Genomic DNA, 288,358 nt, shown 5'->3' on the forward strand with positions numbered 1-288,358 from the left:
GGAAATATTTGAGAAGAAAGTATTGTTATCATAGAGGATAGCTCCATTCATATTATTGCATGGAGCTTCCAGTGGGACAGGATGTGGAGATGGGAGACAGTGATATTGATGATCCTGACCCTGAGTAGGGAGGGTCCCTGGATAGCCCTGACCTAGGCTAATGTGTATGTGTCTGTCTTAGTTTCAAACAAAACTGTTTAAAAAGCAGAACAAAAATAAAATTTTAAAAATGGAAATAAACTTATAGAATAAGGATATAAATAAACTATTTTTGTACAGCTGTACAATGTTTTGGTATTTTAAGCTAAGGGTTATTACAAAAGAGTCAAAAAGTTAAAAATTAAAAGGTTTATAACATAAAAAAGTTACTATAAGCTAAGCTTAATTTATTGAAGAAAAAAATTTTTTTTTTTTTTTTTTGAGATGGAGTCTCGCTCTGTCGCCCAGGCTGGAGTGCAGTGGCGCGATCTCGGCTCACTGCAAGCTCCGCCTCCCGGGTTCACGCCATTCTCCTGCCTCAGCCTCCCGAGTAGCTGGGACTACAGGCGCCCACAACCGCGCCCGGCTAATTTTTTGTATTTTTTTAGTAGAGACGGGGTTTCACCGTGGTCTCGATCTCCTGACCTTGTGATCCGCCCGCCTCGGCCTCCCAAAGTGCTGGGATTACAGGCGTGAGCCACCGCGCCCGGCCGAAGAAAGAAAATTTTAAAAATACATTTAGTGTAACCTAAGTGTACAGTGTTTATAAAGTCTACAGTAGTGCACAGTAATGCCGTGGGCCCTCACATTCGTTCACCACTCTCTCACTGACACACCCAGAGCAACCTCCAGTCCTGCAAGTTCCATTCATGGTACATGCCCTCTACAGGTATATTGTTTAAAAAATGTTTGGCCAGGCATAGTGGCTCATGCCTGTAATTCCAGCACTTTGGGAGGCTGCGGCAGGTGGATCACGAGGTCAGGAGATCGAGACCTTCCTGGCTAACACGGTGAAACCCTGTCTCTACTAAAAACATAAAAAATTAGCCGGGCGTGGTGGCACACACCTATAGTCCCAGCTACTCAGGAGGCTGAGGCAGGAGAATCTCTTGAACCCGAGAGGTGGAGGTTGCGAGAGCTGAGATGGCGCCACTGCACTCCAGCCTGGGTGACAGAGCAAGACTCCATCTCAATAAAAAAAAAAAAAAAAAAAAAAAAAAAGAACTAGGTCGATTTTATTCCTATTGTATCTGTATAATTTACAATAGAGGTTGGCATATAGTAGGTGACCATGAAAATTTGTTGACTGAATAATGCAATTACCAGATTTGTTTTTTAAAATTTCTGACAATTTAATCCCAAGGAAGCCTACATATTTACTTTAGGAGCTTCTAATCAGGATATAAATGTTGTCGCCTATTTCTTTTCTTTTCTTTTTTTTTTTTGAGACAATCTTGCCCTGTTGCCCAGGCTGGAGTACAATGGCGTGATCTCGGCTCACTGCAACCTCCACTCCCAGGTTCAAGCAATTCTCCTGCCTTAGCCTCCCCAGTAGCTGGGATTACAGGCATGCACCACCATGCCCAGCTATATTTTTGTGTTTTTAGTAGAGGCGGGGTTTTGCCATGTTGGCCAGGCTGATATTGAACTCCTGACCTCAGGTGATCCGCCTGCCTCAGTCTCCCAAAGTGCTGGGATTACAGGTGTGAGCCACTGCACCTGTCCTACTTGTCCCCTATTTTTATTCAAATTACCCAGCAGATAACGAAGGGGGAAATTGATCTTTAATTGTGGGCCTACATCCTTCCCTGTGACTAAAAGTTCTTTAAACAGTTCATCATTCTGTCGAGCCTCAGAATCTTGGAAGACAAACTTGGTGTCTAAGAACAGACAAAGCTGGTTCCACCCATTTAGCAGTTCAGGAGTAGAACCTGCCAATAGACTGGTTAAGGTCCCAACACCTGGTCCTGCCCATTAGTCACACTGCGTCCTGCCTTACTGGCTGACCAGAAGCTATTTTTGTGCAATGCCTTTAAGTATGAAGAGAGAACCTGTTCTGGGGGAAGGAGTAAAGGAAGCAAAACTGTAAGGTGGGTGTATTAGTTCTGCTAGGGCTGCCATAACAAAATACCACAGACTGGGTGGCTTAAACAGGACATTTATTTTTCACAGTTATGAAGGCTGGAAGTCCAAGATTAAGATATTGGCAGGGTTGGTTTCTTGTGGGGTGTCTCTCCTGGGCATGCCAATGGCTGTCTTAATGCTGTGTTCTTCCATGGCCTTTTCTCTCTGCACATCCCTGGTGTCTCTTCCTCTTAGAAGGACACCAGTCCTATTGGATTAGAGTCCCTCTCTTATGACCTTATATAACCTTAATTACTTCTTTAAAGGGCTTATCTCCAAATACAGTCACACTGGGGATTAGGACTTCAAAATATAAATTTAGGGGAGACAATTTGGTCCGTAACAATAGGCAAGGTTTATTTCAAGTATGCTTCTTATCCTCTCATCCATACTCTTATAAAGGAAGGATAATCTCCCATCTGTGGAGATGGCAGTTGATGATCCCTAAAAATTATTCAATCCATGGTCTCGTGTGATATTACAACAGCCTCCAAGTTATTGGAGGTAGTGTTATTATCCTTCCACTTCAGATGAAGAAACAGACCAAGAGGGTTAACAGGTTCTCCCAGTCACAGAGTATAAAATCTGGTTTCTAACTCCTGGGCCTCTCTGTGCTTTGCCCTTGGCTCCTCAGGAGTGGCCCCTGCGATGCCCCCACCTAGATTCTTTTTGTTTTTTCTGTTTTTGAGGTAGGATCTCTATCTGCTACCCAGGCTGGAGTGCAGTAGCATAATCCTGGTTCACTGTAGCCTCGACCTCCAGGGCTCAAGCAATTCTCCCACCTCGGCATCCCAAGTAACGCACACCACCACACCTAGCTAACATTTTTTTTTTTTTTTAACTTTTAGTACCGACGAGGTCTTGTCATGTTTCCCAGGCTGGTTCAAACTCCTGGGCTTGAGTGATCCTCCCAAAGTGCTGGGATTACAGGCAGGAGCCACCAAACCTGGCCCTCTCCACCTAGATTCCAACTCCCCACTTTTTCTTCCTCCTGCTGTACTCCATCAAAACTTACCCACCTTTCAAAGTTCTTCCATTTGATTTTCAGAGTGACAACTAACTGATTGAATAAACCATTATTAATAAACTATGTTGATACGTTAGTAAATGAGATATTATTAGGAGGGAGCTTGGCCAAACAGATTAACAATCTGTGAGATTTGACATCTTGAAAAATATTTTTTTCACATACCATATCCAACTTACTTATATTCTGACAGAAATTATGTAAAATATATATTATTATTACCTCTTTTTCTTTTTTTTGAGACGGAGTCTTGCTCTGTCACCCAGGCTGGAGTGCAGTGGCCGGATCTCAGCTCACTGCAAGCTCCGCCTCCCGGGTTTACGCCGTTCTCCTGCCTCAGCCTCCCGAGTAGCTGGGACTACAGGCGCCCGCCACCTCGCCCGGCTAGTTTTTTTGTATTTTTTAGTAGAGACGGGGTTTCACCGTGTTAGCCGGGATCGTCTCTCGATCTCCTGGCCTCGTGATCCGCCCGTCTCGGCCTCCCAAAGTGCTGGGATTACAGGCTTGAGCCACCGCGCCCGGCCTATTATTACCTCTTTTTCTGAAAAAAAGAAACAGAGTCAGAGATTAGGTAGCTAGGCCAGGATCACACAAGTAAGTAGCAGAGGTGGAACTTGAACCCAGATAACTGCGTATACTTTTCACTACGTCTTGCCCACAGCCAAACTTTACTAGTTAGTTCAGAAAACTGTTACCCTGAAGTTCACCTCTGAATAGTCAAAGATGTGGCCTTCCCTCACCCATCTGGTCTACCCTAACCTGCCCTCAGTTGAGTTCCCATAGTGCTGAGACTTGAGTCTCATCTCCATTCCTGCTTAGCTATGGTGATCACAAGCACATTTTTTCCCTCCTCACTGAGCTTTTGTTTTTTCACCTGTGAAATTAAAGCATTGACTGGGGTCATTTTCAGTTTTAAGACTCTAAAAAACTGATTGTTTTTATCTTCCATTTCATTCATTCAATAAGTATTCATCAAGCACCTGGTTGTACCAAGCACTCTGCTAGGTACTGAGGATAGAGCAATGAACAAGTGAGACAAGGTCTCTGCCCTCAGGGAGTTTTCTTTTCTTTTCTTTCTTTTTTTTTTTTTTTGAGACACAGTCTTCCTCTGTTGCCCAGGCTGGTGTGCAGTGGCACGATCTTGGCTCACTGCAACCTCCGCCTCCCAGATTCAGGCCATTCTGCTGCCTCAGCCTCCCAAGTAGCTGGGATTACAGGCATGCACCACCACAACCAGCTAATTTTGTATTTTTTTTTTTGTAGAAACAGGGTTTCCCCATGTTGGCCAGACTGGTCTCAAACTCCTGACCTCAGGTGATCCGCCTGCCTTGGCTTCCCAAAGTGCTGGGATTACAGGCGTGAGTCGCCGTTCCCAGCTGTGAGTTTACTTTCTTACATGTCGGGAAGGACCCTCAAACGCATCTAGTCCAGTCCTTTTACAGAAGAGAAAAGTGAGCCATGATGGCAAGTGACTTATTCAAAGTCACAAAGCAAGAAGTGGCAGAGAAGGCATCCGGGAAGCTGGATGTTTTCATTCCCAGTTTGGGGCATTTTTCTTCCTCGCCACACCTTGTATTGTGAGTTCTCCTAGAACATGGTTTATCTCAGCTAACTAGACTGTGGCCTCTGATAGGCGTTTATCCCGAGATATGCTTCACACTGCTGCTGCTGGAGTATCTGACAACAGAGCTCACTCAGAAACCACCATTTCAACATTCTGAAGCAGAAACTCTCCAGCACACAGGAGTACGGTCAGAGTCTGACATGCAGGGCACCAGCCAGCTCACAAGTAGCTCTGTTCTGCAGGGGCTTCTCTTTTTCATGCCTCCAGGGGCTGGAGTCTATTTCCACCATCAGACTGCGTATTTTTCTGTTCTGCTCACTACTTTCCTACTGCTTTCTTTTCCCCAGATCAGGACCTGAAGTAGGTGGCTGCCCATCCAGGTATTCTACAGGCACTTGCCCATGAAACCTTCACCACTCCTTGAATCTGGTTCCATAAAGTGAGCCAGCTGAGACTTAGGCTAAGTGACTTACTGAGGCAGCAGTCAGCACAGTGTGGGACCAACCCCCAAATGGAGGCACCTTCCTTCATACCTTGGGCGTGATCTGTAACAGCGTAGAAAGCTTGGACACCAGCAGAGTGGCACCTAAATGGGGAGCACCTGTCTGCACTGTCTGCATTCAATAAGCATTCATTTCATCACCCTTTACCACAGTCATTTTTTAATTTTATATTTTATCAAAGTTACACAGGAACATTGATTAAAAAGGGAACTAGTTCTGTAAGATTTGCTAAGACAAAGAGCAATCCTCAACCTCCCTGTACCCACCCCAAACCCATTTCCTTTTCCCTAGAGGGACCAATTTCAACTTGTTTAATTCTTTTGGAATTTACTTATCTCCAAATAACATGTTTGTAATACGACTTCCTGTTTTTTCCTTTAGGCCTTATCTGTTGACTTCCCACTATGGAAGATGAGGATTTAGCTCCTTCTTCTTCACTTGCCCCCTCTATACATATGCACCCCTTTCTGTGCCCCCTTGCTCCCAATATAGTGTAATTTTTTGTAGATAATAGTGTTTGTTATGACAGCGTAAATGCCACTTGCAGCTAAGCCATGTAGTCAGCCACGATTGCTTTTCCTATCTAACACACCACTTTGTTTTGCTTATCTTTTTTCATGCACTTAGGTTTCTAAGGCATTAGCACTAGTCACTCTTACCACTTAAACTCTGCCAGTTACCTTGATCTTCTCTCAGTACATTCTTCTCAGGAAAGTCTCTTGGAGCCTTCTCTCCTGCTCTGGGGGCCTGCTACACACTGCTATTCTGGAACCTCTGTTTACCGCTGTCCAAGGGATTCCCTTGCCTCTTTCTTGTGTTAGATTGCCTGTTTTCTGGATCCCATGTCTTCTCGTTTTATGCTTTCTTCCCTCGTTTTGATAACATGTCCTCCAGGAGTTTCCTGGGAGTACACAAGAGATAATTTTTTCAAAATCTTGTGTGTCTGAAAATGTCTAACACTTGGTTAATTGAGTGTAGAATTCTAGGTAAGAAATCGTTTTGCCTCAGAACTTAGATTCCTCAGCCCTGTCATCTTCTAGCTTCCAGTGCTGCTGCTGAGAAGGCCGAAGTCATTCTGATTCTTCACTCTTTGTGTGTGACCTTGCAGGATTTCTTTGTCCCTAGCATTGAGAAATTTTACAATGACACACCTATTGTCCTGGCCATTCATGACCCTTTCAATCTGAAAAGTCATGTCCTTTCGATTCTGGAGTGTTTTCTTGAATTATTTCATTTCCTTTGTTGTATTTCTGAAACTTCTTATTCACATTTTGGGATGAATTTCTCATTTGTTCCTTCTTAGTTTCTATTTTGTCTTTTTATTTTACTTACTGGAAAATTTGCTCAATGTTTTCTAATCCTTCTATTAAGCATTTTGTTTCTGATGTCATATTTTTTCTTTCCAGGAGCTCCTATTGTAGGCTTTACCCTTGAAAAAACTTTTTTTTTTTTTTTTTTTTTTAAGACGGAGGAATCTTGCTCTGTTGCCCAGACTGGAGTGCAGTGGCGCAATCTTGGCTCACTGCAGTCTCCACCTCCTGGATTCAAGTGATTCTCCTGCCTCAGCCTCCCAAGTAACTGGGATTACAGGCATGTGCCACCACGTCCAGCTATTTTATGTATTTTTAGTAGAGAGGGGTTTCACCATGTTGGCCAGGTGGTCTCAAACTCCTGACCTCAAGTGAGCCACTTGCCTCGGCCTCCCAAAGTGCTGGGATTACAGGCATGAGCCACCACGCCCAGCCAAAAAGCATTTTTTTTATGGAGTTTTAGATACAGCAAAATTAGATGCATATGATTAATTTACTTTTTTTTTTTTTTTTTTGAGACAGAGTCTCACTCTGTCACCCAGGCTGGAGTGCAGTGGCACAATCTCAGCTCGCTGCAACCTCCGCCTCCCAGATTCAAACGAATCTCCTGCCTCAGCAGGAGTAGCTGGAATTACAGGCGCCCACTCCCACCCAGCTAATTTTCGTATTTGTAGTTGAGACGGGGTTTCACCATGTTGGTCAGGCTGGTCTCAAACTCCTGACCTCAAGTCATCTGCCCACCTCGGCCTCCCAAAGTGCTGAGATTACAGGCATGAGCCACTGTGCCTGGCCTCATCCACTATTTTTATTTAGTATCTCTATATACACTAGTTATTTAATGATTCGTATCTTATATTTGTATTAAACCCTTTAAGCTTTCATAATGAATTTCTATCAGTTAACATATTTGATCCTCACCACTTAGACTATTATATATGGATCAGACTTTGGGATCATCAAGTTCAGCCCTATCAACTCACAGAGAGAAAACCCAATTCCCAGAAAGGTGAAGTATCATGCTGGAAAACACTTGTTTCTGCCAGAACTTAGCAGAGGCATGTGAGACATTATCTGGCAGGCACATAATACTGTAGTTTTGTGTTTTCACTCTTTTAAAAAAATGTTATTGCCAGACGTGGTTACATGATCCTGTAGTCCCAGCTTCTTGGAAAAGTGAGGCAGGAGGATTGCTGGAGCCTAGGAGTTCAAGGCTGTAGTGCACTGGGAATGGCCACTGTACTTCAGCCTGGGCAACATAGCGAGACCCTGTCTTTTTTTTTTTTTTTTTTTCTTTTACAAAAAAGTGTTGGCTAGGCGCGGTAGCTCATGCCTATAATCCCAGCACTTTGGGAGGCCGAGGCGGGCAGATCATGAGGTCAGGAGATTGAGATCATCCTGGCTAATACAGTGAAACCCCATCTCTACTAAAAATACAAAAACAAAATTAGCAGCTGGTCACAGTGGCTCACGCCTGTAATGCCAGCACTTTGGGAGGCTGAGGCGGGTGGATCACAAGGTCAGGAGATCAAGACCATCCTGGCTAACATGGTGAAACCCCATCTCTACTAAAAAAAATACAAAAAAAGTTAACTGGGTGTGGTGGCAGGCTCCTGTAGTCCCAGCTACTTGGGAGGCTGAGGCAGGAGAATGGCATGAACCCGGGAGACAGAGCTTCAGTGAGTGGAGATCGTGCCACTGCACTCCAGCCTGGGTGACAGAGCAAGACTCCATCTCAAAACAAACAAACAAAATTAGCTGAGCGTCGTGGTGGGCGCCTATAGTCCCAGCTACTCAGGAGGCTGAGGCAGGAGAATGGCATGAACCCGGGAGGCAGAGCTTACAGTGAGCCAAGATTGCACCACTGCACACCAGCCTGGGTGACAGAGCGAGACTTCAAAAAAAAAAAAAGAAAAAAAAAGTTTCATAGGCCAGGCATAGTGGCTCCCATAGCACTTCGGGAGGCGGAGGCAGGTGGATCATTTGAGATCAGGAGTTTGAGACCACCTGGCCAACATGGTGAAACGCCATCTCTACTAAAGATACAAAAAATAGCCAGGCATGGTGGCATGTGCCTATAGTCCCAGCTACTTGGGAGGCTGAGGCAGGAGAATCACCTGAACCCAGGAGGCAGAGGTTGCAGTGAGCTGAGTTCCCGTCATTGCAATCCAGCCTGGGCAACAGAGGGAGACTCTGTCTTTAAAAAAAAAAAAAAAGAAAAAAAGAGTGTTATTGAGATATAACTGACATACAATAAACTGCACATATTTACAGTGTATGACTTGATAAGTTTTGACATATATATACAGTCCTGCACCCATCATCATAATCAAGATAGCTTTCACCCCTAAAGTTCCCTCATGCCCCTTTGTAGTTCCACTGTCTTGCCTCCTCCCAACCTGGCCCAAGCAACCACTGATTACCTTCTGTCACTATAAATTAGTTTTTATTTGTTAGATATAAGTGGAATCATGCAGAATAATCTCTTTTTCTGTCTGGCTTTGTTACATGTAGATTTTTTGTTTTGTTTTGTTTTGTTTGTTTGTTTGTTTGTTTTTAGAGAGGGTCTCACTCTGCCACCCAGGCTGGAGTGCAGTGGCATGATTATGGCTTACTGTAACCTTGAACTCTTGGGTTCAAGCAATCTTTCTGCCTCAGCCTCCCAAGTAGCTAGGACCACAGTCATGGCCACTCTAGTTTTTAAAAAATTCTTTGTAGAGACAGTTTGAGCTTGAACTCCTGGTCTCAAAGGATCCTCCTGCCTCAGCCTCCTAAAGGGCTAGGATTATAGGTATGAGCCACTGTGTCCGGCCTACATGTAGCTTTGTTGGGTACTTTGGAGGTCATACCTGACTGTTCAGGTGGAAAGCCTTCACCAGTTCCACCTCCCTCTACATCCTTTCTCTTCTACACACTGTCCATCTTCCCTCATCTAGTTTCAGAGGCTATAAGTCTTCAGTGTTCTAGTCTTCTCTTCATATGAGCCTGCTCCCAGGAAAGGACCAGTATACTCCATTCACACTGAGATGATTGATATGACTGATATGTTTTTTATAAAAGAAAAAAGACAAAAACCCACATTTGGCTTGTGCCAAATAAAGCAAGCTCTAATGATGGATTTCCAAGCATGAGTAGATAAGTTTGGAAGAGATTTTTTGACAAGGGCTTCTCTGAACTTCTAGAAGTACATCCTATATTATGGAGTCCTCATGTAGACTGACTCTGCAGACAGGCACAATGAATTGAAATCACCTCTGGTCCCATTCAGAATTTCAGTTTCCTGAAATGTCAGCTATTTGAGAGCTAAGAAAAGAAGTAATGTCTTGCCAGCCTTCCTTCCTTTTGGTCTATTTGGCAGAGAAAACAATCCTGTATAGATAAAGAGTCACTCAGGAGGGCAGGGCCTCCCATGTTTAGTCCTAATGTCCTTGGTCCGGGTGAGAGGAGGACCATCGGAGGGAGCCCTAGGAAGCTGGACTGAGGTCCAAGCTGGCAGCGACCCAAGGGCCACAGGCAGGAGGGCCTGGCAGACTTGACTGTCCCACTTCTCTTTTTACTCATTTTTACATTTAATCTTCTTAACAGCTTTGTAAAGCAGGAAAATGGAAAATATTTCTCTATTTTAAAAATGAGAAAAGAGAGGTAACATAACCTGGTAACTTCAAAGCCTTTCTCAGCCATAGCTCTGACGGTAGAGACCCCAGGCCACTTGCCTGCTGATGTCAGGGAACATGGTGGTGTGACACCTCTGGGCTGCAGCAGAGGAGTCAGGGCAAGAAAGGGAAGGGAGTAGAGTCCTCAAGCCCCTACACTCTCAACCATTGTTCCTCGCTCCATTGCCCTATGTCACCACCCCCAGGTTTTCCGTTCCTCTCCAGGGGCCTGTTTGAAAATGCATAGAGCCTAGGAGGGGAGGGCAAATGCAGTGGTCCCCAGTAGTCTGTGGGAAGGGAACCATCAGGCGTTTTCCTTATGAACAGGAGGACCTGCTTGGGATGAAACTGCTGGTTGGCGGGGAAGACACACAGGCAGTCCTTTTGGCTCAGTTCAGCATTTGTTGAATACTGACTCTGCCAGGATGGGGCCAGGCACATTTCCCAACCTCATGGTCCTTGGTCCTTGTAGGTCTTTTGTTTTTTGGAGATGGAGTCTCACTCATCACCCAGACTGGAGTGCAGTGGTGTGATCTCAGTTCACTGCAACCTTTGCCTCCCGGGTTCAAGCAATTCTCCTGCTTCAGCCTCCTGAGTAGCCAGGATTACAGATGTGTTTCACATACCTGGCTAATTTTTGTATTTTTAGTAGAGATGGGGTTTTTCTATGTTGGCCAGGCTGGTCTCAAATTTCTGGCCTCAAGTGATCCACTCAGCTCAGCCTCCCAAAGTGCTGGGATTACAGGCGTGAGCCATCGCACCCTGGCCCCTTGTAGGTCTCGAATAGTGGGAAACTGAATAGTGGTTGGTGAAGAGGGAGGAGGTTGTACAAAACCCCTTCCTCAGGAACCCAGGAAAGATGTAGCAAAGGCTAAACTGGGGGAAAGAGCACAGGGAAGAGATTTTAAAGACAATCTTGACCAACTTCAGTATTTTGTCAGTGCTGGCTGCTCCTGCTTCCAGGGACCCCAGGCTGCCTGCTGGTCCTCCTATGCCAAGGAACTCAGTGGCACAAAACCTCCAAGCAGAAGAAGGCAGGAAAAGGGAGCAGAGTTTTCAGAGTCCTGCTTCTTGTATAAGGACAACATCTCCCCTCCATCACCAAGCAATGGCAAACTCTCAAAATTAAATTTATTTACAAATCAGACATCCCATGATTCTTTTAGCAAGAGGGCAGGCATTTCTATATCCTGAAAATAATAAAAAGGTAAGAATATCTATGTATTTAATACAATTCCAGTTTATTATCCTTTATTTTGTTTGGTTCTATTAATGATCTTATGCAGTAGCCAGGCAGGAATTATTGGCAGCTAACAGATAAGGAAACTGAGGCACAAAAGAGTTTGACTTACTCAAAGTCACATAGATATAGTAGTGAAGCCAGATCTTAACAGGCTAGAAGGGGTTGTAGAAGCTGGGACTACAGCTGTTCCAGGGATGTTTGTGGGACAAAGTGGCCTAGGCTGGGAGCTGGGATTTGTTCTGTATTTTATCGTCTTGAGATGATCTGTGGCCTTGCAGGGGTATAAAGACGGATATAAAGACCAGGGTTCTGGTTCCAATTCTGCCACTCATCTGCCATGTAAACTTAGCATGACTCAACTTTTTTTGGTCTTGTTTTCTAATCTCTAATATCAGAATTTAAAGGATCCTGGGATGTTTTAGGAGGAAGGGGCATTTAAATTATATCATTAAAATTTGTTGGGCCAAAAGTGAGAGGAAAGACAATAGCAATGAGCACTGACACAAAGGTGGAAATTCAAGGTCTGGTCTGGAAATAGCTAGAGAAATTTAACTTGGAATATAGAACAGGTGTTGATATATTGAGTTCATTTATTTTGTCTGCTGTATGATAGTTCATTGAAGTAGTAAACCACAGTTCATATATCCATTCTAACTCTAAAAGATACTAATACTAAGAAATACTAAAAATGTTGCTTTGACATTTTTAGTATTACAGTGACACAATGAACATCCATGTGCATGGTTTTTAAAAATATGTGTGTGACTTGATTGAAGATTGAGGCTTAGAAATGGAAAATGCTAGATTACAGGCTATTCACATCTTCAACTCTACCAGGTATTATGTATTTCTGTTCCCCACCAAGGTTTTTAAATTATTGCTAGTTGGCTGACTGTGAATGGTGGTAAAATATATTTTAATTTTCATTTTCCTAATTACTAGTGAGATCGAATTTATTTTCATGTGTTTGTTGATCATTTAGGTTTTTTCTTCTAAAGTGTCTAATAATATCTTTGTTTATTTTCATAGGAGTTATATATTACAGACACTAATCCTTTATTGATTATATGCATTGCAGATACCTTCTTCCAGTCTGTGGCTTGTCTTTGTACTGTACGTTTTTTCATGAAAAAAAAAATGTTTTTTAAAGTTTCATTAGTTAATTTAGCAGCATATTCTTTTATGGCTTTGCTTTTGTGTTTTAAGAAATAGGTCTTTGTCCAGAGGTCATAAAGACATTTTCATATATTTGCTTTTTAAAGCATTAAAGATCTTTGTTTCTTTCACCTTTGTCTTCAATTTTACCTTTCCATGTTTCAGAACCACTTAATGAACCTTCCATGCTTTTTCTGTGGTTTGTAATGTGACCTCTACCACATACCACATTCCCATACAAAGACAGGTTTGCTTCTAATCTTTGTATCTCATTTACTTTATCTGTTTGCCTGTTCCTGTACCACATTATTGTATCTGTTAGGACAACTCTTCACCTTCTTTAAAAGGAAGAAGATTATTGTGGCTCTTCTTGGCCTTTTTTCTTTTCAATGATTTTTAGGATCCAAAATGTATAATTTATGAAAAAAATCTATTGGAAATTTTAAAGGATTATACTTGATTTCCAGATGGATTGGGGATAATTGCCAGTTTTATAGTATTGTCTCTTCCCATCCATGAACATGGCACATCTCCTCATTTGAGTCTTCTTTTTGTGCATTTGTTGGATTTATTCTAGGTACCTTCTAGTTTTTGCTACTATTATAATTGATATATATTTTAAATTACTTATAATAGTTTTTGCTGCTCTATAGGAATAATAGTTTTTGCCGCCCTATAGGAATGCTGTTGTTTTTTTATGTTGATTTTATTTCCAACAGCCTTGATAAAACTCTCATTAGTTCCAATAATACTCCAAAGAAATATTTTGAATTTTTCTATATAGATAGTTAATTCAGCTGCAGATCATGTTACTTTGTTTCTTTTTTTTTTTTTTTTTTGAGACGGAGTCTCGCTCTGTCACCCAGGCTGGAGTGCAGTGGCCGGATCTCAGCTCACTGCAAGCTCCGCCTCCCGGGTTCACGCCATTCTCCTGCCTCAGCCTCCCGAGTAGCTGGGACTACAGGCGCCCGCCACCTCGCCCGGCTAGTTTTTTGTATTTTTTAGTAGAGACGGGGTTTCACCGTGTTAACCAGGATGGTCTCGATCTCCCGACCTCGTGATCCGCGCGTCTCGGCCTCCCAAAGTGCTGGGATTACAGGCTTGAGCCACCGCGCCCAGCCTGTTTCTTTTCTTTTTCATGTATTATTTTGATCTCTAGGAACTTTAGTACTATATTGGATAGAATAATGGGTTTGGTCTTGACTAGAAGAGAGGCTTCGTATTTTATTTATTTATTTTTTTGAGATGGAGTCTCCCTCTGTAGTCCAGGCTACAGTGCAGTGGCGTGATCTCCATTCACTGCAATCTCCGCCTTCCAGCTTCAAGCAATTCTCTTGCCTCAGCCTCCCAAGTAGCTGGAATTACAGGCATGCACCACCACAACCAGCTAATTTTTGTATTTTTTAGTGGAGACGGGGTTTCACCATGTTGGCCAGGCTGGTCTTGAACTCCTGACCTTGTGATCTGCCCGCCTCAGCCTCCCCATGTGCTGGGATTACAGGCGTGAACCACTGTGCCCGACCGAAAGAGAAGGCTTCTAATAGTTCACCATTGACTATGGTGTGTTCAGTGAGATGTTGAAAAATATAGTTTATTGAGTTAAGAAAATGTTTTTATATTTCTAGTTTGCTAACAGTTTTTTCTATGATTGGGTGTTGACTTTTTAAAATCAAATGCATTTTCAGCATCTGTTGAGATTCTCCTGTAGTGTTCTTTAACTTATTAATATGAATGATATTGAATGATTATCTAATGTGAAACCATCCTTGCATTCCTAGGATAAACCCTATTGGATAATGATTTATATATTTTTTTGTACATTGCTATATACAGTTGCTAATCTTGAGTATTTTATATCTATGTTCATTAATAAAATTGGCCTCTAATTTTCTTTTCTCATACTGTCCTTATAGGGTACACAAATGTAAATATACTACTTTTTTATAAGAATTATAGTCATTAGAATTAGAAGGGAATTTAAAGAGCATGTAGTCTGATCTCATCATCTTATATTGGAAGAAACTGGAACTCAGAGAAAGGAAATAGCCTTTCTAAAATCATACAAAATTAGAAACAGAGTTGGGACTAAAGTGCTTGGCAAAGCACTTGCATTTGAAATTACTTTCCCATTCATGATCTCATTTTATCTCCACAATAGCCCTGCAGGGAAGGTAATGCTTATTGTCCCCATTTTATAGATGGGCTAACTGAGGTCCAGTCACTGAAGTTATGACTTATGTGACCCAGCAGAGTTGGGTCCTAGATCCCTCCAAAATTTCTTTTGTTCTGTGCCCAACGCCACTGACAGGTCCACTTCTCCGCCCGAAATGAAGGGACCCACTGAGTCATGTATCCAAAATTAATATTTTGTAAGAGTCCAGCAATATTTTCACAGGCATGTCAAATGGATGCCCCATTTGCAGATAACCCTCAATGGCCAAGGATGAGGGCTTTATGGTCCTTGCAGGTCCTTGGTGGCCAGGACACTGTGGAGGCCAAGATAAACCATTGGTCTCTAAGAATGTTCTTTGGTATATAGAAGGCCAGGATCCTTAAATGCAGTCTTTCTAAATGGGGCCAGAATACAAGGCCTTAAGATCCTGTCCTCGAGATTTCCACAGAAAGGGGCTCCAGTTTCTCTTTGTCCCCTCCCCCACCCTCTGGCCACCACCCACCTTCCTCCATATCTCTCAGCAAGCTGCTTCCTGCATCAGCGCCCTTGTTTTGCTTGTGCTATTTGTGTCTGCTTCTAACAGCTGGCCCCAGCCTGGCAGCCCCTAGCTCTGAGGATTATCCAATTATCCCATTAGCCCAGCATGTCCTTCCTTCCTCCAGAGCTATTAGCTCCCCATCTCCCTCTCCCTCTCTCTCTCCCTGGGCTTGTCCATAGCCTCCCTTGCTGCTTCCCTAGCCAGGCTTAGAGCTGGGTGGGTCAGCCCACAGTCAAATAGATGCAGAGAATAGCAGAGCTGGAAGCGATATATATCCATCCATCTGCTTCATCATTTTGCAGGGAAGGAAACCCAAAGTCACATGACCAGTTAACGGCAGCAGAGAACTAAAACCCAGGTCTCTCGACGCAGTCAGTGTGCTTTACCAAGTGTGTGCTATGCTTCGCCCTAGGATGGAGGAGATACCATCCCCACTCCACTCTCTAGGATTAGAATTTAGAGTCTTGCTAGGAAAATGTAACATACACTGGTGAAAACCAGCACATTACTCAGGCATTAAGTCATAACTTAGCAGCAGGTAACAAACTTCTGGTGCGTGGGACAGGCATGCATCTAAAGGCACTCAGGAGACCTGGGAAAAGAGGATTTCAGTAAAGTCCCCCTCCATCTTCGTGGAAGAGATGCCTCTTTAGGTGGGCCCTGAAGGATGGGAAGTGTCTAAAGTAGGGGAGATTCAGAGTGACAGCATCTCAGGCGAAGTGGCCTGCCTGAAAGACAAAGGCAGGGAATGGGGTAAGAGGATGGTAGACAGTTCAGTTTGGCCCAGTGAGGGGCAGGGTAGTGGGAAGGAAAGTGGGTGGTCAGAGCTGTCTCTGGAGGGCAAAGCTGTGTCTTTGGCCACAGAAAGAAGGCGGACTTGATCTGCTGCACATTTAGAGGCCACTAAATGTTTTGGAGCAAGGGAGGGACATGGCTGATGCTATGCTTTGGGGATATTAATCTCACTGCTTGGGCTGAATAGATTGTGGTAAAAGAGATCAACAAAGAGGTCTGTTTGGAGTGTATCCAGGTTGGTAGAGATGATAGTGCCTCTGCCAAGACCATGACTTTGAGGGATTACTAAGGGGTAGAGTGGATGGAACAGATTCCAAAGATGTTCAGAAAGAATTAACAGAGGCCGGGCGCGGTGGCTCAAGCCTGTAATCCCAGCACTTTGGGAGGCCGAGACGGGCGGATCACGAGGTCAGGAGATCGAGACCATCCTGGCTAACACGGTGAAACCCCGTCTCTACTAAAAAATACAAAAAACTAGCCGGGCGAGGTGGCGGGCGCCTGTAGTCCCAGCTACTCGGGAGGCTGAGGCAGGAGAATGGAGTAAACCCGGGAGGCGGAGCTTGCAGTGAGCCGAGATCGCGCCACTGCACTCCAGCCTGGGTGACAGAGCCAGACTCCGTCTCAAAAAAAAAAAAAAAAAAAAAAAAAAAAAATTAACAGAATGTAATAGATTAGATTTGGGAAGATAAGGAGAAGAGCTCCTACCAATAGGATTAGGGAAGTAAGGAGTGGCCACAGGAAGTATAGGATAGGATGGAGGAAGCTGGTGAGGACCCTCCCCTGCTTCACCCTCTGGCACTCCTTGGGTGAGAGCATTTTGTAGAGTTGGCAGTTTGCTTAACCCTGGGCTGCAGGATGCCTTCTCTACCCTATGTCTCAGCCCTCCCCAGGCTTCTCTGCTGGATGTCCACATGTTGACCCAATAAGTCATCATGGTACTCTCTCCAGACAGCAAATGTACTTCACTTGGGGGTAATACTGCTGTCATCTAAGGAGGAATTTTTGGCCTTGGGGTGTATTCTGTTAATACAGGACTCTGGGCCTCTTTGATGCCTTTCAATCCATACCAGGTAGGCATCTCCCACCTATACCCATTGGATTCAGGTAGTGACTTTTTAATATATATGTTGTCATTCCCTCCTCCTAATCCTCTGTCTTATCCCACATACCTGCTTTGGGCTTCCATGAACTGAAAACTAAACTGAAGACAATTCTGGCCACAAAAGATGAGCCATCGTCACTAGCCTTGTGCCCTCGAAGTACAGAGGAGTCTCCTCAAGTCCCATAAGGGGGTCCAAGCCCCTTCCAGGCCAGCAAGCGCCTGAATATCCTGACATCACTGTCATTGGATCACTGAAGACCCAGCCATGAGTCTCAAATTGTTGCATCTTGGTGGCCTTTAACGTGAACTAGTTATTCTGCTGAAGCTTCTGTGAGCCCAGTTGCGCCTTTTGGAATAGCACATGGCAAGCTGTTTCTCTCATCTGGTCTGTTCACCATAGCTCTCCCTAAGTCTTCTCCAACCTCACATCCTCCAGACATTTTCAGTTTCTAGATGCTCCCTGTCTTGATCCCCTTCCTTTGGCCACTTGTTAATTTGTTGAGTGTCATTGGGAGGTTACCATCTTGTTTGCAGGCACAAAATGACAAACTCATTTCAGTTTGTCCATGAGCAGGTGTGGTGTTGAGAAATGAGCATGTCTCCTGCCTTGAGTGGGGACCTGGTGAGTCCCTGCAGCCTGGGACTCACTTCCTAGTGACTAGGATGTCAGTGCAGCTTGAGGCTGTGGTTGCTTTTTTCCCAGCCTGTCCCACGGTGTTAGCCAGTGCTCAACTGAGTAACTGTAGTGTCCATGTTGTTTTGACCTGAACTGATAGTAGGCTGGGTCTCTCTATCCTCCCACTCCTCCTTGCACACTGGCTTTTTTGAAGTTGAGCAGGCTTTTTTTTTTTTTTTTTTTTGAGTCTCGCTGTTGCCCAGGCTGGAGTGCAGTGGCGTGATCTCAGCTCAATGCAACCTCTGCCTCCCAGGTTCAAGTGATTCTCTTGCTTCAGCATCCCGAGTAGCCGGGACTGCAGGCACGCACCACCACACCTGGCTAGTTTTTATTTTGATTTTGATTTTTCGAGACGGAGTCTTGCTCTGTCGCCCAGGCTGGAGTGCACTGGCATGATCTCGGCTCACTGCAACCTCCACCTCCCTGGTTCAAGCAATTCCCCTGCCTCAGCCTCCCAGGTAGCTGGGATTAAAAGTGCACACCACCACGCCTGGCTAATTTTGTTGTATTTTTAGTAGAAACGGGGTGTCACCATGTTGGCCAGACTGGTTTCGAACTCCTGACCTCAGGCAGTCTGCCTACCTCGGCCTCCCAAAGTGCTGGGATTACAGGCATGAGCCACCGTGCCTGGCTAGTTTTTGTATTTTTAGTAGAGATGGGGTCTCACCATGTTGGCCAGGCTGGTCTCAAACTCCTGACTGCAAGTGATCCACCCGCCTCAGCCTCCCAAAGTGCTGGGATTACAGGAGTGAGCCACTACATCCTGTCTGAGCAGGACTTTACAGTGGTCCTTGCTCAGTTTTATCTGTCCAGCCCTCTGAGGTCATTTTGAATTTGACTCTGTTGGCCGAGACATTTACAGTATCCCTTCTCCATTAACCTCTTAGATAAGCCTAAATTTCCCTCGTTTCTAGACTTTCATAAACAGATGGGACAGTATAGGGTTGAAGAAAGTAAATGATCCATAATCAGTGACCCTTGCCTAGGTCGTCTGCCAGTTCCACACCCACCTCCTGGCACCCAGAGATCAGGGACTTCCAGGTGCCTGCCTTGAACTCACACCTACCGCATTTCTCCCTCTGGCAATGGCTGGGCAATGTCAGTGAGCAGAATGTAGAAGGTGGTCAGTAGCTCTCTTCCCTGCCACCCCATTTTCCTTCCCTCCCAGCCTCCTTTCCACTCTCTGATGCCAAGAACACTAGCACTATTGATTGGCTACCCTCTTATTTTTCTGAGCTGAGAATGGATTTATTATTACAATAATAACGGTCGGCATCATCCTGGGCATTTATGTTGCACATACCTTCCAAAGCACTGCCACATTTATTTATTTTTTTGAGACAGAGTTTCGCTCTTGTTGCCCAGGCTGGAGTGCAATGGTGCAATCTCAGCTCACTGCAACCTCTGCCTCCCGGGCTCAAGAGATTCTCCTGCCTCAGCCTCCCAAGTAGCTGGGATAACAGGCACTCGCCACCATGCCCGGCTAATTTTTTTTTTGTATTTTTTAGTAGAGACAGGGTTTCACTACATTGGCCAGGCTGGTCTTGAACACCTGACCTCAGGTGATCCACTCACCTTGGCCTCCCAAAGTGCTGGAATTACAGGCGTGAGCCACCACGCCCGGCCCACGTTTATTAACTCATTTTATCTAAAAGTAGGTGTGGCAGCTCAGTGACTTGTCCTGTGAAAGAAGTCAATGGCAAGGCCAGGGATTGAAACTGGTGTTTTGACTCCCCATCCAGCAGTCGGTGGAACAGGGTGGTGGTTGGAAGGAGCAAGTGGTGGGATTATTTGGCATCTCTGAATGAGGCAGCAGAGAGAATCAAGCTGAAACCCCAAGAGATAGCCTGCAGGATGCCTGGCCGTGGCCCTCCAGTTCCCCTAAAAGTTCTGGAACTGAAAGAACAATTAATTGTGACATTGAACTGGGACTCAATTTTCCTAAGAGAAAACTTGATAATTTCTAAAAGTCTCATCTATCTTTAACAATTCCAGAAATCTCTGAATATAAACCAGGCTCTATCCCCCTCACTCCCCTTTCCAACCTAACTAGAAAATGTGGGTGGGTTGAGAAAGAACAGAAAAGAAAGATCAAAACTGTGACAGCCTTCTGACAACATTTTAACTTGAAAATTGCCTCCAAATGGATGGCATAATTCAGTGTAGGCAGATGAAAATCAGGCGCAGATTTACTCAGCCCCTCCTTGTTCTTATTTCCTGACCAACAGGTTGAAGAGATGGGGCCCTGGAGCTGACCGCGGGCCTTTGACAGGCCAGCTTGGCGTGGCCCCCTCTGTGAAGCCCATCCTGGCTGCCCGCTAGGGTGTGGCTTTCACCTCCTCTGAAAGCCTGTGTGTCCCTCACAGGCTTATTCCCTCTGTCAGGCTTATTCTCCCCATTGGGCTTGTTCTCCTTAGTCAGTGGTTAGCTCCCTGCATCCTGCCCCTGGCTCAGTGTGCATCATCAAGGGCTCATTAAGTGGTTGGGAGAGGGACAGAGAGCCAGGAGATAGGGCTCAGGTCCTAACCAGCACGATCCGAGGGCTTAGCTGGTTGTTAGGTGAGAGTTCAGATGGCTAATTTGACAAAGAGTCACTCCTCTCCTCCCCAAAACAGAAACACTTCCTTGGACAAGGCAAAGAAGCGTGAAAGGGTCCATGCAAAACCTTCCCCACCTCCCTCAGAGGACCCTGGGTAGGCTACCCCTGTCACCTGCCCAGCCTCATGCTGACTCTCTGGCCTGGCCTTTCTCCTAGGCCAGCCTCCCTCCAAGCCTGACTAATGGGAAGCAGAGGGAATTGTCAGGAAGCTCTGCTAAGCTGCTCTTTCTCCTCTGGAAAAAGGGTTGAACCAGAGTCTCACAAGGTGCTTCTCATAGCTAGTTTCTGTGTTCTGTGTGTCCATCCCCCTCTTTTAAGGTGTGAGTCATCTGACATTCTCTTGCCCCCTCCCTTGGCTCTGCAGCCTGACAGGGGCTGTCCTAACAATGACAGTAACTGCTAATGATGAGTGACAGCAGCAATGAGGGGCACCTTGGGAGAGAGGGGGGATGGGTGTGGGGAGGAGGGGAAGGTGTTAACCTTGCACACTGAGCAGTAAGGGTCAGGGAGGGAGCCACTTGCCTCACAGCACACCTGGGTCTTCCTAAGTTCTGTACCCTCTAAAGTAACTTCTCCCACCAGCAGAGGGGCATTGCTTGGCATGCTCAGAAAACAGTTGTCCGGCACCAGAGCTCAGGGGAGGGTGTCCAACTGGCAAGAGCCCGTAGCAGCAGCCATGTGGGGAAGCAGCACAACATTGCACGACACGACAGCAGCAGCATCCCAGGCACAGAGTGCTGGCCTCACCCACCTTCCCTGTGGCCCCAGGAGCAGGGGTGGGCTGGCAGAGCCCTTCCCACATGCTGAGCAGTTGGATTCCCCTGGGTTCTTGTTTCCCCACCACAGTTGAAAAGACCAGTTTCCCATTTCTGGGATACCAAGTCCCAGAAGATGCAGGAGACATCAGCAGCTCATTTCCTCACAGCACCCAGGTGGCCCCTCTTTCCTGCCCTGCTGTGGTTTGCTGTCCCCTGGTCAGTGCACAGAACTGTGGCCCCTACCCAGCTCCCTGAGCCCCCTGGTGATGCCTCCCAGAGGATAGGGCCTTAATCCAACCCGATTAAGGTAGGGTTTCAGGAGGGGTGGTTAGAGGAGGAGGGTGAAAGGGAGCCCTCCAGCAGGCTTGTTTCTTGTGAGGGCCAGTGATGAGCCGAGACCCAGCTTGAGCCAGACCCCTGCTCTCAGGCCTCCCAGTGGCCTGGCAACACCCACTGTAGAGAGGGGCTGGGGCCATGGAGAACATGGATCTGTGATGGGACCCATATGCGTGGGACAGGCCTGAATGAAGCATATTATCCACCCCCAGCCCTTTGGGAAGGGCAGGGAGAGGGTGGAGAGGGGCCCTTCGACAGAGCTGCAGGGCTTGGAGCAGCCCAGGCCACAGCTCCTGGCAGCCTGGCCCAGGGCAGTGTGGACCAGGACATAGCCTGTACCCCAGGGCACTGGGCTGTTGCTCATGCCTTTCGCCAGTCTTCTCATCTCCCTCATGCTGCTGCTGTGGGCACTTATTCCTGTTGAGGTGGGCTCTGCCCACTAGCATGTTTATATGTGCACACATGTATTCTCTTACTGTCTGAGGATAATGCCTGCATATGTTCAGGTCTGTGCCCATGTGCTTACACTCAGGCCTGCTGAAGGTGGGAACCAACATGGGGTGGGTGTGGACATGGGACCCTAAGCTCCTAAGGACATGAGGAGGCCTGTGCTCTACCACTAGGCAGGAGCTGGCCCTGGGAGGACTAGGGCCCATTTGTACCTAGAAGCTTTTGCTGAGCCCCTGGCCCTGTTCTCCCAGCCCCAAAGCCTACACCCATCTAGCTCAGTACTCAAAGCCTGGTTCCCAAGGTCTCAGAAAAGGCTGGAGAGACGAGGTTTCATTCTTCCCTACCTTTGTGGTTCTCTTTCTGGCCTCTTCCCACCAATTGCTCATGAGGACTGGCAGCTTCTGTGTTCTTGGTCTTCTCAGGCACACCCCAGCCACTGTTCCACCCTCAGCCCACAGCCAGTGCAGATCCTAGGAGGGAGGAAGCTGGTGTGGACAGGGGGTGGACTCAGTGCATTTGTATCAGTGGCTCCTTATAGGTTGTCCTGGCTGTCCATAAGAACCCCCTAGGGAATTACTTGATCTACCCTGGCCAATTAATCCAGTGTCTCTGAGGCAAGGTACTCAGGCTTTGGTGCTGATTGAAGCTTCCTAGGTATTTCTCCTGTGCAGCCAGTCTAGAGGACCTCTGAGGATATAACAGTGAGATAGCTAAAACAATCCTGTGTTGGTTTTGGGACAGTTTTGCAGGCATCCATATACTAAAAGTGTAAAGAAGTCCAATGGAAAGGGCTGGGTGTGGTGGCTCATGCCTGTAATCCCAGCACTTTGGGAGGCCGAGGCAGGTGGATCATGAGGTCAGGAGTTCGAGACCAGCCTGGCCAACATGGTGAAACCCCGTCTCTACTAAAGATACACAAAAAATTAGCCAGGCATGGTGGCATGTGCCTGTAGTCCCAGCTACTCGGGAGGCTGAGGCAGGAGATTCACTTGAACCTGGGAGGCGGAGGTTGCAGTGAGCTGAGATCGTGCCACTGCACTGCACTCCAGCCTGAGCAACAGAGCAAGACCCCGTCTCAAAAAAATAAAATAAAAGAAGAAGAAGAAGAAGAAGTGCAATGGAAAGAAATGAAATTCAGGAAAGTGGTTGTTTCCAGGCCTAGGAGGCAGGGTAATGATGGGCAGGGGTCAGATCCAACATTGTCATGTTTCAGTTCTTAAGCAGAGTGCTAGGGACATGATGTTTTATACTTTTTGGTTTGGTTCAAATAGTTCATCATAAGTTAATGGAAAAAAAGAACATGGATTTTACAGTCAGATAGACCTGGGTTTTAAGTTCACTTCTGCCACTTACTAGCTGTGTGACCTGGAGCAATCATGTAACCTCTCTGGGCTTGTTAATCATCTGTAAAACAGGGCTCACAGGGCTATGTGAGGATCACCCTTGACATTCGAACACTCCTCCCGGAAACCCAGAGTGAATGAGACCAAACTGGGACAATCACAGCTCCCCGCCAACCTCAGGCAGGGGCAGGTTGCTAAACGCCTTCCAGGCCTCAAACTTCTCCATCACAGAAAGATGGCACCACCTCCTCAGGCAGGAGACCCCTGAGGCCGGGGTCAGAGCAAAAACACCCCTTCCTTCTAGGTTTCTTTTGTTAAGAATAGAAGGAGGGGGATTCTAGGGGAAGGCAGTGTAGTCCCTGCCCAGATCTGTTTGCAGATACCTCTGTGACCTCTGCTAAAGGGTGGAGCAGGGCAGGGGTAGCAGGTCACAGTTCCAAGAAGGTAACATACAAAGAGATCTTCCCTTAAAGATGTAGGAAGATAAGGGGGGAGGGAGTTGCTGGGGAAAGCCCCTTCTCCCACAGCCCCTGTGGGCCCTCATAGAAATGCAGGTTGGATTGTGGTGCAGCCAGGCAGCCTGTCCCCTCGAGGACAGGAGCCTGGGGAGGGCCCCTGGGACAGGCAGGGTGTCTGCACATACGCACACACTCTCTCATACACAACACATGCCGGTATGTGTGCACAGGCCTAGCTATGGAGTAGGAAACGAACTCAGACACCATTCTTATTTGGACAAGCTTAAAACACGATGTGGCTCATTTTTATTTTATCTCAGAAAAAAACATTCCCTTTAGAAGGAAAGGCAGTTAGACAAGGCCTCTCACCGGGTAGCTCTGTGCTACTCAGTACATGCCAGTGGCCTGCCAGCCCCAACCTCTCCCCTGGGGCCTGGGCCCATGCTCTGGCACTGCTCCGTTACAACTCCCTGTCCTTGATCCCAGATTTGTCACTCCAAGAGATGGCCCTGGGACTGAGAAGTGGATGGCAGCCGTGACAGCGGGAGAGGACTGTCTGAGGCTCCCGGGCAGAGGCTCTGGTGCCAGGTTTAGCAGCAGGACCGACAGCAGACCCAGCAGCCAGGGAGTGAAAGGTAATAAAATAAAAAGGGTTTCCTCACACTTACATTTTTCCTGGAAAAAAGTCAAATGTCACCTCTGGGCCCAGCAGCTCCTGAACCCTAGGAGAGTCTAGGGAGAGTGGTGTGTGGGTGGCAGGAGGCTGTTGGAGCCACTCCCCAGCCTCAGGGCCAAGCCAGTCTGCTGTGCCCAAGCTGCTCTGTGGAGACAAGGTGGTGCTTCCAGATGCTTCTGCAGTGGAGGGCTGGGCCCTGCCCAGTAAAGATGCTGCTGGTGCTGTGGCCCCCACCTGGTGCAAGGCCTCACAGCATGAAATGTCTGCTTCCTCAGACCCCAAGCCCTTCTTGCTGGGCCTCATGCTGCTCCAGCCTGGGGCTCCCTCCTCTCAGTCCAAAGTAGGAACTGGCTGCCCTCGGGGTCTCCTGGCACTCTCTTTTCTCCCAACGTGACTGGTCAAGCCAACCAGAAAGATGAAGATTCCCTTCCCTTAGGAAGGGGCAAACTCCATGGATCATCAGGACACTCCTGCTCCACCCTGGGCCAGGGGGTCGTCTAGGCCAGGGGGCTCTGGGCACACTCCCTTGAGCTCATGGCTAAGGAGCTCCACATCTGGGAGGCTCGTGTTCCCCTGGGACTCTTGGGTACTCCCTCCACTCACCAGCCCCAGGGCATAGCCATTGGGCCTCCGCTCAGGGTGGGGAGCACTGCCGTTGGCCCACACTCCCGGCGGGTGGCCGTTGAGACGGAGGCTGACCTGCTCTCCATCACTGCCATGAGCTGCCAAAACCCGGGCACTGGTGCCAGCTGCCTTGAAAGGTTCTTGCTGCCTCAGGACATGGCTGCGAATGATCTTGCGGAACGTCTGGCGGAACTCGCGGATACGGTAGGCGTAGATGAAGGGATTCACAACCGAATTGGTGTGGGAGAGGACGATGGCCAGGTACATGAGCCAGAGAGGGGCGTGGTTGCAGTCGGGGCAGAAGAAAGTGAAGCAGTTGATGATGTGTAGGGGCAGCCAGCAGAGGGCAAAGAGCCCCACAATGATGGCCAGCGACTTGGCAGCATGAACCTCCTTCTGCAGTGTGGACCGTGCCCGTTCCCCTGGCAGAGGCTGGCTCTCCATCTGCTTCAGCTGTCGTCGCGCCGCCAGGAAGATACGCAAATAGACACCCAGCATGAGCAGCAGGGGCACGAGCACACAGGCAAAGAAGTTGAAGTACACCATGTAGTTCATGGGGACCACATCCTCAAAGAGACAGGCCACCTGGCCCTCCCCGCAGCCCTGGGAGTGGTTCTTGCCCTCCTTTGGCTGACCGCAGTTGTTCCAACCCAGCATGGGAGTCAGGCCGATGGCAAACGACAGCACCCAGCAGATGGCAATGATGCCCTTAGCCCTTGTGCCAGTCACCAAGCCATTGTACCTGGGGAGAAGAGACCAGCATCAGAGATCTGAGAAACCAGGGTTAAGCAGGGCAAGAGTTCAGAACCCCAGAGCAGCACCCTCTTCCCCTTTTCCTGACTATAAGGTCTTGGACCAGTCATTTCCTGCCACCTCGCCCCAGCATCCTCTTCTGTTAAGTGGAAGTAATATGCCTTGCCTTTTTCACAGGCCGCTGGGAGGTAACAGGAGAGCAGGCACCCAAGAAATGGAAACCCATGTACAAACGTCCAGATGGTCATTGAGGAGTTTTTGGAGTAGTCCTGGCACTTAGTTTGGTTGGAGGGAATTAACGCATGATTTTTTGAGGGGGAAAACATTATTTTTCTCTAAAGGGAAATGTGTCGTAGCCTTAACCAAGATCAATCACTTCCATGTTGGTCGCAGCCTTAACCAAGATCAGTCACCTCCATGTTGGTTGATCTTGGTTAATAAGGCTACGACAGGCTTCCCTTTGGAGAGAGGGAAGGGGTCTGGAGGGTGGCCTCACTGGTTAGGGGCAGTACCAGCCAGATCAGACCTGTAGGGGATCTAGACCTCTTATACTCCATACCCTGTCTTCTCTTCCCCATTTGCCATTTGATTTGGGGTCTCCAGAAGCCCTTGCGAAGAGGCAGCATGGGGGGTAAAAGAGGCGAGGAGGTCCCAGGCCAAAGGAGATGCCATTTCTCCCCTCCAAACCCACCCACAGCCCTCTGGAGAGAAATGAGAGAATTACGTGTTAACATTTACATGGCCATCTTAACATTTGCAAGGAAATACTGAGGTCCAGGGAGACAGTAATCTGCCTGAAATCACTGAGTGAGAGCCAGACAGAAATCCAAGCCTACCGATTCCCAGTCTTATACTCGGGAAATGGCTGGATCTGCCAGCCAGGAAGCAGACCTCAGCCCTGTAGGAAAGGTGGCATAGATTTCATAAAAGAATGGACAAAAAAAAAAAAAAAATCCCCTAATTTAGGAAGGCAACCTTGATGATCACTGAGGGATGACTTCTGTTTAACAGTTTTGATTCTGGCAAGACCAGATTACACTCCCCTCTACCTGGCAGAAACCCTACCCATCCTTCAAGTCCAGGATAGAGATCTCAGAGAAGTTTCCTACTGAAGTGCAGCAGATCCCTACCACATCTGGGCCCCTCGGGGGCAGGGCTTTCCTACATCCATCTCTGCATTGTCAGCTCTGAGACAGGGACACTCAGAAGGTGCAAGAAGGTTGGTCGGGGTGGCTCACGTCTGTAATGCCAGCACTTTGGGAGGCCAAGGCAGGCAGATCACGAGGTCAGGAGATCGAGACCATCCTGGCTAACATGGTGAAGCCCCATCTCTACTAAAAATACAAAAAATTAGCTGGGCATGGTGGCGGGCACCTGTAGTCCCAGCTACTCGGGAGGCTGAGGCAGGAGAATGGCATGAACCTGGGAGGCAGAGCTTGTAGTGAGCTGAGATCGAGCCACTACACTCCAGCCTGGGCGACAGAGCAAGATTCCATCTCCAAAAAAAAAAAAGAAGAAGGTGCAAGGAAAGATGTGCTCTACTTAACTCTGGAGCTGGGAACATCCACAGAAACCATCTCATCTATGGGTAGTGAACAGGCGCCTACAGGTAGCACACACAGGTGGCAGCTGGTGGGGCGTTTACCTGGTCTTCACCGCCATGCAAAATGCGTGCCTGCTGTTACCAGATCTCAGGTGGGGCTGGGGAGATGGTTTTCTGGGTATGATCTCCTAAGATTTAAATTTTGTTAACTTATTCAAATTACAGAGAAAAAGAGAAACCCTGGTGGCTTCTGATCTCTTATGTGGTCCAATCCTCTTGTTTTACAGGTGGGTAAATTGAGGCCCGAGGAGAGGAATGGACTTGCTGTGGACATTCCAAGAGCCCAGAGGCAACTCAGGACAAGGTGAGTCTGTCTGTTCTGAATTTCTTAGGTCATTTCTGAATCCAAACAGTAACCAGACAAGCCCATTCTCAGGAGCTACTCAGCTCCATTCCATGGGGGCTTGGTTACCTGCAACAGGGCCTCAACAGGAGGGTCATAGACTTGCTCATTGCTTCCAAGCAACAGGGAGCTGGCACTGCCCTGCCTCTTGTTGGACTCGCAAACATAAAATCTCAGGCTCTCTCATTGTCACATCTACATTACATAGCACTGACTCTGTGCCAGACACCATTCTTAGTGCTTTGCAAACAGTAATTTATATAGTCCTCATTGACTGGGAAGCTATATTAATTCTGACATTATTCCTGAGAAAAGCATATCCCTCCCTGGGTTCCAGCCCTGTAAATAGGAATGTTTTAAAACTTTGTCTCTCTGAGCCTCAGTTTCTTCATTTGTAAAATGGGACCAAGTCCTGGACCTGTCAGCACTCTGCCCTCTAAGGGCAGAATGGAGAATCAGTGGGTGGAAATTACAGGGAGGCAGATTGTGGCTCAGGGTAGGTAAGACTTTTTCAGCTGAGCTGTTCACAGGAGAGATGGACTGCCTCAGGCAATAGTGAGTTTCCTGTCATTTGAGGCAACAGAGCAGAGCCAAGCAGCCACAGGGGTGTTGCAGAGCTGCCTGGGCCCTGGGCCACCTGCTTTGCTGGTTTTCAAACTGTTAGCAGCAAACCTTGTCGCCCACATTCCCAGGCAGTCACAGAGGTGAAGCTGCTGGGGAAGGGAAGGGGCTTATTAAATGTTTATTGAATCAGTGAATTGGTGGGGACAGCAGAGCCAACCCGAAGGCTTCTGGGAGCACAGTATGGAAATCCCTGGTCTGTCCCAATTGTTTACTTGTACAGAAGAGGGAACCCACAAGGGGAGTCTTCCACTGCACTTTGCAAAGAAAGCCCCGTGTGGGGACAGAAACAAAACATACCTTAATAGCACTTGACTATATATGCAAAGAATATCTCTGGAAGGATTCTTAACATGGCCTTGCAGGCAGGGAACTGGGGGTGGGGAACCAGGGGGGTGTGGAGAACAACTTTCTACTATACTATACTCTTTTGTTCCTTTTTAATGTTTTAGCGTGGGCAAAACATTACTCATTTTTTTTAAAAAAACACAAATAGAGTAAGTTTATTTAAAAGAAATCCCCATAGGCTGAGAGCCCTGGACCCTGGTGCCCAGGGAGCGGGGACAGCATCAGGGCCCAAATGGAATCATAGCTGAGCCTCAGCCAGGCCCAGCAATGTACCCTGGGCTGCATCTGTGACTCATACACTCACATCTTGCCCTCCTAGACCCCAAACATTGACCTTCCAGCTGGAAGGGATGCCAAGGCCGTCTAGCATGACATGCCGCCACTCTGGGGTGCCCAGGCGTGTCAGAGAATGTGGGTCCCAGAGCTGCTGCCCACCCCTTGTGGAGGTGCCCTCTGCAGCCCTGTGTCCCCTGGCTTGCAGGCTGCCCCTTTCTGGGGATCTCCATTACCCACATTGGGGGCTAACCCTATGGTCCAAGAATATGCCCCATGATTCCAGGTGGGGCTTTATGTGCATGTGTCCCACCCTGAAGAGTAGGTGGAGCTTTCGTAAGTTGTCCAAAGGAGTCATTGATCCAAGAACTGAAGAGCCATGGACCAACAGGGGAAACCTCCATTCCTTCCCCCGGTATGAACAGGCCTGACTTGGCCTCCACGCTTCCTGCCCATGCTGTTCATCTCTCTCTGTCACTTGGCAGCCAGGCCACCCTTCCCTGACCAGTGCTCACATGCTCATTCCTTCCTCAGGGTCTTGTCTCAGGCTTTGCCCCCCACCTGACACACCTGCTGCCCCCACACTCATGCCAGTGAGACCCTGCCTGCCCATCCTGCAAGACCCACTGGGTGGCACCTCCTCCAGGGAGCCCTCTCTCCCAATCCTGCCCTCTTAGAAGTCTTAGGACTTCGGGTCTCACCACCAACTGCCACCTGCACCTTGGCCTGTTCCTCAACCAGCGAGAGCATCCACCAGGGGCTGCTGTGAGAGCCAGGGCACAGTGAGGCAAAAGTCCCCTGGGAACTGGGAAAAGCAGCCCGTGTCTCTCACCCTGAATTCTCTATCCTCTGGGGACACAGAGAGCTACATCACTGCCTCTGGCCTGGAGTCTTTCTCACAGAGTTCCTCGACTAGGCCCTGTGCTAGCCCAACAGGTTCCTTGAACTTGGAAAATAATAGATTTTTCCAAAACTGAATTCTTTTTTTAAAAAAAAGTTAATGGAGAGTGGGGCAGGCCTGAGGCTAGACCCAGGGCTAGCTGAATGGACCTTTCTGAGTGGAGCAGGAAACGGCATGTAGAGGAGGCTGGATTCCCAGCTGAGAAAGGAGGAGGGAGGATCCCGAGCCAGGCTGCAACTCCAGCTCAGGCCAGAGTGTCTCCAAGTTCCCTTCATACCCCGCTTGCTCTCGGGAGCCCACATGGACACCTCCACATGCCCAGCGGCCCAGGGGCCTTGAGGAACAGGAAAGTGAAGGGACCTAAGGACCAGGAACAGCCTGAAGGGCCCTGGAGTCCATCCACATCAGGAGACACCAGAGGGAAGAACTCTGATGTCCTTCCCTGCTCTGGCCTCCCCATGAGTTCATGAGTAACAGGAGGGTCAGAACATCCGCCTGGCCACAGTGCAGGCCAAGAGGATGACAGGAGATGCTGAGCTGACATCCTTTGGCAGCTGTAAAGCTCTCTGCCCACGAGGGAGGATGAACATCATCGTCGTCATCCTCTCCAGGGCCCCCTGCAGAAGAGACCAGCCTAAGCCTTGCAGAGCCTCATGGAGCAGAGTCAAATGGCTCAAGGTCTGGGTGGAACTAAGGTCCAGCTTCAAGAAAGCTGGGATGAGATGGGTAGAGGATAGGGGGCGGCAGGTCCATGGCTCTGAACCCAAAGATCTGAATCCCCACCCTCCCTACCCTGCCAACCCTCCTCAGGGTCCCTGTCACCCCATCCACTCACTGGACCTTCAGAACACCGTTGTGAGCCTAGAGGGGCAGAGAGACTTATTCTATTTTATGGATGAGGAAATGGGCCCAGAGAGAGGCAGCTAACTTTCCACAGCCACACAGCACATCTGTCTTACTTCATAGGGAGCCATTCTCTCAACTCTCAGAAAACAGAGGAGGAAAGGGAGAGACAAAAGAGAAAAAAAGTCAAGCTCCTTTAAACTGAGAACAGCAGCCCTGATCACGCCCTCTGAATCAGAGAAAAAATGAGAGCTTGGCCTCTGCTTCCGCACGGAGCATCCCATCAGTGTGCAGACTCAGCTCGGTTCCCTGAAGTCAGCTCCAGTCCTTTGTTCTCTGGCCCACCCGGGCACCTGCAGACAGGGCCCCTCCTGGGCCTCCGTGTTCTGAGCTGCCACTGAACGAACCTGAACTCTGCTCTGCCCGTTGCAGAGCAATGGATGGAGGCTCCCCAGAGACTGCACTTGGAGTCAGACAACCCCTAATTCCATCCCTGTCAGGGCTGGCCAGGGTCCCCTTCTCCTTTGCCAAGGGTTCTAGACTCTCCTGGGATACAGAGCATCTGATAGGGCCGTGTGAGGTCCAGACTCCTCCCCTTCCCTGGAGCAGCCCAATGCAGCTCCTGCTCCCGCTTAGAGCCCAGGTGACAGGGATGGCCACCTGGTGCAGGCTCCGGGAGACAGGCTGCCCATGACCGCTGCCCAGTGACTGAAGTCACAGTGGGGGTCAGGCCACATTTTTTTCCAGGCCTAGCCCCAGCTCCACTACCAACTCGTTGTGTGGCCCAGAAACAGCTGGCTCTCTTCTCTGAGGCTCATTTTCCATCCAGAAGATGAGAGGAAATGACCTCTAAGGGCCCCCTGGGTTTGACACTCTAAATTTCCATTTGCTCATTTAGCTGGGTCCTCCTTCCTGCTGGGGCACCCTCAACCTGAGTGGGGCTGCTGTGGCTTCCTCTTTAGATAGGCACCCACCAGTCTCAGATAATTCACCACAGAGATGGCACACTCTGCTCCCTGACTCTCAAGAGGCACCACCTCAAGCCTCATGCATGGCCTCAGGGCCCACAACCACCCAGGCTGCGGAATCCAGCTCCGTGGCGGCAGGGCCAGGAGGTGGGACAGAAGGCCTCTGAAGTCCCCAAGGGAGGGATGCACTTTCTAGCCTCATCTATGGCCTGGGTAGGTGGAATCCACGCCGAGTAAACTCAGCCTCTGGGAAAATCTTCATTTACACAATACTTGGCTGAAGTCACTTCACAAAATATTCACCATAAAAATCCCCTCCAACAGCCAGCCCCTGAGCACACTGGCTGCCTCCAAAACCATGAGTCCTTGGTGACTTGAGGAGCAACAAAAATTTGCATATAGGTCCAAGTGACTCACTGTGGCATTCAGCCAAGTCACTTCCCCTCACTGGGTCATTTTCCTAATATGCACACTGCAAGGCTGGCCCAGAGGAGCTGGGGGAATGCAGGTGGCGGGCGGCTCCTAGCACTGAGGTCCTGTGGTTTCCCCTGGCTCCCCGCTCCACCCCAGCATCATGCGGGGAGTTTTACTCGTGTGTGAGGAATGGCCCAGACACACCCGCTGGCAGCACGTGGGTCACTGGAACCAGAGCTCCCTGCTAAGCCCAATGCCAGACCCTGGCCACACTCATCTGCCAAAAACCAGAGCACAGTTGGCCTCAGGCAGCCTAGGGGAACCCAGGCCTCCTGGTAGGGCCAGGCTGCCCTGCGCCCACAGGGATCAGTCAGTTCAGCATGACTGCTGGCCACGTGCTGGCCCTGGGGAGCCCCTGCTGAGCCCGGGGCCCCGTCACCAGCTCACCATGCTGACACTGCAGACTAGGCCCTGACCCCAGGCTCACCCTGGCCCTGGGCACAGACCAAAGCCTGGGCACCAACAGCCTTTGCACAGATGTAACCCTGGCCCTGCTCACCGGAGCGGAATGCGGATGGCGATGTAGCGGTCAATGGCGATGGCCAGGAGGCTGAAGATGGAGCTCTGCGTGAGGACCAGGACAAAGCAGGCAATGAAGAGGCAGCCGTGGCAGGCAGCACAGAACCCGGTGCTGATGGTAATGGCAAAGGGGATGGCGAGCACGCCCACTGCGATGTCGGCCGCCGCCAGCGACACCACGAAGTAGTTGGTGACATTCTGTAGGTTGCTGTTGAGCCACACGGCCCAGCACACCAGAACGTTGCCCAGGATGGCCAGCACAGCAATGGCCAGCTCCACCGTGATGTACACTGAGGAGCCCATGATGGGCACGGCCACAGACAGGCAGGCTCAGCACGGACGCGGGCTGGGCCAGCTCACGGTCCATCGCTGCAGCCCAGCCGCCCGCCTGGCTCCCAGCCTGGCCCAGGCGGAGGGGCCCAGGCCCCTAAGCCCCTTCCTCACAGGAGCCAAGTGCAGCCCTGCTGGGGTGCTCTCCAAGGGCTTTTTCACAGAGGACTCTGAGTCTCCTGAAACCAGGCCCTCTCCAGGGGTTCTGGCAGCAGCATCATGGCTCAGCCCAGCTTCAGGGTTCCCGAGGCACCTGCAAAGGGACAGCCGATAAGGAGCTGAACCATCTGCAGAGGGCGGGCCCTGCAGAAAGTGCCACCTCTAGCCCCACACCCACCCTGGCCCCCTGAAGACCCTACAGCTTCAGATCCCACCCCACCCACAGGCCAGGTGTTAGCCTGAGGATGGCCCCCAACTCCGCCCAGCCCCATGCCCTGCCCAGTCTGCTGTGGTCATAACCAGGAGGCGAGAGAGGTGGGAATTTGACCCTCACTTTAGAGGACACCCAGAGAAGTCACTGAGCAAGACTGGTTCCCCTGGTCCAATAGAATTCCCACTAAGACTCTCATGCAAACCCCTCCCAAGGAGGCAGCCCCTTCTCCCAGGCTCTGCAGAACGAGTAGCACCATGGCCAGGCGCCTGCCAGGACTCCAGCTCACCCCAGCACTATCCATGGCTCCCTGCATTCCCTGCTCTGCACACTGGGGTCACGGTGCCTCCCACTCTAAACTCAGGGCCAAGGATCAGCTGCAGTCTGTTTTTTTCCTGGGGGGGCCAGGAACCTGTTAAAGTCTGTCACTGTGTTGGCCCCCCATGCTCAGCCTCTTAGGTCTCCTATGGCAGCCTGACCAGTCTCCTGGGTCCTGGATCGTGGCCAGCCCCATGACATTCCCTCCCAGAAAAGCCCCTCCCTTCCCAGGCTCTCCCAGTCCCACCCACCTTCTCTCGCCAGGCCAGCTTCTCAGCCCCCTTGGCCCACTCCATCCCGTCAGCTCTCCCAGGAACTACCAGCACCCACCTAAGGGACACCAGCCGCCCTATGAAAGGACAGGCCAGAGACCCCTGGAGCTCGGATGTGGAAGGATGTGGGGAGCCGCCTGGTCCTTTCTCCCACTGCCGCAGAGGGTAAGCCCTCTCACACTGCGCCCGAACCCGCTGCCTCCAGGTGCCCCCACCAGACAGCTGCAGTCAGGGCCGGGGGCGGTGCTGCAGCTGACTGTGAGCTTCCACTCGGAGGGAGCTGCCTCACCTCCCTCCTCCCACACCCTCTCCCTCACCTGCTCCTCTGCCTGGCTGACACCAGGAATGACTAACTGGAGTTTGGTCCCCGGCAGAAAGCAGGTATGAACCAGGACTCACTGAGGGACTCTGGGAAAGAATGCTTTTCTCTTCTGGGCCTCAGTTTCCTCATTGATACGGTGAGGCAGTTGGACCCCAAATGACCTCTAGGGGCTATGCCAGCTCTCACATATGATTCTATGAGAAGGAAATAAACATTTAAAATGGCTCCCCTAGAGTCAAAATGGAATTAACTGACATGCCTCAGAAGCAGAAGTCTTGGTTCCCCAGCAGGCCTGAGCCCAGCCCCAATTCCCAGTGTCCCCCTTGAGCCTGTGAATGGTCTGGGTCCAAACGGACCTCTGCCCATTAAACTGCCCCTCTCCGAGAGCTAAGAGGCCCTCAGATCTACCCCCTCCAGTCTTGAACCCTCATGGGGCCCTGTGAGTGTATGGCCAGCCACCACTGCCTGCCTGGGGACAAGAGGTCAGAGGCTGCCTTTCACGTGGACTCGGGCAGCCACCTCATCTCTCTTCTCTTTCAGGACATGAGGGACGGAGCAGGATTGGCAACCTGGAGAGAAAGTCACTCCTGGTCCTGAGCCCTGTTCAAAGGGTCAGGCTCCCCTCTACCCCACTGTCCATGTGACGGAGCTCAAACAGACCCCAACTTTCCCTCCAACTCCAATGCTGTCAGCACCTCAAGTGGCTGGAACAGGATTGGCACAGGCTGCAGCCATACCTGGGATTGGAGGTTCTCCTGCACCCAACAGGCCCTTTTGCGTCTACTAGGAGGCTTGGAATGGAGCATTGACACAGAAGCAGGAGGAGGAAGGAGAGAGCAGAGACCAGAGACCCTGCAAAAATGGAGGGCCTGCAGCAGCTGGAGAGGGCTGAGTCCTCCCAAGCCCCTGCTTTCCATGGGGCACTTGCCAGGCAGCCACTCACAAAGCATGTCGCTGGCAGGGATGCGCCAGACCAGGTCTCCTGGCACCATCTCTGGCCACACTCAAGGAACACAGTTATCCCTGATGTTCCTGGCCTCTCTCCCTGAGCAGTAGTCACCAGGGCCCACCTGACTCATGATAGCTCCTGCCCAATGGGTACAAGTGGAGCTGGTGCTGGGCCTGGGCTGCCTCCCACCCAGGTGCCTGGCCTGTGGTTCCAAGGTGGCCTCCCAGGCCCAGCACCACCAGCAGCAGCAACAGGCCACTGTCCAGTGAGGCCCCGTGGGTCACTGAGGAGCCGCCTCTACCCAGGGATCCTGCGTCCCACCATGGCCCTCTCTAGGGCATCTGCATTGAAGGATGCCACAACCTTCTGCCAATCTGACCATCCCAGGCGAGAAAGCTGATGCAGCCCCAGACCACACTCCAGATTCAAGGGCCTTGCTGGGGGCAGACAAGGTGGAACATAACATGTCTGCCCAGGTGAGGGAGGACTCCCCAGTCCCACCACTCAGAGCCCTGCTGGTGGGGTCACATCATCAGCACCTGCCTCAGGGGCTGGACTGGTGCCATGCCAGCCGGGATGCCTGGTTTAGGAGGAGCCTGACTGGGGCCTCTGTTTGGCAAGGCTTCCCTGGCAGCTGTGGGTACCTGCCTGTGTACCCCCATTCTCAGGGTCTTCGCACCTTCTGTGCTGTGGGTCCCCACGCTAAACAGCATTAGATACTGATAACCTTCTTGACTACACTGAAGCCAACTTCCTGCTGCCCACCAGCCTCAATGAGGGCAACAGACCCCTCTGCCCTGGCCGGCCTCGCACGGGGCTAAAGACACCCATGGCTCCTGCCGGCAGGGTCCACACAGGCCACCTCGCTGCCCGTCCCCTCCCTCGGCCCCTCCTTAAGCACTCCTGCAGGCTCTCCCAGCTGCTGCCAGCACATCCCGGGTGAGGCTTGCCCGGACCCACAGGCAACTTGGGCCCCTGCCAAGCCAGAATCCACTCTCAGCTGTGCCTTTCTCAGCCCCGAGCAAAGCAGATCGGTGGAGTCAGAGGCACCCTTGGGGCAGGCAGGGGAGGAGTGCGTTCCTCGGGGAAAGGCTGGGAACTACCATAGGCTGGCAAATCGGCCCCGGGCCGGGGCGCCCTGACTTACAGGCTTTGCCTGATTTCTGTGGTGTAAATTCTCCCCTTGTGCCCAGTTTCAAGCTACTAATGTGTCGTGGACCAGAACTGGGGAGCAACAGAGTCAGCTGGCCACGATGCCAGCCACTGCTGAGCTGCCAAACTTTATGCATCCCAGGAGGCACCTGCCTAGAGGTCACGCACTGCACTGGACCCTCAGACACAGCTTGTGCAGCCGCTTAGGAGCTTGGGAAATGACTGTCATCTGTGATCTTGCTGGTCCCAGGAAACCCATTTTACAGATGAGGAAACTGAGGCCCAAAGGCATGAAGCGACCTCTCTCAGCCTTACCAAGAGCACTGGAAGGTGGCGTAGGGCTGGGGCTGTACCCATAGAGAGCACAGCAGCAGGAAGCCTCCTGGGCCTCCAGCTCCCCTCCCTCAGAAGCCTCCCAGAGTGACAGGAAGGTCGGAGGCCCCAGGGAGGGGATGGGGCCAGGATCTGGCAATTTCCTATCCCTCTCTGTTGGCTCTGTGCATCTAATTAATCCTTCAGTCATCTGTTGCTAACCAGGAGGGGAAATTAAATACTAATAATGTAATACTTCTCTGTGATTGCCCCTTGTTGGGGACAGATCAGAGGGCAGATGCTGCCCCATATAGACAGGGGACACATGCTGTGGAACGTGCATAATGCCTCTTGAAAGAACAACCTTATAGGATTCCACGCGGTCAGACTCAAAACTGCTACTTGTTCCTGCCTTCCTCACCTTCCCCAACCCGGCCACTTTAATTAAAACTCCATTTAATCAAAACCCACACATCTTCTGGCTCACGTCTTCTGGTTCCTTGTATGTCACACTAGCAAGGCCCTCTGTACACATGCCCAGATGGTGGCTGTACCCCCCAGAGCCTGCTGCACGGAGGTGCCCACCGGCTTCTAGGCAGTGCCCTGCACATCTGCTCCTGAGTGCGGCTAAGGGCAACGTACAGGGCACAGTGCAGGGACTCGGACCTGCTCCAGCCATGCCTGGCCTTTTCCTGGGCTTCAGAATCTCAGCCTTAGAACCCTCCTGCTACTTTCCCATAACAAATGTTTACCACCTCCACCAGGCCTGGCAGGACCCCAACTGCTGGGCCACAGGGAGGTATGCCCCCCACTGCTGTGCCTGGCCCCATTTGGGCCCTGAACATATGGCAGGGGATCTCAAAGGAGGAAAGGACCCAGGACATTCTTGGGAGACGGCTGCTGCCCTGCGGTTTCAGGCATTGCAGGCCACTCCCTGTCTCCAAAACCTTGGCTCACCTAAGAGGAGTCGCAAATCAATTTCAAAGCGCAAGAGGTAAATGAAGGCTAAGAAAGGCAAGCAACAGAATACAAAATATGGAGATGAATTCATTCCAGCAGAAAGGAAGGTAATGTAGTAATCTAATAATGATTTTAGAGACCTTTAGGATGTCCAAAGATGCAAAGAAAAGAATGGCATCTGTAGACAAGAATGAGAACTTCTGAACCGACTGGCGGAAATGAAACAAGGACAGGTGGATATAAACATGAAATAATACAAAATCCAGGGACTGAAAAACAGAGGGACTGAAATAAGGCATGTGGTGGGCTTCAGGCACACACATGGTGGAAGAGGTGACTGGGGATCTGAAGCTAGTACTGAGGAATTCTCACAGAAATGCCATGAAGAGACCTAGTCTAGGAGGAAACGGTTGAGAGGCATCGGGTAGACTGAGAAGCATCAGCAAGTGGCTTGCGGGAGCTCGGCAGGGGCATGGCAGGTCGTGGGCCCCACTATGACTGGCTTTTGGGTGGCCCGGGGGGCCTGGGCATGAACCTCCCACAGCCCAGGGCCCCAGGATCCCCAAACCCTCCCCAAAAACTCATCAGCGCAGGTGCCTTCCTCACTGCCCGGTGGTGACCAGCCACCCAGCATGGGCTCCGCTTCCCTCCTGCCCTCTGGGGCTGCCCGGTGGCTCCTACTTTAGGCGCTGGGTGCAGGCTGGGCCCAGGACCCAGAGAGACGCCTGGCATCCCTCCCCCACAGCCCGGGTGCGGCTGTGGCTCTCTGCTCCTGGTGGCAGGATGTGGGCAAGATGGGGCCAAGACCCAGCTCCCTGCAGCTGGAGGCTAAGGCCCTGAGCCTGCCTCACAGAGCAGCCCTCACATCACAGCCCTGGGGCCAGCGCTGGGGGCCCCAGCTCCTGCTCCCCACACCCCCATGTGTCCAGGCTAGGGGCCAGGGAGGCCACAGCCCCCCCTCCTCCCTGCCTGGGCGCCACTCACCCCCTCATATGAGGCTTCGCCTGACAGCCCTCCTCCGAGGGGCCACACCCCGCACAAAGGTGCTGGGGGCCCACGCTGTGCTGAAAGCAGCCTGGCTGGGGGCGGCTCCTGCTCCATGTCACAGTCCCCGAGGCCCGGGAGAGCTTCCCCTCTGCACGCGGCTGCTCACATGTACACAGGCTGCGGTGAGCCACATCACGTCACGTGAAGGATTGGCACCTGCACCTCCCTCAAATGGCGGGCAACACATACTATGCTGCTGAAGGGGGGACAAGGGAGTGTTTCTAGATGGCCCCGAGGACACAGAGCCCAGTAGTCCTGGGTGGGACCCTGTGGGAGGCTTGAAGGGGCGGTGCTGGGTGCAGGGCCTCAGAATGCCCCAGGGTGTCTGCACTGAGGATGGGAGGGGTGAGGACCGGCTGCTGGGTCCCTGGGCAGGTGTGACAAAGCAGCCCTGGAGGCTGACAGGAGGGCAAGGTGACCAAGCAGAGCCTGGCCACTGCTTCTTCCCCACTGAGCAGCCTCCCCCAGGCTGGCTCAGGGTTTGCAGAGGCCACTGAGGGACCAGAGGTGAGTCCTCCTGTGACACAGGGGCAGACACACACCAGCCCGGGTCCTCTGGGGAGAAATCTCCTGCCCATACGCCAGAGGAGACACCAAGTGACACCATTGGCCTCCCTCTGCTTGGCCAGCTCCGGCAGCCTCTCCACCAGGTGACGGCTGATGCCAAAGACCGGGGCTGCAGCGGCACATCTGAGGGGTGGGGCATAGAAGGGCAGCAGCAGCAGCCCCTGCCCAGTGACTCCTGGAACAGGCCTCCCCTGTGGGGGGTGGGGGGTGTGGTGAGAGAATCCCCATGGCAACTCACAGAAGCAGCATCTGGGTGGGACTTGGAGGAGAAGGTGAAGGGAGAGAGGTAGCGAGAGATTCTAGCAGAGAAAATGCCTGCGGAGGTCCGAAGCCAGGGTCCTGCCTTCCCTGGGCTCCCATCGCCCCCTGTGCTGGGATAAGGGGCAGTTGCTCTCCTGCTCCTCCCTCCACCTGATCCTCCCCAGTCCCTGACCAGATCCACAGAGTCCAGGCTACAGGGGCCCGGGCCTCCCTCTCTGCCACGAAACTGCCTCTTCCCACCACCCAGAGTCCCAGGCCCTGCGCAGGAGGTGGGCAGTCGTGTGGGGGCTCCTCTCTGCACCCCAGCTCCATTCCCTTCCCCATCTGGGCTCCTCTGCTCCTTTCAACCTCTGGACCACCCACCTCCTAGGACCAAGCCCCTCCTGTCAATGGCCCAGACCCTTCTCCTGGGAGCTAGAACCCTCCCTTTCACCAGCTCAGCTCCTGCCTGTGTGGTCTCCTCTCCACAGCATCCTCACCACACATGCCCTAAATCCCCTCAGCCTATGCTTCCCGCCTTCATTCATCCATCCATCCGTCCGTCTGTCCTTCCTCTGCTCTCCTGCGTGCTCAGGGACCAGTTTGCGCTGCAATAGACAAGACAGACCCCGCAAACACGGTTGGGAAGGCAATTCTAGCTCATTTGGGGTTAGGTGGCTCAGGAATTAGGTCAGTGAGAGGTACTAAGACCTTCTTTGGATGTCAGGACACAACTAAGAGCCACCAGGGGCTATGGTCCCACATGGCAGGCACTGCCCAGGCCTCACCTGGACTTTGCAGGACATGATGCCTTCAAGACACATGCTGGCTCCCAGGCCAACTGCCATTCACGTGTCCCTCTGCCAACAGCAATCCCTGTGGTGTCCACTGACCCTCAAGCCTAATACCCTCTCTCCCAGGTTCCCCAGCTCCAGCACACATCCCTAACTGGCCCTGTGGTCTGCCCTAAACCTTCCCCCACTTGCCCCCAAGCCAAGGCCTTTCCACATTAGGCATTGCTAAGATCATCATTCTTGTTCTACAGATGAGATATCAGATTCCAGGGGACAGTGACCTGCCCAGTGAGTGGGTCAAGAAGGCAAGACCAGAACCCAGACAAGGGCACTGAAATCTCCAGTCCATCGGGTTGCCCATGAGGCAGTCATTGCCATTGATCGCCCTCCTCGGTCGCGGACTCCTGGAGGCAGGAAGCAGGGCATATTTGGGGATCTGTACTTCACAGGCCAATATGGGAAGAAGCCCAGCACAGCCCTGAGACCAGCCAGGTCAGCCTGGCCCAAGGCCTGCCTCCGGCCAGAGGTGACTGGGCTGTCCCTAGCTTCCTGAGGCAAGGAGCAGGAAAGCTCACAGCTCAGCCAGCTCAGCACTGGGGGAACAGGGGATGCAGATGGAGGAGTAGTGGCTGGGATTTGCCTGAGAAACACTAGGACTACGGAGAGCCTAGGAAACCCCAAAAAGCAAGCGCAGAACAAGGAGGGACTGACACCATGGCCATGGACTAGCCTGTGAGGCACCCCTGCCATGGATCTGCCAGGATGGGGGCTGGGGGATGCTGCCCACAGGGCCCGGCCTTCCCAGCCCCACCCAAGGCCTCCAGGAGCGGCCAAAGCAGGGCCAGTGAGGAAGCCCCACCCAGCAATAGCGTCCCAGGCCCGCGGTGCTCCACAGAACCCTCCACCACGGTCTCCAGGGCTGGGGCGCCCCGGGGCAGCCCTGGCCCGTTAGGTAGTTTCGGCAGAGAGCCGACAACAGAGGCAGAGTGGAGGCGACCTGAGCACCTGGCAGGAGAGAAGAGGGCCCTGTTGCGGGCACAGCCCAGGAGAGGAGGTGCCTCAGGATGGGGACGGAGGGCTGGCTTGACCTGCGGCCCACCCTCCAACGAGGGCCACAAACACCTGCTCCTCTTTGCAGCGCCCCGACTCCCCCAGCCTAGGACCCAGCCCTGGGTCTCCCTCTTCCTCCCATGGTACAGTCGGGGCAACTAAAGTCTGAGTGCGGGACACAAGGATCTCAGCTCTGCCGGCCCGCGGCCTCCTCCTCAAGCCCTTGGGCCGCCTTGCGCCAAATCCCTCGAGAGCCGCCACCATTCCCGCCATTCCTACCTTCGCTGCGGGCAGCCAGGCAGACAGTCGGGGCCAGTCCGAGGCGCGCGCCCACCCCCGCCCGTCCCCCGTCGTCTCCTGGGTCCCCCAAACCCAGTTCCCGCCACCACTGTCCAAGGAACGCACCCGCGCTCGGCCCAGCGTTCCCGACTCCCCCTTTCTCGGCGCGCCCCTGGCGCTCGGGTGCCTCTGCCCGCGCCGCACCTTCCCGGGGAACCGGTATCCGCCCGGCTCCTCCACCTGGGGATCCTCCCTCGCCCCGGGGTCCGGTCCGCCAGCCCTCAGGAAGCGCCTCTACGCCCCCTGCCCATTCCCGCTGGAGGAGCTCCTGGAAGGTTCATCGCGCGCGGGGCCGGTCTGCAGCGCATGGACGGACGGACGGACGGACAGACTGACGCTCCCCGCCCGCTACCTGCGGCTCCGCACCCCGCGCTGCCCCGGCCGCCGCACTTGCCTTCCCTCCCCGCCTACCCCCGCGCGCCTTCCGCTGCAGTTTGGGACGGCTCGGAGGGTCCCGCACGCGGCGCCGCAACTGCGCCTGGGGCGTGACTGTGCCTGGGCCCTTCACGGGCCGTGCGGGCGGCCAACGCGGGGCAGGACTCGGACCCCGCGCCGGGGAACTGGTTTCCGGGCGGCGGGAAAGGAACCTTGAGGGGAGCAGAACTCCAGCCTCCCAGTCCTCTCGGCCCTACACCCCCGACGGCCCCACGCCGCCCGGCCGCCAGCCCCGGACCCCCGGCACCCTGCACTCCGGACCCGGCACCCAGGACCCCGCACCCCGGACCTAGGACCCCGGCTGACCTGCGGCTCGCACGCCGGCTCCCGCTGTCTCGGCGGCCGCTGGGTCTCCGGCTCCGGCCGCGCCGCTCACGGGCGCCCCCTGCAGGCAGCTTTGAGACCCGCGCTGCCCCCGCCCCGCCCCGCTGCGCGGAGAAACCGAGGCCGGAGGGGGAGTCGAGGCATCGGCCCCCGAGGCCCGCAGGTGATCCTGGAAGGACGAGCCCGCAGGTGTCCCTGTCAGGACGAGGCCGCGACGGGCCTGGACCGCGCCACATCCCCCGCCCGCAGCCCTCCAGCGCGCTTCTCCCGGTCTCGCATCCGTCTCGCCGCCTCCTCAGCGCCACACCCCCCTCCCTTCCAAGAGTCTTCGGGCCTGGGAGTCCCCTTCCCCGCCCCTTGGAGCGCTCCGGGCCCCACCCCCACACTCGCTTTTTTCTTTTTTCTTTTTTTTTTATTTTGAGACGGACTCTTGGTCTGTAGCCCAGGCTGGAGTGCAGTGGCGCGATCTCGGCTCACTACAACCTCTACCTCCCGGGTTCGAACGATTCTCCTGCCTCAGCCTCCTGAGTAGCTGGGATTACAGGCGCCCGCCACCACGCCCGGCTAATTTTTGTATTTTTTAGTAGAGACGGGGTTTCACCATATTGGTAAGGCTAGTCTCGACATCCTGACCTCAGGTGATCCACCCGCCTCGGCCTCCCAAAGTGCTAGGATTACAGGCGTGAGCCACCGGGCCCAGCCTCCCTCTTTTTTAAGAAGCCCCCAATGCCAGCCGGGCGCAGTGACTCACGCCTGTAATCCCAGCACTTTGGGAGGCGGAGGTGGGCGGATCACGAGGTCAGGAGACCATCCTGGCTAACAAGGTGAAACCCTGTCTCTACTAAAAATGGGCGTGGTAGCATGCACCTGTAGTCCCAGCTACTCGGGAGGCTGAGGCAAGAGAATCACTTGAACCCGGGAGGCGGAGGTTGCAGTGAGACGAGATCGTACCACTGCACTCCAGCCTGGGAGGCAGAGCGAGACTCTGTCTCAAATAAATAAATAAATAAGAAGTCTTCACTGCCGCCGCCTCTGCTGCTATGGTCCCGCGGAACTCTGCTATTCCTTATAAGAGCTGGGCTGGATCCATGCCCCTGTGTCACCCCTTCCCTAGTGTCCAGCTGTGCCCAGTGCCCGCTCCTCCTCAAATCTTTCCATGGCTCCCCAGGTCTTGAGGGATAAAGGCCAGCCTCCTGAACACGGCATTCAAGGCCCTGCCTGACCCTTGTTTGGCTCCCCACCTTTAGCCCTGCCCTTCCTTAGCCTGGCCCAGGGGCTGGTCTTAACAACAGCTGGTATCTCAGTTCAAAGATGCGTCCCCAATTTCCAGTGCCCCCTCTGCCTCTCCCCATCCCAGACTCTGGGCCAGAGACCCCCTTGTTTTTCCAGCTCCTGGTGCCCAGTGTGGCCCTGATCCTCCCCCTTCCCTGATCAAGGAGACAGGGAGTCCTATCTGCACCACAGACTTAACTGGGAATTTTAGAGCCTGAGGCTGGGAATTCTCCCATGCCCCGCCCCCCCACCCACCTGCCTGTTTTCTGGAGGCTTCCAATTGGGAACAACTTCATGTCCAGCCTCCAAGCTGTCCAAGGGAACCCGCCTTCTACCCTTGCACCTGGAGGGATGTAGACTAATCCCAATTTTGTTCACGACAGGACAGGCTATGTCAGACAGCCGGGGTATTGGTGGCCAAAGGCTTTTGGGAATTCTTGCATTCTAGAACCTCTGGGGACCAGTGGGGCCCTGGCTAGAGGCCCAGGGTGGAGGCGCTTGCCCAAGGCCAGGCTGGACCCTAAGGCTGAAGGCAGACTGAGGGCATGATCTCTATCACAGCAGCCACCACTCACTGCAGGGAGGAGAGGGTGGGTGGGAAGTGGGCACACAGGCACCTGGCCAGTGTGTTGGGAGGAGCATGAGGCCCATGGCAGTGACCATTGCTTGCCCAGATGCAGCCTTGAGCATCTGGCAGCCTCCCTGGTGTATTCCTGGGATCAAAGCCTGGCCCCCCGTTCCCATTCAGCTAGCCCGGCTCTCCTGGTCCTCATGTTCCCTAATGTCCAGTGGGGCCCTTGCAAGGCGGAGGAGGAAACCCTGGGATGTGTGGGGACCCAGATAGCTTGAGTTAAACTCCGAAGGGCGAGACCCACATGAGACTCTTGGGGCGCTGTCCCCAGGTCTTTCCGAAGAGACCTGGCCCTGGTGCCCCCTCTCTCTCTCATCCTGGCCTTTGCTGACTCTCTATTCAAAGGAGCTCGCCTGCCCTCCTTCTCCCATGGCCCTGGCTTTCCTTAGTGGAGGAGCTCCCCCTCCAGGTGGGGACACCGCCCTGGGGCCAGCAGCTTGGGCTTTCCTGCAGACCTTCCAGGACCCATATCCTCACTGTGAAATGAGTGTCTCGTGTCTGTCCTGCCCCCTCCTGGAGGTTAAGTCAAATCACAAGGTAGGGGTGAGGGATGCTGATGGCCATGGGGCCCTCCCCTGCCCCCATCCTTGGCTCCCCATCCTTACTTCTGGGGCTCCCCACAAGATAAAACCTCTCCTGTAGTGGGGACAAACCCCTCCCGCCCACACCTGCAGGGCCCAGATTCATTCAAGCCCTTACTCAGCAAACATGCACCGAGCGTCCTGAGTCTTCCTGAGGGGCTCCGGGGGCTCACGAGGCAGAAACCAGCTCTCAGCTGATTCTGAGGGTCTGTCTTGTCCCCCAGTGTGGACCCCAATGACTCCTCTGCCATTTCCATCCTGGGGCCCGCAACCTTCCTGTGTGGACCTTCCCATGCATGGTCTAGCCATGTGCACACCAGTCCCACAGCAGGCGGGGCGCAGCCGCAACGTCCTCACGCAGGGAGTGATGACTTTGTTCTAAAGTTGGTCCTCAGGGTCACAGTGCCAAAGCCCTTAACATTCACCTCTAGGGCTCAAGGGGCAGTTCATTCCTCAGCACTGGTGCCAGTGGAACTGTGTCCTGAGACCGGGGGTGGTCAGGCAGGGCCTGGAGTGGCTCCAGCCCCAGAGCCAGTTCCACAATCCTCAGAGCCACCCATGAGGAGCCAGCGCCAAGGAGGCTGTGAGGGGCAGGTTCAGGCCAGGCCCCCACCCTTCCCCTACTGGGCTCCTCCCTGGCCCTTCAGAGGCAGAGAGCCCCATGGTCCTGTGTCATCTGTCAGGTGCCTTGGCCCAGGTCTCCAGCAATGCCATTGCCCACGGACTGGGCACAGGCCAGGCCGCCCAGTTCAGGAATGGGGAACGGCACCTGGGAGGGCTGTCCCCATACTGCCTGCCCCACGGGCCGGCTTGTCTTCTCCAGGAAGGGGCCTGTGTTCTCGGCACCACACACCTTAAGGCCACCTCCTCAGTCTTGGCCTTGCTACCCCCTCGCCAGCCCCATACCCACCTCAGCTGAGTGCTGTCCTCAGATATCAAGGCTGTGGGGCTGGGGAAGGTCCCTGTGCAGGTGCCTGGGCCGCCTCCCCAGGCCCAAGGGAGCAACAAGGCTAAGGGGCAGAAATCCTCCGAGTGCAACTACTGCCCTTTGGTGGGCACAGGGAGGCCCCTGGCAGTCCCCGGCTTCTGTCTCCGGGTTTTGGTTTCCCTGCTCAGCCCCAGGCAGGCTTTGAAAAGGCTGTGGGCGCCCACCCTTCCTTCCATCCAGGCTCCGGGATCCTCAGGCCAGGCGGCGGGGCCAGCTGGGCCTCCTCTGCTCCAGGATTCCGGCCCTTTGTTCCTGCCCAGGATGCACCTGGTGGCCTCTGGCCCTCATTGTTTGCTCTGAGGCCAGCTGAGCTGCATCAGGAGCAAGACACGCCAGGCGCAGGACAAGCAGCCGGTGAGCAGGGAAAGGGTCCCTGGAAACCGCCTGGGTCACCCGGGGTGCTCCTCAACTTCTCCAGTGGGGCAGGGACCTCACAGGGCTCCAGTTTATCCTAACAGAGGTCCTGCAAAGGCAGAAGAAACATACGGAGGAAGTGATCTCCGAGTCACTGGCTATCATCCTCCAACTCGCCCCTACCCACTCAAGATGTTCACCCCATTTCTGCTTCTGGGTGTCAGGACAAACAGCAACCTGCTAGCAACCCGGCCGTGGGGATGATTGGCGTAGATGGGAAAGCAGGCCCCGAGGGGAGTGGAGCCCGGGCTCCAGGGTGGGCTGTGACAGTCCTCTTCAGCCCTCATGCCGAGGCTCACCACTCATCACCCTGATGGCTCTAAGCCACCTGCCCACTCTTCCTGTGGCCCCAGCCCCGTGACCCGCCAGGCCTCTGTACCCCATGTCAGAGACGGTGCCTGATAGGAGGGCCCAGGAGGGGGCCCCGCTTTGCAGAGATGGAAACAACCCCAGCACATCCCAAGTGTCGGTGGCTGACCTGGGGAGGACCTGTGTCCTGCCTCCTCCTCAGTGCTCATCTTGGCAGAAGTCTTGGGTGCAACCCAGTCCTGTGATGGCCTGTCCTTCCCCTCGGGCACATCTGCTTCATACCTGGTGGGTGCCTGCCCTGGCCCTTCTTTTCTGCTTGGCTTTTTTTTTTTTTTTGAGACGGAGTCTCGCTGTCGCCCAGGCTGGAGTGCAGTGGCCGGATCTCAGCTCACTGCAAGCTCCGCCTCCCGGCTTTACGCCATTCTCCTGCCTCAGCCTCCCGAGTAGCTGGGACTACAGGCGCCCGCCACCTCGCCCGGCTAGTTTTTTGTATTCTTAGTAGAGACGGGGTTTCACCGTGTTAGCCAGGATGGTCTCGATCTCCTGACCTTGTGATCCGCCCGTCTTGGCCTCCCAAAGTGCTGGGATTACAGGCGTGAGCCACCGCGCCCGGCCTTCTGCTTGGCTCTTAAGACTGCAGACCCCCTGCCACCCCTTCCTCACACACACAGGAGGGTGGAAACAAAAGACCAGACCTTTCAGCTCCTGCTCTGGGCCTGGTGCGGTCAACTGGCAGGCTGCGCCTGGTCTCTCCAGACCCCTCCCCCTGCCTCACAGCAGGATGCCCCCGACGCACTCAGCCTGAGGGGGCCAGTCAGGCCAGGGAGGTGGAGTCCTTTCCTGTGCCCAGCCCAGCCTCCTGTAGATGCCCAGTAAGGTCCAGACCTGTTGGGGTCAAAGCTCTTGCTGGAATCCAGAGCCCCGAATCTGAGCAACCCAGGAGTCTATCCTCACCTGATGTATGAGGAAGCGGCTCTGAGCATGTAGAGACCGGTTCTGTCTGCCCTGGTTCCTCACTTAAGGGACAACCTAAAATAGAACCCAGGCTACCCCCAGGTTGCAGGAAGTGCCGGCCCCGTGGGGCTGGGGCCACAGAGCTGGCCAGGCAGGGCTGCTGGGGCAGGGCATGGCATCTGGGCCCAGGACCGCACGCCCTTCAGGGTGCTGAAGGGGTGTAAGGGATCCTTCTGCAATCTCTCCTCTCCCTGGAATCTCAAAGCTTCCCCCTTCCACCTGTTAAGCTGCCCCTCAGAGATCCTGGAACTTTCTCTGAGTCAAGGTAGAAGAGATGCCCTCCCCAGAGGTGCTGCCCTGGGGAGCAGCAGAGCCAGCTCCAAATTGAGGGGAGCAGCACTGTGGACAGGCCCCGCAAGTCAGTAACTGGGGACAGAAGGATCCCCTCAGGGCCACCCTAGTCAGCATCCAAGGCAGCTGCAACTGCAGGCGGGACGGGCGGAGGGTCTGGGAGTGACTGCCCCTCCTGGGGACGGCGGAGGAGTCTGTGCTGCCCAGGACAAGGCCCAGGTGCGCTGGCGGGGATGGCGGTCCCCTGCTGACGTGTGGAGGCCGCTGCACACAAGGCCTGCCCAGCAGGCTCCACAGATGCTTGCTGACCACTAGGGGAGAACCCCCTCCACACAGCAGAGGACACAACGCAGGGGCTGCTGAGCAGGGAGGAGCTGAATCCAAGCCCAGTCCTGCCCCAGTCCTTCCACACCCAGCTCCCAGCTCTACAGCTGTTGCCCGCTGCCCACCCCAGGGTGCCTGCGGCTGTTGGCACCCAGGGGTGCAGCTCATGAGCACTTGCAGGTCATAGCGCAACGCCCAGCTTACTCAAGGGCAAGGCAGTTGCTGGGCTGCCAAACCCTGGAGAGTCCACCTGGGAAGCGCATTCACTACATGCCCTCGTATGCAGGAGGTACCACCACCATGGGCCTTTTGCACGTGACGTGGACAAGGTGATGAGTGTTCTCCAGGCCAGCTCAGTGCATTCACAATCACTGTAGTGGTTCACACCTGTAACCCCAAGGCTCTGGGAGGCAGAGGCAAGAGGATTGCTTTGAGCCCAGAAGTGCAAGACCGGCTTGGGCAACACGGCGAAAAGCCCATCTCTACACACACACACACACAACCTGCTGGAGATAGTGGCACACACCTGTGGTCCCAGCTACTCGGAAGGCTGAGGCAGGAGGATTGCTGGAGCCCTGGAGGTTAAGGCTGTGGTGAGCCGTCATTGACCCCGTCTCAAAAACAAAAACAAAAACAATGCACAGAAAAAAAGGTTTATCTGGTTGCCTCTGGGTAGTATACTTTTCTTCTTATTTTATACATCCTGACAATTATTTCCAAGATGATACATGCCTCGAAACAAACAAAACCCCTCCAGACACATTCCTCTTGTCCCTGGGGAAGGCATGTGTCCAGGATATGTAGGGGCTTCCACTCTCTTAGGGGCAGCTCTGCCACGGTCTCTGGGGTCTTGTCATCTGTCACAGAACCCCAGTGGTTACAGGGCTCACTGTCCCACAGCCCCAGGCCACACGGTGATGTGCTGTGGCCCAGGGGAGACCACCCGGGACTCCTGGTCAGGATCTTCCCACATGAGGAAGTGTGCCTTGGGGTAGGGCCACAGGCTAGCTCAGAGATGCCCTCCTCTCCACAGCCAGTCCCAGGAGGCAGCTGGGTTCTGGTTTATGTGATGCCAGAGGGACGACAGGGAGGGGAGGGCAAGCTAGAAAAGCCCAAGCTTGTTGTTTCAGCCATTTTAATACATTCAAGAATATTTACCAGAACAACATTTAAAAGTATCGTTAGTCCACAGAAGCCTGGGATCGAGAGAAATAGAAATGCAACTGGCCCTTTTGCAGTAAAGCTTGTGCTTGAAGGGAGAAGAGGCAAAGTGGCTTCCTGGAGGCTTCGTGCCAGGTGCCACAGGACTGAGAGCATCTCCAAATGTCACTTTAAACATGTGTGAGCATCTATAGTCATTCCTAAAGCCCACAGTGTTCTAAGGATCCTATTAGATGAGGCAAAAGGCAATGCTTCTGGAACCCTCTCCCCTGCAGCTCTGCATGCAAACCTTCCCCAAGGAGGGGCCCAAGGTGAGCCTCTAGATAGGCGGGGCCAGGCCCTCCCCATGCCCACCCTCTTTCCCTGTTGCTGACCCCAGGCCTGATGCTGGACCCATGAGACTCCCAGAGGGAAAACACAGTTACAGCCCATCCATCCATGGCCACCTTCCTCTAGAAGATCCTGGGGATCCCTACCCCCTCATCCCATGATGCACGAGGGCTGGGCTTGCATGGCCAGCAAAGGATAAAGTTGGGAACTGCAGACCCGGGGAAGTCCCCTCATTCTTAGGGCAAAACAGCCCCTAAAGGACAAAATAAATAAACCAAACCATGACCAGTCAGCTGGATCTGGACAGGTGGACTGGCCTCTGTGAAGGCAAATGAGAGCAAAAATGGGAACTGAGGACACCTAAATGGAGAGACATATAAAAACAGTAATTCTCACACGAACATTAGTGGCTCATGCCAATAGCAGAGCTGGCCATCAACAGAGGAACAGCAACAAGAAGACAACTCAGACGGGGGGACTGGGCCAGGCGTCTGCGGGGGTCTCTGCTATGCTCTGTGGCATGACTTTGCCTGCCTGGCCTCTCCTTAGCTGAAAACGGGCATTTCACCAAAGGGTATCCAGCTGGTGGCAGCAGCCTGAGCTCCCAGGCTGACGTCTGGGCAGGGCTGATGGGCAGTTCCTGGCCATCTGGTGACCAGGTGTGCTGGCAGCCGCACCCACATACACAGCCCCTTTCATAATAACCACATTCTAGGCTACGCAGGCATGTTAAACTCCTGGTCTAGAACATCGTGCTTGAAGCAGACCCCTCAGCCCACAGCCGGGCTCGCTGGGCCTCCTGGGAGCCCCTCATTGCAACCAGTCTGTGGGGCAGTGACCCGCTTCCACTGGTGGCTGGTCTTCCTCATAGTGCTTTGCAGGTGCCACACACAGTTGTATTCTCAAAGCTACACGTCTTGTCTGGACATTGTTCAAACCAATAGCTGCTGCATTAGGCACACGGGAGATCTCTATTCCCAAAAAGAGCTGTTGAGTTCCAGCCTAAAAGCATCTCCAGTGACCACCTTTAAATAAGGCTTTGGTTCAAACGGCATGGACCCAGCACCTGGGGAGGGTGGGCACGGGGGGCAAGGACCCAGTAGCTGGGGAGGGCAGGCATGGTGGCGGGAGACAATTCAACCACTGAGCCCTGAACGAGGCCCCTGCCTTGGCCATGGAGGGCAGTGGCTGCCCTCACAAGAAGAGTTAAGGCACTTTCTTAAACTCTGGCCTAGGAGGATGATGTCTTAGTGACTCAGTGAGTTTAAATGACACTGCCTGGGCTCCCTAAAGTTGTTTACTTTTCTCCTATCTCCTGCTTCATTCCTTGCTCTCACCATGCTAACGTACAGATCTTGTTTAGATGTCTATGCTTATTGAAAGAATGTAACTTTGGTACTAACAGAACAGGAGCGACTTTTTCCAGTATTGCTCATAACAAAACAAAAATCTTAACTAGAAAAACTCCCTATGATGAAGAAATCTAAAGCCAGAGCTGGGACTCCAAACCCCTTCCAGGATGGAAGACAGGTCGCAGTCTCCAGGCAAGGGGACCGTGGGACTGCTTCCTGCCAAAAAGCCCAGCCGCGCGAGAGCAGCAGCAGCACCCCCAGCCCCGGCACGCCTGCACCACGCCCTCTAGATACTCTCCTAGCTCAGGCTGAAAACGCCTGGATTGTGTCGGCCGGGACAGCCCCGTCAGGTGTGGGGCAGCTGACCCGTCTGTGGTGACATGCTCCTCCGAACTAGGACAGTGAAGGGCCCAGGGCGCTGGGAATTGCCAGGCACTGACTCTCCTGCGTTCTCATCAGTGCCGGAACCCACCCCAGCCAATAGTCAGGAAGTGCCACAGCCGAGCCTTCATCAACCCCAGTGAGTTTCCCACAGAACTGAATCCCTTTTCCCAAGTTCAGCTGTGCATGAAGACCTTTTTGTTTGGTGCCCTGGAGCACTAGTGTAGTTCAATATTCTTTTCAGAAGGAAAACTCCAGCAGCCACTGGCCTGTGGGATGTGTGCTGAGCCCACATGACCTGAGTGGATGGGTCATGTGGGAGGGGCCCTGGTGGGAGCTGTGGGCCACACGGCTGAGTTCTGCCAATACGGAAGCCCCAAGCTGGAGGCTCACACGCTGCGGAGCAGCTCAGAGTTGGAGTTGCTGGAAGCTTTACAGGGGTGCGTAGCTAATGGCGTTGGTGTCGCTTGGTCACTGTGGAGGGGTACCCCCACTATTGGGGCGGCTCCTCCCAGCATGCTCAGGTTTCAAAGTACTTGTAGATCGCCGTCACGTACAGCATCACGTTCTGCCAATCGGGCCGTTCAGTCCGTACCATTTCATTAATGTCCTGACAGACAAGGAAGAGGCTTGGTTAGAACTGCAGGTCACCTCCAGGCTGTCCCAGTGGGCTCTGCCACAGCAACATGGGCTTCTGGGGTTGGATGGGGTCTTGAAAGATTTTCTAGGACTAATTACATGTTTTTAAAGCTTGGTCAAGAGCACCTCCTCCCTGGGCATCAGCATTGTACCCAGGCCACCCACCCCAGCCCCAGAGCGACAGGCAAGGTGCCTCCCTGCTCACGGCTCTGCAGAACGGGGTTTCGTCCAGTCTGGGCGGGGGAACTTCCTCCCTCCTCCCCGCACCTGCCTCTTTTCTTAAACCATTCCTTGGGAGGCCCTTCTGAGAGCCCTTCTCAGCCCCAGGCACTGGCCTAGGAGAATTTTTCTGTGTCGGAGGTTCCCAGAACCAACTCTGATGGCTTTCACCATGGGCAACAGTCTGAAATCATCCAAGACTCTGCTCTGTGACTGTGCTCTGCTGAACGCCAGTGACCTGTGACCGGTGAACTGATGTTGTAGGAAAACAAACTTGGGAAACCGTGGACCCACCCCCATCCCACTCCAGTGTCTCACAGTCTTTAACACGCGACAGAAGGCCTCAAAAAGTGATACACTGCTGCTGCTGAGGGCGTGGGGAGTGTCCCAAGGGGCCGGCCTGAGCGATCCTTCCCTTCCCGTGGGTGAGGAGCACAGGACGTGCGACTGAGCATGCAGGATCAAGAGGGCGCCCTTGGTGACTTGGTGCAGAAAACGAAAACCTGTCTGGTCAATTCAAGAATCTTGACTATAGAAGCTTTTGAGGGTGGGAAAAAGGCCTGCTTTTTAATATATCGGAACTTTACACGTGTTGTAAAATATTCAGGAATGGGGAAATATTTAACTTATTTTTCCCTGTACAACAGTTGAACAGAGGCCACCCTAAAAAAAGCACATTTCCAGGGATTTAGATGTACCTGTGGCATGAACACTCTGAACATGGGTGTAAATGCTTCTTCACAGCACCTCCAGTTGCTGCAAGTTAGGGTGGGGGCACGGGGATGAGGAGGTAGCCCTGGAGGGCCCCAGATCTAGGACTGTTTGGGGCTTGGCCTGGCCTGTGGGCTCTCCGCCCTTTCTGAACATCCCCTGATGGTCTGTGTGTACCGTGCAATGCTGCAGCACTCAGTTTACTTCATAAAAGTGTCTCTGGGTGTAGAAGCTTTGGCTTTGGATTCGGACGCTGTGTTTTCTCCCGGGAAGTCGGGCTCGGCAAGGTAGAAGCGTGAGAGGCCTAAACCTGAGAACACGCCGGGTTTCCACACTTCTGTCCTGTGAGCAGTGGCTCCCCACACCATCACGAGGAAGTGCAGGAGCCTCTAAAGCCACCTGCCTTGGCTGGGAGCTGCCTTGCTCTCTCCCTCTAGATGGACAAGGCAGAGGGACCTGCTGGCGTAGTGTTTTTGACAGTGAGATTTATAAACGTGACATTTTTCTTCTGACCCAAGGGATTCCCTTATGGAAGAGGAGCCATCCCAGGTAAGGTTGGCTGGGCTCATGGTCTCAGGCCTCCCACCCTTTCAGGGGGATCCTCAGGGCGTTTTACGTGAGATAAAGTACTGGGCGCCAGGATGCAAGATCCCACATCTGCACCCACCCTTAATGGGACCCTCCCTTGGCCCCAGAGCACCCCGTAGCTGCCTTTTATCAGGCAGCCACACCGCCCCACGCCCACGAGGATTCAGCTTAAACAGGACTGAACTCTTCGTAGCCAGAAGGAGGGCCCTGCCAGTGACTTAGGGGCACAAGGGCTCACCAGTGTGGATTTGATGCCAACACTTTCAGCTGCCTGGAAAGCCAGCATGAAGTTCCTTCTCTGTAAAAGAAACCATGTCACAGGAGTGCATGAACAAGGCACGGAGAAAGTCACGTGGTCTCCACAACGGCCTGGGACAGATGCACACTTACCTCTACCTGATGCCACAACAAACCTACGCTGGGAGCCTGAGCTTCTGCGTCTGCAGCAAGTACCCTGCACTAGGCCCAGCCACCCTCCCCTCCCGACCTGCTGCAGAGTGACCCACCAACCCCTGTTCTTTCCTCACTCCTGAAGAATCCCACTTCTGACGCACCAATGCTATGGCGCCTGAACAAGCGCCCCCAAAAGCTAGTTAGGAATACTCATCAAATGAGCTTCCCCCACAGGGATCTTCAAGGCTTGTCTGCAGAGCTGGGGGCTGACATGGGGGAAGCAGGGGACTGGGGCGGGAGCTGCAGGCCTGGATCCTCTCCAGTGGTCGTCTGGGCAGGGCTTCTCCCTGACCCTGTCCCCATGCCCTGGAGTGCACAGGGTTGGTGTTTCTTGCCAGTTCTAAGGCCCACAGTGCAGAATGGGCCATGGAGTGACAGCCCTCCTCAAGGTGGCAGGAGGCTGGCCTGGCCTGGTCAGCCCTGCCAAGAAGGCAGGAGCACTGCCTGACTACTCCTGCCTTGGCCCCCTCCTGGTGAAGCTCTTCATCCTAAATGTAGTCACTCAGGAACGACTGGCTGCTCCCACCAGGAATGATATCGCTTGGGGAATTCTGAACCAACCAAATACTCCACACAAGGTGGGTCAGGGACTGGTGGGCTCAGCATGAATGACCTGATCCAGAATAAGACCCAGCTGGCACGAGGCAATCGCAAGCCAGCGCTGTGGCATGTGACCTGCTGATGGCAGGCACTGCCCTTGGTTCTCAGCCCTCCAACCCTGTGAGGTGGGTGCCAGGAGCTGGCCCTCCATGGCTTACCTTATCCTGGCTGTTCAGTTCTTGATATGGAATGTGGGCAGGGAGATACGTATGCAGGAGGGCACAGAAAGCCAGCCCATCGTTCCAGCTGCTGCTAAAGTTTGTAATGTCAATATTCTGAAGGAAAGGAAGAAAAACATGTAACCAACACATGCTAGGACCCTCTTAGGAGATGCCAAGGAGGACACAGGAGGCCTCAGATCCTGCACGGCCTCCAAAATACAAAACCAAACCCAGGGCAGGGCGGGCATGTCCAAGGGCTACCTGGTACCTATGACTCCCCAACCCGTCCCACCCACCAGCTGTAGATGGCTGCCCCTGCATGGTCACGCCTGGGCCTGGTGTAACACGTGGCATCTTGCTGACTTACTAGTTGTTGCATACAAAGAGAGGCCCCTAGGCTGCTGAAGCTGGCCTCTACCATGACCTGTTGGGGTGACAGTACAGACCAGAGGACATGGGTGGTAATCAATGACCCTTTTTTTTTTTTGGTTTGTTTGAGATGAAGTCTCACTCTGTTGCCAGGTTGGAGTGCAGTGGCGTGATCTCGGCTCACTACAACCTCCACCTCCCGGGTTCAAGTGATTTCTCCTGCCTCAGCCTCCCGAGTAGCTGGGACTACAGGCACGTGCCACCATACCTGGCTATTTTTTTTTGTGGTGGTTGTATTTTTAGTAGAGACAGGGTTTCACCGTGTAAGCCAGGATGGTCTCAATTTCTTGACCTCATGATCCGCCCACCTCAGCCTCCCAAAGTGCTGGGATTACAGGAGTGAGCCACCACGCCCTGCCAGTAATCAATGACCTTTAAAGCACCATGTATTAAAATACAACTCATTCTCCATTGGTTGTTATAGCACGTAAAAGATCCTCCAAGTCAGGGTGTATCTCAAAGTGTGCCCACACATGAAGATACCTTCTGCCCTTTTCATTGCAACGACACCTGCTCTGATGGATGGTGAGAAGCCGAGAGCGACAACATGGCCCCCTGAGCATTGGTCCAGGCCACGCACCACATGTACTGGAGACTGCTGTAGTGTACCCCACCACACACTCGTGGTTAAAAAAAGTTATCTGAAAATACAGGTTCGCTTACAGATGTCTTTGATGAGGCAATTTATTGGTCTGATTAAATGTCTTGATCCTCTGTGAGTTGGTCTTGTTAGAATCTGGTGTGGGGAGGTGGGATGCGTACAGGGCTCCTCAGCCCTGCAGGCTGTGGCCTCAACTCTGCCAGGGAGGAGCATGGGGCACGGGAGTGGGGCAGGGCTGTTCTGTTAAGAAAAGTTATGACTCAGCCTGACAACCCAGATCAGGGACTCTAAGCAAATACTTGCAGTTCATCAAAAACCTCTGCAATTTGCTGCTAGGCACGTGCCTGTGGTCCTAGCTACTCAGGAGGCTGAGGCAGGAGGATCCCTTGAGCCCAGGAGTTCAGGGCTGCAGCATGGTATGACTGTGCCTGTGAACAGTCATTACACCCCAGCCTGCCACCACAGTGAGACCCCCCATCTCCGAAAAAACACACAAACCACAAACCAAAACACCTCTCTAACTTGAAGCTGTCACCATCTGACTGCCCCCATCTTGCATTAGGAGCCAGTTAAGGCTGGCTGTGTGCTCTCCATGCCAACTCTTGGGGAACCACCTCGACTTTTTAAAATTTTTTGAGACAGGGTCTCTCTGTCACCCAAGCTGGAGTGGAGTTGGCTCACTGCGGCCTTGACGACCTCCTGGGGTTAAGCAATCCTCCTACCTCAGCCTCCTGAGTGGCTGGGACTATAGGCTGGTACGTGCTACTGCATCCAGCTAATTCTGTTTATTTTTTTGTAGAGATGGGGTTTTGCTATGTCGCCCAGGCTGGTCTGAAACTCCTGAGCTCAAGCAATCTCACCTCAGCCTCCAAAGCAGTGAGATTACATGCATGAGCCACTGTACCCAGCCTTGACTTTCTTTTAAGGGGCACCTTATTCCACATTTTAAAGTATTTGTAACTATAAAAGGAATACATAATTCAGATTTTATTTTTACTTTTCTTTTTTTTTGAGACAGAGTCTCGCTCTGTCACCCAGGCTGGAGTGCAGTGGCGCAATCTCGGCTCACTGCAAGCTCCGCCTCCCGGGTTCACGCTATTCTCCTGCCTCAGCCTCCCAAGTAGCTGGGACTACAGGCGCCCAGCACCACGTCCAGCTAATTTTTTGTATTTTTTATTAGAGACGGGGTTTCACCGTGTTAGCCAGGATGGTCTCGATCTCTTCGTGATCCACCCGCCTCGGCCTCCCAAAGTGCTGGGATTACAGGCCTGAGCCACCGCGCCCGGCCTTTATTATTAGGTTTTAAAGAGATAGGATCTCACTCTGTCTCCAGGCTGGAGTGCAGTGGCATAATCATAGCTCACTGCAGCTTTGAACTCCTGGGCTCAAGCCTCCCACCTCAGCCTCCCAAAGTGCTGGGATTACAGATGCAGTCCACCTTGCCTGGCCCAGAGTATTTTATCATATAAAATATTCTGCAATTCAGCTGGTATGTAGCCTTTACCCTTATTTGCAAGAGTCCTTATGAAGATGAATCTATACATTTCAAATTTCCTAATTAATACTTTATGCAGACACCACAAGCTGAAAAAGAACACCTCCCCACCACCCTGTCCTACTTTCATTATTTTACGCCACCTTCAACTGCACCAAGAGCCAGCCTCCTAGGTGACCGAGAAAGCCCAGATTTTACTATTCAAGGCAAACTGTCCAGCTCCTGGGGAGCATTTTATCCTCCTCCCGGGAACGAGTGATTCACAGAACAACATTAACACTATGATTATCATTATATTATTAACTATATCTGTATAGAGTCTTACAAAGCTTACAAAAGCACTTTATGAATCCTGACCCCTCTTTATATACTGTTAGGACCTAACACCAAGTCAGGGACCTGTGGCTCAGAGACAGGGGCAGGTGGAGGCCACGGGAACCCAGGCTCGGAACTGCAAGGATGTGTCCGACCCAGCGAGGACCCAAGTAAAGCAGGCTGGGCAGGCCGCCCCCGCAAGGGAGACCATCAGTCCAGCCTCACAGCTCTAGGTGGGTGTCCTCACAAAGCAGCAGACCACGTGGAGGAGCATGAGGCTGACTTCTCATCACCTGCATCATCAAAATGTATTTATTGTCTGGCTCCTGACTGCACGTACCCAGAACGCTCCAGTGGCTGTGCAAAGCATGAGCCTTCCAAAGGACAGCAGCACCAAGAGTTACTTTCATAGGCCATTTCCTCTCATTAACCTAACCATCTGCTGCTTCCAGCTTCTCTGATACGACCCAGAGACACTGTTATAAACTGCTGTGAGGAAAGTGACCAGATTAAGGAACAAGGAAATGCAAACCTGCCAAGAGTCGCAGGGGAAGGTGGCAGCAAGCCTGTGGTGGCTGGTGTACCAACAGTCTGATCTGGCTACCTCAGAGTGTGCCACCAGTCATTCACTGACATCAGCCCTCCCCAAATACCTGGCCCAGGTGAGAATCCTCTCTGCCTCAGTAGTAGTCCTCACACTTTCTGGCCACGAAGACGCAGTCCTGAGAGTAAGACCTGCTACATTCCCAAGAGGCCTGGCCCGCCCTCCATGTGGCTCTCTGCTCTGGCCATGATTTAACAGTTACCACCCCATAAAGGGTTCTGAAGACCTAATGAAGAAGGTGCCTTGTGGCAAACAGGGCTTGACAGTTACTGCTGACTGAAGACCCCTGAACACATGCACACGCATGCAATCTCATCTCTTTGATCTCATCGGAATCTCAGAAAGCAGCTCTTTACGGAGGAAACTAGGACCGAGGGGAGCGCTAGGCAGGCGGCAGGGAAGACAGGACAGGACAGGAACCCTTGCCCCAGGCATCCTGTGAGCAGTACTCACTTTCACTCTCACAGTCACCCAGAGCAGTCTGGAAGGAGGGTGAGGCTCCGAGAGGCCAAGATGCTCACCCAGGCCACAGAGCGGGTCTATGGGATCATTCAAAGTGAGGTGTATTATAGGAGGATGGGCCTGCTTTCCTTTAGTCGTCTAGGTAAGATTTCCTAATGCTCTGTGCACCTTTCCACAGTGAAGTCAGTCTAGAATTGGGGTATGGAGAAGAGGCAGGAATGAAGTATGCAAGACATGGAGAATGGGCTGGGACTCACTTGCTCCATAACTGGCAGGGCCCACTACAAAACGAAAATGCAAGGTCCCCTTGCTCAAAATGCAAAGGAAAAAGTCTATCAAAGGTACTAAAAAAAGAGCCAGGTTTAAGGGACTAAACGGTTGATGAAAGAGGCATCCTGGCAGGGAGAGGGGGCCAGGAAGCTTCTCAATAACGTGTGGAGCTCTGTGCGAGGCCAATGGCAGCGCCTGGCCCTCAGAGGTCACATTCACTTCTGGAGGAAAACAAATCTTCACTTCCTGCCGCAGCCGCCCCTTCTGCTCCCTGAAATGCAGGCAGCTCTGGCAGGGTCGCGGACGTGCCTGGCCTCACTGCCTCACAGCGCCTGGAGGCAGAGGCTCCTGTGTCCCATCCGCCTGGCTGTGGGAACCCCAGCCTTCCCCCTCCACTTCCTCAAGATAAACCCAACACCACGCCGGGGAAGAAGCTGCTGCTTCAGCACCCCTGCCCCACCTGGAACCTCTGGGAAGAGAGGCTTCATTTACAAAGCATGCCACAGTGACCTGAATCGGAGGAAAACAATGGCTCCTTCAGTTCCAGGCTGAGGAAGTTCACGTTTGAGTACCTGACAACAGAAATTTCCTATCAATACAACTAAAGCCCAAAAAGAAGGCTGGCTGGGGGCCCCACCTCCCTTAACCCTTGGTGGGCTGGAGGGCAGCCAGGCCAGGCTGCTCCACATGGCTCCAAGGCACCCTACGTGATAAGCTGGAAGCCAGAAAGTAGGGAGTCCAAGTGAAGCCTGAGCGCCTGCTGGCCGCTCTGCCTCCTCCCGCATCCAAAGAGATCATGTGGGGAGAATGAGCCAGGCTCTGAAAAACGGGTTCCTCCAGGGAAGTGAGGAAGAAGCCTGCAACCCTCTGCTCCCAACATCACTGGCTGTTGCATGGTTTGAAATGTTCCAGGCTGAAAAGCCTAACTGCTAATGAAGTCATATTGACTAAATCTAAGAACAACGAAGCTGGGTTTTCGGAAGGCAGGGTGCAAGAACGCCAGGCAGGAAGGCAGGGAGCTCCCCTCCACATGGCTACCACGGCCTGTTAATATTATGACAGGATCAGTATCTTGGAGAGGAATCACATGAAACAACAGAAAATCGCATGGAATCACCAGAGAAATGGCTTCTCCCTTCCTCAGCCAGTCAAGACCCTTGTTCCGCAGGTGGGAACAGCACCCAGTGAGGCTTCCTCCAATCCCTACCTGCCAGCCGCCACCACTCATACAACCCGCCACCACTCATACAACCCACCAGCTATTCCCAAACCCAGACCACAGTGGGCTCCGGGCTGCCAGGGGAGCATAGGGAGAGACGAATGATCCCACAGACCAGCTCTGTGCTTGGCCTCTCGGAGCCTCAGCCTCCTTCCAGACTGCTCTGGATGACTGTGAGAATGACAGTGAGGTACTGCTCACAGGATGCTTGAGGCAAGGGTTCCTGCTCTGCCTTCCCTACTGCCTGCTTAGCACTCCTCCCCTGATCCTGGGGCCCTCATCAAGTGTCTGCAGGCGGCCCCCAGACCTGCCTCTTGCCATCTGTCCCTCATGCCTCTGCTCCATGCCTGGACCCCACAGAAGAGCCTGGGAGCAGCCTGGTGCTGTCTCCATCCGCATGAGGTCTGGAACTAAACTTTCTGTTGCTTTCTAAGGTGGCAACAGGTACAGGCAGGTGAATCTGCCTGCGGATTGGTGGCCCCTGGAACTTGTGATCCCTACCTTCCCAGGAAGGCTGAAGTCACCCTGGATCTTCTTGGCAATTGAGGAAAAAAGCTAAAGCTTTTATGTCTTGGATAAAAACAACTCATCACCACTAGTATGAAACTTGGGGGCAGGGGTTTGAGCCAGGTTTGACACTTCCTGGGCACACCACCCTGGCTCTCTTGGACTTCAATGAGGCGGGTGTGCAAATCCCAGCCCACACAAGATGACGAGTCCTCAACCCTTTCTGAAACTGTGATGTGCTTTACACATGTAAGGTATTCTTTTTTTTTTTTTTTTTTTTTTTTTTGAGACAGAGTCTCGCACTGTTGCCCAGGCTGGAGTGCTGTGGCGCGATCTCGGCTCAATGCAAGCTCCGCCTCCCGGATTTAAGCAATTCTCTGCTTCAGCCTCCTGAGTAGCTGGGATTACAGGCGCCCACCACCATGCCCGGCTAATTTTTGTATTTTTAGTAGAGATGAGGTTTCACCATTTGGTCAGGCTGGTCTCAAACTCCTGACCTCAGGTGATCTGCCCGCCTCGGCCTCCCAAAACGTTGGGATTACAGGCAAGAGCCACCGTGCCCGGCCTGTAAGGTATTTTTAGGGTTTAGTTTGCTTACTTTAGAGGAGATAGCTGCTGTGTTGCAGATGGCATGAGTCCAAACCAGAACACCAATACGCAACAGAATCACTGAGAATGTCCCTAGGCTGCTCCTTCCTAGAGCCTTGCTCTTGGGCAGTGGCCACAATTCTGCTGACCCTTATCATTTTCATGTGACCTGTAAACGTCCACCTGCCTCCACCGCTCCGTGTGTTGCTGCACATGGAGCAATACCAGTGCCCTGGTGTGTGGTTCCTTCCTTCCCTCCCTCTCCCCTTCTCTCTAAGAGGGTTTGGATGAGGAACTCAGATAACAAACTAGCTTGAAATCCCAACTGCTGGAAGTTCTCACTCAAAACACAATGGTAGGAAACATGCTCTACAATCACTTGTTTCAAAGCCATTTGGATGCCATGAGGCAGAGCTTTCCATCCTGACAGGAGGGCCATGGCCGCCCAGTGTGTGGATGTGTTTTCTGCAGGCCTGCAAAGGTCTTCTTGGGATTGGCATACAAACAGAAGAATGAAGGGCCTGGAGTCGTGTTCTTCCACTAACAGTAACAGAGAACCTCCACCTTGGAGAGCAGGAGACACAGTGACACCCTAAAATCTGTGGCCCCAGCATGGAATCCACAGGAGGACATGGCCATGGCCACAAATCTAGGGACAGCCTGTGGGAAAGGGCAGAGGGCCTGGGGATGGGCTGCTCTTTTTGAGGACTCATTTGCACACTCAATGAGTCCTCACCTGGGGTGTCCTGGGTAGGCATCTTGTTGGACAGGGCTGACACGCGGACTTGACATGGGCCAGGGCTCAAGGAGGTTTAAAGGGAAGTGTGGCTGGACTGGGGTCAGAAGAACAGCCAGGAGCAGGGGGAGGAAAGTCAGAGGCCAGCTGGTCAGTGGCTGCAGAGGTCCATATCAGGTTGGGCTGGAGTGGTGGGTGGGAGAAGGAGTGCTCCGGAGATACTTGGCAGCTAAAGCAGACTAGACTCGGCAACAGACTGGCTATGAGGAGGGATAGCACATGCAGTGCTCGGGATGGGCCTTTGGCTTCTGTGGGCAGAACCAGACGCTGGTGGTGGCCTTCACAGGGGCAGAGCTCACTGGAGAAAGGTGGGCATTGAGCAGATGAGGGGTGTGTTTTTGTCACCTTAAGTTCAAGATACCTTGGAGAAAACCAAAGGTGTTTGCTTGGTGGTACTGACACGTGAGTCAGAGGAGCAGTGCAGAGACACAGAAAGTGCGGCATCATCAGAGTCCTGTGTGGGATCCCCTAGGGATGGTCACAGTAGGCCATAAGCAAGAAGGAGGCCTCGGATCCAGCCCTCAGAACTCCAACAAGTAATGGCCATGCTGAGAAGAACAGCTTTTAATAGAACACAGGGAAGGGCCGGGGGGTTGGGGGGAAAAAACCGGAAGGCAAAGGAAGAGTGTATTTAAAACAGGAGAGAGTGGTCAATGCAGCAGTGATGTGGAGAGGCCACAAGGACTTCCAATCTCCTGCAGTTAGAAACATATGAGTTGCCATGAGGCATTAGGAGCAATGGCGAATAAAGAGAAGAGCAGTCACAAATCAGTTCTGTGTGCTTTTTAAAAAAAGAGAGGGAGTCTCTCATTATGTTGCCCAGGCTGGGCTTGAACTCCTGGGCTGAAGGGTTCCTCCTGCCTCAGCTGCCCAAGTAGCTGGGACTCTGGGCACGTGCCTCGCAAATCAAATTTTCAGAAGCCAGAAGAGCATGGAATTAGACGAGCTATAACGGTGTTACAACTTTCACAGATATCCCTTCTTACAAGTTTATTTCACAGAGCTTGCCTAGAAACGGCATTTCTATTCTGTAAAAGTGGCGCTTTCAGTGCGTAAGGAAAGTCCTTATCTTCCAGGGGTTTCCCTCTGAGAGAAGGCCATTTATGTTTTGCTGAAGAGCGGAGGGGCTGGAGGGTCAAGGGCCTTCCACTCTGCACTTATGTCCTGATTCCTACAGAAACAGCTTCTGGTGGAGGCCAGCAGAGTCCTTTAAAGTAAACTATTCTTAAAGCCAAAACTCACACTTATTAGAGGGGAAAACGCACACTAATGGAAGGAATTTCTATTGTTCACTATTCATGGGCAACAGTGCCAATCTCTCTATTATTTTTAAAAGGTTAATTTTTTTCTTCTTAGAGACATAGAAAACATATTACTTACTAATTATAATGCAAGTTTCTTACTGAGGAATTCAGATTTTGCATTTAGTTTTTTCAGGTCATTTTAGAGATAATTCCATGTTTGGATTAGGGTCGACAAAACAAGAGAGATGACATGTGCCAGAACAAACTTTCAAAACGGCCTCTGCACAGACTCAAACAAGAAGCTCTGCCCCATTTTCTCCTAAGGGCACACGTCCTTCAACCAGGAAATGTCAACTAAGAGATGTGACAGGGGACAGACAGGGCCTGTTTCACAGTGCATTTGGTGTCCTTTCTACCCTCATAAAGACTCCTGACAGCTTCCCCCGCCAAGGGACTGGCTGGGTGGTTTCCACTCACTGCTTTTTGACCAAGGATGGAAACCCCAACTGTAGATCTGACCCTGCCTTCTGTCTGTGGCCTTAGGGTGGGATGTGAAAGCCAAGAGATTATACAAATCTCCACAAAAAAGATTAAAAATATGTCATAAAAGATCTCTAAATGTTTTAATTTGTTTGAAGTTTAATTAAGGGCCATAAAATATATTCCCAAATACCACATGCTCTTTAAATAGTTATTAAGGTTCTGGTCTATTTAAGGAAATGCCACTTTTATGGGCACAGGGCAAGAAGCCAAGGGCTCTGATTCATCGCTCTGCTGACACATGCAAGCATCCACTTCCTCATGCCTGTCTGAGCCACGCAGAGTGCTGTCCCCAGGTCCACACTCAGGCAGAGGTGGTCCTCACTGGTCCTCCAGCTTCACAAGGGCACTACACTGTTGAGCTGCAACCCGGTGCACTCAGAATGAAACCTGCTGGGGATCACAGCCCAGCCTCATGAGGTAAGAGTGAGTTACTCACAAAACCCTGGATCACGGCGCCCCCCCTCCCCATACTATGGGGCAGAGTTTGGGAGCCTGAGTCAGGTGGGTGAGGTTCCTTTTCTGCATAGTATGGTGGGAGAAGACACAATGTCTGAAAGACAGTCAAAAAACCATCAAGGCTGTTGATTGATATCTCTGGGTAGTGGCAGTTAAACACAGGATGCCCTGGGAGTGATGAACAGGCACCTGCCTGGGGCCAGTGGTGCCTGCGAGGTAACCTGGCCAGGTCCTCTAGCTGCTGATCTAAGGGTGCTGCCCTGGGGACCACAGTGCTCATCTCTTCCCTGAAGCAGGGCCAATCTCTGCTCCAGGTCAGGGGAGGGGAGAGAAGGGAAGGGGAGGGAAGGGGGAGGGGAGAGAAGGGAAGGGGAGGGAAGGGGAAGGGGAGGAAAGGGGAAGAGGAAGCAGCACATTTTCAGGGAGAGTCTTGCCCGGCTCATCATGGAGCCCAGGTGTTGGTACTTACGTGGTAAAGAGGGAGCAAGAAGGGAGGCAGGGCAGGAGGCCGAGGTGCAGCTGGCAGCCTCTGGAGACAGGCCCTGCACATCTTTGCTCTTGATCTAATACAGACCCTTAATCCTCACTGTGCGCTAGAATCACTGCAGAGATTTTTGGGGTTTTCCTATGCTCGCCCCACGGCAGAGACGTTCACGCCGTGGTGTGGGCGAGTCAGGGCTGAATTTTCTTTACAGGTCCCCAGGTGATCCGAGTCCACAGCCAAGAGGAAGGCTCGCCATTTGAAAACCTGAAGGTAGGTGTTAAGTACAATGGGGTGGTACATCTAAAATGTGACATTGGTGAGTTTATGGTGATACCTACAAAGACACACCCAGCCTGGCTTGGAAACCACTCGTGAACCTTAGTGCTGGAAAATCAAGGGAGAGGAACAAGTGCCTGATAGAACTTTTCTGACCAAACCATAGTCAAGGCAGCTGAACAGCTGACAAAGGGGTTTCCCTGTAAAGAGGAAGCTTAATGAAGGAGTGACAGAATTACCCAGAATTACTGACCTCGTTATCAGAGGCAGTGACATCACAGAAAGAGGCAGCCAGTCCTGCTGCGAATGGACAGAACTCCACAGCTGAGGTGTTTCTGCCAAAAACATAATCAGATCTACCCTCCAGCTCTGCCTACCAGTTTATACCACAGACAACAGCATCGGGAAGGAACCAACAGAATCTGAAAATGTGGGTCACTCTATAGGATGCACAATCAATCCCGTTCCTTCAAAAAGAAACTGACAGGAAAAAAAAAGAAAATTTACGGACTGAAAGAGACCTAAAAGAGACATATTATCCAAATGCAATGTGAGAATCCTGTTTGGATCTTAATTCAAGCAAACTGATTATGACACAATGGGAGGAGTGAGCTCTAAGTGTGGGGTGACATTAAGTGGCTGGTGTTTGCTTCTGAATCCTCCTGGTGGGCGTGGTGACAGCACCCTGTGCTGATGACTTGTCGCTAGGGGTATGTACAGGAGGGTTGTTTTACTATTCTAATGACTTTAGTGCATACTTGAAAATTTCCATTAAGAACAAACAAACATGAACTCGATCAACAAGAGAAAGACAGCCCAGTTGCCCAAACATAAAAATGAGCAAAGGACGTAAATAGAACATTTCCCCAAAGAAGATATACAAATAGCCAACAAGCACATGAGAAGGCTCAACACGGTTAGTCACTAAGGAAATGCAAATCAAAACCACAATGAGATGACACTTCACACCCATTAGGATGGCTATTATTTAAAAGAAAAGAAAAACGAGGTGAGGATGCAGATACTGGAATCCTTAGACATTGCTGGTGGGAATGGCAAATGATGCCGCTGCTGAAGAAGAGTTCGGCAGTTCCTCAGTAAGTTAAACAGAGTTAACACACGGCCCAGTAATCCCACTCCTCGTCTATACTTCAAAGAACTGAAAGCAGATGTTCAAACAAATACCTGTACAGGAACGTTCCCAGAAGCACTATTCACAAAACCCAAACGGTAGAAACAACCCAGATGCCCACCGATTGACAAATGAATAAATATGGTCTATCCATACAATGGAGTATTTTTTTGGCCATAAAAAGGAACGAAGTACAAAATATACGCTACAACGTGAATGAATCTTGAAACACTATGCTAAGTGAAAGTTAGACACAAAAGGCCACATATTGTATGATTCTATTTACATGAATATCCATAGTCAAATCCAGAGACAGAAAGTAGACAAGTGGTTGTCAAGTGCTGGGGAGGGGAAGGAGCTGACTGATGAATGGGTAGGCGGTTTCCATTTGGGGTGATCTAGTTTTGGAACTAGGTAGTGGTGATGAATACACATTGCAAATGCACTTAATGCTACTGAACTGTATGTTTAAAAATGATCAAATGGCAAATTTTTGTTATATGTTTTACTCAAATAAAAGAGGCTGCCAGATGTTCTGAAGTATAGTTTATGCCCAGTAACTCTATACACTAGGTGGATCTCATAAGCAACTAAATTATCCTGGAGTGTTTACTGAGAAGTTACATTAAAACTCAGATGATGCAGGAGCATGGGTTCTATGAGAACTTATTATAGCTCTACTTTAAAAATTTTAAAATAGGTGTATATTTCTTAAAAATAAACAGGCAGCTAAGGGTAGGAGGCAGGGTATTAGTCAGCTTGAAACTGAGCACCTCTGGTATGGCGAAACGAACCTGATATATGTCATCCTCTGTAAATGGCTAGTCCCGAGAAAGGGAAGCCATCCCTGATTCTGTGAGAGAAGCAGCCATATTTAACCACAACTACGTTGCCCATATGCTCAAAGTAGCAAGCACACTTCTCAGATATAGCTTCAACTATATTGAAGCTTCACAAAAACAAAATCTATAGTATAATATGTTTTGGATTGAATATGCTTTAACTTTTTTTAGTCAAATGAACCTGTTTTGAGGGGACAGTTCAGAATAAATTGGTCAGCCAATGTCACCCTAAGAGATAGTGATTAATGTCCCCATAACCCCCTCCAGAAGGAGACGTTTCATGGAGAAGCACACAGGAATCATGATGTCTGCTTTCTGATAACTCAGGAAACTGCCACCAGGCAGAGATGGGTGTCAGGCAGGAGCCACTGGCTGGGTCACAGCTGATTGATGAACTCTGAGCATGTTGTGAGCAGTTTTATTAGCAGCTTGGGAAAGAATACTGTCTTTTCCCACAGATTTAGTTTAGCTTTGGCAGGGGTATTACTCACTAAAATGCACTCTCAACTGAAAAACACCCTCGCGGAAATCCTCAAGCAAGATCTGCCCTGGCGCGTGCTCTGAGGAATGGACTGGGTGAGGGAGGAAAGGAGGTAACGGCACAGAGTCGTGTCCTCATCCTAACCCCCAAAAGCTTTCCTCGCCTCTTTAGGGGAACTGGAGTGTTTGAGGAGAAAAAAAATAGGCCTTCCAAAACATCCAGGGGGGCCTTCTTTAATTTACCCTCACGACAAATGTCACCAATTGTGTCTTCACGCTCAAAGAGATGAATGTGGTGGAATCTGAGTGGTGTCACTAGCCATGACTTACAAAGAAACCCTGTTCAGATGCCTTCTCTGAGAAAGGCCTCTTTAGTTTATGCTAGAACCTTGTGGTTACAGGAAGAAGCTTCAAGGCTGACTCCTCAAGGCTGACTCCTCCTCCATTTTAAGTCCTTGGAAATTCTTTATACTGATTGGAAAGCCATGTCTCTGTAGATCACTGGAAAAGCAGAGTGGTGTCGCTGAAGTATCCTAGGTTTCAAAGTCCCATGGATCTGTGCTTTGATTGTTGGTGGCACTTCGTACTGCCTGTAGGACTGTGAGCACACCGTTTTTAACTTGTATGAGTCTCACTCTTCTCATATGCACAATGGAAAAAATAATGAATGAGGAAGATTTGACAAAATGACATCTGTAAGGCCCTCCAGTTGAAGCTCAACACATCCTGTCCTCTTCTCCCCCAATTCCTGCTCTTTGCCCCTGAGATGGTGTTGATTCCACTTTCTACGACACAAAAGTGTGAAACACAAGATTGTACCCTTGGCCCCAGGAGAGGCCTCTGAACACCAGAAGACAACTATGCTGGTTCCTGAGTCCCTTTCTCTAGTCAGTACCCCCAAATTTCAGGACATCTTACCATGTGCCAAAGATGAAGATTTGATGGCTCCGCGAGCAGCCACAGATAATTCTGTCACAGGGTCTCCAGGGTGTGGACTGCAATTTACTGCACTTATATGACTCTGCTTCTCTCTCTTAGGCTGCTCAGGGGTGAGCTTAATTTGACCAAGTGCTGAACGGTAAACTTGGCACACTCTTTAGGCAAACAAAGGTTTGCTGAATAACATACTGGTGTAAGAAAACTGCATCCAGAAGCAAACTCCAGAGAATTTAAAGAGAAAGAAGGCCGGAGGCCGGGCGCGGTGGCTCAAGCCTGTAATCCCAGCACTTTGGGAGGCCGAGACGGGCGGATCACGAGGTCAGGAGATCGAGACCATTCTGGCTAACACGGTGAAACCCCGTCTCTACTAAAAAATACAAAAAACTAGCCGGGCGCGGTGGCGGGCGCCTGTAGTCCCAACTACTCGGGAGGCTGAGGCAGGAGAATGGCGTGAACCCGGGAGGCGGAGCTTGCAGTGAGCTGAGATCCGGCCACTGCACTCCAGCCTGGGCGGCAGAGCGAGACTCCGTCTCAAAAAAAAAAAAAAAAAAAAAAAGAAAGAAGGCCGGGCGCAGTGGCTCAAGCCTGTAATCCCAGCACTTTGGGAGGCCGAGACGGGCAGATCACGAGGTCAGGAGATTGAGACCATCCTGGCTAACATGGTGAAACCCCGTCTCTACTAAAAAAAAATACAAAAAGCTAGCCGGGTGTGGTGGTGGGCGCCTGTAGTCCCAGCTACTTGGGAGGCTGAGGCAGGAGAATGACATAAACCCGGGAGGCGGAGCTTGCAGTGAGCTGAGATCCGGCCACTGCACTCCAGCCTGGGCGACAGAGCGAGACTCCATCTCAAAAAAAAAAAAAAAAAGAAAGAAAGAAAAAAACATGCTTCACTTCTAAAAATGACGTCTGCTAAAATATATGAGGACACTTTAGAAAGCAGACAGGATGGGCAAAGAATGTATCTGGACTCATTCAAATACTAATATTTGAAAAATATAACCTATAACAAAGGATATAGTACCAGACTGAGACTATAGTACTTTATTAATTTAACACAGAGCAAGATTTAGACCACTGCATTGATGGTGAAACCTTATGCACTTTCTGAATGCATCATTAGTCTCTTGGTACTGGTATTTCAGAGGAGTATCACCCACACACCTCACCCTCCAAGCACCTGACACAGGCTGAGACAGAATGGGAGCCTAGAAGGACAACTAGTCTTCCCTGGCACAACACTTCCTATTTCTGAAATCACAGGCAGTGCATTTAGTCTGACCTGGGACATCCAGGCCATCTGAGTATAGCAGTCTGGATGTGAAATGCACCATGGTCTTGCAGCAGCTTAGGAAGGAAATGATATCAGGAAAGAGATGCTCAATATAGTGTGCTCACCTTACGATGAACTTATTTTATTGCTTACAGCAGGAACTGAAGCATTCTTTTCAATCTGTCAGTGTATTAGTTTCTACACCTACTAGATACTGTTTTGGCAGAGGGAAAATGGCAAAACAACTAAAAAAGGTGCACACCTGTGGCACCACCCTCCTGTACTTCTCTCCAGAGCCCTCAACTCAGTGCTCAATGGTTTACTTACTTTTCCTTTAGCGCAATAAATAATGAAGGGAAACCACAAAATACTTTACTTTGGACCAAATATGGAAGAAAGTGACTGACAGGGCTGTCACCAGGACTCCAGAGAAGAGCCAGTGTTCAAGCACACCAGCCCTGCATGGCACTTTACTCCTGACCCCATACTTATTTTTGGGGGTTTCATTTTACATACGAGTTGGTTACCAGCTTTTCTTGCTGTTGCCTTGGAATTAAAACACAGTAGGGTACAGCCAGATAAAGAGCATTGAGGACCCTGTGGAGGGACACAATGGCAGCAGAAGTACAGAGGCCACGTGAAACTCAACTTCTATGCAGTACAGTAAATGAGTGTTTTTAATCACAAACTGGAGTGTTGAAAAGGTTATTCCCTGGAAAAGGCATAATTTTAAAAGACCTGGAAATAATAATGTTTCAGAATTAATCTTGAAAGTTCTTTGAGGCTGGGGGTGGTGGCACACCTGTCATTCCAGCACTTGGGAGGCCGAGGCGGGTGGATTACCTGAGGTCAGGAGTTCGAGACCAGCCTGACCAACATGGTGAAACTCTGTCTCTACTAAAAATACAAAAATTAGTTGGGTGTGGTGGCAGACGCCTGTAATTCCAGCCACTCAGGAGGCTGAGGCAGGAGAATTGCTTGAACCTGGAAAGCGGAGGTTGCAGTCAGCCAATGCACTCCAGCTCGGGTAACAGAGCGAGACCCCGTCTCAAAAAATAAAAAATAAAAAAAATAAATAAATTAAAAAAAAGAAAAACGCAAAACAAAAAACAACAATAACAAAAAACCAGAAAGTTCTTCATGCTCTAGACTGCATTCTGTTCCTCCTTGTATTTACCTCTCTGGTTGTGCACAGCAAGTGTTAAGTACGTATTTCATGACTGGTTTAGAGCATTAAAAGAAAATTTTCCACAAGTTTAGATGCCTAAAGGAGAGAACTAGCATTGCAAAGATGCATCTGTTGACAGTTCCCTGCAGGAAGTATAAACCCAAAGAATCACTCTGTCATTTGACACCCAAGGCCAAGAGCAGAATTGTGCCTTACTTGATGACTTGAGGTCTAACATCCAGCCCAAGAAGATCAAAGCCTTTTTTTTTTCATCCGTATTTTCTCTTGGCCAGGCGTGGTGGTTCACATCTGTAATCCCAGCACTTTGAGAGGCCAAGGGGGGATGGACTGCTTGAGGCCAGGAGTTCAAGACCAGCCTGGCCAACATGGTGAAACCCTGTCTCTACTAAAAATACAAAAAAATTAGCCAGGCGTCGTGGCACATGCCTGTTGATCCCAGCTTCTTGGGAGGCTGAGGCATGAGAATTGCTTGAACCTGGGAGGCAGAGGTTCCAGTGAGCTGATACCACGCCACTGCACTCTAGCCTGGGCGACAGAGCAAGACTCTATCTCAAAAAAAGAAAAAAAATTTCTCTGAAGAGTACTGAGATAAAAAGTGTGGATCCCCAAATCCTTTCCTTTGCAATCCATGAAAATGTCTCTTAAACAAATCTGCTCTTCTTCCTCTGTCTTTTCTGGAGCAGCTGTCATTGACCCTGATGAAATATCCCTTCCTTGGAGAAGACATGTCCTCTTCCTTTCCCCTCAGTTCCTCTCTGGTATTTTGGGGCATCTAGTATGTGTCAGCGTGACCAGGCTGTTTTAAAGGTGCTCTTAAATCCTTCACTCTATCACATGCAATCTTCCCAACTTAAGTCCACAGGGCAAAAAGTTCACCTCAATCTACACCTCACATCGTACTGGGAAATGAACTCAAAATGGAAGAGACCCAAATGTATAAAATTATACTTTCAGGGGAAAATCGTTGTGATCTTGGGTTATGCAAACATTTTTTATTTACAACACAAAAACATGTATGCTTCATAAAAGAAAAAATGTATAAATTGCATGTCATTAAAATTAAGAATTTCTGGCCAGGTGCTATGGCTCATGCCTGTAATCCTAGTACTTTGTGAGGCTGAGGCAGGTGGATCACCTGAGCCCAGGAGTTTGATACCAGCCTGGGCAATATGACGAAACCCTATTTACAAAAATTCAGAAGTTAGCCAGGTGTGATTGTGCATGCCTGTAGTCTCAGCTACTTTGGAGGCTGAGGTAGGAGGGTTGATTGGGCCCAGGAGTTCAAGGCTGCAGTAAGTGATGACTGTACCACTGCACTCCAGCCTGGGTGACAGAGCGAGACCATCTCAAAAAAATCCCTCAAAACAAAACAAAACAAAAACAAAGAAGATATATGGTGGCAAATAAGCATGTGGAAGATGCTCAATACCATTAGTTATTAGGCAACTGCAAAATTAAAACCGTGAAACAGCACTACACATCTTTTGAATGTCTAGAGGCTGACCACACGGTCTTGGCAAGGATTTGAAGGACTAGAATTCCCCTTCACTGCTGGTGGTAAAGTGACAGGGTAGAGCCAGTCTGGAAGACTACACCTACCACATGATCCAGCAGCTAGTCCACTTTTCAGATGTCCATACGCATATGCAATGGACTGAATACTCCTATTTCCCCAAATTCTTTTTTTTTTTTTTTTTTTTGTTTTTTGAGACGGAGTCTCACTCTGTCGCCCAGGCTGGAGTGCAGTGGCGCGATCTCGGCTCACTGCAAGCTCCGCCTCCTGGGTTTACGCCATTCTCCTGCCTCAGCCTCCTGAGTAGCTGGGACTACAGGCGCCCGCCACCGCGCCCGGCTAATTTTTTGTATTTTTAGTAGAGACGGGGTTTCACCGTGGTCTCGATCTCCTGACCTTGTGATCCGCCCGCCTCGGCCTCCCAAAGTGCTGGGATTACAGGCGTGAGCCACCGCGCCCGGCCTTCCCCAAATTCTTATGTTGAAATCCGAACCCCCAATGTGATAATATAGGGAGTTGGGGTTCTTTGGGAGGTAATGAGGTCATGAGAGTAGTCTCCATGAATGGGATTAGTGTGCTTTTAAAAGGGACCCCAGACAGTTCTCTCATTCTCTTTATCTCTACCATGTGAAGACACAAGACGGCAGTCTGCAACCTGGAAGATGCCCTCATAACAATCCCACCATGCTGGCATCCTGATCTCAGACTTCCAATCTCTAGGCCTGTGAGAAATAAATATCTGTTGTTTATAAGCCACCCAGGCTATGGTACTTTGTTACAGTCGTCTGAACTAAGACACCATACAAACACCTGCACGTGAATGTTCGTAGGAGTTTTACTTACAATAAGCAATAACTGGAAACAATCCAAATGTCCACCAGCAGCTGAATGGCTTAATAATTGTGGCATACCCAAAAAATGGACTAACACGCAGGGAAAAAAGGGAAATGAGCTACGGTTACACACAATGACATGAATGAATCTCAATGTGCTAAGTGAAAGGAGCCAGAACTCCCCTAAAATTGTACACACTACGATGATATTTATATAAAATTATAATAAATACAAACAATATACAGCAACAGCAGATCAGTCACTGTGTGGGGATGGGGGATGTGGGGGAGAAGCAGGATGATGGGAGTACAAAGGGGCAAGAGGAAATGTTCATGGTGATGGTGTGTCTATCATGTGGTGATAGCTTTCACAGGTATATATATGTGACATATATGTATATGTATGTCAAAAGTTATCAAATTGTAAACTTTAAATATACACAATTTATTATATGTCAACTATACCTCAATACAACTATTTTTTTTTTTTTTGAGACGGAGTTTAGCTCTTTTTGCCCAGGTTGGAGTGCAATGGCGCGATCTCAGCTCACCACAACCTCCGCCTCCTGGGTTCAAGCGATTCTCCTGCCTCAGCCTCTAGAGTAGCTGGGATTACGGGCATGCGCCACCACGCCTGGCTAATTTTTGTATTTTTAGTAGAGACGGGGTTTCTCCATGTTGGTCAGGCTGGTCTTGAACTCCCGACCTCAGGTGATCCATCTGCCTCGGCCTCCCAAAGTGCTGGGATTACAGGAATAAGCCACCGCGCCTGGCCCTCAATACAACTATTAGAAAAAAGGAAGCCCAGGGCCACAAACACAATTAGGTACCGCACCGTCTCTCTCTGTAGAGCTTTTTAACTGAATGTAGTACAGGTGTAAACCATGGCAGAACTGGATACAGTCCAGGCACAGTCCAAGGGACCCCGGTGAAAAGCTGATGTCTGATGGAAGATATCCCGGGTGGATGCTAACTGGCAGATAGTCATGCTGTATGTTCCAGGGTATAAGCTAAATCTTAGGTGAATCACTAGAAAGCACCACTGCTGCACACACACCTGGCTTACATCATGTAGCATTCTTCCCCACACCAGCACTTAACCTCACCCTCACATTGCCTCATCTACCCAGATTCCCTCTCATTTGTGAGGCAACATTAAAAAAGCATCATAAGGTTCCTTCAGGTCAGTGTCACATTATTAGCTTCTCTAGTTACTTAAGTAAGAGATAACAGTCTCTGTGGCAGATTGGATTTTCCAAAAATGACCACAGCAGTATTTCTGGCCCCACATCCTCTTCAGAAGTCTGCTATGCCGCATCAAAAGGTGGCGCCTATTTCCTTCCCCTTGTAACTGCCCTGACAAACAGTATGGTAGAAGAGATGCTGCGTGGCTTCCAAGACTGTGTCATCAAAAGTGGGGTGGCTTATGCCTGTCTCTCTCTCTCTCTTGACAATTGTCCTTGGAATGTGGCCACCACATTTTGAGGAAGCGCAGGCCAAATATGGGAGAGGCTGCATAGATAGTGCTCTGGCCACAGGTCTAGTGAAAGTCTCCGCCAACAGCCACCAGACCTGTGAGGGAGGGAGCCATGAGCTAGTTCCACCTCCAGTGGCACTGAGCTGAGTAGAGCGGAGATGAGATGAGATATCCCCACTAAGCCCCACCCAAACTGTAGACTCAGGATATAAATAGACGTCATTATGTTAAGCCATTAAGTTCTGGGTGGTGTTTATAGATAACCAGTCTCCTTTCATTGAATCTAAAGAGTGCATTCAGAAAGGAAACTAGTTTCTCTCTCCCCCGCCCTACGTTGTCTAATGGCTAATTACCCTTCCCATAATCATTTATCATGACGCAGCAACAGGGCATCTTTACAAATAACCTGCTTCTCAAATGGAGAGGTCACCATAAATTGCCAGAATGACCTCAGGCTAAACTCATTTGTGAAAATCCAGAGCAATCATGTATCTAATGAAATCAACCTGTTGAACTCCAACTTGTCTGTGGAGGCCACATCCTTATGTTGTCATCCCATCCAAAGTGGATGAAGCACAAGAAAACAATGATTTCTCATGATGCAAGAAGTCAAGAACTGTGCCTGTTGTTTGAGATGATATATAAAGATTATTTGACCCAGAGAATTTAATGATTCTGCTTTTAGCAAAATAATTAAGCAGCTCTTGAAAATGTTACTTATCTGATTTCTGTATCTCAGCATTACTCAAAATAAAAATACCTACTTATTGGAAGCTTACTGAAGAGTCTGGGACACTGCCGTGGAGGCTGGATAGCTCCGTGGAAAGAGCCAGCGGCTGGGAGCTTGGAGATCCAATTGTATGGTCTTAGGCAAGCATGGCCCCTTTCTGATTTGCAGATGTGAAATGGAAGCCCTAGGTTTGTGATTCCTAGGGGCTGTCTGAAGTCAGACTTCCTCTAACTTCTGAGAATGGAATGTGGGTGCTGATTCACATGAAGTACTTCACATTTTATCTAAGGAAATGCATCCTGAGACAATTATCTTAAAGCTAACCAAGAGCATTGGCAAACAAACCATTTTATTACATTCAGCAGGTTTTCTCCATGTCATTAGTGGGAGTTAAATGGAAAAAGAATGCAAGAAAAAGGAACAAAACCTTGAGCTAAAGGGAAGACAAACCTCTGGAGTTCCATTCAAACTCCTCAGGCCTGCCCACCTCCACCACCTCCAGTAGCTCATCTAGCTGGTGAAGTAACAAGAGGTACATCCAAGCTACTGCTGTTGCTGCCAACAGACCATGCCTCCGCCAGGGTGCCATTCCTAATTATCTTTTCAAATCCAAATGTACTGGTCCTGAATGCAGCTCTGAAAGATGCTCACAGTGAGGGAGTGAAATGAACATTTAAGGACTGGTACTGTATGTGAGGCCTCCACTCCTTCCCCTGTTTAGGAAGATCTAATTTGTGTCAGCCAGGGGAGAGAAGCCTTGACTGAGTAGTCCCATCTACCACACACAAAATACACTGATCAAACTCATTTATGGTAATGGCACTTAGCAACTGATTTTAAAAATTACAGCCCTGAAATTTCTGGAAATAGATATTAATAGTAACTATCAAGATCATGTTTAAACAGAATGCAGTAAGTACACTGTGATTCTGGGAAAACTTTGTTTCCCAGCTGCTATGTTTGACATTAAAAGGAATGCCCTGAAAACAGGAAAGAGTTCCTTTACTTCACTGGGACAGAAAAGCCTTCACTTAACTTCTGCTGTGTGCAGTAAAGAACACAGGCCTGGCTGGGCAGGGTGGCTCACACCTGTAATCCCAGCACTTTGGGAGGCCAAGGCAGGCGGATCACGAGGTCAGGAGATCGAGACCATCCTTGCTAACAGGGTGAAACCCTGTCTCTACTAAAAATACAAAAAATTAGCCAGGCGTGGTGGCATGCGCCTGTAGTCCCAGCTACTTGGGAGGCTGAGGCAGGAGAATCGCTTGAACCCAGGAGGCAGAGGTTGCAGTGAGCCGAGAAAGCTCCACTTCGGTCTGGGTGACAGAGCAAGACTCTGACTCAAAAAAAAAAAAAGCCAAACAAAAAAAACCCCAAAAAACACACGCCCAAGAAGAGCCCTGAGATACAAGCTGTTTCTATTCCCTGGTGGCTCCAAGAAATGTGAAGCTCTTGGTCAACGGTTGAGCCTTCTGGATGAAGATATCTTGTCATCAGGAAAGAAAATGATTAGACTCCAGGAGTTTTTATTGCTTCACTGTGGAGAACTTATGAATAGACACAGTCCACATAAAGAATGGGTGGGACGGCAAGGCTGGCCATTCTTGTTCCCCTTTGTTCAAGTATTTTTAACCCCTGGAACACAGTGATATTTACAAACAATAAGATCTTTCTGTATACTTAGTTTCCATGCAAGTGACAATGTAAAATGAAAAGATTTAGACTTTCAACTTAGATTTGATTCAGATCAAAAGTCTTATCTACTGCCAGCACCTTTTTTTATTTTTTAACTCTGGGAAGTCATTCCTATGACCTAAGATTCCAGTTACAGAAGAGGAAATTAAACTAAGCTCTACTTGGACTATGAGGAATTCCTAATGCATTATTTTAATGGCATTCTGTCTACTGGAAGAACTCCCAGCTTTCTCTAACCTTTCTCATCCCACCCACCCCTAGCCCAGTCCTAACTGATCATGAAGAGAGGATGCTAGGAAGGTGGAAGGGTGAGAAAAGGAAGAGTGGCATTCTGGAATGTTTTCCAGCGAGGAAACTAAAGCCCTCTTTTTTTTTTTTTTTTAAAGGGGGGGTAGGGGATGAGTAGAAATAACATTCCCCCTCAAGGCTGGACACATAAGGGAAAGAGGGATCACAAGTGAAAAGGAAGCATCTCTATTCCCTTGTCTTTTCCAGTATGTAGTGTCTAGGAAGCATCAGAAGAAACTTGTGCTTTCAGGCCCAATCTCTTCAGGTCAGGAAAGTCACCTTTCTCTAAGAATCTACTCAACCCATAGGCTTTGAAATGGTGGGAATGAGTAGTGGCCTAAGGGAGTGTGAGTAACACCAAGTACCAATCTCATGCCTGCTCTCTGTGCAGGTAGCAAGCACCATACTTAATACTTCATACCATTTATAAAGAGCATTTCCTTTTTCTCCTATTTGTCTCCTATTTGTATTATTACAAAGGAAGCTGTGAAGGACTGAGCTATTTTTATCTGTTCACTAGTTCTTACTCTATTGATTCTTCAATCTAGGGGGACACACAATTCTGGGAGAATAAAGGTAAGTACTTCTTTTCCTTGCTTAGGAAAGAGGGTGGGGAAAATAAGAAAGAATCCCAAAATGACACATGCTAGGAAATGTCTGGCTGTGGTAGAGCGAAGAGGCAGATAGATCCTTTCCCTAAAAAAAAAAAAAAACCCAACCCCCCTCCCAAAACACAAATATAAACCTGGACAAAAGTGTCACAAATTACCATTTTAGGGCAAATCAATCAAAGGTAAACAACAAACTAAGAAGTATTATTGGTCAGACACAGTGGCTCACATCTGTAATCAGCACTTTGGAGGGCCGAGGTGGGTGGATCACCTGAGGTCGAGTTTGAGACCACCCTGGCCAACATGGTGAAACCCTGTCTCTACTAAAAATACAAACATTAGCTGGGCATGGTGGCGTGCACCTGTAATCCCAGCTACTTGGGAGGCTGAGGCAGGAGAACTGCTTGAACCCAGGAAGTGGAGGTTGCAGTGAGCCGAGATGGTGATCACGCCACTGCACTCCAGCCTGGGCGACACAGCAAGACTCTTGTCTCCCAAAAAAAAAAAAAAAAAAAGTATTATTCATGAACTGGGCTCAGTGGCTCATGCCTATAATTCCAGCATTTTGGGAGGCTGAGGTGGGAGGACCAAATGAAGCCAGGAGTTTAAACCCAACCTGGGTAACACATCAAGACTCTACAATTAAAAAACTAAAAAAATTAGCTGGGTGTGATGGCATATGCCTGCAGTCATAGTTATTTGGGGAGGCAGAGGTGGGAGGATGACTTGCACCCAGGAATTGGAGGCTACAGTGAGCTATGACTATGCCACTGCACTACAGCCTGAGCAGCAGAGCAGTGAGACCTTGTCTCTTGAGAAACAAAAAGGCCAAGCATGGTGCTCACGTCTGTAATCTCAGCACTTTCGGAGGCTAAGACAGGAGGACTGCTTAAGCCCAGGAGATTGAGACCAGCCTGGGAAATACAGTAAGGCCCCACCTCTACAAAAAATTCAAAAATTAACCAGGCGTACTGACACGCACCTGTGGTCCCAGCTACTTGGGTGGCTGAGGTGAGGACTGCTCAAGCCTGGCAGGTTAAGGCTGCAGTGAGCTGTGACTGTACTACTGCATTCTAGCCTGGTGACATGGTGAGACTCTGTCTCAAAAAAACAAAACAAACAAAACTTCTACACAAGTGTTCACAGTAGCATTATTTTTAACAGGTCAAAGCCCAAAGTGGAAATGTCCATCAGCTGATCAACAAAACGTGGTATATATCCACACAATAAAATATCATTCAGCTGGCCGGGCGCAGTGGCTCATGCCTGTAATCCCAGCACTTTGGGAGGCTGAGGTGGGTGGATTACCCAAGGTCAGGAGTTCGAGACCAGCCTGGCCAACATGGTGAAACCCTGTCTCTACTGAAAATACAAAAAAATTAGCCGGGTGTGGTGGCAGGCGCCTGTAATCCCAGCTACTCGGGAGGCTGAAGCAGGAGAATCGCTTGAACCCAGGAGGCGAAGGTTGCAGTGAGCCAAGATCGTGCCATTGGCTCTCCAGCCTGGGTGATAAGAGTGAAACTCTGTCCCCCCTGCCGCCAAAAAAAAAATCAGTTATAGAAAAGAGTGAAGTACTAACACATGCCACGTGGAAGAACCTCAAAAATATGGTACATGAAATACTCCAATGACAAAAGACCACAAATGATTCCAGTTATGTGAAATGTCTGGGACAGGCAAACCCATGGTGGCTGCCTAGGGCTGTGAGGTGGTGAGAATATTCTAAAATTTATTGTGATGATGGTTATACAACTAATTATGTGCATATACTAAAAATCACTGAACTGTCCAACTTGGTGAGTTGTATGGTATGGGAGTTATAAAAAAAATAACACAACTAAATCCGAGAAACTCAACTCTCAGAAAATAACTTTATAAGACATCTGTGGTAGGCCCATAAGCTGTTGATGTCTTAATCTCTGGAACCTATGAACATGTTTATTTACATGGCAAGAGAGTTTGCAGATGTGATTAAGAATTTTCAGGAGAGGAAGATGAGGCTGAATTGTCCAGGTGGACCCAATCAAATCACACAAGGCCTTAAAAGCAGATAACCTATGGTCAGAGTGATGCAATGTGATGACTTGACCAGTTGTTGTTGGCTTTGAAGATGGAGGAAGGGGTCACAAGCCAAGAAACATGGTTGCCTCTATAAGCTGGAAAAGGCAAGGAAATAGATTCTCCCCTAAAGCCTTGAGAAAAGAATCTGCTGACACCTTGATTTTAGTCCAGTAAGAGCCATGTTGGACTTCTAACCAACACAACTCTAAGATGAAAAATATGTGTTGTTTTAGCTACTACATTTGTAGTAATTTCAATAGTAATAGAAAACGAATACAGTATTAGAAATTATTTGTTTTATATAGAAAAGAAAATGAAATCTAATGAATCTTAATAAATCATCTGGAATAAATGAAGAAGTATAAAATACCAGAAACATGTGACATAAAAACCTCAAAACCACAGATAACTGGGGAGACAACATTCCTGACAATACCCAAAAAATTTTTTCCCTTAATTTTTGCTCAGTATACACGAAGTACCCAAATGATAAGCAAAGCTAAAAGAATTTTCACAAAGTGAATATACCATGTAGCCGCCTCCCCCAAATCAAGATACAGAATGTAATCAGAATCCCAGAAAGGATCCCTCGATTTCCCTAAAGATAACCACTATTCTGACATCATAATAGATTAATCTCACCATTGTTTTGGTTTCATTTAAATGGAATCATAGTTTAGACTCCTGTGCATCTGGCTGCTTCTGCTCAATATTACATGTGTGAGATTCATCCATGCTGCTGTATGTTGCAACAGTTTGTTCTTTTTTTTTTGGCTTGTTTTGTAGTACCTTATATATCACAATTCATTTATCCATTCATGTCTTGATGATTATTTGGGTTGTTTCCAGCTTTTGATTCTTATGGAGACTATTCAACTTCAGCAGATACTGCCAAAGTTTTCCAAACTGGCTAGAATAGTTTAGAGCCCTATCAGCAGGGTGCAAGTGCTCTTGTTTCTCTGCTTCCTTGTCAACACTTGGTATTATCAGCTTTTTAAATCAGGCATTCTATGTCTAATCTACTGCAGGCATAGCAAAGCCTAGCTATAATTTATTTTTTAAATGCTAACAAAAATTTGATCCTGAGGGCCAGGTGCAGTGGCTCACGCCTGTAATCCCAGCACTTTCGGAGGCCGAGGCGGGCATATCATGAGGTCAGGAGATAAAGACCATCCTGGCTAACATGGTAAACCCAGTCTCTACTAAAAATACAAAAAAAAAAATTAGCTGGGAATGGTGGTGGGTGCCTGTAGTCCCAGCTACTTGGAAGGCTGAAGCAGGAGAATGGCATGAATCCAGAAGGTGGAGCTTGTAGTAAGCCAAGATAGCGCCACTGCATTCCAGCCTGGGCAACAGAGTGAGACTCCATCTCAAAAAAAAAAAAACACAAACAAAAAAAAAAACTACATCCTGAAATTTTTTTGCTTCCTATTCTCATATTTTACATGCATCTTTGTTAGTATTTCTTATATCATACTCATGTCTGGAAATAGAATTTTATTTCTTTCCAATTGTTATTCCTCTGACCTCTCTTTCTGCCTTACTGCCCTGATTAGAACTTTATTTTTCAATTTTTTGTAGAGACGGGGGTCTCACTATGTTGCCCAGGCAAGTCTCAAACTCTTGGCATCAAGGGATCCTCCTGCCTCAGGCTCCCAATAGAGCTTTACATATAACACTGAATAGAAGCGATGAGAGCAGGGTCTTGTCTCTTTCCTCATCTCTGGAAGAAAGCTTTCAATAAGTCACCATTAAGCTTAATGTTCACTATAAATATTATTTTTTGTAGATGCCCTTTATCATCTTTTAAAAAGTCCCTTTATTCCCAGTTTGTTAGAAATTTTTCTGTGGGGCCTTTTTTTTTTTTTTGGAAACGAATAAACAGGACTTAAATTTTATCAAATGCTTTTGTTCATTTGATTAGATCACATTTTCCCCTCCATTTTGATAACTTACTCTGAAGGACTTTAATTCACTGAAATCTTTTGAGAGTGCATGTGGCCAATTTTGTTTGTTTGTTTGTTTTTTGAGACGGAGTCTCGCTCTGTCGCCCAGGCTGGAGTGCAGTGGCGCGATCTCGGCTCACTGCAAGCTCCGCCTCCTGGGTTTACGCCATTCTCCTGCCTCAGCCTCCTGAGTAGCTGGGACTACAGGCGCCCGCCACCGCGCCCGGCTAATTTTTTGTATTTTTAGTAGAGACGGGGTTTCACCGTGGTCTCGATCTCCTGACCTTGTGATCCGCCCGTCTCGGTCTCCCAAAGTGCTGGGATTACAGGCGTGAGCCACCGCGCCCGGCCGCATGTGGCCAATTTTGATGAATATACTGTGGCCAGTTAGAAGGAATGTGCAATCCATTGTTGTCTGGTGCAGTGTTTTATAGATCAGTCAGGACAAAGTAGTTAATAGCATTACTTACATCTTCTATAGCTCTACTAAATTTCATTTGCTTTTTCTATTAGTTAATGAGAGAAGTGTGTTAAAATCTCCAAATATGCCTATTGCGCCTTTTAGTTCTATCAGTTTTCCTTTATATTCTCTGGGGCTATGTTACCTGATACATAGGAATTTATGATGTGCTCTAAGTGCCTATAAAGTCTTACTGGGCAGCATGAAGTCTTCCAATGTTGTTTTCTAAGAGTGCCTTGGCTATTGTTGTTGTTTTAATCCTTTGTCATTACCGACAATCTCTATCTCTAGTAATATTTCTTTCTGAGAAATGATGCTTTGAAATTAGTATAGCTCTTCCAGCAGTCCTTTGGTTAGTGCTTGCATAGTACATCTTTTCCAACTCTTTTACTTTCAGTCTTTCCATTTAAAGTGAGTCTCTTGTACACAAATCATGGTTGGGTCTATTGTTTTTAATCTGAAAATCTTTGTCTTTTAACTGGAATATTCAGCCTATTTACCTATAATGTGATTTTTACATATTTGGGTTTACATCTATTACTGTAGCCTTAGTTCTTTGTTCCTTTTCTCTCCTTTCCTGCCTTATTTTGGATGAATCAAGTATTAATATTCCATTTATCTTCTATTAGCCTCTTATTTTCCATTCTTTTATTACTTTAATTGTTAATATGTGATGTTAAATATTACAGTAGCCACAATGAAAAAGTCAAAACTATATATAAATATATTTTATCAAATATATTAAAATATGATCATTTTGACATGTAATCAGTATTTTTTAAATGAGGTATTTTACATTCTTTTTTTCTATATTGTCTTCTAAGTCTTCAAAATCTAGTGTTTTATAATCACAGCACATCTCAATTCAGAATAGCCACATTTTAAGTTCTCAAAAACTCCATGCAGCCAATGTCAACTGTAGTAGAGTGTAGCCCTAGAGATTTACAGTGTGCAGCCCTTCACTTATGCAGTCTATGACAAATTAATTTCCTAACCTTCTGAACAATTCAAAGACCTTGCAACACCTTAATTACATTTACTGTCCCCCTCCTAACTTTTGAACCATTTTATCTTAAATTTTCAACCTACATATATCTTTAAACAAGATATTTTTATTACGCTGCAGTCAATATTCATATATATTTACCTTCACATTTACCCTTCCACTGTTCTTTATTCCTTCCTGAAATTTTGTTTCCCTATGGGATTTTCTTTCTGCTACAAGAACTTCCTTTTTCTTTCAGAATGGGCCTGACAAATCCTCTTTTTATTATCTATTGAGAAATCGGCTGTCAATCTTATTATTCCTCTTAACCTAGTATCTTTTTTCTCTAGCAATTAAAGATTTTTTTCACTGTCCTTGACTTTTAGCACTTTATTATGACACTCCTAGCCCTCTCTTTTCTCTTAGTATAATCCAACTGTATGTGTCTTAACCCTTCTATTATGTCCCTTGTCTCCATTACACTATGTTTTTTTCATCCTTTCATTTCTCGGTGCTTCACTGTGGATATTTCTTACTGATCAATCCTCTAATTCACAAATCTTCTCTGTGTTGAGTAGTTGTGAAACACATGTATGGGAGTTCCTAACTCAAGCTAATGTATTTTTTGGTCCTAAAATTTTCACTTGGCCAGGCGCGGTGGCTCACGCCTGTAATCCCAGCACTTTGGGAGGCCCAGGTGGGCAGATCACCTGAGGTCAGGAGTTAAGAGACCAGCCTGACCAACATGGCAAAACCTCATCTCAACTAAAAATACAAAAAAAAAAAAATTAGCCAGGCATAGTGGTGGGTGCCTGTAATCCCAGCTACTCAGGAGGCTAAGGCAGGAGAATCACTTGAACCTGGGCGGCGGAGGTTGCAATGAGCCGAGATCGCACCATTGTACTCAGGCAACAAGAACAAAACTCTGTCTCAAAAAATAAAATCAAAAAATAAAATAAAATTTTCATTTGATTCTATTTTACAGATTCCAGTTCTCCGGTAAAACTCTCTCTCTTCATCTGTTTCCTTAAACTCATAAATTGGTTATTTAAAAAACCTATCTAAGAGTTTCAATATCTGGATCACCTCTTCTTTTCCTGTTACTCATTCTTTCTCTTGATTTTCATTCATTTGATCCTGCTTATTGGCATGCCTGGTATTTTTATTAATTAATTAATTATAGAGACAGGGTCTCACTATGTTGGCCAGGTTGGTCTTGAACTCTTGGCCTCTAGTAATCCTCCCACCTTGGCTTCCCAAAGTGCTAGGATTACAGGCATGAGCCACTGTGCCTGGTCATGCCTGGTATTTTGATGGAATGCAGGATACCATGTTTCAAAGAGTATAGAGGCTAAGTTTCTCCTGGCAGGTAACTAGAATAAGGGCTGATCACCTCATCCAATCAAAATTTTGAAGTTGGATTTCAAGCTGATACCTTCTGGTCAACCTTTATTTGTAGGACATAATTCTTTTGAGGTCTCAACCGAAGGCCTGGAATATTTCCCACTGCCATTCCTCTTTGGCTGGCCTTGAAATCTAATTTTTTTTGTCTACCTACTCCTATAAGAAGAAAAACTGTGCTTAAGTATTTTAGGCTTTGGTAATAGCTCTCTACTGAATTTCTCCTTCTGAATTTGAAAAATACCTTAACAGCAAAAGCTAAGTCAAATGTTGAGTTAACTATCCTCTTTCTCTCTCTTTCTCTTTATTTTCCCAAAGAGATGGGGTCTCACTCTGTTGGTCCAGGCTGGAGTGCAGTGGTGTGATCAATGCTCACTGTAACCTTGAACTGCTGGGCTCAAGCAATCCTCCTGCCTCAGCCTCCTGAGTAGCTGGGACTATAGGCATGTGCCACCATGTTGGCTGAGTTCATTACTCTTTTTTTTTTTTTTGAGACGGAGTCTCGCTCTGTCGCCCAGGCTAGAGTGCAGTGGCGTGATCTCGGCTCACTGCAACCTCTGCCTCCAGGCTCACGCCATTCTCCTGCCTCAGCCTCCCAAATAGCTGGGACTACAGGCGCCCGCCACTATGCCCAGCTAATTTTTTGTATTTTTAGTAGAGATGGGGTTTCACTGTGTTAGCCAGGATGGTCTCGATCTCCTGACCTCGTGATCCGCCCACCTCGGCTTCTCAAAGTGCTGGGATTACAGGTGTGGGCCACCACACCCGGCCTCATTACTCTTGAGGTTGTCTTTTTCCTGGGATCTCGGACCCTCAACATCTTGGGTGCCTTAGAATCCCTCAATTCAAATTTTAGTCTGCTACTCAGTGATTCTGAAAAAAACCCTGGACCACTGCTTTGTCTGGCCTCTATCCCATGTGAAGAGTTAGCCACTGCCCTAAGGGAAAAAAGCGGGGGTAAATATGGGCTCTGACTCAATAGAATTTTTCTCTACAATTTTGGCTCCTGCCAAATTTGACCTGGCTGCCTTGGTTACTCCCCAATGCCTTCAAAGATATTTATTTTTGTATTTTAAACAGTTTTTACAGTAGCCTCATCAGAGATTTGGTCTGATATTCTTTTATAACCATAAACAAAAGTTTTACTTTACTACATTTTAATTACTCATATTTTTTTTACTGACTAGTCTATAAACTTCCTGAGAATAGAAACTACTTGTTTTCCATTAACTTCTGTTTAAACACTCAGCACACTACCTGACACAGAACTTACTATTTGATAAATTATTAGCTTTTTTTTTTTTTTGAGACAGAGTCTCACTCTGTTGCTCAGAGTGGAGTGCGGTGGCGTGATCTTGGCTCACTGCAAGCTCCGCCTCCTGGTTTTATGCCATTCTCCTGCCTCAGCCTCCTGAGTAGCTGGGACTACAGGTGCCCGCCACCATGCCCGGCTAATTTTTTGTATTTTTAGTAGAGATGGGGTTTCATTATCTTAGCCATGATGGTCTTGATCTCCTGAACTCGTGATACGCCTGCCTTGGCCTCCCAAAGTGCTGGGATTACAGGCATGAGCCACCGTGCCCGGCCAATTATTAGCTTTTATATTAGGAAAAAGAGCTTAGAATGCAAGTAAAGCATAACACATAAATATATGCCTGCTAAACCCATTCCAGCCCATTAATTCTTTTAATTCTACTTATCTCCAGTAAGAAATATCTAATCTTCAGGAGATCGAGACCACGGTGAAACCCCGTCTCTACTAAAAATACAAAAAAAAAATTAGCCGGGCGCGGTGGCGGGCGCCTGTAGTCCCAGCTACTCAGGAGGCTGAGGCAGGAGAATGGCGTAAACCCAGGAGGCGGAGCTTGCAGTGAGCCGAGATTGCGCCACTGCACTCCAGCCTGGGCGACAGAGCGAGACTCCGTCTCAAAAAAAAAAAAAAAAAAAAAAAGAAATATCTAATCTTTTCTTCAGTGGCCCACATATTAATGAAGTACATCCCCCAATAAAACTGTATTCTCAATGTTAATCTGAGATTAAATTACTTCAGGCAGTACTAAAATATTTTGTTCATTTATTACAACTATTTTGTACTAGATTAAGTGATTTCATTATTCTTTAGATTTAACCAATCCATTTCTAGGTCTAGCATTTAATCAGAAAACAATGAGATTTTTCATTCAAAATAAAGGTCTCAAATCAACCTTTAGGGGCAGCTTGATTACATTCAGTTAGGGTTTTCCAGAGCAAGAAAACAGTGATGCAACACAAGCTCTTAGATATAAAATCTAAAACCAAAGAAAAGTTTACTGAAAGTATAAATAGTTTCCCTATTCCAGTTGGTTATTCTTGTATTATCAACCTTGTACCATCAACCCCTAAAGACAACAGCTAAAAAAATTAAAAGTGGTTGTCTCTGAACAGCAGAAATTTTAGAGATAAGGAAATAGGGAATTGGATTACCACTTCTCATGATAAGCTCTTAAAAATTATTAGAGTTAGTCCCATATTTAAATTAAAAACATAATTGTGTATAAACACAGGCACTGATTTTTAAAAAAGAGAAAAAAAAGAAAGAGGCAACCCTTAAAGCAATCATACTGAAAGCTGGTTACATAATGCCCTGGACTCACAAGATACCCTTGAGGCAGCCATTTATCCTTGTGGGGGTTTCAGTCCCAGATCTGTAAACCTGATAATAAACCAGAACGCCAAGACATTTTCAACATGAATATTCTACTATTCTAAAGCTTCAATGTATGATAAATGGCAGGGCACAAGTTAAAAGAGAAAAATGTATTTGTTAAATAAAAGCTAAACTCATCAGGGCTTGTTTTGTAATGGATGCTTAATGAAATTACAGTGATCAGCACAGTAATTTTAGGGTGACTCTTAAGAGAGTTAATGAAAGATGATATGGGTATTAGGGAATCTATCTCCGTTGATTAGACGGCTTCTTCATAAAGCACGCACGTTCCAAGCATTAATGATCCATCTGGGGCCTCTGGGAGCAGTATGTGCTAAGTGTCACGTAACAGCTTCTGCTCTCATAAACCAGTCAAGTGTCACAACCTGCTCTTTTCTGCAGACTGTGAGTAGTGAGAGACCAAAGTACTAAACCAAAACTGCTGGCTCCAAAGGATGGGCATGATCGTCCATTTATAGCTAGACAGGGAAAGGGCACTGGCACTTCTTACACGATTCTTGACAAATTAAGAGCACTATTAGATATGGCTTTCAGTTTTAAAAGATTATGCATTTCAAACCAGGTACAGTGGCTCATGCCTTTAATCCCAGCACTTTGGGAGACTGAGGAGGGCGGATCACTTGAGGTCAGGAGTTCGAGACCAGCCTGGCAAACATGGTGAAACCCCATCTATACTAAGAATACAAAAATTAACTGGGCATGGTGGCAGGCGCCTGTAATCCCAGTTACTGTGGAGACTGAGGCAGGAGAATTGCTTGAACCCAGGAGATGGAGGCTGCAGTGAGCCGAGATTGTGCCATTGCACTTCAGCCTGGGTGACAGAGTAAGACTCCATATCAAGAACAAACGAACAAACAAACAAAAAGATTATGCATTTCAGGCTGTCCAATTTTAATTTACAGATCTTGAAATGAAAGAACCAGTATCCTCTTTGCTTCTAAAGGGAAGGAACAGATAGATATCTGTCTCACAGGAAACAAAAGCCAACTGCCTCCCACAAGCCATACATATGTGTCATCAAAGTGTCCATAGGAAGTAAGAAAGCAGAGAATTGGGTTTGTAGCAAAGACTGTCAAGTGTACAAAAAGAATTTTCCTTATGTATGAGGATATCCTATATCATATTTCCCCCTGCATTTTAAGTACCAAATGGAAAAAACTTCAAATTATTAATTGATTTGTGTATATATATATATTTCTCTCTATATATTAAGGTAAATATAGAAGAACCCAAGAGGCATGGAATAATTGACTTAATGTTTGAATTATCTCCATTTAATCAACTTGATCCATGGGAAAGTTCTATAATCAAAGAGGGAGTAAAATTTTTTTTTTTCAGAGACAGGGTCTTGCTCTGTCATCCAGGCAGAAGTGCAGTGGCGCGATAATCGCTCACAGTAGCCTCAACTTCCTGGCTCAAGTAATCCCCCTGCCTCAGCCCTCCAAGTAGCTGGGATGAGGTGGGAGGATTGCTACCATGCCTGGTGATTTTTTTTAAAATTTTAGTAGAGAGAAGATCTCACTATGTTGCCCAGGCTGGTCTCAAAGCACAAGTGATCCTTCAAGGGGAAGTAATTTACAATGTTCTAAAATTACTTAAGTTATTGTCTGTCTAGCAAAATGTAAAACTTAGGTTATATGAAGACACCTAACAGCATGGAAGAAAATACAGACACACCTTAGATGGTTACTTCATCTTCTTGTGCTTCATGGATACTGTGTTTTTTACAAATTGAAGGTTTGTGGCAACCCTGTATCAATAAGTCTGTTGGTACCATTTTGCCAACAGTATGTGCTCACTTCAATGTCTCTGGGTCAAATTTGGTAATTCTTGCAATATTTTAAACTTTCTCATTATTATTATAACTGTTACCAGTGGTCTTTGATGTTACTATAGTAATTGTTTTCGGGTGCCATGAACTGTGCCCATATAAGACAGTGAACTTAATCTATAAAGTTCTGTGTGTTCTGAATGATCCACTGACTAGTTATTCTGTCTCTCTCCCTCTCTTTGGGCTTCCCTATTCCTTGAGACATAAAAATATTAAAATTAGGCCAATTAATAACCCTACAATGGCCTCTAAGTGTTCAAGTAAAAGGAAGACTTGCACATCTTTCACTTTAAATCAAAATCTAGAAATGCTTAAGCTAATTGAGAAAGGCATGGCAAAAGCCACATGGCTGAAAAGCTAGGCCTCTTGTGCCAGTTAGCCACATTGTGAATGCAGAGGAAAAGTTCTTGAAGGAAATTAAAAGTGCTACACCAGTGAATATACAAATGATAAGACAGCAAAACAGCCTTATTGATGATATGAAGAAAGTTTTCATGCTTTGAATGAAAGATCAAACGAGCTACAACATTCCCTTAAGCCAAATCTGAATCCACAGCAAGGCCCTAATTCTTCAATTCTATGAATGCTGAGATTAGTGACGAAGCTGCAGAAGAAGTTTGAAGCTAGCAGCGGTTGGCTCATGATATTGAAGGAAAGAAGCCATCTCCATAACATACAAGTGCAAGGTGAAGCAGCAAGTGCTGATACAGAAGCTGCAGAAAGCTACCCAGAAGATCTAGCTAAGATCACTGATGAAGGTGGCCACACTAAACGACAATTTTCAATGTGGATAAAACAACCTTCTATTAAAAGAAGATGACATCTGAAACTCTCATAGCTACAGAGGAGAAGTCAATGCTTGGCTTCGAAGCTTCAAAGGACAGGCTGTCTCTGTCATTAGGGGCTAAGCAGCTGGTGACTTTAAGTGGAAGCCAATGCTCATTTACCAGTTCCACAATCCTAGGGCCCTTAAGAGTTACGCTACATCTACTCTGCCTGTGCTCTGTAAATGGAACAACAAAGCCTGGATGACAGCACATCTGCTGACAGCATAGTTTACTGAACATTTTAAGCCCACTGTTCCTTTCAAAATATTACTGCTCATTGACAATGTAACCAGTTAATCAGGAGCTCTAGCAATGATACAAGGAGATTCATGTTGTTTTCCTGTCTGCTAATACAACATCCATTCTGCCGCTCACAGATCAAGGAGTGGGTTTAAAATTAAAATGTTCAATAAACTATGGGGTCTTGCCTCTTCAAGCCAAGATCATGGACTTTAACCAAATGACAAAGGGGAAACAAATGAAGCAGCTTAAAGAGAAGTAACAAGATCAATTTCAAAAACACTTTGGTAGTAGGCTAGAAGATGGACAAGAAGATGAGAAAACTACTTATGTCCACGTAAAAATTTGTTGTACACAAATGTCTACAACAAACCAGGCAGGGTGGGATGTGCCTGTAGATCCAGTTACTTGGGAGGCTAAGGTGGGAAGATCACTTGAGACCAGCCTGGGAAACATAGTGAGACCTCATGTCAAAAAAAAAAAAAAAAAAAAGGTTCATAACAGTGGCATATATAATAACTCCCCCAAAAGTATAAGCAACACAAACACCATCTTGAACAGAAGAATGGATAAATATGTGGCATATCCATACAATGGAATATTGTTTGGCCACAAAAAGGAATGAAGTACTAGTATATGCTACAGCATGGATGAACCTTAAAAACATGATGCTAAGTGAAAGAAGTCAGTCACAGAGGACCACATATTGTGTGATTCCATTTATAAGAAATGTCCATAATAAAGAAATCTACAGGACAGAAAGTAAATTAGTGGTTGCCTGTAGTAAATAGAGAATGACTGTTAATGGGTACAGGATTTCTTGATGGAGTGGTAAAAATATCCTAAAACTGGTTGTGGTAATGGTTATACAACTCTGAATACACTTAAAAAAAACCCCACTGAAATGTACATTTTAAGTGGATGAATTGTATCTTGTGTGGCATATCTCAATAAAAAATGTTCTTTCTTAAAAAAAAAGAAACTAAGTGTGTAATTTTCATTTATGCTTCAGGTTTCAATTCTATAACCAACTTGAAACTGCCAGCATTCACGTTCCTGCCATTCAAAAAGCATGAGATTTTTCAGGCCTGAGTGCGGAAGTCTTTTTAGATTGAAGTTTTATGTTTGGCTTCTTTCATTTAGCATAAATTATTCAAAGTTCATCCAAGTTGCAGCACGTATCAAAACTTCAAATCCATGAACAAGGGATGTCTTTCCATTTATTTAGATTTTCTTTAATTTCTTTCAGCAATGTTTTGTATTTTTCAGTGTATTAGACTTGTGCCTCCTAATACCATAAATAAAGGGAAAAAAACACATGATCATCTCACTAGACACTGTAAAAGCATTTGGTAAAATCCAGCAACCATTTATGACTTTAAAAAATTCAACAAACTAGGAATAAAAGGTAATTTTTTCAGTCTAAGAAAGGGTACCTATGAAAACCCACAGTTAGCTGGGCACAGTGGCTTATGCCTGTAATCCCAGCACTTTGGGAGGCTAAGGTGGGCAGATCACTTGAGGCCAGGAGTTCAAGACCAGCCTAGGCAATATGCAAAACTCCATCTTTAACTAATACAAAAACTAGCCAGGTGTAGTGGCACACACCTGTAATCCCAGCTACTTGGGAGGCTGAGACATGAGAATCACTTGAACCTGGGAGCAGAGGTTGCAGTAAGCCAGTAACACACCACTGCACTCCAGCCTGGGTGACAGAGTGAGACTCTGTCTCAAAAAGAAGAAAAACCCACAGCTTTAACACTATACTTAACAGTGAAGACTGAAAGCTTTCCCCTTAAGATCTGGAACAAGAAAGAATATTCTTTATCACCATTTCTATTCAACATTTTTCTGCAAGTTCTAGCTAAGACAGACAAGAAAAAAGAAAGAAAAGGCATCCAGATAGGAGAAGTAGTAAAATGATCTCTATTTGCAGATGATGTGATTTATATCTAGATTTTTTTTAAGAGATGGGGTCTCACTATGTTGCCCAGTCTGCGTTCAAACTTCTGGGCTCAAGTGGTCCTCCCACGTCGACATCTTGAGTAGCTGGGACTACAGGTGTAGGCCATCACATCCAGTTTATATCTAGAAAACCTTTAAGAATTCACATAAAAACTTGGAACTAGTAAATCCAGAAAAGTTGCAAGATGAAAGATCAATATACAAAATTCACTTGCATTTACAGTAACAGTAAATTAAAACATTTCCATTTATAGCAGCATCAGAAAGAAAAAACTATTTAGGAATAATAGTGAGCCGAGATCGCACCACTGCACTCCAGCCTGGAAAACAGAATGAGACTCTGTCTCTAAATCAATCAATCAATCAATCAGTCAATCCCTTTGAGAACTGCTTTCACTGCCTCCCATAAATTTTGGTATGCTGTGTTCATTTTTGTTCTCAGAGTATTTTCTAATTTCCCCTGTGATTAATTTTTTGACCCATTGGTTATTTAAAGTGTGTGCTTTAATTTTCACTTATTTTCCAATTTTCCTTCAGCTATTAATTTCTAATCTTTCATTGTGATCAGAAAAAAATGAAGAATATTTACATGCTTTCAATCTTTTTATTTATTTCATTTTGATCTTTGTAGAGATAGGGCCTCCCAAGGCTGCTCAGGCTGGTCTCAAACTACTGGGCTCAAGTGATCCTCTCACCTTGGTCTCCCAAAATACTGGGACTACAGGCACGAGCCACCGCATCTGGCTGATTTCAGTCTTTTTAAATTTAATGAGACTAGTTTTATAACCTAACACACGGCCTAACCTGCAATCTTCCATGTGCACCTGAGAGAAGAATGTGTATTCTACTATTATTGGGTGCAGTGTTGTATAATGTCTTTAGGTCTGCTTAGTACACAGTACTATTCAAGTCTTCTATTCCCTTGCTGGTTATCTATCTGGTCTTATCGCAATCATTTCTTTTTTTCCTTTTTGCAACAGAGTTTTATTATTGTGGTAAATAAACATAAATCATTTTAACCATCTTTAAGTATACGGTTCAGTGGCATTAAGTATATTCATATGATTGTGCTACCATCACCACCATCCATCTCCGGTACTTTTTTCATTTTGTAAAACTAAACTGTGTACCACCCCCTTTCTTTTTTCCCTCCCCCAGCCCCTGGCAACCATCATTCTACTTTTTGTCTCTATAAATATTACTAACTCTAGGTATTCCATATAATTGGAATAATGTAGTAGTAGTCCTTTTGTATATGGCTTGTTTCATTTAGCACAATGTCTTCAATGTGCATCTTGTTGTAGCATGTGTAAGAATGTCCTTCCTCTTTAAGGAAGAATGGTATTCCATTCTATCATATAACACAGGTTGTTGATCCATTCATCTATTGACGGACACTTGGGTTGCTTCCACTTTTTGGCTACTGTGAATAACACTGCCACAAAAATGGGTGTGCCTAAAATATTTCTCCAAATCTCTGCTTTCAATTCTTTTGGGTGTACACCCAGAAGTGGAATTGCCAGATCATAGGGTAATTGTTTACTTTTTTGAGGAATTGCCATACTATTTTCCACAGCAGTTACAACATTTTATAGGTCCCCTCCAACAAGGCATAAGCCTACCCATTTCTCCGCATCTTTGCCAACACCACTTATCTCCTTTGTTAGCCAGCGGAAACTGGCATGGAGATTCTTTTTTTAAAAATTATTTTCTCTTCTCTTTTTTACTTGCCACTGGCTTGAAGCTGAGACATGGAGAGTCTTAGTAAATCCTCAATGATTATCATGACTTTTCTGTACGTCCACTGCAATATGCTTGGCTCTTTAATCTTAAATGAGTTGAGGATCATCACTTAAAGTAATGTACAAATTCACCCAAAAGGGACCTGTTAATGGCAGATCTTCTTAATTAATCTGTTCCTCTACTATGTTATTACCTCTTTTGCATGAAATTTGTATACAAATGTTGTAGCTACACCGTTTATGCCATTTTGGTGAGATGAGGTCTGATGTGAAGAGATCAGGAACACAGAACTCCATTCCCTTTTTGTGTTGTACTTCTGTGCATTTGTGCCAAAGTATGAAATGCAATCAAGAGCATCAGCTGCAAGCTGGGGAGAATCTCTGTAACTAATATTGTATGTGAGGACACTAGAAATCAAAATTGTATTTTTTAGCAGAATGGATGAATTCTACAGGTTTCTCCTTTGTATGGAGAATTAGAGTTCACTCTCCAAAGTTATATTTAATGTAACTTAAAAAAAGTATTTAACCTAGACTTAAATAAGAAAGTGCTACAACAGATGCGTAATACTGGAAGTACTGGGTGCTGTGGAAAGGTAACAAACTTACTTCATCCAAGTGATAGTCAAGTTACGGCTGGACTTTGAGAATGTGTTCCTAACATTTTGTATAGGACTCATCATTTCTTCTTGATCGGCTCACAGCAGCCTCTGCCTCCCAGGCTCAAGTGATCCTCCCACCTCAGCCTCTCAAGTAGCTGGGACTCCAGGCATACAACACCATGCCAGCTAATTATTATTTTTATTTTTGTAGAGACAGCGTTATGCCATGTTGCCCAGGCTTGAACCCCTGGGCACAATGGATCCACCCGCCTCAGCCTCCTAATGTGTTAGGATTATAGGTGTGATCCACCATGCCTGGTCAGGACTTACCATTTCTAATGTGTGACAGGTAGTAAGCTACGACACTCCAGCAGTTGATTTGTCTCACATGGGACAAAAGAATCATATGATTACCTGATAGCCTTCTGTTTTCTTCTGACACCACTTCAGCAAGGCGTTCCTCTTTGATCCTCCATATTCTCTGGCCAATGCTGAGAGAGGGTCTTTCCTTTCTTCTCTGAAAACAAGTAACCCAAAGTTGAAATATTTTTTGTTTGGGCACCACAATAAGAGAAAGTCTTAGTTTGCATTTTTAAACAGGAGAAATGTACATGGTAAGGCAATACAAAGGCAAGATATGTTTTTTCATACATTTGATTTTTAGTTTATGGCCCCATAGATGCACTATTGTCAGAATTCTCTGCTAACTGAAGAAAGGGACTCTATAATCATCACCCACATAGAAAGTGGCAAAGACAGTACAAAGTGCATTTAAAATTAATAAAATGCGCCGGGCACTGTGGCTCACGCCTATAATCCCAGCACTTTGGGAGCCTGAGGCAGAGAGATCACCTGAGGTCAGGAGTTCGAGATCAGCCTAGCCAACATGGTGAAACCCCATCTCTTTTTTTTGTTTTGTTTTGTTTTTTTTTTTTGAGACGGAGTCTCGCTCTGTCACCCAGGCTGGAGTGCAGTGGCGCGATCTCGGCTCACTGCAAGCTCCGCCTCCTGGGTTTACGCCATTCTCCTGCCTCAGCCTCCTGAGTAGCTGGGACTACAGGCGCCCGCCACCGTGCCCGGCTAATTTTTTGTATTTTTAGTAGAGACGGGGTTTCACCGTGGTCTCGATCTCCTGACCTTGTGATCCGCCCGCCTCGGCCTCCCAAAGTGCTGGGATTACAGGCGTGAGCCACCGCTCCCGGCCGTGAAACCCCATCTCTAATAAAAATATAAAAATTGGCTGGGCATGGTGGCGGGTGTCTGCAATCCCAGCTACTTGGGAGGGTGAGGCAGGAGAATCACTTGAAACCTTGAGATGTAGGTTGCAGTGAGCTGAGATTATGCCATTGCACTCCAGCCTGGGCAACAAGAGTGACACTGTCTCAAAAAATAATAAAATAACCATTTATGTCCTTTATCATCTCATCATTTTAAAAATTACTTATTGTAAAATATACAGGGTAAGGTTATGCAACGTGCAGGATTCTAAGGCATAACAGTTCTTGCCTTCAAGGGGTCTACAATGGGTGAAGCAAACAGACAAAAAATGGCAATAAACATGGACAATATTTATAACTTCCATGAAATGTCTCAGATGTATTTAGTGCTATGTTGTACACTGTTTTTTGATTTTAGGCAGTTAAAATTTTGCCTTGCTCAAAAATTGAATTTCTCTGTAAACTCACTTATTCAACATCTCCTTATGGAGCACCATTGTGCCAGGCAATGTGCAAGCAGTAGGCAATTGAAGGTGAACAACACAGGGGCCCTATCCCCTCAAGGAACTTCAGAGTTTACTACATGATAGTAAGTAAAAACACTGTAGAAGTTTGGGGGGTTAAAATTCTGTGGCTATACATATGATTCATTAAAAAAAAAAAAATCTATGTAGGGTACTTTACGGCATTGTCAACTGCCTTGTAGTCAAAATAAATATCCTGCCTTAGGCCAGACCTTTAATCAAAAAAGGTTTTGCAGTCACCCCTGGTGAAGGGGCAGGGGAGACTTACAATTCTACTCATTCTGCATCGTATCTTCCCTTTTGGTCACAGTTTGGAAGTGGAACAGAACACCAAGGAATACCCAGAGAAAGAGAGTGCTGCGTAATATAACCTCAGCTTGACTAGCAGCCTGTGCTTAAAAGATTGGCCTATTTTTCAGTGATTATAGCAAAGTGGAGACTCTAGTCCCATGTTCTGTGAACTTAGCAGCCCAATAAATATCCTAAAGGTTCATATGTTATAAGCAGCTTAGTATTCCTCAGTATATTTATTCTGTTAGCATTCACCCTCCAAAGTATGCTAGGAAATCAAAGAGGACACATTTACAACAGAAGCTTTTCTAATTGAGAGGAGCCTTGAAATAGTAACAATTTTTATTTATCTAAGAACCAAAAGGAAAAATGCTACTTTTCTACGTGCAGTCAGACTGCCTCCTTGAAGGAAATACACATTTTTGTGTGCCAACCTGTAACATTCCTGCTTTGCTTTAAATAAAGCAGGGACGTCCAATCTTTTGGCTTCCCTGGGCCACAATGGAAGTAGAAGAATTGTCTTGGGCTACGCACAGTGACACGAACAATAGCTGATAAGCTAAAAAAAAAAAAAAAAAAAAAAAAAAAAAAGCAAAAAAGAAAAAATCTCATAATATTTTCAGAAAGTTTACAAATTTGTGTTGGGTCACATTCAAAGCTGTCCTGGGCTGCGGGTTGGAGAAGCCTGCTTTAAAGGATTCCAAGAGGTTTGTTATACTATCACTAAACACAGGGAAAGAGAATGACACAGTTATGTGAATGGATGCAAAAAAGGGACATCAAAAACAAAAAACAAAAACTTGTCATGGCTCTACATAAAACTCACTTTTTTTAAGACTTTAAAAAAATTTTTTTTTTGAGACGGAGTCTTACTCTGTCACCCAGGCTGGAGTGCAGTGGTGCAACCTCGGCTCACTGCAAGCTCTGCCTCCTGGTTTCATGTCATTCTCGTGCCTCAGCCTCCCGAATAGCTGGGACTACAGACGCCCGCCACCGCGCCCGGCTAATATTTTTTTGTATTTTTAGTAGAGACGGGGTTTCACCATGTTGGCTAGGATGGTCTCAATCTCTTGACCTCATGATCCGCCCGCCTCACCCTCCCAAAGTGCTGGGATTACAGGCATGAGCCTGGCCTGGCCAAGACTCTTTTTTTAAGACAGAGTCTCACTCTGAAGCTCAGGCTGGAGTGCAGTGGCGCGATCTCGCTCACTACAACCTCTGGCTCCCAGGTTCAAGCAATTCTAGTGCCTCAGCCTCCCAAATAGCTGGGACTACAGGTACACAAAACCAGATCAGGCTAATTTTTGTATTTTTAGTACAGATGAGCTTTCACCATGTTGGTCAGGCTGGTCTTGAACTGCTGACCTCAAGTGATCTGCTCACCTGGGCCTCCCAGAGTGCTGGGATTACAGGCATGGGCCACCACACCCGGCCGCTTCCTTTCATTCTTCTTAATGTTTGTCAACAGTTTTCTTCATCCCTATAAACAATGTGTGCTAAATTTCTGACATCTGTATTTCCCCCTAAGTTCTTAATACCTCTTAGTCCTAAGAGAACTATGAATAAAATATACTTAGATTTTCAGGTACTTTTTATCAATTATTAATGTAGCACCACGTTCCCAGACTCCCAGTGTAAACAAACACAGCCATCTTTGATATCATCCATTCTTGCATTCCTTTTATAAAGATCTGTTGCTGAAATCATTTTTCTTTATGAGAAATCTCCCGGGTCCAACCTCTCTTCACTTCTTTTCCACTGTTATCACACTGATCCAGACATGATAATTTATTTACATCACTTTACAGCTTCTATTACGTCAAAGTGACTCAATTTGACTTTAAAAAAGTTCCATCACTTTGCCATCCCCTGCCTAGTCAATCTTCTTCTACTGTTCCCTGATATGGTAGGTATACCTTCCTCTGGCCTTCTGTATCACTCTACTGAATTTATAGAACCACCTACCTACAGCATCCCCCTCCATACTCCTCACTTATTCATCCCTTTCGTACATTCCCTCAAGTTACTGTACTTTGCCAACAATGCCCCCCACCCTCCCTGTCTACAACCTTCAAGGCCCCACTCAAATTCTAACCTTCTGGGATGCCTTCCCTAACACTCCACCCATTCCTCAGTATTTAAATTTCATAATACTTCCTTTTGCAAGCAACCATTCTCTAATTAAAAAAAAAAAAAAAAAAAAAGATACAGCTATCACTTTTACTTTGTCAGTGTCTTCTATTCCATTTACCCAATTCTGGACAGAAGAAAGATTAGCAAACAACACACAGAAAAAGAAAAATCACAGTGCTCAAATGCCATCATTTTACAACTTGATCATTTACTGTCAAAAGGCCAGGAGAGGTACACATGAAATGCATGAATATTTACTGTTCTCTACCTTATTCGGCTTCGGGTGGTGGGAGTTACAGATGCCGTTGGAGAAGAGGATAAGGAAAGCTGTGGAGACGTGGTTCCCATAGCCATCAGAGAGGCTGGCGACGCTCCCTCCTGTGCAGAAATGTCCCGTTTCATTTCTTCACTACTTCGTCGGGACACTGTGAGAAACAGTCATAATGCACTTTATAGCAAAACCATTTTAGACTGAGTTCTTGAGATTTTTTTTTTTTCTGAAGATTCCAAAAACAACAGATATTACCATACGGGAGGAAAAACTAATACTGATAACGGGAAAGTATTTCTTATTTTTCCATTAAAAAATCTGTGAGGCCAGCCGCAGTGGCTCACGCCTATAATCCCAGAGCTTTGGGAGGTCGAGGTAGGCAGATCACTTGAGGTCAGGAGTTCCAGACCAGCCTGGCCTGTTAACATGGTGAAACTCTGTCTCTACTAAAAATACAAAAAACAGCCAGGCATGGTGGCGCATGCCTGTAATCCCAGCTACATGGGAGGATGGGGCAGGAGAATTGCTTAAACCGGGGTGGTGGAGGTTGCAGTAAGCCAAGACTGCGCCACTCTGCACTCCAGCCTGGGAGAAGGAGAGAGACTCCGTCTCAAAAACAAAAAACAAACAAAAAACAACTGTGAAAAGGCATAGTTGAAATATGCACTGAACTCCATATTCCTTATAGACAAGGAGTGTGCCTTTTCCATCTCTATACCCCTCACAGTACCTACCAAGTACATAGTGAGTACTACATAAACAGCTATTTAATTACAAATACAACTAAAAACCAAAGGTGAATTATAACCAGACTTGTAACTACTCAGCCCTGCCCAACACACACAACACAAACCTTCTAAATTCAGCCAAAAACACTGTTAAAGGGACAGAAAGGAAACGCATGCTTTATTATAGGGCTACATGTAATGCTAGTTCAGGGTACTTTTTTTTTTTTTTTTTTTTGAGAGGGAGTCTCACTCTGTTACTTAGGCTGGAGTGCAGTGGCGCATCTCGGCTTACTGCAACTTCTGCCTCCTGGGTTCAAGCGATTCTCCTGCCTCAGCCTCCTGAGTAGCTGGAATTACAGGCGCCTGCCACCACGCCAGGCTTATTTTTGTATTTTCAGTAGAGACAGGTTTTTGCCATGTTGGCCAGACTGGTCTCGAACTCCTGACCTCAGGTGATCCGCCCACCTAGGCCTCCCAAAGTGCTGGGATTACAGGCATGAGCCACCATAACTGGCCTCAGGGCACATTTTAAAAAACTAAATCAATAAGACAGAAAACCAAAATGTATCAAGTCAACTGTTGGGAAATAGCAACAATCTTTTGGAAAAGTCCTATACTGAAGTCTGGCATAGTAAGACATTGTACTACCTTATTAGAATTACAAAATGTTCTGAGAACCGTTGAGTGGGAGCAGGCACTTCAGCCATTGGTATCAGATCCACAACAGCAGCTTTCTAAAGGCAGCATTGAGTATTGCCAGGTGCTCAGAACGCAGGGCTGAGCACAGTGACAAGTTACATAGTTGACAAAGTTCCTGACCTCAGATTCTTTCTCACCTCAGAAGAAGGTAGATCTGCAGGAGCCATTGACTCTATCATTCCTGGGCAGATTTAATGCAATCAATGTTACCTGTCAGTAATTGTTTTTTCCTGATTACTGAGAACTGCTGCCCCCACCCCCAACCCCCGCTTTATTGGCTAAAATTTTCTCAATGATTTTAGGATAACCACAAGCAGAATGTAACTCTGCATTAGTAAAGCAATGCCCTTTAGATCCAAAGGGCACAAATATTTTCTCCTATTATATGATCTTCAAATGACATGCTTATATATTTCTGGCATAATTTTATAATTATGTTTTCTTTTTCGTTCAATCCGTTCTTTATAGTCCTTAAATCAGTAGTTTCTTTTAAGTGGTGTGCTAGGAAACTGGATGAGAAAACCTCTCATAACTTTATACAAATAGAGGAAACAGACTGAGAAAGAATCTGAAGAACACACACACAGAAAAATGCCTTTGGACGGTAATTTTAGCTGAGCACAGGACCTCCCACTGATTTAAAGCCTAGCTAGGCTGGGCACAGTGGCTCACAACTGTAATCCTAGCACCTTGGGAGGCCAAGGTGAGAGGATAGCTTGTGGCCAGGAGTTTGAGACCAGCCTGGGCAACATACTGAGATCCTGTCTCTAAAAAACAAAAAATAAAAATAAAAAATACAGATCAAAGTCATCACCTGAGAGGGTCTTGGCACTTTCCATCGCAGGCACTCTTGGGAGGGAAGCAGGCCGGCTGGTTGAAGATGTTCTTAACAGATGCTCTGTACAAAGTAGAAAGGATCCCAATAAAGACATCTGATGCTGAACTTTAAAGTAATAAAGGTACAAAGAAGGTGAGTTTCACTTCTTTCAACCTTGAAGCTCATCCTTCTTCTCAATCCAGGGAACTTCAACAATTTCCCATAGTCTGTTTATCCAAAACAACTCGTGTATACACAGAACACAGTAGAACATCCCATTCAATGTTTTATCTCTAGGAATGAGACGCCCCACACAGATGAATACTTCTAAATTCCGGGCTGCCACTTACCTGTTTGATGCAATTCCACCAAAATTCAAAGATCCTCAACTGCAACTAGGTCTAAGCTACAAACTAAATAAAAGCTTTGCCTTCACGTGCCTACAGTTAGTGTGGAAGCTATACATATTAATATATACAACCACAGACAAGTCAGGATGGGATAATCAGAGTAACAGAAATGACAAAAGTATTATCAAACCACAGAGGAGAAGACATTCTCTTTGATTTCAGGCAGCAGGGAAGGCGCTTCAAAAAAACCAATGACATTAAGCTGGGCCTTACTGAAAAGAGGTGGGGAACTATATTTTAGCCGACAACAGTCAGAGAAAGGTACAAAGACATTCAAGTTAGAGAATAAAGGCAAGTATGGCTAAAACATGGGGTATGTGGAAAATAAATAGGACAGCACGGAAAGGGGCTTTAAAGGAGGATGAGGCTGATTAAGGAAAACCTTCATTACCTGACATGTGGACTTTAGTCTGAGGGCAACAAGGAAGCGTCAAACATTTCTGAGCCTTCAGGGAAGGACACAATCAGATACTGCTTCGACCATCTCCATTTGCAGCTTCACCTTGTTCTACTCCTCCCTTGTTCTCTAAATACAAGCTGTCTTGGGAGTTCCTTTAGTACCTTGAGCATTGGCACCAGCTGTCCCCTCGCCTCCTCCTCTGTTCCCTCCTAATCCTGGCTAACCTGATCACCCTTCAGGTCTCAGTTGAACATCACCTCCCTGAGACCTGCTTCCCTGCCAGCATCCGCCAAACACAGACCGGAGTTGCCCTGCTGACTCTCTTCCTGCACACTTCTTACCTAGGGCTACAACCTGACAAGACTCTTCAGACCAGGACACAGGGAGGCAGTCACAAGGACAATCAGAATTGTTCTTTCTGGTTAGGGTCTGGTGTGTGACTGGGCTAAGAGAAAACACCAAACCTTGTATGTAATGAAGACTCTCAGCCAAGAATGTCCACCAATCCCTTTTAAGAACTGACAATTTAAACATGATCCCTCCTAAAAATATAATGATGTCAAAGGTAATGGCATATCATGCTGTCTCTTAAGGATAACACATATTCTTCACTCCAAAATTTCTTTTCTCTTCTTTTTCTTCCTCCTTCTCCTCCTCCTTCCTCTTCTTCTCACTCTCTCATTTTTTGTTTTTTGTTTTTTTGGGGGGCTGGTGGGGGGGGAACAGGGTTTCCCTCTATTGTCCAGGCTGAAGTGCAGTGGCGCAATCTTGGTTCGCTGCAACCTCTGCCTCCCAGGCTCAAGTGATCCTCCTGCCTCAGCCTCCCAACTGGCTGGGACTACAGGTGTGAGTCACCACACCTGACTGATTTTTGTACTTTTTGTAGAGACGAGGTTTCACCATGTTGCCCAGGCTGGTCTCAAACTCTTGAGCATCCTGCATTCAAGTGATTTTCCCACCTCAGCCTCCTGAGTAGCAGGGATTACAGGCGCCTGCCACCACACCAGGGTTATTTTTGTATTTTCAGTAGAGACAGGGTTTTGCCATGTTGGCCAAAGTGCTGGGATTATAGGAGTGAGTCACTGCACCCAGCCTCATTTTTTTTTTCTTTCTTTTTTTAAGACAGGACCATGCTCTGTTGCCCACGCTAGAGTGCAGTGGCATGATCCTGGCTACTGCCACCTTGACTTCTCAGGCTCAAGTGATCCTCCCACCTCAGCCTCTTGAGGGGCTGGGACTATAGGTATGCACCATTGGCTAATTTTTTGCAGAGATGAGGTCTCACTATCTTGCCCAGGCTAATCTTGAACTACTGAGCTAAAGCAATCCTCCAATCTTGGCCTCCCAAAGTGCTGGGATTATAGGCATGAGCCACCAAGCCCAGCTAAAATTTATTTTCTAAGGGTATGAGGAACATTTGGTTATAATTATTTACTACTTTGGAGGCCTAGGGGAGTGGAAGGATGAGCTTAACAAAGATGGGATGTATATAGCTTAAGAGTCCCTACAGTGTTCTTATCTTGAACAAACATCATCTCTGTGCAAAGAGCCCATAAGCAAGCATCAATCAGAATTCTGAACTCTGTTGGCAGTTGGCATTTATCCATACAGGAAGAGTATATTATGCACAAAATCTGACAGACAAAACAAAGTCAAAAGAACATGGAAATAGTAGAAAACAAAAATCAATTTACATTTAATCAAATTTTCCATTCTACAATTTTGAAATGGTGGTTATTTCCCTAAAAATTTTAGTCTCCCAAAGAAAAACAGAGCAAGTTAAGAAAGTGAAAATGAAGGTTGAAAAGACAAATAAATCAAAACAAGGTGCTTGTTACAGACACAGGCATAAGCCTTGGTCATTCTCTACATGAAAACGTGTCTAAGTTTTTACAATGCACACTATAGGCACAATTGCAAAAAAAAAGTTCATGAAATGTATTGCTGATACATGTGCCCAATGCTGGCTGAGTCTGTTTCTTACTGCATGGTTAAGGATCCAAGTCTGCCTCAATTTGACAGACTGTCTCGGTCACAGCCCTGCACTTACTTTTTGAAAATACACAAAAATGCACTGAGAACCCAAACAGGTTATTCTTTTAAAAATTATTTGTGTTAAATTTTAACAGCCACAATCCAGACTGCTGCCATTTCATGAAGTATTTCCACTGTGAGAATCAAATCTACCCAGAGGCATTTGTCACAGTAAAAACACAGGTTCATTTACTACTCTACTAAGTAGGCTGGCTTCCATGTTCATGTCAAACTGTCGGTTTATCTCTCTTCAGGAAATAAGATTAGTGTATTACAATTGAGTGTAGCAGGCAGGAGATATTATATTTACAGTAACAGATTCTATTCTACTGCCATGTGGAGCTATTCTTGTCTTAATTCATTCATTAAACAAAAATCATTTGGGTGTCCACTACTTGCCAGGCACTTGCCTTGGTGCAAAGGTCAGAGAAAAAAAGAAAGGAGACAGCAAACTTGATTTCATGGAACTTGGAGTCTAGAGTAGAAGCAAACATTCAAAAAGTCATTACGAGTGAGGGATGCTAAGAAAAAAACAAGTACCAGGGGTTCTGGGAACATAGCGGGCACCGTGACCTGGTCTTAAGGGGAGAACAGGAAAGGTCTCCTGAGGAAATGACAGCAAAGTTGAGATTAGAAGGATAATTAATAGTTTTTATGCAGGCAAAGGAGAGCTTAGAAGAAAAAGAGTATTCCCAACTGAGTGCTTAGCATACCCCCAAAGAAATCTAGGACACTGTGGTGATGTTCAGAGGGAGGGGAAGAGCAGAGTGAGGTAAGCCTTCAAAGGTAGGCCAGAGGGCCAGCTCAGGCAAGCGTGAGTCACATAGGCAAACTCCAGGGTAAGGTGTTTGAACTTTATCTAGTTGGCAAAGTGGAGCCAATGGAGGTTTTACCACGTTAGCATTTTTCTGGCTGCAGCAGATTGGAGAGGGGTAACAGTTTATACAGGACAATGAGTTAGAGTGTACAAGTAAGAGATGATGGTGACTTGGACTTGGGTGGTACCAGTGAGTATGTGACGTACACAGATTCAAGGGCTCTTTGATGCAGTGGAATCAACAGACTTGCCGACAGATGGATATGAAGGTAAAAAGGAAGGAGGTACCACATATAGAGGTAAGACAGGTGAGGAGGATTATGGAAGGAAGAGACGTGAATACACTTAATTTGAGAACCCTTTGAGATACCCAGGGAAAAATGTGGACCAGGCAGTAAGAGAGAGTGCAAAAGAGAAGTCTGATGTGAATATATTGTTTGGAAACTGTAAGCACACAGGTGATGGCGTGGGAGTGCACTTGGTGACATGGAGGTTACTGGTAATCTTGGTCACAGCAATTAATTCAATACACTGGTGGGGACAAAAATAAGATGAGAATGTGCTGAGGAGGGAGTGGGAGACAGGGAAGATGTGGAGATAAATTGAGCAAGAGTAAGGAAGAAAGTATAGCAGCTGGTGGGCAAGAGAGGGAGGATTTTTTTTTTCTTAACAAAGGAAAGATGTATTTTTAAATGACAGAAAGGAGCTAGCCGGTAAAGAGGGTAAAGTTGAAGATACAGGAGAAGGAAATAATCCATCAAGAGCATAAGGTTAACAGCATCTGAGAAAGTCCAAGAGGAGCAGATCCAGGGCTCAGATAAACGGATAAACGTAAACAGAGATACATTCTGATTACTTTAGACAAATACGTAACATGAGCATACTAGGTCTGCTAGTTAATTCTAATTGCAGAAATAGTTACAGGTAGTTTTCCCTTTATTGTTTCCCAAATCAACTTTATAGGCAAACAGATTTTAAAATAGTAGCTTTTGCTGATTGAAGCCAAGTGGGCCAGCTAAAATTTGGTAGAAAACCCAGTCTTACTGTCTTGAAGAACTAGACAACATATCCTGGGACAACCACAGCAGATGGAAAGTGAGGGTGTGGGGAAAATACCAGAAAGGGAGAGCCACGAAAACAGAGCCAACAGTTTGTATATAAACTCTGTTCAAATCCTTCACTGACTTGTGAAGTCCACAAGTACTCATGCTCCAAAGAGCTGAATTACGCACAAAATAATCGAACAGGTATTTCAGTTGCAGGGAGTTTGGAGTCTGAGGTGAGCCAAGTTAACTGCTTGCTAAAACAAAAACCAATATTCTGCAGAGAAATATAGTAGAATCAAGTCTCTCAGCCAGGTGCAGTGGTTCTCACCTGTAATTCCAATACTCTGGGAAGCTGAGGCAGGAGGAGCATGAGCCCAGGAGTTTGAGACCAGCCTGGGCAACAGAGCAAGACCCCATCTCTACAAAAACATTAGCCGGACATGGTGGTGCACATCTGTAGCCCTAGCTACTTGGGGAACTGACGTGGGAGGACGGTTTGAGTCCAGGAAGTCGACACTGCAGTGAGTGAGGATCACACCACTGTACTCCAACCTGGGTGACAGAGTGAGACCCTGCCTCAAAAAAAACAAAAAACAAACAAAAAAACCTCTACAATATGTGATCCTTACACCCAAGACACAACTCAAAATTACTAGACATACAAAGAAAAAAGAAAATGAGCCACACTCAAAAGAAATGGAAACCTACCTGAAGATGGCTTATGTCCTAGAAATAGCAGAAAAGAACTTAAAAGCAGCTATTACAAATATGACCAATATTATAAAGGAAAATACACCCTCAGTGAACGAATAAATAGGAAAACTCAGCGGAAAGCATTGTAAGAGAGTTCTGAGATGAAATGCAAAGGACAGCCTAAAACTGAAATTGGAATAGGCATTAAGAAAAGCCCTCTGGGCCGGGCGCGGTGGCTCAAGCCTGTAATCCCAGCACTTTGGGAGGCCGAGACGGGCGGATCACGAGGTCAGGAGATCGAGACCATCCTGGCTAACCCGGTGAAACCCTGTCTCTACTAAAAAAAATACAAAACACTAGCCGGGCGAGGTGGCGGCCGCCTGTAGTCCCGGCTACTCGGGAGGCTGAGGCAGGAGAATGGCGTAAACCTGGGAGGCGGAGCTTGCAGTGAGCTGAGATCCGGCCACTGCACTCCACCTGGGCGACAGAGCGAGACTCCGTCTCAAAAAAAAAAAAATAAAATAAAATAAAAGCCCTCTGGAAAACTATTCCCCACTCTAAACACAAAGTATTACTGGAGAAACTGGAAGCCTGTTCTGCACTGAGGGTAATCACAGCAACAACAAACCTCAAACCCAGCCCAGCTCCTGAGCAGATTAACTCAAACTCTCACATTTAAAGATCTAAGTAGAAGAAAAGAGGTGTCCATTTCAAGGCATAAAATCAATCTACTATCCATGTAAGATGTCTAGCTTTCAATAAAGAATTGTAAAATATACAAAAAGCCAAGAAAAAGCCCACATCCCAGCTCACTACACCAGGACACAAAGTAATCAATAAAACCAAATGGCACAGATGTTGGATCTATAGGGCATTTAAAATAACTATGATTAATATATCATTTTATTTATTTATTTTTATAGAGATGAAGTCTCACTATGTTGCTCAGGCTAGTCTTAACTTCTTAGCTCAAGCAATCTTCTTGCCTTGGCCTCCCTGAGTGCTGGGATTACAGGTGTGAGTCAGTTTCCAGCCTCAGCCTTAAAAAGAAAGGAAACTGTTTCATGCCACAAAATGGATGAACCTTGAAAACATGATATTAAGTGAAACAAAGTCTCTAAGGGAAAAGGCAGATAATATGCAAGATCGGCTAGGATTTCCTACTTGATTTTCTCTTATAGTTTCCATCTCTCTGCTAAAATTAGACAAATAAAACTGTGAAAACCGTATCTCTGGTTTTCAACTGTGGGCAAATTTGCCCCCCCAGGGGATTATTAGAGTATCACCCCCATTTCCCCAGTTGTGACAATAAAAAATTAGAGGCATTTTTGGTTGTCATAACTGGGGAGATGGGGGTGACACTGGCACTCTGGTGGGTAGAGAGCAGGGATACTGCTAAACTTCCTGTAATGCACAAAACAATCCTCCACAACAGACAGTTATGTGGATGCCAATAAGGGCAAGGTTGACAAATCTTAACCTAAGGCAACCACTGAAAGAATTTAATGGATACAAATAATAACTCAATAGGAGAGATAAAACAAAGTAATAACAAATGGTCAATGGACCCAAGAGAAGGCGGAAACAGGAAAAAGAAACAGAACAGATGGGTCAAATACAAAACACGACAAGGTGGTAGATTTTAATCTCACCATAACAATAATCATATTAACTGAGAATAGTCTAAATCCACCAATTAAAAGACAAAATGTCAGAATGAATAAAGAAGAAAGACTAAACTATATACTGTCTACAAGAAACTTACTTTAAATATAAAGACATGTATTTAAATTAAATTAAAAGGATAGAAAAAGATGTATCATGCAAGCACTAACAGAAGGTTGGAGTAGCTATATCAATATCAGAAAAGAAAGACTTCAGAACAAGGGATATTATCAGAGATTTAAAAAAAAAAAAAAAACCATAAAAATAAAGGGGCTAGTTCTCTAAGAAGACATAACACATTCCCAAATGGGTATGCATCTACCAACAGAGCTTTAAGATACATGAGGCAAAAACTGAAAGAACTAAAAGGAGAAATAGAAATCCACAACCAGACTTTCAGAGTTCAAGACTATTCTCTCAGTAATTCCTAGAAACAAGCAGACAGAAATGAGTAAATATAGAAGACCTACACTTGAACAATACAACCAACTAGATCTGATATTTATAAAACACTCTGCCCAAAAACAGCAAAATAAAAACATGCTGCCAAGTGAGAGAAGCCAGACTTAAAAAAAAAAGCTGTATGCTGTATGATTTGATTTATATGATAGTCTAGAAAAGGCACTACTATAGGGATGAAAAACATATCAGTGGTTGCTAGGGAATGGGGTGTATGGTAGGGGTTGACTACAAAGGGGTAGCATGAGGAATTTTGGGGGTGATGGAACTCTTGTGTACAGAACTGTGTAACTATGATGATAGACAAATGGCTATGCGTTTGTCAAAACCCACAAAACTGTATACCAGAGAGTGTAAATTTTACTGTATATAAATTAAAAAAAAAAACAAAAAACAGAACAGTGGGGAGGGAGGGGGAGGAGGGGAGGGGAACAGAATGCGGACTATGACAAATTAATCTAACTACATTACAAAACCATGACAGACCAACTGAAGGGAGTACGGAAAAAGGAACTGGCTTAAGTAACTTTGTATATGTATATTAAGGTTGAACAAATAAATAAATATACTGCAGATAATGAGAGCCAGGTTTCTCAACCCCAAAAGAAAGAAGTTATAAGTAAGGAAAGGGAAAATTCTAGAATGAACCCATTGGTGATGGCTTGGAGTCAGGTATCAGTACAAACTTACAGTTCTTGATAGATAGGCAGACAGACAGAGAGATAAATAAGATAGGTAGACAAGTAGGTAGGTGGGTGGGCGGGTGGATAGGTAGATAGACAAGATAGGTAGGTAGGTAAGTAGACAGACAGACAGACAGATAGGATAGATAGTGTATATACATGGGTTGGTACATATACATACAATTTCCCTAGTTCTATCCAGAGAGGGACTAAAGGCTGTGAAACCCCAGTAGCAATGAGCACATCTAGCACCTGAATCTTGGTTTCTTTTTTTTCTTTTTTTTTGAGATGGAGTCTCACTCTGTTGCCAAGCTGGAGTGCAGTGACACGATCTTGGCTCACTGCAACCTCTGCCTCCCAGGTTCAAGCAATTCTCCTGCCTCAGCCTCCGGAGTAGCTAGGACTACAGGTGCATACCACCATGCCCAGCTAATTTTTGTATTTTTAGTAGAGACGGGGTTTCACCATGTTAGCCAGGATGGTCTGGATCTCTTGACCTCATGATCTGTCCACCTCAGCCTCCCAAAGTGCTGTGATTACAGGCATGAGCCACTGCAACTGGCCTGGATCTTGGTTTCTAAATACTATTCTCTAACAAAAGTAACCAGAACTTGGCCAGGCGCGGTGGCTCACGCCTGTAATCTCAGCACTATGGGAGGCCGAGGTGGGTGAATCATGAGGTCAGGAGTTCGAGACCAGCCTGGCCAACATGGTGAAACCCGTCTCTACTAAAGATACAAAAAAATTAGCTGGGCATGGTGGAGCGCACCTATAATCCCAGGTACTTGAGAGGCTGAGACAGGAGAATCACTTGAACCCAGGGGTTGGAGGCTGCAGTGAGCCGAGATCATGCCATTGCACTCCAGTGACAGGGTGAGACTCTGTCTCAAAAAAAAAAAAAAAAAAAAAAAAAAAAAAAAAAAAGAAAAGAAAAAAAGTAACCAGAACTCCTTAGAGAAATGGTTGACTCCAGGGCTAGTGCAGGAAAAAAAACAAAACAAGATGGGGCTGGAGCATCTTGTGGTGCCAGAAAGTACTTCAGGGGTAGAGGGAAGGTGCATTGAAAGAACAAGGAATCAATGTGAAAAATCTCTCAACAGCCACTGATGGAATAATCTGACAACAAAACAAATAAAAATGGTAGTAGATTATAATCCAAAGAATAAATATCCATGAGTCTATGCCAATATAAATGAGTGATGTCAATAGAATACATATAAATAATTCCTTACAGATGGAATGAAGAAATAGAAAGCCACCACTGAAACACCACAGTAATAACTGTTGTGGGCAAAATGCATAAATAAGTGCTGAAATCAGTGAGAGAAAGCTTAAGAAGGAACAAAACTGATACAGTCTAGGTGTCTGTCCCCTCCAAATCTCATGCTCAAATGTAATTCCCAGTGTTGGAGGTGGGCCTGGTGGGAGCTACGGGTCATAGGAGCAGATCCCTCATGAATGGCTTGGTGCTGTCCTTGTGAGATCTGGTTATTTAAAAGTGTGTGGCACCTCTTTCCTCTCTCTCATGCTCCCCCTTTCTCCATGTGACATGCCTGCTATTGATTTGTCTTCCACCATGACTGTAAACTTCCTGAGGCCTCACCAGAAGCTGAGCGGATGCTGGCACCATGCCGCCTATAGAGCCTACATAACTGTGAGCCAATTAAACCTCTTTTCTTTATAAGTTACCCAGCCTAATGTATTTCTTTACAGCAATCCAAGAATGGACTAACACAAAGATATTTACTAATTCCTAGCAGACAATCACCAAACCAAGTGAACAAGGTTAATTTAACATCAGAAGTAACAGGACACGTCAATCTCATGTACTCCTGATAAAACAACTTGAAGAGGACACATCACCTCCGCAGTATCCCTTCCATTAAAACATAAACTCAGGCTGGGCATGGTGGCTCACAACTGTAATACTAACACTGTAGGAGGCCGAGGTGGGCGGATCACTTGAGGTCAGGAGTTCAAGGCCAGCCTGGACAACATGGTGAAACTCCATCTCTACCAAAAAAGACAAAAAAATTAGCTGGGTGTGGTGGTATGCGCCTGTAATCCCAGCTACTCGGGAGGCTAAAGCAAGAGAATTGAACCCGGGAGGCAGAGGTTGCAGAGTGAGGCCTTATCTCAAAAAACTCAAAAAACAAAACAAACAAAAAAACGAAACAAAACAAAACAAAACAAAACAAAACCCATAAACGCAACTTAAATCAGAAGACAATATCAGACAAGCCCGTACTGAAAGACATTCTGCAAAATAACTGACAAGTATTCTTCAAAAGTATTGAGGTCATGCGAGACAGGGAAAGAGTGAGAAGCAGTTGCAGACTGGTGGGGACTAATGAGATAAGACAACTAAATGGAAAGTAGGAGCCTCAATTTGATCCAAGAATTTAAAAAGGACATTAGTGGAAAAACTGGTAAAATCCAAATAAATTCTGTAGGTTAGTTAATAATATTTTACTGATATTAATTTCTTACTTTTGATAATTGTTCTACAGTTATGTAGGATGTTCCTATAAGGGAAGCTAGAAGAACTCTAATATTTTTGTTAAGTCTAAACTTATTTCAAAAGGAAGAATTTAAACATACAGAGAGACAGAACACCTTAAATACTGATATACATGCTGAAGGGTAGTGATTATAACTTACTTTGTGATAAAGCAAATATAAAAGAATGTCACAGAATCTAGGCTGTATGTGGATAATTCACAGCACAACTTTTTGCAACATTTCTTTATGTTTGAAAATTTTCATCATAATATGTTGGGGAGAAAACAGGAGCTGAGATATTCTGATTTTTACCAAGAACCACAGGGAAGAGGAAGAAGAAGGAGAAAACTAAATATGCAATTAGACTGTAAAGTGCAGCGGGGTAGGATTTCTATCTCATTTTATCCTGGGACTTTCATGGCCTAAGGCTAGATCTAAAGCTGAGGCAAAATCTGATTTAGAGTAAAAAAAGACAATTCTGTGAAACTTTTTGAGCAGAAGGTTTGGCTTTCCAGTAAAACCTCCTAATTTTATATAAATTTATGGCATGTATCCTTAACATAAATCATTTTTTTTTTTCAAAATACTCAGTTTACAAAAATCTTTAACCTCAAGTAACACAATTTAGACAGGTAATAATGGTATGAATTTCCTTAAAGAACACAACTACACTTGGACTAACCAACTTCTTAAGATATCTATATGCCTGAGCTGAGAGACATAGTGATAGTGTCACACTGACACTGGGCAATCCCAGGCTTCTCAACCATTTACACCAGCCAGCTGAGGTTTATGCTTAACATTCTGGAGCTCATCTGGTCACTGTGCACTTTTCAACTACCTGTATCCATGTAGCAGGTAGCAGAATCTGTGCTTTTCAGCTTAGGGCACAAATGCTAATATTCATATACTATCTACAAAGATTCACTAAGGTGGCACCAGTCATGACCCTAGCCATTTAATTCAACTGCTGGTAACACCAACAAAAGAGCATTTGATTAAGTGCATTTATAGTAAGATTTCTCTGGTATGAAACATTTTCCTGCAAGTGCATGATGCTAAAGGATAATAGATTAAAAAACTATTGTAGAGCAAGAGGCAGCATCTTTTTTTTTTGAGACAGTCTCGCTCTGCTCCCCAGGCTGGAGTGCAGTGGCGCAATCTCGGCTCACTGCAAGCTCTGCCTCCCAGGTTCACGCCATTTTCCAAGAGGCAGCATGTTTTTAAACTTCAGTAATGAGGACACCGAAATTTTTAAAATGAAAACTACATACTGTATTTTAAAATTCATCCCAAAGTAAATAAGACAACCAAGGAAGAAAAGCAGTTCAAGACAGAGCTCAGAAATCCTACTCTCATCACAATTTGGAAAACCACGAATCACTTGGTTGTTCTTAGTTTTCTGAGTGGTTCCTTTCTTGAATGACTATTTATGATAAAAGATCACAGTATCAACTACTATGATATAGATTCACCTAAGTGTGTTTCCTTTCTCCTGTATTTGCAATGTCTCAACCAGGCTCCACTAAGGCATGACAACAGACTGAAGTGGAGAATGAGACCAGCTTTTACGTACACTGACGGCATGTACCCCATGCCGCTGGCACTACCGTTTGATGCATCACCAGATGACAAAATGAGAGCCAGGAATAGAATCTTAACGCATTTAATCTGTGTCTTCAATAACCTTGGCCTACAGGTTAAGGTTATTGACCTTCCACACCCATTCTCCACCCACAAAAGCCAAGGTAACAGAAATAATTAAACCGCCATCTTTGCCCAATAATATTCCAAAGTCACTTATACCTGAGTCACTTGGGGTGCTTGTGAAAATGGCATATCCAAGCTACTGAGTCTACATCACTAGATCTGAGGGGAGGCCCAAGATTCCTATATTTTAACAAGTGACTCAGGTAAGCTTGAGACACACAACTGGTGCTGGTTTCCCCTGGTAAATCTCGCCCTGCTCTGACCCCATCAGGATAAGCCTGGAAAGCAGCAGTGGAAAGTGGAGAAGGCCTTGAGGGTTGGCTTCAGCTGAGCTCAGGAGATATGGGAAGACCCTGAGTCATTTCCCAGTGCAACACTCCACTCTCCTCAGAGGCCACCTGGAACATGGAGCATCAGTGTGCTCTGATGCCCCAGGATCACCTCAGTGCCCTCAGATAGGGGTCTCTCCTCCTGGGCTTTCTCAGGCTTGCAGCCACACCACTGTGTCCAGGCTGGACTCACAGCTTTAGGGCACTGGCACAGGGTTACACTTACTCTCAGAGGCTGCTGCATGCTTGCACTGGCTCTGACCACACTTAACGCAGACTGAAGAAAGTCAAAAGGCTGACTATTGACAGAACTAGGGCATACCTACCAAGCAGCAGAGTGAAAATGTTCCTGAATTCCTGGTTTTCATCTCTGCCTTCAACACACAGAGCTTTTTAAAGATGCCAAGGACACAACTTGTATAGGTGCTTTAGTTATTTGCTGGCAGCTAAGCAAAATCCTGCAGGCAACTCAGGCGTCTAAAATATTTGACTGTGGGCCAGTGAGAGCTATCATTCTCAGCCACTTGAGCTACTCAGAAAAAGTTCACACATATAGTAATAAAAACAAACAGCAAAGATTTACCATGGGAAAGAATTTTTGCTAAGCACTTTACAAACTTTAACTCTTCTTTCTTTCACTCATCTCACAATTTTTTATCAAGAGTCCAGTACTTCTACAGGTGCTGAGGATGCCTCAGTGAACACAACAGACACCAATCTTGCCTTATGGGCCTTACAATTTAGGGAAATGAGAGAAATAAATAAAAATTATAGACAAATCATATGGGATGTTAGAAGGGGGCCAGTGATAAGGAGAGCAAGCAGAGAAAGGGGTGTGTGGGAGAATGAGTGGTTTCTATCTTTAAATAAGGTACTTAGGGCCTTGCTGAGGAGGTTCGATCCAGCAGAAGGTTCCAGTAGAGGAAGTGCCAGTACAAGGTGTCCAAGTCAGGAGTATGCCCAACTGCTCAGGGACAGTGGGGAAGCCCATGTGGTGAGGTAGAGTGAGCAAGAAAGTGAAGAGGCTACAGAGGACACTGAGGCCAGGCTGTGAGGGTCTGGAGGCCCCTGAGAGAACTCTGGCTCCTCCTCTAAAAGAAATGGGGAGCGGTAGAGAGTTTGACTAGCGTAGTAGGTTTTGATTCCTGTTTTTCAAGCTACAGTGTCAAGAACAGACAGTGAGCGTGATTAGCAATCTTTTGCCAGGACCCAGCTGAGAGATGATGGTAGCTTATACCAGGGAGGTGACAGTAGAGAAAAGAGCAATGCTCTTATTCTGGACATATTTTGAAAGTAGAGCCAGTGGGATTTCCTAAACAACTGAACAAGTCTAAGATGAAGAAGGAAGTTAAGGATGACTCCAAGGTTTCTGAGGATGAAACTGCCATGAATGGAGACGGGGAAGGCAGATTACATGTAGAACAAGTTTGGAAAATGGGGGAAATCTTGTCCTGGAGACACTGAGAATATTCAATATCAAAATGGGAGATGTCAAGTAGGCAACTGGATACATGACTCTAGAGTCCAGAGAACAGGCGAGAGATGCAAATCTGGCAAGTCCTCAGCACAAAAATAGTATTTAAAGTCATGAGACAGGATACAATAACAAAGAAAGTGAGGACAAAGAACAGAGGCCCTGTACTGAGCTCTGGGCCACACCTCCATGTACGGGTCAGGAAGAACAGAAAAGCCAGGCTGGGTGCGGTGGCTCACGCCTGTAATCCCAACACTTTGGGAGGCTGAGGCTGGCAGATCACCCTGAGGTAACGAGTTCGAGACCAGCCTGGCCAACATGGCAAAACCCTGTCTCTACTAAAAATACAAAAATTAGCTGGGTGGGGTGCTCCGCGCCTATAATCCCAGCTATTCGGGAGGCTGAGGCAGGAGAATCACTTAAACCCAGGAGGTGGAGGTTGCAGTAAGCTGATATTGTGCCACTGCACTACACTACAGCCTGGGTGACAGAGTGAGACTGTCTCAAAAAAACAAAAAAAAGAAACAAAGAAAAAAAAAAGGAGAAAAGCCACACAGGAGAGGGAGAAGCAGTAGCCTGACAGAGAGAAGGCACAGGAGTGTGGTATTAGGGAAACCAAAAAGAATGTCCTAGAAGACAGAGTGCTCAGCAGTGCCAAATGCCATTGACAGGTCATATCAGATTACGACTAAGCTGGCTGGGTTGGGGACACAGCAGTCCTTGACAATCTCAGCAGCTGCGGGTGTTAAGAGCCCAGGAACTTAATGAGCTAGGTATTCACTATCAATTTACGGGTGAGGAGACAGCACCAAAAAGGTTGAGGTTAACAACCAGGCCATGGTGAGGCCAAGATCTCTGCAATGCACACATGAAAATCCTTTGTGGGTTCAACTGGGAGGTGGGATGTAAAGAGAGGAAGGAGAGATGCAGAGTATTTGGGTTAAGAAAACTTTAAACCTTCCACTATTTGTTCCCTTAGCAAAATCTTCTGACGGGAGAAAAGAGCTTAGTTCATGACTGACAAATGAACCACAGCCAAGAAGCAGGGCAGAAGGCAAGTCTTCATGCCAGGAAGGTAGCATCTTGTGCTCCATTGCCCCTAAATGTGTACACAACCAGCTTATCAGAACACTGAAGATGACAGGTGTAGGGCCAGTTCCACAACCAAATTGAACTCTTCAGGCACTGGTATGACATGAAGCCCATGGAGCCAGTCCTTTGGGTTCTCTAATTGAATACTTTTCACAAGTCTGCTTACTTCTGACCCAAAACCTGTTGAAACCTTCTAGTCTAACATACAGAGCCTAACTTGCACAACCAAGAATTCCTGACGCATGGAAGTAACTGGCCTGCATCAGCGAAGAGGAGCCCTCAGGCCCTGAGGGGACACTTGGGAACATTCCCACACCCACCCCAAATGAAGCACTGCTTTTCCCAGCACCACACCCCAATGCTGCAGTTCATCTTTCCAATGCACTTCAGTATCGCACATGAAGAGGCAGTGCGGGATAAGAGAAGGAGCCTCAACCTTGTAAGGTGGGATACTTGGGTTCTGGTGCCAGCTCTGCCATAAAAAGCTACATGGAAGGCCAGGTGCGGTAGCTTGCATCTATAATTCCATCACTTCGGGAGACTGAGGTGGGCAGATCACCAGTGGGCCAACATAGTGAAACCCTGTCTCTACTAAAAATATAAAAATTATCTGGGCATGGTGGTGTGCGCCTGTAATCCCAGCTACTCGGGAGGCTGAGGTGGGAGAATCGCTTGAACCCGGGAGGCAGAGGTTGCAGTGAGCCGAGATTGCACCACTGCACTCCAGCCTGGGAGTCAGAGTGATACTCCAACTAAAAAAAAAAAAAAAAAAAAAAAATGGCTGCGTGAAAACAGCAAGTTCCTCCCAAGGGCTCCAAAGAGTTGCTGAGCCTCATCTTCTAGAGTCTCAGCTCCCTCAGGGTAACAAAACACAGCCCAGAGATCTAAGGAATGGGCTCTGAAGTCAGGCTGCCCTGGGCTACTGCTTAGTAACTAACTGTGTTAACCTGAATTGACTTAGTTAACTTCTTTAAGCCTCATTTTTGATATCTGTAAAACAAGGATGACAATAATACATATGCCATGAGGAACTGTGAAAACAGTGCCTAGCAATGGTGTACACTCTCTATGACCCATTATGACAGCTGTCAGGAAAGATGCATTCATTAACAACTACTTTCTCCACTTGGAATTTAGATATATTTATTAGTGAACTTCTGATACAAAGGTATACCAGATTGATTGAAATAATATCAAGAGCAAAGAAAATAATTTAGTTTGCCAAAGAAGCCAGAACAACTCAAAAACTGACAAAAAAGGTGAAATGTTATGGCATATTACATGTACCTTGAACAGGGATTTCCCCATAGTTTGGTCTCTTATCTGACAGGGCTGTCAGGGGTTTGGATGTTGAGATTGGTCCACTTATGGAATGTCTCTGAAATCATAAGATAAACAATATCGAAGTTAAATCGAGTATTGGGACTCACAAAGTAAACGCTGCAGAGAGTAGGTATTTAGTTATAAATCTGTATTAATTATTTCCATACTGCTATAGTAAGGTTGTAACACACCTTACAGGCATGGACTGTGATCAATATACTTTTTTTAAAAATTAGACTTTTATTATGGGATAATTATAGACTCATATGCAGTTGTTAAGAATATAGAGAGATCCTATGTACTCTTTACTCAGTTTCCCCCAATGGTAATATCTTATAAACCTATAGTAAAATACCACCAGCAAGATTTTGACAGTAGCCAAAATATTGATGTAGTCATATCTTATATAGTCATTTATATATTATTGATACAGTCAAGATAAAGAACATTTCCATCACCATAAGGATCCTTCCTGGGGCCCTTTTACAGTCACACCCCTCTCCCTGTCCCCAACCCCATATCACTGACTCCTGGCAACCACTGGTATTCTGAATGTGGTTTCATTATTTTGTTGGAAGAGAATCTTTAAAGTATCACAAACCAATTCAGTAAATATAAAAACATGTTGCAAAATGAAATGCAGATGTGCTCCTTTTGTAATTGTACTGGTCTTTCAAGTCCTCGTTCAAATAGATCTCAATTCTGCCACCCGCTTGCTAATGCTACTACAACAACTGCCCAGTACAGTCTGTCATCTCAGTGCAGCACTACAGCAACAGCTTGTCACTGGCTTCCTCATCTCCAGACTTCTGCATATGCAAGCAGCCAGAAGAATCCACCACGGCCAGGGCCGGTGGCTCACGCCTGCAATCCCAGCCCTTTGGGAGGCCGAGGTGGGTGGTTGACGAGGTCAGGAGTTTAAGATCAGCCTAGCCAACATAGTGAAACCCCGTCTCAACTAAAAAATTCAAAAAATTAGCTGGGTGTGGTGGCAGGTGCCTGTAATCCCAGCTACTCGGGAGGCTGAGGCAGGAGAATCGCTTGAAGCCAGGAGGCAGAGGTTGCAGTAAGCCGAGATCACGCCACTGCACTCCAGCACGGGCGACAGTGCGAGACTCCATCTGAAAAAAAAAAAAAGAATTCACCACAAACACTTAAAACCCCTCAGCTCTCTTGGCTACCTCTACATGATGCTCAAATACCACGAACCTACTTATTTACTACCATGCAGACCATGTTGCTTGTCTATGTTTTTCTTGTGCTTCATTCCCACAGCTTTCCCCCAGTCCTTTTTATCTGGCTAACTTCTAACTATTCATTTCATATTCCCACCAGAAATGTGGACGAGGTCCAGCTTCTCCACATCCCGGCCACACTTCAGCTCATCAACCTTTCAGATTTTGGCCATTAGGAATAATATAGAATAGGATCTCATTGTGGATTTAATTTCCATTTTCCTGATGACTAACGATGTTGATCATCTTTTCATGTGCCATTGGCCATTTGTATTCTTCTCCTGGAAGGACCTTTTCAAATCTTATGCCCATTATTTATTGGGTTGTTTGTCTTCTTACTGAATGTAAATCTTTTGTTAGGTAAATGTATTATGAATATATTCTCCCCAGTCTGTAGCTTGCTTTTTAATTTTCTTAATGTCTTTCAGAGAAGTTTTAAGTTTTGATGCCCAATTTATCAACTTGCTTTTATAGTTCATGCTTTTTTACATCTTAGTAAATCTTTGCAGTCTTAAAGGTTATGAAGATTTTCTCTCACGTTCTCACGTAAAAATTGTAGTTTTAGCTTTCACATTTAAGTCGATAGTCCATTTCAATTTTTGTGTATTTCATGAGGTACGGGCTGAGGTTATTTCTTTTCTATACAGTTACCTAGTCATTTCAGAATGTTTTCTTCAAAAGACTATTCCTTACCGATTGAATTACTTTAGTATCTTTGTAGAAAATCAACTGGCCTACTTCTGAACTCTCTGTTCTACTGATCTAATGCTGAAATCAGGTAGTACAAGTCCTCCAAATCTGACCTCCACCTGTACCCCCGACCCCAACGTTTTGAATATTCAGGGATCTTACATTTCCATATGAATTTAATACTACCATGTCAATTTCTACCCAAAGAGCACTGCTCTTTTAATTGGTATTGTGTTGAATCCACAGACCAATTTAAAGGACTACTACAAGATATTAACAATACTGAGTCTTCCAATCTATAAATGACATCGCTTTCCATTTATTCAATTTCTCTCAGCAATATTTTATTGTTTTCATTGCACGGGTTGTGCATACATTTCATTATATTTATTGCTAAGTATTTCAATTTCCAATTATTCATGCTAATATAGAGAAAAACAAATAACTTTTGTATAGGACTTCGTGTAAACCTTGACACTGCTTAACTCAAAAAGCTTCTGTGTGGACTCCTTAGATTTTCTGCATAAATGATCATATTATCTGCAAACAATGACAGTTTTACTTTACCCTTTCCAAACTTGTATGCTTTCTTTTTTTTCTTTTTTTTTTTTTTTTTTTTTTTGTCTTATGCAATTGCACAGGGCAAGAGCTCCAGCAAAATGCTGAACAAAAGTGGTGAGAATGGGTATCCTTACCTTGCTCCTGGTCCTGGTGGGAAAGCATTCAGTCTCCAGATTAAGTATGATGTTAGCTGTGGAGTTCCCACAGGTCTCCTTCTACTTCTAGTTTGCTAAAGAGTTTTACTATGAACAGATGTAAAATTTTGTCAAACAGTTTTCTAAAGATGTTGAGATTAATGATTTTTAAAATTTTTTTTTTCTGTTGATGCAAATTTTAACCTTGTACCCCTGGGATACATCACACTTGGTAATGATGGATTATCATTTTTATATATTCCTGGATTCAGTTTTGTTAATGTGTGCTTTTATATTGCCTCTATAACCATCTATAATCACGAGGAATATTGGCTGACAGTTTTCTTTTTTTGCAATGTCTTTGTCTAGTTTTGCTATCAGGTAATGCTAGCTTCCTAAAATGAATTGGAAAGTCCTTTTACTCTTCTGTTTTCTGAGAGACTATATACAACTGGAATTATTTCTTCCACAAAGGATTGATTCAATTCACTAGTAAAACCACCTGGGCCTGAAATTTTCTATGTGGGAAGACTTTTTATTTTAAACTTTTATTCTGAAATAATTATGGACTCCCAGGAAGTTGTAAAGACAGTACAGGAAAGTCCCATATACTCCTCATTCACTTTCCCCCAACTGTCTGTGGATAATGAATTCTCTCAGCTTTTGTTTGTCTAAAAAATTTTAATTTTATCTTTTTGTTACTACATAGAATTCGAAGTTGACAGCGTTTTTCTTTTGGCATTTCAAGATGCCATTTTGGGCTGGGCACAGTGGCTCACTTTGGGAGGCCGAGGCAGGTGACTCACCTGAGTCCAGGAGTTTAAGACCAGAGTTTGAGACCAGCCTGGGCAACATGGAGAAATCCCATGTTTGTACTAAAAATACAAAAATTAGCCGCGTGCCATGGCATGCACCTGTAGTCCCATTTACTCAGGAGGCTGAGGCAGGAGAATCGCTTGGACCCAGGAGGCAGAAGTTGCAGTGAGCCAAGGTCACGCCACTGCATTCCAGCCTGGGTGACAGAACTTCCATCTCAAAAACAAAAACAAACAAAAAAAAAACCCAACCATTTTGTTGCCTTCTGACTTGCACAGTTTCCAACTAGAAGTCTGTGATTATTCTTACCTGCCTGTCCTTAAGAAATTCTTATCACTGTTTTTCAGCAATGCCTTACTGGACAGGAGGATGAGGGTGTTTGTATATTTATATATGTTTATCTTGCTTTAGCTTCCTGATTTTCTTGGATCTATGAGTATATAATTTCCAACAAATTTGGATGGATTTTGGCTATTATTTCTTCAAAAAAAAATTTCTTTTTAATTTTTTAAGATGGAGTCTCCCTCTGTCGTCCAGGCTGGAGTGCAGTGGTGTGATCTCGGCTCACTGCAACCTCTGTCTCCCAGGTTAAAGTGATTCTCCTGCCTCAGCCTCCCAAGTAGATAGGATTACAGGCACACACCACCATGCCTGGCTGATTTTTTGTATTTTTAGTAGAGACGGGGTTTCACCGTGTTGCCCAGGCTGGTTTCAAACTCCTGAGCTCGGGTGATCTGCCCACATTGGCCTCTCAAAGTGCTGGAATTACAGGCGTGAGCCACTGCGCCTGGCCTATTTCTGCAAATGTTTTCTTCAGACACACTTCCTACTCTGCCCCCTGACTTGCCTTTTTTTCTTGGGCTCCAATTTCAGGTATGTAGGACCACTTAATTTAATCCCACAAGTCAGGGGCTCTGTTCATTTTTTTCCCCAGTCCTTTTTCCTCTCTGCTACTCATTATGGAAGATTCTACTGCTATGTCCTCAAATATATTGATCTTTTCCTCTATTCCTTTTTTTTGTTTGTTTTTGAGACGGAGTCCTGCTCTGTCACCCAGCCTGGAGTACAATGGCACAATCTCAGCTCACTGCATCCTCTGCCTCCTGGGTTCAAGCGATTCTCCTGCCTCAGTCTCCTGAGTAGCTGGGATTACAGGCACAGACCACCGTGCCTGGCTAATTTTTTTTGTAGTTTTAGTAGAGACGGGGTTTCGCCATGTTGGCCAGGCTGGTCTTCAACTCCTGACCTCAGGTGATCCGCCTGCCTCGGCCTCCCAGAATGCTGGGATTACAGGCGTGAGCCACCGCACCTGGCCTTCTTCTATTCTTTTTCATATCTTTCACTTCTCTCTTCATCTGTGCATGCTTCCCTTCACATACTCAAGCACAGAGATCATATTTACATCACTGCATGCTAATCCTATCATTTCTATCCGTTCTAAGTCTGCATCTATTGACTGATTTTTCCCCTGGTTACAGGTAACATTTTCCTGCTTCTTCATTGCCTAGTAATTTTTTATTGCATGCCAGATTATGTATTTTACACTAACTATATTTTGCTGTGTTCCTTTAAAAATTATTACTTTGGCAAATAAGTACGCTACTGTATTAGCTATCTATGCTGCATGACAAATTATTCCAAATCTTTTGTGGCTTAAAACAATCCATTTATGATCTCATAGTTTCTGTGGGTCAGAAAGCTTAGCAGAGTGTCTCTGGCTCAAAGTCTAGCACGAGGAGGCAATTAAGTTGTCAGCAGGGCTACAGTTATCTTGAGGATCGACTGGAGGAAGATCTGCTTCCAAGCTCATCTACATGGCTGCTGGCAAGCTTCAGGAGATCTGTTCCTACACTTCCTAATGTGGGCCCCTCCGCAGGGCTGGCTCACAACATGGGAACTGGGTTTCCCCAGAGTAACTGGCTCTAAGTGATAGCAAGAGGAGCATTCAAGGCAGAAGCAAAGCTTTTTATAACTGTATTTTAGAAGTGATAACCTTATCCTATCACTTCTTTTGCTTTGCCATATTCACTGGAAGCAAATCACGAGCTGCAGCCAACACTCAACAAGAGCAAACTGCACAAGGAGCAACTACCACCAACTGGGGATCACCGGGGAACATTTTAGAGGCTGCCTACTACAGCTACTTAGGGACCTCCTTGGTCCTTCTGCATGTTATTTTTAAAGATCTTTTAGGGCAGATCTAGAATAGTATTTACTCTGAGGCTATTTAGTTCTATGATACTTTCAGGGGTGGTCCTTTAGGAGTCTATACTGAATGCCATCTATTCAAAGAGGTGTCTCCACAGCGGCTGGTGGGAACTCAAATGATTTCCTGCCCTAGGTAAACTACCAGAAGTGTTTGCCGGATAGCTCCCTGTTCCTGGAAATTGTTTCTGGAAAATTATTCTTGCCCAGCCTTGTGCGGTTTCACCCAATGCAGGTACAGATTGGTATTCAGACAAAGACTCAAAGGGATGCCTATGCAGATTTCTATACTCCTTTCTCTATGCAGCTCCCTCCTCCAAGTATCTGCCCTGCAAATTCAAGCAGTCTCATTCTCCTCGAATGTTGATTTGTGTCTACTCAGATCCAATTGTTTTTCTCTTCCCTGCTCCACGTAGGTTCATCTTCCCTGCACCACCATCTGGAAATTGCCTCCAGGAAAATATTGTGAGCCACAGTAGGACTTACCTCATTTTAAAATTTTTGTTCAGGGACCACAGTTATGTACAATGTCTGAAAATAATTGCTTCCTATATTTTGTCCATCTATTAATAGTTGTTTGTGATGGCAGAATAATCCAGCCTATTACTCCCACATAGCTAGGAGTAGAATTCCTACCTACGGAGTTTTGAAAAACTAACAATTCCAATCTTGGGCCCCAGTCCCCAGAGATTCTGGTTTACCAGGATGAGGTCTGGGAATTTTATGTGCTTAAAAATTCTCCACATGATTTTTATATACAATTAGGTTTGAGAAGCACCGTACTAACTAATCATGTACTAAAAAGCTACTGAATGTAGCTCCTAAGTATTAGTTTTTTGCAACTTACAGAAATATTTTTCACCTCCTAACTTTACAAAGATTTACAAAGTGACACCTTGTACATTAAACATCAACTGACAAACACCACTTAAATAAAGTTCATCTTATTTGAAGTTTATTACATTTGGCATCTTTATGTTGCTTTTATCTGTTACTTCAGAATTTTAGATGAAGTTTGATTAATAGGGAGCACATAAAAAAGCATTAAATCAGCTGGGCACGGTGGCTCACGCCTGTAATCCCAGCACTTTGGAAGGCTGAGGTGGGCACATTGCTTGAGGTCAGGAATTTGAGACCAGCCTGGCCAACATGGTTAAAACCCTGTTCTACCAAAAATACAAAATTAGCTGGGTGTGGTGGTGCACACCTGTAATCTCGGCTACTTGGAGGCTGAGGCACGAGAATCACTTGAACCCAGGAGGTGGAGGTTGCAGAGAGCCGAAATTATGCCACTTCACTCCAGTTTGGGCAACCGAGTGAGACTCCGTCTCAAAAAAAAAAAAAAAAAAAAAAAATCATTAAATTGGTGGAATATGGTATTCCCTTCCCTTCTTTTTAAATTATGACATAATGCCAGGCATGGTGGCTCATGCCTGTAATCCCAGCACTTTGGGAGGACCAGGCAGGTGGATTGCCTGAGCTCAGGAGCTCAAGACCAGCCTGGGCAACATGGCAGAACCCTGTCTTTACCAAAAACACAGAAAACAGCCAGGTATGGGTGGTACAGGCCTGTGGTACCAGCTACTTGGGAGGCTGAGGTGGGAGTACTGGTTGGGCCTGAGAGGCAGAGGTTGTGCAGTGAGCCAAGATCGTGCCACTACACTCCAACCTGGGTGACAGAGTGAGACCCCATCTCAGGAAAAAAAAAAAAAAAAAAGACATAACATCTTGTATATACATGCAAATGCAAAGCCACTAACTCACAACAATATAAATGCAAAAGGAGCACACTAGTAAACACAGTACAAATGTCTCAACTGGAAATGAAAATGCTCCCCAGCACCATTATTTTAGGGAAGAGGTGCAACCGGGGCTACACTGTATCACAGGATAATGGGGGTTAGGCCATGTTTCCTTTGGCTACTCTCACCTATGAGGAAATACTCCACCTCAGCTATACTGTCCAAAAGCGGCTGAATAAAATGCACAATGAGGGGCCTCTTGAGCGCTACCGAAAAGCCCTCTGCCCCGCTTCTCATCTGCATTCCCCAATGGCACAGAGGAACAACTTTTGAAACTTGTTTCTAATGTATCAATAATGACCTGTGCTGGACCTGTTACAAAACAGCCCTCATTAATCACACTTCTCTGAATTCATGCCTTGTGCACCCCTTCCACTCTGAATCGCAGCTGCCCTGTGACTTGCTTGGATTAAAATAGCAGGACAGAAGAGTCACTGTCCAAGTTCCAAGCTTAGGTCTTCAGAGGCTTTGCTAACTTCCATTTTCAGTCTCCTGGAGCTGGAGATACCATGTTGTGAAGGAGCCTGAGAAGACAAATCACACGGAGAAAGCGGCCCAGGAATCCTGCTGAGCCCAGGCCCTATCCCATCCTCTCTGTGAATTCAACTGCAGGAATGAGCCCAGGAAAGCCAGCAAAGAATTGCCTAGTCAACTCAGAGAAATGTAAAAACTAATAAAATTGTTCTTTCAAGCCACTAAGTTCTGAAGTGATTTGCTATGCAGTAAAGGCTGAGACATGGCAACCACATATTCTACTCACAGACACTTCTGTGTCTTAGTGTAGTGACTAAAGCCACTGAATCCAGACAGCCTAGCTCTAAACCCCAGCTCTACCACTTAATTGCTGAACCTCGGCAAGTTACTTAACCTTTCTGGGCCTCAGTTACCACATGTGAAAAATACAGATAAGAACAGCACCTAATACCCAAGAGTTGTAAGGATTAAATGAGCTAACATTATAAAGCATTCAGAACAGTGTAGAATACAAAGCAAGTGTTCAACTGTTGTTAGCTATCATTATAAGAGTCTATCAGAATAACACAATTTACACTTACATAATTTATCTCAATTAAAGATATTTACAGTATTTTAGGAAACAAATTCTAGATACATCCTGCTGAGGTAGTCATTTACCCAACGAATATAGGTGTAAATGAGTGTGAAGAAAAGGCCTCAACTTTCAGATTCTAAGGCCATAAGAGCCTCCTGTGGTTCCAGGCACTCACCTGCATAGGGGACACAGCTGCTGCAGGAGGGGTTTTCATAGGACTTGGGCTCAGGGGCGTTCGAGGAATTGCAGCTGCAGCAGGGTTTGGTACTACAAAAACAACAAACAAAAAGGGAAATAATGTCACTGTACAGTGGAAGCTTAACTAGTCTCCACTTAAGGACTCGCCTGATTACCAAATGCTCTCAAACCCCCCTGGACACTGTCTTGGCTGATGTCTAGCCTCTGCTGAACACTTGTAGCTGTGTCTTAGCACACAGGTGCTTTTCCTCCCATCAGGTGAATTATTTGCATCCGTAGAGTAGTCATGCTTATTTCTAACCCATGTTATGGCAGTCATTTCGTTTCTGTTACTTAATTATGTAGCTAAAATGCTCCATTAAAGCAATGAAATTCAAGTATTAAGCCCAAGAGGAGTATTTACATAACTATATCAGGTAAGACGCCTGGCAGGTAAAGGATGTTGAATAGTTGCATATTAAACAAAAGAATGAGGAACTCCTGCTTGTCTTTCCTCAATTCCTCCTGCAGAGTCCATCACGTCACATATATTTTCTGATTTGTATTTAACGCAGGGATGTGGAATCACTTGTTGGCATATCAGTCTCTCTCTCTCTAGAATAAACTGCTGAAAAGTAGTTTATGTTTTTAGAATTTATTAATTTCTAGACAGTTGAGCATAGCACAGATTCTGGTAAAGGCTGCAAAAATGATTCTTCATTTGATGCTGAATTAAATTAAAAATGGGATACAGAATGAACTCAGGCCTATCACACAGTGTGGCAAGATGAAGCAGATCACTATGGACTTTTTTAATGCGGCCAATATAAACACAAATCTATTTACTTATATTTAGAATTGGTATCTTTAGATGTATTCTTTACTGAGATAACAGTCACAAAACATAAAGTTAACCATTTAAAAATGTACAGTTCAGTGGCATTTAGTACATTCACAATATTATGCAACCATCACCTCTACCTAGTTCCAAAACATTTTCTTTTTTTTTTTTTTTTTTTGAGACGGAGTCTCGCTCTGTCGCCCAGGCTGGAGTGCAGTGGCCGGATCTCAGCTCACTGCAAGCTCCGCCTCCCGAGTAGCTGGGACTACAGGCGCCCGCCACCTTGCCCGGCTAGTTTTTTTTGTATTTTGTAGTAGAGACGGGGTTTCACCGTGTTAGCCAGGATGGTCTCGATCTCCTGACCTCGTGATCCGCCCGTCTCGGCCTCCCAAAGTGCTGGGATTACAGGCTTGAGCCACCGCGCCCGGCCCCAAAACATTTTCATCATTCCAAAAAGAAAACCTAGTATCCTAACAGTCACTTCCTACCCACTGTCCCGCCAGCCTCTGGCAATCTGCTTTCTGTCTCTATGGATTGACGTAGTGTGAATATTTAACATAAACGGAATCTTACATATGTGACCTGTTGTATCTGGCTTCCTTCAATTAACATAATGTTGTAAAGATTCATCCATGTTAAAGTATGTATTACTACTTCATTCCTTCTTGTGGCTGAACAGTATTCCATTGTATGAATATACCACATTTTGTTTATCCATTCATTGAATGCATGGATACTTGGGTTGCTTCCATCCATTAGCTACTGTGAGCAGAACTACTATGAACATTGATGTACAAGCACAGATGTTTCTCAATTTATGATGGAGTTATGTCCTGATAAAACCATCATAACCAAGTCAAAAACGCATTTGATACACCTAACCTCCCAAACATCTCAGCTTAACCTAGCCTACCTTAAACAAGATCAGAACATTTACATTAGCCTACAGTTAGGTAAAATCATCTAACATGAAGCCTATTTTATACTAAATAGGCTGTGTTGAATATCTCATGTAATTTACTGAAAGCTGTACTGAATGTGTATTACTGGCACTATTGTAAAGTCAAAAAATCAAAAGTTAAAGCATCGTTAAGTCAGGGGCTGTATTTGTCTGATTATCTATTTTCAGTTCTTTTGAATGTATAATTAGGAGTGGAATTGCTGGGTCATTTACATATATTTTATTATAAAATAACATATAAGGCTTTTAAAAAACTTTAGTATGAAGCAGTTTTGTGCATTAAAGCATGATTTATTAACATTTTGAATAGGTGTATAATTTTAATTTAACGTAGACATTCCGTTATCATTTTGATTTTCAAAACATATATATATTTTATTCTTCAGAGACAGAGTCTTGCTCTGTTGTCCAGGCTAGGGTACAGTGGCTATTAGCAGGTGCAGTGATAGCATGCTACTGCCTGGGCCTCCTAAGTAGTTGGAACTACAGGCACTTGTCAGCTCAAAGCATATTTTAAAGTTCTCCTTTCATCTTACCCCATCATATTACCCAGAGGTAGCCACTAACAACAGTTCTGGGTACATCTTTCTTACACTTTAAATGCAAATACACTTAGCTATCTACGTACCTTAAAAAAACAAGACCACCCACATTATACACATATACACATACACACAGAGGTATATATAGATATATACATATATCTCTATATATGTACTGGCCTGTAACTTACTATAAAGGATTGCAGTGCACAAAGTGACTGCTCAGGTGGCACACTTGAATAAAGGATCACAGACATGTTTCAACATCAGTACTTTGAGATCTGTCATCCTTATTGAAATATGCATAGTATTTTACTGTATTAATTGGTCATAATTGTCTTAATTCTTTTAATAGGCATTCCATTTTAATGAAATAGGTCTTCCATTTTTCCAAACAATGGTATACATACTGTATATGTATACATATACAGAGTTTTTTTATACATAAGACTATCTTTATACATAATACTTGTGCCAGTACTAAGTATAACAACTTCAGAGTCTATGAACATGGCATTTTAAACTGGAAGGTATTGCTTAACAGTCCTCCAGAATGTCTATACCAACAGTGTGTAGGACTATACATGTGACTTTTGCTGTGCTTTTAAGTCAATGAGAACTCATTTGTGTATAATCACAGAATACAGATTCTAGTAGCCTATTAATAAAGTTTAAAGAATTTCTAGACAAAAATTTGAGCTTTAGGACATATTACAATTAATTGTTTGAAAACACCACATCCCTTTTCCTTTCCCAGGGCTGAGGAAGTTAGATGAAAACAAGTCAGTCATTTGAAAGTGGGGAGAGTAAGCCTTCTAGAGCTTGTATGAAAGAAAGCCCGGCTTGATTCAGAACCTGAAATGCCGTGTAGGACTATAGTGAGTGGGGGAAGAGTGGTTCAACTGAGGCAAAGAATAGGCAGGGGTCAGACCATGGAGGCATTTGGGTATCTGAATTTTGTTTCAACTCTAATAAGCAACTAAAGGATTTTAAACAAGAAAAGATCTTTCTATCATGGGATGAAAAAGGGAGATTTAATTTGGAGGTTACTGAAATTAGAGGTTGATGGTGGCTTGAACTAAAGCTTGTGACGCTAGAGATGGAGAGAAGACAGAGCAAAGACATCCATGATGTAGGCTGTATCAACAGGATTTGCTAGTAATAGACTAGATGTAGCAGTAAGAAAGAACAAGAATTTAAGGAAGATCCCCAGACTTTTGGCTTAAGTAACTGGGTGGAGTGATGCTGCCATTTATGCACGGGGAGAAGGTGAAGACAGCAGACAAGAGTTTGCTTTTTGGACGTTAGATGTCCAGGAGACACCTGAGGGTTCACGTCAAGTAGGCATCTGGATAGACATGACTGAGGAGTTCAGAGGAAGGGAAGAGCTAAAGTTATACATCTGGAAGTTCTTAGGCATAGAGAACATACTTAAAGTAACAGGAATGTGTGTGATCCAACGAGGGTGAGAAGACACATCTCTGCATGGGATTAAGGATTCTGTCTGAGACTAACACCTCTGAAGCTGAAGAGATCTCAAACCTATTAAATATCACCTTCTGTTAAGTCTAGTGCATTAATACTATATGAAAGTTAATGGGACTAAGAGTAAGACAGTAAAGAATATCAAATTAAACCAGAGAATATAAGGTAAGTAAACACAACCACATGCAGTTGGCACAATGCAGGAGAAATTAATTACCTTGAGATGCACTGTCAAAGGACTTGATGAGGGTTTTTACTGTAGGAGTTGGCTCTGAGGAAGTTGAGGACCTTCTACTCAGTCCCATTCCCTGCCTTAAGGCTGCCAAATCTCTCTCAACGGCATTCATGTAGTTGTATACCCGGCCTCGCTCCTCCTCTTGCCTGAAAATAATATTGAAATCAGAGCATTTTTACACAGTACTAGAACATATACATTTTCCCCTTCCAGCTGAAAAGCATTAAAAACTATCAGTTTAAAAAAATTGTATCAGTTGAGCTTAGTAGATTACCTGGTCTAATGTTCTCATTTGCTTGGTAAATACCAGGAAATGATACTGAAATTTTTATATCAGGTTATCCTAAGTAAGTTAAACAACCATCAAATTCCATTTTCATCTGAGTAAGTGTAAGGTAAGGACATCAGTAATCAATTAGCAGTAAAATAGGAGGTAGACTGGCTCAGGGCTGAGACTCTCCAGGTCCTGTGCTGCCGAGAAGGCCCTTCTCAGGAGTCCGGAGGTTCACCAGTACATGATACTGTATAATATTAATTTATAGTGGTATAATATTAATTTATACTGGCTCTAGCTAGTATGTTATGCTTAGACATGGAAATACAAAAAAATGAAACCAAAGCCCACACTCTTTAAAAAAATAAAAATAAGAACACGGCAAGTGGTGTAGTCTTCAAATAGAATTCTACAAAGAGAAAAAAAAAAACCTAGACCCATATTAGTAACATGAGTCCCCTAGAAGCTCAGGGTGATGCATCCTGAGTCATCTGAAAAAATCAATTCCATTTCATTTCTGGCCCATTCTGAATTCACTACACTGACTAACACAGAATTCTTTCATCTGGAATGAGATTACAATTGCAGAGCTTGTACATGTCATATAACTATCAAGTATGTGAATAAAAATTAAGCCAGTCCTTAGGAAAAATTCGTCTTTGGTGGCCATTTGGCCTTCTGACAGTATTCTGCCTCAAGATGTACTACAAGATCTTAAGGTCATTTAGCTGTCATGATTAGAACTTTCTTTTCTTTTTTTTAAATGGAGTCTTGCTCTTGTTGCCCAGGCTGGAGTGCAATGACGTGATCTCAGATCACCACAACCTCCGCCTCCTGGGTTCAAGCGATTCTCCTGCCTCAGCCTCCCGAGTAGCTGGGATTACAGGTATGCGCCACCACGCCCGGCTAATTTTGTATTTTTAGTAGAGACGGGGTCTTTCCATGTTGGTCAGGCTGGTCTCAAACTCCCGACCTCAGGTGATCTGCTCACTTAGGCTTCCCAAAGTGCTGGGACTGCAGGTGTCAGCCACTGCACCCGGCTGACTAGAACTTTTAATAAAGAATCTATAACAGTGATTATCAAACTTTTTGGTCTTAGAGCCCCTTTCTACTCCTAAAAATGAGTAAGGACTCCAAAAACCTTTTGTTTATAAGAGCTGTCTTCCATTACATTAAAACTAAGAATATATAAAAATATTTAATTCATCTAAAACTAAAATAAATACAGGGCTTATTAATATATTTTTATGAAAAATAACTATGCTTTCCAAAACAAAACAAAAAAAATTAGTAAGAAGAGTAACAGTGCTTTGCATTTTTAAATCATCTCATTAATGTCTGGCTTAAGAGAACACAGCTAAACTCTCATTTCCTCTGTATTCAACCTATTTTAATACGAAAAAAAGCAAGTCTTACATATAGATAAGGTAGGTGGAAAAGGGAAGATTTTAATAGCCCTTTTAGATAACCGTAGCTGTTCTTATTTGATAACTGCACTAAAATGCAACAAGTAGTAACTTAAAAGTTAGCTCCAATGTGGAATCTGAAACCATAAGTGAACTTTTCCTATTCTGTCCATTAAAATCCACTCGTCAATCTTGTTTAACATCATAGACTGGCTGTAAGGAAAATATTGTTTTACTTATTACAGATTTTCTAAATGCTGTCATTACACATTTTTTTTTAAGTCGCAATGATCTCATCAGAAGACACTTTATGGGAAGCTGTCAAACTCACCAATGGTAAATAACAAGTTTTCCAAAATCCTAACATTCACTTGAAAGCCCACATTTTATCACTGGCAGTGAATACTGTCCGTTGTTTTCCTTTAAGTGATAGGCTGTCTTAATTGTTTTCACAAAATATCCACCAAATAATACCAAAGTCTGAATCATCCACAGTTTGTCTGTCATTCTCAAGTAAAAAAATGGCATTCAATGAAAAAAGAAAGCAGCTCAAACTAATCACAGCACTTTCCTCAACGTGACCTCACTCTTCAGTATAGTCTTGAGTATACAGCAGATAAAGCAGAAGTGCTTTTTCTGTACTTCCCATTTTGTCACACAGAATGCTAAAGAGCATACTCAAGGACGGGGATGTAGTAAAATTCATACTTTACGGTTTTACCAAGGACATCTTTAAGTGAAACCTGCATTTAAAAAAAAAAAATTGCAAGTATGTGGTGGTGAAGAGTATTATGACTATAAGTGCAATTTATTGCCAAGATCCCGGTTCATCAACAGTTTATACTTGCTTTTCTCTAACAGTTTAGAAGTCAACACACTGAAAAGGGCAAACAATGTGATGGTATTATAAAGACAGTTTGACCTCACAGACTCCCTAAAGGGCCTTAGGGACATCCAGGAATCTGCAGGCCTTACTCTGAGAACCACTGCCCTACAAGATGCTACCTCTTTCAGAAGGCGTTTTAAAAACATGTGTCTCAAAGTCTTATGAATTTTTGAGATCCAAAGGAATGAAACTTTAACAGTAGAATTTCATTCACTCAGGATAACTATAGAATGAAGCATTTCTGATACGTTATTCATTTAATAATACAAAGAAAAAAGTAATGTAATACATGTTTTATACTAGTAGAGAAATAATAATCTGTCTCATTCCATGTTCTGCTTAAGGAATCCAATGAAAAATGCTTAGCAATACTTTTCTCTGAGCCATTCACTAGAGCAAGGCAATAATAAGACCACTTTTTAAAGATATACTGTTAGTTTTCTAAATTTCTTCCTACGCCTACTTAATAATTACTCAAACTAAGGAATAATCAAATTCTTAGTAATAACCTCAAACACAAAAATACTATCCCCCAATCTTAGATGGTATTTCACTGTGGATCTCAGCGCATGTCACAAATGTCATTTCATCTAATAATTTTCATCAGTTTCCAATGATGTCTATGTTACATGGGGGAAAAAAAACTACTGTGGAGATTCATTTGATTATAAGATAAAACAAGTGAAAATTCCTCAAGTGAGTGACAGAGAGAAACTCACTTTACATTCTTTACTTGGGATTCCAAAAATACTAGCTAAAGTATACTGACCATTGCCCTGAGCACTTGGCAGGCATTATATTATTTAATCCTTATGACAACACTGTAAAGCAGGTAGTATTGTGTCATTTTAAAGATGAGAAAACTGAGGCTCAGGGAAGTCAAGATTCCTAACCAAGATTACAGCTAGTAAGAGGCAGAGCTGGACACGAGCCAAGAATATCTGTCTCCAGAGTCCACATCCTTAGTCATGAGGCTACAATCTAAAGAAAACTAACAGGGCTGGACTGTGGGGCTGGGGGAAAGGAGAATCATGTGAGAGACCATCCTCACTCCCTTCAGAGTTGTGGATCACTGATACTGACAACTCTGAAAGATCCACATAGACTGCACTAGTTCACATGTGCCATAAAATGACGCCCAGAAAAGCTGAGTAACTTCCATCAGATCCAAACTCAGTAAGTATCAAACTCCCCATTTTTTCCATAGTACCACATCAAAAATCGGGATTTAAATGTTCTCTACCGAAACAGAAGTACACAACTGGTTTCTCAGAACATACTTGCGTGACTTTATTTCCTCCAATTCTTTTGTGAGTTTCTCATTTTTTTCTTGAGCCTCATGTAACCGGCGCTTTAGATCACCAATCTCCTCTTGGGCTTCAGATTTAATGTCATTTGCAATGACTACTGCAGTCTGAAGATCAGCCTGAAACTGCCGCCATTCCGCAGATTCTTCCTATATTAAAAAACTAACTTTTTATTTCCAAAAGAGAGCAATCAAGATTTATTTAAAAGCAATAAAATTTGTTTATGATTGGATTGCTGTAACACACTAATGCTTCCAAATGATGATTCATTTTTTTAATCGCAACTATTATTAGTGAACTTGTTCTTTTTTTTTTTTTTTTTGAGACGGAGTCTCGCTCTGTCGCCGGGGCTGGAGCGCAGTGGCCGGATCTCAGCTCACTGCAAGCTCCGCCTCCCGGCTTTACGCCATTCTCCTGCCTCAGCCTCCTGTGTAGCTGGGACTACAGGCGCCCGCCACCTCGCCCGGCTAGTTTTTTGTATTTTTTTAGTAGAGACGGGGTTTCACCGTGTTCGCCAGGATGGTCTCGATCTCCTGACCTCGTGATCCGCCCGTCTCAGCCTCCCAAAGTGCTGGGATTACAGGCTTGAGCCACCGCGCCCGGCCAGTGAACTTGTTCTTAATAAGGAAAAGATTTTCCAGCTGATCTGCCTACTGAGGCATCAAGTACTCAGAGTGCTCAATAGATATTAATGAAAATAGTGTCAAGCTTCCCTTCTTCATGCAAGTTTCAAAGCAGGTCTTATGAAAATAAACATCATCTAGAATGTATGGATCTTTACCTCTGAAAAGCACAAGAAGGTATATAATGGTATGTGAACCATACAGTGAAAAACTATAAATATCCTGACATCAAAACCTAACAGGAAAAAAAAAAAAAATCAAAAGAAAAGGAAGAGGAAGCCAGAAGAAAAACACTAAACTCAATATAGGCAGGCAAAATTATACAAAGAAGCGGTAAGGAACTACGTGGTCTGTTGCTTCCCACAGTCATGGAGGATGTGGGTGTGGCCGGGTGGGGAAGTCTCCCTGGGACTCACCTCCCTCAGAGCCACAGCTGGGCCATGCCTGAGCCCCATGCCCTCCTCACCCCTAAAGCAATTTTCTTACACGATGAAAGCAGCCTGAGCAACTGTGGTATGACCCAAACGACTGAGTAGCTTTCTCCCCACTCCCTGCATCATGGCTGCATTGCTATTGGCAAGACAGATCACAGCCACAAAATGTATGAAAACAGACTAGTTTGGGGCACCTTATAATCAAAAGCTAATAACTTTTCTTTACAAAATAGAACACTTTTTCCCCAAATCTATCTTTCTAAAATTACTAACCATAAATTTCTATAGGTCGAGTATCACTTATCCAAAAGCATTTCAGATTTAAGATTTTTTGGATTTTGGAATATTTGCACTATACTTAACAGCTAAGCATCCCAAATCTGAAAATCCGAAACCCAAAATGTTCCAATAAGCATTTCCTTTGAGCATCATGCCATCATTCAAAGAGTTACAAATTTTGGAATATTTTAGATTTCAGAATGTCTAGTTAGGGATACGCAACCTATAGTACATTCTTCTACCCAAAATCTAGCAGCAATCCCAATCTGAAATGATAGCATTTGCTTTCTGCCCAAAACCCAATGGGGCCAGTATTATCACTGTATCCAAAGCTTAAGATGAGTGATAATATGGTCAATGACTACACCTCAAATTTCAGAAAACTGTTTTCTAACAAGATAATACATGAATATTTATCCTACCCGAAGTCTTCTGTGGAGTGTCTTTATTTCTCTTTCCATGTCGTGCTTTTGGTCCTGGAGTTTTTTAACTGTATCTGAAAAGATCACCAAAGTTTAAATACCTATTCTCACAACAAAGTTCAGGGGAATAATACAAAGAAAAGGGGTACTTAAATATGACATTTGAAAAAAGTTATCCTGTCCAAAGACTACAAAAAAATTTTAATACCAAACTTTAATAGAAAAAATGTGCAATCCAAGTAATAACCAATATTACTTTCTTTGGAAAATATCAAGTTAAAAAAATCACAATTTCTAAATCACTTCCTTCCACAGTATCTTAATTTTGAAACAAAAAGTAAAACCGTTAGAAATTCACTTTGTTGGTACATAACCAGTCAAAACAATATTGACTGTGACTAAAATATGAACTTTTAATCATAAACATTGTTAATCTGCAGTATTTATATAAGCATATCTTTCCTTACACACTGAATAAATTCCAGAAGTGAATTAGTAAAATCAAAATTAGTAAAAAATATAATACCCAGGGTAGCTGCTGTTTAAATTAATCCTATACAAATCTTATTAAAAAATAAAGAATATATTTATAAAGTAAATCAATAATTCCTCAAATTATTTATCCCATAATGTGAATTTTCTTAGAACAATTTCATTCACTCTAAAAGCATTCAGTGAACACCAATAAGATGCAAAGTACCATTCTAGACAGAGTGAGGATACAAGGATGAAAGTGTAGCACAGGCTAGTCTCCCTGGAACCAGAAACATAAAGGGAAGTCACCTTCTCTTCGGAGGTTCTACTCTAAAATCTAAGCATAAGAGAGAAATGCCTTAGGAGGGTGCTATGCTGATAGCTGCCACTAAGTAAATCGCTCACGGCTGATTACTTTGACAGCTCAGGAAAGAATCACTTTTTGGTTAAGGGCAAGAAAGGGTACTTACACACTGGTGGCAAATCCTTTACCCTGATTCACCTACAGCCCCACCCCAGTAGATCCCTGGCTGTTCTCTGTGTCCCAACTGTGTCTTACGCAGCCTTGTACCATGTCGCTGCCAACATTACCACATCTCTTGACACACCTGTCTCCATCACTAGACTAAAAACACTTCAAAGGCAGAAGCAGCCATGTGATGACCTCACGGACTCAGTAGTTGTAATAATGGTATCTTAAAAATGGAATAGGCCGTCGCTCTCCAATGCCAGTGCCGCCTCTCGCTCACCGAGCTCCAGCCAAAGGAGAAGGGGGGTAAGTAAGGAGGTCTCTGCACCATGGCTCGTACAAAGCAGACTGCCTGCAAATCGACCAGTGGTAAAGCACCCAGGAAGCAACTGGCTACAAAAGCCGCTCGCAAGAGTGCGCCCTCTACTGGAGGGGTGAAGAAACTGCATCGTTACAGGCCTGGTACTGTGGCGCTCCGTGAAATTAGACGTTATCAGAAGTCCACTGAACTTCTGATTCGCAAACTTCCCTTCCAGCCTCTGGTGCGAGAAATTGCTCAGGACTTTAAAACAGATCTGCGCTTCCAGAGCGCAGCTATCGGTGCTTTGCAGGAGGCAAGTGAGCCCTATCTGGTTGGCCTTTTTGAAGACACTAACCTGTGTGCTATCCATGCCAAACGTGTAACAATTATGCCAAAAGACATCCAGCTAGCATGCCGCATACGTGGAGAACGTGCTTAAGAATCCACTATGATGAGAAACATTTCATTCTCAAAAAAAAAAAAAACTCTTCTTCCTGTTATTGGTAGTTCTGAACATTAGATAATTTTTTTCCCATGGGGTCAAAAGGTACCTAAGTATACGATTGCGAGTGGAAAAATAGGGGACAGAAATCAGGTATTGGCAGTTTTTCCATTTTCATTTGTGTGTGAATTTTTAATATAAATGCAGAGGCGTAAAGCATTAATGCAAGTTAAAATGTTTCAGTGAACAAGTTTCAGTAGTTCAACTTTATAATTATAAATAAACCTGTTAAAATTTTCTGGACAATGCCAGCATTTGGATTTTTTTAAAACAAGTAAATTTCTTATTGACGGCAAAAAAAAAAAAAAAAAAGGCAATAAATATATGAATGTGTCAGCTGATGGTAGCAGTAATAAAAAGCAATGCTGAAATCATTACCTAGGGTTTTTCTTTTTTTTTTAGTAAGTATCCTATTGATAGAACTTAACAATTTATCATTAGGGACAAAGTAACTATAGACTTTAGTGTTTCTGGGTAAATAACATTCTCTCCCATTCCTTATACGTAGTAGCAGGAACTCAGGCATAGTGAACACTTGCTTGCAATCACACATGTAATAAAAAAATTCTTCCTCTAGCTAATAATTTATTGGCTTTTAATCAAGACCCGAAAGTATGAGTATGCTGATGTTTTTTCTTACATGGCTCATCATCTTCTTTATCCCTGTTCCACTAGAACCTTCTCTATCCCTGTTCCACTAGAACCTTCTCTTTGAAAATCTTTTTGCCACTATGCTTTACATTTGATGTTGGTATATGTGTGTGTTCTGGTATTTTTGGGGTTTTTTTCTTTTTTTTTTTTTTTTTTGAGACATAGTCTCAATCTGTTGCCCAGGCTGGAGTGCAGTGGCGTGATTTCAGCTCACTGCAACCTCTGCCCCCTGGGTTCAAGTGATTCTCCTGCCTCAGCTTCCTGTGGAGCTGGGATTATAGGTGCCTGCCACCACGTCCAGCTAATTTTTGTATTTTCAGTACAGACGGGGTTTCACCATCTTGGCCAGGCTGGTCTTGAACTCCTGACCTCATGATCCACCTGCCTTGGCCTCCCAAAGTGCTAGGATTACAAGCATGAGTCACCGCACCCGGCTAGTATTCTGATATTTTTAAGTGGCACGAATTCACTTTAACAACATAGAGCCTAGAATATTTATAACAATTATATGTGAAATAATAATTATTACAAATAAATAATAATGCTGTATTTTCTAAAGCTGGATGAGAAATAAATGAGATAAAACATTGGTGGCAGCGGCAATTCTGGTAGCCAGTAGTTAACTTACTCTCATTCATTGCCCCAAAACTGTGTAACAAAGTCAGGTCTTGTGAAATAAAAAGGTTCAAATTTTACTCTTTAATTCTACAAATGTGTCATATGTACCAACTTTGTACCAGGCTTTTTTCTAAGTGCTTAAGATGTAAAGGAAACAAAAAAGATATAATCTTCATCCTCTTAGAGACAGAAAGGCTAGTCTTGTGTTGAGACAACAAAGGTAGATGACTTCATAAGCAAAAGATTAAACTTTAAAGCCTGTCTCATATATAAGCTACTTCAGACTCAATCTGCAAACTAAAGGTCAAATAGGACATCTAATCTGGTTTAGGTAAAGCAGACACCAAGCTGAGTAGGCGAGTCTAATGCCCTGATCCTTATCTCTGGAGGCAAGCATGGCTCTGGAATCAGCATGGGAACTTGGTTCCTTGAGACCTCACACATAGATAAATTCAGGGTTTTGTACATAGATGAGGAGTAAGGATAGAAGCTGAAAAATTTCTAATGTTGAAAACACTAAGAGTTACACCTTTCATTTACATTGTATCCATTTATATGCAAGAAATATTTCATAATCAAAACAGGCAGTCAGGAGTGGTAGCTCAGGCCTGTAATATCTGCCAATCACCTGAGGTCAGGAGTTCGACACCAGCCCGGCCAACGTGGTGAAACCCTGTCTCTACTAAAAATAAAAAATTAGCCGGCTGTGGCGGCAGGTGCCTGTAATCCCAGCTACGCAGGAGGCTGAGGCAGGAGAATTGATTGAACCCAGAGGGCAGAGGCTGCAGTGAGCCAAGATGGTGCCATTGCACTCCAGCCTGGGCAAGAAAAGTGAAACTCCATCTCAAAAAAGCAAACAAGCAACAAAAAACAGGCAAGCAAACAAAAAATATTAGGAGCATAATTTCTCTTGAAATGTGCTAAAACTTGTTTTCTTTTTCTTGTCACAAAGGATACGACACATCTACTTATTATTAAACATAATATACACAAGACAAATGACAGCAAATCTCAGGACAGTTCACTTTTAACATTTGGCATTCTGATTCTCAGGTGACATTTTAAGCTACATGATCATCTTAGACTGATCGTAAATCCTCAAGTTGCATTCATTCTTTTGCTCTTTTTCTCTTTATTGACCTTTTCATTCATGGGCACAGAATTCACATAATCACTGTTCTTTAAAAGGTGTTTTTCTGCCCCCTGGCACTACATTTTTATTATTGTCACCTCTTATAAATAAATCCTTTTAAATAAAAGGGAAAGTGGCAGCCAGTGGAAATATTCAGACAGAATAAAGTGCACTAAAAGTGTCTGTAGGGATTTGATTTAAACTTTACAATTTTTACAATCATGTCTATATTTTTACTTCTGAAACGGAATGTATTTTTTTTTCCTGGAAACAAAGGAATTTGTGCTTAAGTTCTTGTTGTGAAGACTAGTTTGCAAAACTGCCATCTACCATGATTTGTGGTCACACAAGAAAGCAGCATTACTCTTCGACTCTCGAATCTCTAATGGCAGTTTTCTTCCTCTTCAGTGCTCCTCCTGTGAGAGACACTGCCATCTACTGTCTTCAACTCAAAAGCAACACTCAAGTCTACCAAGGAAAAGAACTACTACTATGATCTTCCTATTTTTAAATTACAAATTATAATTCAATTTTTACAAAGTTATTTTTATTCTAGAGATCAGGCAAACTGCTATTCTCAATGTTATTAGACCAATTTTGTTCTGATCAACTCTGGGCACTGCCCTACCCATTTAACAATGGGTTCATAACCTTTGAGTCCCATTATTGATTATGAACCCCATTACTCTCTGACAAAAAATAATCCATTCTCACTCTGGTTATATCCCATCAATCATGCTGATATTGCCAGGCAGCTACCATGGACACAGGATCAATCTGTGACTTTTTCTTTTCTGTTTTGAGATAGAGTCTCACTCTGTCGCCCAGGCTTGAATGCACTGGCACAATCTCAGCTCACTGCAGCCTCCGCCTCCTGGGTTCAAGCCATCCTCTCACCTCAGCCTCCCAAGTAGCTGGGATTACAGGCACCTGCCATCACACCCAGCTAATGTTTGTATTTTTAGTAGATACGGGGTTTCACCATGTTGGCCAGGCTGGTCTCAAACTCCTGAACTCAAGTGATCTGCCTGCCTTGGCCTCCCAAGGTGCTGGGATTACGGGCGTGAGCCACTGCGCCCGGCCTGGTTCAGTGTTGAACTCTCAAAGTGCTGGAATTACAGGCACGAGCCACCGTGCCTAGCCCTATTTTATTACTAAATGCAAATTATCCCCACATGTTTAAAAGAGTAAGATAAAAAAGAATGAAAAGTTCTTATCACTTACTCTCTAAATCAGAAATAATGAGGTTGTCATGAAGTTTCACAGCACGATGTTGTTCTACTTCATCTTCAAGTTCAAAGATGGTTTCTTTCATGTCACTCCTTTCTGTTTCTTTTTCATCCAGGTCTGATCTTAATTTTTCTAATGTCATATTCAAATCTTCAATTTGTTTCTTAGCTTCTTCTTGGAAGGCTCGGTATTCATCCTCTACCTATATAAAATTGATGATGCAGATTTAGAAAAGTGAAGAGTTGTTCTAAGGTAAGTTCCAGAATTGAGGTACACACAGTTTCTAAGGGGAACTAAGTGTGAGGCACTATGGATAAACTAAAACAACCTGTATAGTAACTGTTAAAAAGTATGAAAAAGCACTCCATGGTAAGATTTTATATAATACGCTTAAACATAAACTGTTGCTGTAACACTGACTGAAATTATATTGATGTATCATTGAACTTAATCAGATTATTTACAAGGAGACTGGAAATTTTCATTTCTCCAAAGTTTGGACTGAAAGCATGTACGTTTGATGAATAACATGTTGTCCTAACAAAAATGGTGTCATATTTGTGACGGTTCCAGTATCAAACTGAAAAAGGGAAAAACAATGCTCAAATAGTGTTTTTACAAAAGTATTATATTAGTTCACAGTAGCCTCTCAACATACATGTGCCAAGAAATAATACAAATCTCCTAAACTGTAACTTTAAAAGTGATCACTAAAAAAACCCTAAAACCTAAATTATTCACATTTTGGCCAAAGATATATTAAAATTTATTTAAAAATCATTGCACTAAAATAACAAACAAACAAAATGTAAGCTAGAATAACTAGATAACTCATGGAAATAAACAATTCATCAGCAACCACATGGGGTACAGATCCCTGGCCAGAATGCCAGCGGCACTGGGTAGCAGTTCCAACTGAGTCCTCACTATTATGCTGCATGCATGTAAAACAAGGGGCTGGACGGATAATCACTAAGGTCCCTGCCAGCAATAAATCACAGGCCTCTGAGAAACAGGAGCCTCTATATGCCAAAAATATTTTTTAACTCTCAACAGATTTCTATTTGAAAAACTATTTCTATAGCAGGAGAAGAGGAAACATGCACTGCTGATGCTACAGACTGGAATACTGACTCTCCACCTATAGTACACCAGAACAGATTCGAGATGAGGTAGGGGGAGGTAAAATTTCATGACCCACTCCATAGGCATACTCAGAACTAGGGACAAATTCTAGTTTTAGCTGTAATACCAGCCACATCCTCTAACAGGCAGGATAATAGAAACAAAATACAAGTGAGAGAAAGTGACATTATCTTAAGAATACTTTTCATGGCCGGGCGCGGTGGCTCACGCCTGTAATCCCAGCACTCTGCGAGGCCGAGGCGGGCGGATCACAAGTTCAGGAGATCGAGACCACGGTGAAACCCCGTTTCTACTAAAAAAATACAAAAAATTAGCCGGGCGCGGTGGCGGGCGCCTGTAGTCCCAGCTACTCAGGAGGCTGAGGCAGGAGAATGGCGTGAACCCGGGAGGCGGAGCTTGCAGTGAGCCGAGATTGCGCCACTGCACTCCAGCCTGGGCGACAGAGCAAGACTCTGTCTCAAAAAAAAAAAAAAAAAAAAAAAAAAAAAAAAAAAAAAAAAAGAATACTTTTCACTGTATTCCAATAAAAGGAAACCATTCTCAAGTTTTAAAAATATCAGCTTTATAAAAAAGCTAATAACACACCAAACCAAACCAGTGACCCTGGTTCTCAGTAAATACTGTGCATGGCAGCTGCCTAATGCTGTCCGGAACATTTTAATTTATTTAAACAATACCTTAGCAATGGCATCCTGTAATCGATTGGCATCATTTCGGGTATGAGCCAGATCTTCCTGCAAGCTACTAGCCAAAGTCTCTGCTTTTTCTTTGTCCAGCCTGACACTCTCCAGGAGGTCCTGAATATCAGATTTGTCTCCAGAGTTATGGATAGAATACAGCTCTGCTACTTTCTGCTTTTCATTCTCCAGCTGGGCCTTCAGGCGATTCATCTCTATCTGGTCACTGGCCACGGTGGCTTTGTACTCCTCTAACGTGGCTGCCAAGGCTGCTTTTCCTTTCTGCTCAGACTCAATAATTCGCTCCATATGGTGACTGCGTTCTTTGAGTGCTCCTATCATTTCTTGAGCTTCCTTGTTGTCCTGTTCTGCCATTTTCAAAGTATTGCTTAAATGCTGCTGGACACCAAGAAGCTGCTCCCGTTCAAAACGGGCATTCTCAGCGAGGTCCATGTAACGTTGCTCTAATTCCATATAGCGCCCACTTTTTACATCTTCATCTATGACATAAGAAATGTGATGCTCATCTAGAAGAGAGCGGAAGTATTCAATCTGTCGACTAAAGTGTTCCAACTTATCGCTCTGCTGACATAAAGACTCCATCAGAATAACCTTCTCTTCTCCAAGCCTTTCGTTTTCACTATTCAGTTCTTGGGTAATCTGCTGTAAATCAGCTAGCTCTTGCAGGGTTGCCTGGAGTTCCTCACTTGTACTGTGTTGGTTCTCTTCCATCTGGTGTATCCGTTCAGTCAGGCAAGCCACCGACACTTCACTGGCGTTCCCGCTGCTCCCCTTCCGGGAGCGCTCTATGCTGGGGATGCCTTCCGACTCAGAGGAGGATGGTGCATCCAGTGCATCATCACTCGATGTGAGGGGCTGGTAGACCTCACTGCACTCGCTGTCTAGATTGTCCATGGAGTTACTGTGCTGATGGTCCATTAGTGTATTTTCATCCTGACTCAAGAGATCCTCCACTGAGCCAGGGGCAGAGCCTTCCACTGAAGAAGTCAGAGTTCCTCCTCCATCGCTCTGGTTACCAGGGGTGATTTCTGGGCTCAGGGACTGATAGCCAAACAGTTTTTCAGAATTGTCTAACCTCTGCTCTAGGGAAAAGCCCAATGCATTCAACCTGTCCTTTAACATTCTGTTTTCATTTTTCAGCTGGTTGAGTTCTTCACGGATGGCAGTATTCTGTTCCTGCAACTGCAATAAAGTAGACTCCACATCAGTCGGCTGGTGAGCCATAATGGTTTCCTTCTCAGATTTTTCATCACCCTCAGAATGGTCCTCATTAATGCCCAGCTGGGCACGCATGTCTCGCAGTTCATTTCTCAAATGTAAAATTTCTACGTCTTTAGTTTTTGCCAGTGTGAGAAGATCCTTCACTTTGGCCTCCAAAGCAGCTCTGTCACTGATCTGATTGTCTGATTTAGACTTGCTCATACGAACGTCACATTCTGTAGCAGTTCGACTGCGGGAACGTTTGGCCAATGCCACGTCATTAGCTCCCTGACCTGCAGAAGGTAGTTTTTTGCTCTGGTTTAATCGGGTACGTTCACGTAATCTTTCTCTAGTAGAACTGGATTCTTTATTACCTGTAGAAGTGCTCCGCTTGGTTGAAGAAGCTGTGCCTATGAGTTTAATACAAAAAATGTAAGGCAAAAATGTTAGCAATAAAAGGCTACATAGAATATACAGTTCCTGCCCCAGGTGTAATGAGATGAAATCCAGGATTTACACAATGATTTAGATATACAATAATCTTGCCTTAGAGTCTGTTACTTTAAAGTTCAATGTCTTCAAAACCAGAAGATCATTCATCTTTTAATTATCAAGGACAAATAAGTTATACACTTTATTTTATATTTTTTTAAAAGAGCAAATTTTAAGGAATGTGAATTACATCTCTATAAAGCTGATATTTAAATGATATATATTAACTTGAATCCAGAAGCAGGGTTTTAACCAGTTGGCCAGAGGCATAATATTCTAGGACAAGACAGGCGAAGATGACTCCAGGATTAGCCAGTCGGTGGTAAACTAACTGTACACAGATAGTGAAGGGAGATCACAGGTGGGCAAGAAGGGAAAAGCAGTCTGTGGGCAAACCAAAAATCTAAGCTACCTACAAGAAACACAAAAATTTTACTCTGACCAAAGTAAATGTGAAAAAGTTTTCACATCATAAAATGCCGCATAAATAGTAACAACTATAACAACAGCTAACACATACCTAGCACTTGGTTATACAAATACATTAACACTTCACATACATTAACTTATATAAGTCTCATTAAACACTTGAGGTAGGTACTATTATCGCCTTGTTTTACAGATAAAGAAACTCAGACACAGACATTAAATAATTTGCCAACATCTCACAGGTAATAAATAGATGAGTCAAAATTCAAACCTAGGCAGTCTGGTTCCAGAATTTGTACCTTAACCAGTATGTTATACTGTCTCTCTAAATGTAAAAAACAACAAAGCACTAATGTTAAATAATGATGATGTGTCAATCAAATCTATGTGAATCACATGATTACTTAACGACTAAAATTTTAAACCTGTAAAAACTGACACAATCATTTATTTAATACGAAAAGAACAAGAAGTTTTCTTTTTTTGTTTTTTGAGATGGAGTCTCTGTCACCCAGGCTGCGGTGCAGTGGAGCGATTTCGGCTCACTGCAACCTCTGCCTCCCAGGTTCAAGCAATTCTCCTTCCTCGGCCTCCCAAGTAGCTGGGATTACAGGTGTGTGCCACCATGTCTGGTTAATTTTTTTGTATTTTTAGTAGAGACAGGGTTTTACCACGTTGGCCAGGCTGGTCTCAAACTCCTGACCTCAAATGATCTGCCCGCCTCGGCCTCCCAAAGTACTGGGATTACAGGCATGAGCCACTGCACCTGGCCCAGGAATATGTTTAGATACCTGTAAATACTTAAGAAATAATGAATTTTTATGCTAAAAAATAAGATCCACATCTAATCAATAAGTATTTTTAAAGACCCTGTTGGTTCATTAGGTGGTGGGATCCAGGCTGTAGAGGTAACAGGGAGCAAATGATCTCCATGGATATAGGGAGATAGCCACTAACAGAATAGGTGTACAGGAGGGTGCAGAATTCAGGCTGGCCAGAAGATAGATAAGGAGAGGAAGCAGAAGTGAACATGGCACACAGAAAGAAAAAGTACAGTCACACAGTTAACGGAAGCTGCTGGGGAATGTTCATACAGAGTTCTGAAAGACAGGCAGAATTCAGTGAGTCACACTAAGTCAATAAATGATCCTGAATTGGAAAGAAATGTAAGGAAAAGTGCATTTTATGAAAATCTAGAGGATACTGATATGGTTTGGCTGTGTCCCCACCCAAATCTCATCTTGAACTGTAGTTCCCATAATCCCCATGTGTTTCAGGAGGGACCTGTTGGGAGGTAATTTAATCATGGGAGCAGTTACCCTCATGCTGTTTTCATGACAGTGAGTTCTCATGATATCTGATGGTAAAGGGCTTCCCTTTCGCTTGGCTCTCATTCTTCTCCTTCCTGCCACTATGTGGAGAAGTATGTGTTTGCTACCCCTTCCACCATAGTTCTGTTTCCAGAGGCCTCGCCATCTCTGTGGACCTGTCAGTAAATTAAACCTCTTTTCTTTATAAATTACTCAGTCTGGGGCAGTTCTTTACAGCAAACTGAGAAGGGACTAATACAGATACTAAGTGGAATACTTAGGAAGAAAGCAGAGCAGCAGAGGAGGAATGTGGGCAAGTAGACCAATGAGGTAAGAGAGTCCTCCATTGAGGGGCGGCAGTAAGAACAGAGAAGAGGCAAGAAATCTGTGACAGATATCAAAGGCAAAAGTAACCAGACTGGGAGAAACAACTGCATATGGAGGCCAAAAATGGAAAAAGATGGCATAACACTGTTTGTTTGTTTTTTTTTCTGAGGCTCTGTCACCCAGGCTAGAGTGCAGTTGTGCCATCACAGCTCACAGCAACTCTACCCCCCCGGGCTCAGTTGATCCTCCCACCTCAGCCTCCCGAGTAGCTATGACTACCGGTACACGCCACCATATCCAGCTAATTTTTGTATTTTTTTGTAGAGACGGGGTTTCACCATGTTGGACATGATGCCCAAGCTGGTCTTGAACTCCTAGGCTCAAGTGATCTGCCCACCTTGGCCTCCCAAAGTACTGGGATTACACATATGCACCATCGCACCAGGCTGGGGTAACTTTTTTCCCCAACATTAATTCCTTTCCCTAGTTCTGTAAGTGGTACTTCATCCTTATCTAAATCAAAAATCCTTACAAAAAAGAACATTTGTTCAAGTTTGAAAGATAAAAGAAGAAAAACTCCTCTACGGATTACTGTAATGAGTAGACAGAATAATCTGAGGTAAAGACAAGTGAATTGACACACTGAAATCAAACAGTCTTAGGAAACTGTCACTGGTGGAGGTAAAAAAGGTAGAGCACATGAACTGAAGAATAAGGATGTTGTTATAGGCTGAACTGTGCTCCCCACACACAAAAAATTAATATGTTGAAGCCCTAACCCCAAAACCACAAATGTGACTGCACCTGGAGACAGGATAATTAAGTTAAAGAGGTAATTAAGGTAAGATGAAGTCATTAGGGTGGGCCCTAATCCATACGACTGGTGTTCTTGTAAGAGGAGGACATGAGGACACACACAGAGGGACGAACCAGTGAAGACACAGAGAAAGAAGCCATCTGCAAGCCAAAAAAGAGATCTCAGGAGAAAGCAAATCTGCTAACACCCTCATCTCAGACTTCTAGCCTACAGATTTGAGAAAATAAATTTCTGTGGCTTAAGCCATCCAGTCTGTGGTATTTTGTTATGACATCCCCAGCAAAATAAAATAAACATACAAAGCCATACTGGGGCAGCTAATTCGGAGAGGTGATAACTGAATCCTGAGGTCAGGTAACATCAGTCAGCAAGAAACTAAGTATACAAACACATGGAATCTCTCCCAGTACAATTCTAAAGGCAGGAAACCAGAAGACATATAAATGGCAAGAGTATTTTCCTTCCTACCACATCAGCTACAATGTTAAATGTGATGATGACCCCAGGCTTGGGAGTAAAAGACCTTGCCCCACCATCAGCCTTGTGGCCTTGTCAAAACAGATCCCCAATAAATATTTACTAAGCAAATAAATGCATGGCCTTTGCCAAGACACTTAAGCTTTCTCATCTCTAAAATGAGGATACTAGTTCTCTCATAGGGCTACAGTAAGGATAAAATGAAATCATGCCTGTAAATCACAAAGTAAGGACTTCAATATTCCTTCTTGTTAATCACAACTATTATCATTAACAGGGGGGCCCAATCTGAAATGGAAGGAAGAATCTGCATAAAGTCAAAGCAAAAATGAAGACAGTAGGTAATCCTGGGCTAGGAAAGTCTAATACGCACAAGAGGGGCTAAGAGCCTAAATTACGATGACAGAAAAGGATGTGATGTAATTTTTACAATTTGCCTTCATAAGCTTTATTACAAATACTTGATCTTATGTTTACTAGAAGTTTTAAAGTTCTTTTTCTATAAATGTAAGAAGTAAAATATGAGAGCATTACTCCTTGGACTGTAGGATAAATTAATTTATCAACTCCATCAAATCTAGAAACAAATACCTGTTACTGAATGAAGAAAGATGGCAGAATTAGAATGAATGGATCTAGGCACTAATCATCAGAGACTTCTAACATCATTTAAAGAGGGACAATCAGAAACTATGTGTTTCCTGATCGATGGACACACCACCACCTATGAAGCAGTCTTGTATTTTGGTTGTTTTGTTTTCAAAATGGGGTGACGGGGACCTGAATCTGTCCCATAAGGCTCCAATGCCATTTACAATAAATACAGACAATAAAGGGTGATGGGCAAAAACATCATGGGGATATTGTGATATAAAAATCTAGATACTCAGAAACTCTATAGGTCATATGACCAGCTTTCACAAAAATTAAACTGTAAAAATCAGGATAAACCCATAGATTTTAAAAAAGAAGATTTAAGAGACACATCAGCCAATTATATATGGACCTACATGAGTCCTGATCCAAACATAGATAGTAAATAAAACAAAAATACTTATAAGACTGTTGGAAATGTAAATACTCATCGAATATTCAAGTTATGATTTAAGGAATGATTATCAGTTATTTTAAGGACTGATAATGGTATTATGATTATATTTTTGAAAGAATCCTTCTCCTATAGGCCGGGCGCGGTGGCTCAAGCCTGTAATCCCAGCACTTTGGGAGGCCGAGATGGGTGGATCACGAGGTCAGGAGATCGAGACCATCCTGGCTAACACGGTGAAACCCCGTCTCTACTAAGAAATACAAAAAATAGCCGGGCGAGGTGGCGGGCGCCTGTAGTCCCAGCTACTCGGGAGGCTGAGGCCGGAGAATGGCGTGAACCCGGAGGCGGAGCTTGCAGTGAGCTGAGATCCGGCCACTGCACTCCAGCCTGGGCTACAGAGCGAGACTCCGTCTCAAAAAAAAAAAAAAAAAAAAAGAATCCTTCTCCTTGGCCAGGCACGGTGGCTCACGCCTGTAATCCCAACACTTTGGGAGGCTGAGGCAGGCAGATCACGAGGTCAGGAGTTCGAGACCAGCCTGACCAACATGATGAAACCCCATCTTTACTAAAAATACAAAAATTAGCCAGGCTTGGTGGCACATGCCTGTAATCCCAGTTACTCAGGAGACAGAGGTAGGAGAATCGCTTGAACCTGGGAGGCGGAGGTTGCAGTGAGCTGAGATCACACCATTGCACTCCAGCCTGCATGAACAAGTAAGACTCTGTCTCAAAAAAGAATCCCTCTCTTTCCAAGATAATAAAATATTTATGGACAAAATGATATGATGTCTGGAATCTGCTTCAAAATAACAAGAGGGGAAGGTGGGTATCAAGGAGTTACAACTGGCTGTGAGTTGATAATGGTGATGGGTATGATGAGTATATTGGGCTGAAATATCAATCCACCTACTTCTGTATGTCTAAAACTTCCTATAATCAGATGGAACACTGTAAACACCAATACATCCTGCCTATTCAAACAAAAAAGCAGCTGAAGTCTCAGACTGAGTGTCACCCATACCTGTGCTAATCTTGGATTTGCTCTCCACGGTGGTCATGGCAGGGGCAGATGCTGAAGGTGCTGCAGATGGGCAGGTGCTTTTCTTTCCTTTAACACCATTAGTCACCGTTACCCCTCCGGCCATTCCAGCTAAAAGGTCATCACTGCTCTTGGTCTAGAAGCAACAGAAAATAAAAACAAATTTACTAGATCAAGCAAGATTAGATATTTTGAGACTCAACAAAGCTCATGACTTTTATACTGAGTTCAAGAGCCCTATTACCAAAACTTTCTAACAGGTAATAAGCAGCACACCATACTGTGTTACAGAAACAGAACTTCTTTAGAGGTTTATAAACAATCACGTGCTTCTTTTTAAAATAATAAAATCATACATGTAATCAAAGACTTTATGGAAGCCTGCTATGTGTCCACACATGCCAGATTCAGATGATTGGGGATAGCACATGATATCTTGGGGAAGTCCTGTAATGCCACAGGAAGTGTCATCTTGCAATTTCTAGAAAGAAATATCATTGAGAGTCAAATAATCTTGTCAAATAATCTTCATTGCTCTAAGGTGATTCCATGATGAGACCAGTATCTAAAAGAATTTATTCTGAAATTTACTTTTTTTACTTTGTAATTCTGTAGTACTCAAATTTTAGTCAAAATTGAAAGGAAGTATTTTCTAAAACATGCATAATATATTAATTAAAAAACTAGAGACTTTACAGCTTGAGCAAGGGTTCTGCTGTCTAAACGATCATTATTACTTAAGAAAGACCATTTGCAATATTTATATTTTATAAAGGCAATTTAAAAAATATAAGCCTTAAAAAGAAAACACTATAGATAATAAATTGGCTATAAATTTGTTATTCTAAAAAGTAGTGAAGAAACATTTTTACTTCTCCTAGAAATGAAGGGAACACAGAGGAGTTAAAGATATGTGGGGGAAAAAAAGAGAAAAACTACTTTTTAACAAAAGAACCCTTGGCCGGGCGCGGTGGCTCAAGCCTGTAATCCCAGCACTTTGGGAGGCCGAGGCGGGCGGATCACAAGGTCAGGAGATCGAGACCATCCTGGCTAACCCGGTGAAACCCCGTCTCTACTAAAAAATACAAAAAAACTAGCCAGGCGAGGTGGCGGGTGCCTGTAGTCCCAGCTACTCGGGAGGGTGAGGCAGGAGAATGGTGTGAACCCGGGAGGCGGAGCTTGCAGTCAGTGGAGATTGCGCCACTGCACTCCAGCCTGGGCGACAGAGAGAGACTCTGTCTCAAAAAAAAAAGAACCCAAAAGTTTTCTCTCTTTGGCATGAGTTAGCCAACTGACTTACACTATCTTCAATCTGGAACCGTGCTCTCTCTCAGATAATCATGCTGAATTCATTTCTACAAGTTAAGATAGTTCTTAAGTAACTAATCTCTAAAGTCTCTTCCAGTTCTAAATGTCAGTGACTCCATATGGAGGATATTTCTGCTATTCAATTATGAAAGTTCTAATACAGTACCATTAGGTTAAAAAGAGGCAGAAAAGGCGGGGCACAGTGGCTCATGCCTGTAATCTTAGCATTTTGGGAGGCTGAGGTGAATTACTTGAGCCCAGGAGTTCAACACCAGCCTGGGCAACATAGGGAGACTCCGTCTCTACAAAAAAATTTAAAAACGAATTACCTGGGCAAAGTGGCACATGCCTGTAGTCCCAGCTACTGGGAATGTTGAAGTGAGAGGAACGCTTGAGCCCAGGAGATCAAAGCTGCACTGAGCTGTGATCACACCACTGTACTCTAGCCTAGGCAACAGAGTGAGATCCTTTCCCCACCAACCCCCCAAAAAAGAGACAGAAAAAGGAATAAATATTTTCAATGAATTAAACAGAATTCAACTCTGGTAGTTTAGGGCTGTTACATTATGAAATCTAGAATATATAAAAAGAGCGGGAGACACTGCATTAATTTCAAGGACTGTTCATATTCTTTTTCTTTTTTTTTTCTGAGACAAAGTCTCACTCTGTCACCGAGGCTGGAGTGCACTGGCACGATCTCGGCTCACTGCAATCTCCACCTCCCGGGTACAAGCAATTCTCTCACCTCAGCCTCCTGAGTAGCTAGGACTACAGGCATGCGCCACCATGCCCAGCTAATTTTTGTATCCTTAGTAGAGATGGGATATTGCCACATTGGCCAGGCTGGTCTCAAACTCCTGGCCTCAAGTGATCCACCCACCTTGGCCTCCCAAACTGCTGGGATTACAAGTGTGAGCTACCATGCCTAGCCTATTCATATTCTTTAAGACTTGTTTCTGTTCACAAAAACTGGCCATCAACTATGATGCCGAAAAGTCACACAATGAAAGTCATACCACTTTCCGGCCATTTTGTCCCTCCTCTGTTAGCCAGTAAATAAACTTGACACATTCTTGTATTTTCAATCTTCTTCTATATCCTGCTAATAAAAGTAAAATTATCTTTGAACTAATTTTTCTTCCTCCATAAATTAAATATTCTTCCATTTGATAATAATTACATTGAAAACCACCCCACATTGTCATGTCTAAATGGATGACTCATCACACTTCTCTGGTTACAATTTGCCTTTGGGTAACGACAAAATTAAATATACATAAGGGCACCAAATCACAAACTTTGCACTTGTAATAATTAAGACAGTACAGCACTGGAACAAGAATAAACTAGTGAAACAGAGTCCATAAAGAAACTGCATATTTATACACACTTGATTTATAAGCAAAGCAGCAGTGCAGAAAACAAGAATTTTCCAGAAAATGGTGCTAGGTCAAGTGTATACACAATGGGGGCAAAAATAAATGCTGAGACCTACTTCACACCATATCAAACATAAAGTCCAAGGTTTTCTATGATTTTAAATCTAAAATTGTAAAACAAAGACTTGATCATGACTACATACAAATTAAAATCTTAAAAATAAAAAACCCTCTTAATTAAAAAATGCTAAAATGTTTTGTACAACCAAAAAAATCATAAATATAATTTTAAAACATAAAAAAATGGGAAAGTATATTTGCAATATCTCACAAATAAATGGTTAAGGTCCCTAATACATACAGAATGCTTTAAAATTGAGGGGAAAAAGACCAAAAAAAGACAGAAAAATTAGAAAAATGAATGAATCACACAATCAATTTACACACACACAGAGAGAGAAAATGATGATCAACCTAACTCATAATGAGAGAAATGCAAATTAAGCAGCACTTGTCACTTAATAGATTGGTAAACACGCTCTTTTGGGAAGAATATGGAGAAACAGGCACTCTCCTTAGTAGCTGATGGGATGCACCTTGACAGTCTTATGAAAGGAATCATGCAATATCTAACAAAGCTACACATGTATTTACCTTCTGCCTAGCAACTTCACTTCTAAGAATTTAACCTGAAGATACACCTCCAATAATACAAAAATACATATGCACATGGCTAATTATTCACTGCAGCATTGTTTTTTATTGCAAAATACTGGTACGCCTTAAAGGCCTATATACACAGGAAAGCATACGCAGTACACTTCAGTGAATGCAATGAGGTATTAAACAGCAATAAAAAGAAAGACTGCTACAAATTGGTATGGAGAGAAATTTCTAGAGTACACTAAGTGAAAAGATTAACAGAGTTCAAAAGAATATATTTTGCCACCTTTTGTGTAAAAAAGGAAGTAAAAAATGTGTATTTGCTCATGCAAAAAGAAACATGAGAAGAATAAACAAAAACTAAATTGCCTGTTAACCTCTGGGGTGGGTGGGAACCACCTAAGAGGGAATGGGTAAGGGGAGGGACACTTTTCTGAATATATCTTCTCATATAGTTCTAACTCATGGAGCCATGTTAGTGTTTCATATGCTTAAAATAAACAAATAAATAAAATTTAAATAAAGATAGGAAAAGCCTAAAATGGAATAGGATAGGAACAAACAGATTAAATATTTCAAATGAACAACATAACCCAAGTATTTTTTCAACACAGTAGTATTTTCACCATAAATCCTCAAACTCTCAAGCCAAAGACAAAAGTATGCAAATATTGAACTTCAGGCCAGTCACAGTAGCTCACACCTGTGAGTTACTCTGGGAGGCTGAGGTGGGCGGATCATGAGGTCAGGAGTTCAAGACCAGCCTGGCCAACATGGTGAATCCCCGTCTCTACTAAAAATACAAAAATTAGCTGGGCATGGCAACACGTGCCTGTAATCCCAGTTACTCAGGTGAGGCAGGAGAATCGCTTGAACCTGGGAGGCAGAGGTTGCAGTGAGCTAAGATCTCACCACTGCATTCCAGTCTGGCGACACAGCTAGACTCCGTCTCAAAAAAAAAAAAAAAAAAAAAAAAATTGAACTTCAGTTGATAAATTTGTTTTTCACAGTTGTACAGATAATTCTAAAACTGTTTTCTGTACATTCTAGGGTGGAGAAAACAAGTAAATATAGGTTGTAAAAGCCAGGTGTTTCAGTGTTGGATAAATGGATTACAATTATAGGATGTGGAAAGGCTGTTATGAACCCTTTAAGTCGATGGAATTGGAAATATCAGGGTGAACTCACACATTTCAATAGATACAGATATGGAAATTGACATAGGGGTGTGTGTGTGTGTGTGTGTTTGTGTGTGTGTGTCCCAAAAGCAATTAACACATCTAACCTCCAGGTCTTAGTTTCTAAGTACTATCCTCCGCTAAAAGGAACAAGGCCTCCTTGAAGAAATGGCTGATTCTAGGGTTGGGACTGAAAAGGTACAAAAGTTAGTGTGCCAGAAATGAAGGAAGTGCTCAAAGAGTAACAGGTACACGTCAAAAGGACACAGGAACCAGCCTGACAGGGCTCCCAGTGGACAAATCAGGGATAATCTAGGCATAAAACTAAATGATCCTAATAATTTATACCCCACTGAGTAAGAATCTATGAATTCACAATAAAATAAATGAATATATAAAACAAGGGAAAGTAAAAATTCTTCCTTGTAGCAGAATGCCAACTAATACATGTAGAAGGAATGACAGAATTAGAAAACGTACCATGTGGCAAAAATCTCAGTACTAACTGATTTGGGAAAGAACTATCCAAAAAAAATGCTAAAACCAGGGTGAAAAGTGATTTTCTTCTATCTATAATATTAAAGCTGAACATAGATATACCCTATGGTCCAGTAATTTCACTCCTCGTTCTAGAACCAACACAAATGGGTGCACATGTGTATTAATACACACGTATAAAAATGTTCATAACAATTATCCTCATATCCACAAAGAAGAAACTCCAAAAGTCTGCCAATAGTAGTAAAAGTCTGTCAATAGTAGAAGAGATGAACAAACTGTGGTATATTCATCCCATGGATTACTATCCAGCAATGAAAAGGAAGTGACCGCTGCTAGATACAACAGGACAGACAAGAAACCAGACACACTAAGAACATAGTGTATGACTACGTTCCTGTAAAGATCAAAAACTGGCAAAATTCATCTCTGGTGCTAAAAGTTAGAATGGTAGTTACCTTGCAGGGGGACAGGAAGGGCAATGATTAAGCAGAGGCATGGTGGAAGTTTCTGAGGGGCACGTATGTTTTGTTTCTTGAACTAGGTGGTGACTGCAGGGTATGTTTCATTTTATGATGATTCACTAAGCTCAACACCTATGCTCTGTGGACTTTGCTGTATGTATGCTTTACTTCAACAAAAAAAGTAACAATAAAACAAAACGCAACTCTGCATTTTCCAACTTACCTTTTACCCTAAGCTACTAGCAGGCTCTCTGCTATTTTTCCCTATTTCAATTTCTGCTACAAAATTCTGTAAAGGCATGTGCATTCCCACACATAAACATCCCCCATCGGCAAGTCTAAAAACATGAAATTGATGGAGGAATAAATGTTCAGTCTACTCTATAACTGATGCAAAATGCAAATAATTTGGTACAAACATTCCAGACACAAATACTGAAATACTACAACCAGGTACATATACTTCTCAAGGTCAAGCCAGAGTTTCACAGTCTGCATCTTTCTCTCAAATTTGAAGATTTGTTATCAAATTTTACCTTTCAAGTTTCAGAGGTGGATTGTTCATAATGTTAAACGTCTACACTGTATGACCACAAATAATCATGGAGAGTTATCAATTATAGATTCTAATTGAAGCTTATTAATTCATATCTGTAATTTTTAGAAAAAATTATCATCAGTATAATGGAAAAGTATATTACTTCAAAAGAACTAATCATGAACACCTGAATAGTAAGTGAACCCTGCAAAGTGCAGGCATGCAGGAAACCCTCTCTACATGGAAAACAATCCTCTCCACTGACTGTGACAAAGAAGAATTAAGCATACAAAGGCTGCAAGCCCAATGACACAGCTCCTGACAAAAGTGGGAATAATGTCCCCAAAACTCACTGTGAGCAGCAGTAGTGTTTTGTACTTACAAAAGCTCCAACCAGCAGTGAAGTGTTCTGGATCAAAAGCATCCTTCCCCTTAACCCTCAACTACATCTAGCCTCAAACAATACTTGAAATGAGAGAGGTGAAGAAATGCATATCCTGTCACTACAAGAAGAGAGTCATGAGAATATCATGCTGTGACAGACACACAGGTGTGGGTGTCCATAAATGAATGGGTGTGTGCACATGCTGTCTCAATAATTAAGCCAAACACTTCATTCATCTGGTTAATCATCAATGCTCCATGACAGTTAAAGGAATCCAAATTGTAGGAAGTATCTAGGTGCCAGAGAAGCACAGTAAAATTTAAAAAGTTAGAAAAATAAAATAACACTTTTAGTCTGTGGGGTCTCAAAGCCCTTCAATGTTTTCTATTGTTTCTTTTCACGATTTTCCTCTTCCTTCTGTTTTTACTTTAATCTCCATTTAACGACTTTTTCCTTCCGCTCTCTTAAGTGAAGGCAATTGCTCCACTCCAGGAAAAGTGTTGCCAAATACCTTTACCTCTGCCCTGACCTTCCTTCTACACACACACACACACACACACACACACACACACACACACACACCCCCTACTTAAACAAACTTGTCAACGCAGCAGAGCCAAAGCTATGGACAGCTGGCATGTGCTGGCAAGAGTAAGTGTACAGTTTTGCTTTACAGTGGAAAAGTACTCACTGTTCAAGACCTAACTCCCAGCAACTCCAGATCCAAGACTCAGAAGATGTAACATGCCTGCTCAGTGCACATTCCATAGTAAACCTCCAAAGACACTGCCGGCCACTGGCGAAGAGGCCACAGAAAGAAGGCAGCAGTGCACATCCAATGCCAACATTTCAACCTGTTCTTCCAGTCACATAAATAACAGGTCACCTAGTCACACAGGCACTCCACGTCAGAGAGCCCCAGCAACTGAATAACCAGTTAGGTCAGAAAATGTCACCTGTCTTACATCAAAGAGCAGCAGCATTGCCACCAACAAAATGATTCAGTGTGTTCACTGAGACAATGGAAGCTGGGCAAGGGTCTATTCCTGGTACCATCCTCCAGGTCACAGAATGATACCTAACAATTCATCAGGGCCATAGCAAGGAGAAAATCTGTGTGCATTTCCAAGCCAAAGGAATAAGCCTGGGTTCAGTTCCAACAACCTTAGAATAGAAAAACCAGCATTTCCTGTTAGATCTTTCAACACATATAAGAAAGTTCCTCATCACCTGTTCCTGGGTTCCTTCTTAAAATAATTAAGCCATGATCTATCAGGGCCCTGCCTGGAAAAAAGGATTTTGAACAGATCATGTTTCCAGTTGTGCTTGCGTACGCACACCCCTAGTCCAGCTACTAGAGAGGCTGAGGCAGGAGGATCCACTGAAACCAGGAGACCAGCCTGGGCAGCACATATCTCATCCCTTTTTTAAAAAAATGGTAATACTAATATCTCATCTCTTTTAAAAAAAATAATAATCATCATCATCATTATCATCATCATCATCATGGACCAGCTGCCAGAAGAAAAACAGCAATTTGTGGCAGTGAAGGTGAGATAGACAGGCAGATAAAAACACCTGTCTAGGGGTCACAGGACTGTCAGACTTGGCTCACATGCCCTTTTCATAAAACTTTCCCAGGCTTGAAACAATTATTTATCTACCTGAAACTGTTCACAATGCTTTACTGCTCTCCCAGGGTATCTGACATTCTCCCTGGGTATTTTCATTAATCATGTTTGTGCCTTGCCTCCATCCTTTTCTCCACAAGCTCCCTGAAGGCAGAGTGTACCTCCAGCTCACACAATTACAGCATCCTGCACAAGGCAGGTGCTTAATTATTGTTTCATGAACAAGCCTATTGTCTGGTTTCATTCAAAAAGACAGACCAAAAACACCAATTATGTCCACCCCACTGTAAGCTCTCTTCAAAGGCCAAGTGTTCCCAGCACCAGAAGAGGACACACCCATAAGAATGCTCATTTAATATATTAAACGTCATATTTAAATTCAGTCCTCCAAATACCCATCATGTATTCAAACATCACCACATGAATACCTTTGACAATGATGCTGCTGTTCCAGGTTTTACAAGTTTGCCTCCCGTAGAAGCTGAAGAGCTGTTTTCAGGTTTAACTTTTTCTGCTGTTTGCGTTTTACTTATTCCAGACACTTTAGGCACTGAGCCAACACTCCTGCTTGCTTTCTTCATTCTGGGCTGCCTCTTCGTGATGCATTTACAAGCAAATCTGTGGGAAAAAATGGCATTACACTGAGAACGTAACTGGAAGAAAGCTCTTTAGAAATTTGTTTTCAAAGAATTTTACCATATGATAAAACTGTTTGAAGGCTAGATGTCACTACAGAAAAGTTGAAAAACTCTTTTTTTTTTTTTGAGATGGAGTCTCGCTCTGTCACCCAGGCTGGAGTGCAGTGGTGTGATCTTAGCTCACTGCAATCTCCGCCTCCCGGTTTCATGCCATTCTCCTGTCTCAGCCTCCCCAGTAGCTGGGACTACAGGTGCCCACCACCTCATCTGGCTAATTTTTTGTATATTTAGTAGAGACGGGGTTTCACCATGTTAGCCAGGATGGTCTCGCTCTCCTGACCTTGTGATCCGCCCGCCTTGGCCTCCCAAAGTGCTGGGATTACAGGTGTGAGCCACCATGCCCAGCTGAAAAATTCTTAGATATACAAATCAGAACATACCTTATTTAAGGCTTTATTCTTGAATATTACTATTTTGAAGTTATTTTGTACATTCTAGCTCATTTAGTAAAAAGAATGTCCTAGATCTCTAACAGAAATGACTAAATATAACACAGTGTAGATTATCTTCAGCATTTAATAAAGCAATAATCATCCTGGCATTTCAGAATTAGCCATTTGCAGGTATCTAAAAGTGATCATACTTTCCAAATTATCCAGCAAAGTCCTAATTTCAAATATTTGCTGTAATATCCCATATAAGTCAGCAGAATATCTCAGAAATCCCAAAATTCAGGATCTAAACCTACTTTCAACTATACCTCTCTCATCAAGAGGCAGCAGGGAAATTCTTTTTTTGAGACAGCCTTACTTCAGGCTGGAGTGCAGGTGGTGCAATAACAGGTCACTGCAGCCTCGACTTGCTGGACTCAGGTGCTTCTCCCACCTCAGCCTCTCAAGTAGCTGGGATTACAGGCATGCACCACCAAGCCTAGCTAATTTTTTGTAGAGATGGGGTTTTGCCATGTTACACAGGCTGGTCTCGAAGTCCTGGGCTCAAGCGATCCTCCTGCCTTGGCCTCCCAAAGTGTTGGGATTACAGGCATGAGGCAGTATGCCCAGCCAGAAATTCTTTCTCAAAACATCAGCCCCAATATTGGTTCAGAAAACAAAACCATTCTATATACTTGGAAGGAATATGGCAACAGTTTTCCTCCACCTAAGTGGTACATACTTGATTTCACAGCTAAGAGGACTTGAAATAACACTGGCAACACACAAAGCTGAAGCCAGATAAGCTCTTAAATACGCATTTGTTAACTGAACTAGAAAAAGCAGTCTCTGTAATAATGTTTAGAAAGATATCTTGGATCATTTTGGGTGAGTAATAAAATTATAAAAAATGAGAGCCTATTCTGGATGTAAGGTTTATGTATGATGACTCTGATAAACCATATTGAGCATAAAAAGAAGTTGGTCTATTTTATGAGGATTTCTATACACTAATAAAAAGAAATAACCTTTTGGCAAAGGCTCATTCCAATGACTTTACTGAATGTTCTACCTAGACTGTGCTTGAGCACTCTAGATTTATTTTGCCTTTACATAAAACAATCTGTATCAACTGGTTTGGTGGGAGGATAGTGAGACAGCGTGAAGGGGGCTGTGCTCTACCCTCAACACGGTAAGGCCTTGGAAAAAAGAATGCTGCCACTAACCTCAATCAAAATACAACAAACCCTCAGAGATGCTCCTGTAGCTTTTCCCCAACTTCCTAGTTATCCCTTACAGAAAATGATGCATATGGTAATGATCAAATTATCTATCTACTCTTAACCCTTTTGCTTTCTACTTTCCTAATCCAGTTGAGTAATCTGCCCAGGGTCCCTCTAGTTCAGCTCTCTCATCTATTTCCTACCCCATTCCAGGGGATACTGAAAATGACCAAGAGAGATTCAAGCAGCATCCGTTGACAGGTATAACATACAGTTATACTGATCCCTGCTAACCAGTAACATATGCTTTTCTCACCTACTAAAATGAAAGAATTAGATTGGATGCATTCACTAACTCAAGGTACTGTAGAAAAACCAAATCAAATTATTAAGAACCTTTCCTTCAACTTCTCACTATTTACTCAACTTCTCACTATTTATTTATTTATTTATTTATTTATTTATTTATTTATTTTAGACACAGTTTCGCTGTCACCCAGGGTGGTGTGCCGGGGTGCGATCTCAGCTCAGTGCAGCCTTTGCCTCCTAGGCTGATCCTCCCACCTCAGCCTCCCAAGCTAGCTGAGACTACAGGCATGTGCTACCACACCTGGCTACGTTTTTGTATTTTTAGTAAAGACAGGGTTTTACCAGGTTGCCCAGGTTGGTTTTGAACTCCTGGGTTCAGGTGATTTGCCCCACTCAGCCTCCCAAAATGCTGGGATTACAGGTGTGAGCCACTGCACCTAGACAACTTCTCACTTTTTAGCTTCTCTTCTGTAAGTCTTATGTCGTGTAAATGGCTCCCCAAACTTTTTTCTTCTCACTTTTCTACCAACTTCCATGCCTGCACTCCTTTCTACTGTACCACTCAGATGCTCAACCATTCTCAGCCTACCCTTCCAGCCTCTGTCAAATTAACATTTTCAACCAGGCATGCGTGGTAGCTCACACCTACAATCCCAGCACTTTGGGAGGCCAAGGCGGATGGATCACTTTAAGTCAGGAGACCAGCCTGGCTAACATGATGAAACCCCGTCTTTACTAAAAATACAAAAAATTAGCCAGGCGTGGTGGGGGGCGCCTGTAGTCTCAGCTACTCAGGAGGCTGAGAGAGGAGAATGGTATGAACCCGTGAGGTGGAGTTTGCAGTGAGCAGAGATCACGCCACTGCACTCCAGTCTGGGTGACAGAGCAAGACTCTGTCTCAAAAAATAAAAATAAAAATAAAATACAAAAATTAACTGGTGTGGTGGCGCATACCAGTAATTGCAGATGCTCAGGTAACTGAAGCATGAGAATCACTTGAACCCAGGAGGCTGAGGTTGCAGTGAGTGAAGATTGTGCCACTGCACTCCAGCCCAGGCAACAGAGTGAGACTCTGTCTCAAAAAAGAAAAAGAAAAAAACATTAACATTTTTTAGACCAGCACTGTCTAATAGAACTTCCTAGTCAGGCATGGTAGGACACACCTATAGACCCAGATAATTGTGAGGCTGAGGTGGAAGGACTGCTTGGGGCCCCAGAGTTCGAGGCTGCAGTGAGCTAGAATCACATCACTGCACTACAGCCTGGGTGACAGACTCTGTCTCTAAAAAAAAAAAAAAAAAAAAAGGCCAGGGCAGTGGCTTACACTTGTAATCCCAGCACTTTGGGAGGCTGAGGCAGGCGGATCACGAGGTCAAGGGATTAAGACCATCCTGGCCAATGTGGTGAAACCCCGTCTCTATTAAAAATACAAAAATTAGCTGGGAGTGGTGGCACACACCTGTAGTCCCAGCTATTTGGGAGGCTGAGGCAGGAGAATCGCTTGAACCTGGGAGGTGGAGGTTGCAGTGAGACAAAATCGTACCACTGCACTTCCAGCCTGGCAACAGAGTGAGACTCCATCTTAAAAAAAAAAAAAAAAGAAAAAGAAAAGGAAAAAGAGGAAGGGAAGGGGAGGGGAGGACAAGTGCAGTGGCTCACACCTTCTGAGGCAAAAGCAGGAGGATCACTTGGGGTTAGGAGTTCAAGACCAGCCTGGGCAATATAGTGAAATCCCTTCTACAAAATATCAAACAAACAAAAAAAATTAGCCAGGTGTAAGTGGTATGCACCTGTAGTCCTAGCTACTCAGGAGGCCAGGCAGGAGAATCCCTTGACCCCAGGCGTTAAAGGTTACAGTGAGCTATAATGTTGCCACTGCACTCCAGCCTGGGCAACAAGAGAAAGACTCTAACGCGGTGGCTCACACCTGTAATCCCAGCACTTTGGGAAGCCGAGGCGGGCGGATCACGAGGTCAGGAGATCGAGACCATCCTGGCTAACACGGTGAAACCCCGTCTCTGCTAAAAAATGCAAAAAATTAGCCGGGCGTGGCGGCGGGCACCTGTAGTCCCAGCTACTCGGGAGGCTGAGGCAGGAGAATGGCGTGAACCCGGGAGGTAGAGCTTGCAGTGAGCTGAGATCGCGCCACCGCACTCCAGCCTGGGCGACTGAGCGAGACTCCGTCTCAAAAAAAAAAAAAAGAAGAAGAAGAAAAAACTTCCTGCAATAATGCACATGTTATATGTATCTATCTATACTAATGGTAGCCTCTAGCCACTTGTGGCTACTAAACACTTAACAATGTAGCTAGCGTGACTGAATAACTAAACTTTGTTTGTTTGTTTGTTTTTGAGACTGAGTCTCTTTCTGTCACCATGCAGTGGCTTAATCTCGGCTCACTGCAATTTATGCCTCCCAGGTTCAAGCAATTCTCCTGTCTCAGATTCCTGAGTAGCTGGAACTACGGGTGCACACCACCATGCTCAACTAATTTTGTATCTTTAGTAGAGACAGTTTCACCATGTTGGCCAGGCTGGCCTCGAACTCCTGACCTCAGGTGATCTGCCCACCTCAGCCTCCCAAAGTGCTGGGATTACAGGTGTGAGCCACCACACTCGACCAAGAACCAAATTTTAAATTTTATTTAAATTTAAAGTTGCATGTGGTTGGTGGCTACCATACTGGACAACGAAATAGACTGTTACTTTCCTGCCGCTCTATCGGTCTCTGAAACAAAACCTAATTAACAAAATGTGTTATACTCATCCAATAGAATACTGTTCAGCCACAAAAAGGAACAAAATACTGATATATCTTATAATACGGGTGAACCTTGAAAGCAATACAAAGATGACCCCTGACTTACTATTTTTAAACTTTACAATGTTTCAACTTTACAATGATGTGAAAGCAATTTAGAAACCACCCTTTAGAGTACCCATACAACCATTCTGTTTTTCACTGTCAGTACTGTATTCAATAAATTACATAAGATATTCAAAACTATTATAAAATAGGCTTTGTATTAGATGATTCTGTCTAAATGTAGACTAATGTAAGTGTTCTGACCATGTTTAAGGTATGTTAGGTATGATAAGTGCATTTTAAACTTATGACATTGTCAACTTACGAGGGGTTTACAGGATGTAACCCCATGTTAAAAAAAAGGAGCATCTATACCAAATAAAAAAGGCCACGTAAATGTCTTCTTTTGAGAAGTGTCTGTTCATACCCTTTGCCCACTTTTTGATGGGGTTGTTTTTTCCTTGTAAATCTGTTTAAGTTACTTCTAAGTTCTGGATATTAGACCTTTGTTAGACAGGTAGATTGCAAAAATTTTCTCCCATTCTGTAGGTTGCCTGTTTGCTCTGATGATAGTTTCTTTTTCTGTGTAGATCTTTAGTTTAATTAGATCCCATTTGTCAATTTTGGTTTTTGTTGCAATTGCTTTTGGTGTTTTCATCACGAAGTCTTTGCCGATGTCTATGTCCTGAATGGTACTGCCTACGTTTTCTTCCAGGGTTTTTATGGTTTGGGGTTTTACATTTAAGTCTGTAATCCATCTTGAGTTAATTTTTTTTTTTTTTTTTTTTGAGATGGAGTCTCGCTCTGTCGCCCAGGCTGGAGTGCAGTGGTGCGATCTCGGCTCACTGCAAGCTCCACCTCCCAGGTTCATGCCATTCTCCTGCCTCAGCCTCTCGAGTAGCTGGGACTACAGGCGCCCACCACGATGCCCGGCTAATTTTTTGTATTTTTAGTAGAGACGGAGTTTCACTGAGTTAGCCAGGATGGTCTCGTCTCCTGATCTTGTGATCCGCCTGCCTCAGCCTCCCAAAGTGCTGGGATTACAGGCGTGAGCCACTGCGCCCAGCCTTGAGTTAATTTTTTATAAGGTGTAAGGAAGGGGTCCAGTTTCAGTTTTCTGCATATGGCTAGCCAGTTTTCCCAGTACCATTTAGTGAACAGAAGATCCTTTCCCTATTACTTGTTTTTGTCAGGTTTGTTGAAGATCAGATGGTTGTTGATGTGTAGTGTTATTTCTGAGGTCTCTATTCTGTTCCACTGTTCTATATATCAATATCACTGATCATCAAAGAAATGCAAATCAAAACCACAATGAGAAAACATCTCATGCTAGTCAGAATTTCAATGATTAAAATCAAGAAACAATAGATGTTGGCAAGGCTGTGGAGAAACAGGAATGCTTTTACACTGTTGGTGGGAATGTAAATTAGTTCAACCATTGTGGAAGACAGTATGGTGATTCCTCAAGGATCTAGAACCAGAAATACCCCAGCAATCCCATTACTGGGTATATACTCAAAAGAATACAAATTGTTCCACTATAAAGACACACGCACACGGTACGTTTACTGCAGCACTGTTTACAATAGCAAAGACATGGAACCAACCCAAATGCCCATCAATGATAGACTGGATGAAGAAAATGTGGTACATATACAGCATGGAATACTATGCAGCCATAAGAAGGAATGAGACCATGTCCTTTGGAGGAACATGGATGAAGATGGAAGCCATCATCCTCAGCAAACACAGGAACAGAAAACCAAACACTGCATTTTCTTAGTCATAAGTGGAGTTGAACAATGAGAATACAAAGACACAGAGAAGGGAACAACACACACCAGGGCCTGCTGAGGAATGGGAAGTGAGGCGAGAGAACTTAGAGGACGGGTCAATAGGTGCAGAAAACCACCATGGCACACATATACCTATGCAACAAACTTGCATGCTCTGCTCATGTATCCTGTTTTTTTTTTTTTTTTTTTTTTTTTTTTAATAAAGAACAAAAAAACAGGAAGGCCACAAAGGACCTTGTATTATATGATTCCATTTATACAAGTTATCTAGCAGAAACAAATCCATAGAGATAAAAAGAATATTAGTGATTACCAGGGGTTGGGGTAGGGAGTATAGAGGCTGGCTATTAGTGGATACAGGGTTTCTTTTTGGAGTGATGAAAAGTTCTAACGTTAGATTACGGTGATAGTTGTATAATCCTGTGAATATATTAAAAACCACTAAGTTTTACACTTTAAATAAGTGAATTGTATGACATATCAATTACATATTGATAAAGCTAAAATTAAAAAAAAAAAAACCAACCTAATGAACAACATCGAACAAGGACTTCTGGAAAATATATCCCAATAGTGCAAAATACCCGATAAGGAGAAAGACTATGGTTTTGCAGAAGTCCAAGAGGAGAAAAGAAACACAGTCAAAGCTTTAAAGATGCTGAGATGCAGACTGTTCAAGGGGGCTGGCAGCTTGAGATCACTTAGACCACTGGTTCTAGCCACATTAGACCCAAATATCCACTGCGCACGTTTTTTTTTTTGAAACAGGGTCTTACTCTGTCACCCATGCTGGAGTGCAGTGGTGCAATGAGGGCTCACTGCAGCCTTGACCTTCCAAACTCAATGGATCCTCCCACCTCAGCCTCCCGAGTAGCTGGGATTACAGGTGTGAACGACCATGCCTCACCCCCTTTCTTTAAAAACTATTGAAAATATACCTTTACTACCCTGAAATGAATTCAGAAATCACTTATTTATTACATATATATTCCAAAAATATCTACATAACACAGTAACTGTAATATAAAAACAATTTTTAATAAAAGAAATATAAATTTCAATATGTAAATTTTCAGGCAGGACTGTATCAGGACTAAAATGGTCAGAAATCCACATCTCTAAGTTGAATCACTGATTTTCACAACTACAAATACTCTTCATTTGGGTATGTCATTTTGGCAACTCAGATACCACACTCTCTATCATGAATGCTATCAATAGTGTGATTGATTCTTCATGTACCTAAAACAGTGAATGTCAATCTGACTGCATTATGGGGTGCCCAGACATGTGATCAAATATTACTCCGGGTGTCTGTGAGGGTGTTTCTGGATGAAATTAATGTTTTGCTCAATGGACTGTGTAAAGCAGATTAACATCCCTAATGTGGGTGGGCTTCATCTCATCAACTGTAGACCTGAATAGAACAAAAACACTAAGTAAGAGGGAACCCCTCCCGCCTGACTGCTGAGCTGGGTCATCTCTGCTTGCCGTCCGACTCAAACTGAAACAAACATTGGTTTTCCTTGGGTCTAAAGCCTGCTGGATTTTGGACAGAAACTCACATTGGTGGCCCTCCTGCTTTTCAGGCCTTTGAACCAGACCCGAATGACACCATCAGCTCTCCTGGATCTCTAGCTTGCCCACTGCAGATCTGGGGACTTTCAGCCTCCATAATTGCATGAGCCAATTCCTTACATTAAGTATCTTTTTATATATAGAATGCTTCTGCTTTATCCGAGGGGGATATGTTTCAAGAACCCCTATGGACGCCTAAAAATGCAGACATTGCCCAACTCCATATATACTATGTTTTTTCCTATACATACAAATGCTCCCCAACTTATGATGGAATAAAAACATCGTAAGTTGAAAATATCACGAGTCAAAAATGCATTTAATACACTTTACCTATTGAACGTCATAGCTTAGCATAGCCTATCTTAAACATGCTCAGACCACTTACATTAACCTATAGGTGGACAAAAATCATCTAACACAAGCCTATTTTATAATAAAGTATTGAACAGATCATGTAATTTATTGAATACTATACATTACATCAAAACTGTGACAGTTTCATGCCATCATAAAGTTGAAAAATCTTAGGTCCAATCACAGCAAGTTGGGGACCATGTATACATATCACCTATGATAAACTGATAAATTAGGCACAGTAGGAGATTAACAACAATAACTAACAATGAAATAAGCAATTATAACAATATGCTAGCATCACTACTCCTGCACTGTGGGTCCATTATTAAGTGAAGTAAGGGTTACAGGCAATGTCATACCAGACAGTTAATCTGATAACCAAGACTAAGGGACTAATGGGCAGGCAGCACACACGGGAAGGATACATCGGACAAAGTGAGGACTCATCTTGCAGGTGTGACAGTGAGATGGCACGAGATTTCATCACGTCATTCAGCACAGCCCACAATTTAAAACTTACCAACTGTTTGTTTCAGGAATTTTTCCATTTAATATTTTCAGACTGTGGTTGACCATGAGGTACTCAAAGCATGGAAAGCAAAACCATAGATAAAGAGCAACTAGTGAATACTTACATTTTCTCCAGAGAAACAGAACCAATAGGATGCGTATGATACAATCATATAATATACTACATATATAAACATATCCTATCAGTTCTGTTTCTTGAGAGAACCAAGACTAGTAATACTTAGTAAAACTAAGAACAAAACGAGGTAATTTCCCTTCAAATCTAGACTAATTCCATTTCCTGAAATTTCCATTTATACTAAAATTACATTTAAAAAAATCCTTTAGGTAAATGGAATTCAGTTACAGGTTCAGTCTTAAACAGTTTTTTTCTATCTACATAAATTATTCAGCAAGATATTCTAGGCCAGGTGCAGTGGCTCATGCCTGTAATCCCAGCACTTTGGGAGGCCAAGGTGGACAGATCACCTGAGGTCAGGAGTTCGAGACTATCCTGGCTAACACGGTGAAACCCCGTCTCTACTAAAAATACATTTAAAAAAATGAGCCGGGCGTCGTGGCAGGCGCCTGTAGTCCCAGCTACACAGGAGGCTGAGGCAGAAGAATCGCTTGAACTCGGGTTGCAGTGAGCTGCAATCGCACCACTGCACTCCAGCCTGGGTGACAGAGTAAGACTCGGTCTCAAAAAAAAAAAAAAAAAAAAAGATAAAGCTGTGCAGATCACATGAAAAGTTCTACTTTACAGAACTGTCACCACATTAAGCCTTGAATTCCACAGGCTCTACCTATTAAATAAATGCCTATAGCATCCATCAACCATTGAGACAATCACAAATGCTTCCACAAATTGCTAAAACGACTCTCAGGCTCATAAAAAAACAAATCAGAATTCACCAGAAGATCCTGGGTCCCCACCTGGTCAAGGGGGAGGAATCACTGGCTGACACTCCTTCCTAGAGCCCCTCTGGAGCCCCCAGGCAGAGACTACAGAGCAGAGGAGCTAAGGAGCACAGTTCACAGCACTTCCAGTGTCTCGGAGAAGGGGAAGTGGTGGAAATTACCACTATCTCTTCTCCAACTTTGCTCAAGGGTATCACATCAGCACGCATCACTGAAACCTCTAGTCCAGTAAAGTCAAGGTCTGGGGCAGGGGAGGGGGGAGCGAAAGTAGCTCTCCTCATAAAAACATTGTGGATCCTGCCTCTGTGTTCTAAGAAAAATCTGAAACAACAATAGTCCATGTATGCCCCATGTATTTGTCAGTGTTTCTTAAAAACACCAACATAGATGCACTGCTCCCAAAATAACAGGGAAAGGCACTGAAGGCCCTGAGCCTCTCCCAGGCAGCAAGCACCATGTCCTGTGCAGTACCTCGTACAGTTCACTGAATCCTCACAAGAGCCTAAGTGGGTATCTCTAGATGAAGGAACTAAGGATCAGAGATTGTAAGTAAGTCTCTCCAGGTCAATTCATTCTTGAGCGACAACAGTCTGAACCCAAAACCCACTTTGCTTCTGCCACTCCATCTGTCCTCCAATACACACATAACACAAGTTAGGAATGCGAGATTTTGATCTCAATGAATATTTCACAACATATAAACAAACTGTAACAACACTAAAACGACACAGCTCAACCTGCCCCTTCTAGATTTGTCTACTTGTCCAATGTTGTCATCAGTGCTGGTATACTTTTTTTTTCTTTTTTTTTTTGAGATGAAGTCTTGCTCTTGTCCCCCAGGCTGAAGTGTCATGGCGCGATCTCGGCTCACTGCAGCCTCTGCCTCCCTGGTTCAAGCAATTCTCCTGCCTCAGCTTCCCGAGTAGCTGGGATTAAGGGGGCCTGCCACCACACCTGGCTAATTTTCGTATTTTTAGTAGAGACGGAGCTTCACCGTGTTAGCCAGGCTGGTCTCAAACTCCTGACCTCAGATGATCCGCCCTCGGCCTCCCAAAGTGCTGGGATTACAAGCATGAGCCACCGCGCCGGGCCCGTGCTGGTATTCTTTATGAAAATTTTTCATTTTGACGGGACTAACGACCATGTTATTTAACATAAAACCTTTCTTAGAGCAGAATGTTTACTGCCAGGTCTAGATCAATACGTATTAAATTAGAGCTGTAAAAGTAAAATTCTAAGTTATAATCATACTAATTGGAAGGAGGGAATGATGGATGGTCTTGAGTTGAAAGACTATGCTCACTACCTGGGTGACGGGATCCATACCCCAAACCTCAGCATCCTGCAACATACCCATGCAGCAAACCTGCACATGCACCCCTTGAGTCTACACTAAATTATTCAAATGTATTAAAATGACTTCTTTAAACATTTAAAGTTGTTTTTAAAAATCATATTAATTTATAGATACCTATTTTTAAATTTAAAATATTTGTCATCATTTTATATTAAAACATTACTTGAGTGAAGACACAGACCACTCTCATTAGAGAAATAAACCCTTCATTCATGAGGCTGCAATCTGGGTGGCCTGAACGCTCACTAGAATGTCCCAGTGCTCCTCAGGACAGGGTTCACAGCTCTGGGAGCCCTGCCCAAAGCTAATTACACATTCACAACCACACAGGAACTCCAGAGTTTCCGTTACTTCTACAAGGAGATCACATAATTAAAACCTACTGAGGAAAACAAAGGGCTATCTCTTACCTTCCACAGAAGGTAGACATATACTATTTAAAATTCAACTCAGAGACTCTTTACTAGAAATGTAAAATATCTCAGAAGCCATTTTATAGGAAACTCTACGTGCAACACCATCAATAAAAAAATATTCTTGTAGTTACAAGAGTCTACTATGGCAGGATCCTGACTACTAAAAAGTTATGAGGCAAGTCATTGTGGGCACAACATTTATTTATCAATAAATGTTTATTCTGTGTCCAGGCAAGCCAAGCACCAATTCTCTGGAAACCTAGTCAAGAAGGGCTCAAATATATAGGCATATAAAGACTAGGACAGGCTGCCCACGGTGGCTCATGTCTGTAATCTCAGCACTTTGGGAGGCAGAGGTGGGTGGATCACTTGAGGTCAGAAGTTTGAGAACAGCCTAGCCAACTTGGTGAAACCCCTCTCTACCAAAACTATAAAAAATTAGCTGGGTGTGGTGGTGCATGCCTGTAATCCCAGCTACTCGGGAGGCTGAGGCAGAAGAATTGCTTGAACCCGGGAGGCAGAGGTTGCAGTGAGCCGATACCGTGCCACTGCACTTGAGCCTCGGTGACAGAGCGAGACTCCATCTCAAGAAAAAAAAAAAGGCTAGGACAAAAATACCTACTTTCAAGGAGTTCACAGTCTAGAGGAAGAAACAGGACATGTAAATGAACAAAACCGATCCCCATCCTTTATAAATCTACTTTAAAAAAACAAAAAACAGGGCAAGTATACGTACAGGATACAATGGTAGCAGAAAGATCCCCAATTCTGTCTTACTTTGGGGAATAAAGTAGGAGGTACACCTCAAAGGTGTGAGAGTAAACATAGATTCAACTGAAGAACTCTAAGGACTTGGCTAGAATACAGTATGGCTAGAATACAGAAATGTCAAAGTGAGGACTGGTCAGCAAGGGCCAGAAGACCAGTCAAGCCCTGGACTTCATGTGACACAGGACGGTAATAAAAGCCGTGCAGTCCTATAACCCGATTTGCAGTTCCTAAAAGCTAACCTGGGCTGCTGTACTGAAGGTACAGAATGAGAGGGTCGGGGTGAGGAAAACAGAATGGGCATCTCCTTCCCTGTAATGTCTCTGCTCTCCCTTAGTCTAAGCTTTATATTCAAAATAAAAGTACCACTCTCACTCCACAACTCCCCCAGTATCTGAAGACCACCATAGTGCTTCCCTAAATTGGCCCTTCTTCCAAGTCAGCACCACACATTTCCCATCCACTCCTCCAGATTTCAGTACCCTGTGTCCACTGGCTTCATAGTATAACAGGCACCTCGGAAGTGGACACAGACACAAGACAGATCTGGTCTAGAAAGCACAGGGCTCAGCAAGACTATTATTTCCCTCGCTCTAGACACTGAGCTGCTCCTACCTTAATCTAAGGAAAAAAAAATCTGCTTTTCTAGGAGCTTCCAGAGGCTCATAATAAGTTCATGATTATCTAACATTTTCAAGTCTTTTTCCACACAAACTGTTGCTAAACTACTTTTCTCTTTTTTCCTTTTTTTTTTTTTTTTTGAGATGGAATCTCACTTTGTCGCCAGGCTAGAGTGCAGTGGTGCAATCTTGGCTCACTGCAACCTCCGCCTCCTGGGTTCAAGGGATTCTCCTGCCTCAGCCCCCAGAGTAGCTCGGACTACAGGCATGTGCCACTATGCCCCACTAATTTTTGTACTTTTAGTAGAGACGGGGTTTCACCATGTTGGCCAGGATAGTCTCGATCTGCTGACCTTGTGATCCGACTGCCTCAGCCTCCCAAAGTGCTGAGATTACAGGCATGAGCCACTGCGCCCAGCCTCCCCTAAAGTTTTATTTTGAAATTTTACAAACATGTAGAAATGTTGAAAAAATTGAACAGTAAGCAATACTCCACTTCTTTCCTTTTCTTCTTAATTTTTTTTCTCGATCATAGCACACTACAGCCTGAGCTCCGCCTCAGCCTCCCAAGTAGCTAGGATTACAGGAGCACACCACCTTGCCCAGCTTTTCCTCTTCGTTGCTGTGTAATCTGTATTCTAAAAAACCTAAACCTTTATCTGTTAAAATTTTTATTTGGTAAATCAACTCAAGGTTCCAGCCTTTAGGATACTTTTAAATTCTGACTTTGACTTGAAACCCATTAGTCTTCCTTCTAACAAGTGCTGTCTTCAATCTAAGTCACTTGGCTACTCAGTATTCTCATCTACAATAAAAAGGAAGTTGGATTCTAAGGCATCTCTACGACACCTTCTGACTCTTGTAATGTCAGATAATTCACATAATGATGGCGTTACAGAGGACAAAGCAATGGTAAGGCTATGTGACACACCAAAAGAGTCTCTTTCGGGGTCTCCCATACAGTGAGTAGAGAACTGAACTTAAAGGTCAAGAGACCTGGGTTCAAGCTCCAGTTCTGCCATACAAGTTGTGTGACTGTGGGCAAATCACTTAATCACTTTATATATCTGCAAATCTGTTTCTTCTCCTATAAAAAAGAACTGATAAAATCTAATTTATAGAGTTCTTGTAAAAAATAACATGTGTAAATCAACAAGAACGTAACTCCTGATATCCCAGTTCCAGAAGTTATTTCATCACAGATCAAAGGTCAAAGGAAAAATGGTACAACAATCCAAGGTCAGGGACGGCAACTTATTTCAGTGATTCAGAAACCCCACCCTTGCCAATCATCCACCCATGAAAAACACACCAGTCAAGTTTCAGAAATATGCCAAAAGGACATTATATATTTATCTTACTGTCATACTGCATCCAGAAGGATCCACCCTGAAGAGAGGACAACACAATTGTCCTGGAAACCACAAGGGAGCTCCGAGGCCATTCCCTGGCTGAGAAGCACCTTCAGCCCTGGCACAAGGTGGGACAAGAACTCTTCTTGGCAACTACAGGGGCAGTGCCCAATCCCTCCATTCTGTAGTCACGCCAGGATCTTGATTGCTGTCACTACTTTTTCCTTTAAATTCCTCCTATTCACCTCCATTAGAATCTTTTCCCCTCCATGTTTCCAAGATGTACTGCTATTTAAAACCATTTAAATTTCCTATTTAATTAATAATTATATGTGCTGATTCAAAAACAACAACAACAACAAAAAACGAAACAACAACAAAAAACACTACTATCCAGGAGACTGCCCAACCACGCATGATCCAATCTGTATCCTTCTGTATCCTTGGGTAAGTTAACCTCTCTGAAATCTGTTTCTTCATTGTAATATGGGGCTGGTAATACTATGCACCTTCCTTATAAGGATGTTGAGAGGATTCAATGAAATAATGAACCTAAAGTGGTTAGCAGGTTGGCAGCCCACAGTAAAGACCAGATAACATAAGCTATCATAATTTACAGAGGAATATACTGCATGCCCCATGTATGACTACTGCCTTATTAAAATAAAAGCAGCAATTCAAAAGACACTTTGTAAAAGAAACCCTTTATAAGGAATGACTAAAGGTTGTTTTTACCTACTACTTATATTAAATTATATACCATGGTCCACAGTTGTCAACAAACAACATTAGCTTCTGGGTTTTTCCCACTGAAAATTACATATTATGAAAATATATAGTAGGGAGTCCACTGGAACAATAATCAAGAGACCTGGATTGTGGTCCCAGGTCTGGCACCATCTATGTGACCTTGTGCAAGTCACCCACATTCTGTGAGCCTTGTTTATAAAGGAGAGTGGATTAGTAGCTTTCAGAAGTTCGAAAATTTCATTTCCTAATCTGTACTTTCAGAACATGGAATCAAACAATTTAGGAGAAACAGCTTATTAATTATGACTTTTTATGCCTATCAATACCCACTGAAAATCCAAAAAGGGTTTTTAACCTACACAATCTAAATGTATTTATCTCTATTATTTAACAAACTTCATTTTCAAAATGTAGAGATCATATTAAATTGTAAATTAAGAACAGACATAAAACACTGAGGAGAAAGAATCACACAGTCAAGGCAAACTGTAACTCAGGGAAAGGGCCACATCAGAGTCAGAAAGTAAATATTGCTAACTGAAGCAAAATCAACAATCGATTTGATAAAATCATGTGTCTTACCAAAAGCCAATCAAAACTTTCAAAAGAAACTCAGTAAGAAGTGTTTAAATCAAATTATAATGTAATGAATTGAACCTATATTCCTCAACATATACATAACCTTTCTTACGGTGAATTATGACACACATTCAGAAAGGTGCATTTTATGTACACATTTTAAAGACTTGGAGTGAGACTCCACTGAAAAAGTCAAGGACTACTAAGAGAGAAAGACTGAGCCTTCTCATGTCAAAAAATGCACATGTGCAAGTCGGCATATATTCAAGGTGCATGAAACAGACACGAGGGAGAGAGAGGCAGGGGTAAGATGCCTTCAGATATGTGATTCTCTACTCAGTCTGAATCCAGACAGAAGTCCAGTACTGCTCAAAAAACTTCAATGCTTACTGACTGAGGAGGCATAACTTTTAAATGCTTGTTTTTATAAGACAGTACTTTATTAATTTTTAAAGACAGATTTTATACTATGCCTAAAATTGTAACGTGTAGTACATTTAACAGGGTAGTTTCCCATTTCCAGGAATCAACGATATCGATTATGACTTATGAGGAAAGATGGCATCCACATCTACCTCCCCTGTTTCTACCTCCAACTCCAAGACGAAAGAAACTGTATTCTATATCTTCTCCCCACCCCAGATAGGCACTCCCCCTTAAACACCCTCATGGCCACGGAAGGAAAATGCAGCTCCTTTCTGTTTTAATCCCATTCTTCTCACAACTCCTTCCTTTCTGCCTGTCCAACCAGTTAACGAAGTCTCAAGGTGAATCCACAGGAGAAAGACTGCTCAGTCATACCTGAGTGGCCACTTTAATCAAGATAAGGTGATGGTGGGCAGGGCTAATGAAGCCCCAGTGGAGGGATGGAGGCCAAGTCATGCTGCAGTGGAGTGGAATAAAAAGCTGAGTAGGAAAGAAAAGGATAAAGAACTTCTCAATAATGTACGAAGGGGAGAGAGCCGGGGGTAATGAGGAGGCAGAGACACTTTGATGATGTTGCCATTGTCATTTAACTATGAAAGTAAGCTGCCTGGAAAGCACCAGCTAGACAATGTGGAAAGCCCACACTGCACAAATACTAGGGCATTGATTCTCATAATAACCTCACGTGGACGGAAAGGAGGAAGAAACTTTGGTTAGAGAGGAAAGCAAGCACAACTACATATAGGATGCTTAAAAACAAAAACAAAAAAAAAAGGAGGTAGCTATCAGTAATACCAATTCAAATGGCCACTAAAGAGCACAACTGTATTCTCACTTGTTTGGGCCAAAGAAAAGCTCACTCATACTAACTTATGATTTCTCTCTATTATTCTATGAGGCTTAACACAAGAAAATAATTAGAAACGATTAGAAGCTTCCTGGATTTTTTAAACTTAGAACCATATAAGTCTTCTCCTTCTTTCTACTTTTTGAAAAACAACAAAATAAAAATCCTAATCTTATGCCAAGACCTCTTCAGATACATTTCTGGAGATCTTCTCTCATTTTAATGCAAGCTGCTGGAAAGGACGTTAAACTACTGACAACACTTAACATTCCAGACAAGTGACAAGCCTGGAAAAGGACAGCCTAAAAGAATGTCTGGCAACAGTACATAAGTGATTTTTCCAGATTGAGTCCAAAACACATTGGTTCCCAAAGTTCAAACTGCCAGAATGCAAGAAATTTTGAGTCTCCTCTGGCCACCACCTTCTTAGCCAAAGTTTCTGAATATTTACAAAAAGAAAACGTTTATTCAGGATCCTTTCAAACCACAGCTTTATGCTCAGATTCTTGGCAGGCAGTTTAAACTTGCACAATTCGATCGATAAAATTAACTGTCGGCCATAGTTTTAATTCAAACCATCAATCTATTTGTACAATTATAACAACCTCTGATGTGAAATACTAAATGAAACATTTCATTTTGCACTTCATTAATGGTTCAAGTATAACAATGTAAAAAATCCTTTCTAAAAAGCTTACAATTGGCCGGGAGCAGTGGCTCACGCCTGTAATCCCAGCATTTTGGGAGGCCGAGGCAGAAAGATCACAAGGTCAGGAGTTCAAGACCAGCCTGACCAACATGGTGAAAACCTGTCTCTACTAAAAATACAAAAATTAGCTGGGTGTGGTGGCGGACACCTGTAATCCCAGCTACTGAGGAAGCTGAGGCAGAAGAATTGCTTGAACCCAGGAGGCAGAAGTTGCAGTGAGCCAAGATCACATCATTGCACTCCAACCTGGGCGACAGAGCAAGGCTATGTCTCAAAAAAAAAAAAAAAAAAAAAAAAAGCTTAACAGTTTAGATTTGAGAAGTCTTTCTAAACTAAATAAGGTAAAATACAATTCAAATTCAGTGTAGTAAAAACAAAGTCTTTTTTCCAACAAGCATTTCACTGGTTAGGTTAAAAAGAAATTAATAAAAAATGCTAAGAAGTTCTTTGTCCTTGTGTCTAATGAGTATAAAGCAGTGGTACTTAATGAGGGCTAGGGGGTAATTTTGTACCCTAGGGGATATTTGGCACTGTCTGTAGACATTTTTGGTTGTCACAACTGGGTGGGAGGCAAGGTGCTACAGACAGTGAGTGTGTAAAAGGCCAGGAATCCTGCTAAACTTCCTACAAAACACTGGACAGCCCCCCACAACAAAGAATTATACAGCCTCAAACATCAATACAGCCAAGGTTGGGAAACCTTGGTATAAGAGGACTGGTTAAACTTGGAAGGAACGATTTGTCTTTCTGTAAACCATCCCATAAATAAGGTCTCATGTGTACACACAATCTGCTAAGAAAGCTGCAGTTCTGGCAGCTGGCAGAGCTGAAAGAGAAGGGAAAATCTATGCACAGGACCCTCAGATTTTCACCCATATTCCCCAGGAAAGGATACAGTTCCAGGAAGGGCTCTCTCTTATCTCCCAGAATGAAATCTAAGAATGAACCACAAGGCCTCACTGCTTACCTGTATCTCCTTTTCGTAGTCCCCAGCTGGCGTGGAACAGACTGACAACCCCAAATGGATGGTCAAAATCCACTGTTCTCCAGTCCCTCTGAAACCTCACTGGCAAGAAGGAAAGAAACTAAACCCCGAGGGCCCGTTATATTCCAGCGCGGTCCTGGGGATTCCACACTCATTCAGTTCCTTTTCATCATAGGAAGTGGGTATTATAATATCAGGTCCATATTATAGCTTCCATAGCCGGCAAATGCTACAGCAGGAGTCTGAATAGGGGTACCTCCAAAAGCCACACCCATCCCACCACAGCTCCCAGGGGTTTCTTTCTAATCTCGAGGGTGGCCTATACCCGGGACTATAGAGGGCCTTGGTGTGCTAAATCTTCAGAGACATTTTTAAACAGTCAAGACGCCTCTTGGAGACTGGAGGAAGTTCCTGACCTTGCGGCATTCCCTCCTCCCCATTTCCTCTACCCCACCAATCCTATGCCAGCCTGTCTGTGTCAGGAAAGAAATCCAGCTGGACAACTCTGGCAGCCTCCTGTCGCCCTCCCCTGCCAACAATCCTTCTGTGCCACAGCTGTTTGTCCACACTGTAAAGCACATATCCCACCAGGTCAGTCTCCTGTAAAATAATGCCTCCCTGTCCCAGGCCAAATACCCCAGTGCCGATATGTGCTTCTTCAAATCCAGGCTCCAACCCATCCCTCCATCTCATTTCCATTTTACATGCACACATAGCCACATACTTTCACATACCCACACTTTGGCTCCTACTGTTCCTACCCCTGAAAACCCCTTACCATTTTCTTCCCTGACAAATAACTGCTCATGGGTCACTTCAGGACTCAGCTCCACTGCCGTGTCCTTAGTGATACCTTCCCTTGTCTCTAGTCGGTTGGCTCCCCCATCCCTCTTACCTTTCTGGCCATAGCACTCACCTAAGTGTCTTTTATCCAGACAACATTTAGTGTATACTTAAACCAAAAAGGTCATCACTATTTATCTGAAATTCACATTTACTTATTTTTAATTTTCTTTTTTTTGGGAGACAGAGTCGCTCGGTAGCCCAGGTTGGAATGCAGTGGCGTGATCTCAGCTCACTGTAACCTCCGCCTGCAGGGTTCAAGTGATTCTTCTGCCTCAGCCTGCCTGTTACTTGAAAAACAGACAAAAGCAAAGCTATGATGTGAATAGCCTGAATTACTGCTGAAAAGTACATGAATGTCAGAAGTAAATTCTAATTCTGACTAGATAGGTCAATTAATCAGTGACACAGTTCACTGCCTGTTATTAAGACATCCTATAACTGAGTCTAGAATTTGACTTACTTCTTAGTGGTAGGACAAAGATATAAGACAGAAAAAGAGGAAAACAGTAAAAAGTACTTCCTTTCAAATTCAAAATGTCATGGTCCGTACCTCCTTGTTAAAATACCGAAACACACCATATGACTCAATTATTAATACACTGATTTTGCTGTTGCCAACCTAGGATAAGTTTCACCTATGTCTTTATCTCAGGAGCAAAGTACTGCAAGTTCAAGCAGTAAAGTGCAATTACATGCGAGAATGTCAATATAACATAACCAATCAGGTACTAGAAAACCAGAACATGTAAAATAACTATGATGTTTCTTCCCAATATTTCATTCTCATTTTTAAAAAGTAAACTTTCAGAACAATACTGTATGACATAAGCAAACTCTGACTTTCAGTAAAAGTTTACTAACAGCTAACAGCAGGTATTAAGAATAGACTACCATGCAGATTTCACTGCCGCTTACCCCCACTTTACCAGATAGAAGTCTTAAATCTAAGCCTTCGAAACTATATTCTAGGTTACAAACACCACCAAAAAATCACCAAAGCCCTACACATATACACATGCCTCTGAGATTGCTGCCTGTCGAATTTGATTTACTGAATAAATGAGTAACCTGATTATTTTAGCTTAAATAAACAACAATCCCTTCTAAGGACTTCAAAACATAAAATCAAGATTTTCTTTTTAAAAAAGAACAGCGGGCCAGGCACGGTGGCTCACGCCTGTAATCCCAGAACTTTGGAAGGCTGAGGCAGGCAGATCACGAGGTCAGGAGCTCGAGATTAGCCTGGCCAACATGGTAAAACCCCGTCTCTACTAAAAACACAAAAATTAGCCGGGCGTGGTGGCGTGCGCCTATAATCCCAGCTACTTGAGAGGCTGAGGCAGGAGAATCACTTGAACCCAGGAGGCGGAGTTCACAGTGAGCTGAGACCGTAACACTGCACTCCAGCCTGGGCGACAGAGCAAGACTGTCTCAAAAAACAAAACAAAACAAAACAAAAAAACAGCAGTATTGTTTTAGGTCATAACACTTAACATAGACCGTGTGATACACAGAAGGCAACTCTTTGAATAGGAGCAGCCTGGTACATTTACTGGCATGTATTCATGAATTTACATACCAAATGGAAAGAACTCAGACTGTGGTTGGGTAGAATTTGGGTTCAAATGCTAACAACTCCACCACTTATTAGTTATCTGGCTCTGGGCATATTACTCATAAATTTCAGTCTTTCGTCTGTAAGTAGAAACAGCTAACACATAGGATGCTATAAGAACCACATCAAACAATGTGTGGAAACTAACAAGGAAAATGCTCAGCACACAGAATTACAATAAGCATCCATCTCCTTTCCTTCCCACTACAACCAGAATGACAAATTTCCCTTTATCCTAAACTTACTTCTTTCTTAGACATATACCTCTCCCTTTCCACTACAATCCCCAGGACTGCTTCAACTCCAACTTAAGCAGAGAAACTTCAGAGGTTCTTCTGACAACTACAAACTTCGTCACTCCAATCTAAGTGTGTGCCACCCTCTCCCAATCCTAACCACCACAGTTTTGATCACTCCAGAGTTTAATTCAACACAGCTTTCTTTTACCTTCCTCCATCTTCCTCATTCAATCAACTACAAACTTAAGCTTACCTTTCCTTTGATTGTCCCTGGTGACTAGGTGTCTCTCCCTTTCTCTTCTCATCCACTCCCTCTACTCTGCATGAGTCACTCCACTGGCCTTTTATCAGGCTTTCTTGACTGACACAGATCTCTCTGATCCTTTCTGTATTCTTTCAAATTGTCCTCCTTCTTTCTGAACTGTTGCTTTTTAAAGATGGGATAATAGCACTGTGGTTGTATTTTTTTTTAAAAGACTCTCAGCCGGGTGCAGTGGTTCACGCCCGCAATCCCAGCACTTTGGGAGGCCAAGGTGGGTGGATCACGAGGTCAGGAGATCCCAAGACCATCCTGGCTAAAATGGTGAAACCCTGTCTCTACTAAAAATACAAAAAAATTGGCCAGGCATGGTGGCGGGTGCCTGTAGTCCCAGCTACTCGGGAAGCTGAAGCAGGAGAATGGCGTGAACTCGGGAGGCGAAGCTTGCAGTGAGCCAAGATCGCGCCACTGCACTCCAGCCTGGGCAACAGAGTGAGACTCTGTCTCAAAAACAAAAACAAAAACAAAGATTCTCTATTAATTAAATTAGAAAATAATGGAATATCTCTGAAAATTCTGAAATACTCGGGAACTCACATACTTCTAAATGTATGAACTAAAGAAGAAACCAAAAGGGAAATTAGAATGTGTTTTGAACTTAAAATGAGAATGTGTTTTGAACTTAAAATGAAAACATAACATGTCAAAATTTGTGGGCTACCCCTAAAGCAGTAAAGGGAAATTTATAACACTAAACATCTATGTTGGAAAAGAAGAAAAGACTCAAATCAGCTCCTACTTTAAGAAACAAGAAAAGGAAGAGCAACGAAACACAAAGTATGGAGAAGAAAGAAAAGAATAAACATCTAAGCAAAAATCAATGAAATAGAAAACGTAAACAGAGATCAATGAAACCAAAAATGGGTTGAGAAGATCAATAAAACTGATAAACCTCTAGCCACACTCAGAAAAAAAAGAGAGGACACAAATTACCAGCATTAGGAATGGAAGGGGTGACAACACTACAGATTCTACAGCTATCAGAGGATAATAAGGGACTATTAGGAACCACTTTATGCCAGTAAATTCAAGAAGTTAGATAAAATAAATGAATTTCTTGAAAGACAAACTATCGAAGCTCACTCAAAAAGTGATAAATAACTTGAATAGTTCTATATTTATTGAAGAAATTGGATTTGTAGTTAAAAACTTTCCTACAAAGAAAACCCCAGGCATAGATGGATTCACTCAGGAATTCCACTAAAGAAATAAAACAAATTCTTTACAAACTCGTCCAGAAAACTGAGAATATTTCCCAACTCATTCTATGAAGCCAGCATGACTTTGATGCCAACATCTGATAAAGACATTACTACAGACCCATCCCTCTCATGAAAATAAATGTTAAAATTACAAACAAAATTTTAGCAAATTGAGTCTAACAATCTAGAAAAAAAGGATAATACATCATAACCAAGTAGTGTTTATCCCACAAATGCAAGGTTGGTTTAACATTCAAAAATCAGCCGAACAGGCTGGGCATGGTGGTTCATGCCTGTAATACCAGCACTTTGGGAGGACAAGGCGGGCAGATCACGAGGTCAAGAGATCGAGACCATCTTGGCTAACACGGTGAAACCCCGTCTCTTACTAAAAATACAAAAAATTAGCCGGGCGTGGTGGCAGGCGCCTGTAGTCTCACCCACTCGGGAGGCTGAGGCAGGAGAATGGCATGAACCCAGGATGAGGAGCTTGCAGCGAGCTGAGATCGTACCACTGCACTCCAGCCTTGGCAACAGTGCAAGACTCCATCTCAAAAAAAAAAAAAAAAAAAAAATCAGCCGGGCACAGTGACTGATGCCTGTAATCCTAGCACTTTGGGAGGCTGAGGTGGGTGGATCACTTGAGGTCAGAGGTTCAAGACCAGCCTGGGGAACATGGCGAAACCCCGCCTCTACTAAAAATACAAAAATTAGCCGAGCATGGTGGTGCACACCTGTAATCCCAGCTACTTGGGAGGCTGAGGCAGGAGAATTGCTTGAACTCAGGAGGCGGAGGTTACAGTGAGCTGGGATTATGCCACTGCACTCCAGCCTGGGTGACAGAGTGCAACCCCATCTTAAAAAAAAAAAAAAAAAAAAATCAAAAATCAGTGTAACTCACCACATTGTAAACTAAAACAGAAAAGCCATATGACCTTCTCAATACACACAGAAAAACACTAAACAAAACCCAACATTCATTCCTGATTTAAAAAAATACAAAACTCCACAGAGAACCTACTAAACTTGATAAACGGCATATATGAAATATGATGACATAAGACTGAATATTTTCCCCATAGGATCAAAAATGAGACAAGGAAATCCACTCTTATCACGAATGAAACTGCCTTTGCAAAATTATGACTGAGCTACAGTGAGAGATCTCACTTAATCAACCCCATCTTGCTTTCTAACCTCCAAGATGTCCTTGCTCATTCCTGGGTGTAGACTGAACTAACTTTGGGAGAAACTTAGTTTATAGTTTATAGTTTAAAACAAAGACGGTAACAGCCCTTTCCCAAAGCAGACCTCCTTCTTGCTTAGGCACTAGATTGCCTTCATAGGACTCACATTAGCCACAAGATTAGAAATTACGGTTTAGGAGTCATGCAGCTGAAGTCTAAAGATTCTGACCCTCCCTAAACTGCTCCTAAGATCAGTGTTGGAGATATTTTGCAGACCCTGCACTTGATGGATCAGCTGGCACCATCCAGATGGATTAACTGGCTCATCTGATCTTGTGGCCCCTACCCAGGAACTGACTGAGTGCTAGAAGACAGTTTCAACTCCCTTTTCATCCCTAACCAGTCAGCACTCTTGGCCCATTGGCTTCCCCCAACCCACCAAGCTGTCCTTCAAAACTCTGCTCTTCAAATGCTCAGGGAGACTGATTTAAGTAATAATAAAACTCTGGTCTCCCACCCAGCAGACTCTGCCTGAATTTCTCTTTCTCTATTGCAAATCCCGTCTTGATGAATCGGCTCTGTCTAGGCGGTGGGCAAGGTGAACCAATTGGGCAGTTATACTTCTATTCATTATGTACTTAGAAGTTCTAGCCAGTGCAGTAAAGGACGCAAAAAAAAAAAAAAAAAAAAAAAAAAAAGGCATTCAGATTGGGAAGAAAAAAGTAAACATCTCTTTATTCACAGACAGCATTGACAGAATAGCCAATGGAATCCACAAAAAAGCTTTGACAATGAATTACATTAAGGTCTCAGGATACAAAATTAATATACAAAAACCAAGTGTATTTTTACATACCTGCAATGAATAACTGGAAGCTGAAATTCACAGTATCAAAATATATGAAATACTTAGGAGTAAATCTGACCACATGCCTTCAAAAAACTGGAAAGATTTGTACACTGAAAACTACAAAATATTGTTGAGAAAAATTAAAGAAAAACTAAATAAATTGAGAAGTATACTATGGTCATAGGTTGGAAAATTCAATTTTATTATGAAGTCAATTCTTCCCCCCAAATTATCTACAGACTCAAAACAATCCCAACAGAAATTCCAGCCAGCTTTTTTGTAGAATGTGATAAGTTGATTGTAAAACACAGAAATGCAAAGGACCTAGGACTGGTAATAGTTGAAGGCAGATGATAAATACATCACTTGGTATTTCATTATTCTCTCTACTTTGTAAATGTTTGAAATTTTCCATAGTGAAAATATGTTTTGAATAAAAACTGAGATGCTTCCAGGAACACATATAAACACAAAATATCCTTCCTTTAAAATTTTTATTATATTACAAAAATGGTTTCCTCTTTCACACTACCTTAAGCCTAACTCCCTGGCTTGGTTTCCCAGGCCCTATAACCAGTCCTCTCTGCTTCCTGTTCCTCTACGACAGGGGTCAACAAACCACAATCCAGGGCCAAATCTTACCCCTCACTTGTCTTTTTTCGGCCCAAAAACTAAGAATGTTTTGCACTTTTAAATGGTTGGGGGGAAAAAAGAATCAAAAGACTATTTTGGGCTGGACACAGAGGCTCATGCCTGTAATCCCAACACTTTGCAAGGTGACTGAGGAGGGTGGATGGCTTGAGCCCAGAAGTTCAGGAGCTCAAGACCAGCCTGGCCAACATGGTGAAACCCTACCTCTACAAAAAATACAAAAATTAGTGGGGCGTGGTGGCGTGTGCCTGTAGTCCCAGCTACTCAGAAAGGTGGGAGGATCACTTGAGCCTGGGAAGTCAGGGCTGCAATAAGCTGTGATCACCCCGCTGCCCCTCCAGCCTCAGCAACAGAGTGACACTGTCTCAAAAAAAAAAAAAAAGTTATTGAAACATAGTCACATTCATTCATATCTGTAGTGTCTGTGGTTACTTTTGCACTACAATGATGGAGTTGATTAGTTGCAACACAGACCTTAAGGTCTTCAATGACTAAAACATTTACTATCTGGCCCTTTACAGACAGTCTGTCAATCCCTAATTTATTATAAGCCTTATTCTCCCTCAGCTAATTCCCTCACCCCAGGAATGTTCATTACTACCTCTTCTTTGTTCAAGTCCCAGCTACTCCTCAAAACCCAAAACTCCCTTCTTCCCCTTTCCCAAATCCTAACCATATCAGCAGTTTGTGTGGAAGTAGGTAAGCAAAACACTATTTGTTATTATGCAAATCAAGGCATTGGAGATGCTGTCTCTATATGTACAAGGGGAGGCTGATGACACCCCAATTCATTTTCAATTTCTCAAAGCAGGTTGGCAGGCAGCATCTAGGAAGGAGAGAGCGAGCAGATGATGCAGACAGAGCACTGAGAAATTCCTCAGTAACGCATGAGAGTTAATGTGTCAGTCCCCTTGCCTGTATGTCATCCTTTAGACACCAATTCAAGACAGCATAATTCAAAAAAGAAATGAGGAAGAAAAAGATGATGGGGGCAGAAGGAAAAGGGAAGGGAACTTGTCACTTCACGATGTGGAGACTGTCACAAACTGTGGCGAATGGAAAACTACAGCCGGGCGTGGTGGCTCACACCTGTAATCCCAGCACTTTGGAAGGCTGAGGAGGGGAGATCACTTGAGGTCCGAAGTTCGAGAACAGCCTGACCAACGTGGTGAAATCACGTCTTTACTAAAAATACAAAAATTTAGCTGGGCGTGGTGGCACATGCCTATAATCTCAGCTACTCGGAAGGCAGAGGCATGAAAATCGCTTGAACCCAGGAGGCGGAGGTTGCACTGAGCCGAGATTGTGCCACAGCCTGGGTGACAGAGCGAGACTCCATCTCCAAAAATAAAGAAAAGAAAAGAAAACTATAGAGACTCTAGCGAGCAAAGAGGCAGTCCTCCATCACTGGGAGGCCCAAGCAGAACAGCCTATGAAGTAGGGAGCATAGCAGAGCTTTAGCTTGAACACCTCAACTCATCAGGTGTCCTGATTTCTTGAGTTAGCACACAAAATGAAGTGGCAAAATCTGCTGACTTAACACTCAGGGATTACTACCTGCCTTGCGTGCCATTTGGAAACAAATATTTTTATTTGTTTGTTTTGAAATAGGGTCTCACTCTATCACCCAGGTTGGAGTGCAGTGCTTCAATCACAACTCACTGCAGCCTCAATCTCCCAGATTCAAGGGATCCTCCCACCTCAGCCTCCTGAGTAGCTGGGATCACAGGCAAGTGCCACCATGCCCGACTAATTTTTTTTTTTTTTAATTTTTAGTAGAGATGAGGTCTCACTATGTTGCCCGAGATGGTCTTCAACTCCTGGGCTCAAGCAATCCTCCCTCCTTGGCCTCCCAAAGTGGTGGGATTACAGGTGTGAGCCACTGTGCCCAGCCTGGAAACCAAGAAATGGATCTCTAACTGAAGTCCCAAATAGGAAACCCTGAGCTTTTGGGGATACTTAATTTTTTCATCTCCTCCAATTTAAAGTGGCAAATAAGGACAGGCATAGTGGCTCTTGCCTGTAATCCCAGCACTTTGGGAGGCCAAGGTCAGGAGTTCGAAACCAGCCTGGTCAACATGGTGAAACCCCCATCTCTACTAAAAATATAAAAATTAGCTGGGTGTGGTGGCACTCGCCTGTGATCCCAGCTACTCAGGAGACTGAGACAGGTAAATCACTTGAACCTAGGAGGCGGAGGCTGCAGTGAGCCGAGATCGTGCCACTGCACTCCAGCTTGGGCAACAGACTGAGACTCCATCTCAAAAAAAAATAAATACAGTGGCATATGAAAGAGGACGCAGGTTTTGGAAGTGTGTAGATGCCTCAAAGGTCAGCATTTGATCTTACTGCCTATGAGTTCCCAGTAAAAGCAGAACATGTGAAAGGACTCTAAGGCACAAAAATACAGTTGGATAGTCTTGGGCAGGCAAGAGGAAAGCTGAGTAAATATGTGTCTAAAACGTGCAGTTCTAGGCTGGGCACAGTGGCTTACACATGTAATCCTAGCACTTTAGGAGACCGGGGCAGGAGAATCACTTGAGCCCAGGAGTGCGAGATCAGCTTGGGCAACATAGTGAGACCCTGTCTCTACAAAAATAAAAATTAGCTGTGGTGACAAGTACCTGTAGTCCCAACTACTCAGGATGCTGAGGCGGGAAAATCACTTGAGCCCTAGAGGTGGAGGTTGCAGTGAGCTATGATTGCACCATTGTTGCCCTCCAGCCTGGGCAACAGAACAAGACCTAAAATAATAATAATAAATATTATTATTTATTATTTTTCTAAAATAATATAATTTTCTAAAATAATAATAATAATAATAATGATAAAATGTACATTTCTAACTTCATTTCAAAGTTAAGGCCAGGTTCAGTGGCTCATGCCTGTAGCCCCAGTATTTGGGAGACCGAGGCAAGAAGACCACTTGAGCCCAGGAATTCAAGACCAGCCTGTGCAAAATAATGAAACCCTGTCTCTAAATAAAAATAAAATAAAATAAAAAGTAAAGTCAAATTTTTTTTTAAAAATCAGAACAGAAACGTTGAACTGCATTACTTCTAGGCCCAACAGAGTAGGCGTTAGCACAGGAATATCTCTATACAATCTGCCCTGGCAGGAAGGAAATAATTTCTTCCAGGCTTAACCACTCTAGGTGACCCAGATTATTTTAAATTACAGCATCAACAATTTAAAGCAGGTTTTACTGTAAGGCACAATCTCAATAATTAATAGGGCAATATAATAAATACATAAAAGCTCAGGAAGAAAACAAGACTCTTGAATGGGCCCGAAAGTTTTGCCATGTTCCCCAAAGTACTCTTAGTTGCATCCATCAAAACCTTCCAACACATACACATATACCTCACTCATCCTTTTGTGAAGAGTGTCTATTAATCACTAGATTAAGAGGATTTGGATAAAATGTATAAATGTACAAACTTTGCTACCAAGGATGGACACATTTACTTTTCTAGCTCATCAGTTTATGTCCTAGAAAAACTCCAGATCCACATATACCAGCTGTTTTCTATTTTTCATTTTATGATAGTGTTTTCGCTTTCACGTGCAAAGTGACTAATACTAATACCGACTACAGTAATTTAAGTAACACCATTTAGAGTAATTTTGTCTTTAGTACTTTATACTATTAAGAAAGCCACCAACGATTCAAGCTGCACTCACTGGTGAAACCCTATGCTATATATGTAATTAATTTATTTCCTAAATTCTTATCTTCCTCCACCCCCTCCATTGGAAAATAAACTCTAAGAATGCAAAAGTTTTTGTGTGTTTTGTTCAGTGCTTAAAGCAGTGCCTGACTCGTAACAGTCAATTTCTGCTAACTTTGATGAATGAATGATATATTTATATTATGCAGTATTACTATGAAGCCATTAAACACAATGAGTTAGAGTGATACCAGCTAATTTAATGGAATTTCCAGAAGTATGAAGTTAAGAAAACAAGAAGAAAAGTGTCAAAAATATGATCCCACAATTTTTTTTTCTTCCCTGAAGCAGAGTCTTGGTCTGTCACCCAGGCTATAGTATAGTGGTGCCATCATGTCTCACTGCAACCTCAAACTTCTGGGCTCAGGGAATCCTTGTCCTTCAGCCTCCCAAGTAGCTGGGACTACAGGTGTGTGCCACAATGCCCAGTTAATTTATTTTAAATAATTTTTTGTTGAGACAGGGTCTCCCTATGTTGCCCAGGGTGGTCTCAAACTACTAGGCTCAAGTGATCCTCCCACCTCAGCTTCCCAAAGTGTTGGGATTACAGGTGTGAGCCACTGTGCCCAGCCTAATCCCACTTTTTAAAAAGTATACCCCAAAATCCATACACTAGTGAGGAAGTGGAGAACGTGGAATCCTCATACACAGAATGTAAAATGGTACAGCTCTGGAAAACATTTTAGCAGTTTCTCAAAATGTTTAACATAGCTACTACACGACCCAGCAATTCAACTCCTACATATATACCTAAGAGAAGTGAAAGGATTATGTCCACACAAAAATTTGCAGCGGAACTTGTATATACTTGCTCACAGTAGCATTATTCATAACAGCCCAAAGTGGCAAAAACGCAAATGTTCATCAACTGATGAACAAATAATGAACTATCATTCAGCCATATAAGAAATGAAGTGCTAATACACGCTACAACAGGGATAGACCTTGATAACATTATGCTAAATGAAAACAGCCAGACAAAAAGTCGCATGTTGAATGACTCCATTTATATAAAATACCTAGAATAGGCAAATCCAGAGACACAAAGATCAGTGACTGCCCAGAGCCAGAGGGAGTGGTGAACGTGAAATGACTACTAATGAGTAGAGACTTCTTTTTGAGGTATTGAAAATGTTATGGAATCAGACAGTAGTGATCCATGCATAACTTTGTGAATATACCAAAAACCACTTGAAAGGTACATTTTAAAAGCCTGAACTTTAAAGTATGTGAATTTTATCTCCATAAACCTGTTATTTTGTTAGTATATGCTTATTTGCAAATGAATACCTGGATAATGAGGAATAATAGGAAAGGCTAATCACAACCCTGGTGATAGGGTACAGGAGACTGGGAGAGGAAGGTAAGTGTTGGGGTAGAAAAAGACAAAAAATAAAAGACTAAAACAATAATCCAGGGCCAGAGGCGATGGGTTGGGGGATGGAGCAACTCTAAGTGTACAAAGAAATGAGCATAAATCATAAAAATGAGGGAACTAGGGTTGAAAAATCCAGCAAGTAGTTTGTAATGGGGGAGAGGAAGCAAACCTAAGTAACTGCAATGATTCAATGGAGTTTGCAGAAAATGCAGAAGGGAGAGAAAAACAACGAAAAAATGGGGCAGAAGATTTAAAATTGGCTCTACCCCACCAAAGTTTCAAAAAGCATGAAAGAAGAAAATTCAATTGCTCCTGGGCAAGAATTCTTGGGCCCAGTGGGGTAGAACCAAACCATGATAAGGAGACACCAGTGTTTTGTAAGCAAGAGATTATATTAAGGAGAGAAAAGAGCATTTATTGGGAGAAAAGGTCTCACGGTGATTGTTCTGGAATAAAGTAGCCCCATCAGACTGCCTCAGGAATTCATGGTGGAAGAGGTGCCACTGGAAAATGGCTTAGTTGGGATCTTCCCTGAGAACACTAGAAGAGAGAGAGGAAGAATAGAATAGCTTTAAATTTTAGCAGATATTTATTTTTCTTGTTTAATTAAAATAAACCTTATTGACCTATTTTTTGAGAGACTGGGGTCTTGCAATGCTGCCCAAGCTGAGCTCAAACTCCTAGGCTCAAGAGATTCTCCCACTTCAGCCTCCTGAACAGCTGGCACTACAGGTGCGCACCACTGGGCCCAGCGTCATGGCTATTTCTTGACAAATCTTGACAATGCCACCAGCATGTTTTTCTTTAGAGACAGAGTTTCACTTTGTAGCCCAGGCTGGAGAGCAGTGGTCTGATCCTAGCTTACTGCAGCCTCAAACACCTGGGCTCAAGAGATCCCCCTGCCTCAGCCTCTCAAGTAGCTGAGACTACAGGTGTGTACCACCACACTCGGCTAATTATAAAATGTTTATTTGTAGAGACAGGGTCTCACTATGTTGCCCAGGCTGGTCTTGAACTCTTGGCCTCAAGCAATCCTCTCCTCTTCACCTCCCAAAGCCCTGAAATCACAGGTATGAGCCATCACATCCAGGCTACCACCAGTTTCTTTGCATACTTCTTTCCGAGGCTTGACCAACACCTTTACTTTCTTTTGTGTACAGCTCAGCATTTAAAAAAGAAAAGTTTAGGCTGGGCACAATGGTTAATGCCTGTAATCCCAAGACTTAGGGCGGCCAAGGCGGGAGGTTTGCTTGAACCCAGGAGTTCCACACCAGCCTGGGCAAGACGGTGAGACCATGACTCTCCAAAACAATTTTTGAAAATGAGCCAGGTGTGCTGGTGCGGGCCTGCAGTCCCAGCTAGTGAGACAGCTAAGGCAAGAGGAACCCTTGAGCCCAGGAATTCAAGGCTATGGTGAGCTGTGTTCACCACTCCAGCCTGGGTAATAGGGTGAGACCCAGTCTCTGAAAACAATTAAAAATAAAAAAAGTTTAATAACGAGTCTTCTTTTTAGAGGCAATGTATTTTTCCTCTTTAACTTTTTGTTTTCCTTAGGCTATACGCACAATAGACAAAGTTGAAATTTAATCTTAATCTCTTAAATCCTTACTATTCAAACACATCAAACTTAAAAAAAAGGTGAAAGGTGTACAAGAAAAAAAGGGAAGTAATCTGTGCCAAATGCACATTCCTTCCAGAATTTGGGACAAAAATGATGCCTACCTGGTCTCTGGGTGCTAAAATAAGACATTAGAGACACTCCCCTCCTTCAAGAAATAAGACTGGAATCAGACGCTAAGATACAATTAAATAGACTTTGAAAGTTGGTATGCACTACTGGGAAGTGTCTCACAGCTGGCAGGGTCAAGTGCAACTAGAATAAAAGCTCCTAAGGGCAGGATTTAAGTGGCCCATTTCCTCTGTAACAGTGCCATGCCCAGCACTGTACCAGCACAAAAGATTGAACAACTTTCTGTCAAGCCACACACTTACGGTCTCATCGTGCAGTGGAGGCCGCAGACGAGACACAGTGTGCCAAATCCCGAATGTACAGGGTACCAGACAAGTCTGCAGGAGGCAGGAGGACTAGGGAAGCCTTCCAGACAAGGTAATGCCTGAGCTGAGCCGTTTTTCTTTTGAGTCTGGAACATTAATTTAATTGGAGGAAAACAAGGGACATGAAAAGGGCAAGGAAATAAGAAAATGAGCTGAGTTTTGAAGGCAATGATCAGATGAAGTGAGAGAAGAATATTCCAGCAGAGGGAGACAAGGAGACTGGAGAGATTTCAAGGGGCCAAGAGCTGTTCGTTGCAGCTCAGTGAAGCACCTAAACAGAGATGGGGGAAGGAGAACAGGGGTCAAAGGCCAGTATTGAAGTGTTCTGGATACCAAGCTAAGGAGACCTTATTACGAAGGTAGGGGGGCTGTTGAAGGGTTTAAATGGGAGAGTGACTGTGAACAGATTAATAGTTTGGGAAGATACAGGCAGAAGTAAAGCTCAGGATTTAACCAAAAACTAAAGGACAGAACCACAACGAAGATATTAGAAAAGATCAGGAAAAACACTGTTAAAAGATATTCACTCTCTTCTCTTATTTACAGATTTCCTTTATGGAGTTACCAAATTATCTTTGAAAATAGAGAACTCAGAAGTGGCTGAGAGCAGTCAAGTCTTCAGAATGTAAAAACTACTATTCTGAAAAAGTAGATATTACATTATTAATTTCAATTCAAGATGCTTTAAAAATGTGCCTTTTGATATACTGCAGGTTTTAAGACTATGCCACAATAACTCTAAACCTTATTTGAGATTAACAGAAAAGCACTATAAATTTTAAAGGCTTGACAGACACAGGGATCATCTCTTATGTTCACTTTGGAACAGATCGTAACTGTCCTTCCCCCTCGACATACCCAAAATACATTATTTAAGCCTACTTTCTTAATGGTCATGTTATTTCACAGCAAAAGACTGAGGTCACAGTGATTTCTGAACTGATAGAAAACACCGTGGGGTTTCTTTACCTCGCAGCTAGTCTATTCAGCACTAACAATTCCAAGCACCAGAAGGAATTTCCCTGCCTAGGCTTATTTTGTTGGCACACCACAACACAAAAAAATCTCCTGGGGCCAGGTGAGGTGGCTCGTGCCTGTAATCCCAGCACTTTGGGAGGCCGAGGCGGGCAGATCACCTGAGGTCGGGAGTTCCAGACCAGCCTAATCAACATGGAGACACCCTGTCTCTACTAAAAATACAAAATTAGGCAGGGGTGGTGGCACATGCCTGTAATCCCAACTACCTGGGAGGCTGAGGCAGGAGAATCACTTGAACCCGGGAGGTGGAGGTTGTGGTGAGCCAAGATCAAGCCATTGGACTTCAGCCTGGGCAACAAGAGTGAAACTCTGTCTCAAAATAAAATATCTCCTGACATTTTATATCTAATAAGAAAAGATCGATTTAACAATGATCAGAATAGGAACATCTTTAATGCCAGGCAAACTTAACAGCTTTCTCAATGGATTTCTCAGTAGACTGTGACAAATGACCTCGAAATAAACTCATATTTACTCTAAAGAAATAATCTAAATTTGTATCTTCTTAAAAGCAAAAGCCCCAGGAACTTTTTCCTGAACTCCCTAACAGCAGCAAAACAAGAGACTCTTTGCTCTCTTTATTTTTAAAAATCACAATAACTAACCTTGTATTTGCTACTTACATTTACCATATATCACCATTTACTATCACCATCATTTCATAAAAGATGCTTTATTTTAACACCAAGAAAGTAGGACTTCTTTTTTAGAAAGGACAGTCCTTCAATCGAATAAATTTAATTGTATAAAACGACTCCCAATATTGTCCTTTTTTTCTTATTTCTGTTCCCTTACTGAGCTGAGCAGTTTGCATAATACCACACGCAGGTTAGTCATGTGATTTAAATATGTATACGACAGTAATTTTGATACTATCACTTAAATCATTCGAAATATCAGATGCATTGTGAGTCAAGTCAGTTATAGAGAACCACTGCTTCAGAGAAATCACATCTGAGGAGGAAACACTGCAGATACACCTCCTAAAAGTTCATGTTTAAAACAGAAATTTTGATACAAACTTCACTTTAACTACAACTGTAATTGAAATTATTACGGTTATTCTCCACTCACTAGATACCACACTTGACACTCAAGTATTTGGTTGGCTGCCAACGTGCACCAGTGATAAAGCTTTCCTATGGCACAGCATTCACTTTCTTACTGAAAATGTCAAGAAAACCCCTACACACCTGCAACCATTAGGAAGCATTCTCCAGCGATCTAAAAAGTCGCTGAGTCAGCTAAGCGACTCTGTGTGGTGTACACTAAATCAAAGGGGAAAAGGTGTTTTTCTGGAGGAAAAAACACTGGATTAGCCATTTATTCATAGAAACAATTTTACCAACAGTTCTTCTCCTTTCACTATATACCCTTCTATATTGGTTTATTTTATAACATACATGTATAATGTAATGGCTGTGTTTTGGGTTTTTTTTCCTTTTTTGAGAGGGAGCCTCATTCTGTCGCCCAGGGTGGAATGCAGTGGCGAGACCTCGGTTCACTGCACCCTCTGCCTCCTAAGCAATTCTCCTGCCTTGGCCTCTCGAGCCGCTGGGATCACAAGCATGTGCCACCACGCCCGGCTAATTTTTCATTTTTTGTAGAGACGGGGTTTCACCATGTTGACCAGGCTGTTATCGAACTCCTGACCTCAAGTGATCTGCCCGCCTCGGCCTCCTAAACTACTGAGATTACAGGCGTCAGCCACCACGCTCTGCCTTGTTATGTCTAGTTTTTGTTTTTTTGAGACGGAGTCTGGCTCTGTCGCCCAGGCTGGAGTACAGTGGCGCAAAATGGCTCACTGCAACCTCCGTCTCCCCGGTTCAAGCGATTCTCCTGCTTCACCCTCCTGAGTAGCTGGGATTACAGACGCGTGCCACCACGCCCGGCTAATTTTTGTATTTTTAGTAGAGACAGGATTTCACCATGTTGGTCAGGCTGGTCTTGATCTCCTGACTTCAGGTGATTCGCTGGCCCCCGCCTGCGGAAGTGCTGGGATTACAGGCGTGAGCCAACGCGCCTGGCTTGGTTTTTAATTATGAAGAAAAAATTACTAAAGTCCCTCTGGTATCACCTATATTGGCAAAACTGCAGTCCCCCTCTACTCCCCGAAGCCACCAGAAATGACTGCTGTTGTCTACAAAGCCTATAGCTCTGATTTCATCGCAAGATGTGTCCTACTGGGTTAGAGCAATCGTCATTTTTTAAAGGCTTGTATCTGTTATGAGCTTGGGAAATATTATCAATGGCTTAAGAGGCTCTTTGGACAAAAGAAAACACTGTTCCCTGAAATCACCTGGGCAGTATTCACGGGAATCTTTTCCTCGCCCTTCCTGTACTTGGGACAAATGATCAAGGACATCAACAAATCAAGGTTCCCTGCATTTGAATGATCACAGAATTTTTGCGTGTTCTGTAAATGTGCTAAAACTACTGGAAACTGATTTCTTTTCGTCATCTCCAGGACAGCTTGCCCAACGTGCCTGGTGACTATGATGTCTTAGACTTAACTACTTAAGGTACTACAATTACCAAATTCCTGGAAACGCAAAATTCCTCAGCCAGGCACCGGATTATTCATATCCAACCTGATGCAATTAACCTCCTCTCAAGAAGAAAGGACGTTCCGTCCGCCTGGGGCGCCGGCCACAGCAGAAGCAGCACCCGCAGCAGGCCCGGGGTCCGCCGCCCGCGGCCCCTGCTGCCCGCGCTGCGCCCTTGGGGCCACTGAACAACGCCGTCCCCGCCCCAGGCAGGGGACCCAGGAGATGGGGCGGCAGCCCCAGCCTCTCCTGTAGCGCCCGAAAGGCAAGCACGAGGGTCGCACCCGACCTGTCAGCAGACAGACGAGCCGCAAGCAGGGTCGCAGAACCAGATGAACCCCAACACCAACGGACGGAGGCCCGTGGGTCTGCGCGGCGAAGGCTGCGGGTAGTCCCAAGAGCCCCAGAGCCCAGAATGAGGACGGCGCGGGAAGAGAAAGGCGCAGGCGCGGGACACACTGGAGGGGCCCAGGAGTAGGGACGGCGCAGGCGCGGGGCCTGCCGGGGTCTGCGGGGACGCCCGGGCGCGGCCGCGCGGGCGGCGCTGAGGCGATAAACCAACCCGCCAGCGAACACTGCGGGAACCCGGCCGTGACTCTTACCGCGCAGCACCGCATCGCTCTCTCGCAATCTCCTGGTTGGGCTGGGCGGAGAGCTCACCCGGTGGCTCAGCAGAGACCCGTTGAGTCCGGCCTCAGGGCAGCAGCCAACCCCGCGGCGCCGTTTGCCGGGCCCGCCCTGCCTCCCTCGCGGCCCCCGCCCTTGGACCGCCCCTTCGCGCCCAGCGGGCCTGCGGCCGCCTGCGCAGGCGCCGTGTGAGCCCCGCCCACATTCCTTCACTGCGCAGGCGCTGCTGTCCCCCCAATCTCTAGCTCGCGTTCCTCCGGCACTGGGTCGCGCAGGCGCCCTGCTACTCGGTCGCTCAAGAAAAAGAAAAAATAGCCGGCCAGCCGGTGCGCATGCGTTAGGTCTTGGGCTGGAGCCTGGCAAGACCGGTCGCTTCAGAGGCCCCACTGGACCCTGCGGAATGATGCTCAGAGTCAGCTAGTCCCAAAGGCGCTCCTCAGCGTGTTTACCGTGTGCCAAGGACTGTCCTAGGCATGAGCCAGACAGTGGTGAGGAAAACACAAAGCCCTGTCCTACTGGCGCTCTGGGTACATAAGGAACAGACAAATAAGCGAGCAATATATATATATAATATTAAAGAAATTCTGGTAGAGTTCGAGTTCCATCGGCCCCCCATCCGGACCACCCTGCCGCCTTAGCGGCTGCTCCTCCCCAGAATGCTTATGCCTAAGAAGAGGCTTGCCATTTATGAACTCCTTTTTAAGGAGGAAGTCACCGTGGTCAAGAAGGATGTCCACCTGCCTAAGCACCTGGAACTGGCAGATAAGAATGTGCCCGGCCAGGCGCGGTGGCTCACGCCTGTAATCCCAGCACTTTGGGAGGCCGAGGTGGGCGGATCACGAGTTCAGGAGTTCAAGACCAGCCTGGCCAAGATGGTGAAACCCCGTGTCTACTAAAAATACAAAAATATTAGCTGGGCGCGGTGGCAGACACCTGTAATCCCAGCTAGTCGGGAGGCTGAGGCAGAAGAATTGCTTGAACCCAGGGAGCGGAGGTTGCAGTGAGCCAACATCGCACCCCTGCACTCCAGACTGGGCGACAGAGTGAGACTTATCTCAAATAAAAAAAAAAAGAATGTGCTCAACGTTCATGTCATGAAGGCCATGCAGTCTTTCAAGTCCGGAGGCTACTACATGAAGGAACAGTTTGCCTGAAGACATTTCTACTGGTACCTTATCAATAAGGGTATCCAGTATCTTCGTGATTATCTTCATCTGCCCCCGGAGATTGTGCCTGCCACCCTACACTGCAGCCGTCCAGGGACTGGCAGGCCTAGTCCTAAAGGTCTGGAGGGTGAGCGACCTGCAAGACTCACAAGAGGGGAAGCCGACAGAGATACATACAGAGGGAGTGCTGTGCCTCCTGGTGCTGACAAGAAAGCCCAGGCTGGGACTGGGTCAACAACCGAATTCCAGTTTACAGGTGGATTTGGTCGTGGACGCAGTCAGCCACCTCAGTAAAATTGAAGAGGATTATTTTGCATTGAATAAACTTACAGTCAAAAAACTTAAAAAAAAAAAGAAAAAAAATTATATGATGTCACAAATGACCCCATTGCAATGATCATACAGGTTTTTTTCCTTTGATAGTTTGTACTACTTTAATAGTTTTTTCTTTTATGACATCATCTTAATTTCCTAAAAACGACAACGTGGTCGTGATACATGTTTAATCCATTGCTGGATTATTTGCTAATATTTTATTTAGCATTTTTGCATATATGTCCATAAGAAGTTAGTCTATACTTTTACCTCCTTGTACTATTGATGTCTGGTTTGGTATTAAGCCTACACTAAATTCACAATGAGTTGGGGAGAATTCCATTTGCTTCTTTTTCTGAAAGATGATATAGGCTGGGCACTGTGGTTCATACTTGTAATTCTAGCACTTTGGGAGGCTGAGGTGGGCAGATTACCTGAGGTCAGGAGTTCAAGAACAGCCTGGCCAATATGGTGAAACCCCATCGCTACTAAAAATACAAAAAATTAGCTGGGTGCACCTGTAATCCCAGCTACTCTGGAGGCTGAGGCAGGAGAATCGCTTGAACCTCCGAAGTGGAGGTTGCAGTGAGCCGCGATCATGCCCCTGCACTCCAGTCTGGGATACAGAGTGAGACTTCATCTCAAAAATTAATTAATTAATTAATTTTTAAAAATTATGTAGAAGATAAAAACTTCATGTTCTTTTTAATGTTTGCTGGACTTGTCTATAAAATCATCTGGGCCGGCCGGGCGCGGTGGCTCAAGCCTGTAATCCCAGCACTTTGGGAGGCCGAGACGGGCGGATCACGAGGTCAGGAGTTCGAGACCATCCTGGCTAACACGGTGAAACCCCGTCTCTACTAAATAATACAAAAAACTAGCCGGGCAAGGTGGCGGGCGCCTGTAGTCCCGGCTACTCGGGAGGCTGAGGCAGGAGAATGGCGTAAAAACCCGGGAGGCAGAGCTTGCAGTGAGCTGAGATCTGGCCACTGCACTCCACCCTGGGCGAAATAGCGGGACTCCGTCTCAAAAAAAAAAAAAAAAAAAAAAAAAATCATCTGGGCCAGGTGCTTTTCTTTGGTTTTGTTTTTTTGTGAGATTTTTGAAGGGATGGGATACAGATTTTAAAATAAACCTTCAATTCTTTTAATGGTTCTAGATCTAGACAAACTTTTCTGTTTCTTCCTACTTCATTTTTTTTGAAGTTATATTTTTCTTTTGAGACAGAATTTCTCTGTTGCCCAGGCTCTACTGCAGTCACGCGATCTCGGCTCACCGCAACCTCCGCCTCCCAGGTTCAAGTGATTCTCCTACCTCAGGCTCCTGAGTAACTGGGATTACAAGCGTGAGCCACCACACCCAGCTAATTTTTGTGTTTTTTGTAGAGTTGGGGTTTTACTATGTTGGCCAGGCTGGTCTTGAACTCCTGAGGTCAGGTGATCCACCAACCTCGTCCTCCCAAAGTGCTGGGATTACAGGCGTTAGCCACCTCACTTGGCCTGAAGTTATATTTTTCTATAAAACTGTTTTGATATTTTCAAAAATCACTGGCATAACCTGGTTTATGTAATGTCGTCGTGATTTTTGTCTTAATAATATTTATTTATCATTTTTTTTGAGATTGAGCCTCACTCTGTTGCCCAGGCTAGAGTGCAGTGGCCTGATCTTGGCTCACTGTGACCTCCGCCTCCCAGGTTCAAGCGATTCTCATGCCTCAGCCTCCCGAATAGCTGGAATTACAGGCACCTGCCACCACACCCAGCTAATTTTTGTGGGTTTTTTTGTTTGTTTGTTTTGGTTTTTTTGTGTTTTTTTTTTGAGATAGAGTTTCACTTTTGTTGCCCAGGCTGGAATACAATGGCACAATCTCAGCTCACCACAACCTCCACCTCCCGGGTTCAAGCAATTCTCCTGCCTCAGCCTCCTGAGTAGCTGCGATTACAGGCATGCACCACTATACCAGGCTAATTTTATATTTTTAGTAGAGATGGGCGTTCTCCATGTTGGTCACGCTGGTCTCAAACTCTTGACCTCAGGTAATCCTCCCGCTTCAGCCTCCCAAAGTGCTAGGATTACAGAGGTGAGCCACTACGCCTGGCCATTTTTATATTTTTAGTAGAGACTGAGTTTCATCACGTTGGCCAGGCTGGTCTCAAACTCCTGACCTCAAGTGATCCGCCAGTCTTGGCCTCCCAAAGTGCTGGGATTACAGGCGAGAGCCACCACACCTGGCCTAGCCACCACGCCTAGCCCATTTATTTCTAAATAGACAACACATTTTTATATTTCAAAATTCAGAAGGCGCCATCTCAACCCCATCCCTATTCCTGTAGTTTCTCAGATGCAACCAAATATATTCAGTTTCTTGGTATCTTTCTAGAGATAGTTTATGAATATAAACAAATATCCAAATAAATATGTTCTTTTGCTTTTTAAAAAAAATACAAATGGTACTTTATTGTACATATTGATCTGTTCCTTTCTCTTTCTTTCTATTGTTTTGTTTTATTTTTTGAGACAAGGTCTTGCTCTGTGGCCTAAGCTGGAGTATAGTTGTGCAATCTGAGCTCACTGCAGCCTTGACTTCCCGGGCTCAAGTAATCCTCCCACCTCAGCCTCCCGAGTAGCTGAGGGACATGCCACCAAGCCCGGATAATTTTTTTATGTGTTGTAGAGGCAGAGTTTCACCATGTTGCCCAGGCTGGTCTCAAACTCTTGGGCTCCAGTGATCTGCCCACGTAGGCCTCCCAAAGTGCTGGGATTACAGGCATGAACCACCATGCCCGGCCTCCACCTCTTATAGTGGACCTGATATTAAAATACCCACCTCCTATGATGAAAAGGAACTGAATGAGTGTGGAATCCCTAGGACCGTGCTGGCTTATAATGGGCCCTTGGGGTTTAGTTTAATAGCAAATTACAAGGTGCCCATTCCTCAAAATCTTCTATAGACATCTTCCAGGAAACTGCCATGGATAAATATCTGCAAATCAAAGCAAAACTTTAGGGACAAACTACATCAGTCTTCACCTGTGAATTTTGCATCTATGATGCAAATGACACTCCCTCTAAAGTGTTACCCTTCTGTAGTGCACTACCTGGGCAACTGTCCTCAGCAAAGTTAGAGTAATCTGCAGGAACTGAGTGGTGGCTGCCCCCTTTACAGAGGCATAAGTTTTCAACTTGCCACAGTCTGCACCCTTCCGCTTTGTGCTGTGCCTGGTCCATTTTACTCACTGATATTATCCAACATCTGAAGGTGTTTAAGTTTGACCATTGACCTCTCATTTCATAGTGAACTTCAGAGAGGTGAAAGGATTCACCCAAGATCACACAGGAAGTGTGCAGTGTCAGCAAGTTAGCAGTAAGTCAAAACTAGGCCTTGAGTCTCTTGTCACTTCACAGCAGGACTCTTACACAAGCTACATCTCTCACCAGATGGTCCAAGGCATTCGGTTGTCTCTGGCTTTGGTGGTTGTGGGAGGGGTGGATCAGAGATGCTCTGGGCCACGTTATGGCTCTAGGCCACATGCAAGCAAGCTGGAAACTGAATTGCCTCTGCAGCTGCAGAAGACTAATTTCTATATTGATATTTGGAAAAACTGACAGCTAGAAAACACCACTCAACTCATTTTTTAAAATACGATCATATTAAATGGCATTACATGCATCATTTATATATTGCTCGCAGTACCAGCATCCTCAAATATGGTTCTAATTTTGGTAGATATCTTGCTAGGGGAGCACATTTCTAAGTTATCCAGATATAGCACCCTCTTTCCTTCTCTTTCTGTCCACATGCAATCAGATGCTTTGTGGCATTAAAGTTGACATTTATTTAAATGCCATTTGGTGTCTGGTTTTTTTCTACCTTTAATTTGGGGTTTTCTATCTGGGGTGTAAGTAAAAGAATCACTTGGAGGGCTTTTTCAAAATACCAATGGCCAGGCCACTAGCCAGTCAATCAGAAGCAAAATCTTCTTGGATGGGACCTGGAAGTCTTTTCAGCTTTCCAGCATTTTAATGAACACCCCTGATTAAGAACCACCGGGTCTTAAGAGTGTGGCATATGTATTTTTCAAGTTCCTAGAGGCTCTCCAAAAAAAAAAAAATCTGCTTTGTTCTCTGCCTGGTGTTGATGCGTCACCGTCTCTTTAGCCATTAGTCTGATCCTGGATATTTATGGTCATAATCTGATGAGCAACATTGGGAATGACTTCTTTATTTTTGTTTGTTTGTTTGTTTGTTTTGAGACAGAGTCTCACTCTGTCGACCAGGCTGGAGTGTAGTGGCGTGATCTCTGCTCACTGCAACCTCCACCCCAATACTTTTATTTTTAAATATTATTTATGGCATCCAGATTTGCATAAGATGGACTGGGTCAAAGGCCATGCCCTTTATAAATCAATATTCTTAAGTTCTACAAATTCACTTTCCTAAAGAGCCAAATCACATCCTACTCATCAGCAACGTGGGTAGACATCATTTTCACAATCACTTCTAATTTTCCACCATTGTAAAAAAAATATATATTTAATCACTTTCTTACTGTAAAATAAACAATTTACTTTTCCAGGACCCACTGCCTCCCGGCTCCCCCCCTTTTTTTTTTTTTTCAAATGATCTTGAACCCTTTGTCACGAGTCAGTTGCCAAGAGAAGCCTGTTGGGTTTGAGAGCAGTTCTTGCAGACACAGACCACTTCCTCTGAGAATTCATTTGCTTCCCCAGGATGGAATCCAGTTGGGTCCCTGAACTTGCCGGTCCTGTAGGCCGGGGCCTCCATCAATCATACCCTGCACTCCTTTCTGTGTATAAACACCACTCCCCACCCCCAACTGCACAGCAGCCACTTGCATAGCACTCTGGGAGGGCTCTGGGCATGAGCAGTGAGGACTCCAGCAGCAGCTCCCCCAAATAACCACTGCTAATGAGGGTGGCTTGAGAAGCAGCTTGGATGTGCTGGTAAATCTAGTTGCAAAATGAAAGTAAATTTAAAGCCTCAGCACAGCGCTTACTTTGAAGTATTCTTACTCTAGTGTCCTGTGTGGCGGTATTGGAATTGTTCAGTGCTAGGACTCAGAGGAGAAAAGCACGTAGCATCACAGGACTTGGAGCACTGGTGCTGAGGCAACCCTTTCATTCCTCGGATGTGTGTTAAGGCCCAGGCCCAGGGCAGGGGTCAGGGATTCTCTTCTCACACAGAGCGCGGGTGGCAGGACCAACACTGGGTCTGATCCCCCAGCTGATGGCACAGGCTGCTAACCCCAGGCCTGGAATCTGTCAGATGCCCTTCCTGTTCTGACTTTACTTAGACAGGCCTCCTGACCTTCCCACAAAGATCATGTGTGACTCTCAAGGGTTCTAGCTGCTTGACAGGTTCCTGAGAAAGTACATGCAATGAGGACAGGGCTTGCAGAGGGAGCACAGACATGCAGAAGGCTCTGTGTGCAGCCCTAGACCTGGGCGCCTTTGTCACCGTCCTCACCCCACCTCCAGGTATGCAGAGAGGGGGCAGGCCTCCTGTGTTGTGGCCCAAGCAGGGCTGTCAGGACACTGAGAACATTTCCTCCTCCCGCAGGAGACAGAAGTCCAAGGTGCCCTACGTCGTACGCCAGTGCATGGAGGAGCTCGAGTGCCGAGGCATGGAGGAGGTGGGCATCTACCGCGTGTCCGGAGTGGCCACAGACATCCAGGCACTGAAGGCAGCCTTCGACGTCAGTGAGTGTCGGCCTGCGCAGGACGGGATGGAGGTGTGGGCGGTGGTGTTGGCGATGAGATCTCAGAGCGCTCCATGGCCCGGGCATGTCACATCCTTCGCTGTGTCTTTTCTTCATTTACTGTTTTATTATTTTTAAAAAAGAGAAAACAAGAGTTGTAGAAAAAGCTTCTATAGAAGCCAGTTTTTACACCATCGTACCCACTCATGCCACTTGCTGGGGTGAACCAGGGGCTTCTGTGGGGCCTTGGCCTTCCTGCCTTGCGGGTGGACAGGAGGTGGAAGCCCAGGACTCAGTGTGGTCTGTCCACTGCCCTGTGTGAGGATGCGGTGTGAAGAGCGCACTGATGGGACCCAGCTCAGGCCGGGGCTGTAGCATCTCCACCTCCATCTCACAAACCCTCACAGGCTTTGAAGGACCCGGACCTGCCTCAAATGCCAGGGGAGGGCACCGAGACCCCAGAGGGTCCTTTCCAGCATCCTCAAAGCAACAGGATTTTGTGCCTGCAGACCCTTCTGTGCAGCACTCACCACCGACCCTGACCAGGACCCCTAGAATGCTCAGCACCCCTGGGAGGGCCCTGTGGTGGTTTCAGCTCACTCTGGGGGCCCAGAATAGACCTGGCCTATGGTGAGGACATAAGCACCAGTGACCAATTGGGTCCAAAGGAAGACACCGGTTCAAACACTGAAACCAATCAGATTCTCCCACAGCCTTCCTGCCATCAGAAGACACTGGTGCAGGGGTGGTTGCTAGGTACAGGGCAGAGTCACCCAATTCCCACGCAGGCACTGTGTCCTGCCGTGCTGGCCTCCTCCTGGCCGTCACATCGGGCCAAGCAGGGGAGAGGAATGGGAATGCCCATGCAGCCCCATCAACTCTGCAGACACAGAACTACGCACAGCTCTTGGGAGGGGTCAGATGAGCTGCTCAAAGCCCAGGAGGGACCTGCACAGTGGTCAGCGTGGCAGGGACAGTGCTTTAGCCAAGGCTGGGATGGTGGGAGACTCACTTGGGATCCTGAAGGAGGCCGCGGCATTTCCGTGCTTTTTCCAGATAACAAGGACGTGTCGGTGATGATGAGCGAGATGGACGTGGATGGCATCACAGGCACGCTGAAGCTGTACTTCCGTGAGCTGCCCGAGCCCCTCTTCACTGACGAGTTCTACCCTAACTTCTCCGAGGGCATCGGTGAGCACTGGAGGCCTTGGCCTTGTGGGAGACGTCTCCTCCACGTGCACTGCTGCCATTGGAGGCTGTGAAAAGTGACGTGTGGGAACCCGAGCTGTGCCCCCTCTGCCATGGTGTTTTAACCTAACCTCAGAAAGCAGGGGACCAAAATCAAGCCTGTCCTGGAAGACCTCGCCCATCCCCAGAGGGCTCCCTGTCCCTATTCCTCAAGGAGACCAAGAGGGTGAAATGGTCAGCACTGTCATGCTGCAGTGTCCTAAAATCTGCTGTCCTCCTTCCTGCAGACCAGGGCTAAACACTGGTGACCAGGTGCTCTAGCCACGGGTCCTGGTCCAGTCAAGCATGGGTTCAAACATGGCCTGACCCTTAGTCAACCTGCAGGCTGATGTCTAAAGCGGGCGCTGACACGTGCAGCACCTGTAGTCTCCACATGACCCTTAGGGCAGGTCTGCCCCCAGGCCCATGCACAGAAGACCTGCTTTCCCAGCATGCAGATGACCCTGTGGTGTCCAGGACGATGAGGGAGTGTCTGCATACTTGGTGGGGCTGGGGCCCCCTCCCACTTCCCACCTCCTTGTGTCCCTCACTCCCCTGTTTCATTCCACACCAAGCCTCCCCTGCATTGGGCTCCCCTGGGGAGGGGGTGGTGGCGGGAGTTGCCCAAGGGCAGCTCTGCCCATGAGTGGCTGTTCTCACGGCTCCTCCTGCTGCTGTTTGCTGGGTGCTGCTGACCCCTGTGAGGTAGAGAAAAGATGTTCAGGTGGTTCACATCCCACACAGGTGCCCCTCACAGGGTCCTCACTGGGAGCCAGCACTGTGGGTGTGGGGATGATGACGGGCCTAAACTGCGTAGAGACTCATGTCCCAGGTGCTCCATGTGACCACCTCGGGAGAGGTCTCTGGCTGGTTGTGACCCAGAAGAGTAACCCATCGCCTCCTGCAGCTCTTTCAGACCCGGTTGCAAAGGAGAGCTGCATGCCCAACCTGCTGCTGTCCCTGCCAGAGGCCAACCTGCTCACCTTCCTTTTCCTTCTGGACCACCTGAAAAGGTAGCCCAGCTCTCCCATGGCTGCGGGGGGCTCCAGGTCTCCAGGCCATGGGGTGCCCCTCTGCTCCCACCAGACCTCCAGACTGAGGACCTTTTCCCCCGACCCCTGTCTGCAGTCACTTACTGCCTCTAAGGAGTAGCAGCGCTGCCACCCCTGCCCCTGCCTCTCCTCTTTGCCACGCTCCTCCCTCTGCACTGTGGCCTTAACAAAGAACTCAGAGCTTTGGCCATGGCCAGCAGTGCACTTGAACCACCCTCTTCCCTCCCAGTCACATCATAGAGGAGACCTCCCCACCAGCCCAGAGCTGGCCCTTTTTCCTGGGCCGCTGAGACTCGGAAGTACCAGGGCTGGAGTCAGCTTGCAGCACAGCCAAAGTCGACGTCACTCCCTTCCTGAGGACTCCAGCATGGCACAGCCCCTCTGTCTCTCTCGGTGGTGGTATTGAAACAGCACCCACTGTTTCAGTCCTCTACAGTATGGCAGAGAAGGAGGCAGTCAATAAGATGTCCCTGTACAACCTCACCGCTGTCTTTGGCCCCACACTGCTCCATCCCTCCGAGAAGGAGAGCAAGCTCCCTGCCAATCCAAGCCAGCCCATCATCATGACTGACAGCTGGTCCTTGGAGATCATGTCCCAGGTATGGGAAGACAGGCTCCAGCCCACCCAGCCTGACAGACGTGACCTCTACCTTCTCCACCCCCAGTCCTGCCCAACTTTCTACTTGCATTGTATGTAGTGGTGGCAGAGATCCAGAGAGAGGGACTTGCCTAGGTCTGCATGGATGGGAGTGATGCGGGGGGGCCCAGGCCACCTCCTGGTCCTGCTGGTGCACTTTGCTGGAAGCTTAAAATCACCTCAAGTGTTCGGGTGTGGTGGCTCATGCCTGTAATCTTTGGGAGGCCAAGGCAGGATAACCGAACTCAGGTGTTTGAGACCAGTCTGGGCAATGTAGCAATCCCCATCTCTAGAAAAAATACAAAGAAAAATTAGCCAGGCATTGTGGCACACACCTGTAGTCCTAGCTACCTAGGAGGCTGACACAGGAGGATCGCTTGAGCCCAGGAGTTAGAGGCTGCAGAGATCCATGATGGAGCCACTGCACTCCAGCCTGGGGGATAGAGCAAGGCCCTGTGCATCTCTAAAATAAACACCCCCCTACCAAGTCATGCCTTGTCAGGACCCCACCCCACCCCCGTCTCACTGTAAGGGGTTCATGACACCAGCAGGGGTTTCCAGCACCTGAGGTGGACTTGGAGGCTTATGCCCCAAAGACCTCCCCACCAGCTGCTGTGAGCCCCCCTCTGAGCCGCTCTCCTCTTCCCCACTCTGCCCGGGCAGGTCCAGGTGCTGCTGTACTTCCTGCAGCTGGAGGCCATCCCTGCCCCGGACAGCAAGAGACAGAGCATCCCCTTCTCCACTGAAGTCTAAAGGCCCCAGTCCATCTCCAGGAGGTGGACAGACAGCCTGGAAACCTCTGGCTAATCAGGCCATCCATAGAGTGGGAATCAAGATTTTCTGAGGCATCCTTGGGCCTCAGTGTCAGGCCGTCTGCCAAGAGACAGCAGCCCAAAGCAGAAGGACATTTGGCCTTGGCAGATCCCACCCAAGTCTGAAAACCCCAGGCTGCCCTCAGACTGTGTTTTTTTTTATGTGGCCACCTGAGGGCGTGCCAAACCAGTGCATCTGAGAGTCCAGTCCTGGCCCTGGGAGACAGGGTGAAGACAGTGGCTTTTATGAACTTAACTTATAGAGTTTAAAAGGTTTCTACTGGATCACTTGTCAAGATACGCCCTCTCGAGGGAGAAGGGCATGTGATCAGATTCCCTCACTGTTGTATCTTGAATAAACGCTGCTGCTTCAGCCTGTGGGGCCATGGCCCTGTCCCTGTGTGGGTAGGGCCTCTTCCATTTCCCTGACTTAGAAACCACACTCCATTTAGAACAGGGTTTGAGAGGCTTAGTCAGCACTGGGTAGCATTTTGACTCCATTCTTGGCTTCTTTTTCTTTCCAGAAGGATTGTTGTGCAGAAATGGGTCTTCTGTTGCCATGTTTGTCCTCCTTGGAAGGCAGCTCCAGGCAGGCTGTGAAATGTTGGGGTACAGGACCCCCAGGGAGGGAGTCCCAGGCTACGCACTTTAGGGTTCGTTCTCCAGGGAGAGCGACCTCGTCCCCTGATCCTGACCGCCCTTCTGGCACACGCTCTCCTGTTTGGCTTCCACAGACCTGGACTTCTCTGGTTTCTCTCTGCCCACACACTCCCTGCCCCAGGTGTCCCTGCCCCTGCCCCTGCCCCTGCCCCAGCACAGGTGACTTCATTTCTGTCCTCTCAGCTCAGCAGACTCGCTCAACTTTTGTAAAAGTCTCCACTTGGTAGCAGCTTGCTGATGACTTGTTTTAAAACTTTAATCCTAAATAACCTTTTGATACTTGAATATTTTCAAGTTTTATGCATAGTTTCTAATTTTTTTTTTTTCCCTAACAGATCCAGATACTTAATACAATGCTGGAATGTACTCTGGGGATAATCCGTGTCCTGGCAGCATTTGCTCTTCCTCTAAGCGCCTGGCCCCACTGCTCTTAGGAGTGGGGTTCCGAAGTCTGGAGAACAGGATACATGGAGGGTTAGGAAGGGGCAAGTCCTAGAGATGGAAGATTCCCTCCCAGAGCAGGTGGAGGCACAGGACCAATCGCTACCCCCTCTGCCGGCACCTGCGGGGGAGCCCAGGCATTCTTTGTAAATCCTCCTGACCACCTGGCTCAAAGAAAACGGAAGCGTGGAGGCCGCCAAGTATTTTCAAGAAATAACCCCATGAACACTGCATCACTTTTTTAGAAAGAGGGCTTTGGGGCAGAGGGAGGAGAGAAGGGAGAGCAGAGCCGAGTTTCCAGACGGTCCTGCAGGAGGAAAGGACGCAGCTGCCCAGAGGGAAGCAGGATCGAATTCAAGAGAGTGTGTGGGGTCCCTGGATGACACCAGCACCCAGTGTGGCTCTGTCTGGTGACTGCTCCCAAGGTGGAAGCAGTGGGTTTCCCCTGTGTGTCAATGGGCAGCTCCTGCTGAGCCTGCAGCTCATCGGGGAGGCTGACAGCGGGGCCGTGCACTTGACACTCCCCTCTGCTTGTGGACCTGGTGAGGCAGGGAGCAGAAAACAGAGTCATTTGAAGGTTTTCTGTCCGTGTCTGTGTGCGGTGTGGATTTTGTTGTGCTTTTTTCTTGCTGGGAGAGCACGGCCACCATTTGCAAGCAGTGTCACCCTCATGGGTGGTGAGGACAGAACAGGAGCCTCTGCTCTCTGTACCTATCTGGGCCCTGTGGGCTCCCCTGTCCTGGCTTCCATCTCTGTCTCAGTGACCATCCAGCCCTGCAAGGAAACACATCTTTCTTAGAAAAGCCAAATCCAGCCCTTGTCTCGGTCTCCTCTGGTCTCATGATGTGCATCTGTCGCCTTGAAACTGGAAACCAATCTATCAGTGTCTGTACCAATTTTTTGTTCCCTCCCCAACCTCCTTCCCCATATGACTTTATTTATGTAGGATGTGTGCTGTCTAATGATGGGATGACCACACTTTTCCATGTTCTAAAAGTGCTCCTCTCCCACAGGGCCCCAGAGCTGATGGTCGCTTTGGGTTTACAGCTCCTGCCTCAAAAGCCTGTGTGGTGGTAAAACCACCACCACAGGTGGTGCTCTCCCGCTGAAGTGGAGATTGTAGTGAGCTGAGATTACACCATTGCACTCCAGCCTGGGCAACAAGAGCAAAACTCCATCCCAAAATAAAAAAAAAAAAAGAAAAAGAAAAAAAGAGACCGGGCGTGGTGGCTTATGCCTCTAATCCTAGCACTTTGGGAGGTCGGGCGGACAGATCACGGAGATCAGGTGTTGGAGACCAGCCCGGCCAACATAGTGAAACCGAGTCTCTACTAAAAATACAAATTTAGTCAGGCATGGTGGCACGCGCCTCTAGTCCCAACTACTCAGGCAGCTGAGGCAGGAGAATCACTTGAATCAGGGAGGCAGAGGTGGTTGTGCGCCGAGATCGCGCCACTGCACTCCAGCCTGGACAACAGAAAGAGGCAGGCTCCCTCTTAAAAACAACAGCAAAAAAGAGGTAAATGGTTATGAACTTAATGCACTTTTATGCCTGTGTTCTTCAATTTGCTTAGGAAACACCCACACTTGAGAGCTAGACTGTGGTCCTGACTGTGGACATGAAATACATGGTTTCTTGCAAAAAATAGATACTGAATAATTACGATTTAGTTGAACTAGAAATCCATTCGGTTTCTTCCATATTTTTCCAAAATTTTCATCCTTTTTTTTCTTTCTTTCTTTTTTTTTTTTTTTTTTTTTTTGAGACGGAATTTCGATCTTGTCGCCCAGGCTGGAGTGCAATGGCGGATCTCAGCACTTGCTGGCAATGGCGGGAGGCTGGGGGACGCTCCTGCAGTAGGTACTGGAAGGAGAGGCGCGCACAAAAAAGACATTGTAAGAGGAGGGGTGCACAATGGCTGCAGATCCGCCAGTGGATCACTGAAGATTCCTGCTCTCCTGCTGAGGTGGAGATTGCAGTGAGCTGAGATCGCACTATTGCACTTCAGTCTGGGCAGCAAGAGCGAAACTCCGTCTACCAAAAAAAAAAAAAAAAAAAAAAAAAAAAAAAAAAAAAGAAAAAAGAGAAGAAAAGAAAAAAAGGAGGCCAGGCGTGGTGACTCATGCATCCCAGCACTTTGGGAGGTCGGGACAGGCGGATCTCGAGATCGGGAGTTGGAGACCGGCCTGGCCAACATGGTGAAACCTCACCTCTACTAAAAATATAAAAATTAGCCAGGCATGGTGGCACGCGCCTGTAGTCACAGCTACTTGGGCGGTTGAGGCAGGAGAATCATTTGAACCCGGGAGGCAGGGGTTGTGATGGACCGAGATCAGGCCACTGCACTCCAGCCTGGGCAAAAGAGTGAGACTATGTCTGGTTTTTTTGTTTTGTTTTTTTTTTTTGAGACGGAGTCTCCCTAGGCTTTCTCCTGCCTCAGCTTCTGGAGTAGCTGGGACTACAGGCGGCCGCCATCACGCCTGGCTAATTTTTTGTATTTTTACTAGAGACAGAGTTTCACCGTGTTAGCCAGGATGGTCTCGATCTCCTGACCTCATGATCCACCCGCCTCGGCCTCCCAAAGTGCTGGGATTACAGGGGCGAGCCACCGTGCCCGGCCCGGAGTTTTTTAATGATTACTCAAATCAGTCTCCTTGAGCATTTGAGGAGCAGAGTTTGTGAGGACAGCTTGGTGGGTCGGGGGAAGCCAGTGGGCCAAGAGTGCTAATTGGTTAGGGATGAAATCAAAGGGAGTTGAAACTGTCTTATTGAGCTGAGTCAGTTCCTGGGTGGGGGCCACAAGATCAGATGAGCCAGTTAATCCATCTGGATGGTGCCAGCTGATCCATCAAGTGCAGGGTCTGCAAAATTTCTCCAGCACTGATCTTAGGAGCAGGTTAGGGAGGGTCAGAATGGGGAATGCAGCATTCTCCAGGAGGGGACCCGGCTCTCCTTCTGCAATGCAGGCAAAGGCCTAGATGCCAGTGTAACCTCCCACAAGGCATGGCTTCAAGATTCCCTGACCAGAAGTGATGCTTTTTTGCCTCGGGCCCTGGGTTTGAAGCAGCCTGGCTTTCTCTCGGTAAGTGGCTGGTGTCTTAGCAGCTGCAATCTGAGCTCAGCCACCTATGCACCACCGTGGGGGAAAGAACTGCCAACACTTTCAATAAAGTTCCCTGAGACGACTTGCGTGCATGTTGATTTCATGATCAGCGCCGCTGGGAAGAACCCCTGAGCCGGTGGGGTGGGGCTGGAAGCAGCAGGTGCAGTGATGGGGCTGGGTGCCCAGGAGGCCTCAATGCTCAATCAGGCCAAGGTGGCTAAGCCCAGGCTGCAGGGAAGGCCAGCCTGGGGGGTGTGGGTGAGCACAGGCAGTGCCAGCTGGGCAGCGTTAGGACGCTGGAGCCGCAGCCATAACTCCACAGAGTGGGGCAGTCTGGTTGGGGCAGGGACCACTGTTGCTTTGGCAGAGAAAGATGATCCCCACTGGGGAGAGGCTGTTCTGACTCTGCAGGTGGGACAGGGACAGATGGCCTCCAGGGTGACCCAGCTGGTCTTCCTTTGCTGTGCTGAGCCCTGGGACAGGAAGGACTCCCACCACACACAGCCTGGGCCTGGGTTCTTACCTGTGGCCACTGCTCTGGCATGAGCCCTTCAGTCTTGGGTGGTTTCTGCTTGGTCCGGGATTTGGTGTTGCTGCTGAGTCCAGCCTTTCCACCACCTCTGTATGGGCCATAGGTATTGTTAGCCGCCTCCCGCCTTGGCTTCAGTAGCTCACCCAGCTTACAGGGGAGCTGCCCTGGGCTGGAGATGGGCGTGCACCCTGGGTCCTTTGAGTGCAGCTTGAGGAGACCCGGCCACATCCACTGGGCCACAGGTTACCCTCAGCAATGCCCACATCAGCCGTCAGCCTCAGCCTCCCCAGGAGAGCAAGGCTCACATGACAAAGGTTGCCAGTGGCCAGTGAGGTGGCTGAGCCCAGCCAGGACCTTTCTCATACTCTCAGGATGTGGCTCTGCTCATGAGCTGCCTGGTCAGCTCTCTCGGGCTGAGAGGGGCTTGTCACACGGGCCCCTGCCTGCAGTGTGACCCTTCTCAGCTTCTCTCAACAGTCCTGCCTGGGGAGTGTCACCGCCACCATGACCATTTCCCTGACACTGCGAGGGTGTGGGGACGTCCTGGGTAGAGACAGGCCCATGGCAGCTGCAGGCTCAGGGGCGCCCTGCACTGGTGGACTGGGGACCTGGCAGAGACCACACCAAGGGCTGGACAAGGGGACGAGCCTCCAGCCTGGCCTCTCCGCAGGCCTCAGCAGCCCCTCCCACAGGCAGAAGGGTCCACACTGGGTTCTGCTCTCGTTGCAAGAGCTGTGAGTGCCACGTGCTGTTCTGCCCAATCTGGTGTCTGCAGGTGAGGTGAGGGCTGCCGCTGGCCCATTTCTGAGTGTTCAGCACCTAAGGGTGACTGCACTCTCTGTCTGCTACCTTCCGGGTCCTGTTTGAAAATCAAACCCGGCCAGGCACGGTGGCTCATGCTTATAATCCCAGCACTTTGGGAGGCCGAGGTGGGCGGATCATGAGGTCAGGAGATTGAGACCATCCTGGCTAACACGGTGAAACCCCATCTCTACCAAAAATATACAAAAAATTAGCTGGGCATGGTGGCAGGCGCCTGTAGTCCCACCTACTCAGGAGGCTGAGGCAGGAGAATGGCGTGAACCCATCTCAAAAAAAGAAAAGAAAAAAGAAAATCAAACCCACGCTCACAGGACAATTTTTTTTTTTCTTTTAGAGACAGGGTCTCACTTTGTCACCTAAGCTGGAGTGCAGTGGTGCCATCATAGCTCAATGCAGCCTCCAATCCCAGGACTCAAAGGACCCTCCTGCCTCAGCCTGCCAAATAGCTTGGACTAGAGCTGTATGCCATTTGACCTGTTTTATTATGATTATTTTTATTTTGTAGACATGGGGTCTGGCTATGTTGTCCAGGCTATTCTCAAAATTCCTGGCCTCAAGCAATCCTCTCACCATGGCCTCTCAAAGGGTTGGGATTACAGGTGTAAGGAAATGCACCCAGCTCAGCCACAGAGCCCTATTGCATCTGTCTTACTAGGAGCAAGAGTTGACTGCCCCCTCATCCCCATTCCAGATGTTGGGGCTGTGTTCAGCCGAGGCCGGACCACTGGCATGACCCAGGGAGCGGGATCATTCACTGCTGCCGCAAATCTGGATCATTCCACCTTGATGAGACTTCCTCATCCAATCCCTTTACTTGACAGCAGGGAAACCAATGAGCAGAGAGCACCCCCAGCTCACTCAGGGTCTCAGAGCTGATCCATGAGCAGAGGCTGAGATCCTGGGATCTTGTACCCTAGCCTGGGCCCGGCAAGTTCGCTCCATTTCTGCTGGACAAGATGGGGCTGGACCTTGACCAGCAGCCCTGGCCCGGACATGGCTGTGCTCGTGCAGGCACCCAGGCCGAGATGCCCTGGCATCAGGCATTTTATTATTATTATTATTTTGAGATGGAGTCTCACTCTGTCACCCAGGCTGCAGTGCAGTGGTGTGATCTTGGCTCACTGCAACCTCCACCTCCCAGTTAAAGTGATTCTCCTGCCTCAGCCTTCCAAGTAGCTGGGACTACAGGCTCATGCCACCACATCTGGCTAATTTTTGTATTTTTAGTAGAGACAGGTTTCCCCGTGTTGGCCAGGCTCGTGTTGAACTCCTGACCGCAGTTGATCCACCTGCCTTGGCCTCCCAAAGTGCTAGAATTACAGGCATGAACCACTGCATCATTTAAATGTAGTGAGAGGCCGGGCGCAGTGGCTCATGCCTGTAATCTTAGTACTTTGAGAGGACGAGGAAGGCAGATCACCTGAGCCCAAGAGTTTAAGACCAGCCTGGCCAACATGGTGAAACCCTGTCTCCACAAAAAAATAGAAAAAATTATCCCTGCTTGGTGGCACATACCCGTAGTCCAAGTTACTCGGGAGGCTGATGCATGAGAATCGCTTGAACCCCAGAGGCAGAGGCTGCAGTGAGCTGACATGGTGCCACTGCACACCAGCCTGGGTGACAGAGAGAGACACTGTCTCTATATAACAAATAAATAAATGTGACCAGGCACAGTGCCTTAGGCCTGTAATCCCAACACTTTGAGAGGCCAAGGCAGGTGGATTATGAGGTCAGGAGATCGAGATCAGCCTAGTCAAGACAGTGAAACCCCATTTCTACTGAAAATACAAAAATTAGCCAGGTGCAGTGACGGGCATTTGTAATCCCAGCTACTCAGGACACTGAAGAAGGAGAATTACTTGAAGCTGGGAGGCTGAGGTTGCAGTGAGCTGAGATCATGCCACTGCACCCTAGCCTGGGCAGTGGAGCAAGAGTCCATCTCAAATAAATAAATAAGTCTATGCCTGTAATCTTAGCACTTTGGGAGGTTAAGACCGGTTGATTATCTGAGGTCAGAAGTTCGAAACCAGCCTCACCAATGTGGCAAAACCCCATCTCTACTAAAAATACAAAAATTAGCCAGGTGTTGTGATGTGCACCTGTAGTCCCAGCTACTTGGGAGGCTGGGACATGAGAATTACTTGAACCCAGGAATGGAGGTTGCAGTGAGCCGAGATTGTGCCACAGCACTTCAGCCTGGGCAACAGAGTGATACTTTGTCTCAAAAGAAATCAATAAATAAAATACAAAATTAAAAAAAAAAGATAAGTAAGATTGCAGAGTCGTGCCGCGGAAGCGTGCTGGTCCTATCCATGTAGCAAAGGCTGATTTCATACACAAATGTCACAATAACTGTTTTGTTTTGTTTTTTTCTTGAGACAGAGTCTTGCTCGGTTGCCAGGCTGGAGTGCAGTGGCGCGATCTCGGCTCACTGCAAGCTCCGCCTCCCAGGTTCTTGCCATTCTTCTGCCTCAGCCTGCCAAGTAGCTGGGACTACAGGTGCCCACCACCATGCCCAGCTAATTTTTTTGTATTTTTAGTAGAGACGGAGTTTCACCATGTTAGCCAGGATGGTCTCCATCTCCTGACCTCGTGATCTGCCTATCTCGGCCTCCTAAAGTGCTGGGATTACAGGCGTGAGCCACTGCACCCAGCCACAAGAACTTTTATACCCACCCCTGAAAGAAAGCCCTGATTGCCTTCCAAAGAAGCAGTACATGGACTGACACATGGGCTGTCCCAAACAGCTCTGGAAAGATAAACAGAAAACAGAAAATGACACGCTCAGCCCTTGAGGCCAAAATGCCCTTCCCCAGAGCAGCTGCCAGAAGACAGGGAGCAGGATCGGGTTGGGGGTCACTTCCGGGTGAGGGGAGAACGGTCAGACCCGGGGCAGGGGTGTTGGAGCCTGGTCGGCCTCACTGGAACAGAAGAGAGCTGCTTCGTGATGCTCAGCTGACTGGCAGAGCCTTGCATAACCCAAGTTCTCACGGTACAGAGAGGCCAGCCAGTGCGGGGACAAAGACAGGCACACACTGAAATGTTTCCTGGAAGACGGGGCCCAGTTGCATCTCTCAAATGGGACCAGATTGGAAGGGAGACCAGCTGCTTTGGGCAACCAAGGCCACTTCTGGGTGAGCTCCCAAACTAGACGGTGTCGAGGGCCCTGGACCTGGCAGCTGGGCTGGACATCACACAGCCCTGTATTCCACGAAATGGCATCTCAGTGCTTGTCTGGCCAGTTCTCCAGAAGAACCATCCACGGGCCACTTTTCCATTCCCCTCCTATGCACAGACTGGGCCGGGCCTGACCAGAAACTCTCCTTTAGGGTTTTCAGTCGCTGCCAAAACTTGAGCCCAGCAGTGAGGATGGGATGTTAAAATGTGACTCTGCGCCAAGCGGTGGCTCGTGCTTGTCCACCCAGTGCTTTTGGGAAGCTGAGCTGGGAGGATCAATTGAGGTCAACAGTTCAAGGCCAACCTGAGGAACAGAGATCTCTACAAAAAAAAATAAAAATAAAAAATAGCCTGCTCTGGTGATGTGCACCTGTAGTCTCAGCTACTCAGAAGGCTGAGGTGGCTTAAGCCCAGGAGTTCAAACCTGCAGCTCTGATGGTGCCACTATATTCCAACATGAAAGACAGAGTGAGACCACGTCTTGAAAGAAGGAACAAACAAACTAGGCATAGAAGAAACAGACCTGAAAATGGCCGGGCTGGGCGCAGTGCCTCATGCCTGTAATCCCAACACTTTGGGAGGCTGAGGTGGGTGGATCACCTGAGGTCAGGAGTTTGAGACTAACCTGGCCAACATGGTGAAACCCCATCTCTACTAAAAGTACAAAAATTAGCCTGGTGTGGTGGCGGGCGCCTGTAATCCCAGCTACTCGGAAGGCTGAGGCAGGAGAATGGGTGAACCACAGAGGTGGAGCTTGCAGTGAGCCGAAATCATGCCACTGCACTTTAGCCTGGGTAGCAAGAGTGAGACTCTGTCTCAAAAAACAAAAATTAAAAAAAAAATACGTGAAAACAATAAAAGCTGTATATGGCAAAGCCATAGCTAACCTACTACATAACGGGGAAAAGTTGAAAGCATTTTCCTCTGTAAACAGGAACAAGATGAGGATGCCGGTTCTCACCACTCCTATTCGACATCGCACAATCAGGCAAGAGAAAACAGTAAAAGGCATCCACATTGGAAAAGAGGACATCAAATTATCCTTGTCTGATGGAGATGTGATTTAGATCTAGAAACATGTAAAGGCTCCACCAGAAAACTCCTAGACTTGATAAATAAATTAATACAGCTATTTGCAGGATATAGAATCAACAACAACAACAGCAAAAATCAGCAGCATTTCTACACACCAATAATGGTCTGGTTGGGAAAGAATTAAGAAGGCAATCCCATTTACAATAGCAACAAAATGGAAAAACATATGCCACAGGAGAAATTTTACCAATGAGGTGAAAGATTTCTACAAGGAAAACTACAAAACACTGAGAAAATATTTAAGAGGAGAGAAAGAAATGGACAATCATTTCATGCTCATGGTAGGAATTCATAGCATTAAAATGACCACACTGCCCCAAGCAGTCTAGAGATTCAATACAACCCCGACCAAAATACCAATGTCACCACTCACAGAATTGGAAAGTCCTAAAATTCACAAAAAAGGACTAAAAAAAAAAAGAGCTCAAAGACCCAAAGTCATCCTCAGCAAAAACAGCAAAACTAGAGGCATCCCATTACACTGCAAATTACAACTACAAAATGTTTGACAAGTGCGTAGTTACCAAAATAGTATAATCCTAGCATAAAACTAGACACTTAGATCAATGGGACAGATGAGAGAACCCAGAAACACAGCCACATGTTCACAGCCAGTTGATCTTTGACAGAGCCGACAGAAACACACACTGGGGAAAGGACACCCTCTTCAATGAATGGTGCTGGGAGGGTTGGATAGCCACATGCAGAAGAATGAACCCAGACCCTTATCTCTCAGCATATACAAAAATCACCTCGAGATAGATCCAAGACTTGAATGTTAAGATACGAAACTACAAAAACACTGGAAGGAGAAAACTCTTCTGGACTTCACTCTAGGCAAGGAATTTATGACGGGCTCAAAAGCCCGATGTGGAGAAGGATGAGCTGGACGATGGCCCATTGGACGTGTGTCCAGCAGAACCCCTGACAGCTCACGAGGGAGCCTTAGAGGCCAGGTTCCTCCTTGCTGTGCCCACGCGGGAAGTGGGGTTGCTAGGGTCAGAGGCTGGCCCAGACTTGCACGTGCAGCCTGCCTTGTTTGCAGTGGCACTGGGTCCCTGACTTGCAACTGGAGGTGTCTGCTTAAATGGTCCCCCAGGGATGCGATGGAAAGTAAAGACAAAAGTGCCACCCAACAGAGTTGCTCCCTGTGCCAGTTCCTGCAGTCACCATGGATGTGCTCAGCCTGGGGGGCCCCCTGGTGTTCAGGCCCCCTCATGCCCCATTGCCATGGGTGGTGCTCGGGGCCTTTCTCTTTACCTGTTTTCTTCTGAGGGAACTCAGAGCTGGGGCTGGCTCTCTGCTCCCAAAGCCCGTGGGTGTGGCTGCAGGGCTGGAACTGGCTCCAGAAGTGCCAGGCCTTGGGCTTCTCATGCTGCCCTCCATGCTTGCAGCTGGCAAGGGGGCAGGAATCAGCGAGGTGACCTGGGCTGAGTCCTGGGAGTTGGAAGAGGTGGCAGGAAGGGGATCCGAGAAGAACAGGGGGCCTGGTGGTCTGTGTTTCTTCCCAGACACAGGAGCTGTAGAGGGAGCCTCTGCAGCAGATGCTAGGGGGGCACTGGGCCCCGGGAGTCTTAGGACTTGTGTCTCTCCTGCTGTGCATCCATATTGGGTGCTTTAGAAACAGCAGGCAGACCAGAAGCCCCTGTTGCAAGTGAAGACAAAGTGTGGGAAGGCCGTGAGGGTCTGCAGTCCCAGATGGCCTTGGCCTCACCCCGCAGTACACTGTTGATGCACTGGAATGCCGCTTCCTTCTCCAGGTCCAGGTCTTCAGCAGTGACCCGGAACCCCAGCTGTAAGGGAGGTGGCAGCATCAGAGGCTCCCCTCGCCTGCGTGGCAGCAGGGGAAACTTGCGTCTACGAGGCCTAGAGGCCTGGGATCTGGGGGAGCCAGTCCTGGGGGCGAATGTCTGCCCTGGTGTTGTATCTGCCACCTTTTCACACTGGGTGTGACCCGAAGAGGCAGCCTGAGGCCTGGCCTCACTCACTGTCTTTGAGGAACTGAGGGTCAGCTGGCAGTGGGATGAGGCTGGCCCCCCCATCCTCCTCCGCTTTAGCCATGGGAAGCCTCCCGTGGAGCTGTAGGAGCTCGAGATGGCATTGCGTTTGGGACACGAGCTCATGCAGGAGGTCTGGGATCTCTGGTTATATCTGACTTCTGACCTCTGGGAACCTGCTGCACCTGTGGTTGAGGCCCGGAAATGTGAAGGGCCTCCATCCACTCCACTCAGTAGGGACCCTGACGTGGGGGTCAAAGTGGGGGGGGGAGGGGCCGCTGCAGCAGCTGCAGGAGCAGAAGTGCCAGGCCTTGGGCTTCTCATGCCCCCATCCATGCTTGCAGCTGGCAAGGGGGCAGGAATCAGCGAGGTGACCTGGGCTGGGTCCTGGGAGTGGGAAGAAGTGGCAGGAAGGGGATCTGAGAAGGAGAACAGGGGGCCTGGTGGTCTGTGCTTCTTCCTAGACACAGGAGCTGTAGAGGGAGCCTCTGCAACAGATGCTAGGGGAGCCACTGGGCCCCGGGAGTCTTGGGACTTGTCTCTCTCCTGCTGTGCATCCATCCTGGGTGCTTTAGAAACAGCAGGGAGACCAGAAGCCCCTGTTGCAAGTGAAGACAAAGCGTGGGAAGGCTGTGAGGGTCTGCAGTCCCAGATGGCCTTGGCCTCACCCCGCAGTACACTGTTGATGCACTGGAATGCCGCCTCCTTCTCCAGGTCCAGGTCTTCAGCAGTGACCCGGAACCCCAGCTCTAATGGAGGTGGCAGCATCAGAGGCTCCCCTCGCCTGCGTGGCAGCAGGGGAAACTTGCGTCTACGGGGCCTAGAGGTCTGGGATCTGGGGGAGCCAGTCCTGGGGGTGAGTGTCTGCCCTGGTGTTGTATCTGCTGCCTTTTCACACTGGGTGTGACCCGAAGGGACAGCCTGAGGCCTGGCCTCACTCACTGTCTTTGAGGAACTGAGGGTCAGCTGGCAGTGGGATGAGGCTGGCCCCCCCATCCTCCTCCGCTTTAGCCATGGGAAGCCTCCCGTGGAGCTGTAGGAGCTCGAGATGGCATTGCGTTTGGTGCACGAGCTCGTCCAGGAGGTCTGGGATGTCTGCTTATATCTGACTTCTGACCTCTGGGCATGGAGGTCTCTCTGCAGTGGCCCAGGCCTGGGCACAAAGGGAGAGAGGCCTCCATTGTCCCGCAGGGGCTGAAATGCAGACCGTGCATCCCCGGTGACCATGGGGACCCTTCTCTGATCATCAGGATTCTCTTGGACTCTGGGGTCCTTGTCCTGCTCAGGCATCCTTGCCCCGCTCTCCTTGAGGTCCCCTCAACAAGATCTTCCCTGGACACGAGTCTGGGGACAGCCAGGTGTTGTGGGCCCCAAAGGGGTGACTCCCTGCTCCTGGCCCCACAGAGATTCCTTGTGCTCAGTGCAGGGGCTGAGCTGCAGGACTCTCTGGAATTTGGAGCACACAGCACTGGCTTGCTGTGGTACCTGTACAATCAAATTGAAGGCAGGATCACCAGGAACGAACGCAGGGCTTGAAGGATCACGGAAAACCTTCTTGGAGTTGTCTTGACACCACTGATGCCAAGTGTCTGGATACTTGTAGGATGGCCTGCCACTCCGTCCAGGGACAGGAGCAACGGGGAGATCCCACAAGCAAAGTGAACTGGGGGATGGGTTGAACGGGCTCCAGGCAACTGAGCCCTACTGGCAGGGTCCTCAGCCGCAGGCCGGGACAGGAATAAGGGGCACAGAGTGCCCAGGTAACCGCTCCTGGGAGCAGTGGGGAACCGTCCAACGCTTGAACTCTCGAGAGCTGGGCTCTGAGGTCCTCGTCGAGCTGCCAACTCGGCCGAAGGCTAAGCGAGCAGTTTCTTCTGTTGCCGGGCAACGCGCCTTTTAAACCTGAGGGAGTGGGTGCGCGTGCACAGAACGGCGCGAGTCATAGAGCCACCTTAACGGATTAGCCTGGCAAGATACCAGCGGAAAAGGCACCTGCTGGTTGCCAGGCAACGCATCTTTTAAACCTGAGGGAGTGGGTGGAGTGCACAGAATGCCGCGAGTGACAGAGTGACCTTAACGGATTAGCGCGGCAAGGTACCTGTGCAAGATACCTGCTGGCAATGGCGCGAGGCGGACGTGGGGGGTGGGTACGCAATAGGTAGTGGAAGGAGAGACTCCCGCACAAAGGTCGCAGGAAGAACAAGCGCCCACAGTGGCTGCAGATCCGCTAGTGGATCACTGAAGGTTCCTGCTCTCCCGCTGAAGTGGAGATTGTAGTGAGCTGAGATTACACCATTGCACTCCAGCCTGGGCAACAAGAGCAAAACTCCATCCCAAAATAAAAAAAAGAAAAAGAAAAAGAAAAAAAGAGACCGGGCGTGGTGGCTTATGCCTCTAATCCTAGCACTTTGGGAGGTCGGGCGGACAGATCACGGAGATCAGGTGTTGGAGACCAGCCCGGCCAACATAGTGAAACCGAGTCTCTACTAAAAATACAAATTTAGTCAGGCATGGTGGCACGCGCCTCTAGTCCCAACTACTCAGGCAGCTGAGGCAGGAGAATCACTTGAATCAGGGAGGCAGAGGTGGTTGTGCGCCGAGATCGCGCCACTGCACTCCAGCCTGGACAACAGAAAGAGACAGGCTCCCTCTTAAAAACAACAGCAAAAAAGAGGTAAATGGTTATGAACTTAATGCACTTTTATGCCTGTGTTCTTCAATTTGCTTAGGAAACACCCACACTTGAGAGCTAGACTGTGGTCCTGACTGTGGACATGAAATACATGGTTTCTTGCAAAAAATAGATACTGAATAATTACGATTTAGTTGAACTAGAAATCCATTCGGTTTCTTCCATATTTTTCCAAAATTTTCATCCTTTTTTTTCTTTCTTTCTTTCTTTTTTTTTTTTTTTTTTTGAGACGGAATTTCGATCTTGTCGCCCAGGCTGGAGTGCAATGGCGGATCTCAGCACTTGCTGGCAATGGCGGGAGGCTGGGGGACGCTCCTGCAGTAGGTACTGGAAGGAGAGGCGCGCACAAAAAAGACATTGTAAGAGGAGGGGTGCACAATGGCTGCAGATCCGCCAGTGGATCACTGAAGATTCCTGCTCTCCTGCTGAGGTGGAGATTGCAGTGAGCTGAGATCGCACTATTGCACTTCAGTCTGGGCAGCAAGAGCGAAACTCCGTCTACCAAAAAAAAAAAAAAAGAAAGAAAAAAGAGAAGAAAAGAAAAAAAGGAGGCCAGGCGTGGTGACTCATGCATCCCAGCACTTTGGGAGGTCGGGACAGGCGGATCTCGAGATCGGGAGTTGGAGACCGGCCTGGCCAACATGGTGAAACCTCACTTCTACTAAAAATACAAAAATTAGCCAGGCATGGTGGCACGCGCCTGTAGTCACAGCTACTTGGGCGGTTGAGGCAGGAGAATCATTTGAACCCGGGAGGCAGGGGTTGTGGTGGACCGAGATCAGGCCACTGCACTCCAGCCTGGGCAAAAGAGTAAGACTATGTCTGTTTTTTTTTTTTTTTTTTGAGACGGAGTCTCCCTAGGCTTTCTCCTGCCTCAGCTTCTGGAGTAGCTGGGACTACAGGCGGCTGCCATCACGCCTGGCTAATTTTTTGTATTTTTTACCTGAGACAGAGTTTCACCGTGTTAGCCAGGATGGACTCGATCTCCTGACCTCATGATCCACCCGCCTCGGCCTCCCAAAGTGCTGGGATTACAGGGGCGAGCCACCGTGCCCGGCCCGGAGTTTTTTAATGATTACTCAAATCAGTCTCCTTGAGCATTTGAGGAGCAGAGTTTGTGAGGACAGCTTGGTGGGTCGGGGGAAGCCAGTGGGCCAAGAGTGCTGATTGGTTAGGGATGAAATCAAAGGGAGTTGAAACTGTCTTATTGAGCTGAGTCAGTTCCTGGGTGGGGGCCACGAGATCAGATGAGCCAGTTAATCCATCTGGATGGTGCCAGCTGATCCATCAAGTGCAGGGTCTGCAAAATTTCTCCAGCACTGATCTTAGGAGCAGTTTAGGGAGGGTCAGAATCTTTAGACTTCAGCTGCATGACTCCTAAACCGTAATTTCTAATCTTGTGGTTAATGTGAGTCCTATGAAGGCAATCTAGTGCCCAAGCAAGAAGGAGGTCTGCTTTGGGAAAGGGCTGTTACCGTCTTTGTTTTAAACTATAAACTATAAACTAAGTTTCTCCCGAAGTTAGTTCAGTCTACACCCAGGAATGAGCAAGGACAACTTGGAGGTTAGAAGCAAGATGGAGTTGATTAAGTTAGATCTCTCACTGTCTCAGTCACAATTTTGCAAAGGCAGTTTCAATCGTGATAAGAGTGGATTTCCTTGTCTCATTTTTGATCCTATGGGGAAAATATTCAGTCTTATGTCATTAAGTATAATAGCTACAGATATTTCATGTATGCCATTTATCAAGTTTAGTAAATTCTCCTCTATTTACGTGGAGTTTTGCATTTTTTTAATCAGGAATGAATGTTGCCTTGCCAGCATCTATTGTTTCTCAACTTTTTAATCATCGCAATTCCTACTGGCATGAGATGTTATCTCATTGTGGTTTTGATTTGCATTTCTCTAATGATCAATGATGTTGATATATAGACCAATGGAACAGAACAGAGACCTCAGAAATAACACCACACATCTGCAACCATCGGATCTTTGACAAGCAATGGGGAAAGGATCTTCTATTCATTAAATGGTACTGGGAAAACTGGCGAGTCTATGCAGAAAACTGAAACTAGACCTCTTCTTTACACCTTAGAAAAAATTAACTCAAGCTGGATTGGACTTTACTATCATGTTCTGATTGGATGAGAGCAAGCACTAGGACAACCAATCTGAGCATGAAAATAAAGTCCAATCAGAGTAGGCCTAGAGGTTTTTCTCTCATCCAATCAGAACATGTAGTCCAGGAACCCCATTGCCTAACATCAGTATAGGAATCCTGCTGAGGTGGGGAGTGAGGCCATGCTTTCCTGCCTAAGCCTGCCAAGCTGTTCCGTGCTAGCTTAGGAAGCCACCTACTACGTACTACACGCCGGAGGCTGGAGGCTGGAGGCCGGAGGCTGGAGGCTGGAGCCCACGGGCACCGTGGCTCTCCTCACGCCTCGCCTCGCTGTGGTAGGTGGCAGCTACCGAGACTGCAGCGTCCCGGGAGCGATAGGAGGGCCGCCGGCAGGGAGAGCTGCTCCTGTCCGGCTAGAGGATGAGGAGATGGAAGAGCAACGTGCCCCACGTTGGAGACTGGGGCCTGTGACAGCGCACCTCCCCTCGCTGCGGTTGGTGGCGGCCACGGAGATGGCAGTGCAGCTGAGGAGGTAGGAGAGGAGAAAATAGTTTTGGGGTAGATGGAGGGGTAAAGAGGATGGTGAGTGTCAAAGGGAAAAAAAAGGACGGCGAGCAGGAGAAGGCGTTGCAGACTGAGGGTGAGGAAGAAGATGGTGGAAAAATAAATTTTTGGGTAGATGGAGGGGGAAAAGAGGGTGGTGAGCAGCAGGAGTGGGGAGAAAGCTTTGGGAAAAGATGAGGGAAAATGTTTTTGGGTGGATGCAGGAGCAAAAGAGGGTGATGAGAGCGCGACGGGGGAAGAGGGTGGCCAGGGAGAGGGGAAAAGATGGTGGTGAGCGGTAGAGTAGAGAGGGCTTTGCGAAAAGTTGGTGGGGGAAAATGGTGGGGAAAATGGTGGGGAAAAAGTTTTGGGGTAGATGGCAAAAGAAAAAGGGGTGGCGAGAGGGAGGGGGCCGAAAGCAGTAGGGAAAAGAAGGTGGGGAAATAATGGTGGGGGACCAAAGGTTTTGGGTAGATCTTTTTCTGATTTTTAAATTAGATTACTTGTATTTTTGCTTTTCAGTAGTCTTGCTTTTTGTGTATTAACTGCTTGCCTGATGCATAGTTTGCTAATACTTTCTTCCATTTTCTGGATTGTTTCTTCATTCCACTGATTGCTTCCTCTGCTTTGCAGAAGCTTTTAAGTTTAATGTAATTCCACTTGTCTATTTTTTGCTTTTGTTGCTTGTACTTTTGATGTCTGTTTGAAAATTCCTTCTCCTAACCAATTTCATTAAGCATTTATCCTATGTTTTCTTCTCTAGTACTTTCATAGTTTCAGGTCCTACATTTAAATCTTTATGTTGAGTTGAATTTTGTATATGATAAGATAACGATGTAGATTTGTTCTTCTACATGTGGGTGTTGGGTTTTCCTAGCACAGTTTATTGAAAAGATTGTTATTCCAGAGGGTGTGTTCTCCGTGCCTAGGTTAATAATTAGTTGACTGTAAATGCGTGAATTTATTTCTGAGTTCTCTATTTTGTTTCATTTATTTATTTATTTATTTATTTATTTATTTATTTATTTATTTATTTTTTGAGACGGAGTCTCACTCTGTTGCCCAGGCTGGAGTGCAGTGGCCGGATCTCAGCTCACTGCAAACTCCACCTCCCGGGTTCACGCCATTCTCCTGCCTCAGCCTCCCCAGTAGTTGGGACTACAGGCGCCCGCCACCTCGCCCGGCTAGTTTTTTGTATTTTTTAGTAGAGACGGGGTTTCACCGTGTTAGCCAGGATGGTCTCGATCTCCTGACCTCGTGATCCGCCTGTCTCAGCCTCCCAAAGTGCTAGGATTATGAGCCACTGCGCCCGGCCAGTTTCATTTATTTATGTCTGTCTGTCATTTGTCTTTCTCTCTCTCCCCCTGCCCCTTTTTTTGACAGTGCCATGCTGTTTTGATATGATACTATAGATTTGCAGTTTCTATGGATTTGTAGTATATTTTGAAATAAGTGTGATGCCTCCAGTTTTTCTTTTTTTCAAGATTCTTTTGTCTCTTTGAGGTGTTTTGCATTTCCATGTGAATTTTAGAATCTTTTTTGTCTGTTTCTATGAAGAATGTCTGTAGTTTAACATGGATTGCATTGATTCTGTAGATCACAATGAGTGATAGAGATATTTTAACAATATTCTTCTAGTGCATGGACAGGAGATATCTTTCCATTTACTTGTGTCTGCTTTAATATCTTTGATCTATGTTTTATAGTTTTCACTGTAGGATCTTTCTTGGTTATGTTTATCCCTAGGTATCATTATTTGGGGGAGTTAACTACTGTAATGAAACAGCTTTCTTGATTTCTTTCTTAAGTGTTTCACTATTGGTGCATGTGTGTGCTACTCATTTTTATGTATTGATATTGTATTTTGCAACTTTACTAAATTCATTATTTCTAGTAGGTTTTTTTGTGGAATCTTTAGGGTTCTCTATGTATATATGATCATGTCACCTGCAAACAGGAACAATTTGACTTTTTTCCCCCCAATTTGGATGGATTTTATTGCATTCTCCTGTCTAATTGCTCTAGCTAGGGCTCCCAGGACCATGATGAATGAAAGTGGTAAAAGTAGCCACACTTGAACAAGATCTTAGAGGAAGAGCTTTTAACTTTTCCCCACTGATTACGATGTTAGCTGTGGGTTTGTCATATACAGCCTTTATTGTGTTATGTTCCTTCTGTACTCATTTTGAGTTTTGATCATGAAGGAATGTTTAATTTTATTTTTTCAGCATCTACTGAAATGATTATATGGTTTTTTTTCATGATTCGCTGAATATGATGTATGACATTTATTTATTTGTGTTTATTGAATCATTCTCATATTCCTCCAATGAATCCCCAAGTATTTTCTTGAGGATTTTTACATCTGCGTTCATCAGGGATATTTGCCTGTGGTTTTCTTTCTGTGTTGTGTCCTGGTCTGTTTTTTTTTTTGTTTGTTTGTTTGTTTGTTTTGTAGCAGTGTAATGCTGACCTCATAGAACAAGTTTGGAAGTACTCCTTCCTCTTCATTTTTCGGGGAATATTTTGAATAAAATTGGTATTACCTCTTTTAAAAATGTTTGGTAGAATTCAGCAGTAAAACCATAATTTTTCTGTTTTTCTTTGATGGCAGATTTTTATTACTGCTTTAATTTCATTACTCATTATTAGTCTGTTTGGGTTTTTTATTATTCTAGCTTGTGAAATTGCTATGTTTCCAGAAATTTATCCATTTCTCCTAGATTTTTTCAATTTGCTTATATATAGGTTTTTTAGGAATCTCTTATGATCCTTTGTGTTTCTGTGTTATCAATTGTAACGTCTCCTTTTTCATCTGTGATTTTACTGCAGTTTTCTTTCTCTCTTTCCTAGTCTTGTTACAGCTTTTCAATTTTTTTTCAAAAACAAATCCCCCACTTCTTTGTTCTTTTGTCTTTTTGTAATTTTTTTTTTAGTTTATATTTTTAAAATCTCTAATCTTCATGATGTGTTTCTTTTTATGAATTTTAGCATTTAATTTTTTTGCTTTTCTTATTACTTGAAGTGTACTGTCAGGTTGGCTATTTGAAATCTTTCTACTTTACTGATTAGGCATTTATAGCTATGCACTTTATCTCTTAACAATTGCTTTTGCCACATCCCACAGGTTTTGTTATGTTGTGTTTCTATTCTTGTTTCAATTAATTTTTACTTTCCCTTATTCATTTCAATGAATTTTGAATTTTTTCATTTATTGGTGGTTTGTGAGCATGTTTTAATTTTCATGTATTTGTACAATTTTTAAAATTCCTGCTGTTACTGATTTCTAGTAATATTCCACTGTGATCAGAAAAGATAGTTGATATGATTTCAGTTTTTAAAAATGTGCCATTACTTGCTTTTCGGCCTAACACATAGCCTATCCTGGAGAATAATCCATGTGCTCCTGAGTAGAATGTGCGTTATGAGGTCGTGGAGTCATACAAAGCTGTGTAAATTTCTGTTAGGTCCATTCGGTATAGAGTGCAGCTTAAATGATGATTTTTTTGTTGTCTGGATGATCTGCCCATTGACGACAGTGGTGTGTTCATTATAGTGGAGTGTTGAGGTACTCTATTATTATTATTAATTTTTTTTTTTTTTTGAGATGGAGTTTCTCTCTTGTTGCCCAGGCTGGAGTGCAATGGCACAATCTCAGCTCACTGCAACCTGCACCTCCCGGGGTCAAGCGATTCTCCTGCCTCAGCCTCCCGAGTAACTGGGATTACAGGCATGTTCCACCATGCCCTGCTAATTTTTTGTATTTTTAGTAGAGACTGGGTTTCTCCATGTTGGTCAGGCTGGTCTGGAACTCCCGACCTCAGGTGATCCACCTGCCTTGACCTCCCAAAGTGCTGGGATTACAGGCGTGAGCAACCACACCTGGCCGGAATCTTAAAAAGTTTAATACATGGAAGTAGGGTAGAATGGTGGTTACCAGAGACAGGGAGGTGGGAGAAAAGGGGATCTGTCGGTCCAAGAGTACAAAGCTGCAGTTATGTGATTATAGTTAATAATAATATATACTGGAAATTTGTGAAGAGAGTGTATTTCAAGTGCTGTCATCTAACTATATGAGAAGATAGATGAGTTCATTAGTTTGACTGTAGTAATTTTTAACTATGTGTGTATACAAACACACATGTAGGGTACATATATACAAACACACATGTAGATTTTCATATATATAAATCAAAACAGGCTGTCCACTTAAATATATTCAATTTTATTTTAAAAATAAAAATGTGAGACAAAGAAAAAAAGCATGCATATAGTCTTAAACTCAATTACCGATATAAATAAGTGCACTGCTAATCAGAGCAGTGAATTAAATATTACATTTTTGTTTATATTGTAACCTTTCCTTTTATTTTCATGTGTTTTCTATTTATAATTATGCAAATACTTAATGAGTTCACAATGCTACCATATATTAAATATACTCACCATATTTGAGAGGTGATGAATGTTACAAGTTTTAGGTCATAGTCACTGTAAGAATGTTCCCTTGGGAAGTGTTATTTTCTGTTGGTTTGTATTTTAAAACATTCACCACCACCAAGAGATAGCCTGGGTTTTTCTCATCTTCACCCACCATAAAGACTGCTATAATGAACGCCTCTGAGCATATATAAGTATGGGCAACTAAGCATACTTGTGACAGACAGCTTCTCAGATTTGGAATTGCTGATCCAAAATCAATGAGTTCCTGAGGTCAGCCCAGTTCTAGCACAGGCAGAGACAGAAAGCCTGCAGGAAACTTTGGCCTTGGGGTGGAGCTCAAGGGGAGAGGTGCACTCCCCATGGGCGTAAGTAGGGGATACCTATACTCAAACTTTCACGGGTATCTAGTACCTCTAAACCCAGGGAGGCTTTTCTGTCTATTCTGATTGCATAGGTGAATGATGGTGTCTTTCTCTCCATGAGTTAACATTTACTTTCTCTGTTCTAAAACTAGTTCTTGACCAGGCATGGTGGCTCATGCCTGTAATCCCAGTACTTTGGGAGGTCAAGGTGGGCGGATCACGAGGTCAAGAGATCGAGACCATCCTGGCCAACATGGTGGAAACTCTGCCTCTACTAAAAATACAAAAAATTAACTGGGCATGGTGGTGGGTGCCTGTAGTCCCAGCTACTTGGGAGGCTGAGGCAGGAGAATTGATTGAACCTAGGAGGCAGAGGTTGCAGTGAGCCAAGGTTGCGTCATTGTACTCCAGCCTGGAGACAGAGCAAAACTCCGTCTCAAAAAAGTTGGCCTTCTGGTGTCCAAAATGCTGTCATCTCTTCTTCCACAGTTTGTCTGTGTGGGTTTGTAGCTTTAAAAACTTTATTTCACTGTTTTTTTTTAAGGATAATTGGAGGGGGGAAATAAAAATTTTTGGATCCCTCTTCTTTCACAGGAAGTGGTGAACCATTTTTCATTTACACAAACATTTAAAAACAATTTTTCTACCTTTTTGACAGCTACATTGCATCCCATAGTATAATACTCTTAAATTATTTAACCATCTACTATTGTTAGCCATTCAAATCATTTCTTATTTTATACTATTGTCAACTTCACTGAGGTGACCATCTGATACATATATCTTTGGGCTCATTCAGAATTATTCCTAGAGAATAGTGCTTTAAAATAAAGGTTTTATTATTATTTAGGTATGGCAGGGCCCACAGATCAGATGTCAGCCATTGAAAAAGCAATTTGGGACAGGTGTGGTGGCTCATGCCTGTAATCTCAGCACTTTGGGAGGCTGAGGTGGATGGATTACCTGAGGTCAGGAGTTCGAGACTAGCCTGACCAACATGGTGAAACCCCGTCTCTACTAAAAATACAAAAAAATTAGCTGGGCATGGTGGTGGGTGCCTGTAATCCCAGCTACTCAGGAGGCTGAGGAAGGAGAATCGCTTGAACCAGAGAGATGGAGGTTGCAGTGAGCCAAGATCATGCTATTGCACTCCAGCCTGGGAGACAAGAGTGAAACTCCATCTAAAAAAAGAAAAGAAAAGAAAAAAAGGAAAAGAAAAGAAAAGAAAAGAAAAGGAAAGAAAGAGAGAGAAAGAAAGAAAGAAAGAAAGAAAGGAAGGAAGGAAGGAAGGAAGGAAGGAAGGAAGGAAGGAAGGGAGAGAGAGAAAGGAAAGAAAGAAAGAGAGTAGTTTGTTACTCGCATATCCCAAGACAAGGGTGCACTCCATGCCATGGGAGCAGGAGGCTGCACAGAGAACGCTGGAGTCTGTCAGAAGGTGGTGGGGATGGGGGATGTTGCAAGAGGTGTTGCTGTGGTTTCCATGGGAAGGAAGAGGTGAGGCAGGGTGAGCAGGTTTAGGATTGGTTAGTTCGAACAATTTCAGTGGGCTCTGTGGCATTGGGGCTGTTCCATCTGGTACCTAGCCCCTGGGGTGATTAGGGTGTGAGGCTATTAGTCCAGAGTGGGAGAGCCCCATAAAGGAGGTGGTTGGGGATGTGGGCTCTGGATTGGTGAGTTTGTATATGAAAGGCACACTAAGAGATAAGTGGCTTTTATCTCTAGGAATTGGCTAAACCTGGGAGGAGCAGTCCCTCCAGGAGCAGTAAAGCCCTGGATGTCAAAGTATCAGAATGGAGATCATAAAGAACACAGTTAATAAAAAATAGCTAGGGCAAAAGGGATGCTCCTTTGAAATGTTAGGATAGATTTTGCCAAATTGCCCCCAAGAAAGCTTGAACTAATTGATCTCTCACATCAGTGGTGAAAGTTCCTGTTTTTCTATATTCTTGCCACTAGGCACTACCACCAAAAGAGTAGTGGTAAAAATCCTTGCAAATTCAATAGGTGCCATTTCGGTATCTGGTTTGAATTTGCGTGTCTTGGTGTGCATGCTGTTGATCTGTCAAAATGGTATTTTGTGGATGTGAAGACCCCTTGGAGCTTGGTTGGTGGGATGGAGAGGACTGTGGGCTGTACCCACCCTGATGTGCTCCTGGCCTCCATAGAAGGACAGCTATGTGTGAAGTTTCAGAAGGGCTACAACTTCCCCACCCCAGCTGCAACCCAGCCCATGAAGGATTCTAGAGATTTCATCCCTTGCATGACCTTCTAAAGTGAGAACACAGGGCCAGCATCAGTAGCTCCTGGGATTTGGGCAGACCTTTGTGCAGTCCAGCTTCTTGGAGAAGCTTACGTCATTTTATGCTTGCTGTGTCCTGTGTAAGCCCCAAAGCCAAGCTTTCACAAGCATAGGACTTAAGCACCTTTGAAAAGGAGAAGTTTACCTTCTACCCTCCCGATGAGTGAGTAAGAGGTTCCCCTTGCGAATAACCACTGGTTCCTCCAGATGGCTTGGCTGCTTTTGCCAGGCTCTACTTTTGGGAACACCCTTCATCGTGTCATTCTCAGAATTAAGGCCTTTCAGCATCTCTCCATTGTCCAGGGATGAAGTCTGTTCTCCTTAGCTTGGCATTGAAGCTCTCTGTCCTCCATTCACCCTTCCAGTCCAACTGGCCTCCCCAAGAAGCCCCTGAATCTGCCTTGTACCAATGCTAATTTCTTCTCTGCCTCTCCAAATTTTGCCCATCTCTCAATACCCAGTACCATCAAGAGACATCACAGTTTTGGGTATTAACATATATGATCACCGACAGTTCTCAGGGCAAGAAAACACACAGAACTTGCCTCTCTATGGAGGCCACTCTATTCACCTGGATGTTGACAATGTAATCTATAGTTTGAATTTACAGAGCTCTTTCCAGATTATAATTCAATCTTAGCTTTTCTGAGTCTAAATTTTTACATTGCTTTCTGAATCATCTTTTTTCCCATTTTACTCTTAACAGGCTAAAGGAAGGCTTAATAGAGTAGTGCTAACGAATAGGATCTGGGTTTATAATCAAGCTTTTGTGATTTGAATCAAAGAAATACAAAAACTTAATGTTTATCAGAGTGTAGTGCACTTATTCCTGGAGTTATGCAAGATAATTTTAGATAGCATACAAACTATAAAGCACTTATATAATGGATGTGTATTTATTTTGCTGTGTATTAGGGAAAAGAAGCTTACTATCGAGTCCATGGTTTAATGCATATTACCTGTGGCAAGGATTGCTGGCAGTCCGTTAAAATCTGTCCCACCTGACTGTAAACTAGTTCAACCATTGTGGAAGACAGTGTGGCGATTCCTCAAGGATCTAGAACTAGAAATACCATTTGGCCAAGCCATCTGATTACTGGGTATACACCCAAAGGATTATAAATCATGCTGCTATAAAGACACGTGCACACGTATGTTTATTGTGGCACTATTCACAATAGCAAAGACTTGGAACCAACCCAAATGTCCATCAATGATAGACTGGATTAATAAAATATGGCACATATACACCATGGAATACTATGCAGCCATAAAAAAGGATGAGTTCATGTCCTTCGTAGGGACATGGATGAAGCTGGAAACCATCATTCTCAGCAAACTATCTTAAGGACAAAAAACCCAAACACTGCATGTTCTCACTTATAGGTGGGAATTGAACAATGAGAACACTTGGACACAGGAAGGGGAACATCACACACCAGGGCCTGTTGTGGGGTGGGGGGAAGGGGGAGGGATAGCATTAGGAGATATACCTAATGTAAATGACAAGTTTTGGGTGCAGCACACCAACAAACCTGCACATTGTGCACATGTACCCTAGAACTTAGAGTATAATTATAAAAAAAAAAGGAATTTTGAAGACAACAACAAAAAAATCTGTCCCACCTTCCTTTGTACACAGCCAGATTACATTTTTCAGCCTTGGTTGCGGTTAGATTGAGCATGTGAATAAGTTCTCGCCAATGTCCTCTGAGTGGGAGTGGAGAGTGCCACAGCCAGGCCTGGCCCATACAAATGCTTCATAGTCACACTTCTGCTCCTGCCTCTTCCAGGTGACGGGGGATTGACACCTATGGCAACTTCAGAAACCATGAGTTAAGGATGACAAAGCCACCATAGTCTAGATTAGGAGTGAGTAAACTACAGCCTAAGGGCCAGATCTGGCCCATTGTCTTTTTAAAAATAAAGTTTTATTGAAGCACAGCCATGCCTATTTGCATAGGTATTGTTGAAGGGCTACCTTCACTACCACAGCAGTTGCCACAGACAGCCCATGGCCTGCAAAGCCCAAAGTATGTACTATCTGACCATTTATAGGGAAAGTTTGCCGACACCCTAATTTAGATCTCTGAATGACCATATGGAGGACAGTCACCTTATTGACCTGAACAACACTCTAGTCCTTTACCTAAGCAGAAAATAAGCCATTGAAATTTAGGGCCTATTTGCTACCATAGTTTACCCTACTCTCACTAATAAGTCTTGCTTAGCAGTCTCAAGGTGATTGCCTGATGAATATACATGGCCCGATTTCCAGTTGTTTGAGCCAATGAGGCTGACTAGTTATGCCCACGGGAGTACAACTCTCTTCTCTACGACCCAGCGCCAGGCCAAAATTTCCACCAGATGCTCTGACCAGTCGGTCCCAGGACCTGATTGACCTCAGGGAGACTGACCCCCTAGGTATAACACAGCATCATGGGCCTGGGAAGGTACAAACATAATACAACTCCTGCCCGATGAACTGAATGTTAACAGGAAGATGTTCCCTGAAGCTCAAGGAAATGACTTTGGTGACAGTGACCCTTGCCAGAGCCAATGGCTTGTCACCTACCTGGTGGTCATGATGGTGATCACGGCTGTCCCTGCTTTCATGTAACTAACTTGCCTTCAGTGGTTCAGTTTTCCCATTAAGTGAGTTTCCTCGGAGATACAATTTTGTAAACTAGAAGTGTTTTTACTGTCATTTCTTTATGTACTTTTTATTTTTACCTTCATTTTAATTTTAAAAACTGCACTCATGTTTTCCTTGCATACCTCTAATTATTGCAAGTTATACAGGTTTTGCACTTAAGGAGATGGTATGAAGTCTCCTTTTTGAGTGAGCATGCTGAAGTAAAAAGAGTGACTTCATTTAAAGAAAACTGCTCATAGAAGTACAGATGATACGCTGATGAGGCAAAAAACCATGATATTAGTATGAGAATAACTGAGGTTCCAGAAACACTGCATTTGCCTAGGCTGCAGTGGAGAATGTTATAGAATCCTGAATTCACAGAGTGTGGAGCCACAGTGAAGGGTACGTGAGAGAGCCCCTCCCCCAGAGCCACCCCCTGTCTTTCCACAAGGAATCCCCAAATGTCACCCACTGGATTCTCAGACTTCTGTCTCCCAGTTCAGTGTTCTCCGCCACAAAATCTGCACCTGATCAATCCCATGGTTCACAGACCAAGCTGAGTGAGGGGCCTAGTAGGACATGGGCTTGCTGTGACCCAATGCCTGCTTTAATATGTGCTTTCCATGTATCTGCTGAGTAAATTGATGGAGGTGGAGAGGTTTGGGGGAGTTCATTTGAAGCCCCCAGATATGCCCACTCTTCCAAGCCCTACCCAGCTGCTTAGAAGTTAAGGCCAGTTCCTAGGATTTTACTCTCCACGTCATGTAGTTCCACATGGGAAACCAGAGGGTATTCCCCAGAAAAAAGCAATAACCCCAAATAACTGCCATTTAAACAAGAGACATATTACGTACAGCTGAGGTGATGCAGGGGCGTTATACATATTAAACAAAAATGAGATCTATTGTGAGGTGTGGTATGCTCCAGCCTCATCCATCACAATCTGCAAGTCGTCATGAACCAGAAATGGGCTTCAGAGGCTGCAGCCAGACCCTGGCAAAACCTAGGAGTGGCCAAAAAATTCTCTGTCTGCAGAATTGGTGGGTGTCACACATGGGCATGTGTTTGATCTGTGGATCAGGAGAAGAACTAATCCTTATCTTTTATATTTTGGGAGCACAGCACCATAAAATCTTCATAGGCCAAGAGCCAGGGCTGTTTCCCGGATTGCAAAGGTCAGCTGGCTAGGGAAACAGGCAGGATGGTTAACAGGCATGTGCATGTGTGCATGTGTGTGTTGTGCTGGGTAAATGGGACTAGCCTTGTGGATGTGTGGTGGTATTGTGGTGGACCTCTACTGGACACTCTGCCGGATAACTGGAGTGGCACTTGTGCTTTAGTCCAATTGGCTATCCCTTTCACCTTGGCAATTCATCAACTAGAGGAAGGAAAAATAAGACATCGTAAAGTGAGAGAAGCCCTTTATGGGTCTTTCGACTCTCATGTCTAATTAGACGCAATTGGAGTCCCACGGGGAGTGCCAGATCAGTTTAAAGCCCGAAATCAAATAGCTGCAGGATTTGAGTCAATATTTTGGTGGGTGACAATAAAAATGTAGATTGGATAAACTACATCTATTACAACCAACAGTGCTTTATTAACTACACTAGAGATGCTATTAAAGGAATAGCTGAGCAATTAGGGGGCTACTAGCCAGATGGCTTAGGAAAATAGGATAGTCTTAGACATGATATTAGCAGAAAGAGGAGGAGTTTGCATCATGATTAAAACTCAATGTTGCACCTTCATCCCAAACCACACCGCCCCTAAGGGAAGTATAACAAAGGCATTGCAAGGTCTGACTGCTCTATCCAATGAGTTAGCCAGCAACTCAGGGGTAAGTGATCCCTTTACAGGATGGCTAGAAAAGTAGTTCCGGAGGCTGAGGCAGGTGGATCACGAGGTCAGGAGTTCAAGACCAGCCTGGCCAACATGATGAAACCCCATCTCTACTAAAAATTTAAAAAAATTATCCAGCCATGGTGGCGCATGCCTGTAGTCCCAGCTACTCAGAAGACTGAGGCAGAAGAATCGCTTGAATCCAAAAAGGCGGAGGTTGCAGTGAGCCAAGATTGCGCCATTGCACTTTAGCTTGGGTGACAAGAGCAAAACTCTGTCTCAAAAACAAAACAAAACAACAACAACAACAAAAACACCATAATGCGATACTACTTCAAATCCATTAGAATAGTCATTATTTAAAAAACGGCAACAACAGAAAATAACAAAATAAAGATGTCGAGAAATTGCAACCCTTGTGCATTGCTGGTAGGAATGTAAAACGGTGTAGACACAGTGGAGAACATGACAATGCTTCAAAAAATTAAACATAGAATTACATATGATCTAGCAATTCTACCTCTGGCATATACCCCAAATAACTGAAAACAGGGACTTGAACAGATATTTCTACAACTGTGTTCATTGCAGCATTATAGCCAATAGCTAATTGTAGTCAATAGCCCATTTATTTGTTGCACAATAGCCAAAGGGTGGAAACAACACAAATGTCCATTAACGAATACACGGATAAACAAAATGTGATATATACATACAATAGAACATTATTCGGCCTTAAAAAAGAAGGAAATTCTAATGTATAGTATAGCATATAGGAACCCTGAGAACTTATGCTATATGAAATAAGTCAGACAAAAGGACAAATATTTGTATGATTTCATTTACATTGAGTAACCAAAGTCATTAAAGTAACTAAAAACTCAGTCGTAGAGACAGAAAGTAGAATGGTGGTTATTGGGGTCTGGGGGAAGGAGGGGTGGGAGTTATTTTTAATAGGTACTAAGTTTCCGTTTGGGATGATAGAAACATTCTGAAGATGTATAGTGGTGATGTTTTTATAACAACATGAATGTACTTAATGCCATTGAACTATACACTTACAATGGTTAAAATGGTAAATTTTTTATGAAGCATATTTAACCACAATTTTTAAAATTTAAAAAAGAGTAGCCGGGCGCGGTGGCTCAAGCCTGTAATCCCAGCACTTTGGGAGGCCGAGACGGGCGGATCACGAGGCCAGGAGATCGAGACCATCCTGGCTAACACAGTGAAACCCCGTCTCTACTAAAAAAATACAAAAAACTAGCCGGGCGAGGTGGCGGGTGCCTATAGTCCCAGCTACTCGGGAGGCTGAGGCAGGAGAATGACTTAAACCTGGGAGGCGGAGCTTGCAGTGAGCTGAGATCCGGCCACTGTACTCCAGCCCGGGCGACAGAGTGAGACTCCATCTCAAAAAATAAATAAATAAATAAATAAATAAAAATAAAAAAGAGTATACCATTTTATTTATAAATATTTGTGAATTTTCTAGATTTCCTTTTGTTATTGATTTCTAATTTCATTCCCTTGTGGTTGAAGAAGATACTCTGCATGATTTCCATCCTTTTACATTTATTGGGATTTGTTTGGTGGCCTAACATATGGTTTCTTCTGGAGGATGTTGCGTGTGCACTTGAGAAAAATGTGGAATCTAGTATTACAGGGTGGAGTATTTGGCTGCATTTAAAATAGTTGATTTAAAGTCTATTACTTTAGGAGTTCTATTACTCCCTATAGCTAAAATGTTTGTTCTATTACTACGTATGGCTAAGATGCTGGGGAAGACATTTCTAGAAAGAAAAACTCCTGGGGGATGGCCCCCAGAAAATTATAGAGAGATGGGAATTTTCTATCTGGTCCTGAGGAAGGGGCAGGAATGGAAACAACAACTGATCAACATTCCCAGACTCTGAAAGGCAGGTGAATGGCGCAGGTCATCATGGTACAGTTCCAGCCAGGCACACCTGGGAACGCCCTCTCCATGAGGAAACAGAGGCAGAGGAGGCAGCCAGTCAATAGACAACATAGATCCCCTTGGCCACCAGACTCGCTGGGCTGTGGTCCTGAAGCAGGGTGCTCAGAGACTCACCTCTATGATATCGAGCTGTGATCAGCTCATGGACCACAAAGAACACATCTCCAAGCAAGTCCATAAGACTGTCTCGGATTTCAGTCAGGGAGTGCTTGTCATGGAAGCATTCACTAGCCACAAGGTGCAAATACTGGGGCGGGACGTGCTGTGAAAAAGTCGTAGTCATAAGCGATGCAGGTCAACCACAACGGCCAATACGATAAACACTCACCTGTGCAGGTATGATTCTGAATTTAACCCACACAGCAACCCTATGATGCAAATATCAAAACTAGCCCCATTTCACAGATTAAGAAACTGAGGCTTAGAGAGGTGAAGTGTTTGGGCCCAACTGGAAGAACCATGATTCTTTTGCAAGTCTCATGCTCCTGACCACAGGCCTCTCGTGTCGCAGAATGAGTCACTCATGCGCAGAACTGGCTGCATCATCTGTGGGGCTCAGTGCAAAGTAAAAACATAGGCTCCTTGTTCAAAAATCATTAAGAATTTCAAGATGGTGACAGCGGAGCATTAAACCAAATGTAGGACCCTTCTGAGCAACAAGATCCTCTGTGACTACACAGGCAGAACATCCATGAAACCACTCCTGCTCTGGTACCAGCGCTGCTTCCAGCCCTTAGCTATTATCTTATCTAAGCTAGTTAGTCTCTTGGAGCCTCAGTTTCCTCATCTGTAGGGATGTGGAGGATTATACAAGATGTGAAGAGAAAAGCATGCAGCTTGGCCCAGAGCAGCTCTTCGGTCCTGTCGGTTCAGCCAGGCCCCATTGCTGAGTGCCTTAATAGGACATTTGATGCTTCTCTGACCTGGCACCAGCCTGCCTCCCAGGCTTCTCTCTCTCAACTTTTCCCAAGCACAAATGGCAAAGAGAGCATGGTAAATTCTATGAAGATTCAGGGATCTGGTGCTCTGGGAAATGCTGGAAAGGCATTGTAGCTCAAACCCCTACCACTAAGGCAGCAGCACAGCCCTTGATAGGTTTCTTTGGAATTTGGAGGCGAGGCAGTGTACATCACATTGGGGAATGCTGCTCAGACTCGTTTATCGGGTCCTCAGGAGACTGGTGGTTTTTAATCAGGCCAGAGCAAGGGAGGCCTCTGCAGCAGGTCCAGTCTATGGCGTAAGGGCCTGGCCTCTTTGGCCATATAACCAGCAGACCCCATGGTGCTGGAGGTGTACAAGGTAGGTATAGATGCTGTGTGGAGTCTCAGGGGAGCCCTCATAGGACAGTCAGAGTGCAAAGTCCTAGGGTTCTGGAGCAAGGCTATGCCTTCTGTATCAGAGAACTACTTACTGTTTGAAATGCAGCCCCTAGCATGCTACCGCGCCTAGGATAGACACATGCCCTTCCGTTCCTCTTGCACTTTCCTGTGCAACCTACTTTCCACTCTACTTGAAATATCCTTCTGCTCAGTTGTTCCCCTCCCCTAAGGCTCAGATCAATGAGCATCTTCTCCATGAGGCCATCTCCAATCCACCTGAGAATTCCACTGTATGACTTACATCATCAATATCTCTCAAACCTTAGCTCCAGTTCATCATCAGACAGCTGCAACTCATCAAACATCCCTCCACCAAGGGGGCCTGAGGGATCTCTGCCTGTAGTGTTTCTTTCTGTTTTCTTTTTCTTTTTTTCTTTTTTTTTGAGATAGTCTCTTGCTCTCTTGCCCAGGCTGGAGTACAGTGGTGAGATCCTGCAGCCTCAAACTCCCAGGCTCAACAGTCCCTCTGCCTTGGCCTACCAAGTAGCTGGCATCACAAACGCACACCACCGCGCCTGGCTAATTATTTATTTTTTGTAGAGACAAGGTCTCCCTATGTCGCCCAGGCTGGTCTTGAACTCCTGGATTCCAGCAATCCTCCTGCCTTGGTCTCCCAAAGTGTTGGGATTACAGATGTGAGCCACTGTGCCCAGTTTCAGAGGGCTTTTTCTAAAAATAGAAATAAAAGAATGTCCTTCTTCTTTCTGTTCTCAGTCTTTAGGATGAAGTTCATGCTCATTACACAGCTTACAACAGCTGAAAGCATTCTCTCCTACTGCAGCCAACCCTCAGCTGATCTCTTCACACTCCTCTGCTCCCAGGTGGTACTCTTGTTTTTTCCCAGTTTCTCCACCCACCCCTTCCATCACCAGACAAGCTCCATTAATCTTCCAAACCCTTCTCTCCAAGGGAGCCACCTGTCCCCTTCTGTAGTTACCACAGGGCCTTAGACATTCCTCTGCTTCGTGTGTGCTGTATTGAAGTGTCTTGTCATCTCTGTCCACGCCACATTGCACCCCAGTGCCCAGGGAAATGTGGGGGAATGTGGACTCTCACTAAACCTGTGTTCCATGGACAAATGAACAAAATGAACATTGGCACTGAGTCCACACTGAATACATGTTTATGGAAAAGAGGTAGATGGAAAAAGGAGAAAAGAAAGGAAGGAAAGCAATCCATCTCTATATCCAAGTGTCTCGAGTAAGACCAGATACTGCTAAGTTTGTGCAGTGAATGAATGAATTAGTGATAGAACAATAAATGAGTGAATGACTGGTCTTGCCAGAACCTGGCCCAATGCCTGGCTGGTGTGTAGTGAATACAGGTCCCCAGTCCCATGTGTGTTTCAGCATTCAGAGCTTTTCAGACTGTAGGTAGACAATGCACACCTACGTTGCATGTTATCACACAAGCTCGGGGTGGGGGCAACATCCCGACACCCACATTAATGCATCCACAGAGAAACATCTGAATACTGGGATAAATAAAATGAATGAATGTGTGGGAACAAAAATGACTGATAGCCACAGATCAGTCAAGGCCCCGTTTGGCTGCTGGGTGGGTTACAAAAAGCCTCTGGGTTTTTGGAGCTCTTCCAGATTGGGGATTGTGTATTGGGATCGTGGGTCTATTGATATAGGTTGGACCTGTGTGCTCCACCAAATCTCATGTTGAATTGTAATCCTTAATGTTGGAGGTGGGGCCTGGTAGGAGGTGATTGGATCATAGGGGCAGTTTCTCATGAATGGTTAGCACCATCCCTTTGGTACTGTTCTCGTCATAAGAGTTCTCACGAGATTTGGTTGTTTAAAAGTGTGTGGCACCTCCTCAGTCTCTCTCTTCCTCCTGCTCTGGCCATGTAAGATGTGCCTTCTTCCCCTTCGCCTTCCACCATGATTGTAAGTTCCCTGAGGCCTCCCCAGAAGCTGAGCAGATGCCAGCATCATGCTTCCTGTACAGCCTGCAGCACTATGAGCCAATTAAGCCTCTTTTCTTTATAAATTACCCAGTCTCCAGTGTTTCTTAATAGCAGTGCAGGAGTGGATTAATACACCTATGCTTAGTAAAGGTCTGTTGAATGACTGAGTGCCCTTGGCTGCTCCCGCTGAGTGTTACCCAGGGCTGTCTGTTAAGTGCGTGTGTCTCTAGAGTACTGCAGCCTCCCAAGCTACTCACCAGGATGCTTTGTATCAGACGGAGGCAAGGGATTGTTGGAGCCACTGAGGATCTAAGGAGCCTCCTTCTGTGGACAGAAGCAGTGCCCTCCATAAGCCATCTGGTCATCAGAAGGTAAACCCATCTCCCGGAGGGCCTGGGCACCCGACTTTCACAGGGGAAGCTGGGAAGGGCAGGAGCCCTTGAGCCCAGGCAGCCACGTGTGGAAGTGGCCTCAGTGTGCTGGTCAGATAGTTAATTTCTTCTTCTCACTTTTGATAAAAGGCAGCTGTTCCCTGTCATTCCATCTGCAGCCTTGTGGGGCCCGAGTGGCCACCCCGCTATGGGCTAAGTTGTGGTCCCCTTAAAATTCACACATTCAACCTTAACCCCCTGCACTTCAGAATGTGACTATTTGGAGATAGGACTTTTAAAGGGGTGATTATGTTAAAAGGCGGCATTAGAGTGGGCCCTAATCCAATCTGGCTGATGTCCTTATGAGAAAGGAAAGCTTAGACAAACAAACCAATATTAGCACCTTGATCTTGGACTTCCAGCCTCCAGAAATGTGAGAACATGAATGTCTGTCCTTTAAGCCTCCCAGTCTATGGTATTTAATTATGGCAGCCCTGACTGCCTAAGGGGCCCCAACTTAGCTTTGACACCAAGTTCAAAGAGAAGCCAGAAAATTTCAAAACTGGCATTTGTTGTTCTCCTTCTAAAGACCTTTGTGGGTGGGGCCTCTGAGAAGCCACAGTGGGAGGTCAGGCAGTGGCGGTGAGGCTGGTGGCTGAAAGTACAGGCTCCCTTTGCTGCCCTCACCAGCTGAGAACTTGGCAAGGGACTCAACTTTTCCTGCCTCAGGCTCCTCATCTGTAAGATGGAGTTTGCAACAAGTACCTCCTCCCAGGGTGGTGATGAGAACTGAGAGAATTGATATTTGTAAAGCTCTTATAATGGTACTTGGTATGTAGTAAGCGCTTCATGTGATTATTTGTTAAATTACCATTTTCTGGCAAAATTACAGCTTTAAAACGTGAGGCAGCAGAAATACTATCCACCTGACAAATGAATTTTCTTGGTATGTTTTCTGCTGAAAATCTTGGGGTAATGAATCACTATGGCCAATACTTAAATGAATACTAGGACCATACCTATCTCCTGGAATCTCAGGGGACCCTCAGAGTCATTCAAGTTACCCACAAGCATATTTTAACTACTAAAAACTTTCTCTGTACATTAAGGAGCTGGGATTTGTTTCTGGGGAATTTCCTGTGATTTCTAACAGCTAGCAATGGGTTTAACTGCAAATTCACATGGAATTTCAGCACCCACACAGGCTTTTGAGCTCTACAAATTCTGTCACTTGAATAACTCCAATTTCTAACATTTACTGAGGACTGACTGTATGCCAGGCTGTTTGATGTATACCTGTGAGGCAGGTGCTAAAATTAACCTTATTTCACAGATGAAGGAATGGAGGCTCAGAGAGGGTAGGCAACTTCCCTAATGTCACACAGCAGGTAAGCAGAGAACTCAGCATTTAAAGGCAGAGGCCAGGCTGGGCACAGGCTCATGCCTGTAATCTCAGCACTTTGGGAGGCCAAGGTGGGTGGATCACTTGAGGGCAGGAGTTCAAAACCAGCCTGGCCAACATGGTGAAACCCTGTCTCTGCTAAAAATACAAAAAAAATTAGCTGGGCATGCTGGCAGGCACCTGTAATCCCAGCTACTCTAGAGGCTGAGCAGGAGAATTGCTTGAACCGGTGAGGTGGAGGTTTCAGTGAGCCGAGATTGTGCCACTGCACTCCAGCCTGGGCAACAGATTGAGACTCTGACTGAAAAGTAAAATAAAATAAAATAAAATAAAATAATAAAATAAAAGACAGAGCCTAAATGCATAAAAATTATATACCAGTGTCTCCTTATTAGCTGGGAGATGTTGGAAAGCCACTTTAGCTGCTCTGAGCCTCAGTTTCTTTAAAATAGGGATAATCATGCCTGTTTTCAAGTTGTTGCTTGGATGGCCTGTGCTTGGCACTGGAAGGCATAGGGGAACTGGCTATAGTAGTCACAGTGGTGGTTGTCATCACTAGCACCTGCCTTCTTCTTTCTAATACACAACCAGAAATCACTGAAAGTACTTACTTAAGCCATGAGCTGTGATTCAGTGGCCTCATCTGCAACATGAGGACAAAAATCACTAGTCCCACTTCAAAACATTGCCCTGGAGGTCAAATTAATGATAGAACATGCTTTCATAAGCCAATGAACTCGGGATTCTGGTTCTACACAGCCATCAGCTAGCTTTGTAATTTGACAAACCTCTTTATTTCATAAACCCACTTCCTCCAGCTTAAAATGAGGAGGTCAGTCTGTCTACATGAGCTTCAACAGTATTAGGAATTTGAAGCCTCCACTCTTCTGAGGACAGATGAAAAGTTTATTTCCGATGAAGAGAGTCTTCCTAAACCATGGAATAAAAAAATAATGGGTCTTTCCCGGCACCCAGGCCTCAACTCAACAATCTCTCCCCAGAGGAGCCTTTCCTAACCACCTGTTGTCTCCCTAAAGATATCTTCTCTCCCCACTTGTGCCCTTCATAGCATTTATTACTCTCCGAAATCATCTTCTCAACCTCGTGTCTCATCTGTCTCTCCCCACTAAAGTGTATGCTCCCAGAAAGCTGGTACCATGCTCGCTGCCAACTGCTCAGTTTTTATAAGCTTGTAATAAATACTCAGTACATACATGTTGAATAAATAAAATGATTCAACAATTTTGCAACTTATACAACCTTAGCATTCTTGGATGTCAAGATGCCAGAACCAAGGCTGGACATGACATGTTTAAAGGACTGAAGTTTTTCAAACCTATCTGAATGTCAACTCTGAAGTAGCACTGCATTTTTTGGAAACAATCATTTGTAATATTTTTTGAACAAAGACCAAATGGACCCATCCCCTCTTTCCTTTTTATGTAGTTGTTTCTTCCACCCTAAACCTCATCACATGAGGAGTAAGGCAGACACTTGCTGTGACTCACTTACCCTTTTTCAGAGAGAGGAAAGGTGATCACTGTGTGCTTGGCTGGTGGGCTCCAGCACTTACAACAGCTGATGTCATCTGTGGAAATGCCCAGCTGTTGAAGCCAAGAGCTGCATCAGTTTGAGGGAGTGGCAGCATGGACAGTTGGAATTCTTACCATAGGCAGCGGGAAGCCACACTCGTGGCTATTGACTCCGATGATGGAAGGAATTGCTTTAAATGCTTTCTGAGACAATAGATCTAGAGGCTCATTAGGAAAGAAAGCACCATCAACCACTTGAGGGAAAACCTTTTTCTGTAATAAGGAAGAAAAAAAAATCAGCAGCTATTTCTGTTCACAAAATCTGCTGTCCCAAATCCTGGCCAAGCAAAGCCGACCCAGTCTAGCACTGGCTTAAATGCGCTAAAAAAGTAAAAGCAAACACTATGGGCCCAGCTCAATATATCATTTCCTGGCAGCTCTGCCATGTACTTCGGCAAGGGGGCTAAACTTGTCTGTGCCTTATTTTCTTATCTGCTAAATGGGAATAATAACATCTACCTAAGAAAAACAGTGGCCTGTGATATGGTTTGGCTGTGTCCCCACCCAAATCTCAAATTATAGCTCCCATAATTCCCACATATTGTGGGAGGGACCCGGTGGGAGGTAATTGAATCATGGGGGCAGGTCTTTCTCATGCTATTTGCATGATAGTGAATAAATCTCACGAGATCTGATGGTTTTTATAAAGGGGAGCTCCTCTGCACAAGATTTTTTTTTTGCCCACTGCCATGTAAGATGTGCCTTTGCTCTTCCTTCACCCTCCACCATGATGTGAGGCCTCCCTAGTCATGTGGAACTGTGAGTTTATTAAACCTCTTTCCTTTATAAATTACCCAGTCTCAGGTATGTCTTTATTAGCAGCATGAGAAGAGACTAATACAGCCTAGCACAGAGATTCTCAAAGTGTGGTTCCTAGACCAGCAGCATCAGCATCATCTGGGAACTTGTTAGAAATGCACATTCTCAGGCCCACTTCAGGTCCTCAATAAGAAACTCTGTGGTTGGAGTGTAGCCCAGGAACCTTCTTGTAGCCAGTCCTCCAGGTGATCCCAATGCATGTTCAAGTTTGTGAACCACTGGCCAAATGCAAAGGGAAAAATGGTGGTAGATGGAGTGGCCAGGACTGTAGAGGTTGGTGTTAACACCTTCCTCAGATGTCTCCCTGAGACACAGTGCCTTGGACGTGTCTGGATATTTTTTGGGTCTTAGAAAGCAACACTCAGCTCTAATCACGGTTTCTTTAGGTTTCTGTTTTGGGATTTGGGTAGAAAGGAGCACATGAAAGAGTTCCACACAACATCAGGTCCAGGACTTATTATCCATTTCACTGAGTCTCTAGCATGGCTCAGAGTGGACATTGAGTACACATCGCATAACTAGCAAATGTTGAAATCTGAAAGATAATGATCTTGTTCATTCAAAGACTCATCAAAGGCTCTCAAGATTGGAAGGGACATAAAAGATCACCCGGTCCAGTTAACTTTCACTGATTGAAAGTTTGTCAGCCTGGGTCAGCTAGATTTTGCTTAAATACCTGGAAAGGTGAGCATCTCACCACCTTCTAAAGAAGCCCAGTCCTTTTCCAGACAACTGAGGTCTTGAAAAGTTTTTAGTTACACAAAACTAAAATGACTTCCTAATAGAACTTCCAGGTCCTGATCGACTTCAGCTTCTGGAAGCATGCGTAACAAGTGTGGTCCCTCTCTCCAGTGAGATGCCTTCAGGGACTTGGAGACAAACCTTGTACTTTGCTGAATCTTCTCCAGGCTAAGTTGCACCCCTGCCCCAACAATTTTCTTAAATTACCTACAAGGGTTCTATACCCCTACTTATTTTTTTCACAGCTGTTACCAAGTATCCCCAATCCTCCTCTTTTCCATGTTCCAAATCCAAACAAATAACAGAGCAGTAGGATTTGTTCACCTCCTCATTCAAAGGGCAACACTGCCCCCAAAACTGCCCCCTCCGTCCTCATCTAGCTGAGGGTCAGCAGCTCCTTGGAGGATTTTGTCCTCAGGCACCTCAGCAGGACCTCAGAGTCTGAGGCATTGTTCCCACAGAAATGTGCAACCACCTGCAGCTATTTTCAGAGGAGGACCAGGTCAGAGCATGATATTGAAAGCATCTAGGAAAATGAAAGCTGGAAAATGCCCGCCAATCAGCCACAGGTTGGTCCTCCACATATGAGTCCATCCTGCTACCCCTGCCTAGCCCCATGCCCCTATAACGGAAGGTGCACATGGCACACAGGTTGCCACTGCATCACACTCACTCTCTTGCCTGGCTCTCCTTGTCATCTTTAGCAAACACCACATCTGGGGATGGGTGTTTGTTGGTTTGTGGCCATGGAATGGAATCAGGATTCCTGGTCACAAAGAGATCAGTCCTGTGAGCTTGGCTGCATTGGTACTTGGTCCCTGCAGAGTCTAGAAGCTCAACCTTGAGGTGCTAAATGAAGACAGAAACACCAAGAGCGAGGAGCAGCTTTGCAAGCTCCTTCCTTGTCAGTAGAGGCAGGGCTCCAGATCAGATTCTCAGCTGGTCAGCCCTGCCCAAGCCCAGGTCCACTCACAGCCTGGAATGTCCTACCTGTCTTTTTTCCTGCCTCTATACCAATCCTTCTCATTCTTTAAAGCCCAAGTCCTTCCCTCCACAGTGTCCTTTCAGGGCATTGCAGCCCCCAGAAACTCCTTTCCCATCCAATCTCCTATAAGCTCAATGTTCCCCACCTTCCATGCCTGGCCCATTGCTGAACACCTGCTTTCCTTGTCACTGAACCTTCCATATTTGTAGAACTCGTGGGGGCTCCACCTCCCCCAGCCTCCATCATTCCCTCTCAGGTGACTCTCCATGTGGTTTGCCTCTTGGAGTCTCTACAGGGGACCCCTGTTGACCCTAAGCTGGCCTCCTGTGGGCCGGGAACCTGGCCATCCCTCTGATTCCTGGTTCTTCCTCCAGATGGGCTGTCTCTTAGCTGAGAGCAGCGCCTACACCCAGGCCACTCCCCAGCCACGGCCTCGCTGACCCAGGCCACAGCGGCTGCCACACCCTGGTCGGGGCAGTCACGACCTTGGACAGGAGCTGGGACCCCTCCCCCAGAGCCCACTGCCCCCTGACAAGTGGGACAACTTGGGGCCAGGCCGGGGCTGCCCGAAGGCTACTATGCTTGAGAAGGCCCCAAGACAGGAGCCCTGCCCCTTGGGAGGGGTAGCAAACAGCCCCGGGACAGTGCCGGGGTGTCTGGGATGATTTGTCACCATGTGAAATGTGGGATAGACACCCTCGACTCAGCAAGGGAACGTCTGACTTCCCGGCCAGCCCCTGTCCTAGGCCCCCATGGGAACTTCAGATCCAAGTGGGGAGGGGGCTCCCCCAGTACTGCCCCTTCCCTGACAGAACTTCCTGCCCTGCTGGATGCCCCGGCTGCAGCTCCTGAGAACCACTTGGCCTGCTCTGGGCACTGCGTCTGCAGGGGCGTGGTGCTATCTGGTGGTGAGACTGGGAACTGCACCACAGCTCCAGCCCGTACCTGAACACAAGTCCAGGAGACCGAGGGGCGGGCATGGAGGGATTCTGGGCCCTGCCACTCTGCTCCTCACCTGCCCCGCCCCCTGTCTCTCGCTCAACCCAGGAGCCTGGTACTGGGACACAGAGACAGGCCCCAGGAGCTCACAGCCCAGCACTGTTTACTGCTCCAATGGGCAGCCTAGTCCCCAGCGGGTGCTGGGCAGGCACAGGGCAGCGATGGGGACGGGCAAGGAGTCCTGGCTCTTGGCCCCAGCAAGGACCTGAGAGATGACCTGGGCACCGACCATCAGGCACTCTGCCACACTGTCCCCCCAGGCTCGGCTGTCCGACTAGAAGGGGCAGGTGGGCAATGAGTGCCAAGAAGGTGGACTGGCCACGCCGGGGGGCTCCTCAGGGACAGGGTGTCTCTGGGCCTGGACAGGGGTGGGCATGTTCAGTTCAGCCCCGGTGACCCTGGAGTCAGGGGCCTGGCAGCCCCAGCATAGCCACCTCCTGGGGCCTTGGAGCCCTGGACACCCCAGCTGATAGTCATTTACTGGGGTTGCATTGTCCATGAGAGAATTTTTCCTTGACATTCTTAAATTTCTCTGATTCTTAAATAAAAAATGTGAGAATCCGTGTCCAGAGACTCACTCAGGAGGGAGACAAATGGCCTGCCATCGCCCGCACCCTGGGAGTGGCTTGGCCATACTGGGAACAGGGCAGACAAAGGGTGAGCCCTTACCTCTCTGAGCCTCGCCTCTGACATGGGGAAGCCCCAGGGACAGGGCGGTCGTGGGCCCAGCATCCCCAGCACTCTGCCCTTCCCCTACACCCTGTTCCCAGGACCCAGCCCCCATCTGTCCTTTGTCCCCTCAGGGGTGCCCCACAGGGTGGGAAGGCAGAGGAAGCTGCCCGGCACTCAGGGCATGTGTCCACTCGCCACCCTGGCCCTGGACAGGGCGGGGCGCTCTGCAGGCCACCGCATCCCTCACATAGCCCCCGGTAGACCCGTCCTCTTGGCTGTGAGTCTAGGGGAAGCTGGGAGGCCCAAGACCACTCTTGGAACCCCACGGGCCTGACTGAAGGCCACCACGCACCTCTTCCCCTCCTGAGGCAAAGGAGTGCTCACACCTCAGGCCACAGCCCAGGCCCTGGGAGGACATGAAGGATAGTGCCCACGCCAGGGCCCATGGCCATTTCTCCCAGGTTTTCTGGGACCCCCAACCCTCCACGTAGGGCAGCTCTGAGGGCTGGAGAGGGAGCAGACCCTGCCAGGCAGCCTGGGTGGGTGTGGGCCAGGAGCCCATGTTAAGGGACACAGAGATGGGGTCCTCTGAGGGCTGTGGCCGGCCCAGTGACCCCGAGTTCCATCCACTCAGGGCCTGTTTCTTGGCTTTTGAGATATGCTTGGGAGCAGCCAAGCACAGGCGAGGTGGCTCACACCTGTAATCCTAGCATTTTGAGAGGCTGAGGCAGGCAGATCACTTGAGCCAGGAGTTCAAGACCAGCCTGGGCAACATGGCGAGACCCAGTCTCTATAAAAATAAAATAATAAAGAATTAGCTGAGCATGGTGGCACATACCTGTGGTCCCCAATACACAGGAGGCTGAGGTGGGAGGATTCTTCAAGCCCAGGTGGAAGTTCAATATGCTGTGACTGCACCACTGCACTCCAGCCTGGGCAACAGAGTGAGATCCTGTCTTAAAACATAAAAATAGAAAATAAATAAAATGAGCTTAGGGCATGGAACATCAAGGCTGCAGTGTGGACAGCAGAACAGCCCCTTCTGGCCCCTGCCCTGGGCTGCAGCCTCGCTCCAGCAGGAAGGACTCAGGTCTCCATGCTGGGCGTCCCAGCCTCTCCTCCTCTTTGCCCTCCCAACCCATTCCTGGGCAGCAGAGGAGGGGTAAGGGCACAGGGCAGCCCCTCTGAACCAGGCTCCCCAAGGCCATCTGGACACCATGGCAACATGGGCAGGAAGTGGCTTCCATGGCAACTGACGTCCAGGGAGGTGCCAGCCTGGCAACGGGGCCACGGCTCTCCCAGCAAGCCACGCTGGCCACACGTTCTGTCCTTGAGACCGGGAGTTCTGGCTTCCAGCCAGTGCCCCTGCCGCAGCCACGCCCTGTCCTGCACGACATCCCAGAGCCTGGACCTGAGGCAAACCCCCATGCCCACCGCAATCCAAGACACTGCTTGGCAGGGCACTTGGCCTTTGTTAAGCTAGCATATCTGATCCCGTGAGTGGGGGACCCCAGGGCTGGGGATCCAGGGCCCTGTCTCTCCAAGAGTCCCCCACCTTCTCAGGCTCAGGGCGATTGGCAAGGACTACAGGGAGGGGTGAGGGGGGCTGGAGGAGGAGGGGCTTTAGGGCTGACTGACAGAGCAGCAGCATCCATCTCCTGCACAGGTGGGGAGAGGGGCTGGGGCATCAGGGAGCTTGGGGTTTCCAGGCCAAGGAGGGTAGTGTGCCCAGGGTCAAGGGTGACGGGAGGACACTGGGCCATTCAGTGTGTCCTGGGTGCCTCCTTGGGGCCACTGGGGAATCTCATCCAGGCCTGGGCACCTATGGTGGGATCTAAGGACCCTACCTTGCTATTCGCCCAGGAAGCCAGTGTTGTCTTCCTTATTACAGGAGCCACCCGTCTCCGTGAAGATCTCTCCCTCTTCATCATCCTGGCCCCTGTGGGGCACCTGGCAGGCTGGGGACACACAGAAGAGGTGCAGCCCCACCCCACTCACTCAGGGACACAGAGAGGAGGAGGCAGTCCCCTCCCCTGCTGCTCAGGGCCTCCTCCACCCCACCCCAAGGCCATCTTGCCTCAGGGCTCCTCCAAGAGGCCTTCCTTAGCCCCTATCCCAAGTTGTCCCATGGGGTCTCTGAGTTCAGCACATCCTGAGACCATGACATTCCAGCAAGGAAACAGGGCAGAGGCCAGGGGAGGGTTCTGAAGGCTACCGCTGCCCTCTGGCAGCTAAACAGCCAGCCTCCAGCAGCCAGGACCAGGTGTCCAGCCACCTCTGCTGGGGAGGCCCCACGTGGCACCGAGAACAGGAGAGAGGTCATCTGCAGACAAACTATTTCGAGACACTTCTTGAGGTGGTGAGCGGAGGCTGACTTAGCAGGACAGCCTGGCAGGAAGAAGGCAAGTGGCTGGCAAGCAGTGGCCTCGTCACTGGTATGAAGTGACCATACCAGTGCTGCGAACAAGCATGGCAGGACAGCAGTGGGAGCTGGTACTGTCCCCACTCTAGACTGCAGCCCTGCAGCCAGAGATGAGTGGGAGCCGGTACTGTCCCCACTCCAGATTGCAGCCCTGCAGCCTGAGACACCGCCTGGAGGCAGGAGGCCTCCCTTCCAAGACCTGGCTGTCCAGATTCCTCAAGTTAAAGAGAGGAGTGCCTGGCAGCTCTGCCTGCCTCCCCTATTAACAGGGATAGAAAAGAAAGAAAAGCCAGACATTTGAGCACTGAGTCTCATGGGAAGTTCCAAGACTAAACAAAAAAGAACAAGAGAGAAAATGCAGAAAGCAAAAGATTCGTCTTCCCCCAAACCCACTTTATCCCTAAGAGCAGAACAGAATTCTCTGGAACAAGAAGAGGGGAGCTTGGGGAATGATGTCTTGGAAATGAAAAACAGGACTGCTAAAATCCAAAACCAGTCTGTAATTTTTATTTATTTATTTTAAACAGAGTCTGGCTCTGTCGCCAGGCTGGAGTGCAGTGGCATAATCTCGGTTCACTACAACCTCCCCCTCCTGGATTCAAGCCATTCTCCTGCCTCAGCCTCCTGAGTAGCTGGGATTACAGGTGCACACCACCACATCCAGCTAATTTTTGTATTTTTACTAGAGACGGGGTTTCACCATGTTGGCCAGGCTGGTCTGGAACTCCTGACCTCAAGTGATCTGCCTGCCTTGGCCTCCCAAAGTGCTGGGATTACAGGTGTGAGCCACTATGTCTGGCCCCAAAACCAACTTTTTAAAAAGCAGAGAGAGAGTGTGTGTTTGTATTCAAGGAAGTCTATCTACAAGCAAAGGTAGAAAGGACTCACAGGATCAATTCAAAGGGCCCAACATCTGACTGACAGGAGTTCCAGAATGAGCAAGAAATGTTGTCAAAGAAATGCCAGGTCTCAAGGCAGAACGTGCTCACCAAGCGCCCAGCACGGTGAGGAAGGAAACACCTGCAGTTGGTGTGACTCCCAGAGGCGCAGGGATCAGAGGGGACCCTGCAGGCTTCTGGGGAGAAGGCTGGCAGCCTGGCCAGATCTCACCACCAAGGACCACGACCGGCCTTCCAGTCCTGTGGGAAAATGCCCTCAGCCCTGATTCTCTCCCCAGCCCGATGTCCAGCAGGTGTGAGGTCAGGATAAGATGCTTCTAGGCCTGTGAGGCCTCTCTCTCTCTCTCTCTCTCTCTTTTTTTTTTTTTTTTATTGAGACAGAGTCTTACTCTGTTGCCCAGGCTGAAGTCCAGTGGTGCAATCGCAGCTCATGGCAACCTCTGCCTCCTGGGTTCATGCCATTCTCCTGCCTCAGCCTCCTGAGTAGCTGGGACTATAGGTGCCCACCACCACGCCCAGATAATGTTTTGTATTTTTAGTAGAGACAGGATACTGGGGGAATCAGCCCCCGGTATTTCAACATAGGTTCTTTTCTATTTTCCCTAAGTGTTGGCCATTCTGATAAATAAAGAGAAAGAGTACAAAGAGAGAAATTTTACAGCTGGGCCTCCGGTGGTCATCACATATTGGTAGGACCGTGATGGTGACCTGAGCTGCAAAACCATCAAGTTTTTATTAGGGATTTCAAAAGTGGGGGGTGTATGAATAGAAAGTGGGTCACAAAGATCACATGCTTCCAAGGACAATAAAAGATCACAAGGGCAGAGAGGCAGAGTAAGATCACAAGACCAGGGTGAAATTAGAATTACTGATGCGGGTCTATGTCCTGCTGGGCACGCATTGTCATTGATAAACATCTTAACAGGAAACAGGTTTCGAGAGCAGACAACCGGTCTGACTAGAATTCGCCCAGCTGGAATTTCCTAATCCTGGCAAGCCTGAGGGCGCTGCAGGAGACCAGGGCATATTTCATCCCTTATCTTCAACCACATAAGACAGACACTCCCAGAGCAGCCGTCAATAGACCTATCCCTGGGAATGCATTCCTTTCCCAGGGTTATTCCTGGCTGGGAAAAGAATTCAGTGATATTTCTCCTATTTGCTTTCTGCAATAAGAAAAATATGACTCTGTTCTGCCCGGCCCCACAGGCAGTCAGACCTTACGGTTATCTCCCTTTTTCCCTGAAAATCGCTGTTATCCTGTTCCTTTTCAGGGTGCCCAGATTTCATATTGTTCAAACACATGTTTTACAAATAATTTGTACGGATAACACAATCATCACAGGGTCCTGAGGCGACATACATCCTCAGCTTACGAAGATGACAGGATTAAGAGATTAAAGTGGCCGGGCGTGGTGGCTCAAGCCTGTAATCCCAGCACTTTGGGAGGCCGAGATGTGCGGATCATGAGGTCAGGAGATCGAGACCATCCTGGCTAACACAGTGAAACCCCGTCTCTACTAAAAATACAAAAACTTAGCTGGGCGAGGTGGCAGGCGCCTGTAGTCCCAGCTACTTGGGAGGCTGAGGTAGGAGAATGGCGTGAACCTGGGAGGCGGAGCCTGCAGTGAGCTGAGATCCGGCCACTGCACTCCAGCCTGGGTGACAGAGTGAGACTCCGTCTCAAAAAAAAAAAAAGAGATTAAAGTAAAGACAGCCATAGGAAATTATGAGTATTGACTGGGGAAGTGATCAATGTCCATGAAATCTTCCCAATTTATGTTCAGAGACTGCAGTAAATACAGGCATAAGAAATTATAAAAGTATTAATTTTGGGAATAAAAAATGTCCATGAAATCTTCACAATTTATGTTCTTCTGCCATGGCTTCAGCTGGTTCCTCCATTCTGAGTCCCTGACTTCCCACAACGACGGGGTTTCACCATGTTATCCAGGGTGGTCTCGATCTCCTGACCTCATGATCCGCCTGTCTTGGCCTCCCAAAGTGCTGGGATTACAGGCATGAGCCGCCACGCCTGGCAAGGCTCTCAGTGTTTCCTCCCACGTCACAGCCCACTCCAAAACTCAGTGGCAAAACAACTATGACAGCCTGGGACTCAGCGTACATGGCCAGCCACTTGGCTGCCGTCTGGGCTGGTTCTCTGGGGGTCTTGGCTTGTCCACCCATCTTCAGGCAGCTGGGGACTGGCTGGGACAACAGAAGCCTCTCCTGCCCCATGGCCTCTCATCCTGTAGCCCAGCCCAGGCCTCCTGCATGGAAGACAGTCCCCAGAGCCAAGCAAGAAAGGTCCAGGCCCAGCGCACAAGTGTTGTGCCAACCTCTGCCCACGGCAGCTTAGGAGCAGCCCACTGGCCAAGTGCATCCGAGGTTGGCCCAGAGCCCAGCGGTGGAGACTGGGACCCACCTCTTGATGTAGGAGTTGAAGTTACCTTGCAGTGGGGCCAGGACACTGGGAGAGGAGGGAACGGCTCTGTTCCTACCACATGAGGACTTCTCCAAGCCAGCTTTCTGAGGGTTAACTGAGGGTTGAGGGGTTCAAGGAGGAGGACATGGGCACTGGGACTAAGGGGCAGTGAGAGGCAGTGGGGCAGATGGTGTGAGGAGCACCAGGGAGCAGGAGGGAATGGGCCTGGGGCATGAATCTGACCCCATTGTTGGATGAGTGCTCTTCAGCTGCCCAAATCCAGTCCCACTGGTAACAGCGTGGCCTTCGGCAAGTGACTAAAGGGCTTCCTGCCTCAGCTTCCCCACCCGTAAACAGAGGGTAACAATGGCATGTACTGGATCTGGCATAAAGTAAATGTTCAATACATAGCTAGAAAAGAATGTTTTAAAACCTCAGAGATACATCAGGTGAAAAGAAAAGCTGGGCTGCAGGATGACCTCTTCAGTGGGAACGAGGGGCAGGGGATGGCAGCCCACCTCCAGGAGGAGCTTAAAGAGGAGGCTCCTGGCTGCAGGGACAGGAGACAGAGGTGGGAAAGGCTTGGAAGCCATTTTTATTGTTTGATATTTTTTGAATCCACACTGTGTGTGCATTATCTGTTTTACATCTTAAGAAAAATAACAGGGCTGGGCACAGTGGCTCACGTCTGTAATCCCAACACTTTCAGACACTGAGGCAAGAGATCGCTTGAGGCCAGGAGTTTGAGACCAGCCTGGACAACACAGTGAGACTGCCATCTCTGCAAAAAATTTAAAAATTAGCCGGGCATGGTTGCACACACCTGTAGTCCTAGCTACTTGGGAGGCTGAGGTGGGAGGATTGCCTGAGCCCAGGAGTTGGAGGCTGCAATGAGACATCATTGTGTCACTGCACTCCAGCCTGGGTGACAGAGCAAGGCCCCTTCCCATAAAAAGAAAGGAAGAAAGAAAACTCACATGGTGGGTCAGAGGCAGTGCGGTCATCAGGTGGGGCAGCTTCAGGACCAGGTGGAAGGGGCCCATTGCGACCTCCCTGGCTGCACCCAGGCCTTTGTGACTGTTGCCTGGGGCAGCCTGGGAGCCAGTGAGTCACCCAGAGCCCTCAATAAGAGGGCAGTAGGTCAGGCCAGGCCAGAGCCTGGACCTGGGGTCAGTAAGGGGTTGCAGGGAGGGATGGCGGGGCTGAAAACCCTGGGCCCCTGCGGCCACCCCCACCCCCACCCCCACCGTGTCCCCCAGCTGCAGCCTCCAGCAGCCATGGAGAATGCCTGGACTAGCACTGCCAGGGATTTGTAGGGTGGCCCTGCCTGGTCCCCATCTCCTCTGCTCACTCAGTTCAGTCCCAGAGACCTTACCCAGTTCCAGGGGCAGGAGACAGGGGCAGGGGGCCCAGGGTAGAGAGCAAGGCTCCTGCGATCTTTCTGTCCAGCAAGGAGCAGACAGCAAGAAACCCTGAGGGACTGAGACAAGGAAACCTGGAGACAAGGCTCAGGTGGGGCTGGCCCCTGCACCCAGGGTCAAATCAGAGGGCTTCCAGGCAGGAGGGACCCACTGGCTCAGGGCCCAGACCCTGTGCATGCCCATCCCTGTCGCTGGAGGGAGGGGCCCTGGCCTCGCCCAGGGCAGCCCTGTCCCAGCTGCAGTGCGGGCCGCTGGGTTCTGCAGAACAGTCCTTCCTGCAGCTGGAGCAGGAGAATCACAGTCTGGTGAGCACCCCACCCACCGCCTGGCACCCTTGCCCCAGCCCCAGCTCCAGCCCCAGGAGCGGCCATGACAGGCAGTCCCCTCTCTCTGCCCCCCACCCCCAGAAAAGGCAGAACCAGGACCTTTGGGAGCAGCTAGGGGCCCTCCTGGGGCCGGGGCAGCAGTTCCTGCCCCTGTGTCCCGAACACTCAAGCTGCACTCCCCTGGCCTGGTACAGAGCCCAAGGACCCCATGCAGCCAATGCCCCACTAGCCCACAGCCTTGGGACTGATCTGGGGGCTCTCCCACAGCCCCCCGACCCAGCTAGCATGCAGCCCTTGGGGAACAGGGTACCTCTGCAGCTGCTGTGGCAGGAGCTGTGCCAGGGGCAAGAGACCTTCGTGCAGCAGTCCCAGGTGGGCCTGGGGGAGGGGCTGTGGGGGGAGGAACTTTCATGCAACACTCCAGGTGGGCCTGGGGGGGTTCAGTGGGGAGGAAAGAACCTTGGTGCAGCAGGCCAGTGGGCCTCGGGGAGGGCCTATAGGGGGAGGAACCTTCATGCAGCAGGCCGGTGGGCCCGGCAGGGAGGTACTTGCCACCCTGCTGATGCTGCCCAAGCCCACCCTGGGCCTCACCCTCAGAACGAGCTGCAGCAGATCCGCCTGTGCTTTGAGAAGATGGTCATCACAGAAGTGCCCGCCTGGCTGAGGGGGAGGGGTGCTGGGGGCCCACCCAGTGGGTCCTCCTCAGGCATGACCCCACCATCCTCCCGACAGCATGGCTGAGATGCACATGGCCCTGAACCACCAGGCCACCAGGCTCCTGGTAGGTCCCCACAGAGCAGCACCCAGAAGGATGGGGCTGGGCAGGCGAGAGGCTGGGTAGGGCGGGGCCGGGGCCTGCTGTGCTTACCTCCTCTGGCCCCCAACACCTCAAGGAGGACGTCCGGGGCGTGCTGGACCAGAAGGACAACATCTAGCTGGGGATTCTCAGGTAACATGGGGGCAGGGACCAGGTCGGCTGAGCAGGGTCTCGGAAGGGGTCCTGGTCAGGACAGGGCAGATCCATCTTTGACCCCCCACCTCCATAGCACTGAGCCAGGGGGTGGGTGCCAGGCTGGGGGTGGAGCGCGTGGGGTCCTGACAGGCCTCTGCAGGGAGCAGGCCCAGTGCCGCACTCAGGCCAGGAAGGAGCCGCAGATGGCAAGCATGGCAGTGAGCCCCCCACGCCCCACTCTGGGTCTGGAGACCAGCCCCCCACCCAGGGCCCTGCTTGGGCGAGGGGGAGAAATGGGCTCCAGCAGAGCAGGTCCAGGGCAGGGGGCATCTGAAAAGTGGCTGCAGGAACCTGTCCAGGAGGAAAGGGCCAGGGCTGTGGTGGGGGGAGCCCTGTCTGAGGAGGGTTTCCCAAAGTCAGGGATCCCCGCCCTCAGCCTGGACCATCGGGGTGGGCTCCCCTCCCCAACAGAAAGGAAGGCCAAAGCTGGAAAGCTCCAAGGGCCTAGCAGGCCAGCTCTGGTAGGTGACTGCGCGGCAGAGCCCAGCCCCCAGGCCCCCTGCGCACCCCTGCCCCTAACTGTCGCCACCCGTAGGCTGTTGACCCTGAGGCTGCTGCTGGGTGCCCTGCTGGGCGCCTACGTGTACATGGTGAACCCTAGGCCCTTCGAGGGGTTGGTGCCACCCCTGCTGAGCCACGCCATCATCTGGAAGCTCCGGGCCCTGCTGGACCCCTTCCTGCACCTTGAGGTGGATGGCCTCCTGTCCTAGGCCGGAGGCCCAGCGGTTCCAGCGAGGAGGCCAGGCGACCAGCACTGCCCCAGACGCCCAGTGGCCATGTCGGCACCACTGTGCGCCATCCCTGCCAGGAGATGCAGAGAAGGGTGGAGGCGGGGTCTGTCCTGAGGGCTGGGCCTGTGGCTGGACATAGAGTCATGACATACATGGCTGGTAAGCACGTCTCTGTGGAAATTGGGGAAGAGACACCCGGGCCATCCAACAGCGAGGGTCCCTCAGGGTGGAGACCCCAGCCTCAGGGCTGGCTTCCCACCCCACATCCCACCTGCCCTCCAGAAGGCAGCCCTTCTGCACAGGGCTCTGACCCCCAAGGGGTCTTAGGAGGGTTTCCACTGAAAGGCAACAGCAGTAAGGACTAGGGGGTCCTCAGGTCTTGCCCCCTGGGCCAGGCCCTCCCGGGGACCTCAGAGGTCAGGTTTTCAGCACTGAACCTGCTGATCCACTGACCTCATGCCCCTCATGCAACTCCCCTCCCTTCCTGGCCACCACCCTCCCTGCCCAGGTCCTGTCACCTCCCCAACCCAGGGCAACACATTGGTAGACAGAGCTGTGGAGATCAACACCAAAAATTTTATTTGGGGAATTAATTAGCAGGGGTGCCCTTAAGAACAATGCAGGAGAGTTTTGTGGCTTTCTCATCCCAAAATGGGAGAAATAGAGCAGCAGCCCAGGGTAAACCAGGGACAGGGACCCTGTGCCGGAGAAGGGCTGGCCAGAGTGCCACGCTGCCACAGGCCGTACCTCTGCTGGAGGACACAGGGCTTGGGCTTCGGGCCCTCTGAGCTCCCAGCAGCATTGTCTCTGGGTGCAGGCAGCCCTAGTGGGGCCCAGACAGAGCTGGCCATGACCACAGGACCCTGGTGGCAGGCAGGGGCCAGTGGCTCACCACGCTGGCGGCTCCAGGAAATTAAGGCATCTGTTCATGTGTCAGGCGAAGGGCAGGAGTGCAGAGACCTTCAGGGGCAACCTGAGACCCCCCACCCAGCCCAACCCATGGAGGCCTGGGCTCCCCGAGGAGGAAGTGGCTTGGTCTAAAGAGCTTGGTTGGACAGGGAGGCTCAGCAAAGTTTGTGCTGGTCCCCGCAGCTCTGGTGCTGCCCCCTGTGGGGTGCTGGACCCCCTGCAGCAGGTGGGGGACTCACTGAGGTCACGTGGACACAGGGTCTCGGGCCCTGGCAGGCTGGGAGTCTGTCAAGCTGTGGCTGGTGGAGAAGAAAGCCCAGCTCACCTCTAGCCCTGCCCTAGGATCCATGGCAGTCTCACCTCCTGGGTCCCCAGCTGGGCTGTCCCAGGCCCCAGAGCTGCCTACTTGTCATCCTGCTAAGGCCCGGAGAGGCTGGGGAAAAGACTAGGTAGCCAAGTGCAGGCGGCACATGGCCCCACATGGGGGTGCCCCAGGTGGTCGGGCTCCAGGGGGCCCGCAGTGGTGGGCGGTCCTCCAGGCGGCCAAGGTGGCATAGGTGCAGCCCAGGAGGCACCCAAGGCTGGTCACGTTGCCCCCATCCACGGGTACAGGTGCCAATCCGCTCCCTGTGGGCCGCGGCGTCCGTGAGAGAGAAGCAGAAAGGTGGTCAGCACAGCGCCAGCTTCGGGGCCCTACAGCCCGCACCCCTCCCGCACTAGGACAGCCCCAGCCCAGGCTGTCTCAGCCCTGAACAGCTGCACATCCCTCACACTCCCTCAGACCTGCCCCTGGCATTTGTCAGGCAGGAGAGTTCCAGCAGGTTCAGCAGCCCCCACATGGCCCTGAGCCAGCAGGTAGCCCCTATGCACCCACACTTCATTTCGCCAAGCTCTTGGGTTCCTGGGATTCCCCTGTGGGTAGCGGCAGACCTAAGTCTTTCCCCCAAACACCCCATCACTGCCAGAACTGATGCAGACACAAGGCAAGAGACCCTCACACTTCCCAGCCATAGACCATCGGCCACGCCCTCTTCCCAAGCCTCTGACTCAGCCCAAGCCCACAGAAATGCCCCGAGGAACCCACCTACCCCTGGACACCAGACAGCAGCCACCCCCTCTTCCAGGGCCCGGCCTCTGCCCTCCCCTAACTCTGGGGGTCCTGCAGCAACAGCCCTGGTCTTGCCCAAGGAAAGAATCAAAATAAGCTTTCTTTTTTTTAAAATAAAATTATAGATATATAGATGTAGATATAAAAACAAAACAGACACAACGCAGGTGGATGCTGTCGTTGTGCTTATTCTCAGATCCCTGACACCAAGGGAAGCACGGACCCCTCCCCAGTGTGCTTTCCCATGGCGTGAGCACCACAGCCAGGCCAGGGTTGGGGATGTGGCATGCCTTGGGGCAGGGTTCTCCAGTTTGGCAGGGAGGGCCTGAGGGCTGGGGAGGGGGCTCTGGGTGTCACAGGCCCCGCGGCAGCATCATCCCTGTGTCTGCTCCCGTCTGCCCCGTCACTTCCCACAAGAGCATAAAGCAAAGGTTGAGGCTTTGATGAAAGGGACAGTGGCAGCTGGAACACTGACACATGGCTGGCCATCTGTCCACCTATCCACCACCACCCAGAACAGGCCAGAGCAGAAGCATCAGCCTTGCCAAGCTACGAGCTCCCAGCGGGGTCCATGAAAGGCAATGTGTTAGTTAGGAGTAGCCTGGCGGGGACACTCGGTCCGGGAGCCCACAGGCTGTGTCGGAAGGACGGCGGAGGCCCTGGATGCCTCTGTCCATCCCTGGGACCCGTCCGTAAAGGGACCGTTGGGGGCTGGCCTGGCGATGATCTGGGGTGCATGGGTGATGGGAGTGGGCCAAGCCTGGCTGAGACAGGGTGCCCCAAAGAGGCTGACTAGGCCCCCCTCACTGCCCTAGCCATGGGACAGGCCCAGACACAGACCAGACCAGCGGCCCTTGTCCCAGTGAGCCAAATTCCCCATGGCCAGATGAGTGGACGGGCAGGGAGGGCACCTGGGGCAAGGTGTGGAGGTGTGGCACTCTCTCCCGCTGATGGGTCCATACCAGGCTAGGGTGGCCTCGTGTTCCTGGGGCAGAGAAGTTGGTGGGGAGGGGGATGCGCTGCGGGGTCCTGGTCCCCGTGGCACCACAGCAGATGGGTGGTGGTCAGTCCTCACACCGAGATCTCGTACGTGGTCCCACCCACGCCGGACACCTTCTTAATTAGCGTGTGCTGTGTTTGGCTGGCAGAGGGCCCTGGGGGCCAGTGGTAGGTCCCAGCCGGGCCAGGCCTGGGGACTGCCCATTAAGCTTACCTGGGGGAGTCTTCACCTGAGGGTGGTTCCTGCATCAAAACAAGCACATACACGCATGCACACGGTGAACACGGGAATGCATCGGGACAGAGGACGGAGGAGGCAGCAGGACATAGACGACACGGACGTGGACTGGTGTAACCATGTCGTGGGGGCCCAGGGCAGTCCCTGCCCTCTGGGCTCGGAGGGTTCACCTGGAAAGCAGGCGGGAGATGCAGAGCCTGCCTGGGGAGTGGCTGTGCCATCACAGGACAGACAGAGGTCATCAGAACTGCCACCACCCTCCCGGGTCCCTGGGTCCCTCCTAGGCAGCACTGGCCCCAGAGAGCATGGGGCAGCCAGGTGGGCACTGACCGGAGCCCCTGTCCTGCCCTGCACTGGAAGCCTGGTCACTCTGCCTGGCCTCATTCCTGCTCTCTCTCAGGAAAACGAGGGGCTGCCCTCCTGCCCACCAGTGCTGACCAACAGTAGCTCTACCCTTGCCGCTTAAACCTTCTTGAGGCGAGAGCCCTTTGTCCCAGGGCTGCGATCCCTGTCTGGCTGCAATGCTGCCCACTTCTAGGTCTCGGGCTCCCCATTCATCACTGCCAATGGCAGCCTCCTCCTCAACTCCACAAAAGCTGGACAGACTCCCACCCTGTGGGGTAGGGGAGGTCTACTCAGGGCTGGATGGACTGCTGTGCCCTCAGCCTCTTTGTGGCCAAGTGGCCTGGCCTAGGCTGAGCTGGGCTCTCCCCCTGGGGCTGCATCTGACAACGGGAAACATCTGAGCCTGTGCTTGAGGTTTCCAGGCCCAGATGGGGCAACAGACGCCATGAGGACACCATGCACCACGGCCTGGGTCCTGGCCCTAGCAGGTGTGCAGTTCTCCTACCTGGGCCTGGGCCTACGAGCCAGCTGACCCTGCTTTCTCAGTTACCAATCTACTGGGTGCCTGGAGCACACCTGCTTTCTCCAGTCCTCAGTTTCCCCACCTACAAGCAGGGAAGTCCCTGCTTCCTGGAACTATGTCCCACAGGAAGGGCCAGGGACCGGCCACCCAGGGTGGCACATTCTGTGGCTAGGTAATGTCCTCAGCCCCAGCCTCCAAGAGATGCAGCAAAGCAGACCCAGGGAGAGCCCTGGGTGGACAGGGCCACTGTGACCCAGGAAGCCAGAGCCACAGCCTAAAGGAGACCCAGGTTGCCGCATGACACCGGCCCCAAGGAGAAAGCCCCACGGCCTCCCACATGCTGGGTCTACGCCAGCTCTGGGGGAACAAGTTGTTGGGATGAGGACACAACTTCTCATACCCTGTCCCCAGAGAGTGCCCAGGACATCCTCAGAGCTGGGCCACATGGGCTAGCCAGGGCCTTCAAGGCAGGGTGAGGCACATCCTCCCTGTCCCATCCCCAGAGAAAAACTCAGGCCCCTGGGATGACCTATGAGTGCCCAGCCAAGAGGGGCCCTGCAGATGGCTGGACAGCTGCCCTGTGCCAGGAAGCCCACCCGCACCTCCCGGCACCCACCTCTGCACAGCCAGCGAGGGCAGTGGCTCTGGGAGGTCCATGTGGATGAAAGCGACAGCTCTGGGGCCCACGTAGGACGGTGAGTCAGGAGTGCCTGCCAGGGAGGGCAGGCCCTGGAGTGTGACTGACCTGTGTGAGTCACTGCTGAACCGGGGCCCCAGGGCATTGCTGCTGGCCTTATCAGCCTGCAGGGAGGACGACATCCGAGGTGCACGGCTCACGGAGCTGGACAGCAAGGACAGTGATGTCTGCAGGGCAGGGTTGCGGGCACCGCTGAAGCCGGGCCCAGCCACAGGGTCCTCTCTGGAGCCGTAACGCAGCGCGGAACCTCGGGGGCCCTGGCACGGCACACTGGCCTGCTACAGGGTGTAGAAGCTGGGCGCGTCATAGACGCCCAAGTCGCTGAAGAGTGAGTTGGCCTGGGAGCGCAGCAGGCACTCATGCTCCTCCCTGTCCTTGTGCTCCTGGATGGATGCCATGATGGCCCTGGACAGGTTGTTGTAGTGCACAGGTGAGGGCTCCGGGGGCCGGCGGCCCAGCATGGGGCTGAAGCTGCGGGGCAGGGGCCGTGGTGGGTCACCCGTTGCCCTAGGGTGCAGGTAGGGTCAGTGGTATCTGGCCACGCCAACTGCTGGATGGGCGGGGCAGGCATGGCCACCAGGTGGGTCAGGGTTGAGCACGCTATCATAGGACGGGCTGCTGTTGCCGTTGGGCAGTGCATGGGGGCAAAGATGCTACAGTGGGGCATGGGGGGGGGTCCACCCTCGGAGCGCAGGGGCTGCAGAGCGATGTGGTCCCCGCCCCGCCAGCTCAAGGCCTTGAGGCTCAGGGAGCACAAAGTGCTGAGAAGGCATCAGAGGTGCTGAATGACGGGGATGGCTGGTAGGCTGTGTGCAGGTCCCCGGCCCATAGTCAGGCAGGTCCAGGCTCGGCTCAGACACAAAGTTCAGGCTACGGATGTTGTCGTCCCCCAGGGTCAGGAAATCAGGGCCTGGAACCTGTAAGGAGAAGGCATTCTCACCACTGCCCACCTGCCACCCTGCCCGCAGCCGCCAGTCAGCACCCACGGCGGCCACACCTGGCACCGTGGCCTCAGGAACTGGGCCTCAAGGAGCCATAAGAGCCACACAGTGACCCATGGCCCTGTCCCTGAGCATCCATGGCTGAGGGGCAGGGGCTCTGCAGCAGGAGGGAGGCAACAGCTGGCTACTGCAGACACCCAGGGCTCCGCCCTTTGAGCCACACAGCCCCAGGGGCCCACCACTCAGGGCAGCCACAGGGAGGATGAGCCTCGTCTAGCCTCTGTGATGGGCACATGGGCATGGGCTTGGGCTAGGGACAAGAGCCTCAGGAACCACAAAGCCAGAAAGGGATCAGGGCAAATGTGGGCCCAATGGACTTGGCCAACCAGACCCAAGTTCCCCCCTGGACCCAGGAGTCCCAGAAACATGATGTACCCAGAGCCCTCATCTCCAAGCAGAGCTGCCTCCTCCTGCGAGGCACGGCCCCTGCATGCCTGCAGACTCAGACCCTTGGCCAAGGAGGCCCAGACTCCACCATGTGACTCTCTCCAGGAAGAACATCAGTCTTGAGGGGAGAGGTCCCTAGGGATGGGGCTGGTCTAGGTGCATGGGGTCCAGCCACAGGCCTGCCTCTCAGGGTGGCCCAGAAGGAGGGATGGCACCCTGGGGCTGTTCAGCGTTCCTGATCACTGCACAGACCGCCCTGCGCTGCCCACCATTCCAGTGACCACAGAGCACTCATGCAACCCAAGGAAGAGAAATGTGCTTTCTCAAGCAGGTCTCAAAGCTTCCAAAGTCTTCCCATAGGCCTTACAGAGTGACTAATTCCACTCCGTAAGGTGGAATTCCAGGCATCCCGGTACACAGTGCTCCTGGGGGCAGATGCCCACCTGGCCTAGGTCAATGCTGGCCAAGGGACAGATGCCAAGCCTGGACGTCCCATGCCAGCCCCTTCCAGGACACCATGCTCCCCTCCGTGGCTCCCAGTTCTGGGTGCACACAGGCAGGGTCCTACCAGGAATCTCTATGGCTCCACCTGCCCTATCCGCCTCTTCTAGGCTCCCACTAACCTGCCTGTTTCCCCATCCAAGGGCCTGACTGCCAGCCCAGGCCCCCACCACGGACACTAACCTCCAGCAGACGCCCTCTTCATTGTAGGGATCGGGCGGGCGCCTTGGGGACCGAAAGTCGCTTTGGGTCTCCCCGCCGCTGGGTCCACACCCAGGCGCCAGCCGCTCCATTCTGGCCGGAGCTAGGCGCCCTCAGCTCCTCCTGGCTTGGGCTGGGCTTAGCCATGGGCGCACATGGTGAGGGCGGCAGCGGCGCGGACTGGAGGGGCGCTCGCCGCGCGGGCCGCCAGCAGGATGAAAGTCGTCTGGGATCAGGTGGTTTGAGGTGCAAGGAATCCGCCCAGTTGACCCGCCCGCTAGCTGGGGCGGGTGGGCGACAGGCCGGGGATGGACCTTGCGGTGGGCTGGGAGCTCGGGGGCATCGGCCGTCAGGAGCGGGCGCGCTGCAGGCCAGGCGGCAGGAGGCGCTCAGCCAGCCCAGTGCACCCTGGCGGCGCGGCCCCAAAGGCGGCGCATTCCTAAAGAGGCGGAGGCCCCTGCAGGAGGCCAAGGGGATGGCGGCCTGGGCTGCAGTGGACCAGGGCGCAGGCCCGAGGTGTGGCGGCCTAAGTTGGCCTGCTCCTCAAGCAGGCAAGTGCTTTGTCCCCAGGCCTGGGGATGGCCTCTGCCTACCCACTCCCTTCCTGGTCTCACTAAACCCATGAACTCCTCCCCCGGCCCCCTGCACAGAAATCCCTTTCTGGAGCACGATCACCCCATTTTTCACTAAGAAACAGGCTCAAGGCTTAAGAGAGTTCTGGGGACCCTCCTGGGCCTTGTGGTCCTCTCTCCACCATCCCAGGGAAGGGATCCAGGCCTGATGTTACCTGTAACCCTTCAGGGGTCCCCCACCTCTTCCGTCCTGGGGAATGTGGACTCCAAACCCAGAAGAGGCTCTCGGAGGCCACCTGCTTAGTATCCCCCACTCTATCAAGCCAGCCCCCACGGGGCGGGGGGGGGCATGGGGCCAGAGAACCCAGTGATGCCCCTGCACACACCCCACAGGGGTGCAGGTGTCCCTTCTCTGCCTTCTGCTTCGAGCACCCACCGGGCCTCACTGATGAGCTCCTAAGTGCATCCTGGGGTCTTCAGACAACTGCCAGGCTGCCCCATACCTGGACGAGTGCTGGGAGTCAGCTCAGATGGGCTGGGTCCTCCCCAGGCCCACCCTGCATGAGAGGACCATGCAGATGAGGGTCTTGCAGGCCAGCCTGTGTCAGTCTGAAGAACCCTGACTCAAGGATGGAGTGGGCCAGCCTGAGGCCTTGATGGCCCTTCTCAGAGCCCAGGTCCGCTGATATCAAACAGAGACCTGGTGACTGGGCAGTCCTGTGCTCTCTGCCTGACCCTGTCGTGGAGGTGGCCCTGAGGGAGATGAGCAGGGTGCAAGACTGGTGGCCTGTCTGCCTTGTCCAGAGGAATTGAGGACCTACCAGAGCCCTGGTGCTCCCATCTCAGCCCAGTGGTAGGCAGCTTCGTGGGGTGGAGACATGCTGGGCAGGCCGGGCCCTCTGCCTGGTGTGCCCACACATCTCTGGTTGCCGCTCTGTGGCCCTCATCACCTTGGCCTGCTTTATCCCTATCACCCTTGTCCCAGCCTAGGCTTACCAGGGCATTGTGGAGTGCATGCCATTCCCAGCCACACAGAAGGTGAGGTGGGGCCCAGACACCCCCAGCCACTCTGCCCCCAGCCTCCTGAAGGGGTGGGCTGTGCACACACTGCCACCTCCCCAGTGGGTGCTGGCTGCCAAGTGCCACCATCTCAGCCCCTGCTGTGGCTCAACGGGTCCTCCCATAGCCATATCAAGACGTCGTCACCCATTGCATAGATGGGGAACCTCAGGCAAAGCTCACAGAGCCAGTGGGAGACTGAGGCCTGACCCCCAAACAAGCATTCTTCCTCCAGGGTCCCTGCACACAGCAGCCCCAGGACTAGAAACTGAGCTCTCACCACAGGGATGGATCACATCCTCAGACGAGTCATGTGGCACTGGCCATCAGTCTGAGGACAGCGCTGGGATGGACCAGGCTCCAGTCTTGCGCTGCTCTGTGCTTGCAGAGAGGCCTTGAGAGACACTTCTGTGCTTACTGCACAGGCGTCACTTCAATTATCGGTGACCCAGAGCAGCCCACTACAGCTGAAGATTATGACCCCACCCCCTCTCTCATAGGTTTAAAGCCCCTCCCACCCCTCCTGCAGCAGCCAAAGTGGCCATTCTGGGGCATGGGATGGGCATGGGAGAAAATGGGGAGCCAGGGCTGTCCTGGAGGCTTCTGGCACCAGAACCCTCTCCAGCCACCAAGCCCAGCTGTTCCCTGTTGCTCTGGGCTGAGGCCTGGGCCTCCACCTGCCCACAGTTCTGTGCAGTGGGAACAGGATGGAGGCCTGCAGAGGGAGCGCTGAGGGACGGGCTGGTTGGCTGTGTCTGCCACCTCAGTCAGCATCCTGGCCAGCGCCCTCCTCTCTGGAAGCTGGGCCCCCTTCTGGGTGCTGGCTGGCTGGTTAGGTGTGGGCCAGCGTTGACAGGGAGTTATAGGGGTGCAGAAGCAGAGTTGAGCAGGGCTAGGCAGCTGGTTGGTCTGCTGCCAGCAAGGCACAGTCCACTTCTCAGGCTGCGCATGTGGGACGGTTTGGTAAGGTACATTTTTCAGGGTGTAGCCAGGTGGGGGGCAGCATGGGGAGTGGTGCACTCTCTGGGCAGGCGACCGCGGAGCCATCACCCCCAGGACCCAACGGGCAAGAGAGGGGGAGCAGCTGATGGCTGGTGAGGGGCTAGCGGGGAGGGCTTGACAGGGGCACAGTCAGTTCTATGGGGTAACCTCATGGGAGGAGCCAGGGACCCTGTGGGCAGAGTCTGGCCGTCTGCTGCCCGGAGTCTACACCAATCAGTTCCTAGGAAGCCCTAGCAGGGGTGCTAGAAGGACAGGCCATCTGTGTCCAGCTGATCCAAGCTCCCAGGCTTTCTGGACACGTGGCCCTGGGGATCAGGAGTGAGCTGGAGACTGGAGGCAGCTGTGCCCTCAGAGCTGGGCAGATCTGTCACACCCTGCCTGGGCTAGGTCAGCAGGGCCACACAGGCATCTGCCTGAATCACTCCCCACCTCAAACCCACCCTGTAGGTCATGTCCTTTGCCAGCTTGCTCAGCCCACCACCTCCCTCCAGTGAGGCCAGAGGCTGCCTCACTTCCAACCCCCAAGCCCAGCCTGGGGCTCTGCTGAGCAGGCGTCAAGAAGGGTGAGCAGGCATTTCGAACCTGCCCTGGTTTTGAGCTGAGGGAAGTGGAGGATGCAGGAGTTGCCTGCTCCAGAGGCCCTGGGTGTGTGTGAGGAGCCCTGAGGCTGGGCCGAGCCACTTGGAGACACTGTGCCCCCTCCATCTGAGATTGGGGCCCAGGTGCCCGGGACACTACAGACCTTTTGGGGAACCTGGGAGTCGGGAAGTCTAGAGCTGGGACCCACAAGCTGGATTCTGAGCTTTCATCCACGCCCCCCTGACGATCCCCCAGCCACTGCCTGTGCATCAGGGGAGACAACATCCCTCCATGCCCCCCTCTGTCCCCATCCAGGCTATTCCTCCCCTCATCTGCTGGGATCAGTTTTTTTCTTTAACTGAGCCCCATGGCGGCAAAGGGAGAGCTCCAGGGGACCAGGCAGCAGAGAGGGGAAGGGAGAAGCCCTCAAACAGGCCAGGAGGTGGGAGGCCATGTACTCCGCACAGAGCCACACACAGCAGGAGGGGGCTGGGCGGAGGTTCAGAGCCCATTCTCTCCTGGGCACTGTTCTGGAATGGCCCCTAGTCCCACTCTGTTCTAAAGATGGGACCCTCCAGCCCAGGGACCCTGGATGGGGTCCAGCCTGGGCAACAAGAGCGAAACTCCATCTCAAAAAAAAAAAAAGTAAGAATTAACTAAGGAGGAGAAAGACTTGTACAATGAAAAGTACAAAACATTAGAGAAATTAGACATAAATAAATGGAAACATATTCCATGTTCATGGATTGGAAGACCTTATATTGTTAAGATATCAATAATACCCAAAACAATCTATAAATGTAATGCAATCCCTACCAAAATACCATGATTTCTTTTTGCAGAAATAGAAAAACCTATCCTAAATTCATATGAAATATCAAAGGGTCCTGAATAGCTAAAGCAACCTTGAAAAAGAAGAACAGAGGTAGAAAACTCACATTTTCTGATTTCAAAACTTACTACAAAGCTACAGTAATCTAAACAGTGTGGTACTGGCATAAAGATAGACATAAGAGACCAACAGAATAGAGAGCCCAGATTTATAGTCAAATGATTTCTGATGAGGGTACCAAGACGATTTAAGGGGGGAAAGAACAATCTTTACAACAACTGATGCTGGGAAAACTGAACATCCACATGCAAAAGAATGAAGCTGAAGCTGGATCTTTACCTAATAGCATACACAAAAATTCACTCAAAGTGGAACAAAGACATAAATGTAAGACTGAAACAAAACTCCTAGAGGAAAAGCTTCATGACATTGGATTTAGCAATGATTTCTTGCATATGACACCAAAAGCACTAATGGCAAAAGAAAAAGTAGACAAATTAGACTTCAAGAAAATTAAACTTTTATGTGCATCAAAATACACTATTAACAGAGTAAAAAGGCAACCCACAGAATGGAAGAAAATATTTTAAAATCATATGCCTGATAAAGGATTAATAAACAGAATATAAAGAGAACTACTAAAACTCAACAACAAAAAAACCACCAATCCAATTTAAAAAATGAGCAAAGCAGCCAGGCACTGTGGCTCACACCTGTAATCCCAGCACTTTGGGAGGCCGAGGAGGGTGGATCACTTGAGGTCAGGAGTTCAAGACCAGCCGGGTCAACATGGCAAAACTCCATCTCTACACAAAACACAAAAATTAGCAGGGCATGGTGGTGCATGACTGTAGTCCCAGCTACTTGGAAGGCTGAGGCACAAGAATCACTTGAACCTGGGAGGTGGATATTGCAGTGAGCCGAGATCACAGCACTGCCCTCCAGCCTGGGTGATAGAGTGAGACTCTGTCTCAAAAAAAAAAAAAAAAAAAAAAAGCAAAGTACTTAAATAGACATTTTTCTAAAGGTATACAAATGGCCAGCAAGCACTTGAAAGGATGCTTAACATCATGAATCCTTAGGGAAATGCAAATCAAAACTGCAATGAGACACCACCCCACACCCATCAGGATAAATACTATTTAAAAAAAAAACAAAAACAGAAATTACAAGCGCTGGTGAGGATGTGGAGAAGTCAGAACCCTTCTTCATTGTTGGTGGGGCTGTATGATGGTAGAGCAGCTGTGGAAAACAGTATGAGGGTTCCTCACAGTATTAAAAATTGAATTGCCGTATGCTTCAGCAACTCCACTTCTGGGTATATACTGGTGAACCCAAAATATCTGAAACAGGTCTCGGTTTATTAACAGAAAGTAAATTTTGCCAAGTTTAAGGACACACCTGTGACATAGCTTCAGGTGGTCCTGATGACATGTGCCCAAGGTGGTTGGGGCACAGCTTGCTTTTATACATTTTAGGGACATGAGACATCAATCAATATGTGTAAGCGGTACATTGGTTCAGTCTGGAAAGGTGGGACAACTCAAAGAGGCAGGGTCTTCCAGGTCATAGGTAGATAAGAGACAAATGGTTGTATTCTTCTGAGTCTTTTATCAACCTTTTACTGAATACACAATTTGGTCTGTAAATTTGCATTTTTACATAAACAATAGGCAGAGAGAGGAAGCAATCCAATATGCATCTGTTGCAGGTGAGCAGAGGGATGAGTTTCTGTCTTACATATTTGAAGATCAGCTATCAGTTTATATTGCCAGGGTGAAATTCAACAGAGCTGTTTTAGGGTAAAAATCTTGAGGCCTGCAAGGAACTTCCTTGTAGGCAAATTGTGAGGGAAGTATGTAGCTGTGCTGTTTTGTTTTGTTTTGTTTGAGATGGAGTTTCACTCTTTTTGCCCAGGCTGTAGTGTAATGGCGTAATCTCAGCTCACGGCAACCTCCACCTCCCAGGTTCAAGTGACTCTCCTGCCTCAGCCTCCCGAGTAGCTGGAATTACAGGTGCACGCCACCACGCCCGGCTAATTTTGTATTTTTAGTAGAGATGGGGTTTCACCATGTTGGCCAAGCTGGTCTTGAACTCCTGACCTCAGGCGATCTGCCCACCTGGGCCTCCCAAAGTGCTGGGAGGGTGAGGCACAAAATCCTAGTAGGCAGAGGTTGCAGTGAGCCAAGATTGTGTCACTGCATTCTCCAGCCTGGGTGACTTGTGGTCCCAGCTACTCAGGAGGTTGAGGTAGAAGGATCGCTTGAGTCTGGGAGGTTGAGGCTGCAGTGAGCTATGATCAAGCTACAGCACTACGTACGGCCTGGGTGACAGAGCAAGATTCTGCCAAAAAAAAAAAAATATATATATATATATATATCCTTAACATCACATGGCCAACCTTATTCAAGAGCCCAGTGTGTCTGGGCCCCTTCAGGGTTAAATTTCGGTGAAGTCAACACACAGCGCCTTTCACCATGGTCACTGGACGTTCCCTCTTCATTTCTCCTACACTCTTCGCTCTCCCACCAGATCACCCCAGAACTCCTCTCTCTTGCCACTGATGAACTGCTGTGGGAAAAACCTAATGGCCACTTTGCACTGCCCATCTTCCTGGACATCCTGGCAGCAGTCCGGGTGAGGGGCTCACCTGCGATTCCGAAGATCCTCTCCTCTCCGGATCCTGACATCAGAACCTGCTCCTCCCTCTCTGGATGCTCCTCCCCAGCAGCGTTTGCCAGCAGAGACTCCTCTGCCTGGGTTTACAGTCTGCAGTGCATCACAGTTCAGGTATGGCCTTATTATTCTACCTCTGCACTTAAAAACATAACCTCTGGGTGATGTAATCCTTTTCCAAGGCGTTAATTCTTATCTCCATGCTTATAAGCCCAAGGTTTTATCTTCATTCAGAATTACATAGATACAGAATTGCTTTGTTGATTTTCTGGCTTGGTTGTTTGAGAGACATTACATATTAAAAACAATCCAACCCCCAAATCTTGGTCGTCTTCTTCCTCTATTTGACTGTGACCCAGACTCGCTGTCAATAAATCACACCAGTGTTTTTTTTTTTAATTCCTTTAGAGACAGGGTCTCCCTCTATCACCCAGGCTGGAGTACAGTGGCACAATCATAGCTCACTGCAGCTTCAACCTCCTGGGCTCAAGCAATCCTCCCACCTTGGCCTCCCCAAGTGCTGGGATTACAGGCATGAGCCATTGCCCTGGCCTGTGCCCATGTATGTTAATTTGTGTATTAGTCTAGGACTCTGGGAGAGTTTCCTCATCCTGTATGTCCCTATGTCCTAAACAACCTGTGACCCAGTCCTGTTCATTCCTCCTCTAATATGGATCTCCAAATGCTCCTCTTTATTTCCACACCAACCCCCAGCCCTTAACCTCTTGGCCCTTGAAAGGCCTCTGAGGAGTTGTTTTTAGGTTTTGGCTTTGAGGAACGAGCCTGCTGAGGTCATTCAGGTCCAGGATTTTGTGTGAACATAAGTGTTGTCGGGTAAGGTCCTCCAGGCATCCTTGAGTTGGACGACTCCCTAGAAAGACTCAAAGAACTTCATGAAGCCAATCTCCCTGAAGGACACCACCTGGTCCAGGGCCCCACCATAGATCAGGTGATCAGCATAAACTGCCCACAGCCCCAGCTACGAAAACACACTCTTATCAGGCGAATATTTCAATGGTTTCTGGGCTTCCTCCCCGGAGCCAGGCAAGGCCAGATATTCTCTTGGGAATCAGCAGGTTCTAAGCATCCCAGACCAACTGCATTAATTCTCTGCCACACTGTACATGTTCATTTCTCTGGGGCAAATACCCAGGGATTGAGTTGCCAGGTTGTTCCGTAGTTGCATGTTTTGTTGTTGGTGGTGGGGTTTGCTTTATTGGGAGGGGGAATTGCCACACTCTTTTCCAGGGTGGCTGTAGCATGTTACATTTACCCAGTGACGTGTGAGTCGCCCACTTTCTCCCCATCCTCACCAGCTTTTGGTGCTGTTTCTACATTGTGCTTAAGGCATGCTGATGGGTGTGTCACGCTGCCTCACCATGATCTTAATGTGTATTAGTCTGCTTGGGCTGCCGTAACAAAATACCACAGGCTGGGCGACTTCAACACCTTAAACTGTTTTCTCACCATTCTACAGGTTGGAAGTCCCAGACCAAGGTGTGGCAGCATCAGTTCCTGGCAAGAGCCCTTCCTGGCTTATAGATGGCCCCTGTCACTATGTCCTCATGTGGGCTTTCCTTGGTGTGTGCAGGTGGAGAGAATGGGAGCCAACTCCCTGGCGTCTCCTCTAACAAGGACACAAATCCTGTCTTATCAGGACCCCAACATATGACCTCATTCAGCCTTATTATTTCTTACTCCAAATTCAGCCATACAGGGGGTTAGGACTTCGACATATGAACCTGGGGGATATATACATTCAGTTCATAACAAAGATGGCGACCATCTTTTCATGTGCTTACTTGACATCTGTATATACTCTTGGTGAAATGCCTATTAGTGTCCTTTGTCTATTTTGTATTTGGATTTTCAAAAACTGCTGTTGCATTTTGAGAGTTCTTGGTACATTCTAGATACTAGCACTTGGTTGGACCTGAAATTTGCAAATCCAAGCAGCCCTCATCTTATTATGCTTTGCTTCATTGTACTTTGCTATATTGTACAATCTGTTTTTCACAAATTGAAGGCCGTGGCAATCCTGCATCAAGGAAATCTCCTGGTGCCATCGTCCCGCCAGCAAGTGATCACTCTGGGTCTCTGTCACATTTTGGTAATTCTCACAACATTCCAAACTTCTTCATTATTATGATATGTATTATGATCATCTGTGATCAATGATCTTTGACATCACTATTGTCATTGTTCTGGGGCACCACAAACTGCACTCATATAAGACCGTGAACTAATGGATAAATATTGTGTGTGCTCTGAATGCTCCACCAACCAGCTGTTCCCTCAGGTCTCTCTCTCTCCTTGGGCCTCCCTATTCTCTGACACACAATATTGAAACCAGGGCAATCAATAACCCTACAGTGGCCTCTTGAGTATTCAAGTGAAAGGAAGAGATGTGCATCTCTCACTTCAAATCCAAAACTAGAAATAATTAAGCTTAGCCAGGAAGGCATGTTGAAAGCTGAGAGAGGCCAAAATCTAGGCCTTTTGCACTAAACAGCTAGCCAAGTCGTGAATGCAAAGGAAAAGTTCTGGAAGGAAATTAAGTCCTACTCCAGTGAACACACAAATGGTAACAAAGTGAAACAGCTTATTTCTGATATGGGAAAAGGTTTTGTTTTAGTGGTCTGGTTAGAAGATAAAACCAGCCACAACATTCCCTTAAGGCAAAGCCTAATCCAGAACAAAGCATTAACTGTTTTCAATTCTATGAAGGCTGAGAGAGGCGAGGAAGCTGCAGAACTGTTTGAAGCTAGCAGAGGAGGTTGGCTTATGAGATGAAGGAAGGAAACTATCTCCGTAACATAAAAATACAAGATGAAGCAGCAAGTGCGAATGTAGAAGCTGCAGTAAATTACCCAAAAGATCTAGCTGAGTTCACTGATGAAGTGGTGACACTGTACAACAGATTTTCAATGCAGACAAAACAGCCTTCTGTTGGAAGAAGATGCAATCTAGGACTTTCCTAGCTAGAGAAGGAAAGTCAATGCCTGGCTTCAAGGCTTCAAAGCTTCAAAGGACAGCCTGATTCTCTTGTTAGGGGTCAATGCAGCTGGTGACTTTAAATGGAAGCCAATTCTTATCCACCATTCCCAAAATTCTAGGGCCTTAAGAATTGTGCCAGATCCACTCTGCCCATGCTCTATAAATAATCAGCAAAGCCTGCATGACAGCACATCTGTTTACAGAATGGTTTACTGTAAGCCCACTCTGAGACCCACTGCTCAGAAAAAAGGATACCTTTCAAACGATTACTGCTCACTGACAATGCACCTGGTCACCCAAGATCTCTGCTGGAGATGTACAAGGAGATGAGTGTTTTTTCATGCCTGCTAAGACAACATCCATTCGGCAGCCCATGGATCAAAGACTTTCAAACCTTGTTATTTAAAAAATATACTTCATAGGCCAGGCGCGGTGGCTCAAGCCTGTAATCCCAGCACTTTGGGAGGCCGAGACGGGCGGATCACGAGGTCAGGAGATTGAGACCATCCTGGCTAACACAATGAAACCCCGTCTCCACTAAAAATACAAAAAAATTAGCTGGGCGTGGTGGCGGCGCCTGTAGTCCCAGCTACTCGGGAGGCTGAGGCAGGAGAATGGCGGGAACCCGGGAGGCGGAGCTTGCAGTGAGCCGAGATCGCGCCACTGCACTCCAGCCTGGGCGACAGAGCGAAACTCCGCCTCAAAAAAAAAAAAAAAAACACTTCATAATGCTGTAGCTACAATACATGGTGATTCCTCTGATGGATCTGGTCAAAGTAAAATGAAAACCTTCTCAAAAGGATTCACAATTCTAGATGCCATTAAGAACATCTGTAATCAGGCCGGGCGCGGTGGCTCAAGCCTGTAATCCCAGCACTTTGGGAGGCCGAGACGGGCGGATCACAAGGTCAGGAGATCGAGACCATCCTGGCTAACACGGTGAAACCCCGTCTCTACTAAAAAATACAAAAAACTAGCCGGGCGAGGTGGCGGGCGCCTGTAGTCCCAGCTACTTGGGAGGCTGAGGCAGGAGAATGGCGTGAACCCGGGAGGCGGAGCTTGCAGTGAGCTGAGATCCGGCCACTGCACTCCAGCCTGGGCGGCAGAGCAAGACTCTGTCTCAAAAAAAAAAAAAAAAAAAAAAAGAACATCTGTAATCAAATAGGATGAGGTCAAACTAGCCACATTAGCAGGAATTTGGAAGAAGTGGATTCCAACCCTCATGGATGACTTTGAGGGGTTCGGGACTTAGTGGAGAAAGTCACTGCAGATGTGGGGGAAACAGCAAGAGAACGAGAATTAGAAGTGGAGCCTGGAGATGGTATTGAATTGCTGTGATTTCATGATCAAACTTGAACAGATGAGGAGTTATTTCTTAAGGATGAGCAAAGAAAGTGGTTTCCTGAGATAGAATCTACTCCTGGGGAAGATGCTGCGAACATTGTTGAAATGACAACAAAGGATTTAGAACAGTGCATAAACTTAGTTAATAAAGCCGCGCCAGGATCTGAGAGTACTGACTTCAATTTTGAAAGGAGTTCTACAGCATTACAAAGCTACAGATCAATCTTTTGTGAAAGAGAGTCAAGCAATGTGGCAAACTTCATTGTTGTCTTATTTTAAGAAATTGCCACAGCACCCCATCCCCCCACAATCCTTCAGCAACCGCCATCCTCATCAGTCAGCAGCTAATCAGCTTCATGGCGTGATTCCACCAGCAAAAAGATCAAAAAGATTATGTAGGGGTCTCTAAAGGCTCAGATAATCCTTAGCATTTTTTAGCAAAGTTTTTTTTTTTTTGGTATCACAATTCATTAAGCAAACCAATATTCTTTTTTTCTTTTTTTGAGACAGGGTCTTGTACTGTCACTCAAGCCGGAGAGCAGTGGCACAAACATGGTTCACTGTAGCATCGACGTCTCAGGCTCAAGCAATCCTCCCATCTTATATTCCCCAGTAGCTGGGACTACAGACATGTACCACCACACCCGGCTAATTTTATTTTTTTTGTGGAGACAGGGTTTTGCCACACTGCCAAGGCGGGTCCCGAACTCCTGAGCTCAAGAGATCCACCTGCCCTGGCCTCCCTAAGTGCTGGGATTATAGGCGTGAGCCACCACACCCTGCCCAAGAGAGTATTTTTAAATTAAGGAATGTGCATGGTTTTTAGACATAATGCTATTGCATACTTAATAGATTACACCATAGTGTAAACATAACGTGTATATGCACTGGGAAACGAAAACATTGGGTAACGGAGTTTATTTCCCTATTTGCTTTGATTGTGGGAGCCTGGAACTGAACCCGCAATATCTCCCAGGAATGCCTGTCTTCTCTCCTGGTCTGTACTTTTTCATTTCATCCTCTTAAGCCAGTGTTTCCCGGAGCCTGGGTTTTAAATGTTGGTGAATTCTGATGTATCCATACTTAGATGGGTCCCGCTTTTGGTGTCAAGTCTCAAATCTCTACCAGTTCTAGGGCTCCGTTTTTTCTCTTAGAATTTCTCCCCTAAAGTTTTATAGTTTTATGTTTAACATGTGAGTGACCCATTTTCAGTTACTGCTTGTATGAGCGAGGTGAACTGTATTTCAAGGAAGAGTTCATCCTCAACATTTACCTTATTTTTTAAAACCCACAAATTCATGGTATTTCATTGTTTGGATGTACTGGGACTTATTTAACTAGGCCCCTCTCAATGCCTCTGGTTTCTTCTTCATTTTTTTGTGATTTTAGTAAGTAATGCAAAATTGATTTTGTTGTTTTTTGTGTGTGTTTTTATGGAGATGGGGTCTCAGTATGTTGCCCAGGCTGATCTAAAACTCCTGGCCTCAAGCAATCCTTCTGCCTCCTCCTAAAGCACTAGGGTTACAGGCGGGAGCCACCACGCTGGCCTGAGAACGATGTTCTCATCACAAATATATTTGCACAAATGCGCCCCCATACCCATTTGTTGTCATTCGACTCAGTCATGCAGTACGCAAAGATAAATTCTGTTTGAACTTTATGTGGTCAGGTTATTTACTTGATGGCTTCTGGGCTTTGTTTTATGATTTAGAAAGACCTGCATTCTTCAGAGTGGTGGAATTAAATGGAATTAAAAGTGTCACATTCATGTTTCTGCGACTCTTTTCATGGTCTGTTTTCCGGATCTACCACTGCTCGAGCCCTGGAGCCACTGGTGCCGCCAAGGAGGTCCTGGCAGGGCGCCCCGGACTCCACACCTCTGGGAAAGGTCCCCACCCCTCTGGAGCTTGGGCCGTGCAGGTGTGGACCGGGAGTCGGTGTGGACCGGGAGTCGTGCAGGGAGTTGGTCCCCTTCCTGGCAGCCATCCCTGGCGGCGAACGGAGGTCACAGGGACTGCATGTAAGAATGTCCCAAGTCCCCCTTCTCCTGCTGGGTCGCACTGTGCCTGGCGATGGCCGCCGGGAACTCCAAGGTTGATGCCCCCTATGGGTGCTGGACACCTTCCGTCGCCCCGGGCCGAGAACGCCACCGGAGGCGGATCTTTCTCATAGCTGGGACCACAGGCATAGGCACTGCGCCAGCTTCTGCACACATTTCTCATGCAGTCCTCTGACCCTGTGGGGTGGTCAGGGAGGATGGCCCGGGCCTCCTGGTCCCGGTTAGCCCAGCAGGGCACTGCTGGGCTGGCTGCTGTCCATGTTGAAAGATGCAAGGTGGCAGAGGAGTGGCCGTAGGCAGGAAGGGGAGGGCCGGTGGGCAGGGACTGGTCTGTGTAGCCTGGCTGGTCGCGCTCCACCGGCTCCAGCCGCAGCGTGGAGCACCCGGGCCCAGGTTCCTCCCCAGTGTAGGCAGCCTCGCCAAGGCCTCTGGACGTGCCCACCCCGCTGAATGCACAAGGTCTCCTCTGCTCTCCCAAGCAAAGCGGGGTCAGGCCAGGATGGGAGGTGGATGGAAGAGCGCTTGGAAACACTGGGCCCTGTAGGCTTCTTCCTGCCCTTGATAGCCAGACCCTCTCTCTCCTCTTGCAGTAGGACCCGGCCCAGCGCTCTCCAAATGCAGCCAGGCCCTCCGCCCCAGCCCAGCACTGTCCCTCCCACTCCTCCGGACTGTGTACAAACACACTGGCACACAGCAGCTTCAGCCTCTTCAGCCAGCTGACCCAGGGCAGACCCGTGCACAGCACTGACCCACACCTCACTGCTCCCTGACACCATCCCAGACCACACCCTCCCCCAACCCAGTCACTCACTCTGTGAGCACAGATGGCCAGCTTTGCCCCAGGTCCTGCTCAAAATGCTTAGGGATCCATCAGAGAACAAAACAAATAGGGTTTCTGACTTCATGAAGCTTCCATTTTTGTGGAAGGAGATAGACAATAAAAGCTGTATTTATTAAATACATAATACAGCACTGACTCCATAGCAGGTGTTATGCTATGAATTTTATAAATATAAATTCACTTGATCCTCACAAAACTTCTGAGTTAGGTATTGTTCATACAAATGAGGAAACCAAGGCCAAAGGGGTTAAATAATCCACCCAAAGCCATATGAGTAGCAAGTGGTGAAGCCACAACTCAACCCCAGGCAGCCTGGCTCCAGAGCCCGGGCCCTGCCACCTCTCAGTAAGCATGAGCGAGCAACACAGCATGCTAGAGGGTCAGTGCTCTGGAAAAACAGAGAGTAAAGCAGAGTACAGGGAATCCGGAGCACTGAGGGAAGGAGACACACTGACATTTTACACTGGGAGGCATGAGGATTCCCGGAGGAGGTAACATCTGAGCAAAGGCATGAAGGGTTGAGGGAGTTGGCATGCAATATATGCAATATTGCAGGAAAGAGTGTTTCAGGGAGGGGGAGCCTGTCCCACAGCCCTGAGGCAGGGCATGCCTGGAGCATGGGAGGAAGGTCCAGGAGGGAGGGAACAGCCCCTGCCTTTTGCGCAGCAGAATGCCCGTGCGTGCTGCATGCCTGATTCCCTGCCTCCCTGGTGCCCATGTTGCTCTTTTAGTATTCACCTTGACTTCCAAAGTGAACCATGAATTCTTGAGAACAGAGCCCGTGACCTCTACTCCCTCTGCTTGTGCCTGGTACTTTCAAGCTGGTGTTTGCTGGATCTGTCTGCCTTGCCTTGTGGATTCCACAAAACTACAAGGTCCAGGAGGATGAGCAGGTCCTCCCAGGGAAGCTTCTGACACCTCTATCACTGGTCCTCCTACATTAGTGGTGAGCAGTAGCCTCTGCCTGGGGCAGGGAAGCAGCAGTAAGTAAACGGCACTTGTATTCTGTATTTTCAAAGCATGCCTGCCCAACTCTATATTCAAATTTTATTCCCAGTAGGCCCCTTTAAACTGGTAGGCAGCCAATTCCACCCTACTTGACAAATGGCAAAACCATCAGGTAAGTCACCTGAGCTCACTGCGCAGCAGCAGAATCGAGGCTTTCTCATCTAGGCTGGGAGATCAGGGCCTGCAGAAGCCACTCGCATCTTCAACCTCCTTTATGACCCACCCGCCTTCTCTCAGGCCCAGCCCCAAGCCCTGGGGAATGAAGTCACTGAGGACTCAAGACTCTTGAATTTCAGACATGCTGGGACGCAAGAATCACTTTTTTTTTTTGGACGGAGTCTCGCTCTGTCGTCCAGGCTGGAGTGCAGTGGCGCGATCTCGGCTCACTGCAACCTCTACCTCCCCGGTTCAAACAATTCTCTGCCTCAGCTTCCTGAGTAGCTGGGGTTACAGGCACCCGCCACTACGGCCTGGCTAATTTTTGTATTTTTAGTACAGACGGGGTTTCACCATCTTGGCCAGGCTAGTCTTGAACTCCTGATCTCGTGACCCACCCCCCTCAGCCTCCCAAAGTGTTGGGATTACAGGCATGAGCCACCATGCCCGGCCTCAAGAATGACTCTTAAGAGGTGAGTAATGACCTGGCCAGGTGCGGTGGCTCATGCCTGTAATTCTAGCACTTTGAGAGGCCAAGGTAGGTAGATCACCTGAGGTCAGGAGTTCAAGACCAGCCTGGCCAAGACAGTGAAACCCCGTCTCTACTAAAAACACAAAAATTAGCCAGGCGTAGTGGCACACGCCTGTAGTCCCAGCTACTGGGGAGGCTAAGGCAAGAGAATCGCTTGAACCCGGGAGGCGGAGGTTGCAGTGAGCCGAGATGGTGCCACTGCACGCCAGCCTGGGTAACAGAGTGAGACTCTGTCTCAAAAAAAAAAAAAAAAAGGTAAGTAATGACCGAACAGTACAGGGTCCCGATCCCATCTAAGTAGGCTTAAGGCAAAGACTGAGCATTTAGTTAAGTCACAGAGAATTTAGCTAAACGCAGTGAGTCACCCACTTCACACAGAGAAAAACGCATCCCTCTACTCCTGTCTCATCACGCGCAGAATGCCCAGGTGCTGCTCTCCCACCCGTCCCTGTCCCCTCACAGCCCGACAATTCTCAGCCACAGCAAGGAGCTTTGGTGGTGGAGGAGGGAGGAATATGCTAGGACCTTTGTAAACTGACTTTCTATGGGCTGCGGACAGTCCATGCTAAAGGGTAGCTGCCATACCCCTGGGGGCTGCAGGTGCCAGGAGTGAGCACTCTCCATCTTTCCCCTGACCAAGCTGCTCCTCCTCTCTTCCCAAGCTTCCAACACTGGCACCGGCCTCCCGGGACCCATGCCACCTCCAGACTTCAACTGGCAACCAAAAAGAGACAGGGGGCTCGGTGCAGTGGGGTGCCCATAATCCCAGCACTTTGAGAGGCTAAGGCAGGAGGATTGCTTGAGCCCAGGAGCTCAAAACCAAACTGGGCAACACAGAGATAGTTTGTCTCTATGCAAAATTTAAAAATTAAGTCGGGTGTAGTGGTGTGGGCCTGTAGTCCCAGCTACTCAGGTGGCTGAGGTTGGGGAGATGGCCTGGGACCGGGAGGTCAAGGCTGCAGTGAGCCGAGATCACACCACTCCAGCTGGGGCCACACAGCAAGACACTGTCTCCAAAAAGAAAAAGAAAAAGAAAGAAACATGGACAGGAGACAGGAGAAGGCTGCGACTAAGGTTTCATTTTGCCTTTACACAGGAAAAGTCACTGTACAGATACAACACTATCTGCTGAAGAATTCAGTCTGGTTAACTCTGGCAGATACACAATTCAACAGACACCTGCAGATGTGCCTAATGCAGGAAGACTCCTCTGTTAGATTCCCTCATACATAACACATGCACTCTGAGCCGGGCGCTAGAGAGGCACGGCCTAACAGAACACGAAAAAGATACTGTTGTCCTTGCCAAGGTACTCACTACTTAGCAGAAGCTCTTGCCCTTCCACTTCACCTTTCATCAAGGTATAAACCAACAGTCTCGCTTCTTCTCTCTTCTTTAATCTGATTTCTGTCTTCCCTTTCTTTTTTCTTTTAAGAGACAGGGTCTCACTCTCACCCAGGCTGGAATGCAGCGGCATGATTATAGCTCACTGCAGCCTCGAACTCCTGGCCTCAAGTGATCCTCCCACCTCAGCTGTCTGAGCAGCTGGGACTATAGGTGTACACCACCATGCCTGGCTAATTTTTAAAATTTTTGTAGAGACAGGGTCTCACTATGTTGCCCAGGCTGGTCTCAAACTCCTGGTCTCAAGCGATACTCCTACCTTAGCCTCTTAAAGTGCTGGGATTACAGATGTGAGCCATTGCACCCAGCCTTTTTTTTTTGAGACGGAGTCCTGCTCTGTCATCCAGGCTGGAGTACAGTGTTGCAATCTCAGCTCACTGAAAGCTCCGCCTCCCAGGTTCACACCATTCTCCTGCCTCAGCCTCCCAAGTAGCTGTGACTACAGGCGCCTGCCACCACGCCCAGCTAATTTTTTTTGTATTACTGTGTTAGCCAGGATGGTCTCGATCTCCTGACTTCGTGATCCACCTGTCTCAGCCTCCCAAAGTGCTGGGATTACAGGCGTGAGCCACCGTGCCCAGCCGCCTTTTCTTTTTTTTTTTTTTTTTTTGAGACGGAGTCTCGCACTGTCGCCCAGGCTGGAGTGCAGTGGCGCGATCTCGGCTTACTGCAAGCTCCGCCTCCCGGGTTCACGCCATTCTCCTGCCTCAGCCTCCTGAGTAGCTGGGACTACAGGCGCCCACCACCACGCCCGGCTAATTTTTTGTATTTTTAGTAGAGACGGGGTTTCACTGTGGTCTCGATCTCCTGACCTTGTGATCCGCCCGCCTCGGCCTCCCAAAGTGCTGGGATTACAGGCGTGAGCCACCGCGCCCGGCCTCCGCCTTTTCTTTCTTTTAATTTTTTCTTTTTTTTTTTTTTGAGACAGTAAGGTCTTGCTCTGTTACCAAGGCTGGAATGCAGTGGTGTGATCTCTGCTCACTGCAGCCTTGGCCTCCCAGGCTCAAATGATCCACCTACCTCATCCTCCTGAGTAGCTGGGACTACAGGTGTGCAACACCCACACCCGGCTCATTTTTGTATTTTTTCATAGAAACAGGGTTTCACCATATTGGCCAGGCTGGTCTGGAACTCTTGACCTCAGGTGATCTGCCCACCTCGGCCTCTCAAAGTACTGGGATTACAGGTGTGAGCCACCACATCTGGCCTCTTTTTTAAAACTGTGGCAATCATCTCTCCTCTGTTGAACTTGCCAATGAGACAAAGTCAATGGGGCCAGGCATGGTGGCTCACACCTGTAATCCCAGTACTCTGAGAGGCTGAGGTGGGCAAACTGTTTGAGCCCAGGAGCTTGAGACCAGCCTGGGCAGTATGGCAAAACCCCATCTCTACAAAAAAATGTAAAAAATTAGCCAGGCTTGGTGGTGCATGCCTGTAGTCTCAGTTACTCAGGCGGTCAAGGTTGCAGTGATCGATGATCGCACCACTGCACTCCAGCCTAGGCGGCAGAGTGAGATGCTGTCTCAATTAAAAAAAAAAAACATGTAATCAACTGCAGGGTTTGGGGTGACAGTTTCCTGGTCATTCCTTCCAGTTTCTTGGTGTCTTTATAGCTAGAGATGGCTAAAGGCCACCCTCAAGAAAACAACAAGTCACGTACAACTGAGGCCCATGGAGGCAGAATGCTGTTCTCTCCATAGGAGCAACCCAAGCACTTGAGTGTCTGACACCACCCATCACCCCCCAACTCCATGGGATTAGAGCTGAATTCTGAAGAGTGGGACCAAAGATGACACAGTGCGTGGCTGGAGAGAAGGGGAACTCCAGAGTTTAGCTAAATTTCTGAACCACATGCCCACCATGCCCACAAGGTACTACATTAAAGTACACTGGAAGCTAAAAGCCAAAAAGGAATCAGATTTTCAACTCTGCCACCTAAAATAGAAACTGAGAGCCTTATTTACTGCACAGATTTTAGCACAAGTGCCATGCCTCCAGTTTCACAATTCCACCAGCAGCTTAAGCAAAATGGCTTGGAAACTAAAGATGACCTCTGGGTCACAGTATCGGTCATTTCCTCTGTCCACAAACCACTTTGATTCTCTCTGTCCCTAATATCCCCATCCAGTGTTTTTGTTTGTTTGTTTATTTGTTTGTTTGTTTTGAGACAGAGTCTTGCTCTGTCACCCAGGCTAGAATACAGTGGTGTGATCTCGGCTCACTGCAACCTCAGCCTCCTGAGCTCAGGCAATCCTCCCACCTCAGCCTCCAGAGTAGCTGGGACCACAGGTGCACACCACCATGCCCAGCTAATTTTCATACTTTTTGTAGAGATGGGGTTTAGCTATGTTGTCCAGGCTGCTCTCAAACTACTGGGCTCAAGCAAACTGCCCAACTCAACCTCACAAAGTGTTGGGATTACAGGCATGAGCCACTGCGCCGGCCCATCTGGTCTTATTAAACACTTCATTCTCTGCAAATGCAGATGTTTTCTCAGTTCTGATTATTTTTTCTAAAGTAATGACCCTCCACCTGGCTAGACGAATGCTTCTAGTAAAGGAAAAGACCAGGGTGTGAAAACTGTAGTGCAATAGAACTACATCAGTGGTGGGGGTGAGCAGCAGGCGTCGGGGCTCTCAGGCTTGCCCATTAATCATCCCTAAGGCCCCTTAGCACATGGTTTAGGAGGAGCACACACTCTGGAATCAGAAAGCCCAGGATTGAGCCCAGCCCTGCTTTCAGTCAAGGCTTTGTCACTCACTATCACTCCATTGACCTAGGACCTCACAAAACCTTGTCATCTGTAAAACTGGGGATAAAAAGTTCTACCTTGAATGCTGCTGTGAGGAATAAATGAGGTAATGTCTATGCAGCACCTAGCACAGATTCCTACAGATAAACAATAAATGTTAACTATCATCCACTATCTAGTCATCAGAAAACCACAATGATCTGGTATCTTTAAGTCCTTCCGCTGCTTAAAAAAAAAGAAAGTAAAAAGAAAAAGATGTGTGGATTTTTTTCCCCTAAAGGTATCAGTGAAGTGAAACTTAAGGAAAACCTGGGCTGGGCACGGTGGTTCACACCTATAATTTCAGCACTTTGGAAGGTCAAGGTGGGCAGATCGCCTAAGGTCAGGAGTTCAAGACCAGCCTGACCAACATGGTGAAACCCTGTCTCTACTAAAAATACAAAAAATTAACCGGGTGTTGTGATGGGCGCCTGTAGTCTCAGCTACTTGGGAGGCTGAGGGAGGAGAATCGCTTGAACCCAGGAGGCAGAGGTTGCAGTGAGCCAAGATCGCGCCACTGCACTCTAGCCTGGGCACAACAGAGCGAGATTCCATCTCAAAAAAAAAAGAAAAAGAAAAAGAAAAAGAAAAATCCAATTCAAATCCCAATTCAGGGACCAACTCACTTGCAACTTAAAGCAAATCATGTCACCTCCATTTCTTTGCCTATAAAACGGGAATAAGACACCCTATTAAACTTTGACGACCTCAGAGACGAGAAAGAATCAATGAGACAACAGGTCATGAAAAAGCTTTCACTTCCTCAAATAAAAAGCAACAAGTAGTAAATCCAAAGCATAATTACTATTAAAATGCCGGGCCCCATAATATTATGGAACATAAATAAGCCAATGATGACTCTTACTTTTTCTAGAACATTAGGTTTGATGGCCCTTTGGTCTGTTCACATGGAACCTGCTACAAGCCGGAGGAGGCAAATGGCTGCTTCTAGCAGATTCCAGTTCAGAGGCACGGCCCAGCAAAGCTAGCACTCTGCCAATGGTCAGGCTTCAACCATCCTGGGCCACTTCTCAGATGCCAGTGCCAGGAGAAATTAGGTAATTCATCTGGTTCCACCTGGACATGTGAAACCAACGGCAATCAAAATCCTCACCTGCAGGACTACTCAACAGACGCAGGAAAGGGTCCACTTTGACCCTCTGCTCTTCTGTACTGAATGGTGTACGACTCTTCCAGGGCATGTGCCGTCCTTGCCATCCTTCCTTTAAAGTACAATTCATGATCCAGGAGGAAGAGCTCAATTTTTCCCTATTTTTACTTCTAGGTCCAAGACGTGAGTTTCATTTTTAATCTGCCACGGAAATGTATGGAGAGCTGGAAGTTTGAGTTGGAGGAGGAATGGGGCGATCTCATCTCCCTAATTTAAAAACGGGGCATGCAACCAAAACCGCAACCAATTTCATCATCCCCAGGTCTCTCAAACCCAACGAAGAGTGGGAAAATGTACTTTTATGTTTATTGAACATCTGCTATGTGCCAAGGACTGTGCTAAGTTCTTCACACACATTATTTCCAAAGCCCATTTTCTCTTCCACGCCTAGTAACACCATGGAATAACCACCACGGAACAGGATCATCCCATGTGGGGGGGTGGGGGAAAGAATCACAATATGTAGTCAAGTTTAAGATGTTTCAAATGTTAGCATTACGAACACGAATAAACAACCGTGACTGAGGAACCAGGTCTAAGTTCTGAAACATCCTTTACAGGAGGAACACACAAACCATGTCTTTCCTATAATTAAGAAATTAACTCACGCTACTGAATACACTATAAAAAAAGATTTAAAACTTTTAAAACCTGGAGCACAAGAAAAACTCACTATGGGGCTCGAACAATCTGGGGTCGGATTTCTGACCTGAGAAGTACATCTGGCAATCAAATATGGAATGAACGTCATCCCCTGCGAGGCCCTAGCGATGTGCTCACGGGAGAAGGCAACCACAGTGAACTGGCCTGTGTGCGGCCAGGTAACCACAAGGCGGGGCTTTCCCGCAGGCGGCAGCGACTGCAGGAAGACGTCTCTCAGCTTAGAACCTAGTTCATCCTCATCCCTGCGGTACAACGACTGTCTATGGAGCAAAGTGTCAGATGGGACCAAATACATATTGGGGGCCTGATATTCAAAAGTCATCCTCTCCATGCACATCCCACTAAAAAGAAGCTTGGGCAGGGGGGAAGCTGTCCACCTGTCCACAGCTGACCTTTATGCCTCTGCATCAACCCATTTCACATAAATCACAATTAACCTCTGCACTAAACACCATTAAAAGAACACAAATGTGGCTTCAACTCTTGGACGTACTTTCTCTTCAGTCAAAGTCAGAAAAATCAGCCAAGCAACCGGGCTGGTCCCCGCCCCTTAACGGGATGTGGCACAGAGGCCTTGCCTGAGGGGCCTGCCAGACCCCTTCTTCCCCGCAAATCACTGAGCACGTGGGGTGGCGGCTAACCTGTGCCCCATGCCAGGCGGAGGATGTCGCTGCCTCTGGCTTTCTGCCAGGCCAGGCAAGCCCGGCTCCGTGTAGGGCTCCTCAAGGTGGTTTCTAAGCTGGGAATTTCCAATGTGCCCGGGAGACCTCCAAGAGCGCGGTCCCCTCAGAAGGCAGCTAGGGAAGGGGACCAGAGAGGAAGGCGGCTGCCATCGCCCGGCCGCGCCCACCGCCCGCACGAATGGAAAGGCGCGCCAGGGTCCTCTAGGCCACCTACCTGCCAGGGTCGCAGAAGCCCACCCTTGGCGCGCGCCAGGCCGGGGCAGCGGGACGGGGTGGCCCCGGGAGCCGAGCCGCGAAGACAGGACCCAGGGATCCTCGGCCCGGAGCCCGCGGACCCCGGTAAAGACAAACACCTCCCCCGCCCCAAAAAGCCCCCGCCCGGCGCCGGGCTAAGCCCCCTCCCTCCGCCTCCCGCCTGAAGCCGGCAGCGTCCCCGCGCTTCCCCGCGCCCGCCGCCCCAGAACTCGGGAGCCGCCGGCGCACCTGGCCGCGCATCCTCCGGTGGGAGGTGACCACAGCTGGACACCGGGGCTTCCTCGCGGCCCGCCCGCGGGTGCAGGGCCAT

General features: G+C 46.7%; 6 protein-coding genes, 2 long non-coding RNA genes and 2 pseudogenes across 31 annotated transcripts; 5 read left to right on the forward strand and 5 right to left on the reverse strand.

The window, feature by feature from the left end:
• Window positions 1-3,352: 3,352 nt before the first annotated feature.
• On the reverse strand, window positions 3,353-22,425 carry LOC141407865 (uncharacterized). The gene is made up of 3 exons (XR_012418961.1): window positions 22,327-22,425; window positions 5,878-6,098; window positions 3,353-3,671 (listed from the first exon to the last, which is right to left on the reverse strand). It is a non-coding gene; the product is annotated as an uncharacterized lncRNA (long non-coding RNA).
• A 1,630-nt stretch (window positions 22,426-24,055) lies between these two features.
• Window positions 24,056-42,821, reverse strand: ADORA2A (adenosine A2a receptor). Of its 9 annotated transcripts, none has more exons than XM_065522428.2 (3): window positions 42,493-42,547; window positions 32,710-33,312; window positions 24,056-25,825 (listed from the first exon to the last, which is right to left on the reverse strand). In XM_065522428.2, the coding sequence occupies exons 2-3, from the start codon at window positions 33,030-33,032 to the stop codon at window positions 24,919-24,921; spliced, it is 1,230 nt and encodes a 409-aa protein (XP_065378500.1). In that variant the 5' UTR covers window positions 33,033-33,312; window positions 42,493-42,547; the 3' UTR covers window positions 24,056-24,918. The 9 variants fall into 9 exon arrangements, with proteins under 9 accessions (XP_065378500.1, XP_045220355.1, XP_045220354.1 ...); XM_045364420.3 differs by having other exon boundaries at window positions 41,692-42,547; XM_045364419.3 differs by lacking the exon at window positions 42,493-42,547 and adding an exon at window positions 41,896-42,160.
• Window positions 42,822-49,452: 6,631 nt separating this feature from the next.
• On the reverse strand, window positions 49,453-196,891 carry SPECC1L (sperm antigen with calponin homology and coiled-coil domains 1 like). 16 transcript variants are annotated; one of them, XR_012418958.1, is made up of 18 exons: window positions 196,711-196,891; window positions 190,906-191,009; window positions 159,500-159,689; window positions 151,010-151,163; window positions 145,463-145,498; window positions 143,868-145,381; window positions 142,039-142,246; window positions 136,668-136,741; window positions 134,883-135,058; window positions 131,019-131,182; window positions 126,971-127,062; window positions 118,266-119,422; window positions 101,662-101,745; window positions 99,418-99,574; window positions 95,399-95,501; window positions 54,927-55,043; window positions 53,954-54,013; window positions 49,453-52,168 (listed from the first exon to the last, which is right to left on the reverse strand). XR_012418958.1 is itself a non-coding variant. In XM_074004274.1 (18 exons), exons 3-18 carry the CDS (start codon window positions 159,650-159,652, stop codon window positions 52,079-52,081), a joined length of 3,273 nt encoding a protein of 1,090 aa, XP_073860375.1. In that variant the 5' UTR covers window positions 159,653-159,689; window positions 190,906-191,009; window positions 196,711-196,891; the 3' UTR covers window positions 49,453-52,078. The 16 variants fall into 16 exon arrangements, 11 of the variants coding, with proteins under 11 accessions (XP_073860375.1, XP_073860376.1, XP_065378497.1 ...); XM_074004274.1 differs by having other exon boundaries at window positions 118,266-118,356; XM_074004275.1 differs by lacking the exon at window positions 196,711-196,891 and adding an exon at window positions 196,098-196,294 and having other exon boundaries at window positions 118,266-118,356.
• LOC102133503 (uncharacterized) lies at window positions 64,280-68,835 on the forward strand. Its single transcript, XR_281201.5, has 2 exons — window positions 64,280-64,419; window positions 65,154-68,835. It is a non-coding gene; the product is annotated as an uncharacterized lncRNA (long non-coding RNA).
• On the forward strand, window positions 137,881-138,358 carry LOC102133117 (histone H3.3A-like). Its single transcript, XM_005567787.4, has one exon. The coding sequence runs from the start codon at window positions 137,940-137,942 to the stop codon at window positions 138,348-138,350; it is 411 nt and encodes a 136-aa protein (XP_005567844.1). The 5' UTR covers window positions 137,881-137,939; the 3' UTR covers window positions 138,351-138,358.
• A 368-nt stretch (window positions 196,892-197,259) lies between the features above and the next one.
• On the forward strand, window positions 197,260-198,331 carry LOC102136572 (small ribosomal subunit protein eS10-like; annotated as a pseudogene).
• A 5,316-nt stretch (window positions 198,332-203,647) lies between these two features.
• LOC102136950 (breakpoint cluster region protein-like) lies at window positions 203,648-207,604 on the forward strand. Its single transcript, XM_005567799.4, has 5 exons — window positions 203,648-203,936; window positions 204,992-205,126; window positions 206,070-206,175; window positions 206,651-206,813; window positions 207,515-207,604. The coding sequence occupies exons 1-5, from the start codon at window positions 203,648-203,650 to the stop codon at window positions 207,602-207,604; spliced, it is 783 nt and encodes a 260-aa protein (XP_005567856.3).
• Window positions 207,605-218,689: 11,085 nt separating this feature from the next.
• Window positions 218,690-220,781, reverse strand: LOC141407804 (putative POM121-like protein 1). The gene is given in 2 exon segments (XM_074003267.1): window positions 218,690-219,056; window positions 219,059-220,781. Coding segments are annotated over 2 exon segments (2,070 nt in total). The 3' UTR covers window positions 218,690-218,709.
• A 35,091-nt stretch (window positions 220,782-255,872) lies between these two features.
• LOC123567083 (coiled-coil domain-containing protein 188) lies at window positions 255,873-257,335 on the forward strand. Its single transcript, XM_074003268.1, is given in 3 exon segments — window positions 255,873-256,266; window positions 256,269-257,196; window positions 257,313-257,335. Coding segments are annotated over 3 exon segments (1,215 nt in total). The 5' UTR covers window positions 255,873-256,002.
• A 4,123-nt stretch (window positions 257,336-261,458) lies between these two features.
• On the reverse strand, window positions 261,459-265,516 carry LOC102116730 (palmitoyltransferase ZDHHC8-like; annotated as a pseudogene).
• Window positions 265,517-288,358: the final 22,842 nt, after the last annotated feature.

This window comes from Macaca fascicularis, chromosome 10 (assembly GCF_037993035.2).
Source record: "Macaca fascicularis isolate 582-1 chromosome 10, T2T-MFA8v1.1".
Classification (NCBI taxonomy): Eukaryota; Metazoa; Chordata; class Mammalia; order Primates; family Cercopithecidae; genus Macaca; species Macaca fascicularis.

Bases quoted from the DNA above. Each gene is read 5' to 3' on its own strand.
- ADORA2A (XM_065522428.2), bottom strand. From the start codon at position 33,032: ATGGGCTCCTCAGTGTACATCACGGTGGAGCTGGCCATTGCTGTGCTG. The intron at 25,826-32,709 runs GTGAGCAGGGCC...TCTTCTCCCCAG, and splicing joins GCCATCCGCATTCCGCTCCG to GTACAATGGCTTGGTGACTG.
- LOC102133117 (XM_005567787.4), top strand. From the start codon at position 137,940: ATGGCTCGTACAAAGCAGACTGCCTGCAAATCGACCAGTGGTAAAGCA.
- SPECC1L (XM_005567794.5), bottom strand. From the start codon at position 159,652: ATGAAGAAAGCAAGCAGGAGTGTTGGCTCAGTGCCTAAAGTGTCTGGA. The intron at 142,247-143,867 runs GTATTGTTTAAA...AATTTTATATAG, and splicing joins TACAGGATGCCATTGCTAAG to GTAGAGGATGAATACCGAGC. The intron at 131,183-134,882 runs GTATGTTCTGAG...TATTATTTTCAG, and splicing joins GAGGAAATAAAGTCACGCAA to GCAAGAGGAGGAGCGAGGCC.
- LOC102136950 (XM_005567799.4), top strand. From the start codon at position 203,648: ATGCAGAAGGCTCTGTGTGCAGCCCTAGACCTGGGCGCCTTTGTCACC. The intron at 203,937-204,991 runs GTGAGTGTCGGC...TGCTTTTTCCAG, and splicing joins GAAGGCAGCCTTCGACGTCA to ATAACAAGGACGTGTCGGTG. The intron at 206,176-206,650 runs GTAGCCCAGCTC...AGTCCTCTACAG, and splicing joins CTTCTGGACCACCTGAAAAG to TATGGCAGAGAAGGAGGCAG.